Below are 288,358 nucleotides of genomic sequence, written 5' to 3'. Positions count from 1 at the left end.
TTTCCTCTTTTGGAAGCTGTGTGGTTTTGATCTGATTTCAGTTCTGGAGGGCCTTGTGCTTGATGATAGGTGCCTGGCACTTGCTGAGGAAGATGACTGGGTCCAGCTGCAAGGGAGAGACATGCCTCTCCACTTTCCAAAGGTGCTTAGGTAAGTGTCTAACCACTCTGCAGCAAGGAACTCTGCTTAAGCGTAGGGGAGGACACAATCAAAGAGAAAATTTTCAGATCAGACTGGGAGGTGTGCAGTGATTTCAGAGTACTCACAAAATTAAATAGAAGTTGAGAAGTCTTTTTTCTTTGTCATCAGCTTGGTCATAGTCACCTACCTTGTCTTCAGAAACCAGTCCAGCCCTCTGCAGTGCAGTTTCAAAGCATCCCTTTGCTTTGAAGTCAAACCCTGAGGGGAAGGGGGGTAAAAAAACCTGCAGACAGAGGAGGTCATCTCTCTCCTTCTTTAGTAGCTCAGCAGTAAGGGAACTTGCCTAGATAAGGATTGTGGTTATTATCTCAGTCAGTCTTCAGGGATTTTAAATTTTCACCTTCTAGGCAACTGTTCTTATCACTGGGAAAAACCTTACCTGCAGAATTTGCCAAAACCCTCTAGCAGATTGTTTCACTTTTATGATACCATAAATGCACATTAAAGAGAGAAACCGTGTGACATAAATTTCACATTTGCTACAGCAGTAAATAAAACCTCTCTTTTTTCTTTCCCCCCACCCCCCCACAGATGACACCTCTCCACAAGGCAATAGCCTTGTTCATGCTTCTTTATCTCATTAAATATCAAACTACTCTATTAAAGTGAATCAGTTTTTATGGACAGGATAGAAAAATTCCCCCTTTGGTGTACAAAGCTGTGGTTCAGCTTTCTGGTGATGCTGTTTCCTATCCTCTGAAGCAGGCAAATATCAAAATCACATATTCTCATTATTAATCACTGGGAGGAAATGCCACAATCACCTCCTCTTGCAGCTGCAGCCTGATTCTGTCTCCCAGTATGCATCCAAATCCTTACAAGAGAAACGGATGTCATAGGTACATTTCTCCAGCATCTGGTAGGCTCAAAAATCTTCCTCTTTATGGGGCTGACTCTGGTAAGGTACCATATCTTATCATGCAGCTTCCACTAGATTAAAAGGCTGATGAAAGCAGCATTGTAGTGCTTAGCAAGTTGCAGCATAATTCCCCTCGAAGACATAAGTTCTGTCAGGATCCCTTCTCCATGTCAGTCTTACCAATGAAATCTGCAATCTGTCCTAAAAACACCCCAGGTTTTACCAGACCTAATCAGTTGTCTGTTTCTGATGTCTAATGCACCTGGTTCATTCCCTTTTCCCTTATCAGGATGCTGCTCTGAATGCTTTTAAGTCCATAAATTTCTTGGAGATACAGATGATTGCATAAAACCATCTGAACTTGCCAGGTGGTATAATATACATTAATCAGCTATAGAGAGAAGTTTCTTTATGATCATTTCCACTTATCAGCAAACTTTAGATTTGTCATATTTTATCAACTAAAATTTCTGTAATTTTCTTCCTTAATCCTAATGTTTAGTCTGAAAGGTATTCAGGCATATTCACAAAAACATCATGAAAGACCAGGATTAAAACTGCCTGTGAAATTGAAATTCATCTCCTTATGACTTTGTTGAGTCTGTAAGATAAAATTTACACTATTTTTGTTCACCTACATCTTATTTGCTATCTACTATGTACAGCACTCCTTGAACAGGCATGCAATGGTTAATTCATTAATGCTTTGCTTTCAGGTCACAGAGCACTTCAAACTAAAGAAAAGTGGACTTCTGAGCTGAGTTTGAGTAGCTGGGAGATAGAAGAGATGGAGACAGCAGCAGCTTTCCTAGAGGGCAGTGTCAATAAAAAGCAGAAAGCAAGCAGAGCAGGATATTGTATCCCAATAAACATGCCCACAAAGAAAGATGAGGTAAGTTCCCACTTCAGCCTCCCTCTTACCTTCTTCTGCTTCAACCACTGCTTTGACCAGCAGAAGTCAAGAGCATGGGCGCTACTGGTAGACAAATCTGCTGGGAATGATGCAAATCCGAAACAGGATATTCAATACGGAAATCATGGAGCTACAAAGCTGTTTGTACACAGGAGTGCTGCTACCACTCAGGCAAAAAGGTAGAAGCTATTGGTTAGGTACATCTCTTGACTGCTGGTCTTGATTAGATACCTGGGGGGAGAGGGGGGAGGAAACAGCAAACTTTTTTGCTAAACTGAGGACTATCTGAGCTCTCCTTATACAAGTGTTTATGAACAGTTTGTTACCTAGCTATATCCCAGCTATCCACAATACCTTACCTAATGCAAGGCAGTCATTTCTTATTACAGTCTGTAGGAAAATATCCCCCAGTCTTCCTACATTTCTCTGAAAGAGCAAAATCTCAGAAGCAAGAAGGCAAGATGCCACCTTCTCAGTTCCCAGTACAGTTTGATCTAGGATTGCACACAACCAGCTTCTGCCTGTTTTGTTGCTGTCAGTCCTCTGGGACACATGCGCCAAAAACAGACACGCAAACCTGCAGAAAAAGTTGTGTGTGCCAGGATAGTATGGCTAGGAGCATGTAAGCTGATATTCCTTGGTGGCCAGCTTCACAAGGCTTCAATTACTGCTGATGATCTGTGTGCTCCATTTGCTCCAGCAGGGATCTGCTTACAAATTAATGGCGTTCAGGTTGCCATGGGAGGCAACCTAGAGTAAGGATATGGTACACTGAGTACCCAGACCCCAATTTCCTCTCTACAAGATCATTCTTGAAGGTACATGCTATCCCTTATAACTCCGTTAGAAACATCCCTGTTTTGTTCACCTGAACGTGTGCTTTCTCCCAGAAAGGAATATGGAAGAATTATTCCTTTGAGAACTGTTTCCGTTTGAAGAAATCTACAATTTCTGGTAATCTGACCTGTATAACAGGCCAGAAAAGTGAGAAATGCAAACTTAAGATGACTTTGGCCTTCAGAACCCATTGGCTTCCGAGGCAACATACTACTGAGAATAAGATTTCTGCTTTGGGTGTTGTGTGTACCTATTCCCTTGTGCGTGTGATGGGTTTATTGTATCATTTGACAGCCTTGAGGAAGACTGAACTCCTTTCATCTAATTTCAGATCTAACTGAAACACCATCAGTCCAGAGCCACAGTGAGAACTGGAATGTTTCTGAACTCCTTTCCTGCTGAGAGCAGCAAAGGCTTAATGAAGGTCTTTGCAAATTCTAAAAGGCAAGACAGTCTGCTTGAAAAGCATAGTTTGCTTGAGATACTGGTTTTGTTTTGAGTTTGTTGTTTTTGGGGTTTTCTTTTTGCTGCAGCAGACTAGAAAGAGACAAACTTTTCCAGAAGGGAAGTTTTGTCAACATAAACAATATCTTTTATTAAACCAAATGCTACAGCTGGAAGAAAAACTAAGCACATTTCAGGAGTGCAAAGAACTGAAGAAAGTTTATGTACCTTAAAGCTTGCCATCTGCTATAATACAAGGTATTTCATCTCCCTATAATCCTTCTTTTTTTTATAACCTTGGAGCATCATAAATATGCAGAAATTTATATTTATTTGATATGAAAAATCTCTGTCTAATGGAATAGTCGGTAGGCCTCTGGAAAATAACCTGATTTGATTTATAGAGAAAAAGTTAATGCTCTTTTTTTTTTTTTTACAGAACTAACTTGGGCTCAGGTTCTAGCTATTTGCTTGGCTGGTTGATATTTTGCAGTGGAGTGCTTGCTTTTTCTATGTTATGAGAGTCAAATCTACTCAAGGTTTGCGTGATCTCCCACTAAAAGCTTTGCCACAAAAGTTGCTTTCTCACAAACAGCTGATTTTATGAAATCAACATTTTTCTGACCAAAAGGAATCTCTCAAAAAAAAATTTCATCCAGTTCTTTGTCTGTCTGTGTAGGCAGACAAAAAATAATTAATAATATAAAAAATAACAGAAAGCTGGAGAAAAAATAATGCTAGAAACAAAACATTATGATGTACATAATAGTTTGTGTCAGCCTGGACTTGGGAGTGGGAAGACAGATTTAATAAAAAGCAGAAAAACGGTTCTCAATAGTGAGTAGGCAATTTCCAGAATGAAAGGCTCTTGAAAATAGCTGTTAAGGGTTGACCCTAGCTGGACACCATGTGCCCACCAACATCACTCTATCTCTGCTCAGCTCAACAGGGAAAAAAATATAACAAAATTCTCATGGAATGAGATAAGGGCAGGGAGAGGTCACTCACCAATTACCGTCATAGGCAAAATGGACTCGATTTTGACTCAATTTGTCGCCAATAATATCAGAGTAAGGTAATGAGGAATAAGAACTAAATCTTAAAAACATCTTTATTAAAAACTCCCTCCTTCCAGCAGCTCAGGAGCATGGGGAGTGGGGGCTGTGTTCAGTTCATCACACATTGTCTCCGCTGCTCCTCCTTCCTCAGGAGGAGGATTCCTCCCACTCTTCCCCTGCTCCAGCCTCGGCTCCCTCCCACAGGAGACAGTCCTCCACCAACGGCTCCAGCGTGAGTCCCATGAGCTTCCTATGGAGTCACAGCCTCCTTTAAGTTTCCACTTGCTCCAGCATGGGATCCTCCAGGAGCTGCAGGTGGATCTCTGCTCCACCCTGCACCTCCCTAGGCTGCAGGGGCACAGCTGCCTCACCATGGGCTGCACCAGGGGCTGCAGGGGAATCTTTGCCCAGGTGCCTGGAGCACCTCCTGCCCCTCCTTCTGCACTGACCTTGGGGTCTGTTCTTGTCACATATTCTTGCTTCTCTCCCTTGCTGCTGTTGCCCAGAAGTTTGTCCCCCTTCTTACATCTTTTATTCCAGAGGTGATTCCACCATTGCTGCTGGCCAGTGGTGGGTCAGTCCTGGATCTGGCTGGCATCAGACATGAGGGAAGCTTCCAGCAGCTCCTCACAGAAGACACTACTACAGTCGCACACTACCAAAATCCAATACACTACCTGGTTCGAGTTAAAAAGGGGGAAAGGAGGATTTAAATCAAATTGTGACAATAGAAGCTCTCTCATAAAGGATATAATTGCATGAGACTGTTGTAAGGTGATCAGAAGTGTAAGAGAGTATTGGTGTTATTTTTAAAATAGACAAAAAAACACCAAACAGGAAAAGTGGGGTTTAGCCCTTCAGCAGGCAACATAATGAGACTCCAAATTAACTCTAAGAATTTCCTTTTCCCTGTGTCTCTGAAGTACAATTACACTTTCTTTTCAAGAATCAAGAATATAAAAACTGCACTGTCATACATTGCTTAGATACCTGTGAGGACTCCTTCCATCTGTTGCCAAGTTTTCCCTGATGAGTCGCCTTCATAAATCAGCCTCATTTTTCATTTAACTTTTCACCTGTCTGATTGTGACAATAAGCTGCATCTCATTTTATAGCTGCTGCCAGGTGCCACAAAGGTAGAACTGTACCTCTGACTGGGTGGGTATTAGTTTAGGGGTCAGTTGATGTGACTAAGCCTTCAAGTCCAGGCAGTTTATTTCAAAAATCCTGTCATTAAAATGAGAATAAGGAATGAAAAAATAAACATGAGTCAACCAGTGTAGAAATGCTGAAGAGTAAATTATTTCTTTTCAGACCGCAAAATTTTAAATAACAATCTATATAAAACAGACCTCCGTCTCCAAATAACATTTTAGCAATGATATTTCAGAAGGAATGCAGAAGGGCATGTGTAAACCTGATCTGCTAGTATCAAACCAGAGCACAGCAGCTGCCTTTTTCAGCACTCCAGGAAAATACCACCCATGCCAATAACATTAAAAAGAGCAGTTGGTCATAACGTGGTCAAGCTTTCTATACCTTCTGTTGGCAGCAGGGATGAATTCTTTCTCCCATCCTATTCTCTTCCCCATCCCAATCAGGCCATAAAGCAATTCCAGATTTACCACCAGCTTCTAGACGAAGCAATGCACTTTATTGACTGGCACCACCAACACAGTGCAGCAGACAAGCACCAAAACCACAGCTGGAAAAGACATCTCAGTGCCAGAGCCATACACTGTCCACCAGGTCCAAGGATGACTGCATGAACTGCTCAGCTTTCACACAGATCTGCAGAACTGAGCATTCACTCAGTGGTTAAAACTCAGACAGAAATCTAAGATACTTGCTGCCTCCACTGCTGAAGCAAGAGGTACTGCTAGCAAATTCAAACTAATCAACTCAGAAATCTAATTAAAAATACTATAAACTGGTCTCACGGACTGTCAAGAAGACTCATGCTCCCAGTAACCACTCAGTTCAGCTGCCCCAGCACCGCTGTGGTTTCCCGGGAGCAAATCAATAGTGGGGAGTTTGGAATGTCAGCAGGAGCTCTCTGGAATACTGCATGTTTTGATATGTCCATGCAGTGCACAGAGCCACTTCCCATCTGAGGTCAGGCTGATTCCTTGACACATTTCACAAGAAACCCTCTAATTTCTGAAATTATTTTGATCTGGTTTTTTTCAAGTCGGACATCTGTACTTTGGGTATTGATTGGAAAACATTTCAGGAGATTTTTGAGTGAGCATATATTTCACCCCCCGCTCCCTTTTATTGCTGCCTGAAGTGTAAATGGGATGAAACCCCAGCCTGTCATATAGAGCTCTCTGAGGAACAAGACATCCCAGCTTATCTCTGCTCTCGACTCCTTATCATCTGGCACCCCACAGGCTGGAAGCCTTTTCTGTTATTCCAGTCTATTGTAGAGGATGCATCTTCTTCTTATTTTGACATTTTATCTGCATTAGCCCCCAGCAAGCTAAAAGTGGCAAGTTCTTTCTGAGTATAAAAACATGGTATATGCATATGCTTATTTTAACACATAATTTTCTTTAAATATTGTTATTTTATTTTTTGATATTTTCCTAATTTATTTTATTTTAATTTCATAGGATTCATCCTATCTAATATTACCTGAAACAATTCTATAAATTTTCTTTATAGGTAAGGGAGGGAGATGACAAGTTTTTCCATCCAAGCACAGATTCCTGTTCAGCTCTCGCTTATCCTCCATGGATTACAGGGACAGCTGAGACAGTCAGCTCAGTCTATATGCCTGAATCTCAGACTGCTAATGTGAAGTGCATCTCACTTTCTTCCTGGTAAAACTAATCTCAAAAACTGAAAAATCAACGCTTACTAAGTTTTTGGGTGTTTTTTTTTTAAACTAAATTGTACCTCCACTGGGCTTTTTTATTTTCTTTAGTGCAAGTCTAGGGATGCATATAGATAAGGATTCAATTTGGATGAGCTTTGCTTAAGCAGGAGCTTAGGTACTATTCCAACAGAGCCACAAGTACTTGCATAGCTGCAATAGGGTGAATATTGTCTCTTTAGCTAGTGCTGATGGAGATCAAGAACACCACTGTCTGACTGTTTTTAAAAACAGGCTGCAACCAAAAAAGTAAAGCAGAATAGGTTTACTCATTGTTCCTGTTAACAACACCTAATTGTAACCATCTTCAAAGTAATCATCAAGGTTGAAACAGCAGTTATGTTCCTTCTACACTTAACAGAGAGATACAGGTATCTCCATGGGACATTTTTCCAGCACTAGTCTTAGGAAGAGATGAAATGGCCCTCAAACACATTTGCTTTTCTCACTTAGCTGTAGAAGGAGGCACAACAGCTTCTTCAGAGAAACCATCAAATTTTTAAGTAGATAAAGTTAGATAAGACAAATTTTATTTTATTTTATTTAATTAGTAGGCATAGTCCATCAGTTATACTTTCATGACAAAAGTATTTACTTAATTCCCTTAGTGCAGCATCTCAGTAATTGGAATACACTTAACCATTTAGGACAGACATCAGAGCAGCAACAAAATGAGAGCTCAGACATCAAACGTGACTGAATGGATTCAGTGTCAATAAAACTCAGAAAATACCTCTGTACAGCAACCAGTCTGAGACAGTGACACAGTCCTAGGGTGTCTAGCAATGTCTCCCCCATGTTTCAGCAAGTAAAATTGGGATATTTTCATATCAATGTATTCTACCTAGAAGTGCGAGCACATAAAAGAGATGGTTGGAGCACGTTGCTCAAGGATAACTTATCTAACACAGAAGTATTGCTGTGTGGAATACTGCACAAAAATACCTGAGAAGTTGCTGCAGTTTCAAAAGACTGGAGAGAAACCTGCTCTTTTTGGGGAAACTGCGACATCTGCTGGTTCTTAATGACAAAGCCAAAAATGCTCCATAGTTACCAGTTTCGGGAGAGGCACATTGTGTGAGGGTACAAATGTGACTTTGGAGAGCCAAATGGTGGTGACAGCATTGCAATGCATCAAGACAGGAAATGAGTTTTTGGAAACCCAGTGAAGTCATCAAGGGTTAAAAAAAATTTGAAGATCAGTTTCACAAAAAGGCTTCACAAAACATCACAGACCTGGAGTCTGACAGAATTACACTCAAGATGTTGGAAGTAAATATTCAGAAAGAAAGTTTAAGTTCAATTTTCTGTGTTTCCTGTTGCTCCCTCAGAATTTCACACACAAATATAATTTAACACTGCATTCAAAACATAAACTCTTCAGTTCTGCACTGAGAAGCACAAACCTTGCAGGGAGAAGCAACAGAAACCAGCCAGCTGCTAGCAATTTTTGCTAGTAGACATTTACTAATTAGGAAAACAATATCACAATGCACTAGGAGTGCTGGCCCATTCTCAGGTGCCTGTTTTTAAATAAATGCTAAAACCAGAAAAATCATGAATGCAATCTTTAAAGATATGTTACTTTTCACAAGCGAGGGTGTATGAGTTTGACATGCTCTCAATTGCTCTGCAGAGCTCTATTCATGGCTAAACGCTTCCACATCTCCCAGCAACTGCTGCTTTATTTCAAACGTGTGTGAAGCGCTCTATGCATAAACTGTGTGCACAATCATATTCATGCACCACTTTTGAACATTTACAATGAAAGACAACTCATAAAGACAGGAGGAAGTTGTATTTTTAAGTATGGAAATGAACACTGAAAATAAAATTTTTCCCTTGCCATCGAAGGCCAAAAGTTTAGACCCATTCTTCTTAGCTTAGAAATAAACTGAAATAATGTTCAGTGCTTTTATGACTTCCAGATTGCTTTATTATTGAAGTATAATATATCAGGCCAAAAGGAATCAGATACAGCCATGGTTACAGGAAAACAGATTATTTTCTCATCCATTCAGGGTATAGTGAACAAAAAAGTACGTTTGTCACTGTCAGCAATATGGCTAAAGGTCCTTAAAGAACAGAGGGCTTTGCTGCAAAATCTGCTACTGTTTAACAGACCTCAGCAGCACTGATTTCTAAACCAGGAAATTAACAGAAGGCTGCAAAGAATTAAATGTCTCCAACTGTATCTTTCAAGCATTCCAATAAATTCATCAGCATATTCTTGACACAGACCAGATAAAATATAAAGTTGACAGTCACAGAGTGCCATCACCTGAGACACCAAAACAGGTTTGTTTCTGCATTTTTGTCATCAGCTTGTTTTAAAAAATCCCAACAACAGGAGGAGAAAATAAGGAAGACTAGAGAAAAAAACTTTTGAAAATGTCAGTAGCCAGAATTATGCCCAGATGTTCAATAGGAAACCAGTCACTGGAAACCTGGAGTTGGCATCATTGTATTTTGATGCACAGCAGAAAGAACACTTCCAAGGCAGAGCTGGCAAAGGACCAGCACCTGCTACCTGCTAATTAACACTTTAAACACAGCGTTGCAGATGGCTGAAACAGAACAGTGCAAACCTCGAGCCTCCTGGCACGCCAAACCTTGCTCCCCTGGGAGGGATCTTGCTCCCTCCCTCCCTGCTGCAGAAACCATTCCAGAACCGCCTGCAGCCTTCTGCATTTGTCTGCTTCTTCATTGCCTTGACAGCCAGTATTATAGTTATTTAGATGTTGTGTAACTGTATTACTTAATGTTTGCACAGTGCTTTGAATATGTGAATTGCTATCCAGCTATTCAGTGTTATTATTTCCATTAGGATGAACCATAAAAGCATATTGAAAAAGACGGTGCTTAAGCTGAATAACCTCCTTTAAAGAGGAACAGCAAATCCATCAGGTCTTGTCAAGATGTTCCATTACCCATACACTGCAGAAGGCAATACACACACATACACACACATGTACATGCACACTATTTTATTTCAAAGATCATTATACCAGTTTAACTAGTCCTTGGGTTTATTACCATCAAAGAGAAAATATAAAATATTAATATAATAATGATTTGGTTAAGTTAAAATTTAATAGCATGTCTTAATGACAATATAATGAAAACTAACCTTGGAAATCAAAGTTAATGACATTCTTTGATGTTGCTCTAACTGTCTCAACTTTGTATCTCCTACAGGTCAGACTAGTTTTATCAATTCAGAGAAATTAAGCAGAAAATTTGTACATTGTACAAATGTAATTATACTACTGACAGTTTAAGGACATAAACTGTAATGCGTGTACTGGAACCAAAGTAAAATGACTTTTCCAATTCCAGGATGACTATTAAGAAGAGTCATGCCTCTCAGTTTAAAACTAAGCATATGATGAATTGTATCAATATGACTATAATAGTATAGACTGATAATTTATGTTAGCTTAACTTTCTATATCAAGAATCCTGTGGGTTTGAAAAGCTGCTGAAAAAAAAACAACAAAAAAACACCCAACACGAAAACCAATCAGTTTTCCAGCCGTAGAGGCATAGATAATTCAATCCTCCTGGAGATTTTATCTCAGAGAGAAAGACTAGCTAGTCTAAAGTTTCCTAACTTAAAAGTAATCAGGATGGAATTAATTGAAAAGACACTCCAAAGAAGAGTGGTAATAGTTGTGGTGGATACAGAAGTATCTATGTTTGCACAGAGGATTTTTTTTATAATGCATGGGGAAAAAGAACAAACCTACTTTTTAGAAGCCAGTTCATTTCTTCCAGCTATAGCTTTTCATCTAACAAGTTATCCCTCTCTTTACAATACATGCTCCATTTAAAAAGATTGATAGATTAATATTACTGAAGTGATAGCTTCAAAGAACATGTCACATCTCATGACAAGGTATGTTTTCTTCAAAGATGAAATCAAATTAAACATTTACTTTTTAACACACAATCTAAGGGTCTCAGTCCACATTTGTTTGTTCAGAGGAAGTCTGGAAGTACCCAAAGCGTGAGCATGCTAATGAATTGCCAGGCAAGCTGGAGGTTGTGAAAAAAAGTTGGGTTTCATTAGTATTTGGACTATAGGCTTAGAAAATTAATCAGTGTTTGAGAAAAAGGATTAATCTGAGACTTGTGCAGATGTCTCCATCCTTCTGAAGCAGTCGCTAGAGTCTCTGTTACAGCTGATGAAGGAAAATGGGCACTTTTAGAGATCATTTATCCTAATGTAGATTGCAAAATGGAACAGACAGACTTCCATATTGGGAGACTGGAATGAATAGTAAAATTGTGAGACTAATAGATTCCACATTGGCTCCAGTACTGTAATCAGTAATTAATTGTCATAATTGTGTGTCTAGAAGAGAAAACAAAATGTCTTGAACATTTTTGTGTTGTCTCCCTCCCACCGCCTCAGTTAATAGAAAGAACAGCCTTAGAAGAAGAAAGGCAGAGATCTTAAATCCCTACATGAGGCTGCCTTGATGGTTGAAGATGTGTTCAGGAAATACAAGCTGCAGTTTAACATCTCATCCCTATTCTTTCCCAGCTGTCCTCACTTAGCTATTTGGCACTTCCCTAGGCCAAGAACCTTTGGGAAACAGCCAGAAGAACAGAATGGCTTCTCCTCTTTCTTAATTTTGGAAGAAAATAGGGAAAAAACATGCCTAAAGGTCAAAACAAAAAAAGTTTAAAAAAACCCCAAACCCAAACAAATAAAAAAGAGCTCTGTAATGAGCAGAATCTTCAGATTTGCTCCTGCAGCTCACCTCTGAAGCTTCCCTTCATCAGACCAGTGAGATGGTTGGTACATAAACACTATTGCTCCCTCTGTCCTAGGATCATTTCAGCCTCCATTTGGACCCTCTCCCCAGATTTCATTTCTCTCTGTTAGAGATGTTCGTTTATCACATCCAGAATCAAACACAGAGTGAATCAAGCCTGTGTCACTATGAGACTGTTTCCAGCTATCATTTTCACTCAGCTTGTTCCCTCTGCTTCCTGGACCTCACCATGTGTTTCTTCCCTAATCACTCTGTTGGCTTTGGGCATGGACTGGCTCTCACAAGCGATGTCCATATTTCTAAACAAATGAGTAGAATGGGGAAAACTCAAACTCTGGACCTGTAAACATCTACATCACTTATTACTTATTCCTGATTCTTATCCTCCTTTCAGAAGCAGTGTAGATGTCAGCACAGGGACCACGAAATCCTTACTATGATAGTACAGATTTCTTCATAAACTCTGTCTGAACAAATACGCAATGATGTTTCTCCGTGCAGGGAGCTCTGAAGAGCTCATCCTTCCTTGCAGAGCCTTACACTTTCACTTCTAAATGAAACCCCTGGCAGCCTTACACATCTGCCTGAAGATCTCTGCACAACGCAGAGTACAGTGGGGTTTCCCCATGGCTGAAGGTCACATCTCAATCAGTTAAGGAAGAGCCTGCATGTTCTTCCAGATGCTTTTCATGCACAATTTCAAATGGGCTGAGGTAACCTCTGTCTTTTCCTTAGACTAAATACTCTGAAACAGCAATAAGGTGTTGAAATTCAAGTCATATCTTCCATCAAAGAGGTGACTTCACTGTGCTCAGAAACACTGTCTGGGGACAGCCAAAAAGGAGAAATATTTCACTGATCTTCTGGCACCTTTAGGAAGACTAATGGATCCATCATGGGAAGGTCAGAAAAGGCAGCACCACATCACTTCCAAGTCACTGCCACAAGAACACAGGAATTACTTTAATCTTGAAACTTCTCCTTCAGATTTTCAATTTAGCAAGCAGCTGCCTTTGGCAGGAACCCTGCAAGAGAGGCTTGGGCTGAAATAATTTAACTATATGGAAGGATGGAGCAAAGCAAGTGGAGGGAGAGATGGAGGGAGAAGCTGTAGTACGTATAAAGTCACAGACTTTATTTCCTCCCCCCCTGTGATGGGAGGAAGTTAGAAGGCACATACTTATTGCAGAGAGACTTCCTCTGAGAACAGATAATCAGAGAAAGCTGTCATTTATCAAGTCACTCTGGCTGTCACTGCTGCTATTAGCTCTGACTCAGTTCCAGCATTTCTGCATTAAATGGTATTAACACCAGCCTTGTGGAAATTATTATTTCTTTGTTATATCAAAAAGTTATCAAATACGTATTATTCCTTTTATCTAAATAGTTTCTGCTATGTGATTTAGAAGCAAGCAGGAAATAAATGAAGCAGGAGAAAGACAGTTCTGAGAGCACAGAACTGAAAATGCAAATGTTTATTGTAGAGGGATGCTTAGGCAGAGTGGGCAGGTATGAAGAAAAGGTGTCGTTTATGAAAGAGCACTGGTGGTCAGGCTGAAGATGCCCTTTGCAGAGGGGTTGGACTAGATGACCTTTAAAGGTCCCTTCCATCCCAAGCCATGCAAGTATTCTGTTATCAGTTGGGTGGTTCTGAGGCAATTCTGAGGTGGCACATTCTGCAAAGCCCATTTTACTTTTAAGGCAAAATGAAGGAATGGTGTCCAATCACCCTTTTCTACAAGATGTCACTAAGGAGAGTTGTGCATGTGCTTTCAGATTGGAGAAATGTTCTCAACAGCAACATCCAACATTTTGGGGCTCAGTAAAGTGAAATACATTTTGCACTAGGTAACAAACAGTAGGACTGGAATAAATATACCCATTTCTTCTCAGCATGCCTGTGTGCATAAGATAGATTCTGCCTAGATTCCTAATCTGCAATGTATATTAAAACTGTTTACATGTCATCAGTAACTAATATAAATTTTAAGTCAATGATTGGCACAGAGAGCTTTAAAATCTTAACTCATAAGACAGGCTATCTCAGTAATTAGCCTACAAATTTTGTAGTGAAGAATCAGCCAGATATTCTTCCACATACTGATAAGTTTAAAGTCCAAAGAACACGGTGAAGGATATTGGGGCTTTCTAGCATGACAGAGTCAAAGTTCAGCTTGCTGAATGACAGCTCTGCAAGCTGTTTTTTACACTAGCTCTGCAGGTGAAAGTACTGGACAAGGTCACCTGGAAGATATGCATGAGTCAATCTCCTACCTGTGTATACTGCCGCTCAAAATGTCTCACTGGGGTTACTGTTCTTCACTTATTTCCTGTTCTTATTTCCCCAGCCTAGTACCTCTACTTCAACCCTGTCTATCAGCTACAAGAACCAGAGATTTTCAAATTGCAAAGTACATCAGAAAGCTGAAATTGTGCAGTATGTCTAGGACTTCTGCCAGTGGAAAAGAAATCAGATTGTGTTTGAATAGCTGCTGGAGGAGAAATACAGTCCTTTATCACATAGAAATGCACTAAGCTCTCTCCTGGCAGCCCACTGGTTTACATTCTGTGTAGCATCATTAGTCTTGTCTTCTGGAAATACTGAGAAAGCAACAAGAGTGAATTCCACAGTATCCAAAGGAATTTTACAGACAAACAATTGACCTGTTATTAGTGAGGATGGCATGGAGCTTCACATCCCACCAGATGTGGTTGTCAGTAGATCTGAGCAAGAGGGCAGCTGCAGTCTTTTTCTTTGGACCTGGCACACCACGTCCTCTCTGGGAGCCCTGAGCACTCCTTTGCCCCTGAAATAAATCATTTCACTTCTGTCAGATAGTTACGATGAGAAAATCATTAGGAATATTGTGGGTGTTTCACCACATATTTGGTTTTTGTGGGATGCTTCCAGATAGAGGGAAAAACATAGCTTAACATAGAATTGGCAAAGAAAGGTTATATAACCTTCCCACGTATATAGCAGTTCATTTTATCTATTTTCAGGCTTAAGAGAAATACTTTTGTTCCTTATCATTCATGTCTCTGTATAAATTTGTCAGTGGCTCACTCAAAGGCAGCATTATCTCAAGAAATATTTTGCAAATGTTACATCCCTGAATAAATAAGTACCTGACAGCCCCCCACCCTTAGAGAGGTCACTTGCTGTGTAGACGCAGAGACAGCTTCCAATGCAATCAGTTGTCTAAGGACTTTTCCAGAAATAAGTCTCACAGAGCCCTGACAATGCCTGGTGCTGTACAGCTGAAGCTTAAGATGTGGTCTCTGTCTAAAAACATTAAGGAACTTTGAGATGAAATTTGTGTTCAGCACTTAATGCTTCATAGTTCCAGACAATCTCAGTCTCTATGGTACATTTTCATATTTCATTCTGAATGTATTTAATTTATTTTATGGCTGCTGCTTGGTATATGTGAGTATGCACATATATATGCATATATATATATATATATATGAGTATGTATATAGTGTGTGTGTTGATACTAACTACTTACTTGCTGAGAATCCTTCCTGAGCATGTTATGATTTTAGCAAAGACTGTGAAAGAGAGACAAAAAGATGGAGTCACAAAATCTCAGGTCAAAGAATTTGCTTTTGTAGAATAAAAGGACAGGGAGTAGATTATCATGAAGCCTGGAAACAGAATTAAAAATAAAATAGAACAAAAAGGATGGAAAATTAGATTTTTGGGCTAAATATGTGGTCTCCTTTTCTTTAAAGGCTATCAGAGAAGTTCACAAGATGGATGGTATATACTTCAGACTTTCTACAATCTCTCCAAAACATACCTCTATCCCAAAGTGTACCTGTTCTCTCTCTACTATCCTAATATGAAACAAAACTGATTCTGACTGCATGAGTAGAAAATTACTGTAGTGAAAATCTCCAATGACAGTAAAATAGAAACCTTTAAGTGCCTCAACATAGTGAACTCAACACTTTCATTTTCTCACAGATTTGAATTGGTCTCTTTGCTATTATTTGTGTTAAAAGAGATTCATGGTCATTTTTCAAGGCAAAAAATGGGTCCATGAGCACTGTTAGTCCATAACCCCAACACGGAAACATTGAAAGAGATTTCTGAAACAGCCAAGTGCCTGCTCAAGGAACTAGCAGAATTAAGACCATAATCCAGGCTGCAGATGATTTTCAATTCTGATAAAGGTGTAATTTCCATGTTCCTTTCTCCTCTGGTGATCTTAGAATATTTTTAAGGGGGGAGTGCCATCCCCCTCTCCACCTTTTATACATCTGGCTATGGTTTAGGGCAGTTTTGCAGAAAGCCAGTCTGCCTGTTTCTATATTTCCATGTCCTTTCCCGATAATTTAAGGGAGGGGAACAACACTTTCTGTATCTTACCCTGGTCCACATCTCCAGTTACAACCCAAGTATCCAGAAAGAGAAAACTGTTGGTATAGTTAAACTGCATACAGCAGTAGAGCGGAACTAGCTCCACTAGAAAGATATTCCAGTGAAATTGTTTACTCCCAAATTACTCCTTTGCCCAGAACTGATTTACATAAAATTGGAAAATAACCTGGGGAGAGACTTCATAAACATTATGGTTAAAAAGCTTTATCTTCACTGATGGTGAATTCAAAACTTTAAGAAATATTTGGCTTATACATTTGATAAGAGCTTTAATGCAAGGACCTTTCACATAATGTATTTGAATAACAAAGAGAGAAATGAGACATTTAGAGGTCAAACAATAATACACATTTTTCACTGTACTTACTGTATTTTTAATATTTTCTGTCATTGATTGTAAAACTCACATTTATAGGGCTGTTTCGACAGTTGAACTTTACTCAATGACTTTGTCAACTTCATTTTCTTTCAGCATTATTCAAATATTCTCAATTAATTTTAGAGTAATGAGAATTTTGGAAAGAAAGATTGTAGTGAATATTTGATGAAGTAATGGTATGTCAACAGTCTAAGCATGGCTTGATTATGGAAATGAAATTTGGGTAGGGAATTAAACTATTAAAGCAGAAAATATCTAATTAAATGGAAACCATGCATTAAACTTCACTTATTCTCTACACAAGAATTCTTTTTCAAGTTCTATTTAAGTAGTATTATACAGCAACATATAATTAAAAATCTAATACAACCTTCAAATCATAAAAGGCATCCCACTTTTAACAGGAAACAGTGGCCCACTTTTAACAGGAAAAAACAGCTTATGTGAGTGATTTCCATTTACTGAAACAATATTTTCACTATCAAAATGTATTTGGTGTTTTACGTTCAGTGTACAGAACATGGAGCTGATTTCAAGGACAAAGTAAAAACAATAAGAAAATGCATTCACAAGTGTATGAAGTATTTACACATCTTCTAGATAGTAGAGGAAATGCTCTCAGCTCCTGAATGTTTCATAAACACTAGCATGCATATTCATAGTTCATAAAGTTTATACCCAAAAGCTCATCATCTGCTTATTTACTGGATGTCACTCTCACAGTTAACACATTTCAATAATTCAGTCCCAAATCAGAAACAATTGCACATGATTTGCATTTACAAAAGATCATGAATAGAAGAAAATCAGTCTGCAGATAGCACAGGGACTGATGGCAATGCTTGCCAGCCCCTACTGCCAGTGACAGGGATGACAGATTGGGTCACCTTATTTTCCAGCAGAAAATCATAGAATCACAGAATTGTAGGATCATACAATCCTAGAATGGTTTGGGTTGGAAGGGATCTTAAAAATCATCCATTCCAGCACCCCTGCCACAGACAGGGATACCTTTCTCCAGACCAGGTTGTTTGTAGCCCCATCCAGCCTGGCCTTGAACACTCCCAGGGATGGAGCATCCTAAACTTCTCTGGGCAACCTGTACCAATGCCTCACCACCCTCTGATGGATTCCTCCTGATAGGCATTGCACCCTCCTATATCTAGGCTCCTTTATCCTGATGCCAAACTTTGTCCTCAAATGAGACAAACAATTCAAATGTAGTATCAGCAGTCCTGGAGTCACTGTAATGTCTCAGAGCCCAAATCACAGTGTAGGATGGTGGTGTGGCTGATTAAACAAAGAACAGAGACAGGTTTCCTGTCTCATCCTCATAACTGTGTGATCACTGAAAGAAAAACACAACAATAGTTTATTTGGTTAAGAATAACTTTCCCAAGGAGAAAGAATCTTTGTTCACATTTGATAAGTGAGTTCAGGTGTAAAAAGATACCTGAAAAAAAAAATTATTTATTTCTTCATTTTTAGGTGAAGAAATGTGATTTTTTTTCATTTCAAAAACCTTTTTGAAAATTCTACTTTTGTTACTATGGGTAATTTTATTCTCAAGTTGAAAATTTGACTGCTTGAATATCAAAGTGAAAAATCTGTTAGAATTACATATTTATAGTCTACTTACAATCTGCCCACCACGCAAGTCTAACAATTAACTAAAGATGGGAGACAATAGGAAGTCAGAAATTGCAGCTTCCTAGCAGTTTAAATTCTGCCAAGCTATTTCCAAGCATGCACACAAATGATTGAGAAGATCTTAAGAGTGAGACCTCTGACCAAGTCATGAAGATGTCCTTCCCAAACCTGACATGCCTGAGGGAGAGCTCAGATGAATTTGCTTGAAAATTTAATGCTTTCTGCAAAAAGCTCTTATATTTTTAAGTTTCATCAATTCCTCACTGGTTGTTTGGTAATTTCATGCATCATCCTAAATAGCCTGACAATACTATATTCCTATAAAAACTACCTGGAAGTCATCCCACAGTACACACAGAAACAAAAACTGATAGCAAATTCTTCTCAGAACACCTGTAAAGTCAGGAACATGAATAACTAAACATCAGAATAGAACAAATACTTTTTAAATTGTCCTAGCTGGCTGGCATAAATACCCATGTCACCCCAAACCAATTTTTCCAGTGGAGTTTGCATTTCCAGATCAGCACTAAAGTGCTGAGTACAACTAACATATTTGGGGCATCAGGGAATTTAAAGACTGAGAAAAGCTGTTGAGGAGAGAAAATAATGGTGGTTAATACCAAATGAGATCAAAAGAAACCCATCAGTATGAAATGGGCTGTGTAGAATATCTCTCAGTATAGCAATTGCATTAATGAGCAAGCAGTTTCATGAAGCCAAGTTGTTACAGACATTGGACTGTGACACTAATTACACCCTATGAAATATAAACAACTCATAAACGTAGAAAAGCTGCCCTAGATCCTGCAGTTAGCTAATATGTAGATGTAGATTCTCCAGGAAGATAATGGTGTGAATTTCCTTTCTCCCCAGGTTCTGACACAGGAGAGTTAACATGCATGGATCAAAAAGAAAAAGGGGCAGCGAAGTAACATCATGATGGATTGAAGTACAATTGCTAATGTGAGTAAGAGTTCTTCAGCTCCGGAGCAGAAAGCCAGGTTAACCATGCATGACTCGGGACATCTTATGATGGTAAAAGCACCTGAAGACAGGAGATTCAAACCTAGGATTCAGCTAGATACAGGCAGGAACTGCAATTCACTCTCTGCGAGCTATAAGAGATTTTCTGACTCTAAAACCTCGGTACATGGCCCAGTCTACATCTGTAAAACAAACCAAATGTATCCAAAACTTCTTCTGTGAGTGTAAGACACTTCCAGCAGCACATGGCTGGAAGCTGTTACAGCTGCACGGCCCCAGCATAGCCAGACTCAGAGCTCTTCTGAGAGCACTGAGGAAAGATTGTTATTCCCTTAGACTCTTCTTTAGTGACTCTTCTAAGTCCCAATAGACCTTTGGTCTTGCCCATTAGAGACTTTCAAATGTCTTCTGAGACATATAGGATAGGACATGGGGGAATGGTTTTAAACCAAAAGAGGGTTGATTAAGATTAGACATGAGGAAGAGGTCTTTTATAATGAGGCTGGCACAGAGTGCCCAGTGAATGCTGGATATGCCATCCCTGAAAATATTCAAGGTCAAGCTGGACTGGGTTTTGAGTAACCTGTTCTAGTTGAAGATGTCTCTGCTCATGGCAGGGGAGTTGATCTACACGGCCTTTAAAGGTCCCTTCCAACCCAAACTGTTTTATGATTCTATGGTTCTACAATGCTGCAGATCTGTTTACAGCTGTTTGAGATCAACAAGTACATAAACATACCACCAGCAGAGCTACAGGATATTCATGACAAGAAGACAGAAGAGAACAGGCAAAAAGAAACAAGGATCTCTCTAGAGTTAGAGAATCTTAGGCTCATTCTCACCTAAGGCCACAATTTTCTCCTTTTCTTATCATTATACTAGTTTTGCTGGTTATTTTTGTGGAGTCAATTTCTTCCTTGCCCGTTCAAATAATTGGCATTGTATAAGTAGACTCCATCTCCATTCCCTCCTCCTTTTTGGAAAGGAACACGTCATCTGCTTTCTCTTTGCATTGCAACAAAAATGATGTAGGAAAATGCAAAGGAAAAAGAAGAATCTTCCCTGGATGGATATCCAGGTTGCATCCTTAATATGACATATTAGCCATCATGCATGTAATTGATAGTTCTAAAAGCTATCCCTACTTTTCACTATTGCCTTGCTGTTGCCAAGAAGTCTTTTTGTAAATACTTGCTTTTGGTAAAATATAATGACAAAACACTTTGCAGATTTCCATGACTGCTGCAGTGTTTAATTTATTTTGATTCAGTCTGTGTTTACATCTGCTTTCAGTCTTTGTGTCCCCTCCTTTGAGAATCCACCTAGCCTATGCTGATTTCCAAAAAATTGATTGGGAATTTCATATTACAGACTTCTTCTAAAAAAAAAAAAAAAAAAAAGCGTTTAATTTTTTCATTCTTCCCCCTGAAAGGTTTGTGAAGTACAGGGTATAAATGTAGCAGATGTGAATAAGAAACAGAGCTCTCAAGCCATCTATGATACACAGTTATTTCACTGGGATAAGAGCCTTTCCTTTCATTGCCTCATCATAGTTTGCTCCAGCTCTTGGCTAGTATTTCCAGCAAAACCCATAGACCCATATGAACCATTGAAACAAAGACACACGTTTTTGACCTCCATTCAGCAAAACATAGCATTCCTTTAATGCTAACAAAATTTAAACATGAATTAATTCCTTTGAACAACTTTCTCAAAGGTATCTTCCCACTTCATAATAGCTTCCCTTGTATATTTGACATTTGACATCCTTTTGGCTGTAGATCTAATTCCAAGTACATGGCTAAATCAATGGGTGTGTCTTTTTAATCATCCTTAGTTATGAATCAGCTGAAAATATTCATACAATGTGTGAACACAAAACTTACACCTGCAAAAATGCATGTTTATTGCAGATTTCCTCATGAACTGTCAAGTGTGTAAATACAAATCCATGCCAGCAGATGTTGCCCCTGACAGCCATGCAATTTGAAAGCTGCTTGAGATTTCCTGGAAGCCTTTTCTTCAGGGGAAAAATAAAAAGTAGAAGCAAAGAGAAGTCTGTTGTCTTCCTCTTCTGTCTTTTTTCACAGGCAGTGAAACTTGACTATTCCTGCACTGAAGCATAGTAACAAGGAGGCTTCTCCCATCTGGCCTTAGCTGATTCAAACATATCTTTCACTCTTCTGGCTTTTCACTCCAGTTCATGATAAGAGGAGAAGTTGTGCATGTTACTAGCTTTCCACTCTGATTTTCGTGTGAATTATGACAATGCATGAGGATCTGTCTAGGCTTTATATTTGGTTGGAAAAGTCCATTATCCCTTTAGGAGAACCAGCCTTTGCCCTTTCTATGCATTTTTACAATGACTTTTGGGGACATATAATTCAGAGGGAGTCAATCCACTGATTTTTACAAAAATTAACATGTATTCCAAAATTTTCACTGCTTTAAATAAAAGTTGATTTGAAAAGCAAAATATGTATAATTGCAGTGATTTCCGGTTTTTCTCCTTACTGCTTCTGGGTTTCTTCATTTACTGCCATGTCTCCTCCATTTCCTATGTCCCTCTTTTTAAATATGAAGTTAAATAGTTTCCAGATGCAATTTTACTGCTCCTCTACCCATATAATGAAAACTCAAAGACACTGTAGAATCCCTGTTGAGGCACCACTGTCAATAAGTTTGGCAAATAACTGCCATAAAGCTTTTTTATTGCTCTGCTGATTTAAAAAGTAAGTCGTCGAGAACTGAATGACATGCAATAATGGTTTAATAGTAACAGATTCACTTTGGGGGTGTCATGAGCTGTCTTGGGAACTTTTGTTTAAAATATGCATGGAAACACAGAGGATACAGTTTGGCAAGTGAAACCTTTCATAGGCTATAAAGTGCAACTTGTCTGTGGCTCAATCCAGTTACATTTTTGTGCTAAACAAGTCTGCTGAGAAGAATCACACCATGTTTATTCCTAAAGCAAAATAGTTATACAACTTTACTTCGATTTTCTTTAGCCTTTCAATAAGGCCAGTTTGCACCTTTTTGTTTTATAATAACAAGCAAAAACAAAAACCAAAAACCTTGCGGACTTTTCATTTTATATTGAAGTAAATTTGATGCTTCTGTCAGAGATTATTTACACCTAGAACTCAGAGTAAAATGACAGACTCTAGAAGGCTAAATGAAGGAGTTTGTCTTTCTAATCCTAAATTTTAAATGTAGGAAAAGTTTAGGATTCAAAGTAACCTATGGGAATTTGTCTAACAAATAGTTAGTCTCCCTCATAGTTTTTTTTTTTCCATGAGGACTTTAGTTCCTCCTTTCAATAAAATAGAAAAGAATTTGGGGTTTTTGGTCCCAACACACTGTATTTTTACTGGATAGTAAATATTCTTGAAGCTTACCTTGGACCAGGAAATATTTTTGGAAACTGAGTGTGGATCATAATACCAAAATGGATGGAAAATATTAATATCTGTATGCAAAATTTTTCATGTAAGCCCCGTATTTCTGAATGTATTCTTAGAATGATAACAAATACACCTAATCAGTGTAAATGAGGTCAGAATTCAGGTCAGCGAGTAAACCAGCTCCCTTCAAAACAGGGCAAGATCCCAGGATTTACATAAATGGAGATTATATTGGGCAAGTAATTTTCAAAACAGGGGAGAGTAAGAATGACCAAAACATGAGAGTTTAATAACAAAACAAACAAAAAAAGTAACGTTAGTAGAAATCAGTAAATTGGTAAAAAAACATTTAGTAACAACTTCAGCCCTCCTAAAATCCCCATCTGTGTGCACAAGGAAGGGCAGAGGAAGCCAGTTACCTGCCCACAGCTCCTCCTCAGGAAGGTTGCTCTCTAGACCTGCACTCCAGACCTCTTGCCTTGCAGTTTCACCCCAACCAGGATGTGGCAGTCCCTGGGCCTCCAGCTTCACTCATACAAGAGCATATAACCTGAAAATCCAGATTTCTTCCTTTCCCTTCTCTTGGCTCTTCAATTTACTTTCTTCCACACTCAGTCCAGCCTCAGGTCACTGCGGATTTTGAGCTATTCCTTATTCTCCAGATGAACACCAGCTCTTGCTGTATGACACCAGCTAGATTCTCCCTTGAACAAGACCATGTTACAGCATCCACTCATTTTGTGGTGCAAGTTCAATCAGCACTGGCTTGACCCAAGATGAAACTTGTAGCAAAAACTTATAGCTACTGTCAGAGGAGAAGCATTTCTGTTACGGCAATGATGCTTTTGCTACTTGTTTTCAGAAAGAATAAAAAAACTGTTCTGTTCACTCTGAAGCCTTTCCCTTCCCTTTTGCTATTACACTCAAGGTTTTTTAAAGAAAGGGCTCCTTTTCATGGGAAACACATTCCAGCCTCCCCAAACACTCCTGATTTTCTCATTTGCAGTCATTTGAATGAAATTAGCCACTGGTACAGGAATCTTCCAACATCTGGCATTTAAGGAAAATAGCATAGCAGGAGACAGAAAACACTTTTTAAAATCTTTTTTAGAGTAGAACACTCTGGTCTTTGAAAGAAGTGCTTACAATGTTGAAGATCATATGAGGTCTCAGCTTCCAGTACAAGTCTATATCTTTTTCTTTGGGATTATAGAGACCTGTCTAAAAAAATCTAAATGTTGCCATGGATACCGTCTACATTCTTTTACTCAGTGGGAAAAGTATTCAACAAAAATTTCTGCTCCAAACATATTCTTTATTCTATTTCAACCCATTGAGGCTGTAAAATGGAATTGGTACATCTGCTTGAGATGGCCATGAGGAGTTGCAGTAGCAGGATGCAATCTGCTTAGGCCATCTCTCATACTGAGATGTGGAGATACATGCATTTTATGACATCATTTTACATGTAGATGTCTATATGAATGAGTCACTAACAAATTATGTAATTAGAGAAGCAGCATTACAAAACACTCATGTGGTTTGTAATAAATTACAAAATTCATATGGAGGGTCATACCGGGTAGAGATTTCCTAATTAGACCATTAAACATGTTTCTCCTGATAGTCCCAAGACAGACCACGGTAGAACATACGTGAATTTGTCAGAGAAGAACACACACACCTTCTCATTTCCCATCCATCAAAGCCCATGAAATTAGAAGTAACATAGTGCAATAGATAAAGGAGTTGTTAATAGTCCAAAAGGGAGAAACTCACATTGCTGAGTGGACAGTTTGGCATATGTATTCTTTTCCATAGCTAATTCCTGGGAGCCTGTGAAAAAAGCTATTGACTAGATAAAGTATGAATAATTGCATTATGTCACAAATTTATGCCTAGCATCTGGCGATGATTCCATCTCCAAAGCAAGAAACTCAGATATGACAACAATGAACCTGATTCTCATCTTCATTAAATTGGAGTTTCATTGCTGTAATTTCAGTCTATTTTTTCTCCTAATATTCAGTCATTCTAATATCAGCTGATTCAGGATGTGAATAGCTAATTAGATTTGCATGATTTCATACATCCCATAGAAGAAGCTGAAAATTGCCTGAATTCTTCTGAAAAAAAAAAAAAAGTAATGCTGAAAGAGTCAAGATGTACTTCTCTGTAAATAAAACTGGTTTTCATATTCTAATCAAGTGGAATAGACAGTTTTGTGTCTCCTGAGTAACTTCATGGTTTAGGTTACTGACTGGTTTCATTAAAGGTCAGGAGACAGCTTTCTTTTAGTGGCTCTGAAATATTAGAGAAGTTAATTTGTGAATCAGATAGTCTTTGGTGTGATAGCCTTCATCAACAGACGTGTAGCAGCTAGAAGTGTTATCTTCTACACTACTTGTCCAGCTATCCCATTACCCAATTGTATAAAATCTCTTGGCTGCCTTGCTGATCAGGGCCTACTAAAATACTGAGTAATAGTAATTTGAATCAGAATTAAGCATTCAGAGTGACAAAGCAAAGTTTGACCTCAAGGCATATTGTAAGTGTTAAATATCACTGCCATTTTGGACAAACAGATGCTTTAATCTACTAACACAAGATATGTCAGTGAACAGGTCAGGTCATACACAGAGCAAGCTTCATTCTATTTCAGTCTCCCTTTCTGAACAGTTTCATGAGTACTTGTGTCCTTTTCCAGCGTATTCACCTCAAAGCTTGTAGTCAAAGCAAGCACAGAGCTCCCAGAAATTTACACTAATTTGCCTTGAAGGGAAAATATTTATTTGAAAACAAAGACTTTTTGGAAACATATTTCGTAGAACCATAGGTCCATTAAGTTTGGGAAAGACCTCCAAGACCATAGAGTCCAACTTCTGTTTTCCGAAAACACTGTCTTTCCTTGAGACGGGATAAGGATAAGTCATTTGTTCTCCTGGCCACAGACCTTAGGATATGTATCCTTGCTAATTTTGTAGACATAAGACCTTCTGCAATCATATTAGCATCATATTTTTAGCTGCTTTGTTCTCACACAGACAAGAATCTAATTTTAAGAACAGGTGTTCCAGTTTATGCGATGATACTTCAATATTATTTTGGATTATAGCAAGTAAATCACAATCCTAGTCCTTCCAGTGGCCACAGTTGTACTACCACTGTCAGCAACAAAAGTCAGCTGAGATCCAAAGTGAATGGCAGAGCCATTGTCCACCTGGCCATCACTTCCAGCAAGAGAGATTTTCATACTCATGCCTAATTAGTTTCCTGTAGACAGTTAAACACTAAGTAGATAAACAAAATGGAAAAGTCCCCAGTTCCATTTACTGGTGCAGTTTGAAGGTGAATAGATTGCATTTAAACTGGTGTAAGATCCATCCAGGGCCCATTTTGTCTGTATTGAATCCCAGGGCCCACAAAATTGTCTTCCTTTCAGATCATACATCAAGGTATTTCTCATTACATTGTGCAGTCTCCCTCAGTCTATGTCCTACTTACCCTCACATCTGTCTTTCAGCTGGCAATTTCAGAATCACAGCAAGTCCATTAGTAAAAGAGGTTCCTTCTTGACACATTCAGGTACTTTCCAGCTTGCTGTTGTTTCCATTTTGTGCACTGAAACAATGCCAGCTAGACTCGTGCAATAAAAATACCAGCACTGAAATGAGGGGGCTTTATCAGCTGGAGAAAGTAGTAATCAGGACTTCAGTTAGGGTTTGTAGAACCTTATGGAAGGACTGAATGGGTCTTTTACTCTGATGTTAGAGGGATCCTTTGTAATACACCCAGACCTGATTTTTTTGTTGCCTCTATTTTGCTTTGTAAGACAGGGAGAGTCCACTAAACAGACCTGTACTGTTCTGTATTTATGTTGACATAAACAATATCAGCTTCCTTTTATGCAGATTGCCCATGATTTTGTTGACAATAAAAACCTTTGACTACCATTAGAAATCTGGTCTGCACATTATATTTGCATTCTGCTGTTGTAGGATGGATGCTCTCAGCTCTTTCCACAGGTACATCAGGTCTCGGTACTCACCAGCAATTTGGTCTTTTATTCACACCACTGACAGGATCAGTCAAAACTGCAGATTCTTCCCTCTCACAGATTACTGGGAAAGCTGGTTTCTTCCGAAGACAGCGAAGACAAAACAAGAAAACACATGCAACAAAAAAATCCCTCACAACACCACAAACAAATAAAAATATGCCTTTAATGCCTTTCTTTTTTTCAGAGAAATGCAAGCATCTGCAATCCAGTTAAAAGTTAAGTAAACCACTTCAGTCACAGCCTGGTATCAGCCCTACCTCTCTTTTGGGTGGCTTCATTCAAAGAGTAATTCTCCTCATTTGTGCCTCTTCTAGAACCTGGTAAGTCTGCTCCTTTACCTGGACTGTTCCCCCTCCACAAGCCTAGCACCTTCTACACCACACAGCTCCTTTTCTTGACATGCAGTGACAAGGGACATACTGTGACAATGTTCCTCAGACATCCTGCTGCCCAGGACCATAGGCTGAGCTGTGGCTGACTCTGTCTCAGCCTTCCCATATCTGATTTACAGTGCATCCCCTAGGTCTGTAACCCGACAGCCATATATATTTCGGGTTCTAATCACATATCTCTTTCCCTCAGCCATCTGCTTCCCCACATTTCCCCTACCACCAATTGTGCCTGAATTGAAACTACACGTAGCTGTAATGCTAGTGTCACTTCAGACTAACCTCAGTCCATTCCCCAGAAATCTTGCTTGTTCATTCCCTGTCAAGGTTCACATTACAGAAAAATGGTGGGCCTGAATTAGACGGAAGGTTCATCTCTCTGACACTGCGACAGGTATGTAGCCTTCAACAATCTCTCAGATTTTTTGAGACACACTGGGATGGTATTCAGGTTCCTAAATATAAGTGCCTGCTGCTATTTCAGATCCCTGTGTATATCTTGCTTGGCAACCAGCTGTTTCTCCAGGAGGTCACAGGTCTTCCACAGATCCTGTGGCATACCTGCCAACTCCAGGCAGATGTGTCATGTATTCTAAGATATCTCTTTCTGGCAACAAATCCCAGAAATAATGTCTTTATGTTCAATATTCTTTGATAAATTTCTGGTCTATGTAATTGCCTACTCTTTCTAATTACACAGTTTTGGCTCTAAGAAAATCTTATAACGGGGAGGTTCACAAGTTTTAGGAGAAACTGCATGCTTTCATTGCTTCTGAACGTGCTATTTGCAGTTAACCTGCAGCTGAAGCAGAGGCTGCTTGCAGCCATAGGATAGATGCACACAGGTATAGTTAGTAGTTGCTTGCTTGCCTTAAACCCATGCCTAAACACAAAAATACCATCATCATCATCATCATCATCAAAGCATATTGTCACATAGCAGTGTATTATAAGGTAAGTTAAGCTTTAAATAATAGCCATAACTGCAAAACACAAATGGTGACTTGAGATATGTCTTCAACAATGGGATGCACAAAAAAACATGTGCAAGTACTAAAATCTGTGAGAGTAGAGCTAAGGATGTACAGCAGGCAGGAAGGGTATCTGATAGAACTAGAATTCCTGTACAATAAGCAAAACCACTACAAGACCTGATCCCAAAACCAAAACATCAAGAAGAGAGGATCACCCTTTTTGTTTTGGTCATGGGACAGAATAACAAAAAACTTCAAGGATGAATGAGAAAAAATAGGGAACACAGCCCATTTTAGTTCTGGCTTCCCACATCAGAGAGCTTTGAGGATTGGGCAGCTCAGCCTCAGAGGCTGAGGACTATCAGACACCACAGCAATCAATCCTAACTGAAACATCTGTTCCACATGTATTCTCACAGCTAGCTCAGAATTGGTTCATAAAAGACAATTTTGTTCTAGATGTGCTGATAATGAAATTCTTTTCAATGTCATTCATGATTATACAGATCTCCATTAATTCCCACTCTTATCTATGTGCTTAAAGAGCCCTTGCCTATTTATTTGTTCAAAATATGGAAGACAATTTTTAACTTTAAACATCTGTAACCTTTTTCTAAACATTTTTCAGTTCTGCTACAGCCCTTCAAGATGGAGGAATTGCTAAAATTTCGACTCACCACAGCCCGAGTGGAGACATAACAACATGCATAGCTATCCATTCTGTTCTTTCCTTACTAAGTCCTAACTAACATTCACACGCCATTTTGGCTTCTGATGGTATTTCTTGTGGGTATGGCAGAACAGGCATTCCTGTCTGGCATCATGAAGTGTTAGTTAATTGCTGCCATTTCACAGGGTTTGTATATCACATTGCATGGACTTCTCCAATTTACAGATGAAGTTAAGATCATATTTATCTAGTGTAGGATTAACACTTTCAGTTGCAAGTAACTTAAAACAGGAATTTTGCCTAACTGAATCACTAGCTCAGTTATTCTCCCTTAACTTGACTATATCAGTGGGAGAAATATCCAGAGATATCCAGAAAGGAGCATAACTTTTTCAGAGTGTTTATATAATACTATAGAGAAAAAGGGGCTTGTGGTTTTTTAATATGATTCTGGCTGTACATTGGGATACAAACTGTACCATATCCCCTTACAATGAAAAAGTAATTCATGTAAGTGAGAGCGAGAGGTGTATTTATGTTCCTTTTCACCGCTGGTTTTAATACTCAGTTCCTTTTGGGGTTTGCTTGGTTTCTTTGAGCCTTAATCCTCCACAGACTTCCCAGGACTCAGCACTCTGTTATTGCTTATTCTGTTCTTGCCACTGCTCTGCTGGCTGTAGGAGTTCAATACTGTTATGTTCCAAATTATTGTTCATTATGGAAAATGTGTGAAGAGGGGAAAAAAAAAAAAGAAGGAGAACTGATTGCAACAGAGTTTATAGAATATTGTATGCACAACCCATTAATTCCATGACTGTTCAAGAGATTATAGTGTATTCTTGCCCTTGATAGCCACCATGATATCAAGTTACTCTGGGTTTCCTTCTGCTCCTGTGTCTTTGCAATATTACAGATTGATTTAGAGTTCCAACTATCTAGAATTAGGATTTTTTTCTACCTTTATGCTTCTGCAGAACTAAGAAATATTGGTACCTTGTGCTTAAGTTCATTTTAGATATTTTGAAGGTTTATTTAGCAACAGTAATAAGAAGGTATATATAGATATGTCATGATTGTAATCAAACATTAGGAATACTCATGAATGTAGAGATTTTATGGATTAACTGACATAAATATAAAAATAAATAATGAGAGGAGACTGTGGAAATTGAGTTTAAACCGCCTGTTGCTCCTAGAGCACAAATTGCTGCTATTAAAGATGAATAAAAAAAGAAGATATCTATCTCTAATGAAAAAATTCATCAGTTACTCAGGATCTTATTGTCACAATTTAAGTCTCAATTCCGTGAGACACTTAAGGAAGGTTTAGATAAAATATCACACAGAATGTTCCCTTAAATTTTAATATTTCTATAATATTTGTTTTGCTTCTCCTTACCAGAGATGAAAATCAGTTTATCTGCAATATTTGAATGGAGTAGTCTGTCACCTTGCTCCCTGAGCCAGCCACTGACATTCTCATTTTCATTTTCCCACAGCTAACAATAATTTACCACATTTGTCACCCTTATTGATTTTACTAGCCATGGATCCAATATTTCCACTTTGATATAAGCAGTATTCCTCCAGATCCCCCAAGTAATGGCTGATAAACAGAGTCCTACATAACTTCAGGCATAAACTGGTTTTTCTTCTATAAATAGTCATATATAGATATATATATATATATATATATATGTCCCCTTATTTTATTGGAAATAGGCATTTTTCTCCTATGTACCTACTTCAGTACCAATCAGTCTCCTAGCTACAACAAACCAATTCCCTTTGTCTTCTAGCATTTGTTCTTAGGGGCACAGAGCAGCTCTGTGCTACTGAGAGTACACGGATGTTTTGGCAGCGTGCGTATTTACCTCCATTCAGCACAGTCAGTGTAGCCCAGCAGGGTGTCCTGTGCCTTCAGCAGCCCTGAGCACACAGCAAGAACTTCAGCCGTTGTCTCAGAGTTTGATTATTTTCTTGACCTTTTTTGGTGCCTGGAAGAAAGCTCTTTGATTTGGGAGATGAGGGGGAATGCATGGAGTGCTGCCAAGAGATGGGCCATGAGCCAGCTTTTACTCTGCCAGAATGGGGAAGCCCTGGTGCAAGTTGCCTAGAGAGATTGTGGAGTCTCCATCCTTGGAGGTACTCAGAACCTGTCAAGACACAGCTCTGTATGACCCTACTTTGAGCAGAGGGTTTGGACTAGACAGTCTGAAGAAGTTCTGCGTCAAGTATTGTGTAATTCTACTAAATATCCTACAAGAGCCATCCCCAAAAGAGCTACTGCACCATGAAGTACACTCTGGAGCAGGGGCTTATATTCCTATCCTTACTCCCAGAAAGGCAAAACATCTGATGGAGCTCAATGGAAGAAGAACCACAAAACTACACCAGGTGCTGTTGAAGACTGATCACTGTTGTAACTCAGACTACAGTAATTTTCTGCAGAATAGTGAGATTTTTCAAACAATTCAGGATCTGACTCTGATTGAAAGCAGCAGGAAGAAAGTTCTTTCCTCTTTGGTAATCAATTCTCACTATATAATAGAGTGAGTGGAAACATTTCAGATCAGGTTGCAAACACCTAATAGGTCTTAGTCTCACCTCTGTGAGACTTTATCCTGTGTCTTTACACCTATGCAACACTTCTCAGACAGAAGGAGCTCTGAACAATGTGGTCTTTGCTGGATGACAGAAGAACAGTGGATTTTTCTGCTCTGAAGTGCTGTGGTCCCGTTCTGCAGCCCCATACAATATTCATCTCATGTCTGAACAGCACCTCACCCAATCCAAAATGATGTCAGCTAAAAAAACATGATTTTTGAACAATCAGCATCTAGCCAAGGTCTGTTCACAACCTCTTCTCCTCTCCAAACTGGACTTTTTCACATTAACACAGAAGCAGGACACTTGGAACTATCTACCAGCAACAACTGCTGTTACCCTAGAGATGCTGTATTATGATAGCAACATAAATGTGTCACAACACTAATGAGACCCCCGCCCTTCAGTCATATCTTTATAGACAGGTCTATGTTCACATGCAATCCCAAAGATGTTCTGGTGATAAAATCATGCCATTGGGTTTCTTACTGAAACGAGAGCTCACGTATGCAGCAGCCACTGACACGGTTTCCATAGCTTTGGCTTTGTCTCGGCACTCTGTCTATATACAAGAAAGTCATTTCAGTAATGTCAATGAAATGCCTTCACAGCTCAGAAAGCTGGGAGGATTTGGAGAACCCTGAGCTCTCTCTTACTTCTGCTTCTGTGGTTGGTTGGTGCAGGTAAAGTGAGAGGGACTCCTTCATCATGCCTCTCATGAGTAAGCAATTTCCCCTTTATGCTACCAGGAACTGAGGTACCGAGCGAAGGAAACTTGTCTCTCTCTTTTACGGATGAACAACACACACACATCCTGTGTTTGAGTATTTTCAAGCTCTTTGTAAAAATAAGTGATAAAACAAAACAGCTTGCTTGCTTTCCTTAAGATTAGACACAGGCACAGCCAGAATTTCACAAAAAATTATTCTTACCATCAATTTTTAACTGAGATTAATTGACCTTTCAGTACTGTGAACTAATAAGGCTTTCAAGGAATGGTACAGTATTAATTAAAAAAGGGGAGCTCTCAATGGTTGCTAAGAAACAAGTATATATTTGTAATCACTTTTTTACCCTTGGCAGCGATGCCTTGTCATAGACTCAAGAATGTTTCTCTTGGAACAAATCCCTGTCGTTTTCAATTAGCAGGCTAAGAATTTAAAATCTAGTTGCTGATTAGTGTAATGAGACAGGAGAAAGTATGTCTGCTGAAATAAAGATAGAGAATCACAAGTAGTATCTATATTAAAGGCCTAAATATGGCATGCAGGTCTGGACATGCTGAATTAGCGGGTCCACAGCATGGTTTTCATCTAGGTCAACTAACAATCTCTCAGGGAGAAGTCAGGCATGGTTATGAGGATACCATTACCAGGCAGCTCTTCCAGCATGCAAGTTAGATGCAGCCATCCTCCCCTAGGACATCCAAGACACAGCTTTGCCATGCTGGTTGGCTTCGAGGCTAGCAATGGTCCCCAGCCTGTTTATCTACAGCTATAGGACAGCCATAGAAACCTGAAAAAATCAAAGAATAGATAACAATTAAAAACCAAAAAGACTGTTGAAAGAAGGGACACTTTAACACCTTGTAATTTTCCCTCAAAAAACACTCTTAATATTTCTTAAATGACATCTCAGATGTGATTAGCTTTGTGATGCGTAATTGCATTCCTTTATTTTAAGCATTCCCTTGTCTGTTGCAATACGTGCCTTGGAAAACAACCCACTAAAATCCTGCACAGCATTCTGTTTATGTGAATTGTTGCCTTTACTGCCATGTGGCCACTTCCCATGGGTGAAGTTAGGAATGTGCTGAAACATTTACAGAACTTAATGGACTACATAGGAAGATGGGGAAATCAACTGCATCCAGAGCACTTCCAAAACATGAAGAATAATAAAACCAAAAACCCTATTTTTTTTTTTTTCCGCTGGAAAGGCTTGCTAGTAACAACAGAGCAAGATTTTTAAAAAAACCCTGACATTCACAGTAACATTCCTTTTAAAACAGCGTCTGCATGTAAAGAATGACCTTCAGCTTTTACAAAAGATATTTTTACAGGGCCCGGCACAGATTGGTTTTTGGTACAAAGACAAAAATCCAAAGTTTGAAACTAAACTGAAAATAAGCAAGTTATAAATCACAGAGGAACATGGTGAGAGAAAAGTACCCGGATCATTTAGGAAGCTGGTCTTCAAGAATCACAGAGCTTGAGAACAACCTAAAGACAGTAATTCAGGACCTCACTCTGGTTAGCTTAGCAATAAAAATACTAGAGAGATTACTTCCTTAATCAGAGGCTGGGAAAGTTTGTATTTTTAAATTACTGGAATTTCTAAAGGTGATTGGAAAAGTTTTGTTATTGTCTACTGATTGCATTTGGGTTTGCTGTATTTACATAATGGATTTATTCTTGTCTCAATGCACAGCTTATTTCCAGGAATGGAAGAGAGGTGTTGCCTTCCTCTGAGACAACAGAAGAAGGAGCATAATTAGTTATGCTGAGATGGATCACAGCTAGGAACAAGGGATTGTGTCGCAGCAGAAAGCCTTGTCCCAAGGTTAAACACTCTATCAGATCTATGGATTGAATTTTTACTTGAGTAAGTCTAGCAGGTTGTTTTTCTAGGATTTCTTCTAAAGCACAGGATCTAGCTCATCTTGAAGGTTCTATTTATTTGTTTTGCATAAATGCCATTGAGGGAGGATCACTGATCTTGGTTTTTCTTGCTGCCTTCCTCTTTGATTTACAGTAAGCAGGATACTTTATGCGCTATGTGAGATCTCCATCTATGATACAGTTCCCAAAGATCATGGAGATCTGAATTTGCTAATCCAGGAATAATTTCCCATCCCATACTTTCTTTTTCTTGAGTATGTGGGAATAAGACATTGACTCTTCAATATAACAGAAAAATTCTGCTTCAGAGGGTAAAATGGAAAGTAAACTATTTCAGATTAGAATTAAGATAAATTTTTCTTAATGTAAGAACACTTAACCTATTGGAACAGCTTTCCCTGGACTGTTGTAGATACCATTTTATAGTCATCTTTTTGCATATAATCTTTTGAAACTTCAAAAGAAGAGAACTTAGGGTGGCTGTCCTGTCTGTGCATGACAAGCCAAACTGACAACAGCCACCTATTCTGCCCTTATAGTATCTCGCATTTTTACCTTGTGAAATCACAGGTGTAACAAACCCCTCCCAGCCCTAGGGGAAGGTGTAAAATACACACTCTTTTTTGCATTCTCTCACCTCTTCCAATATCTTCTTATAAAACCAGGCAATGTGAAGGCATAAATAAACTATAGTTTTTCTGGGTTAGTCAGACACTCAAGTCAGGCACGTGGTTTGCAGAACAGCATCTTCCAGCAGCAGCAGTCACTTCCCAGCTTCACTACAACCCCAATGTCTTATACCTGGTACTTCTGCACAAAAGTCTAGCTATTTTTTTATGTTATCCTCTGAAATTTGTCTTCTTTGAAGATAAATATTAGCAATTATTTATGTAACAAAATTTCTGAAAACTTATTGTTTTGTGGTCAAAGATTGGCCAAGACAAATATTAAACACCATCTATTATTATCTCAGAGTATGACTTCTCTTTCATCATTAGGAACTTGGAAGCTGGTCTGCACTATTTAATTAGACCTCCTCTATTATCCTACCACCATACAGACATGGTATTAATCTGAGCAGTGGCAACGACTATTATCTACTACCTCAACTGATTAATCTTTGCTTATGTAAGAGAAGCTTAAAGGAAACATATTGCTAATTTTGGAGAAAAACTGACTAGTTACATTTTTGTCCTTTTAAAGGGAAGCTTCTATTAAACACGGTCATTCCTCAACTATCTCATTATTTCACACTCCTTGTGAGGAACATCTTGACCAGTTAAGGAAAATGTGAGCCAATTAAAGTAAGTATGTTTACTGATGGGATACCTAACTCACCTGTGTAATTAAGACCAGATGTTTATTTTTCAGCTTCTAATGTAACCCAGAAAAGCATCCTTGAAGCTTTCTGCTACCAGGAATGAGCAGACTGCAACTTTGTCCTTTATGTAAGTTTTCATTTTCCATTTAAGCTCTGAACTTTCTCCAAGCATTTCTTCTGGCTCCTTCCCATTCCTATCTCAGTGAAAATCCTTGAAAAATAATCTTTAACTACTGGGATACTGGACACTCTTTTTTTAAACTAAGTTCTCTTACCTAGGTGCCATTTCTCCTCACTGCTCTCCTTGGCCACCTTCTTGAGTCACGGGGCAACTGACATTCAAGGATGCAGAGTGGTCAGGGATATACAGGGAGTACAGTGTCTCAGACCCAGCAAATCACTCCTAAGCATGCACATCAAAGGGAGACTAGAGAGGAGCAGTGAAAAGCCAGCACCAAGGTTATACTCGAGTTCAAGGGAATAGTGATAATTGTTAGTCTCTCAACACCCAAAGCAGAAGCTAATCAAATGCAACCTTGGTCTGGACAGTGTGACATGTCCCATTCACAGTCTGTGGGATGCTGGTGGCACACTGGAGCAGACACTACACCTGCTCCTGTGTGTCCAGAGGAGGAATTGTGAGTCTATCCTTTGTCCCTGTTGTGAGTACGTGCTTGTCCAGGATGTGAGTACACCCTTTTTCCCACTGCTGAGTGTTCATGAGTCTCACAACCTCATGCAGGAAAGCAAATAGAGTGTGGGCAACTCTTTCTTGCTGCAGCTGCACTCCAGAACAGTTGTCTGGCACCTGGAGCTGACAAAGAGATGGTCATCTTTTTTTTGTTTGTTTTGCCAAGGAAGACCTAACAGCCGAGTCAGACCCTGACTCCTACACATGGACAGCCAGGTGGGTCTGTGTTGTTCAAAGGAACTTTCTGGTCCTAATCACAGGGACCATAACCTTCTCTTAGAAAGTCCCTGGATGCATGCAAGACACCCACAATTATGCACATGAGGTTCTATCTCCAGGATGCCCCTATTCTTGTGACAATGAACAGCTATTGACAAGAAAAGCCTGTAGTGAGAGGTTTGCCATACATGCCGTGACAGCCATGTCACAGCTATACCACTGCTTTATGGGAGCAGCCATCATCATACTGTAGATATACAAGGCCAAGGTATTGTTAGGTCACTGTCTTCATGACACCACAAGTAAGGTAGTCCATGAAACTCTGTCTTGGCTTTCCTACCCTCTATTCCTGAGGGTCTATTCAAAAGCAGTTCTTGAAATACTTGGCTTTTGCCAGAATCAAAGGACAGCCTTTCCCAAAGACATAGTGTATGGCTTTTATATGAATCTCAGGTCACCACAAAAAAGGTTACAGCAAATCATGCTCTGATTTTGGTGTTCAACCTACTAAATATCACAGATGTCATACTAAAAATTTAGAAACCCTGCTATATTAATATTGCAGTTATCTTAAAGCAGAACCATACTGAAAGTAATACTGAAATGCAGAGAAATTTTTTAAAAGCATCTTACTTTGTACTGCATTTATTACACCCTTTTCAGTTTTGTGGAACTTACAGTCAATACTAATGCAGAGTTTTGTCTTTTTTCTAAAGCTCTGTCATGGTTTAGGAATAGCACTCCCCAGTTCAGTGCCCCCACCAAAACTCTCACCAACCACATGTCACTTGCTCACTCCCTCCTCCTTCCCTTCCCCTTCCCACTCCATGGATGGGGTTGAGATTTGGAGTCATAACAGTGAAAATTACTGGCTGAGATAAGAACAATTTGCTGGAAACAGCAGTGAGATATGAAAAGGGAGAGTAACAGCAGCAATACTAATAACAAAAGGTATAAGACAAAGAAACAATTTACATGGAAATAAAACAATGTCCTTTCACCTCCCAGCCTCCCATGATTTCTCCAGAGAAGACCGCCTTACAACCCTGGCAAGTGATGAAATGGTTTCGATTAACAGCAGGGTCTGGCCATGCCCCCTTCCCAATTACTGTAAAAAACTAACCCTGTCCTGGGCAAAACTAGGACGCGCTCACTAAATATGCTGACAAAATTGTTATTAACCAGCACAACAGGAGAAAAAACAGGTACAACAAGGTATACTTTAAAAAATGGCTGTCATCCTCTCTCCTCTAACCAATCTTTCCCATTCCCTTACCAAATTCAGCAGGAAATTCAGCAGAGAGGGTGAAGTAGATATGGATAGGCAGGTATTAAGATCTGTGTAAACCATCTACAAAACTGCTGTAAAATACTGTGACTACAGCTATTATTTTGTTGTTTTAGCAGTAACTGAGTGGGAAAGTCATTTGCTAGCAATCAACGAACATAACTGCAAGAACAATCAATCACTGTCCCAGAATCCATTATTTAGGAGGGGAAAGGTTTACTAGAAAAATCCTGTAAGTGGTTTGGAAGCTAAACTGAGAAAAGAAGTTGTTGCCAAGGGCCTTCTTTTTAATGCATATGTATGATCCAGTTAGGAAGCCCGTGGCCCAGCATCAGCTTATACCAGCTGAGATTAGAAATGCATAGGCTGAAAAACTGACAAAAACCCTCTCCCTGCCACAGGGACAATGGTCCATCACAGGCATTTAACCTAACAACCTATAACTTCCCTATAAAATATGGATTTCCCTTGGAGTTATTCATCAAGTTTCTAACATTTTTACATTACCTCACATATAAATCTGCATTCCTGTCAAAGTGAAGTGTACTTCAAAGGCCAGAATTAGATTTCTTGTTACTGAAACACAAACCTTACTATCCAGGTAAGTTTCTTATTCTCACAGGGCAGCATTTTTATCACAAAAAAACCCACAATGAATGTGCAAAATCTACAAAAAAAAAAAGTAGATGCGAAATAAGGACCCACAAGTGATGGGATATTCCATAATGCCATACTTAGAAGTCAAGTATTGAACTCAGAAGTCAGGTGTCCGGTTAGCATTAGAGGTTGTACAACTGAGTCGGACACCCTGAACACTGTGCATTGGAAGGAAAGGTCTGATATCGCACCCACCTGCATTGGGATGCCCTCACACCTGAGAGAAAACATCAGAGAAACACAAACCCATTGTATAGACATACATCTTCAAAACTGGGCCTAGGCACCTCTGCAATATAGCAATTTAGTGCCTCAAATTATGTTTACCTCCTTATCAGTACATTAGTGGTACAATACTTTGCCAGGAAGAGAGAGCTTAAAGAAGGCTTCAGAGTACCAAATTGCTCCACTAAAATATTCCACTGTCTTCAGCAGAGAAGGGCAGCAGAGTGGAGACTCTTGTAAGTAGTGGGCACAACACAGCTTTGCAAATGTTCAGTGAAATATTAAAATGGCTTTCCTGGATCGTCTCTCCCTGTTCTTTCATATCACAGGCAGCCACAATGTATAATCTTTCACATATAGTCATAGGACTTGCATGAATTAAACACAATCTGTCCTTAACAGAGTATCTTATTCTCTTTACCACAAGAAAGTTGTAAAACCTTAAACTTTGTACTATCTAAACCAAAAACCAAATTCATGGAAAATTAGGTTATACTCGTTTGTTCTTGTGCCAAGATTGGCCTTTAACTGAAACATCTAAACTCACTAGGAGATGCTTTTACTCCTGCAGTACTTGTTAAGAGAATATATCTTCTCTTAATCCCGGCTGTGCTCTAGTGATTAAGTCAAAATCTGTTGTGTGAGGAGACATGAATGTCTCCTTCCTTTCTGTGGAACTTATAGTTACTCTCTTTGTAAGACTTTCAGCTTTAAAGCTCTTTTTTCTTGATGGTAATTCTTTTAACTGTATCCCTCATGCAAGCTGCTCAGGACCTTACACATTTTCTACTTAAAGTCCCTCTGCTCACATGCCCCAGACTCACATTTGCCTTTTTCACAGTTTATTTCTATTGATGCCATAGTCATTCTGTTACAAGGAAATTTTTTTTTTTTTCCACTATTTCTTTCAGCTGATAAGTTCCCATTTTTGGTTCGTAATTGTTTTGTTACCTCAGCCCAGGTGTCCTATTCTAACCCTGCTCACCATACACTTCTCTGTGTGTGACAGTCTGGATTCCGTGTACTTCCAACAGCTCCATGACAGATTAGCTACTGAATTCTAGCAAGATTTGAGGCATTACATTTCCACTGACTTCATGCTCCAGCTGTACCTGTGTAGAAGGGTACAAAATCATGATATATTTAATGATGTCATGCTTACAGTAAGTGTTAAGCTTTTATTTCCCTTTGATTTCTGCAGTTCCTTTAGGAATTTTCTAATTTTATGATATTTCAATTTCTGTCTCTTTGCCTAACTGTGGGATAATTGAGCCTACTCCAGCCATTCACAGTTGTGGGGCAAACTGGAGTCACTCATAGAACAGTTATGCAGAGGGGAAAAATCACACAAAAAAAAATAGAGAATAAATGAAAACATCAGTAACACCTTGATAAGTGGCGCATCATGACATGGAAAATGGAACAATATTAATGATATATTTTCTTAATTTCTTGTTGCACATGCCAGTCTGGCTCAAGAATTTAAAACAAGGCCTATTACCACTTGAGCTGAATGTAAAGAAAAATGGCTTAGCATTCAAAGGTTCTTTGTAATTTAGGACTACGGGCAAAGGGCCTTGATACACATAGAAAAACTCTTATACTCCAAAACATGTTGGTTGTATCCATGCTGCTTTCTGGAGGACAGTCATAGGCCCAGATTGTCCCTTAATTTCTCATGGTTTCGAACCATGCCAATAACTGTGCTAGTGACTAAACCAGTGCCTGCCAGTCTTTTGTCTGCATTTTTTGCTGACACTGTTACGATCTGGTTTAGGCCCAGGAAAGCAAAGCAAGCTAAGTCTCTGTGTGTAAACCGGAAAGAACTTAGAAGGTTCAAAATATTCCCAGAAACAAGATTAAAACCAAACAAGGTTAGATGTATTTTATTTAATAGTAAAAGAGGCAAAGAGAAGGAAAGAGAAAAGAAAGAAAGAAATGGAAAAAAGAAGTGTGCGTGGGGGATGGGGGAACAGGGAGAAGTGACAGGGGTTAGGTGGAAGCATATCACTCATCCGAGGGCCACACGCCGCCACACGCCAAAGAGTACAGAATTCCTTGTATTAATATACGCTTTGGGCCAGGTGGGAACGCCCACGTGTCTCTCTTGCAGGGGCCAGCTTGACACTGGCCCTTGCAACACTGAGGGTCTGCTGCACCATCTCTGGTGCAGGGTCTGGGGACCCCTTTGAGGGGGACCCCTGTGATGGGCCATGTCACCCCCTTCTGCTGTGGATGAGCTTCCCCCTGCCCCACTGAGGACCCCTCAGCTGGGCTCCTCTGCACAGTGGAGGATGGGCAGTCACTGCACCAGAGGCTTTTCCAAGATACCCAGAGCCTCTCCTCCCTCCACCCTTTGGTGCAAGGGTCTGTGTGAGCCTGGCAACTGATAGCCCTGGGGCTGTGGTCTCTCCACCTTGGAGGTGTTAAGCCTGTGCTCAGTAAATGTCCCCAGCCCTGAGTTGTTACTTTATCTTCATCAGCGAGCAGTGTAAGGCCTCAGTCAGGGCCCCATTCAGGCTGCAGTAGTCTTCTTTGCAGCTTTTGTAATACAGTTTTAAAAGTCCTTCAAGAAAATGTTTAAGTCATAGACTATAATATTTCAGTCTCTGACAGACACAGACTAAGGAATCCATTCTGTTCCTGGCTCTGCTTCATATTCCCGCAAATTCGGGGTAAATTGCTCCAGAGCTGACTCCGCTCCATTAAAATCCCTTTGATTTTAGTGAGGATGAGCTCTGCACATCTCAGTTCTCTAGCTGTAAAACGGCAACTGTTGGGAGGAATGGATCAGAAGTGGAAGACTGGCAAGGAGGACTGTAAATTACTTGAGTGACCTTGCAGCTGGGAGTAACTCTTGATAAGTCTGTGTGAACAGCAGGCCAGACACGGACTGGCTTTAATGGTGCCTGTGTCTCCGCTTGTGTACTCCTGTCCATGTGTTGCTTTGGGGGTCAGCTGCTTAGCAAGGTAACAGAAATAAATTCACTCCATGTTCTACACACAAGGTTGTGGTTGTCCCAGCTGTCTGCCTGTGTCAACTCATACAGTAACCACTATTCTAGTGTTTGAGATGAAAAAAGATAATAGAAAACCTTTAAAACATAAGATGTCCCTTTTTCTACGGGATGGTTAGGGAAGGTGAATTTCTTTCTTCTGCACTTCACATTCTGTTTCTAAACAAGTCTTGAACACTTCAGAGTTAAAGATTCTCTTCTGGTACACCTATGAGCATAAGAATAACTTAGGTATAAACCAGTGAGTAAATCTGTATCACATTTGTTTATTTTTGCTTTTTGTCCTTCTTCGTTCCATTCCTATTTATGAAGATCTTATTTTTCACCTGAGACTCAAAAAAGCCATTTCCACTATAAAATCCAGATAGGAGGTGACATTCATCCTTGTGTTAGCTCTAGTTTTCATTTGCAGGTGCTGACCATCTGTCCAAACTGGCTGGAGTTAGAATATAGAATGAAAACTTGCAAATTAAAGTCATTGCAATGTCAAAATGTAATCAAATTTTGAGGAGTCAGGAATATTGTAAAGCACTAACAATTTTTTTAGAGATATTTTACTCAGCAGTCTAGTCTTTTACAAAGCAGTGTGGTGCCTGAATGCACATATCTCTGATATTTACTCCCTCCCCCAATTGATTTGCACATTTGGCAATCAATAATACGTGTCAGATGAAACTTTGAGTAATTGAGGCTTTTTCTCATAGCAAGCAATTCCAGAATGCCAAAAGGTTTTATATTAAAAAAAAAAAGTAACAAAACTGAGAAAATTTGTTTTTCAAAATTAAAGAAAAAAAAAAGAAAAGAAAATTGCAGTATCTGAGGAAAAGTAAAACTTCATATACCACTTTTTCCCCACTGTCTGTACCCTCACAGATGGGTGGCCTTCTCCTACACTTGGTTGCAGCCAGTTAAGTGCATCTGGCAGCAAACTCCAGTCAGTCCCCATTGGTACTAAAAAACTCTCTGTGATCACATCTGTATCCTTGTTGCTTACTCTCCATTTTTGGCTGGGCTCTGATTGGGTCTACATCAGCTCCACCCTGTTGTCCTCTTCCCCACTCGTCATTTCACATCCTCTGAAACCTGTTCAACCTCAGCAGCTGCCTCAGGCATGACACAATCACCCCTCCAGAAGTCTCCTCTTGGCCCAGACACCTAAAGGAAGATGTATATTTTTGGGAGGAAAGAAGCAAGATCAATCTGCAATGGACATGTAACTATGTTTTACCTTTCCTGAACAGTGAGCAGTTGTGCCTGTGCTGTTTTACCCCCACTGGTGCTACAAATAAATATCACAGAATGTCACGGAATACTCTGGGCTGGAAGGGACCCACAACGATCTTCAAGTCAAACTCTTAAGTGAATGGCCCATATGGGGATTGAACCCACAACCTTGGTGATCTTAGCACCAAGCACTAACCAACTGAGCTAAAAATTTCCTCTTTCCAACCCAGAAATTGGCTGATAGGATGGTTTGTGCTGGGATTTCTGCAGAGAACATGTTTCCCAAAGTCCAAAACATTTCTTTGGTGTGCTGAAATTCTGAGATCCTCATCTGCCTAATTCCCTAAGAAAAGAAGGGGACCTCTTCAGACCTGATGCATCCTCAAAGCTGCCCTTTGATACTACCCTAGCCCTTGCCAAAGGTTTCTTTCCAGCCTGCCTCCAAGATGCCCACAAAGCTATCTGCTGTGGTGACAGGCAGCCCCAGGACCCCACTAAACATCAGAAATTCCTCTAGAGCAAAATTTGCAGAAGGAACATGACTTAGACACACAAATTGCCTGTTGGAGGATATTTTCTATCTCCATTGACTATGTGAGGAGCCTGGGGAGATCAGCCTTCTGACTCAAATACTGCATTTAGATGCTTGAAGTTCAGTAATGTAATTCACAGGATTGCTAAGCATATATAACTTTCTAGGTTTGCAACAGATAAGAGATGTAACTACATTTTGATGCCTGTGATAAAATCCTGGAGGTAGAGGGAGGCCCTAATCAGTCATCAAGTAGTTCCATCACCAAAACTGGATTTTCATTTAATTGGCAAATTTTGTTACATTTTCCCATACAAGCCCTTCTACTGATAAAGGAACTAGAGGAGACAGTGGTTTTGTGTCTGCTACAGACCAGCAGGACAATTTCTGGAGCTGTGTACAGAACCACAACAAATTATTTGCATATGTCTGTACAAGAAGCCAGATTGTCCCAAGGACCTTGGGGAAAGCCTTTACAGAGACAGAAGGGACAGACAACTACCAAATGTTCCCAATCCAGTGCTTGATTAGTGCAGTCATACAGCACTGAACACAGAGCTGAGCATTAAAATCTCCTCGGGAAAAGAAGGAAATTTAGTCCTCCTATACCCAAATGAAAGTTCTCACCTATCAGTCAGATCAAACACCCTTCTTCTCAGCTCTGGAAAGGCTCCAGCTGCCTGTGAAAACCTGCTGCTACTTTGCTTTATCAAGTTGCTGCCCAGTGCAGCAGTGCCCAAAGCGCTGTGTGTCCCGCATGGGTGGCACTCTGGAGCAAAGGAGCCAGTTCAGCTCTTAAAACTAATTCCCACTTGACAGGAGTGGAAGGTAGAAAGAAAAGGCTCTGACAGCTCCCAGCCAAGTACAAAACAAAAAAGAATTTCCCTGCATACTCAGATCTTCATAGGTTAGCTAATAAAGACTGTGAGCACTATGTTGTCAGCAAAAGGGATGATTTTCAGCTACCCGAAGCAGAAAAAGTACATGTGTTTCTGCTCAGCCACAGAAGTCTTTAACACGATGATGGCTTGTTTTCGCCTTCTTTTTTTTCACACCTCAATGCTATAATTCCACAAGGACCTTATGACAATCGAGGTGTGTTTTGCAGTGACTAGAGTCGTTGCATAATTGTGAACAAAATGACACATATTTCCTTTATCTCATTATCTTAATCTGAGTAGACCAAGTGAGTCACAGAGACAAGAATACGTGCTAACATCCGAGAAAAAAAAGATAATTTTAGGTATGATAAAAAAGAAAAGGATGACTCTGAGTGCATCCACATATACAACACGGAGCTTTATATCCTCCTGTGCCCCAGATACAGGTACAGACCCAAAATACCACAAGTTCCCCAACAACAGACCAGGCTAAAGAACCTGCCACCCTCTGTCCCAGGCATGCAGCCCCACAAAAAAAATATAAAGACATCAGGGAAGCCTAGCATACATGCTGGCTCTCAGTGAAATAAACAACTGGCAGGAGGGAGCAAGCAGCAAACTCACTGAATACTTCATTACCCATTTCAATTCTTTTGTTCCCTAAGGGAGTTAGTAGAGCAAACCACTCTTACACTCTCCAATCTCAAACTTAAAACCGCTCTGAGACAGGAAAGGCAATTTGCAGGGAGATCATGGTAACTGACTCACATCTCCAAGTGACTTTATGCACTTGGCCAGCGTATTTCTGGTGAAGGCAGGAACCCTGTGTGGATTTATATGGCACAAGGATCTGCCTTCATTAGCATCATGTCTCCAAGGGTGGTATCAGTCACCAAGAACCACACACTTGAAATGGCCCCATTAGACAGTTGAAGCCAAATAAATAGTGCTAAACAGAAAGAAAAAAGGGCCAGCTTCTTCTCCTTGCATAAGTGAAGGAGTGAAGGGGAACTTCCCTAAGAACTGTATCTCAACCCCAAGCAAAGGGCTTTGGTTCCCTTCAGTCTATCCTCTGTGCCAGTCCACGGCTTCTCTTGTTCTGGAAAGCTGCTCTAAGCATTTTGGCACCTCAACTAACAGGCACAACCTGCCAGCAGAATAAGTCTGATGCTCTGCTACTACATTCAGTGAAGTTACTCAAGACAAAAATAATCCCTTCTCCAGTCATCAGCCACCCAGGGGATTGGAATGTGCAGAGTCTGGTCCTGTCCCTCCCCTTCTCATCCCTGAGGGAACCACTGAAGATATTAAAACCACAGCTGTATCCTATCCCAGAAGAAAACAAATGCTCACCACTCTTCTCCAACCAGTCCTTCTTCATCCTGGGGATATTCAGTGGGCAGGAGATGGTATTCATGATTCTCTACAAAAAATAAACAGGAATCCCCAGATGCACCAGGTTCCAACAGTGTGTCTGCTCCTACAAGAGTGAATCCAATGCTCAAAAGGCTGTGCCAGAAGTAGGGATGCTGGCTGGGTAGGAATGGGCCTCATGGGCAGAAGGCAAGCAGGGAAAAAAGACATATGGGAGTGGACTCATGGGTTTCTCTCATGAAGATCTTGTGAGAAAAGGAAAAATGAAATATTGATAAGGGAGAGAAACAAATTAAACTAACAGAAAGTAATGTGGTAAATGTGAGAAAGATGCTGTACAAACATCCAGGCTGTGGGTGGGGTGTCAAGAGTCCAGAGAAAAATACACAAGAGGTTCAGTGGGAGGGTGAGGACTCAGTCTCAGAGAGCATCTGCAAGGCAAGCTTAGCAGCTGGGAAAGACCATCAGGACTGAGAGAGAAACAGCAATGCTATGTCTCTCCTGAACATGAAGTAAGGGGGGAAAGGACCCAAACTACAATGTTATGAAGATCAAAATGAAGATATGTGGACAGACTGTACAGCAGAGAAGTAAATATCTCTGATACACCAAATGTTTGAGGACAGCATTACTCCATTCAGAACAGAGCTCTATTCCCTGACTTAGGGTTTCATCAAGATAAGCCCTCTGATGAGGTATAGACGTTCTTCTTTCCTGGTATTCTTGCCAACTATTTTGTGTTACTTTAAGTAAGAAGGGAATGTAACCATTGAAATTTTATGAACTCTCCAAGGGATGCCCTTGCCAGAACAGAATTTACTGCAAGCATCCTTAGCTTCCACAAGACAGAAACACTTATTAGATCAGTATGGATGAGAGAATTTTCAAATCTAACACCACGGTATAAAAATTTTGTCCATAAAAAGGCAAATTGAGTTTTTGCTCTGGAGAGAAACATTCATAAATCAATCAGTGGATGGTATAATGCAGAATGTAATGTGAAGCAAGAGGCTCAAGAAAAAAGAGAAATTAAGATAACAATTTCAGAAAACTGAAATATAAATAGTAATATGGATTATCAAGGTTAAAATCCAATAACCCATTTAGCATAAAAAGTGGGGATGTGTGGGGAGGGGGAATTTTTAAGACTCAAAGAGGCCACTGGTTTTCAGGAGAAGCTACAGCTTTTTTGAATACCCAGTAGTAACCACGTGGGAGAACAGAAAGTTCAGCTTCACTCCTGGAAACCTGCTTGTTTGATGTTAATATGAAGTATAAAGAAATGTCATAGAGGCTGGTTTTCTGCAAAATTCTATTATTCCTTATAATTTAAAAACAAGCTAAATGGTCTTTAAGATGTTTGTTTAGGGTTGACATTTAAAAGTAGGATTTATTATTTATATGGTTCTTCAGACAGCTTGTCCTTTAGCTGTACTTGAGGGATATGGCTTCAAAACATAAGTCATGGTTAAATAAGATTGCTGTGGAAAAGAAAGAGATAAGACAGCAGATAATTCAGGAGTGTCTCTTCAAGAGCAATTCTTGGTCATGGTATGAGCTTGAAAACAATGTGACTTTAAAACATTAACAAGCAGGAGCTCCATGCCTTTTGGTACTAACCATCTTTTACGTCTATACTACTGCCTTTAACTGGCATTGAGGATATTTATCAATTTTCAAGATAAGTCCTGTAAATTACTAGCCACTTGTAGTGTCACATGAAAACATCAAGCCATAATTTAATACATACTGTGAGGCAGGAAAATCCTGTGAATTTCTTTCAAGGTGGATTTCAACTTTCTATTCCTTTTGTAAAAAAAATACCATGTTTCCTCAGAAAAACAAGAATAATGGGTTTTTCCCAGTTTGCTTTTAGATGGCAAAGCTGCTGGATTCAATTTCCAGTCAGTCTTTCCTAAGACTTTACACTGAAGGCAGGGTTATATGGAAATCAGTGGTAATGCAGTTTGAACAAGGACTAGAGGAGTAAGCTGTACATTGTGTTAATTTAAGGGATTCTTCTTCCAAGGAGACAAATTAATAGACTCCATGAACATCAGTGTTAGTTTTTCAAACCATTCTTAAAATTAGTTAATTGGTTCAGGCCAATTAAACAATGTGCATAGCTAGCATATGTGATTGTAAGCAATATTGTATCCACCCTGCCAGATCATGGGACCATAAAGGAAAGAAGTTGGAAATTTAGGTCACTTAGGTCTTAAAAAGAAAAATCTCCCTATCTCCTCATAGTACAAGTTATTACTCTGGCTAATTAGCCACCCAGTTTTTCCCAGTCTATTGAAATGCTATTGCTTCAAACCACGTTTTCTGTTCTTGAGGACAACCCATTGCTGATAGAGGTAGATCTATGAGGTATCATTGCTTGAACACAGGAAGGAAAGGCTTTTCAGAAATGAGACAAGAGCACATATTCATGAATATGATGAAGACCAGGACAAGTGGCATCACATATTCCTTTTACACACAGGCTACACATTTGTTCCACAGATTCCTCACATCCCATAATTAAGTCCTTTTAAAGGCTGTTGATGTGATTTGCATTAGGACAAGGCTCACATACGGTCATTTACTGCATTTCACTTCTGGATCATTAATAACAAAGTGTGATATCTCTGCTGCTTGGAATTGAGCACAGCATAAGAGAAAAAAATGAATAATTCCACAACATTTGTCTTTTGGTAACTTGTTCACAAAGTATTAATCTTCATTTGGAGCAGTGGGATCAATGTTCAAAGAATAATGTCCTGTAAGAATGAATTCATTCCAAGACTTCATAATCTGCTCTAGTATATTCCCAAAAGAGCAAAACCTTCTGAAACAGATTATTCTGCCTGTTTTTTCCAAAGATTTAGAACAAATTCTTTACAAGCACCAAATCATTCTGCACTGTCATACCACTCTTTTTCTACAAGGTGTTTGTGGCTGGTTTAATTCCACCATGAAGGTCACACATTGCTTTATTCTGAGAACCACGGGGATCACTTCAAATGATGGAATAAAAGAACATACATTCATAATGAATGCTGTTACAAGGATATAATTTTGATAAGCTTCAGACAGATTCCACTCTCCGAAGGCATGGCTGAGTGCCCTGCTCTCTTGAAAACATAAATAAGGGGTCTGGTTTTCAGGCATCAGTGGTCATGTACATTTTTATGAATGATCTTTGCAAATTTGGTGAGAGCTTTTTGTGTTGCAATTCAGCAGTGCCACTGTCAGGCCCCAGGAAACTGAGGTCTGCACAGGGACCAGGGCCTCACTCCAGCCCTTAGGCCAGGCAGGAGAGCTGAGTGAGCTGTGCCATGTGAGCTGTGTGCTTTCTGCTGCTCTACATGGTATTTCACATGTCTCACCCTTGTAGCCATCTTCTATCCACATGGCCATGGCTGCTCAGTCTGAATACTGATGCTGGGGTCCTGAGTCCTCGTTTCAGAGTGACCGGCCAATATCCGAGGTTTGCACTTTAAGACAGAACACCTGGCTTTTGTCTGGACCCACTGTTCTCTCCCGCTTTCCATGGTGTTCTGACTGCCAAGATTTTGGTCACTCAACTTTCCCACAAGCCACCAATTTAAAAACGGCATTAATTTTTCTGACTTCAAGCCCTGGCTTGTATTTCTTACAATACCTGACTGCCATCCTCATCCTGGAGGCCAGCCTGGCACTAGTCACTGTGTGGGATTTCCCCTGTCTCTGGTGTGTTCCTAGTGGCTGCAGCTACAGAACGTCCTACATTGCCCTGACTGTTAAGGATTTTGTTTACTTAAACCATGAAAAGGTACAGTGCCAGCAAATTTTCAGGTGTTTAAATATTAAGAACAAGAACCCAGGCATGAGTATTCTGACAGCTTTTCTGACTAATGATAACATTATTCTTTTGCTCAGTGATTCTGCTCTTTCTACCACTAGTATTTTCCCTTTTTATTGACTTTAAAGAACATTGAGTCTGAGAAACAGCAGATGCCAATGCTCCCTGAGTGCTCCGTAGTATGACCCTGTGGGCCAACATTATCAACCCTTTAACCAACCCATGAAAGCGGCACTACCCTCAGTCCTCCTCCTTTTCATGACTCACTAATAGGCAAGTCTTCCTTTCAGACTTGTCTTTCACTAGCACTTTATTTAAAGTGGTTTTTTATTTTCAGCATGTCTAGAAGCAAAAAAGTCTTTCCTGAGTCAGTGGTGTCTGCAAAGTAGATGTGTGTAACTGAGATTGTCATATACACCTGCTCTGTATTCTGATAAACAGGTTCTTCCAAACTTGGATATCTACCTAAGGATTAAAACCCTGGAACTTAAACTGTACTCATGTCGACTCTATAGCACCTAACACTAAGAGAGATGAAGATTGCCTGAAGCCTGTCCGAAAACATTAACAAAGTAATGGAAGATTCCTCACAAGCAGTAAACCTCACTTTTGAAAATGCATAAACTCACCTTCACCAACATAACAGTTGTGAGTCACTGGTCTCTGTCTAAAGACCTTCATGCTCCTTGTTGCCAGAAGCATCTGGGGATGTTAATATGGTTCACATAGATTATGCATTCAACTAATGTCAATATATGTTATGGCTAATTGAGACCACAGGGGCAAGGGATTTTCCTATAAATCCGGTGGCAAAAGTGCAGAGGGCAGCATCAGGACATGGTGTGAACTGACTCTTCTGTTAGCCTCTGCAGACAGGCTTATGGAACAAGCATTTCTTGTCCAAGATGGAAAGAGCAGCTACTGCCAGCTGTGGTTGGTTGTTTTAGAGACCTCTCTGACACCTAAAGATTTGCCAACAGAGCAGAAGACTTGCCTTCTGTGAGCAACTCTTCCAGGACCGTGGGGAATCTGCCTCCTTCTTGTGCTAGTGAGTGAATCCACTTCTTTCAGAACATATTCACAAGGTGATCAAAGATGCTGGAAAAACTAGGAACAATAGAAAACAACACAATGTAAAACACCTCTGAGGTATGGGGTTTGCCATCCTAATATCTGTGAAAACTGTTATCGGTGCAGAATGAGTGTAAAAGACAACAGATGTAAGTTTTGAACAAAGTATGAGCGCGTATCCATTAGAAAGGGGGAACAGAGATGAGATGGGGGAAATATATCTTTCACAAAGTCTGTTTACATGCTTAAATCTCCTGTTGAAAGCCACTCCAAAGTCTCCTACACCACTCACTTCCTCTGGACTGAAGAGAATATGCATTCACTACAGATGTCCTACTTCATCATTTAAAATTATTTCTTATCTTTAACTTTAGAAGGTTGATTCTATTAATCAGAACAAAGGAGAGTGTGACAGCTAGAAGGGAAACTAGTGGAAAGATGGGAATATTTATTGCAGCCTTTTGGGGCTCAAGGTATCCAAGTCTTATTCAATATTTTGACACATTGAACACTAAGCAATTTTTTTATCATCACCACTCAGCTCTGATACATAAATACAGGCGTCTATCAATTATACTGGCAGATAATGTATATGGAGGTGCCTACTTAGCTTCCACTTATGAGAAAATGCATTATAGTCATCAGGGCTGCCCCAAGGGCATGAATTACTTGTCCTTGTGAAGACATGCTTGTCCCCCCAGTTAAAATCCTGAGCAGAAAGCACCCACCTTTCTCATGAGGCAGCTACTTCTGACAGGCATCAAAAAGTACCTTTCCTTAGCCTCAGGGTATAGGAGACAGAACAAGTCAAGAATTAAAACACTGTAATGCGAGTGGATTTTCACTGCTTATGAAGATATTTCCTGCATAGTAAATACAGATGTTACTTGATATGCAGCAGTCAGAGTGAGGATTGTCTCTTAAGATGGAATATTAAAATGGCAGCACAGTAGAAAACACCCTCCTTTCCAAGCCAAGGGGCCCAGTACATCAGGAGCAAACAGGGACATACTGGACTGACAACCTGATGCATAGCTATAAAATAATGCCTTGGAACTGGGTGGGGCAGGGATCCAGTAGGCTTCCCTAAGATGTACTGGGAGACCAAAACCCACTTCATGGGTATGAACTTGACTTTGTTCACTTTTTTTCTGACTAACTGCTACCTACAGCTTTTTCAAACTGAGAAATCTGACCCCGAGTAAGACTCATCTCATGGCCTGAAATTGAAGTCTCTGACAGATTATTGCTACCATAGTTAAGAAGTTAGACTAGTCTAAGAAGCTGACCCACAGCAGCTCGATGATTCCTGGTCCTGGCTATTACCATGTACTCTGCTCTGCACAAAACTGGACTGCAGGGAGCTACCTGGTATTTTCCCATGTAAGGCACTGATATGGAAGGTGAGACATAGTAACCACTTATCTAAGGGGGATTTTAACCTATTTCCAAGCCTGAAGAGCAGCAAATCAGATCCCTCGGTGGTTAAAATCAGAGTGTGTTGACTGGCTTCACTCGAGCTTGGCCAGGCCCTGGTTGTACCGCTTTCTTTCTATGAAGACTCTTCTAAGACTTCCTAGAGGCAATTTAGGCCTTAAGTAGACAATGATTTAATTTTGGAAAAACCCTTCGAAGACCCACTTCCCCCCCAGAAGGAAAACAGCAGTGAAAAGAAGCTCACCCATGCCTGTTCTAGTGGTTAATATGGTCTTATTATTAATTTTTAATTCAATTTCTCATGAATAAAAATTGAAATTCAGATCATGGACCTCAGAGTAACATATTCTGCTGGTCTGGTAGCCATCTCTTACCAATTTTTCTTCCCCAAGCAACTACTTTCCAGAGTATTGCATTCACAATTTGTTCATATTCTGTGCTTAAAGCGATTTGCAAAGGGATGAGATATGAAATATGTAAGGACAAGATCTTTTTTTCAAGTGTTCACAAATGAATTTTGAGAGTGAATTCTTTCTGCTAGAGTCTACAATAGTCTGGGTGTCTGGGGGAGACAGAGGAGTAGAAACTCCTGCAATTAAAGGAGGCTTTGATTCACAACCCTGGAAGAGACTAGGTCTGGTTTAATTGACAGAGATTTATAGATTTTAAGCAAAAGGATTACAAGCCTGTGTTCCTATAGTTATAAGTAAAATTGTACACTGGGTGTTCTGGTGGAGGGTTTTAAAATATAATAGTGTGATTTTATATAGTTTAAGTTAAGAGTGTAGATGGTATAAGAGAGACATCTGTGTGTACGTGACATGAGAAGTTATTGGTCAGGACACAGCTGCATTGCAGTGAGAAGTGCCACAGGTGATAGGTCATAAAGTCAAAACAAAGTGTCCTTTAAAGTGTCTATTGGATTAGAAAGTTATAAATTACGATGTAACCCTAAATCTTGTGATTAGTTGCCATTATTCAGAGATATTGTAAAATCTCACGCCTCGACTGATGCGTTTGTTGTTTTAAACAATAAATCCATGTAATCACGTAGTCCCATCCCTGAAAGTTATTTCTTCCAACAAGCGAACACGTGGGAAATTCAACAGGTGTCAAATTACAAAAAAAGCTATCAACAGGTGAGTTCAGTTGATCTATTCTGCTGCATATACTAAGTTTATTTTTTATGGCAAATAGAACTTTTGAATTGGTGCTACAAGTTGGAATAGACTTTTCAAAGTCAAATACGACCTGGCTTTACAGTCTTAGTATCAGAAGAGATGATAAGCAGCAACGATATTAATAATAAATATTCTAAAAATTGAGATTCAGAACCTGAGTGCAGAAAGAAATACAGCTTGCCTCAATACACATATCTGTAGAAATCTAATCAAGACTGATCTTATATGCAGAGCCTGAGTGTCTCAGGTGGACTGAAGGCAGGAAAATGGCAACAAGCTGTCACTTCTTGTAATCCTGGGAAAGGATAAGAGAATGAATGATTAAATTCCCCTTGCTCAACAAGGAACCAAAGAAAATGTCAAAATAGCAATGCAGAAGACCTCTTTAAAAAGAAAACAAACTCTGTCCCTGAAGTCACCACTGTTTTGTGTACAACATGAAATATTTAGATGCCAAAGAATTGAAAACTGAATTCTGATGGAGTTCATAGTTGACTCACTTGCCCTAAGAAATTCATCCTCATATTTTCCACAAGTACTTGCCTACAACCAGGATGATGCTTGCTGTAGACATCATCTCTTTATATCCATCATTTATTTATACAGCCATGAAATAGGAGCCATGTCTGTACCTCCCTGACTCTGTATCACAGGATATAGAACACCATGAGAATCCCTACATGGGACTTTTGGAAGTTCACTGAAGTTTTAAGGAGAGAGAAATAAAGAGAGAGAGATGATCTTTTTACACTACTAAAGATTCCCAGAAATTAGAGTTTTACTCTAAACTCTTCTGATTATACTTCCCCCATTCGATCAATGTCAGATAATAATTGACTATAACAGTAGATTGTGTGACCCATAGTGATTTAATGACTTTTCTTCAGATTTTGCCTTCTCCAGAACTGATCATTGCTCTGTTTTGCTAAGAATTCAGTTTGGCACCCAATCAGTCACTCATATTTCCTTGATTCAGGCAGACTGGCCACAGGCAAAGCAGCAGAACTCTGTCCAACAGCTAGTGAGGCACCCAGCCAAACTTACCATCTCCCTTTTCTTTCTGCATACTTCATGTTCTAATACATCATGTTATACATGTCACAAACAATTTCTGTATGGATGGGTGGATGCACATGTGTGCATATACACACACTTTTCCCCACCTCTCCCTTTTCATCCTGTACAACAATTGCCATGCAGACCAGGGACCTGACAAGTACATTCTTGCTGTTGGGGACTAATTAGTGTATTTGTCATTACGACCAAGTCCAGCTCGATTTGGAGAAATTAGAGGTTTCTGTCAACTGCTACTGGCCTCTCAATATTCCAGAAGTATTTACCAGTACCCACCTCAACACAGATTTACAACAGCTGACAGCTTCTTTCACTAGCTGTCACTCACACATTTGCTGAATCTGCCCCAGGCCTGCCTCATTACCTGTATTTTCAAAGACCGTCTCGTACAAAACGCAAGCAAATCCATCTCACTCTGCAGAAGGCATCATCTTTCAGCAGCCATTTGTTATATACGCAGGCAAATGCCCTTCCACAATCTCCCACATCACCTTTCACTGAGAGAAGCTTCTCATAGCCCCTCAAACCTGCTCAGGCTGGATTCCTCCAAAATCTGCTGTGCTTAGACATTCTGGGACTCTGTTGTGTGAGTGACATGTGCCATCATCTCACTGCTGCCTTGCTCTCCTCCCATCTTTCTTCCTCTAGGCTTATACCGAGCTTTCTGTAGTGGCTACAGTACCAGCTGGAGTCTCACACTTGAAAATGCAAGAAGGGGCACTCTCAAGGTCTATTTGGGATTTTCCTTCCATTGAGTTTGACATCTTTGACCAATAATAATAAAAATCTCCAAGTGGATTCTAAGTAAAGAAATGATACACACCAACAACAATTTTGTTAAAACATGTGGAAATTTGCCAGACTCAGGAAGATCTGCAGCGCTTGGCAGCAGACTGAAATATATAACTACAACCAGGGAAATATTGTGAGTTTACTATCCTCAAAAAGTTTACTGTCCTGGAAAATTGTTATTGTGCAAAACACATGCCAAGTTAATATTGTAATGGATTTTATGGCTTGGAACAGCAGTTAGCTAGTGCTTGTAGCCAGAGGGCTACATCCTCAGATGGCGTAAAATAAGTGAATGTGGAGGAAATCACAGATTTATCAGGAACAGACTTTTAAATGTGGTACAGCTGGCCTGAGAATAAACCTGTGGTTGCAAACCTTCTCTTACAAAAGTTGATTCAGTGATTTTCTGTGATTGTGAACATAAGAAATGTATAACATCTAATAAATCTAGAGGAAGAGAGGTGTGTAAAATCTTGAAGACAGATGTATTAAATCTAATAGAGCAGTCTAAGATTTTTTCTAGTAATAGAAGACAATTATTCCTTGCTTTTGCACATGGAACTATTGTGCCTGTGGTTATGATCACCTGAACCCACTCAAAAAAACCTTTGTTGCTCCTACCTGCTTCTTGCAGAGGTGTTGGAGGAGGTAAGAACACAGCTGGAATGGAGAGAGAAGGGCAGGCACCAAGCTGTTTCAGAATGCCTTCACCTCGTCTTGCTCAGGATCTTTTCTTTGCATTTCTGTAGTCTGTCTTCCCCTTGCAGGTCTGTTACCTTTCAGTAAAGCTGCTACAGTGTTTTAATCTGTTCTCCTGCTGTTGTTTTCATGCTGTTATTCTCATGGTGTTGCACCTGCAAACCCTGACATTATTCTTATCTCTGATTTCTCATGGGAAGAAACTGTCATCACAGTAAGAATGACTCTTGCTTCCCCTTGCTCTTCCCCACTCTTTCTTTTATAGCTCCAAGTTTACATTAAATGAAAAGCATAAATGAGTCAATAACATAGTGGATAAGAGAGACTTGAATCTCCAGTTAGACTTATGATACATACCTAAGCTCACTGTGAAACATTTGGGCTCATTCAGAGCAAACAATGTTTTAAGCAGGCATATACAGAAGGGAGTTTGAACACATCACAATGAAAGGCATATGGACTCTGGGGAAAAACATGGTAGAAAATTAGTATCATCATTAGCACCACCCAGAGAGGATCACCAGAAGATGCCTTCATTGGAGACTCTGTTGCACCTCTTCTTGGCCATCCATGGGTGAAAGTTTTGCTTGCCCTGTTCTCTTTCTTCCTCTCCTTTGTATTTTTCCCAACAGTAATTTTAGAGCGGGTGTGTGCCATCAGCTACAGATTCCATGAACAAAACTTTAAACATTTAAGTCTGTCTCAGCATCCTTTGTGTGACAACAACATCATATGACCAACCTTACCTCTTGCCTAAGGCTGAAAAATCTTCCTTTTGTGCCGAGCTGGACACTGACTTAGCATGTAACTTTTTGCAAGTTATTCCAGCCTAGGTGCAGACTCCCACTGCAGTGATGTGGTTGTAGCAACTAAGCCAGGATTTCTATCCCATCTCATCAATGGAGAAGATCACAGTGCATCCCAGCCATGGCTTGTGTGGACTTCAGTCTCCCTCTAAAAACATCTCTATCTTGGTTTGTATGAACTCTCCTCTGGATTCTTCTACAGCTTTATTTAACACAGAGGCAATCTGAAAATTGCTTTCTGAGTTAAAGCTTAAAGTAGCTGTGTGTAGGAATCTGTGCTTTATTTGCCCCATACCTCAGTTCCTCAGCTGTAAAGAACGCTGTGGTGTGGACTCCATATCCCACAACGCCAAAGCTTTTTCAGAGGCTTACATGAAATTATGGTACAAATTGCATCAATGTATTCAGTAATGGCACATCTGGACACTACAGCTATATCTATATTTGTAAGTTAAACAGTTACAAGGAAGGCTCAGCAGTGGAAATTATTTGTCTGCACTGTAAATTTGCAATATTAAATTATTCCATTACAGTTTGGACCACATCAAATGGCTTTGGCCCTCTCCAAAATACTATCTGGAAGAGCTAGACTGCTAGAATGTGCCAAGGACAGTAACAGCAGGCAGTTCGTATGCAACGTCTATTTCGGAGGGTCATAGAGTTTAATAACACATTTTGGGACAGTTCTGTAACAGCAGGTCCCACTGCTACTGGGTGAAAACAACCCTGGGGAACTAAATGACAGTATGTAGTCCAATTAATCGTGCTTATACAACACATTCAATCCCCAAAGATTCCATTCCACATTCTGAAGGGTAAAACCACTTTCAGAAAGATCATTAATGCATAAAAGAATCTACCCAGCATTATTAGTTTGAAATGTCAAATCTTTCCTGCTTACAGAGAGGTTTCAGAATCAATATTTAGTTTCTTTAGCAGATATGGTTTAAGCTCTCATTATTGTTAACCACCTGCAGCCCTTGCACCCCAGACTTTGAAAGAGATCAAAACTTCTGAAAAAGAGGACACTTTAGTCAGCTCCTCAATAACGGAAATGAAACAGAGGAGACCAATTCCCTTCAATTTTCTAAGCATGGTAATGAAGGAAACTCTTCTTCTAAGCAATGATGTCACTTGAAGGTAAATCTAACCACTGTGCTTTCAGAATTCATGCTCACCCACTAAGGTTCCTTGGCTTTTTTGCATGGAAATACAAAAATGAAACATTGCATTCTCATTATTGAAGGAACAATGAAGTCATGAAATGAAGCAAATTTTTTTTATAATAAATTCTTCCTGCTGGCTTTGGAATAATCCAAAATAGCTAGAAGTGATATGTTTGTATGACTTGTCAATACCACGCAAGGCTGATTAAATGAGTTCATCAAATAGAAAGATAGATTCATAAAATGGTTTAGGTTGGAAAAGGCCTCTAAGATCATTGAGTCCAACCATTAATCCAGCACTGTAAAGTCCACCACTAAACCGTGTCTATAAGCACCTACCTGCACATCCTTGAAACACCTGCAGGGATGATAACTCCACCACTTCCCTAGGACAGCCTATTCCAGTGCTTGACAGCCCTGCAGGAATGAAATTTTTCTGAATGTCCAATTTAAACCTCTTCTGGCACAACTTGAGACCATTTCCTCTTATTTTTTATTACTTGGGATAAGAGACCTCCTCCCATCTTGATACCTCTTCTTTTCAGGTGGTTGTAGAGAGTGAGAGCAAATCATCACAGACCGAAGAGAAATTTTCCTCAATAAGCTTGAAAACTTCAAAATGAACATGAATGCAAAGAAATTAAAGGAATAAAACAGAAATTTTAGCCTTCAGAGGAACCAGGTCTTTCATGACACCAGAAAACGTTCACACAACAAACACTGAATGGAAAATCAGTGCAGGAAAGGTTCAAAGACTGTTCAGCAATGTGCATTCTGGGGCAGTTGAAAATATCCAAAAACACAAGTAACCATGTGGATGAACTATATGCTATGGACTTGCACTTGAATTGAGTTTCCTATTTTTTCTATATTTATTTGCTCCAATTCTGCATAGCATCATTACCACCTCCCTTTTCCTCTCCAACAACAATGAGCTTTAGGTGTGTTTAGAATAATGAAGAATATGCATGTCATATTCAGATTTCAACTCTGTAGCTAAGCCCCAGAATACATGTGGTCTGTGAAAGGACCAACAAAGAAAATACACAAATATATACATTTATAATATAAACAACACCATTTTTCTACTGTCTCTGCTTTAATGTCCTCCAAGAGATTATTGTATCCCTATTCACACAGAGTAGTGTGAATTGTAGTCCTATTCACACACTTTGTTTCTCTTCAAACAGCCTCACTGATTTTAAGGTGCTATGAGGGAGAGTCAAACTTTATTCAACATATGTAGGAGACCCTTGTGGGCACAGTGGAAGAACAGGGTGTTCACAAGACATGTGAAGGAGGAAGGTATTTAATGCAAAACATTTGGTCAGTTCTCATCTGAAACATGAAGAGCATTTTAATAAATGTTTAGCAATAGACTTTGTCCTTCTCTTGTATCTATTAAAACGAGAACCCAGGCTCAACAAATATATTCCAGGGAATATTAGAAGATAAAAAACACTGGTTTTTTAGGGCATTTGGGGGGGGGGAAGTTCTGTTGGGGTCCTTTGTAGGGGTTTTTCAAATTTAATCTCAGTAAGGCTTTTTAACAGCATATATAAAATTATTCTTAATGTTTAGTTTTTGTGGACTAAAGATTTAATTCTGTGCAAGTTTCTATTGCCATTAAAACATCTCAGGATTAGATACATTTTTAACTACATTTCTTGCCTTCCCACTTTAGAACAAAATTTGATACTAAACTGAATTTTATCTGTGATAATATTAGAATCATAACTTCCTATCAGGGACATTAAACAGTAGTAGATTTTTAAGTGAGCCATATTTTGTTAGTTAATGTCCAACCTAAATCCTAATGACATTCTAAAATTTATATTAATTCTGTTTTATATTGGGCATGCTTGGTTTATGGGCTTGGTCTTCCTGCTTGTACAGCAACCTGCAAGACTGACTCAACTTAGCTAAATGTTATTATACTGTGTTATAAAGCCCTGTGTGAATCCTTGCCTTTTTAAAACATCTTGCAATGACAATTGGCTTTCTTTTTTGTTCACTGATACATCAGAGTTTTGAAGCTCCACAGTGGCACATTAACCATTGGGTTTTCTTCCATGTTACTTCACAGAGTTGAGCATTATCAGAGAAGGATTGAGGGTAAAGAATTGAATACACTGTAATGACGCACTGACAGGAAAAGTGATCTCTATCACTACAGGGTCTTTTTCCCTCTTTTTAATTTGATGAAACATGCACTGCTGTCAATTCTGCAGCCTTTCTGTGAGCAGGACTCTCCAGATCAACAGATGTGGATATTGAATGATTACAAGATTATACCACCCAAATGAAAAATTCTTTGGTCCCTAAAGTTTTTATTCTAGAGTGGAAAAACTGTTCTTTCTCTGCAGCAAACAGCCATTCACCAGGCTCAGTTTCCCTTTAATTATACATTTCTACAGTTTTCCAGGATCTTGGAGCTTTTTTTTTGTTTTCTCTTTTAGAAGATCCTTACTTTTACTCCCAGCGTTCACAACTTGATAATATTCATCTAAGCTAGAACAAAAGTTTACAAAGCATCTGTTTAAAACATGGCTGGGAAGGGCACATCACTGAACTTCATGGGAGCGACAGGAGCTAGTCACTTCACTCTTTGTAACAATAGTCCCACCATCTGCTTTGTGTCCTGAACTTGCACTCTGAGGTCAGCTTGTAGAGGTCCTGAGTCTTAGTTCAAGTCATCTGTACTTACTCCCATAAAGACGTAAAAATCCTGCAGAAAGGAAAGCCCTAAGAATTCAAATATATTATTTTACCAAAAGCATGTCCATTAGATGGTCCAGCCCCAGAGACAATTTCAACTAAAGAGAAGTTTCTTGTAGTAGAGCTGGATAAGGTACGTGCCATTATTTTTCAGGCTATAAAATTTCATTCTAAAGACTTCAGTTATACTGAAAAGGCACAGAATTTATTACCTTCTCTAATACAAAACCAGAATTTACTGAAATTAAGAAGTCAAGATATTTTTGTGTTCAGCCCAGTTTTCATGTTCTAGATTGTCACTTCCCCAGCCCTGAAATAGCCTTAAAGAGATATAGAGACAAAGAGGAACCAGAGGCAGTTTCTCCATACTAACCTTCCAAAAGACTGAACTGGTAGAGATGGGAAAAGTTTGAAGAGAAAGGGAATGACTCCTGCTGTTTCAGGACTAGTTGAGCAAACAGGGACTCTTGGCTACTACAGCTGGCTATGAGGAGCGATTACTGAGCCAGGTGATTATTTCTAGGGAAGAGCACTGGCTTCATTCAGTCACCCTCTGAAACAGCTAACATCTGGCAGACACTTGCATTCTAACAGCAGGGAGACTTCCCTCCCTCCTTTCATTGCTCTGCACAGAAAAGTCAGTCAGGGTTGGCTGAAGTATGCTCTGGAGAATGTCTCCACCCCTGGGGTTCACTGCTGAATGCAGAAGGATGAGTTGAAGGAATTCACAAGGTTGGCTCATTTTTTGTGGGAGGGAAAGTGTCACCACCACCCCTGGGTTTGGGAAGTAACCAGGACTTCTGGAGTGGTGATGATAGTTTCTCTCTGTTCTATGGGGTGCAAGGAAGATGGTTTCCAGCACTTCTTTGTCACGAGCATCCTACCTCAGAGAGAAAACAATCTGGTAGGAATCTTCTTATTTCCCTTCCGTGTCAATGTTTAAATGAAAGGTCAAGGAGCGCTACTTAAAAAACAAACCATGCTTACCATGTATTCTTATTGTGCCAGGAAAGGACACACAGTCTGTCTTTAAGGTGGTCTGATTTATTCGGTCCCCAAACCTCTGTTTACATAAGGAGTCGATGTTGTTCAGTGGAGGCTGCAGTCCTGTTGACATTTACTGGTTCCACTGTGGTCTCAGTATATCTCAAGATTTCAGATAATAGCTTCAATCTCACTAGTAAGTAGTGCTCATGTGAAGCCAAGCAACACCTCATTAATATTTATGTTGACAGATAGATTCACTCCATAAAGCTTTTTTTTTTCTGATAAAATCTATTATACCCACTTAAGAATAGTGTACAGCCTCACAAGAATTTTTTCCAGGTATGAGGCAGATATTTGATTATACAGGGAAAGACCACACCAGTTGCAAAACACTGATGCTATTCCCAGGCACTGGGAATACTGTCCTTTGCATCACAGGGTTATGCTCCAGTACCCACCCATAAGCAGATGCTGAAACACTCTTTATTTTCATTACTTCAAATACACCTCACTTAGCGGATAAGTCAGACCTCAATGAAAAGAGATAAAATGTCAACAGGCAGTTTTGGCAAACATTAAGAACACCCAGGAGGAACAAAATTTGTTGTTGGGGCTTTAATAAGACCCCACAAAACTGCAACAGCCTGAACTAAACCTTCTTCCTGTATTTCATTTTATTCTCTTCAGCTATCAAACACAGATCCTTCCATAATTATTGTCCAAGCAAGCCTCCTGTAAATCCTGCTGTATTAAGCTTACCTGGTTGTATCTGCTCTTGGAATGAATACCTTGTATTTAACAAAAAAGTTGCTCATGTTTGGCTAAATCAGGCTTCCTGGGAGGACAGTGAAAGATATATCAAATGATGGTTAATCTGCCATCACTGAAAGACTGATATTTTGTTTTGTCACTTGAATTATCTTGCTTCCACTTCTGATCCTTATATTCTTCTTTTCCTCCTGAAGGGCTCTTACAGTGCCTGTTGTCTCCTTCCCATGGAGGCACTTGCCCTTCAGCCTTTCTTTTCAAACAGATTGAACTGGGAAATCCACTCACCCTGGAGTATTTTCCTCATCTTTCATGTAATTCCACAGATTCACAAGCTAGCTGAGGTGGGAAGGCATCTCTCAAGACCATCTGCTCAAAACAGGGTCACCCAAAGAAGGCTGCTCAGGACTGTGTCTAAATAGATTTGGAATAAATATCAAATAATAACATAAATAAATAATTATTCAAGTTGCATGGATCTATGTCCAGTATTCCAGTCAGAGGGGTGCAATGGTAAAATAGAGTTGGTTGAAAGGGATTTGCAGTGATCTGCTCTATTTCCCCACATTCAATGCAAATGCAGCACCAAGTGGGATCATATTGCTCAAGTCAGGTTTTGAAAATTTCTGAGAATGTCCCCATAAGTTCACTGGAGTGCTGTTGCAAAGTTTCAGCACCCTTGTGGTGAAGACTTTATTTCTTGTGTCCAGGTATAATTTACCTGGCCTCATGTCTTCCTGGTATTTGCTGTCTGGGCACTGCTGCATTCCAATACTCCATCACCTCTGGAACTTTTTAAGCCCACTATAGTCATATGCATTCTTGCTTTTTAAAGAAAATACAAATATTTTAAAAGTAGTTTGATTTATGTGTTCATCCAAGCTAGATATAATCACCTAGGAGACAAATAAATAGAGTTTCCACACTTGAATGCTATAAAAACCACAGAACTCACACCAAAGTGTTAGCCAAGAGCTTCATAAATACCAGTAAAATGTGACTTTTTAAAAATTGTGTTCTAATCAGCTTTTAACCAAGATTCACTCTTTCCAGCACAACAGGCAGGCCATGTGGAATAAAACTTCAGATCAACAATTCATCTTGATACAGAACTAGAATTCTGGAGGAATAGTCTAAGAACAACTAGAATATAGAATTTGAGATCAAAAGTGATTAAAAGCTTCAGTTTCACCCTACTTTGCTATTCTTGACTCCAGTATGGGTTTTGGTCCTTGCAGTAAGAGCCTGTCCTGACAGGGTTGTTACCTACAGCCACAGAGCGGTGTTGAAGAACCTGTATGTCCATGCTACATCTTTTCATCTTTTAGCTCCTCCCCTCCACCTGAACATCTCTGCTCAGGTCCCATCCATCTCCTCAGGTAACGTTCAGTGGCTACAGTGCCACAGAATGTCCTTCAAAAAAGCAATTCAGATGCAGCAGCTGAGCCAGCACACACCCAGAGGCAGGGAGCTGACAAGAGCTCAAAATTTTCAGGTGCAGAAAGCCGTGAGGCAGAAGAAGCTTCAAGGGTGTACAAGACATCCATAAGATTTATATGCATATCTTCATATAATCTGTTACATTTAAGGTCCCTATAATATATTTGGGAAGGATACTTACAAAAGTATTTTCCCTACCGTCATCATTTAGGGAGCAAAGTATTAGACATTTTTCTACCGCTTACAAATCGCTGTGCATGGGGAATTTCAGTATCTGACATCTGTTAGGAGCATGTAACATACATTGAGTAAGGAACATGATCCCTGGATAGCTCATTTACTTAATTAGTAGAGGCAAAGACTTTATTCATTTCCTCCTGCTACAGGACTGAGATGGCAACCTCACTACTCAGCTACCCAAACAAAGCTTTTAACCCTTAGCCCCGAGGCCAGCACAGAGGCATTGAATTTTCTGTTTAGCTGGCTCCGTAATAGTTCAGCCTCGCTGTGGAGTGTACTTCCCTGTGTTGTGCCAGGTTATCCCTGTGTTGTGCCGGGCTATCTCTGAGCACCGTGCTTATGCTCAGAGAACAACCTCATTAATAATGTCATATTATTCAGAAGTCTCCCTTGTGCATCATGTCATTCGCAGTGTGTTTTGGCAACTGAAAAATAGCCTGTCTAAAGATGCATTCATTCTTGAAATGGAGAAGAATGTATAATTCTACCACACCTCATTCCAGACATGCAGAAGTAACCACTGAAGCTTGATTATTTAAACAGAAAAGTAAGGAATCAAAGAAACATAGAACCGTAGAATGGTTGGCTTGGAAGAGATCTTAAAAATCCTCTTGTTCCAATCCCCTGCCATGGGCAGGGACACCTTCCACTAGAACAGGTTGCTCAAAGCCCCATCCAGCCTGACCTTGAACACTCCCAGTGATGGGGCATCCACAGCTTCTCTGTGCAACCTGTGCCAGTGCCTCACCATGTTCACAGTAAATAATTTCTTCCTAATATCCAACCTAAACCTACTCTCTTTCAGTTTATATGTGTGGGTATATGCATATATATATACACACTATATGTATATAGTCCTGCTTTGGAAGCAATCCCATTCATCTGAATTGCTGCACTTACCCATTAGCCACTCCAGCCCACAGCTGAGCAATATGCCCTGGAAAAGCAATTATTCTGTCCCTACAGGTTGTGTGCACCCCTTTTAAAAGGAATAGATTTTAAAATTAGGGCAAAATGTTCCCCAGAACTGACTTGGATCCAGGAACACAATTATATGCATATTCAACTTTAAAATTGCACACTGTAGTACAGCTACTTATTAACTGTACCTCTGCAGAGCTACCAGCAAGCCACCAATGTATTTCTCTCTGGGTAATTTAGCTATGTAAGGCACATCCTTACTCTATTAAACAAATCAAGAAAGTATATTGAGAAAGCTTGTATGGATAAACAGATGCCAGAACCTGAACTGCAGCAACTTTACTGTGGAACAACTTGGAGGCGATCTCTGTTAGGCAGTCACTTATATCTCCCGAGCATGTTGGAAATATAAATCAAAATGAACTAATTATTTCAGGGAAGTTAAGTAACTCCATTTCTCAGCAGTAAGCCACGGGGCCACACTAATTCATTTTCTTGCAGACATATGTACACGCTATTAAACTGCAAATCTTTGAGGGTTAGAAGAATATAAAACTATCTCCACGAAATAAAAACAATAAAATATATGTTGAAAAAGAAAACTCCAAGGTATGCTGTCAGTAATAGATAATAAATAAAACACTATTTGGGAATTAACATGAATTATTGTTGTTATTATTATTAATAATAATAACAATAATTTTAAAACTCAAAAAACACCACTATAAATAAAATAAAGGCAAAATTTTGACCAAGGAAATAATCACCAGGTAAGAAGGAAATGATTGTGTTTCTGTAGAAATTATTGCTGTAGATGGAAAAGCTTCATATTACTGAAGACCTGGCTTTAGAAAAAAAAAGTGTTTTCTGGCTTTTCTCATTCCAAGACTGACACTCCTGTGGCAAATGCTCTGATGAGATTTCCTGCAGAGGTGGGTAGAGAGGGAGTAAGGTAAACAATCAAAGGATGAAGTGTTGTCCCACAGCACACAGCTAGACATTGCAAACTAAGGAAATCTGACAAGCATTTGATCATATAAATTATATCCCAGAGATCTGCAGGAAGCCACAAGGGACAACAGAAAGCCTTAGGAGGAGTCTTTTTTACATAATGTTTTGCATGGAGGAGGAGAAATTAAGTAATGGAGCCAAGCATAATTTAGATTTGGTAAAATTCTAGCAGAAGGTTGAAAAAGCAGCTACACATGGAGAGGGAGGAACAAGTGCCATGGTGAGGAGGTTATCTCAAGCTTACTTGTGCTTCTTAGGCCTTAAGCTGAGTGAGGCATTCATGCCTTGAGTTTCTTGAGCAACAATGGCCTGAAGTAGAGACTGCGTAGTTATAAATAAAAATCTGCAATTACCCAAATGGCTGTCCCTGCTGAAGTTGTGCATTTCAGTTCTCTGGTCAGCAACACACAGATGGGCGCTAAGCAGGCAGGGACACAGAAGCAATACATCCGTAATGATGACAATGACATCAAACTTCAGATGCTGCTCTGCCTAGAAAGTTCATAATTAGAACAAGGTTGGCAGGACATCCTGATGCAGACCACCATGGCGTGGTGGACTAGGCTGGAGGAAGAGACAAGAGACAGACTCCCCTCTTTTGGCAAGCCCATGCATCATGTCAAGATATGAGATATCAGCCTGGAGAAGAGAAGGCTCCAGGAAGACCTTCTAGCAGCCTTCTAGAACCTAAAAAGGTCTACAAGTAAGTTGGAGATGCACTTTTTGCAAAGGCATGGAGTGATAGGACCAGGGACAACAGTTTCACACAGAAAGAGGGTAGTTTTAGATTAGATATTAGGAATAAATCCTTAAATGCGAAGATGCTAAGGCACTGGAACAGGTTGCCTAGACTTCCATCCCTGGAAGTGGTCAAGGACAGTCTGGATGGGGCATGGAGCAGCTTAGTCTAGTGGGAAGTGTCCCTGCCCATGGCGGGGGGTAGTTTGGAGCTAGGTGGTCTTTGAGGTCCCTTCCAAAACAACCCATACTATGATTTTGGATTCAAAGGCACATGGGGTAAAGAACAGGGTTTTGACAGAAGAAAAGGACAGTTTTTGGCAAGCTGGAAAAGAGAACAGAATTAAGAACTTCCTTAAGGACACCATCAGGGTCTGCAATGACGTTGAGCGGCAGCCAAGCACTGCTTGAGATGAGACATAGATGCCTGGGGAATAATGCACTGCTGATAGCACCAATATTCCTAGAGTCCAATACAGGAACTGTCTTTTGTGATTTACATGGGAAAAGCATGCTCAATATTTGGCATAAATTGAGCCCTCAAGGAATTATTGCTCTGGTCTCCGCATGTCCTCTGGCTGCCCCCAGCATGACGCACAGCAAATCTGACAGAACAACAGAGACAAATGTTGATGACTTTGAGGATAAATACTCTATGCCACATGTGGACACTGCATGACTTCCCAAACAATGCAAGCCAGCCCAGACCCAGCTAATTTAAGAATTTATTCATCATTCATTCCTCTGTCTGAAATAATTTGGTGAGCTAAAAAAGGACATCATTTTTAAACACAGCAATTACATTTGTTTGAGAGAGGTTTTTTTACCTTTCCGTTTCTTCCTTATTTTTAGCTAAATATGCATCTAGTTTTATCTGAGCAATGTCCAAATCTCTTCTAATGAAACTTGCTTAGTGCAGGTCACAAGCCAGGTTTCAGCACTGTCTGTAATCAGAATTCAAGCTGACTAAATGCATGCTGAAGGGCAGCCAGCATAGAAATGGTCTTAATATTTTCATTTTAAATGGAATTAAGAGTGCATAGACCTTACTTTATCAGAACAGCTACTGTTTTCTCCTGAGAAAACCTATATATATTATTTTTGTAAGGTTAAACATCTTTTTTGCTCAGCTCTAGGAAGGTAAGTGAAAACAGTCAGACTGAAACAAAAGAAAACATCTACAGGATCTTGGAGAACTCTGGTGTTTATGCCTCTGGGCTCCCATCTTCTAACACATACATGTGCCTTGTCAATCACAGTGGCTTGCATGCAAAATTTTACAGGGTAAGGCCAGTTTTGCACAAGAACATTTTAGGCTTAAATACCTAACATTTTCACAGTGGGCACAACAAGCAATAAGCACTCCTAAATGATTTGCTTAACTGACACTCTGCCTGCTGCTCTGAAAATCCAGCTGGTTTATTCTAATTGTCCTCAGAATACTGAAAAGCACTCAGCAGCCATCCATCCTGCTCAGGCCAGCAGCAGTGAAATCCCATCTCCCTTCAAATACAATTTTTCATCTTGTTTACAAAGTCTTCCAAGTTCCCAAAGAATTAAGGTCTTACTCAGCTTTGCCCTGATTGCAAACAGATAGGGAAGAACACGGGCAGCAAGGAGTCCATATAAGTTTGCATCAAAAGTTTTTGTGTGGGCACAGAATATCAAGAGGTTCCTTCACTCATCCATCCAATCACTTGAGTCTGCAAGATGCACTCTGTCCATGCTGCAAGGGCAGAGGAGAATTTTTAGCAGTGACCATCTCTACTGATGCTTCCACTTGAGTGACACTGGGATAAACTTCTTTGGTGAGTGAATTCAACAAACCTAAGTAACTAGCAGGGGTGCTCAGAAGATTTTCTACTTTGGAAGATATATTTCATGCACGCATGCACACATATATATATATTATATATATATATATATATATACACACATATAGGTATATGTGTGTATATAGTATGTGTGTGTGTGTGTACATACATATATTTACATATATAAATCAGAATGCCATTTGGATTTCGAATTTTTGAGGAAAAATTGTCAAGCAACCATCAACTGCCTAGAGCCACAGAACAGTGAGTTACAGTAATAATAGATTGTTCTCCACTGTGTTAAAACTCCTCTTAAACTGTATCTTACCAGACACCATGGTAGATCATTAGGGGACTTTTTATCTGTGAAATCTCCCTTCACACACAGCAGCCTGACAGAAACAGAATAATAATTTTGTGGGTTCTTCCAACTCCTTCTGTCATTTTAGACTGTATTTATCAAAAAGGAACAGTGTTTCTGCCAAAGGTAATATTAACACAAGTTAACATGAATTCCTGCAATTAAATCTCCCTGAGAAACACTGCAAAGAAACATCCTTCTTCAGTGTTTTTAATCCAAAACACAGACATCTGAAAGCAAATCTGACTGCAAAGAAAGGTGACAAACCACTTGGTTTCCGTTCTCTGAAGAGGGAAAACAGCATTAAGTAATTATGAAGTTGGGCCAGCCAAAGAGAATGGAAAAGGAAAGAAAACTTAAATACTTACTCAGTGATGATACACTGAGGGGAGGGAGGGTTTTGTATCTGGTGAAGGCAAGGGCAGGTTGCTCGTGGATCTGCAGGTGAGGCTAAGGTTCACCAACAAACAGCCAACCTACACCAGCTTCCCAGAGCACATATTTTTTATTTGGGGAGAAGGCAATTGACATCCCATCTCCCAGTCAATAAGGTTGTTTTTACTTGTATTAAAATCAAATTATAAAATAAAGCCCCAGCCAAAACCACAAAACTCTCCTGGTTTTGTGTTACAACTGGATGAAAACTCCACTCAGCTTTACATGGTTTCCACACAAAAATATAAATTATACACAGGTTTGGCAATAGGAAGAACATATTCCCCATTCAGGGTTAAAAATGAATGAAAGCTGCATATTTATGGACTTCTTCATAAAGCTTTCCCACAGCTGTATCTGTTTTATAAATAGAACCAGTCAAATTACTTGTACAGTAATATCCATTACAAGAACAGTTCTTCTGTATTTTTCCACCAATTCATCCTATTTTTTTTCATAAAAATTGACTCTTTGTTTGGAAGGTTTTTGTCAATATCTTGTTTGAGCACTCATACAGTAAAATCCTGGACTCTTTTGAAATTGCCAACGTGATTATTCATTATTTTTTGCATGTCAGTAGCTACAAAATCATGAAGTATTGTCTCCACTCTGTGAGTGGCAATGGAAGCACCAGAAGCTAAAGAACACTAGGCTATGGACACTTTTCTAGGGTGACTTTCTGCATGAATTATTCACGCAAAAATCCATAAAACTTTCAGGACTTTTAGATCTTTTAAATGATACAAAGCAGTTTTTCCAGTCGTCACAAATACAAATAATGTTTTTAAACCAATCTTGGCATCATTATTTGGAACATACTAAGCTATTCTTTCTACTATCAAATTAATCCTAAACACAATTGTGGTTATTCCCTAAGCCTTAAAAATCATTGCACTGTATCCTCTGACAGTTACAGTATTATAAAAGTTCTTTTAAAGTTTTTTATAATACTCCTTCAAACTGTAATTGTAAATAGACAGAATGAAGGAACAGGGGGATAGGGCTTTTTAGCCAAAAATAGCAGGAATAGGGGAATAGTAAGAGATTCAGCAAGCTGACCTAGAAACCAAGCAGCTACACTGCTCTCAAGTTGAATAATGTAACCACCTGCTACACAGAGCTGAGGTTTGAGGTGAGGACCTCAGCACTGCATTAGCCTTGAGCTCACCCATTTCTCTCTCTAAGTGACAAGAAAGGTGGAGAGAACAGCTCCTACTCACAGGGGATCAGCCAAAAGGCCACATGGATGCCTCCAGATCTCACAATGACTGCTAGAGCAAGGATCTTCCTGCTCGGTTCAGATGAGATACCAGACCTTGAGATCCCTTGATTGCAGGCCATCAGAGAAATGTATCAGTGTCAAGGAGAGAAACCAGCATTTACTGAGAATATGTAGAGACCTAAGTGAGAGAGCACCTTCTTAGAGCTGGCATAACCCAGCCCCAGGGCCAGTATTTTTCTTTCTTTGCAAGAAAGAGGTGTAAGTTAGTCTCCAGGTATAAAGGCCAAAGGAGTTGCCCAAATGAAGCAACAGAGGAAGGACATTCCAAGCGATCCCAAAATGCCTCACTCACTCACAAACAATGAGACAGGGAAGGGATTAAACCTTGGAAAACCAGAACAAAACAAAAAAACCCCAACCAAACAAAAAAAGGCAGATTAAATAGGTCCTTTCTGTTTGCTGTAATAACAAAGCTTGCTGAGCCATGATTTGATTTGCTCTCCATATAGCCACAGCAATTTAACAGCCCAGGTTGTCACACTGCAAGTTCAACAGATGCAGAGTATTGGAGTGTTCATAGGCCGCTTTGCACAAAGCTGATTAAATGCTCAAGAAATTAATAATGACTGAGAGAACTACCATAATCTCCAGGATTAGCAGCAGCTGTGGAAATGACATTTCTGTAACATGCTCCCCATAAAACTATTTGATGGAAAAGTCGAAATATTCCCATATAAATTTTTTCCCAAAAAATATTCTCCAAGGTCTAAGCTCCTACACAGGAGTTGAATAACCTTAGAGGTCAGCACAACAGGTCTGTGAAGCCAACAAAGAGAGGAATTTTTATCCTGTCTCTGGGTAACATTCTATCCATAGTGTTGTCTGTGAGAGAAAAACTCCCCCAGAGAGAGTTCCCTGCTCAGGAACACCAAGGAGAGGTGGCTGCTGGCAGGAGCAGCTCCTACCAGTAAAGCATTGTGAGTGCCTCCATGGTGAGATAAGGATCACCAAGCCAGCAGAGCAGCAATGGCCATAAATGAGGTGAGAACCAAGTAAGAGAAAAGGGCTTGGTGAGAGACCACCAGCTCAAGCCAGAGGTGGGTGAAAAAGGACACCCACCAGTGGGTAGGACTCACACATGTTGTGGAGTGCACACAGAGGGCACAGCAGAGCAGTTGTTCATAATGGGCTATGACTAATTATTTTCATTCACCAGCACATTTGGAACCATATTTCTCAAACAGTAACTTCGTGAATGGTAACGAGACCCCAGGGTATTTACCACACCACTTATCTGTTATTAGAGCACACTACTAATGTGTCTGTGGGAAGCTGAATATTAGCTGAGGGGCTGGAATCAAAGGGCATTCAAATGCCAAGGAAAATTAATTATATAAAAGCACAAAACAGTGATGAATCAATCAAGCACCAGCGCACTAACAGAGACAAGATAGGCAGGTCAGCCACAGCAGGCATCCACCCTTCAGAAAATGTCTGGATCTAAGGATCAGAATTAAACTCCTGCTCCCTAGGGTCCTCTCTGTCTGAGTCCTCTCTCTCACATGATGCAATGGCATGCTGTGCTGCCATGGTTTAAGAGATTACAGTCCCAGCATGTCCCTGGCCACTTGCCCCCACCTTCCCCCCCTACTACATTTGATGCCAGTTGCTATCCTTCCATTACCCTTAGCAAAAACCATACTCGTATCCAAGGTTACCTAAGACTTTTTAGTGCATTTTGCTTGTTCATTTCTTTCAAGAGGACATTTTGACAGCCTGAAGCTTGGAAAAACTGCATCAGCAGAACTTAGGAGGAGGTGAGGAGGACAGGTCATCAGGATGGTGGGCTAAGCACTTTTACACCAGCTGAGCCACGGCCAGATCAACCTGATGGATTGCACATGAAAACAGGAAAGCTCTCCTCACAGCATTGGCCAAGGGAAGTGACACATGAATCTTTTTTTCAGGATTTAGGCCAAATTCTGCCCAACCAGGGACTCAGATCGTTTCACCGTTACTGCACCAGACATCCCAGAATGTCAACACTCCTCTTCTTCCATTCCTCCCAACTAAAGGAAGGCATGGAATTTGGCGGGCCTTGAGTGGACTTACAAGCAGTGAGATATCTTGCACTGAAATCCAGGTGAAGAGGCAATCTCAAGCTGTGGTATACACAGGTTGTACTTGTGACATGGAGACTGTGCAGTACAGAAGGGGATCTCCTCTACAGCCACAAATGTCCTTCACTGATCAAAATCACCCAAAGAAGATCCCAGCTGGGAAGCACCCTGCCAAAGTCAGGACAGTGTGACAGGGCTGCCAAAGCTGCTACACAAGGCATGGTAACCCTTGAGCTACAGCTGCAAGCTTTGAGACACTCTCTTGTATTCCACTCCAGCACATGAAAAATAAAGCCATAAGCAGAACTAGCTATGAGCAGAGGGCATACAACATCAGAAATGATTGTTTGGGATCTGCCATGCTGATCCTGGGAGATAGGAAACTGTGTCTGTGCCAGCCTCCCAGGAGGACTAATATCACCCAAAATCAGGACAAGTGTGCTGGCAGAACCCAGGCAGAACATGAACCTGCTGCAATGCACCACATGGTCAGGACTGCTGCAGGGAGCTCCGCACCATACACACATTTCTGTGGGCACTTGCATATCATACAACCCACAGAGGGTCCTGAGAAGGCTCTATTTTGCATGGTAAAAGTGTCAAACACGTTTTCACAGCATGTTAAAGAGGACTTGATATTTGATTTGAAGAATGGTACCTTCAGTGACTAAAATATTACTACGCTTTATCCCATCACACTCAGAAAAATGCTGGCTCTACTGATAATTGATGATTTGGTCCAAAACCCAAAATGTCAAAATGAAAATATCCCCCAGATCACCAGCAACTTTGGTTTTATCTGATGAACTAGAATGTGCTGCAGAAAAGATCAGTGATGTGCTTATGGATTTGCAGTGCTCCATGATATCCAATAGAGCTGGCTAGATAAAACACTTGTGCCTTGCCATGGGCAGCTCCCATTCTCATCTTGTATTATCACCTCTGAAACTCACACATTCCTGTTTCCTTAACTGATATTCACAGAAAAACAGAGTTCAGTGCTGTGCATATGAAGGAAAGCTGCAAAAGCATTTGCAGTCAACCAGCTGTTTTCAGCACAAATCCAAACCACAGCCTAATACCAGGCACTATGAAGAAAATTAACTGTATCCAAGCCAAAACCAATACAAGCCTAGGTAAGATTTACAGCATTTTTACAGCAATCTCATCAGAAAGTTGCTTGTTATTTATTCATTTCTTGCATGTTAAATCCAGGAGGAAACATGACACTGAGAGGTCTGGGACCATGAGGGCTACTCAACAGGCCAAGGTTCCCTCTTTAGAAATTGTGTGAAAAATTCCGTCATCAATCCTGAAAACAAGGCTGATAAATTTTTCTTCTATGTGCCAAAGGAAATTAATTTGAAATGAACAGTTTAAAAATGTTGTAGAGCACTCTCACTTTCCTTGCCAGAGTTTCCACCCCTTGCATCAGTTACAACTTCAGTATTTGACTCAGTTCAGGAGGTAAAATATTTCCTGGAGGGCAGAGATAGAATAAATGACCAGTGGTAGGAAAAAGGGGGGAAAAGGTTGGGAGATCTGCAGGTTTGTGCAAGGGCTCTGTTCCTCAAGTAGCAACTGTGGTTTGGGAGGTTTTTGCCCTGCAACTTTCCTTCTCTGCTCTTCAGTCATACCAAGGGCCAGAGAGCTGTTTCTGTGCTGTTGCAGCAACGTGACAATTGCAAGAGAAAAAGCAACCTCTTAAAACATTACTGACAAACAATTTCAGCTATTAGTATTAGTTGTGAAAATTTAAAAAAAAAAAAACAGGCACTAAGCTGGTTACCATGTACCAGCTTTATCTCAAAGTAAACTGAGGAAAAGGAAAATATATCCATGAACATTCATGAATTATTATTTTGCTTGATGAGCAGGCAATACATAGGTGTCGGCTCAAAACAGCCCTAGGAGATTCTGTATCCTTTTCTAAGAAAGGAATCACTTATTGCAGTTAAAGACAAGAGTTTAAGACCCTCAAAAAAAATTTTTAAAAATGCCACAGGCAGAAAGGAATCCAAACTTGCCATATAAATTATTTACTGTAAATTTTTGTCTCAACTCTGCAACTCAGATTAGAACTCAACCCAGCAGTCACCTTCCATATGTCTGAAATCACGTGATGCTTGCTCTTGTCAGTGCAATGCAATAATCACTGACTTGCAGGTTGACCAAATAATTTCCACAGTTGCTGAGAACAGATGTTGAACCTTTCCCTCTAGCTACGAAAGATAGAAATAATTGGTTTTTGTGCTAATATACTTCTACTGCCCCATGATTTCAACATTCTCTCATATCCCTACTGTCTCCTATGAAATAGGAACAATAATCCATTAACACAGCAAAACAGGATGTATTGGCCAAAAATGCATTAGAAGAGGACAGGCAAACACAGGAAACTTTTCCTTGGCCAGTTCAATTGCTAATATCTGTTAATCCTTGCAGCATTCAATTTTCCTCCAGAGAGCGTAAGACTGAATTAAGCTTTTAAAGTAAAACAATAAAAAATAATTAGACTGTTTTACAGGGTTCAACTTAACTACATTTTTTTTTCTATATTTTGGTTTCTTTATTTTCATCTTGTGAAAAACATACTGTAAATCACCACTTATCACAGCCACTTTTCTAAAGCCATTGAATTGCTTTAAAGAGTTTGCTTTGTTTAAAGCTGAACTAAAATAAACAATCTCACAAAATGGTGAGTTACAACACTGATACAGATAGCCATTTATTTAATTTTTTTTTATTAATCTTGGAATATGTATTTGAAAGATAACAAAATTGACCATGAGGAAAATAACCCTTATTTTAAAAGAAATAACTTCTACCAGTTCTATTCCCTAAAAGTTTCTAGAAGATCACTTTTGCTTTTGCATTGCCCATGCAAACCTCCTCCCATATGAGCAGGACCATCAAGATGGCTTGGTCGCCTCTGTAGGTCCCTCAGGGTTAGCTGGGATGGTTTTCTCCCAATACATTGCAAATTTCTGGCTGCAATCCACATGCTTGTTTGTTTGGGTTGCCTGGATCTACAGTGGGATGAGTCCCAGGAAGCCTGCTGCTGTAAGTGTGTAAAGACAAATAAATTCCCCATGTTTAGCAGCAGTACCACTAACATGGCATGGCAGATCAGTTATCAGCCACCCTGCCGCGTTAGCCACAAAACCTTAAAATACTTCTTGTGTGAAATCAGCCCAGTATAAGAAGTTTCAGTCCAAGTATGAGAAGGGTATTAAATGCCTAAAGCCATTTTTTGACTCTTACACACTCCAGCATTACCAAGTATTTATATGCCAGCCTATAGCTATAAACACAGCTCTGACCATAACCAAAATGAGATTTTCCCCAAAATGAGACTGCATACATCTGCCACTTGCTTCCCAAGTTTGGAGGCAGTCCTGCAGGACACAGATCACTCTGTCCTGTCAAAAATCTTTACAGACTCTTATGAAATTGGAGGCTTGAGCTACAAGCTCAACCCTAAGTGAGGCCAGCAGAGAAGGTGCTCTTCACAAAATCACAGAATATTTGAGATAGGAAGGGATGTCTTGGAGATTGTTTAGTTCAAGCCCCTGCTCAAAGCAGGGTCATCAAGAGCAGGTTGCTAGGGACCAATTACAGCTGGATTTTTAGTATCTTCATGGACTTCATGCTGGTGCTCACAACACTTTTACCCCCACAATTCAGTCAGTTTTCAGTCCACCTCCCTATTTATCTGCCCTGTACTTCATCAGTTTCCCTATGAGGATGCCACAGAACAGAGTGTCAAAAGCCATATGGTCCCTCCTCATCCACCGAGCTCATCATTTCTTTCTAAAAGGCTCTTGGTTTGGTCTGGCAAATCTCCCTTTCTTTAACCTATGCTGACTACTCCCAATCACCTTCTTGAACTTAATGTGTTTGGAAATGGTTTTCAGGAGTATTGCCTTCTCAAGGTGAGGCTGAGGCACCTCTAGTTCTCAAATCCAACTTCTTGCTCATCTGAAGTGAAACTGGGTGAAAGAAATACAAAAACTTAACCGAGAGAACATGACTAGCCAAGGGATCCATCCTGTTTTCCTCATCACCGAGGTTTGCTGCTGACTTTTCTCATTGCTGTAAAAATAAGAGCTGTCCCAGATAAGCAAGGTAAAGTCTATTCCTGCAGGTTTTCTTTTTCCCTGCACTGGACACAGCTGGACACAGCTGTGCACTGATGTCTGCTTAGGACACCTACAATTCATTTGTCTGCTGATTGTTCCTCCAGGAGACACCAAGGTACTTTAAGTTTCCAATGAAGATCAGGACCTGTGAATGTGAGACTTATTCCAGCTGTCTGAGGAAGGTCTCAACTAGTTTTACCTGATTAGGTGGTCTGTAGCAGAAATCTGCAACAACAACAACACCTTCTAATCCTGACCCATAAGCTCTCAGTTTATGGCTTATCACTCATGTCAAGGCAGAGCTCGACGTGCTCCCAGTGCTGTCTCTCATACAGGGCAGTTCCCTCTCCTTACCTCCTTCCTATGGAGCTTGTAGCCAACCTTCAGAGCACTCCAGTCATGTGAAATATCTCACCAAGATGCTAAAGAGGTTGTAGCCCTGCTACTGCACAGAGACCTCGAATTCTTTCTGCTTGCTGTGCTGCACTGTTGGAGTGCTGGCACTTCGGAGAGGTGTCCAGTCATAATGATTTCCCAGAAAAGACATAACTTTCCTAATTTCTGACCAGGTTGTTGAAGGCTCCAGTGTATTGACTCCAGTCAGTTTTGCATGGGTTCATCAGAGCCCATTTCCCCTGTAGCAGTCGACCTGATAAATTTCCCCAAGACCTGAATCTGCCCAGAAGGGCTGAGCAATGAGGAGGATTTTTTTTTCCTGCCCCGTACCCTTTATTAAGCACTAGTCCAAGTTCAGAACAGATGTGAAATTTTGCCACTTCCAAGAAAAAGTTTCCCCTGATGCCTTTAAACCCTTGCATCTTTCTGCACACTCCAGTTTTGCCAAGGTGGACATGATCCTACTGAGTGATTTCACACTTCAGACACCCCAAAATCTCCCACCATTTACAAACCAGGTTCATTGTGACATGTGTGACCTACCAACATCCTCTTGTTTGGTATTACCAGTATTTCAATCCCATTTACAAAAGTGGGATGATCATGCAGTCCTGTTATGATCCTTCAGAGGCATAACCTACCTCACAAGTGTTCATAAAAACAAGGAGGTCAAATTTATTTCAGAAGAGGAATGCTGGACGGAGATCCACAGAAACTCACTGGCCACCTTGGGACAGAACCAGTCATACTGTAAGCTGCTCACAAAAGATAAGTAGCCATGAGGCTCGAATCCATTCTTATTTATTATCTAGAAGATGCTGTTGTTCAGGAATAAATACTATATGTAAATAAAAGACAGATTGCGAGCTGTAGATTTTCAGTAGCAGATAAAACCATAAAACGCAGCTTATCACTGGACTACTCCATGCATTCCAGAAATGCTAAATCTCAGACTACAATGACCAGAGAACAAAAATTAGTGAACAAATCCCACATATTTCAATGAAATTTTCATACCTTACAGCTCCTCTGAAACAGAAAAACTGCAAGACTTTATATGTATTTATACAATGCCACCTAGTGTCGTATTCATCAACATTTTTTAGTCCAGAGACCACCCAGTATATTTTAAAAATTAAATTAAAAACATTTGCTGGCACATTTTCACCAAAATGTTTTTCAAATACTGAAAACCAGCAGTAAGATTACATGGTCAGAGTTTATTCTTTATCTCCATTTTTCCCGTGTTGTTTTTTACAGTGCATGCAAGAATGTGACTTAATTCTTACTGTTCCTAATTTGCAGCTATTTTATAAGCACTGAGGTCACACACCACCAAAAAAAAAAAAAAAAAAAAAAAGAAAAAGAAAATTTGTATAACTTTCCTGTATCTAGAACAGCTTTGCAGTCACTGGAGAAAACCAGGCACTTTGAGGGACTATGGTATCTTGCCCTAAAACCAATACATGAGATAGGGCAGATGAATTACAGTCCCAAAGTCCTTCTGTCTCTGCTGACTGTCTCCACTATCCAGCAGTAGAGAAGCAGGCAGTGTCTACCTCCCACCAGTAAGGTAAGTAAAACTTCTGGAGAAGGGGAAGAGTGGAAGCCAGTGAATTTGGCATCAGGGTGAAGGCTTCTGCCTCACCTAAGGGCTTACAGCTGCAAAATGGATTCACCATCAGCGAAGATGAAGGGGAACCAGATGTAACTACAAGTAAAAGGCCTGGTCCACTCAGCCTTAAATCCTGCAAGACTATCAGAAAGAAACAGCCTGCGGTGGGGGGGACAGAGGCACCCATCTGCCAACCCGATCAAACATTTCTAGATCCTTGCTGCTTGCCATGGGCCAGGATCCAGGTGTTGTGGAGGGACTGCCAGAGCTCATCTGGTCCTCTGACCACTATCTCCTGCTGTTATTCCATGCAGGCACAAACAATACCACCAGGAGAAACCTGGACAATATCAAAAGTGACTGCAGAGCTCTGTGGGCAGTAGGCAAGGGCATGGGGACCCATGTGGTGCTGTCCTCTAATCTCTAATGTCTTTCCTATATTGTGGTCCCCAAAACTGCACACAATGTTCCAGGTGAGACAGTCCCCTCCCTTGCCCAGCTGGCGATGCTGTGCCTGATGCCCCCAGGACATGGGTGGCCCTTCTGGCTGCCAGAGCACTGCTGACTCATGTTCAATTTGCCATTGACCAGGACCCTTTCTTTGGCACTGCTTTCCAACTTCTCATTCCCCAGTCTGTACACATAACCTGGGTTGCCCCATCTCAAGTGCAGAAGGAAGGGACCACAAAGTTAGCAAAATGAGGCTTAAGGGGGATCTCCAGCATGTGAGCAAGGAAGGGCCTGGAAGACACCATTATGGAGAAATCCTCCAAACCATCTCCAGAAACTCAGGGTTCTGAGGAACCTCCATGAAGTGCCTGTACAGTCATGCTTTAGTATGGGGCACACACAGAAACACACGAGGTACTGCCTGAACATCAGGAGACACTTTGTTCATGTGAGGGAGCACTGGCACAGGTTGCCCAGAGTGGTAGTGGTCTCCATCCTCCAAGATAGTCAAAAGCCATCTAGACAGGGACCTGGACAACTGGCTCAAGGTAGCCCTGTGTGAGCAGCAAGGCTGGATAAGATGACCTCCAGGGGTTCCTTCCAATCCCAACCATTCTGTGATTCTGTAAAGAGAGCAAGAGTGCCTTGATCAGACTTCCACGCTGCACACCTCCAAGGTTCTGTATAGTAAAGAAGAATGTTGGCCAAAAAAACCTTATATGTTGAAAGAGGGGATAAAAGATCTTGCTGCCCACCAGCTCACTGTTTAGGCCTATGTACTCAATATCTCAGAACAGACTTGGAAGGAAAGGATAATTAAAGTCAAGAGGTAAAACTGTGTCTTATCTAAGGTGTATTATAAGGGACATAGCATTCAGGGAACTGGACTTCTCTCAGGAGATAATGCACTTCTTACATAAGTATAATGCAGAGCAAATACTCTGTCTCCTTTTAAAAAAATATTGGATGTAGTGCTTTATGGCCTAGAACAGGGTCTCCTGAACGAGGAGTCACCAGGCTAACAATAGGTTGTTAGTGCTGTTTCTCAATATTCAGTTTGGGCACCAAGCCTATTGAATGCTTTTATTTCACTGTTGCCCTGTATCCCATTAAATTCAGGATTGTCATTGCTATAAAAGACTACAGGCTTCATTCTTTCTCTGCGAGGCCTCAGGACTTGCCAGGCTTTGTTCAAACGTGTCTTGGCTTGCCTAAAGTTTTGCTTTATCTTGCTCAGCTCTAAGAGTAGTTTTTAGAGACTATGGTCATTATTGCCTCATTTGTTTTCTTTGTTATAATAATGTGGTAAAACTGTATTTTTTTATATAGACAATACTTATTCTACACTTAAATGAAATATTTATGATCCCGGGATAATGATACATTGTATGGGGAAAGCAAGGCTGATATGATAGCAGAGGCCTTGGGGATGGGGACAGGGGATGCAGTGCAAGCAGGCAGGGGGTGATAGAGAAGAGACATTCATTAGCACTGGAGACCCCCAAGGCTATAAACAACCCACCAAATCGGCTGTTAAAGAAGTGCACACCTGTAGCTGAGCAAAACAGCTTTAAGGGCAACAAGAAGACCAAAGAAGTTGTCTTTGCACTGGAGACGCATTGATAGCTGGAATTCTCACCAGCTGTCCTGGGCATTGATCTAATAAAGCTGTTAAGCCTATGCTTAACTTGAAAGAGCACTAATGGAACTCAAAGCTTGAAGCAAACAGGATTTAAGCTGAAGTTAAAGTAGCTGTCTGGACTGAATGGGTTGTTTATATAAAAGTATTACAGCTCTGTAAAGCTGAACAAAGTTTTCCAGTTTCCTCATGATGAAGTAATATTACAAATACAAGAAGAATTACATTCTCAAAATGTATGTATATTTGTGAGCACAGACTTAAAAATACTTTCTTATATATTCAGAGAATGATCTGTCTTCAATGTTACACTCTTTCCTATATACCTACTCAAAATTTTATGGTCTTAATCTAAATGTTTATGATTTAAAAATCACATGCTTAAAACATTAGTGACAAGGGCAAGCTAGTATCTTAGAGAAACTTGATCTCAAACCAGATTTTTTTCTTTTTCCTGAGGATTTATTGATTTCTATAGTTGGCGGTTTCTTCTTTGAAAAATGGGCTGTCCTCTCCCCCACCCTTATCAGTACAGCTGTGTAACTTCACTAATCTGAACCATGGTCTTGCAGCAGGCACTGCCCCACTTAAATGCTGCTAAAGTCAGTATTTATGGGTGTGAATTGCATAGAAATTAGGTGAGAATCTGACTGGTTTCAGTAGCTCTGATCTACTGAAAACTAGAGGGAAATCAGGCTGCAGTTTTCTAAGCCTTCATGTAAAGATAACCAGCATCAAGTTGTCTCCTGTGCTCAGACACAGAGTGTTCACCTCAAAAATTCCCGATTTTTACCTGCTGAGAGTTGGGTCCAGAGACACTAATGTCCTATGACAACAAAAGGGGCCACAGATCCATCTGGCTGATTCATTGCTAATTGTCTTAACTGTAAATTCATAGAATCATACAATAGTTTGGATCAGAAGGGACCTTTTAAAGGTCATCTAGTCCAGTTCTCCCTGCTGTGAGCAGGGACATCTTCAAAAGGAACAGGTTGCTCAAAACTCCATCCAACCTGACCTTGAACACTTGCAGGGATGGGGTGTCCACAACTTCCCTGGTCAACATGTTCCAGTGTTTCACCACCGTCATTGTAAAAAGAAATTAGTTCTTATAAGTAATCTAAATCAGCACGCCTTCAGTTTCAAGCCATTACTCCTTGTCCTGCTAAAAAGTTACTCCCCATCTTTCTTGTAGGTTCCCTTCAAGTACTGAGGGTCCACAAATTCAGCTGTTATAGGATTGGAATGGTGGTGGGTGGGGAGGGAATGGGGCAGGAGGGCATCCTTTGGGGCTTTTTCCCATGTCCGTGTTAATGACGCACTACTAACCTTTGAGCTCTTTCTGGTAATTGTCTACCAATAGAAGAAATCTTGGTCTTCTGCCATTCTGGATGATGTAATTTCAATGCACCCATCACCAGTGGGCTGTCAATGATCAAAAAACTCTTCTCTCACAGGCCAGGGATGAACTCTGTATAGCAGACCAAGCAAGAAAAGTGGATCAATTCTGTCTAGGCCATATCAAAAACATGTCAATCCTTATTAACTGTGTTTGTCTTCGACTACACTATGACTTGCACCACCATCCTTCTCCCAATCCCAAAAATATCTACTTCAACTTGCACAAAGTAAAGGAAACTAAAGCATGGAAAAGCCTAACCGGAAACAGAGCAGAACATTTATTCCCACTGGCAAAATCTCATGGTCATCCAATGACCGGATCTGGGCAGGGAGCGGGACCTGACAGCAGAACCTTCTTCTGTAGTACAACTGCAGATTGAAACATCATCTTTATTCAAAACCAGCTCTCATTGTCTGATCCAAAACCCACATGTTTACAGTTAAAATGAAGCGTCCTTTTTTTCATTCGAAACAGTCCCAGACAGGATGTGATGGACATTGAGTGAAAGAGGAAACAACAGAAAGACATTGAACAGCTTTGCCCAATGTCATAGAATAGACTGAAAGCAGAAATGGAAATAAAACACTGTGTACGAGTCCAAATAAAGAAAGAAATGGGAGTTTTGAATCACTAAATCAAGGAAGATCGAGAAACAAGACTGCTGAGGAGGGAAGGTTTCCAGAAATAGCATGCTGCATGCAACAATTATTCCCTAATGCTGCCTTCCAGACATATGTCCAAAATCCCCTCAAAATCCCCATCTCCCCTGAGACAAAGGCTGTGCCTTCATGACTAACCGTGGCTTAAGACCTCAACACGCCTTGCAGAACTCAGAGATAGGCCTGGCTGGGGGGAAAACCCACCTGACTGCTCACCAAGCCAAAAGAGGAGAAACGGGCCCATATGTTGCTAACTTGAATGAATTTCACTGCTGTCTGTTTAGGATACTCCAGGATACTCTGGAGAGTTGATCTGGCGACCATGTTCACTTCAGTAAGCAGAGGAGGAGCTACGCCTGCTCCTTGTGGCTCCTCTTCCAGCAGCTGCATTTCCGTAACTTCCAAGAGCCCCAGCAGCCTGCTCAAAGACACTCATGGCCACCTCGACCCTGGGGGAGTCCAGTGCCTCCCAGCACCAACCAGCAACACAGGGCAGGCTGGATTTTAAGACAGCATGCACTGTGAGTGCTTCAAATCTACTGTGGCAGGCCTGCATCACTAGCTTGCCACATCTCCATGGGCACTACACTGTGGGCAACCAGTCACCATCATGTGGGCTTCCAGAGCAGGGGGATTCGACGTGGAATGTGGTGGGTTGACCCTGGTTCCCACCACAGCTGCTCTATCCTCCCTCCCCTCCTCAGCTGGGCACTGGAGAACTGTCAACTTAGCTCACTTCTCTTTCATGATGTGAAGATGCTTGGTGTTGCTACTTGCCCAGGTACCTGTAATAAATACCTCATTTAACCTGATTTTTTTAAAAAAAGTAATTACCCAAAAAGTTTTCCATTTCCAAACTTTGCAACCTCTGGGACAAAAAAAGAAAAAAGGTGCAAAATTACGGCTTTTTAAAAAAGTTTTCAGCAGAAATAATGAAAAAAGAGCTGGAGCCCTTCCAAAAAAGAAGATGAGACAAGGAACTGTCACGAAGCCTCATGCAGTTTCCCATGGTCCTATGACTCACAGGACTGCTGTCCCCATGATCTGGGGGATGTTCTTCTCAACTGTCATCCGTGATCCTCTCACCTGCTACAGTGCAAGAACATTTATTCCATAAACATTCACAGAGAGAAATGTGTCAAACACCTCAAAACAAAACCAATGCATCAAACAGCAACACCCACGCAGGAAAACACAGCTGTGTCAGTCCTGCAAGTGGAAGGTGTTCTGCTTTCTGACAGGGCACAGCACTTCTCAGGTGCTGCAGGGTATAACTTGGGTTTCTCCTGGTTCAACGGCATCCTAAGGAGGAGAGCAAGGATGCCTGGAACAGGCTAAAATAGACAAGTCAGCTCAGCTGCTCTTCCAGCCCACATGCTCCCAGGCTGGGCTGCTGTAACCTGGCACTCAGGGTCTTCTCAGAATAGATGCTACTGACAACAGCAGGCACAGAGTATCCCAGCTCACTATTGGTTCCCATGGGAACCAGGAAATAATATCTTTCCAATTCTTTCCAGGACATATTGACTTTTTATTCAGTGATTTTAAAAAAAAGTAGCTCTGCAGGCTTTGGTTTGTCACAGTTAGAGCTGCTGAACATTTGTCCACATTGATTGGCACCTAAATAAATACAATTTACTTCTGTTTCTCCCCTCTCTGTCAGCAGCAGGCTTGCTCACTTCTGGACCATCTGGTCCTGCTCTTCAAACACAGAGAGCAAAGAAGAGCTCTATTTCTCTTTCATTTCTGCCAGTTATGTCTAATTCTTTCTTCTTTTCCTTCCTGTAGGAAGACATGTCTACCTCCTCTTTGCCACAGATGGTTGGTGCATATGTAAGAGATAACACAGGCCCAGCATGAAGTCATCTCTGGTGCCAAAAGGGCTCAGGCCCCAGCTAAGAATCAATATCTTAGTCTGGAAAGCAAATGTGCTGAGAGATAAACAAGAAATAAATACTCTTGACCAAAAGACGTGGTTCTTATGTCTACAAAAACCCACACTGTTATCATGGAGACAGAAGCCTTCCACACACATGCCCTGAAGGTGTGTGAGGAACGAGACAACTCTTAGAAAAATTAAAATAATTTATTAAAACAGAAAAATTGAAAAATTATAAAAATCAGGAAAATATCAGAATTTGGGATCCTAGTGGCTCAAAAGGTATTTCCGGGAACGCAGGGATTAGAGATCTTTGGGCTTAGACAGCACTGGACCTCTGGTGGAAAACTTGCAGTGCTGGGCTGACTTTTAGCTAACCCAAAAGTCAGAGAAAAATTATTGAAGGCTCCTAAATAGGAGTAAGGCTTAAGTGCCCAGCACCGGCGCCCACTACAGCTAAATCTGCAGTGGTCTGCCCCTGCTCTGAGGCTGACTCACTATTTTATAGTACCCTTGCTCCACCCCAGTCCGCCCATGGACCGCCCATGGCACACCCCTTTGGTCCTAAGTGATTGGTGCTTCCCTTTTGACAGATTATCTCTGTCTACCAATAGCTCGTCGTTGTCGGGGGGTAGTAGCAGCTGGAGTAAGAGTGGTAACATGTCCTTTATTAAGATTCAGGTTGCCACGGAGCTTACCTACAGACCAACGGCTAAAGGTCTAAAACTGGCTGTTGGCTGTTAGAAACGGGTTTGGAGCTGGTTCTGAGCAAAGTAGAAACCCTTAAAATAAATATTAAAATACATCCAACACATCTTAAAACATTTGCAAAAGTATACAGAGAACATGAGAAAAACAACTTTTTTTAAAGTTGGAAAGGGAATTTTAACTGGGACACTTTTAACTAGGGGATTTTAACTGGAACTGGTGCAGATAAACTGCTTTGAACAAGTGAAAACACTAATAGCAGAACTTGATATTTGTACCTGGACTGATGGGTGAACATTAACACTCAATTAAAGTTGTGTAACCCAAAATTAATTAATCAAAACACTTAACATGCAAAGACCAAGCTAATTAGGGAGTTCATGTATGACAAGGTGCATGAGACTTCTTCCCAGAGTCTAGATGCAAATTCCATGGTTACTTTCCTGGGGACTGAGGGAAATTATTTTGATGTGTGCTCCATCAGGAATTGGACGGTAAGAAACACTGGATCCTAAGTTATATTATTTCTTCACTAGCTGTAAAATTGATAGTACCTTTAACCCCACGTGTAATACTAGTTGTCTCTTTTTATTTTATTCCTGTGTAGTAATAGTCTGTTTTAAGTCTTATGTCTGTTAGTTTTGTGTCTATTAAATAAATAGTTCATTCTATAATAGACCGAATCAGCCATTATTAAAGAACTTGCGAATGAGAGTGGGTCTTGGGGTGCTGGCCACCTCAGTAAAGCTACTGCCTGCTGCCAGAGGCCTGGGCAAAAGGCAGAGACTTATCTAAACCCTCATCATCCATTCATAACACTTCCTCCTTTACTACGGTCAGATGAACACGATCCAGGTGTACCCAGGTGGCCAAGAAGGCCAGTGGCACCTGGCCTGTAACAGCAATAGTGTGGCCAGCAGGACCAGGGCAGTGACTGTCCCTCTGTATTCAGCAGTGGTGAGGCCACACCTCCAATCCTGTGTTCAGTTTTGGGCCCCTCACTAACAGAAGGACATTGAGGGGCTGGAGCGTGTCCAGAGAAGGGCAATGGAGCTGGGGAAGGGGCTGGAGCATAAAACTGAAGAGGAGTGGCTGAGGGAGCTGGGGGTGTTTAGCCTGGAGAAAAGGAGGCTCAGGGGGGACCTTCTCACTCTCTACAACTGCCTGAAAGGAGTCTGTAGCCAGGTGGGGGTTGGTTTCTTCTCCCAAGTGACAAATGATAGGACAAGAAGAAAAGGCCTCAAGCTGTATAAGGGAAGGTTTAGGCTGGATATTAAGAAAAATATGTCGCCTGAAATTGTGGTCATACATTGTAACAAGCTGACCAGAAAAGTGGTGAAGTTACCATCCGTGGAAATGTTCAAAATCATGAGGATGTGGCACTTGTGGATGTGGTTTAGTGGTGTACGTGGTGGTGCTGGATTGATGGTTGGATTTGATGATCTTAGAAGTCTTTTTGAATCTAAACAATTCAATGTTTCAATGAGATCATAAAGAATCTTATAGGCATTTCCAGCTGTGCATAATGGTTCAGGGTATTTCATTGGCTGGTTCTTGACTTGAGATCTTCTTGGGGAGCCTGTTTTCAAGCTGGGAGGAAACAGCACTGGTTTCTCCATTAGTTTTATAAAAGGTCACCCTTGGGTTTGCAGAAAATGGTAAAGGAAACCTTCCAGAGGGTTAGGGTGGGATGTCTTATATCTTGCTTGTTGACTTTTTTCTTAATGTAAGTTCAGCTCTATGAATACCTTTTGCTCATCAGCTGCCTAATTTTGAAGGAGGCTAAGGCAGCACAAATTGTAAAAGACTCTTTTCATTGACTTCTCCCACCTCAGCTCCAGGTATGTTCTTGAACGGTGCAGACAGTTCTTCAGGATGGGTGTAACTACTGATGCTCCTGGAAAAAGTTGCAAAAGATTCTCTGCCCTCTGGATCATTATCACAGCTGTGTCTCCGTTAGGGTCTATGCACTGCTCAGCAAGCCAGGGCACTTTGGGCCAGCTGCATCCCTGGAGCGATGGACCAGACCCCAGATGTGTCCTGCAGAGGACCCAGTTTATTCAGAATGCAGGAGAGGCAGCTCTGGGAAGCTCAGGCTCAGCATGTGGGCCTGAGCCCATGGTTACACCCTTTGTGGAACAGTCCCCATGTCAGGGCTTGAGTTTGCCTTAGCACTCTGTTATGATGAAGCAAGGAAAGATCACCTTTTACCAAAACCTCACAAATGAAGTGTGGCATAGCAGATCCAGACCTCAGAAATATTTCTTGGGTACTTTTCTTCCCATATGAGCTCCAGCTCAGGGGTCCATCCCTCAAAAGCAAGAGACAACTCCTCTCCCTCCTCTGAAGATGACACTATACCTTTGGATCAGTGCATCCTTGCCATGGGCAACCCAGGGCTTATCGACTCCGGTGGTGGTGGCTCACTTCCATCTGGGGGCTCAGGGAGACAAAACATGGCACTCACTGCACCGAAAAATCAAAGATCAAATCCACCAGCACCTGTAGAGGGATTCCCTGTGGAACAGGGGCATATGATACCCCAGGAAAGTCTGGCCAACCCAGGGCTGCTGAGGAAGAACACCTGAATTGGCCCCTGGCTGCAGGCAGGCCTGGAAGACACCTGGCAGCAGGCAGCCTTGAAAATCCTTGGCAAAGTTATACACTGGTCGGCTCCCCCGCTGCTTAGAGGCTGTCTTGTGGGAATAGGGCGTGAATCTTTGCAAAGTAGATATAAGTTAGTGAAAGTAAACAATAAAGGGAGCACGATGCTCAAATCGTATCGGTGTTCATGTCGTGACTCTGGCTGGCTCCCCTGCACTCGGGACCCCCCCCTGCAAAAAGCACCCACTTGCACCCCAGTATCTTCTGGTGGGAAACCATCTGGTGAGAGCCTCTGCTCTGCCCCCAAAAGCACTCACTTGACAAACTGCATGCAGGCAAGTCACCTGAAAATGAGCACAGGCATCAAATTAGATCTCTGCTTTTTGGTGTGTTATCAACAGCTGCAAATTGTGAGGGGTTTTATGGCCATCACAGAGAGAGAATGAAGATTTCCAAAGTGACTTGTGGGCTGCAGGCGCAGCTCACGCACATGATGGAATCCAGCTCCTTCTGGAGTGAAGTCTTTTGCAGCTGCATCAGGCTAAGCTGGATCCAGAGCAAAACCTCCTTCAGACTTCTTTGCTCATCTAGAGACAACCCAAAAATCAGAAGGTAAAATTTTGGCCCCAGGGAATTCAAATACTTCAATAGGAAAGGACTTCATGCAAAAAAAAACTGTCTGCAGAGAAAGGACAAGGAACTGTGTATTGATGGAAAAAATTAGTTTGACCACAATATATTTGTCAGATATAATTTAGCTCAATAGTTTTATTTTCTACGGTTCATTTGTAATAAAAGTACCATCGTCAGAAAAGACTGGCATCAACCCTCAGCAATGGAGATTTTATAAAGCATTTATAGGAGAGCAATAGATACACACTTTGTCTCTCTTAAAATGTTTTCTTTGTATTCTCCTTTGGTTAAAAAAGGAAATCAAATGTCCCTTCTCACTGCAGCATCAAATTAAACCACATGAAACAAAACTAAGCAAAGTCCCACACCTTTTTTACCCTGTACTGTGTTCATCTGCGCATGTGTGTGTTCCTGGGGGTGTATTTTTATATCTGCCTAAGTCATCTCATGGCATCAGGGCAATTAGGGATGTGAGGGATTCCTGGGTGCCGAGTTTTGGAAACATGTTTATTGATAGGGAGGTATTTCTCGCTTTGGCATCTGAGCACAGAGAGAACTCCTTGTCTTCCATGGCAGAAGCCCAAGCAGGAATCAGGGCTGGATCTGAGTGTACATGACAGTCACGTAGGCAACGGCTGTGTGGCTGGAGAGTACAAGCAACTGTGTCTGTAATAAGAAACGGTACTTTCTTCAGTTCTTTAAAACCTCTAAAAGGAGATGACAGCAGAGGACAAACCCCACAGCACATTGCAGGCTTGTTGCAGGTTTGATGGGTGACTCTCCTCTCCTCCCAAAGGCTCTGGATGAGACACAAGTGATTCCTCTAAAAGGGGCAATTTCTCAGACACATGAATGGCAGGAGAGTAGGAAGAGAGGCCCCATGATCTGCTCAAAAGGTGCCATATTCATGTGCTGATGTCCCCATCTCTCCTAGAGGAGCAGAGCTGCTTGGTTCCACACTCACTGCCTACCCTTTAAAACTGATCCACTTTTTTATGCACCATGTTATTGGAAAGACTAAAATTAACCCTGAGGAGCAGCATTTCATCTGCTTCATGTGCCTCTGCACAAGGAGGAACTTCAGCCAGTTCAAGAGATATTAGAAATGGCAAATGCCTACAGCAACATGCAGCTGGACTCTCCTCTCCTCTCCTCTCCCCTCCCCTCCCCTCCCCTCCCCTCCCCTCCCCCCTCCCCTCCCCTCCCCTCCCCTCCCCCTCCCCTCCCCTCTCCTCTCCTCTCCTCTCCTCTCCTCTCCTCTCCTCTCCTCTCCTCTCCTCTCCTCTCCTCTCCTCTCCTCTCCTCTCCTCTCCTCTCCTCTCCTCTCCTCTCCTCTCCCTCTCTCCTCTCCTCTCCTCTCCTCTCCTCTCCTCTCCTCTCCTCTCCTCTCCTCTCCTCTCCTCTCCTCTCCTCTCCCCTCCCCTCCTCTCCTCTCCTCTCCTCTCCCCTCCTCTCCTCTCCCCTCCCCTCCCTCCCCTTCCCCTCCCCTCCCCTCCCCCCTCCCCTCCCCTCCCCTCCCCTCCCCTCCCGTTTTACTGCCTCATGGCTTTGTTGGCACAACATGTGCTGTCTTCCCTGTGGAGTTTGACACAGATCCACATAGCTTTTCAGAAATTTCATATATGTCATGAGGGGCTGCTTTCCCTCACATGGTAGTTACTTGTTTTCCTCCTTCATTTCTTGACTTCAAAGGCAAAAGAAGGTATTTTGTTTAAAGAAGCAGTAAAAGGATGTTGATGAAAGCAGAGTGCGTCCTCTCAGCAAGGTTTTTCCCCTGGAACATGAAAATGCTCCTTCTGTGTTGCAGGATGCACCTGTACCCTCAGTATCACCTCTAGGAAGGTCTTCTCTGGCCAAGGAGGGAGGACAGAGATGCCCCTGCTGCCCCCAGGCACGCAGCACAGCAGCCCGGGGCTGGGCCTGCCTGCCTGGGACTCGCTGGCTGCTCTGCCCCGAAGCCTGGCTGCAGCGGGACCACAGACAGCGCGGGCCTGTTGGCAAAACACACGTCAGTCTGTGCACTTCCTGGTGAATTGACAGTGATTTCCAGGGAATGGACTAAGGGGGGAGCGAGAGGAAACAGGCACATCCATCTCTGGTTTCCCCTCCTGCTTTGTCCGTGCAGTAAATTATGGAGGTTAAAGCTATAGAATGCGTCACCCAGTCTGACCCCGGCCCTTGGCAAAGCAGCACCGCTCCCTCCCACAATGATTGCCCACAGGAGAAATGTGTTTATGTGCATTACTGGTTCAGGCAATTAACTTGCAGCCACGATAATGAATCTGAGACCTCTTTGCCTGATTTCTCCCTCACTGCCAGGCGCTCGGCTGTCTGGGCAGAGTCCCTGGTAAGTAATTTCCCTGCATATCTCCTCAGGCCAATAGGAAACTCCATGAGTCACTTTCCTCCCATTTAACAGCAGTAAGCGACAACTGGGAATCAGAAACTTCCTGTGAAAACAAAGGCACAAAGCCTTGCCTGGAGAATTCTAAATCACAACGAAATCTTTGCCAATCCTCCTGCTAAGGTTGCCATGCCTCTCTGCTCTGTGCAGCAGCAGCCCCTGGAGCAGCAGCAGGCAGTGCTGGAGCTTTGGGAAGCTCGGCCCCTCCCCATAGAATGATGTAATGATTAAGGTTGGAAAAGACCACCAGGATCATCGAGTCCAACAGTAAACCCAGCACTGCCAGGTCCCCCAATAAACCATGTCCCTAAGCAACACACCAACAGCTTTTTGAACGCTTCCAGGGACAGCGATTCATTCCACCACTTTCTTGGGCAGTCTGTTCCAATGCTTGACCACCCTTTCTGTGAAGAAATTTTTGCAAATATCCAATCTAAACCTCCCCTGGTGCCACTTGAGGCTATTTCTTCTTGTTCTATAGCTTGTTACCTGTGAGAAGAGACTGACCCCTGCCAGGCTACAGCCTTCTTTCAGGCAGCTGTAGAAAGTGAAAAGTTTTCCCCGAGCCTTCTTTTCTCCAGGATAAAAACTCCCAGCTCCCTCAGCCGCTTCTCACGACACTTGTTCTCCAGGCCCTTCCCCAGCTCCGTTGCCCATCTCTGGACACGCTCCAGCCCCTCAATGTCCTTCTGTTAGTGAGGGGCCCAAAACTGAACACAGGATTCGAGGTGTAGTCTCACCTACAGGGGGACAGTCACTGCCCTGGTTCTGCTGGCCACACTATTGCTGATACAGGCCAGGTGCCACTGGCCTTCTTGGCCACCTGGGCACAGGCTGGATCATGTTCAGCTGCTGTTGTCCAGCACCCCCAGGTCTTTTTCTGGTGGGTGCCTTTCCAGCCGTGCATCAATGCTGCATCCATACCTCTGAACTGAAGGGCGCCAGGAGACACTGCTGGGAAAGAAAAGGTGGGCTCTCAGGGCTAATTTGTTTGTGAGCTTCTTGACATTTGTTGGCCAGGACCAACCAGTACACAGCCAGCAGGTCCTGGGGCATGTCCAGGAGTTTACATGGGCCAGACCTCATTCCCTCTGGCCAGTTGTTGCCCCAGAGGACTGGCGTCAGCAAAGGGACCCTTGCATTCCTATTGACATGTGGGAGGCAGAAGGCTTGCCAGCATTATCACAGCTGAGGAAATCCATGCAGGAGAAGTGGCAGCACAGAAGGTCCTCAGAAGTTTTCACATCTGAAAGGAGTACACTACTGTCAAGTTAAACTGAAGCTGGGGTGGATTTTCAGAATCATGATTTGAGGCTGAACCTCAAAAAATGGAGAACAATACTCCTAAATCACTTAGGAATCTAGTCTGTGCTCTCACCTACTGCAGGAGGGAGCAGGCAGGAGGAGAGGGAGATCTTGCTTATACAGCATAAAGTGCTTTAATTGTCAAGTCTTGGGCAACATTGCCCAACACAGCAAGGAAAAGGTCACTCTTTCCTTATCAAACAGAAAACTCTTTAGAATGAAGAGCTCAAAGATTTTTTCCAAGGATCTGAGCTAATGTCTGAAAACATGGCCTCAGCTCCCCCAGGTTCCCAGGAAAATCATTTTGCATTTCTACATACACTGTTTTGTTTGGACTCACTCTCATCTCTGTGAGAATATTCTCCTCCCACTCCAACTTATTAAAGCAAAATAATTTAAAACTAACTCATGGAATCAAAAATTAATCCCATGCTGAGTGGTATTATGATTGCTGGAGCAAGCAGTAATTCCTGCCCAGCATCCTTGTCTGTGTACAGATCAAAGCCAGCATTACAGCCAAAAATCCTCAGCTGAGAAGGGCAGCTCCACTACCGCTGTTCCCAGCTGAGCAAAAAGGCTGAGCTCGTCCTGTTGGATCATCTTTGGATTTTTCATGCCTCGGAGCTGGGATGCAGATGATCTTCAACAGCTGTAGGTTACGGTGGGGTTGAATGAGGACCGTGAGGCTGAAGGGGGACAGACAGGTGAGCAGAAACTCCAGCTGAGGGGAGCAAGACTTCAGCATTCGGCTTCCCGCAGGAGCACTGTGAAGACTGTTTTCCAGGCTCCCTCTCTTTCCCAGAGACACATGAAGCCTGAGGTCATGCTCACGAACAGCTGACCAGCAGAGACTGCATGGAGCTGAGTTCCCAGGCAGGCCAGCATGTGAAGGGCACTGTCAAAGGGGAGGTTTTCCATCAGAGCAGCTTTGTTCTGTGTGTTGCACATCGCTGGGAGCCGCTGGGCACAGCTCTGACGGCACCGGCTGTGCCCAGCGGCTCAGTCCCCTTTGCTGGGACTGGTCTAATCTGCCCAGTCCCTGGCTGACTCCAGTAGTGCCTTGAGAAACAGGCTCCAAGCCATTGGAGGAAGCCTGCAGTGGTGAGTGGCCTTGGGTTTAACAATCCCGAGTTTGTTCTTTTGGCCACTGGTTTCCTGCCCGGGTTCCAGCAGGCTGTGCTTGGGTAGATGAAACTGGTCCATACAGAAAAATCCATACGAAAGGTGATGTCTTTTGATCCTTGTAAGCCTGCAAGCATGAAGTAAAGCTATCAGGCCACATACCAGCTTTTTTGCTTCCTGACATCCCCTGCATGAGCAACACTGCTTTGCTTTTGGGACCCACAGCAGTCTGTGCGTCACTGACAGTTGTGGGACAGAGCATCCGACTGAACAGGACACCTGTTGATTTCCAGGATACCTCCTGGCTGTCACTGTGACCTTGCAGAGGATTAAACTGTACTGTTATAGAAACCAGTTGGATTTCTTCATCACCCCTGGTACATGAGCTGGGAAATCAAGGCCATGTGCCTTCAAAGATGACTTTTGTCCAAGTGACTGTTCCTCCTTGCACACTACCCACAGCTCCTCTAGGTGAACATTATGCACTGATGATAGTGTCTCAAGCCCACATAGCAGTGATGGCAATGGGGTAAGAATTGCACCACATGAGCCAATGTCTTTTTTAAGCCTTTGGATGTAGTTAGAGCTGACATTTTGGTCACTTTTTCAACGCCTGTAAATAATCACAGGAAAGGAGTTTCCCAGTTGAGTTACATGTCATGGTGAGGGGGAAAGTTTCTTTTATTTTTCATTTGTTTTACAGCCAATAGACAAAGAGCAAACCAACATTTCTGGGTTCTTTAGAACTAGGGTTTTTATGTTTGTGTTAGTGCAGTGCAATCAGCAGCACTTCAAGGTGGGACTCTCACACCAGATCTGTTCATCCCAGTTTTTTCTTGAAAGTTTTTACTGCATGTAATGGGAAAGCAGGTTTTCACTCTAAAATACTAGGAAAACACAGTAAAAAAGCCTTGCCTTTGTCCTGACCCCGTGTGATTAGGTCTTCTGTAAACTTCAAGCAGTCCTGGGAGCTATCGCATCAACTCCTGCTCCAAATAGTCATGGCAGCATTTTTTATGTCTCTGTTGTGGCAGCTGAGGGGAAAAAACATCAATTGGATTCCACCAGCACAAGAAGATTAGTCATTCGCCTGGATTTCCAACCATACTCTTCCACCCTGGGTAAAATCTTGGCATTAAGGTTTAAAACTTCTGACTGTTCTCCATTTTAATTAGCAAGTGAAAATCTCCCTGGCCTGTGCCAGGAGGAAAAAAAAGTCCTTGAGATCAAAGTGGGCTCTAATTCCCATTTCTGCTTGCCACATTCAAAGTAGCATGTTGGTAAAGCAAGCGTCCTGTTTGATGGAGATGGAAGGACATAGTCCACCAGCTGCAAATGGTGAGTGCTGTGTCCTGAGTGAAGTGATCCCATTTCAGTGTGGCTAAAGGCAAGGGAGAGCACTGGGTGGTTTTGCCAGTATATCCACAATGGCAGTTTTAGGCTTCTTATGGGGGAAACATTAGTCTTAAATCTTACTGTTAATATATCTACAGGATAAATAAACATCCAGGATCTGCTACTAAATAATAAGAAAATCCATGAAACTGTGTAGCTCAAGGAAAAATGTCAAAGTTTTCTGTTGCATTCCCAAAGGTGTGAGAGAAAATGTATTGGTTTTGTCAAAGGAGGCATCCTGTGAGACACCCTCCTCCAGCAAACTGACAGAGAAACTAATCTGGAAATGGAAACCTCCAGACCAATATTTAGCTACAAAGCTACAGCCACCAATGTGACTTTGCTGACCCCAACTGCATTTTGCTACATCCTCCTAGTCCTGTGCTTTTGCACCACAGCAAGGACTCACAACCCTGATGTAGAACCACTTAAGTTGATTGATAAAGACATCTAAAACCATCGAGTCCAGCCATACAGAGCCTGGGCCCTGCCTCCCCCCCATGTTAAATGTAGTTGTGGGAAAAAAAATCTTAAAAAAAGTGAAAGATCAGTATAATCACCACTGATTTTCTTGCTACCTTTTTGTGCCTTGTCAGTGCACACACACCCAAAGACCACTTGTCCAGAAATAGTTTCCTCTGACAAACTTGGAAATTGAAGCTGGTCACAAGCTGCTCTAAATTGGAGCATAAGTCTGGGCTCAGATCACAGCAGACTCTTCTACCTGGAATCTCACCAGGTAGCTGGAAAAAAACCTTTCCCATGTCTTCAAACATAGGCAAAAGCACAGTGGCCTGGGAAAAAGGAAGGGAAACTCGCAAAGGGGAATGACTCAAAACCAGGTTGAGCAGAGGTGAGGGAGGGATGAAGAACTAGGCCATAGGCCATGCTTGTTTCTGGGAGCCACGGATGAGGCAGCAGCCTCCTGAGATGCCTGCAGGGAGCCAAACACGATTGCCCTGAGCAGACTCCCTAAGGATACCCAAACTTCTACTGCAGAACTGTGACATTTCAGGTTGACCCACCACTTCCCACCAACTCCTGAGCAAGCCTAACCCTGTATTCCTCTTTGCAAACTAAACTTCTGCAAGAAGTTTGGAGTCCTCAAAGAGACACTTATCCTATGATCAGAAACATGGGCAGGCAGAAAGCACTGGCCTTTCAGTCACGTACAGCCCAGCTGCCTGGCCACGTGGCAGGCAGAGCTCAGGGTGTGCAGCTCTTCCCTGCCAGCAGATCCAGAGCTGTGCTTTGCTCTGTTTGAAAAAGGAACAGTAACATCAACTCACGTTCCCCAATTACCCACGGAAGCACAGAGCTGAAGGCTGCCAGCTGAACTGCTCCGGTGTCACCTCTTCACTGACATTGCACTAAGACTTCATTTTGCAATAAATTTAAATGCTCGGTCACATTCCCAGCATTCCTTCACCACCAAGAATCACTTCCAGGGCTAATGCCTGCAAACTGAAAGAGGATCCACTTGGATTAGATATAAGAAAGAAGCTTTTTATAAGGAGGGTGGTGAGGCGCTGGCACAGGTTGCCCAGAGAAGCTGTGGATGCCCCATCCCTGGAAGTGTTCAATGCCAGGCTGGATGGGGCTCTGAGCAAGCTCTGGTCTAGTGGAAGGTGTCCCTGCCCATGGCAGGGAGGTTTGGAACTAGATGGCCTTTAAAAGGTCCCCATGATCCTATGACTCCATTTCATTTACAACTCCAGAGAGCTTATTAACAACATGGCCAAAAAAGTCACTTTTTCAAGCAGCAACTGTTTATTATTGGGAAGAACATTAGGACTTTATTTTCTTTTTCTCTTACATATATTCAATTTGAATAAAAATAATTTAAAAATGTTTAACTTCTCTTTATATTACATGAAAATACCTTGAAACAAGAACTGTGAATTTTGGAAGCAAGAAACATAGACAAAACTGTTGGTTAGCTGCTGAGATGTAGTTCTTGGGGTTTTTTCCCCAAAAAACCCCTCAAATAGAGAAACAATCACAATTGTCATTCCAGTGGAGAAACTTATTCCATCTATAAAATATCTTTACGTTTGAGAATGATATATAGTTACAGTAGAAAGTATTCATAATATAGCGTGTGAGTTCTAATATACCACCTAAAATATATAACTTCTCAGAGTTTATAAGGTCAAATATTTTAGACCATATTCCAGTGGAAAAACACTACAAATCTCTTACAATCCTTTTAAAGTTCCTGTTGAATTAACTTTTATTTCCTTTTGAGGAATTTTAATATAATTCCAAGCAACAAAATATTGCATACAAACTAGCTTGCAGAACTTTATTCACACTAAATTGGACAACCAATGTTTAAAAGGATGAAGCACCTTTAGTAACAGTGACAAAACATCACTGTTAGTGTAGCTGATGAGGAAGCAGACTTTGAGCACAGATTGGTAAAATTTTCATGAGAATAAATCTAATAAAAATTCCTGTATATTCAGCATTAAGAAATTCAACTAACTGGAATTAAAATATGCTTATGGCCGGGGTAGGATTACAGTGTTACAAGACAAAGAGTCTACTAATTAGTCCAATTCATATTATCTGATAAAGACTCCTAATAAAACACTGATTTCTTCTTTTTTTATTTTTAAAATACATGCAACTTACTGAAATTTCCCTGGCTTATCTCATCTCTTTTCAGTTTTTTCTGCTGAATGTGAATATAGTTTATCTTTTCATTAACTTCTAGGGTAATGAACACTATTCAGGATCACCTGAATGGGTTATAATTTAAAAAAGCCCTAAAAAGCAAAGAAAAAAAAAAAGCAATTAGCATGTCAAAGTCCCACTTTAGAACACAAATCTGCAGAAATACGTACAGTAAAAATGAGATGGACTTTGTGTAGGTAGTTATTTGCATTGAGTACCATATCAAATTTAATGTAACTGTGCCAGTCGTGGGACTGATGGCCCGATGGAAAACCACTCTTCACCAATTACAAGGAGAAAAGACTATTAATATGATTGTCAAAACTCTTCTCTTGTAACAGCTTAACCTCAGGGGTCAGCTCTCCTCCAAAGAAATGCTTGAAACGCTGGCTGGTGCTGCAGCCTGACAAACAACCCGATGCCATCTAAGGCGACAATGTCAAACCTTTTCAAAAATAAACATTTTGCTTCAGTATATTTTAGTTGGGGAGGGGGGTGGTGGGTGTCTGTTTTGCTTTGTTTTGTTTTGTTCTTGGCTTTTTTATTTTTGTAACTGTCTGCTGTTTCCAGCACCATCTCAGAGGCTGGAACGTTTCATTCCTTCCTCTGTGTCCTTTTCCCCTTGGCAGATGCTGCCCACCACACCCGCCGCTCCTTGGCGCACAGCAGCCACTGGTACCGCCTTCTTGTTTTCCTTGTCTGTTATCTGTGTCATCAGTGGAATTTACAGCTCTGGAATGTGATTTCTGAATCAGTATGCATTTTCTTTTCCTAAAGAATGCCTTATTTTGCAACCACAGCAGTATAAAAATACCCTAATTTTAACTAATGAGGAGGTGGTGGCTCTTTTGAGGCAAATCAGTGACACAATTTAGAAAAACAGGGAGGCATTTTCACCAGACTGGAATATTCTTAAGATCAGGTAAAATTTTGGACCTAAACTGTGTCAATTGTCTTCCTTTCTAAATTAAGAATTACTTTTAGTTTTACCAAGAAATATTTTACTGGTATGAACTATGGAATTTTTGAAATTATGAAGCATATTTATGTTTTACTTCTCTTCTCTAAATACATTACTCATTTGTTTAATTCATTCAGGATTCTACCATACTGTCAACCAACTATAGTAATCCAGAAATGTTTTCTGCTTATGGAAGGGGCTTAATCACTAAGCCACACCTCTCTGCAAAGCTTCAGTATTTCTGATTGGTAAAAAGCATTTCTCATTGAAGTAATACTGAAGTGGAGCCCTAGCCCTCCTCCATATATACGACTGTCAAGTTAATTAACTTTTCAGGACAAAATGCTGATCACATTCAATGACGACCCACACTGTCGTGCTCAAGACAGCTCCAGAGGTAGCTCTGGTGGCACAACTGTGTATCTTGGGTCAAGCTTAGGTGTAAAATCCTTGAAGTTCTTAGATGCTTCAGTACCAAACACATCTAAAACTTTCCTGTTCATGAGAGCAAACCTGAAAAAGAAAAGACAACAAAGCATGAATGCATGACACATTTACTTACAAAAAATAAAATTATTTCATGTCATGAAAGATTATCAAAATCTCTGAAGTACAGGCTTCAACCTGCACTGTTCAGAGTTTGAAAGTTTTTCACCTCAGGCAATAAAGATTTTTAAAAAAATGCATTTGAAAAACGTGGCTAATAGTGTTTGTGTAAGTATACTTCATATAATGCAACTTATGAAAAAGGGGAAGAGTCCCCTTCTACTTTTAATTCCACAAAAAAAAGGTCAAACCAAAATATACTACTGTGCTCTCTCATTCCAGCAGAGCAAACTGTGGCCCTGCCTGTCCAAGCCTGGATGTCAATTTTATGGGTGTTACACCCTATTTCCATTTTGTTGTTCCTCACAATTATAGACTGAAAAGTGTACGAAATGTCAAAAGAAATTGCCTTTATGGACAGAGTGACAAAATTACTATTACAGAGATTTGCTTCAGATAAAATAAATGAGCAGAACAGAGTTTCTCTTCCTCCCTCTCTTTCAACTAAGGCAAGTTTAGGATTAGGACAAAATGAAAAAATGCAGCCCAAATTGGACATCTGCGCTGACATCATCCCCTGTATCATGTTTGTATGGCCTCAGAGGTTGCCTGAGCACTGCCTCCAGGCATCCCAAGGAAAGCTTCCTGCTATATTGTGCAATGTATTCAATCACCTCATGTGTGTACTGTGCCATGGGGAGTGTACATTCAACATGCTCCTGGGACTGGCCTCTGGTTTCACTTCTATTTTTACAGCCCGGAGAGCTCGTTGTTGCTACAGACATTACCTTTTATAATCCTGTTCATAAACTGATCTGCATCAAGATTTGGATGCCTTGTTCCTGCCACACACTGCACCAATGCAACAGTCTACACTTCACTAACCTGTATTTTTATAAGTCAGTTACAGCAAAATCTATTTTTAAAAAAAAGTTTTTTAGATTCCTGCAGCAAACAGAAGAAACATCCAGTAAGATATTACAGTGTATATTTATGATTATAATCAGTGAAAATTTTTCAGTAGCTTTCCATGAAAAAAAAATCCTTTCCCAACTGAAAGTTATAAAAAAGTACTGAAACTTTCAAGTATTCTTAAAAGATATTCTGACATTTCTATTAATGCTTTTAAATCCACAGTAATACCTGTTGTCAATCACTGTACATACTAAGTGATTCCTTCAACATGTATAGTTGTTTACTGGATTCTTCACGTTCCAATGGAATCTGAAAGCATCCCACCCTCCAAGTGAACTAAATAGGCTTCAAGTAAAACACTCATCTGCTAAATAGTCTTCACTAGAGTTAAGTCTGCTCCTGTCATTACACTAAACCCAGCAATGTCACTTCAGCAGCAAAGAACTTCAAGAGTACTGCAAACCGTTTGAAAAGCAGAGTAAATCCACAGGAAATTAGCCCTCATGTACTTCTAGGGCTCTGCTGTTGACAGTGAATGACACAGAAAGCTGAGTGTGATCAATGACAGTTTTAGACAAGCCATAACACACCCCTGAGTACATACCTGCCCTTTGTTAGTCGCAAAAGAAATTTCCAGTATGAAGGTCTCAGGTTCTGAACTTCCATGACAGCCTGCAAGGAGAGGATTCTGTCAGAGCCAGCTGACACTGTCAGGCAAAAGCTTCATCTGCTACATTAGGTTGCCAAAATTAGCAAAAGGATTGTTATGGAACTCATTTTTCCCGCTGTCTGCTGAATTCAGGGCTCTGTATGACCACCGCCAGCACAGACTGATATTCCCAGAATACAATCTTTTTACCAGTGGTGACAATTAACTTACATCTCATTGCAGTGAAAGCAACAACAATCGTTACTCCTGTATACATGACTTTGGACTGGTGGATGCCAAATTTACCTGCTACTTTATCCCCTACCCACTCTGCATTTTGTGACCCACCATTTCTTGTAGTCATATTTATAGTTCATGTTACATTATCTTAAATAATGTCATATAGCCAAAATCCATGTCTTCTCTCTATTTCATTACTTTTCTGGGTCACTAAGAAATATAGTGAATAACAAACACCTCAGCATAGATCCTTTTACTAATTTCTCCTTCCTTCTTCCTGCTAAACATAGCAATTTATTTCTAGCCTTAGATTCGTTTTCCAATTAGTTATTAAGTAACGAAAAAACCAATTCCTTCTTTTTTCATATGAACTTTATGTCTGTTAGTCTCACACGATTGCTCCTGACAGCAGTATTTTGGAGACCTTCAGGCACATCCCAAGCACTAAAATATCAATTCACTTTGATACTAGACTTAGAGATATTCCCAAGAACATGGGAACAATGAGGAGGAGAAGTGTCTCTTAACTGTCCTGTTAAGCACTAGACAGCAGAAGATTGCTTTAGGGTCATTTTATATACTCTTTATTGGGGAGCACAAAAAATATATATAGTTATGGAGGTCCAGAGAACATGCAGCTCATGCAGAGATGTTTCAGCAGAAGGTCTAGAAATGGTGAGATGTAGTAGAATAGTAGAGCTATTTGGGTAGCACTGAAAAGCTGCTTTTCTAGCTGATGCAGATGATAAAAGGACTGAGGGTAAAGGCATGTAGCTGACTTGAGAAGTGCAAAGGATGGTAACTACAGCTTGTTTCAAATGTAACACTTCAGGGTTTTTACTACTTTTTTGCAGATTTTTTCAACTAGGCAACATTAATTCAAGTCAGCTGACAGTGAAAACTTTCAGTTGATTTAAAAAACCATAAAATATTGTATCATATTGTTTGCTTCCTTGAGAAACTGTCCTTTCACATGCTTACAGAAGTTCATACACTAATGTTCATCTTCTGGGTCAGTGCATTTTAAGATCCTTTCCAAAGAATTCCATGTTTGGTATATTCAGCTACAAGCACAGGAGAAAATGAGTCCTAGAAATGACCTTCCCACAGTGACACTCAAAACCAGGATGCAGGAGCCCCAGGATGCAGGAGCCCCAGGAGGCAGGAGCAAGATGCTGTGAATCATTACATCTCACCATCTTTTCTATACAACTGTCTCCTGTGCTCCTCATTTCATTCAACATTTGATTTAAAGAACTTCATGTTCTGCTAGAGAACATACTTACTGCTTGAAAGCATATCGATGTAGAAATGGCATAGATGATGCTGTCTGCATGAGGAAAATAGGGAACCTTCCCTGCTTCAATGCCTTTGAAGTATACAGTCTATAAAAATAAACAAAAAAAGCTGAATTCAACAAAATCAAAGTACCTTTTTACTTTTTGTTTTACCTTTTCAAAAAAGCATGTCGACATGATATATTTTTAATACACCCACAAATTGGTTAAGATAGATTATAGAGGTTGTCCTAGATCAATCTAATAAGAGGCTGTTAATGCACAGAACAGGACTAGCAACAGCTTGGGTGTTACAGATCCTACAGATAAAAAAGGGAAAGTTTGCTTTGTTAAATTCTTCATTTTAAAAAAGCAAAAGAACAGTAACTATTCCAACAAAGTGAATATTCACTCTTCTTAAACAGCTTGAAATCACATACTTTACTTTCTGAGAAAACATGTACAGTTTATTTTCCTGAGCACAGCCTGACCTTGCAAAGCAGCACACGCCTCTTTGGTCAGTTACCCTTGGCTTGCGCAAGATGATAAAAGTAGTAAAAAAAAAAAAAAGAAGAAAGAAAGAAAGAACACACAGCACTTTTCTTATTTCACTGTAGCCTTGATGTCTCAAAGTCCAGAGAAAACCATCAGCAATACAAGATAATATTGGTTTTTTACAACTGGTGCTTTAAAAGTCAATATGGGTAACACAGATTTGCCTTTATATGACCAATATGTGAACTGCCTTCAGAGCTTGGTCAAGAGTAGGAACAGAGAGTATCTTCTCTTTTTATGTTTAATCTTACACATAACAAAAAAAAGTTCCTTCTTTTTATGCTCTTTAAAATGAATTCTGCTCTGGTAATGGAGATGGATAAATATTGCTAGAGACCAAGCCTCTCAAGGTCTGCAGGAGAAATATGTGATTTGGGGATGATGCACAGTGAGAGAACATTATCAACTCATTCCAGTGGTGGTGTTGGGGAATTAACCAAGACTAAGTCTCAATTTTATGGAAAAATTACAGTAAGAAATCAAATGCTGGTTAGAAAGTATAATCAACATACCCAAACTCTGTAACTATTTTTTTTTTCTAGGCTCCTAATTTTAACAAGTTCAGAGAAATAATTCAAGCCTGAAGAATAGCAATTAGAACAAAGTTCATTCCAAAGCTGGGAATTCAATAACAACTTCAGCTATAGACTAAAACCTAAGCTATTTTGAGTTATCTTAGACTGTTGAATGCCAAAATTAGGGAACAAAGGCAGGAAGTTAAGCTGTAGCTTTTGGCAATAAATCTGCAATTAAGGACTAAGTCTGATTTATGTTTCTGGCAGAACAGACGTTCTTGGAACTTTCAGATTTAAAAAATCTGCAAAAACTACAAAGCAAAGGGTTGTCAGGAGATTAAAAAAATTCATGGAGAATATACATGAAGACCAGTGGATAAGGGACATTTAAAATGAGTCAAAAAATAGAAAGTAAGAAAGATATGAGACCACATGGCAGCACTACCTCTTGGCACACATATACTGAAACACCATCACAACACAACTTTGTATTTTACTGCAATTGCCTGACAAAGCCTCTGAAGTTCATTCTTCTGCCTTGAAAAAATATATGAAATGAAGATCTCTGTTAGTAGGTTAATAACTTACCTCTACTAACTTGGACACCAGATACATAGAAATAGTTGTACTTTTGTAAAACATCATAGAAATTCCTGCTAGACACCCTGAAACAATTAGAAAAGAAAAGCATTGTTAAGGTTGTGATTTGCATTGTTAAGGTCACTGCTGTGGTGTGTCAGCCCAACAAACACTGCACAGGACTATTTATTTCTGTTGTTAGTTCAGTGATGCTCTTTTGCTGCCCATCCAAGTATGGTTTATATCACTAAAGAGAGAATGTTTTAAAATGCTGAAACAAATCTGTACTTCAGTGCTCAGGAGCACAGTATCAAATTTCTGTTCTTTGTGGGATGAGAGACCTCTGCAGCTCCAACATGTGACAGATACACATGAGGGAAGGGCCTCACCACCACAAGAATTTCATGGCAAAAGGGTCTTTCTTTGGACCCACTGGAGCACAATGTGTATTCTGTCACATATGGAAGAGTCAGTATTTTCATCTCACATCTCTACAGCTGCAAATTAAAGGACAAGTTTATATTTGTGCACACAGTAATATACTGTCCTTGGAGATGACCATAAACTCCACATTTGACTGAATTTGCCTTACAATTTTAATTGCAACTCTTTCTTTGACACTACTTGAAACATCAATTTAACACAACCTTTATACACACAGTCCTATTTTCATCACAGAAGCCTGAAAAGGGAATGGGAGGACAGACAAGAGGAATACTTACAGAGTCCCAACACAGGCAACACAAACTTTTCATGGACTCACCAGCTACAAGTGCATGAAGTTCATCATCTAGGTTTCGGACCCAGCGCAGAAAGCAACTTGTACCCTGTGCAGGAGAACAGAATGCTGGCTTAGCCCTACTTATTTCTGGTAACACACAGACTGGAGGTATTCCTTATAAACTGGTAATATAGTGCACAGTAGGAATTAAGAGTGTAGTGTGATAATACCCATAATCACAGAATCATAACATGGTTTGGGCTGGAAGGGACCTTAAAGATCATTTCATTCCATCTCCCCTGCCATGGGCAAGGGACACCTTCCACTAGACCAGGTTGCTCAGAACCCCATCCAGCCTGGCCTTGAGCACTTCCAGGGATAACACATTCTTCTACTTGGTAAGGTTGTTACAATAAAGGCAATTTAATTGATATGTGAGGAGGCAAATTTCCCATTATAAGACTCTGTAAAGGGAGAGGTAAAATCACATTGTAATTTCTTAAGAGCTGTAGAAACTTTCATTACTGGGACATGTTATGTCTGATTAGGCAATCTTTACCACATCAAGAGACAGTAAATTACATCAACAAACCACAAGAAATCAACAAAACTAAAGAACGACCTTTTTAAAACACTGGTAATACTGAAGTCCAGAGAGTTGGACACAGTACTCGAAACATTTCAGTGTTTTAATTTACAATTCACTGCTGCCATTTCTTTCAAAATTAGAGAGCAGATTAATCTAATTTGAATTCCAATCTAATACCAAAGCTAATCTTGAATTAATGTCATCCTCATTTGCTGTACCTGTCTAGACTCTTTCCCATGATAAAGGTTTTTTTCAACTACATACCAAACCTCCTGAGATTTTTTCATGAATCCAATAAATTCTGGAACTAGGAAAATACATTCATCTAAAAACACAGAACTGTATTTTGGATCCAAAATGCAACAAGCATTTCATTTTTTTTTGCCATGGCCCAATTTTTTTAAGTGATTAGAATCTTTGTTGCCCTACATGCCTATTTAAACTGGAAGAAAAATATAATGCAACCCAAATTTGTGTAAGTTATGAAATGCAAACAATAACATATAGTAGAATCATAGAATTAGAGGATCATTTAGCCTGGAAAGGACATTTAAGATTATCAAGTCCAACTGTTAATCTGTCCACCAAGTCCACCACTAACCCACATCCCCAAGTGCCTCATCCACACACCTTTTGAACACTTCCAGAGATGGCAATGCCACCACTTCCCTGGACATCCTGTACAGCGCTTGACAAGCCTTTCAGTCAAGGAAGATTTCCTACTATCCAATGTAAACCTCCCCTGGACAACTTGAGGCCATTTCCTCTTGTGCTGTCCCTTGTTACTCAGGAGAAGAGACCAACCCCCACCTGGCTGCACCCTCCTTTCAGGCAGTTGTAGAGAGTGAGAAGGTCCCCCCTGAGCCTCCTTTTCTTCAGGATAAACACCCCCAGCTCCCTCAGCCACTCCTCTTCAGATTTGTGCTCCAGTCCCTTCCCCAGCTCCGTTGCCCTTCTCTGGACACGCTCCAGCCCCTCAATGTCTTTCTTGCAGTGAGGGGCCCAAAACTGAACACAAAACTGAACACAGGATTGGAGGTGTGGCCTCACCACTGCTGAGTGCATACTTAAAAAATAGTAAATAAAGGTCAGAATATGTCACCCTCATAAAATGAGTATCTACTGGACTAAATTGCACCTCTCAACTGGAGCTTTTAAACTCATCAAAATCTTTTTAGCTTTTGCAGTTTAAATACTTTTCTTCTCTAAAGGCTCTTTTCTTACAGTTTGAGCAAAAATATTTTCAAGCAAACTCTGAACACCACATTTGCGCTTTGCTATCAAAAATTTTAGACTTTGTAGCCTTACAAATTGTTGTCTCTCAATTTAATTACTAATCAAGTGAAATTCTGTTTGTTTACATGGATGACTTCCTTCTTTTATTTTCCAGTAAATAATATTTACCTTCAATAATACAGCATGATCTTGAATTTGCAGAGCAAGTAAAGTGGCAGCTGAAAAATGCCATGTGATTAAGAATACAAAAGTGCAAAAGACACTTCAACACTGCACAGTGCAATGTATTCTGCACTGGGGCGTGTGCTTTGCCACAGTCTCTTTTGGCATAAATAAACATAATTTGATTAATTCCAACAACGCTGTATGAATGTGTATCAGTTCACAATCTGCCATCTTATAACGGGGTAGATAGACTTCCAAGCAGACAGTGCAGTGTCTCCTCAGCTACACACTGTATGTTCTGCAGTCTCCTGCTATTTAGTGTCAAGTAAGAATTCCAGATATGTGAGCCAACAAGATCTGCCCATGGCTTCTCTCCGGCAACACAGATGCTACTGCAGTCACTACTTGTGCCTGCATTAAAATGCTTTTGTGTACCAGCAAAACCCTTTGAAATCTGAATTCATTTTCTCTGAAGTACTCTCTATCTCCTGATCTTGAAACCAAGCTGGTTTATTTGGAAATTATAGAAAAAACACATAGAATGGAAGAATAACTTTCTGTTTTCAATTTGATTACTGCAATAGTATAAAATTTGTCAGTGACATGCTGCAGCAAACAGTATCGGTACTATTAAGCAGCTTGACTTTTCAGCTCTTTGTGATATTCTGAAAAGTGAAATAAAAACCACAGCATTTGTCATTTCTGTATGCTATAAACTTACTTTGTATATACTGACAAAAGATCCCAGAAAAGCTCCAAGCTGGAAATTTTCCTTGTTGTAGAAAAGGGAAAATAGCCGTGATGGTTGTGTAAGCAGATGCCGGAAGGTGGAAGGAATCCGAAGGCAACACTGGATCAGGTAACCGATGCTAAACATTCTAATGAAGCCCTAGAAAAAAGAAAGAGAGATTTTGTGGTAAGAAACCACAAATTCTGAAAAAGAAAAAGCAAAAGCTTCTACAGAAGGACTTAATTTTGACATTGAATAGTTTAAAACCCACTCTGCAGGTAATATGTAAAATGCATAAATGTATCCCCACCTTCAAACTCAAGACTTTTCTTTTTCCCAGTTACCCTATAAAATAGCAAAAGCAGTAAAACCACAGACAATTAAGTCTTCTTTAATTTCTATGAATTTCTGAAAGGTCTCAAGAGAGAGCCTTCTCTTCTACTCCAAAATTCTGTCCTTTCAAATAATCCTGAGGACTTCATTTCCAGGTTACTGACCAGCTTTTAACCACAAAGGGGTTTATAGAGGAAAGCACTGCAGTGGAAAAAAAAGAGCACTTCTACGCTCAAATGCCTGCAGAAAACAGTAAGGAGGAATAAGTCCACCAAAAATAAATTTCAGAAAGTGTGAGAATTAGAAGTTAACCCTGGTGGCTTGGCACATCTCATGGACTTTGCCGCAGCCAAACATGAGGTTGTGGGATGCCTGCAGCAAGGGGAAGGGCAAAACTGGAAGGAAGTTCATGTGCAGAGCTAATGAGAAAAGATAAAATGGGTTACAAAGAATTTACTTACTATTCCACCTTGGATACAGACCTGGGGTTTTTTTAACATGACACAAAACCACACTGACTTGTTTTTCCAAATTATTCTCCCCAGTTTCTTCTAACTTCCTCCAATGTTTCCTATCATTATTCTTACCCTCAGGCTGAACTTTTCTAATAATTCTGAATAAATTTTACCCAGTTTTTGCTTGGAACATGCTTTATGTGAAAACTATCTCTGCACTCACCTGCAATTCAGCCAAGCACCTTATTCAGTTACAGTGACAGGGACACAATTCCAGTGACAAGGATATCTGGCAGAGGGTTTGACTGAGCAACCTTTCAGACTCAGAACTCAAACCATTTTTGCCTCCTCAAGAACTTCATAATGCATCATAAAGCTTGTAAAATTTTATTGTGGTTAAACATCCAGTAATAAACTCTTCCAGAATTCTGAAGCAATTATTCTTCCTGCTACTCAAGAAGTGGTTTATGAGAATCAAGTGAAAGAAAATAAGTCATCCAATGATCCAACAGCATCTCTTTGAATGAAAAATTTCCGTTCCTTCATGCCATCATAGAAAATAAAATAAAAGTCCTAAACCCAGCAGTTATGAACAAAGCCCAAAACAAGAAACAACAGAACAGTGTGTTTGACATTTTTATCCAGGAAAGGGGACTTCAGTGGGGTGAGGAAACATCTAAATTACAACTGGAAACACTCAAACACATCCCTGATTTTATTCCTATTAGTAGCCAAATTAGAAGTGCTGAACCAAAGGACTGAGGTTTAGTGCTGATGTGCATGAAATACCTAGTATTGCACAAAATCTCTCTATTTAGCTCATTACTTCAACCAGGTGAAATCATATCACACCTACAGGCGTTTTTTCACAGTCACAGGAAGTATTATATCTTACAATCAATGTACAGTATTGTAACTTTCATCTTACATAAAAAGACCTCCAATGGATATGGATACACAGTACGCAGCAGAGCATATGCAGGACACTGTAATAAACATAAGTGAGCAAAGAAAACTCTGCTAAGAGCCATTTTTCCACAGAGATTTTGAGTTGGAGCTCAGATCAGCCAGAAGTAGTAGCACAGTGTAATGATGTATCTCCAGAATTTGCTGAATAAACCTTTTTTCCTGCTTTTGAGAAACAAATTTCTTAATAACACATTCAAGATATTTGCTGTAACTCAAATTCAGAAAAGCACATGTGCACATAGACAGTTCAGAAACATACCAAAAACTCAGCCAACCTGTTGCAATGTATTAGGAATTAGTTAGGATAGTTAAAATCAATTAATTAAGGTATTTAGTATTTATTCTGGGTATAGTAGCCCATGTTCCTTCAAGAGACAGAACGTTGAGACTACAATCATAAGAAAATACTCTCAGAAAGTTGTGGATACCTCAATCCTGGAAGTGCTCAAGGTCAGGCTGGATGGGGCTCTGAGCAACCTGATTTGTGCAAGGTGTCCCTGCCCACAGCAGGGGGTTGGAACAAGATGGTCTTTAAGGTCCCTTCCAACCCAAACCATTCTATGATTCTATGACCTTCTTCGAGGTCACTCTAGTCACCAGTAAATCTGGAGGGTTACCCGGTCCTGTCTGCAGCACCAGCAGAAAAAACCAGACAACTGGACTGCTACTGTTGGCTAATGGCTCCTCACTGTAAACAGGAGGAATCCAAGAGAGGAAAAATACTGTTCCACTGCTTCTGCCACAGCTCTTTTCAGAGATTTACAAGCATAAAGCATTTCAAGTATTTAAAGTCTGAAGGGAAGTCAATGAACTCAGATGGTATGACACTACTGAATGTTACGTAAAAGCCATGATGATGTCAATGAGCTAATGTGCATTTAAATGTGAAGCAGGAGAAAAAGAGCATGCAAGGACAGTTAAAGCACAGATGTATTAATGAGAAGACCAGTTGTTCAAGGGTAAGGGAAAAAAACACTGAATGGAAATTTTGGCAATGAGAAGCTCATCACATCATTATCAGATTTGAAAGCTCCGTTATGGATAAGGAATTGTAAAAACACGCTCAAATCATATCAGCTGACAGCTGTTACTGATCAACTCCAGGAACAGTCACAGAGAGAACTGAACTTCAAGAATTTTGGATCTTTAAAAATCAAAATACATAAAAATAAAAATTTTTCCTCATGTTTTAACTTTAAAAAAAGGTCACAGAAAAGACAGGAAAGTAAAAGATCTGACTGCCACTTCAGCAATATCTCCCTCATTAGATTATTGCAGTCAAGAGTAATTTATACCAAAATACTACAGAGGATGGGTCCAAGAATGAAATATATTTCAAATGCACAATTGTCTTCCCCAAAGAGAGAATAGCCTTAAATTTTTTTTTTTTTTAATTTGTTTTTGTCAGGTCAAGACTTTATTCAGCTCTATTATCAGCCAGGCTTTTTCTTCCCTCATTCCATTTAAGGATATCTATAGCACAAACAAAATGATGCTGAATAAACAAGTGAAGAGGATGAGTACTCATGAATATCCACCTTCCCCCCCAACCTCAGGTTCTTCTAATAATTCACACCTCCCCCATCACCTAAGAAAGGACAGAGAGAGAGAGTAGTGTGGGTCTAGGTTACTGTAATTTGCAAAACCCAAACCCTGCAATCAGATTTGGGTCTCTCGACTACAGTAATTGAACAAGACTAACTCCTATTTCTTCATCACACTTCTGTTTTAAAATCTCTTTCAAGCTTATTACATCCCATTATGGTCAGATCATCTACCTCTACCTACAAAGTCTCACACACACAATCATTCTTCCAGCTTTTATGGGTTTTCCATGGAGAAGTAGAATTCCATGATGAGTACTCTTAACAGAAATCCCTACTCGTTTGGCCTAACTGTGCTTGTAAAATAATATGGTGTTATGACAGTACTTATACATTTGAATGCTGAGCATGCAGCACAGGATACATAAGGATTTTGTGTGATATTAATAAAAAGCTCTGAAAGCAAGTCTGGACTAACTGTAGTTAAGAGCTAATTATAAAAATTGTAAAATATGCCTAAGTGATGACAGACAGCACTTCTACTATGTAAAAGTGCAGCAGACCAAAGTTATAGTGAAGTACCCATGAAAAAAACAGATGCACACCAGGAGATGCTGCCATCAGCAGAGATCTGGATGTGTAACATATCAAATCTGCATAAAATCACTTCAGCCTAACTTTAATATTTGTTCTGAATATAATATTCACTGCAATCTTGAACATTGATTCTGAAGGCCAGAGACTTGATATCTATGGGGAAAACACAGAGTACTCTGCAGACAAAGGCATGGGAATGTTTGCTCCTCAGAGGATGCTGACCTGACCAAACATAAGCCCACGCAGGAGATGGGAGACAAAGCAAGCCAGGAGCCACTGAACAGCAAACACACTTGGCAAGACACTGAAGCAGCACAGAGCAAATGGAAAGTCTGTGCTGCCACAGATGTTTTGCCTTGAAGAAAAGAGCACATGAATGAAACATAAAGTGGACAGTGGTGACAGGTTGTAAAAGTGTAATTTTAATCTGGGTCTATACATCTATGTACATGTCATACCTACAACATAGGTGACATATAAAAAGTGAAAAAACTATCTTGAGCTATTCATCAATGTTCTACTGAGTATTCTCATTGCAATAAGCAGAACACTTAAGCACCATCGGCAATTCTATCAACTCTAGCACAATTTATACCTATGTTACACCACGGTATGCTGCTAATATACTGCAGGGCAAAAAACGTGTTAACACAAAAAAAATGATGTTGTTAGTAAACGTGCATAAATAAATGTTGTGCTAGATCTCTTCTCATGCCAAAGTTAAGTGTGGCTTTTCTGAGATAATATTAACCATATATACAATTTTAATTCTAAAAAGTTATTTTTGAAAGTAATATACATTAAAAGCATCTGAAGATACTCAAATCCATTTCTGCTGTTCCATATATAAAACCAGGTCAACTACTAAGGGATCGAGATCTTCTGGAGTCTTACCAATTCCCAAAACAGGCATAGCAGGTGGTACCACCTGTGCCAACCCAATGCCAGCCAACACAAATTTCTGCACAGTACTTCTCTGAAAAAAAATGTGCTGATCACATTAATAATGGAGGATGAATTATACCACCGGAGATAAACAGCTCTTCCTGGGCGTAGCAACTGTGACCAATCTCTCATTACCCCGAGCCCTTAAAATAAATGACTGGAGGAGTGCACCCAGTGCCCAGCAGCGACGTTCCAGAGCCGCGCAGCTGCACGGGAACCACGGCCGCCTGCCACAGCAGCACATTCCAGGTGCTTTATTTAGGGGGAGTCACAAGTGGTCTCAGCCATGAAGTGCATCACATAGTTAAACAAGCTCCTTGCTTGCTAGTCCATTTTTTCCCACACATTTTATGTTACTCATTCACTACAGCTAATCTGAAAGACCAGAGAACTTTAACCCCACCACCGCCCCATCCTAAATTGAGAAAATCTGTTTTCTGGCTTGTCACATTTTCAATAGAAGAGGAATGAGTAACAGGCTCATTTCTCACTTCCTAAGCATATGCTTTTCCTGACTACAGAATTTTACCCCCTCTTTGCCAGAGTTTGTCAATCGAACTTTTTCTGCACTTACTTTAATACAGTATGAGATGCAATTATCTCCATAGTGTTTACAGCATCTATGCCTTGGGCCGTGTTTGCACCTGCAAAAAGCATAATGAAACACATATTAACTCGTAGCTGTTTTCAGCGTCAGCGACAGCAGACTTCATAAATTTTTCTTGCCTAAAAATACATAAAGTGCTATTTGCCCAGCACTCATTCTCCCCATTACCCACTGAAGGGCACTGTGAACTTTTATGATGCCATAAAAGGACAATAAAAACTAACAATACTTTAGTTGTACACCAAGAAAAAAGTGTCTGCACACTTATTTGGGTCTAACCTCTTGCCATGCTACACATAAAATGCTAAATTAAAGAACAAATTTTCTGCTGTGGTCAACGAGGAGGAGTGATGTGACCTTCCCTGGTTTGTCTCTGCTCCATAGTTCTGGAAGGATATTTGAGCAAGCATCTGTTAACTGTGTCCTTTCATCTTTCACACCACTGTAAGGGTCACGGAAGGGCAATGCAGATCATACAAATGCACAGAAACACCCTGTGACACTTCTCTCAATTACAAGCCTCTCTCACTTTTGGGCTATTTCTTCTGCAGTGTAGATTTTTATGTAGCTCTTCCTTTGGACTGAGAATTTGACCTTGAGCATTTAAAAGAGACTGGCTTGGGATGGTGGGATGTGTGGGTTGTACAGTTTCGAGCCCTGCATTATGTAGAATTAAAATAAGTAATGTCATACCGGGCCCGAACATTATATTTTGCTATATCCAAGTATTTAAGCTTTAAATTACACAATTTATATACTATGTCAAATACCTTGGAAGTTTTGAATCGTGTACTCTAAAGTCTAATGGCCATAAATCATCTGTGAGGTCAGTTTATGTAGCAAAAATTGTAATGAGAATGTGCTCAGGTTACAGGCATTTAGACTCAATTATATTGAAAAGAACCATATGGAAGAGAAACGAGTGAGAGCATAAAAACTCCATATTGAAAGTTTTCAGAATGTCTGAGTTGGAAGTTTCAAAACCTTAAAGGAAAAATGTTCTTCTCCATCTTCAATCCTTGCATTTAACCAACAACAGAAGAGCTATGAACTATCTCTAGCAAACTGAATAACAGGTATTTAAGACAAAACAGGCATAAGCAATTCAGCTAAAAGAATTTGATTATGGCTGGAGCTGTCTTATCCTTGTAGGTCTTTTGCTGTCTAATAGAGTCATGACTGAAAAACCACTGACAACTTCCCTCACATTTTTCAACTAAAACCCACAGCAAATCACAGAAAGTCACCATGTGATGGCGATCACTTCATGTTTGTTCATCATCGGAGCAAGTAAAATAAGCCACTACTTTGAGAATACAATGTACTTGGAAGACTCTCTCCTGCCTGTCAGCAGGTAGAGATTTGGTCATAAAACTGCTCTTGAAGAGGTCAGTGGAAGTCAAGATTCAGTCATGTGAACCTACCCCTAATCCATTTTTTACTCTATCATCCCTGTAAATGAATGACTCCTTGTGGTATCCAACATGCCTGAAGCAGACGAATCAGTCATAGCAGAAGTAAATCATCATCTGACCATATCAGACTGAAAAGATCACTGCTCTCACTTCTTTAAGTTCATACTAAAAGGCAAAGAATTGGATCCTGTAGACAGGGGGGCACCTACCTTGCCTAACTTCAGATGTCTAGACCTGACCTTGTGCAAGACAGTTTTAGACTCACTCTGCTTTGCAATTTCCTATCTCCCGACAGTGGAGGCAGCCCATGTGCCATCAATCCTATTTTTAGGTAGTTCTTCTTTATGCAATACAGAGATGTTGGTCCCCCAAAAGTCTATGTTACGGTCACTTATGGTGACAGAAGTAAGGTCTGCTGCTGTGCAATTTTTCTTCTTAACATTACCACTAGTTCCAGCAGAACTATGCTATGAACTGGTTCTGCTGAAAACTGCATAAAAGGTAACCACCATCCTGCACTCACCATGGACTGAATTTACTCTCCCTTGTTAGACAACTGCATGTTGCAAGTCATACCTATGACATACAGGTCTTAAGTTTTGCTTTCACTAGAGTTCATAATTTGCCACTATTAACTACCTAGTAAAAATGAAATAGAAAACCACTGAAATGCAAGGCAGAAGTATTATAAAACATTGTCAAATACAACATAACAGACATTAAAGTGCTCTATGCAACAATGATTCATTTTGTGTTGGTTTTGGTTTGGGTTTTTTTTACTCACACTTTGTCCATGAGCTTTTTTGTTAGCGCCAGTATGTTCATTGGCTGTGATACTTTTTCACTATGCTTGATTTTTCTATCTGTTTTTGAAAATGCTGCTTCAGGTGAAAAAGAATGGGTGGGAATTTCTTCTTTCCCTACAATGAACCTGAAAGAAAAAAGCAAAACAGAACAAACCAATTACATAAATAAACAAATACATGAAGCCCTGTATAAGCCTCTAAGTCTTAGACCAGTTTAATTTTTACAGACTCCCAGGTCTGTAAAAACCCATCTTATACAGCTACCAAACCTCGTACTTCTTCAGAGAGGATCACTCCACTGACATATATTTAAAGATATATTTCAGCTAGAGGATACAATTGATGCCAGGAATTTTTTAAAACTAAAAAGAAAAACATTAATAGGGAAGTCCATCTCTCAGACAAGGGAAGAACACTAAATAAGAATACAAAAAGGCACTTGAAATATCTCAATTATCTCCAGCAAAATGGGGTCACGTAAAGGTTGATAATTACTACAATATTTTTATAAAATATCTATTTTGCAGAATCTCCAAAATGTTTCTGCTCCCACTGAAAGCAACAGCTTTGTTTTGCTTGGCCTCATCTTCAGCCTTCTTTCTTCACCAAGTTGATATTGTCAATATATTGGCTCATCTTAGGTGTAGAATTACTGTGTATCAAGGGCAAGGGAGGACACAATGGCAAGATGTTCCCTAACACTATGCACTATAATCCAAGTTACACTGTACCATGGCAGTCTTGCTGTGGGTAATGAAGGTATAAAAACTTTGTCACTCTGTAATGTAGCAAATAACCTCCAGATAAACACACAGCAGCCATTTGCTTCCAGGAAAACATGGGTTATCATGAATCCCAGTTTTAGAAACTTATTTTTTTCAAGTTTTAGAAGGACAGGAGATTAGCACTCCTTCAAAAACATGCAATCATATGTCTGAGTTTTCTTGAACAACAGTCCCAAATACAAAGGGATTTCTCTCTTTCTAGCATACAAGAGGAAACTGCCTCAAGTTGCACCAGAGGAGGTTTAGATTGGATATTAGAAAGATTGCTTCACTGAAATGATTGTCAGGCATTGGAACAGGCTGCCCAGGAAGTGGTGGAGTCACCGTTCCTGAAGGTATTGAAAAGACATGTAGATGTGGCATGTGGGGACATGGTTTAGTGGTGGACCTGGTAGTGTTGGGTTAAAGGTTGGACTGGATGACATTAGAAGTCTTTTCCAACCCAAATGATTCTATGATTATGCCTTCTTCAAAATATGTTGTATACCTGAAAGTTGGAAAAATTTTAGAGCAGCATGATATTTCTTAGGAATACTCTTCTTACAATGCAGCTGCCCCTGTGCATGATTCCTCAAAATCTTGTCTTACATAGTCACAGAAACTTTACTTACTTTAGTGCAGAGTATGTAAACCCTTTCAAGCCATCTTTGCACCTGAAAGATAAAACCAACAGATTTCTCTATAATGGCTGTTTGCAATATAAAGTTTTACAGATTAAATATCACATAGAAGGGCTGCAGAGGAACACCAGCTTTTCATTTACAAAAACCAGCACATTTGTAGCAACTCTGTGGCTATCCTTGATTCCCAGTTGTCACCACAGCCTTGGGACATCTCTGAAACAAAGGATACAGTATCAAATGCCAGTGCTTCTCTTTTTTATCCAAACCAACAGGGGATAAACTTTTAAAGGATGGTGACAGAACCACTAGGGTGACAATGCAAGATGACAAAGAACTGTTGCTTTATGGAAAAGTAGTCATGATGAGTTTAACAAAACTGAAGTTTTGCTGCAAGGAGAGAAAGGAGGGTTGGATCTCAATGAAACACCCATTCTCTTGTGAAAAGCTGCAGGGAATAGATTTTCTGACTTTGAGATAAATTGTTGTACTTTGCAAAGCGCTGATCTCTGCAGCTCCTTACTTTAAGGTGACTTAATCTGTAAGTCTCAGTTTTTCAATTATACAGTGGTTGCTCTGATTCTGAGCTTGATTTTATATATATATATCTGTTCTTACCAACTATAGGGTTCCTTGTGTGACGAATGACGACAACAAGGAGCCCATATTTGGCTATGAAAGATTTAGGTTATTGACTTTTTTTCTGTCCAGGATACAATGAGAAGAGCTGAAGCTTGCAGCTGTTACTGATTCCTCCTGAAAAGCCATTTTGGTAGCATAGGAGAGAGAAGGTACTTGTGTTTTTTCCCCTTTTCTTTTTATAGAATTGCATGGGGAATACATGATGATAAAAATGCATTCCTGACACAATACACAAAGCACAAACTAGTAAATTATCAACACTGCTATTTCAAGAGGACACCTACTCTAAGGGGAGACAGGCCAACAGTCACAAAAGCTTTGCAAACACAAGCAGATGAAGAAAACCCTTTGCCTTCCACCTGCAGAGACCATGTTGTCCCTGGAAGTGCTGTGCCCACACCCTCCTAGAGCAGGTGACACCACCTCTCAGAAGGCTCCATGAGTGGTCAACATGTACTACCAATGGCTGGATATACACAAACAGCAGGAAAAACTTAACAAGATCAAAGATGTTCACAAATGAAGGGGAGTGCCTGCTGCAGAGGTGGTAAGACATCACAGCACTAAACACTCCTGGGAAACTCTTCCCAAGGGTATGACCTTCAACATGTATGGTTCCAAGGACTTGGTTTTGTCAACATGTGCACAATAAGTATCAGGCACAGTTGCACACAGCATCAAAAAATTCATGGCAAAGACTTTGTCTTTTAAAATTACAGCAGTTAAAATATTGGTCACATATTTTGATCTCTAGGGGTTCAAGGTAAATACATACAAATAAAATTGCTCACTGTATCTTTAATTAACACAGAACTTTGAAACCAAAGATATGTAGTAATTGTATTTTTTATGATTCTTTACCCATACACACAGTTCAAAAGCTGAAGCACTATCACAGCACTCTTACAGAAAGATGGACTCAAAAATGGGTTGAAAATTAAATGATGGACTGAAGCAACTGAAACCAGTTTAGCCCAGAGATCACAGTGAATCACTGGCAGAAGTACAGAGTCCAAATGCACAGGTTTAACATATACCCTACTCCATCCACAGAAGCACAGTCCAGTTTCATAAGTCTGATTTTAAACCTGCAGCGGACTGTAGGTTAAATGCCCTTTGAGTGAAGGGAGTCCAACACATTATGCCTGCATGCTGCCAGCTCAAGAATAGGGCTTTAGTTTCTACTTTTCCAGTAAATTAAAACCATACACAAACCCCAATCTAAACACGCATGTGTTTGTGGAATAATATTGGAACAGAAAAGTAATCACAGTATGACCATAATTATGTTTTTTCCTTAATCATTCCAGTGCAACTGCACTTCCAGTTGCAAGTGTTCAATGATTCCTTTACTGCACCACCAGATGTCCCTGCCCAGCTGTGCTCAAAGCACCCTGATGGATGCTATCCTACAATTCATTTCCTTTGAATTGACCTCAAAGAAAATTTCTTCACTAATATTGGAAATCAGAAGACATCTGAATCACCAAAAGAGAAACTAGCACTCCAACCCCCTACTTTTTTCTCCAAGAAACAAAAAATATTTCTAATGCCTATTCTAATTACACAATAAAAGTCAATTCTATGCAGAAACTATTTCGTGTATTGGATCTTTATTAGCTATGCTTACTTTTCTTATTTTTTTAGTTGTTCTGTGTATTTATAGAGCTACAGCCATGAATCTCCCTGAAAAATTAATCAAAGTTAAATATGTAGTTCAATAAGGAAGTGATGCTAAAGACACAATTAGAATTTTTTCCCCCTTAACTTCCTATTTAATTTTAAAAAAGTTAAAGGTGCAATTAAGCTCTTCGATAGAATTTAATTAGTGTTGCTTGCTGTCTAAACTGTCTTCTGTAAAGTCATTCTGCATAACTAATGGGTGTGTGGAAATACTGCTTATTATGCTGTTCTATAAACAGGAGTCCTAGAGAAACAATATTTGCAGTCAAGAGTAATTTGTACTGTAACTCCCCTTCTCTGGCATGGCCATTTTGTTCTGATGAATGAAGCAGCAACCAACAAGAAAACTGGAATTCTAATTTTTTGCTTTACATCATTAATCATGAATTCACTATATTAAAGGTTTCAGAATGCCAGTCTAGAGATTGAAATGACCTTTTTTATTCACTCACTAGGTACACAACACTGGCAGCAACCAAAAAAACCTATGCACTGATGTGAAACACACTTCTTTTTGGGGGCAGGGGGTGTGTGTGACAACCCCCTTACAGAGAGACATCACAAATTCAGTGACTGGCCTCAGCAGTGACTGCTGAGGTACAACACTGGCTGCACATGGCACGTTTCATGAACACCTGGCTGCTAATAACTGAACTAAGAGTAATGATTTGCTTCATACAGCCACTAATTGGTAATAATAATGCCACCACTAATTGGTTATAATAACTTTTACTCAATGCTTCATTGCTCAAGGGGTGAAAAAGCCTGCACTCTGCTGCTGACCCCCATGAGCCACTCAAGCTTCAAATGAGCCTAGTACAATGCATTACATGTGCCCAGCACTGCAGACACTGCTGGGATGGGAAAAACCTTAAACAGTGAATTGTAAGGGGTTTTTTTAGGGTACTATTCAACTTGCCAAGCCTGGGATAACAGAGTTGTATGGCATCAGAAGAACTCAGCGTAGCTCACCTACCTTTCTGCAAGGGCACGTAGCGATAGGACAAGGGGGAAAGGATTCACACTGAGAGGACAGGTTTAGATTAGGTATTAGGAAGAAATTCTTCACAGTGAGGGTGATGAGGCACACGTTGCCCAGAGCAGCTGTGGATGCCCCACCCCTGGCAGTGTTCAAGGCCAGGTTGGACTGGTCTTTGAACAACCTCATCTAGTGGAAGGTGTCCTGGCCTATGACGATCGTTAAGGTTCTTTCCAAACCAAACCATTCTACTACTCTGTGTTTCCCACCACCCTGAAAGTCCCAGGGACCAAATCCCATGCTGCAGGAGATCAACACTGGTTTTTGCCCACCAAGCAGTAATTTAAATGGTGCATAATTTGGTTACATTTTCCCATCAGAGGGGATTGTCCCTGGTACAAAGCCAAGAGCACCAGTGACTTTGCCAGCTGTCCCTGCTGGCAGAATGTACCTGACTACACAGCAGAAATGCTCTACTCTGTTCCAGCTTTTGTTTGGCCAGAGCCCTGGTTGGAGCCGAAGGAGCAGAAGAATCAAGGAGCCAAAGCAATAAATTTGGGTTCTCAAAATTCCCCTGCTGGGACTATTCTGGCACATGAGCAAATAGGGTCGATTTTAATCATGCGTATTTATAAGATAAATTTAACTTACGGCCACACACATTTATTTTTTCATAAAGAAAACAGCAAAAGTGGAATAGAGCCAAGGCTTGATACAAGCTATACTTCCAACAAGACACGAACTAACTGTAATTATGTTTGTATATGTAAAGAGGTGCTGTACACGAGTTTACTGTACTCTCCCTCCATCCTGCAAGAAGAATTTCCCACACTGAACTTTAAGGCTGGATGCCAGCAATTATGATTTGGGTTTTTTTATTAGTATGTCTTGTCATAGCTCTTCTCAAGATTTTCTGTGACCAATTGACATACACTGCACCAGAAACCTTCTGAGGGAACATCACTTTTCGCCCACGGAACTGGTAAGCAGAAAGCAGCTCACAGTAGTAACAACAAGCCACACTTAACAACATCCCCACAGTGCTTATGTTATCCTTCAGGCTAAGAGCAAATTAGAAACTCCTATAAGCAGAGCTCTCATTATGGCCATGTGGGAAGGAAGCACTTCAAGCACAGGACATGTGTTAGCATATTACTGCAACACCTCTGCCCGTGAAGACTGGTTGGGGGTCCAGGTTTCCAGTGTCTTCTTTATGGAAGAGGGAGAATCATAGTGATGAAATGTGACTGTCTGGACATGCCAGCCATAGCCCTTGCTATTAAATCCCTTGCTTTTAGGAATTAAAGGCTATCTACAGTATTTTGTGACCTATGCTGATCTCTAGAGGATAATCCATTTTCTGTTTTAAGTTGCTTAGAGAGGTTACTATACCTCCCTCCTGTTTTTCAGTTGGATTCCATGATCTTAAATGATTCATTTCTCATCCTCTCCCCAGTGTTAAAAGTCAACTACAACAGGTGCCATTTTTCTGAGGTATCTTCTATATCCATTTCTCTTCTTTCTTTTCCATCTTTTATCCTTTCTTCCTACAAGTTGAGCTTCTCTTTCATATTTCCCCCCAACTGTCCTTTAAATGTTATTCTCAAAAGCTCATTTATTTTTCTTAAAAAATAATTCATCAATACTTCTTCATGGACTGACACCATGCTAATCAAGTGGGTTGTGGCTACAAGACTGAAAGCGCAGAGCAAGCACCACTGAAAAACAGGATTATAAATAAATTCAAGACTCAGACACACATGCTTAATCATCCTGAATCACAGAAATGAAAGAATTAGTTCAAGTTCAGTTCTAAGCAGTTTTGAGACTAATTTGTTTATGTGATGACTGCAACATAAAATCACATTTTGGAAATACTAGTTTCCCAAAAGGCTCTGAGATCCAAGAACAATTCCAAACCAGTCAGACTTCCCTCAGTGACGCAACTATGTAGAAAAATATTACTTTAAAATGAAGTATTTTATATCTCTGGATATAAAATAAGAGCTAATATAGTCCAATCCGGTATGACGAAGAAAACCAAAACCAAAGGTTGTTCAGAAATGTCTATCACTAGTATTTTGCCCAGTGGAGGAACACACATTTACACTTTTAAGTAGAAAATCTTATTTCTAAGCATTATGATTGGACACACTACAAAATCTATTTTGACTTGTCCTTATTTAGTTGTGGTGAACTTTCCAGCTGTCTGAAGACTATCTAGATCCTTCTCAGCAACCAAAGAACAACTTGATTTTTGCGCTAATCTCAATGTCTAAATGCGTCAAGGTGTCAGTGGTTTATGATGAGGATGCGGGAAGACATTTTTGTCCTAATTAAAATAAATCTGTGGGAAACTGAATCCTAAAAATCTCTGTAGATATGGTTATACAAGAGTATTCTGACTTCAGGAATTATTTATATTTCTCACATTATATTAAAAAAGAAAGACTACCTTGCTTATATATTTTCTCATCAGAAATAAAGTGCACCAAATCTAAGATTGCAGCACCCTACTTGGGAAACAGAGAGGTATTTAGATGCAATTCTTTCAGATAAAAAACACTCCTTGCAGCTGAGTAGCACATAAGCACAAAGGAGCTTCCTTTCTAGATCTATGTGAGGCACAGGAGATCAAATCACAGTAAGCTTCCATCATAGATGGTGGTGTGGTTTAACCTGGCAGTCAGCTACACACCACACAGCTGCTTGCTCAACCCCCATGCTTCTCTCTTCCTCTACTCTCACAGGACTGGGATGGAAAAACTGATGGAAAGCCTTTTCTTCCCCTCCTCCCTCCCAGGGTCAGGAAGGAGGCCCCAGCACACTGGACCACATAACCCCAGGAGAACCAACTCCAGCTACAGGCAGAGAACATCACCACTGCACCAACAGCTGCCTCCTCCGAGACTCAGTAGCATCATGAGGCACAACTTGCACAGAGGCAATCCAGAGGCAAATTTATGGGAAAGAAACTACCCATACCCAGATTCTCTCTCCCCTGAATTTCCCCATTTCTGGATTAAACATATATTTTCTTTTTATCTTTACACACAGGTCTTACCTATTCAAGCCAGAACTATGAAAAAATTATAAGGTGCAATTATAAGCAAAATTAAAATAAATTATTAAAATTTAATTAAAATAATTATAAGCAAAATTTTATAAGCAAAATCTAATCTTGTACCCCATGGACAACATGCAGCTTTTGGAAAACATGTCAGAAGTCACATTAAAAAAAATTGAAATCAGAAGAGCTGTAGTTAATGAAAATTATACTTCAAACTTTTAAATGTGCAAATGTAGCCAGGATCAAAATTCAGTCAAAAGTCTCATAACTTGTGTTTCCAAATCAGATAGTTAACTTTTGCATGTTTAAATAAAACATTAAAGAATGTATCCATGGCATTTCTGTTAGTTGTGCCTGAAGTACAAAATGATCTTTTGAAAAGGCCATGGTTTTGCAACCATTAGACGCAGTGAATATAAAACCATATTTTATAAAACAGTAAATGAACAAGGAAAGAATAAGTAGGGACAACATTCAATGAGAATGGTGAGATTAGCACCATGGAGGACGTACATTTTTTTTTTCTTGACCTAAGTTGAATGCATCACTTTCAGTACTTGGAAAGAAAAGGTGCATGGAAATGACAAACCATGTAGTCAACAGTGAACTATGGTCCCACAAGCTCGCATGTAAATCCAGAGAATTACATTTTGGAAGAAAAATTCTGTAATTCTGTGAAGAATGTGATACTGCAATTGAAAAGAAAGCTGCTTTTATTGTAGCTAAATTACAATACTGGATTCAGGGCTGTAAACCAAAGCTGCTATCAATCAACACTTCACATCTGACTGTTAATCAAGTTTCCTGTTTTATTGTCAAATTGAAATCAGATTTCTAGTGATGTTAATTATCCTACTACTTAAAATGCTCTCATTTCTTCAGAGATTAGCACTTTCTGAAATGTGCAAGTAACTGCAATTCCAGTAAGTGGAATTTGTCTTAAAAGGTCTTAAAAACAACCCAAAAAATTTTGTTATTTTAGCTGGATGCAGACATTCCATATCTCTGTGTACCAAAAATGCTGTGCTGTGGGCTCAGGAGCAGCAACTGAATCATTCAGGTGGCCATGTTCCCATCTCAAGATCCTTCATGAAAGCCCCTGCCTCACACAGCTAATAGAAGAAGCCAACACAGAACCATAGAACAGTATGGGGGGAAGGGACCTTTAAAGAGCCTCTAGTCCAACGCCCCCGCCAGGGGCAGGGACACCCTCAACTGGATCAGGTTGCTCAGAACTGCATCCAGCCTGGCTTTGAATGTTTTCAGGGATGGGATATCTACCACCTGTCTGGGCAACTTCTGCCAGTTCACCACCCTTATAATAAAAAGATTATCTTTTATATCCAGTCTAAATCTACCCTTTTAGCTTAAAACCATTAACCCTTGTCCTGTCACTACAGATTCTATTAAAAAGTCTGTTGCCACCCTTCTTATAAATCCCCTTTAGGTACTAGAAGGTGCTCTAGGGTCTCCCAGGAGCCCTCTCTTCTCCAGGCTGAGCAACCCCAATTCAGGAAAGGTGATCCAGCCCTCTGATCATCTTCGTGGCCTCCTCTGAACCTGCTCCAACAGGTCCATGTCTTTCCTGTGCTGAGGACTTCAGAGCTGAATACAGTTCTCCAAGCAATTAAAAAAGCTGACTAAACAATGAAGTTAAGGATTTAACTACTTAGTTCAATTGATTTGTTCAATTTTGCGAAGTGATGTAATTTTTCCACTATCCAATTTTGACCTTTTCCTTACAAGTGTTTTATCAAAAAATAGTAACCTTCTGTTACAGCAAAACCCAAACACTCTTTCCAAATCAGGCACAGAACAAAAATAGGAAATGTAAAAAAACCCCTGGAGACATGAAGATGGAAACTCAAATTGTCTCTAGAGGCATGAGGACACAGAGAAATGTACCTCAACACGTGTACAAACCCACGTCCACCTCTGGAACCAGGGCTGCACTGATGCTGGCTCATTGTTGTTAGAACAATGAGTCAGTCACTAAAGGGACATGCTGTTATGAGATTAAAAAACAAATAATCTCAAACCGACAACGGGTTTTGCTCATTATCAAATAATGGAGGCACCTGCAGTGATTCTATCTTAGAAGGGGACCTGTGCTAAATTTATCTACTGCCAAATTTTCCTCTGGCTTTTTCTACCAGCTCTCTGCAATTGAAAAAAAAGAAAAAAAGAGAAAAGAAAAAGTAAGAGGTTAAATTTGTTGGAACTGTTTTCTGTAAACATACTTAATGCTATTTGCAGATAATTAAAAATTTTAGTGAGCTAAACCTCTCCCATTGAATGATTAATTCAAGCATTCAAGAGAAATGGATACAACATTTGATTTTCCTAAATGATCCTGTAATTGGATTTGAGGGAAAGGTTTGGCTGTTTGCTTTGTTTCAATTTGGGGAAAATGTGATTAAAAGGAGAAAATCCATTTATATTTTTATACTTATTAACCCTATCGCTGACATTTAATAAAATATATTATCCAAATAAATTTATAATGAAATGAAAAGCTATAAAAATATTCTAAAGAAATTAGCAATCATTCTGAATGTGCCACGCCATTGCTGAGCTAGGATAGAGAGTGAAGATCAGTGAGTTATTTTTAATACATTGACTTGAATTGAGATCTTCACTCTATTACTCAGAAATATTCTTAATTCCGTATAATGCAGAATGTTGCCAAAATCATCGAGACTGTTACAAGTATTTAGCCATAAGCATTAGGACAACATCAGCTGGTTGTTACACACAAACTAAATGACCATTTCAAAGTTTGTTGAAATTCAACTTCTGTTTCCTTGTGATGATAACTGCCCCATACAGATTTACCTAGAGTTTACACCCACATCTCCAGCTTGAATGCTGTGGTATTTGCTTCTGATGTTTGTAAGTACCATAAGAAGTCTTGTAAAGACATTAAAATGTAAAATCTGTGCTGGAAGAACCACAGAGTGAATACAACGTTTGTGCACAGCCTCAAGAAAACACTATTTTGAAAACCAAATTTCAGTGCAACCACAGAAATTCACTCCTGAGTAACTCCCTTGCTGGCTTATACTTTAGAAACAGACCACATTTTACTCTAACATAACAGTTTTATTTTAAATTACTACAGTGCTGATCAGTTAGGTCATATTTTTAGTGCTGCACATCCAGGTGCAATATTTGGAATAGAAAGTTGCATCACCAAAAAAACCCCAAACAAACCAAAAAGACCAACTTGAGAGACTGGCCATGAGACCTAGAGTGACCTGACACACAGCCCACGCCTACAGGTCACAGTCAGAGGGAGGATGTGTCACTTCTGTGATGGACAATTCTTGTCCTTTCTTCTTCTAATAATCACATAAACGTGGCTTCTAAACATCTGTACTGCTTCCAATCTTGATTTTTTGAAAAAACAATTTTTAAGAAAACATGAACTCCATACCAAGAAAGTATATACCCATCCTGATAAAACACATTTCCTCAGAAATATGAAGAAAAATAAAATTTATTATACAGAATACTTTCTGCAGTTAACTAATTTAAGCAAGAGCACAGTATTTTTGAAAATAATCTTCCAAAAATTATTGCTGGGAAGTTAAATGCTGTTGGTATCCTTTAAGAGATCAATAAAACCACCCACAATTATTTCACTTTGTAAATATACCACAGCTGCTTTTGTCAACTACAAAATATGTACCATAATCTGAATTTTCCCAGCATTCCTAGAGAAGGCCAGGCACAGACTGATTGTGATCCACCAAAGTGACCTCTTAAGTGGCTTAAAAAGTTGCCAATATTCAAACTAGCCAGTTGATAGGTTCTGTCAGGTCATAGAGGAAACTGTAAGCACCTCTTTGCAAGAGAATCACTTCTGTAGCGATGGAGCCTTCTTTACTAAAAAACCAAACTATGCTAAACCATGACAGAAAGCTACATAACTTTGGGATGTTTAGTTATTTTTAGAAAAGACAGTGCTAAACACCAACTACGGTACTGTCTGGGAAAGGAGGAATTAGACAAAACTGCAATTCAGCTGGCTTCCTAAGGAGGAAGGTCATACGTAAACAGACACTGTAAGCACCTGGAAGACAACCACAAGGACATGACTAACAATGAACACACACTTATCAAAAAAAAATCCTTGTAACACTGGGTCTCATTTAATGACTAGGAATGCAAAGCAATGTGTGTCATATGCTATTGACTTAATTCAGGCTTCAGACCTAGAGCATGTGATATTTCCTTTTAAAAACAACCACAGAAACATCATCTAATGGAAGATATCTAGAATGAATACAAAGCTGGTTAGACAAGAGTAGTGAGAGAGCAGTTGTCAACGGCTTCCTGAAAAACTCGAAGGACATACTAAGTGGTACTCCACAAGGACCAGTCCAGGATGTCTGCTACTCAGTAATTTCAGTAGTGAGAGTGGTGACAGAGAAAAAAGTACATGCCTATTACATCTGCAGATAATACTGAGCAGAAAAAGGCTACGAGGGCTATTAAGACAGGCTGAGAGAGTTGGGGTTGTTCAGCCTGGAGAAGACTTTGGGGAAACCTTATATCACCTTCTAATACCTAAAGAGATTACAAGAGAGCCAGAGTGGGACTTTTTAGACAGACATTTAGGCTAGGACAAGAAGTAGTGAATTTAAACTGAGAGTAGGTTTAGATTAAATATTGGGAAAAAATTTTTTACTGTGAGTGTGGTGAGACACTGTTACAGGTTGCCCAGAGAAGCTGTGGAAGTGTTCAAGGCCAGGTTGGATGGGGCTTTGAGCAACCTGGTCTAGTGGAAGGCAGGAACTAGATGATCTTTAAGGCTCTTTCCAACCCAAACCCATTCGCAATTCTATGATTTTATGAAGTGGAAGAGATTGGCTCAGAAAAAAACAGGATGCTATTCATCAACTGCATGTGCATTATATGTATGCAGAAACAATCAACTACACAAATACAGGGTAAGAACTGTGAGGCATCAAAAAGCAAAATCTGATCTGGGATGCAAAAGAAAGGAAGGCTACAACCTGCAAAACACTGAATTGTCTTGCTCTATGATATTTATAAAGCTTTACCAGCTGAAATAAATTGTCTTGTGCATCACAAAGGGGAACAGGGTAAAGGGAGATGGGAGTGGGCAGAGAATATAGCAGATAGAAGTATGTGATGAAGTCTTTGTCATGAAAGTTTGCTACAAAATAAAGCAAATAATCTGTTTTCCTCATGTTTGTGGATGGGAGAAGAAGGAATAGACCAAAATTGTATCAAGGTTTATTCAATCAGACTCTGTAAAAATCTTATCTGAAAATATGGCTAAGAATAGATTGCTTAAGGATGTCATGGACTCTCCATTACAGAAGACTTAAAAAAAATTGAAAAGTCAGATATTTTAACATGAATGGGAAGCATATAAGAATCTCTCATGACTTCAAGTACTTTTATTTTACATTAAAAGTCTAAAAAATAGACCCAACACTTCACTTAAATGTCCTCACATACCCAAAAATTAAACCAACTGCATAACCTTATTAAGGGGGGAAGGGAAAGTGGAGATTCTCCAGAGCTGTTCTGAAGGTTTCTTTCCCTTGATAACAAAGTATCACTGCAGTAAATGAGGAACCAGAAGGGATCAGGCCGCAGTCAGCCCTTGGTTCCTTTAGCTGAAAAAACCCTCAAAAAATAGTAAACAAGAGCAAGAAAATAAGTTTTTAACTTTGAATTCACCTGTTTCTTATTAGAATTTTCATTAACTGTTCATTAATGTTCAAGTCACAAATGCAACCATTTGTCCTCCTAGAATAAAATTGATCTTGCCCTCATTTTACACTCAGCCAGCAAGCTCAATGCACTTTGTTGTTGCTGAAAATATTAAGTCATATAAAAATGGTGTGGCAAACAAACCTTCATGTGGCTGCAATCCCAGCAGGTCTGGGAACGGAAGGCATTACAGTGTGTTTGTTATCCAAAAGTAAAGGTCAGTTCTGGAGCTTAACTTCATGATGAAAAAGTAAAGGTGTTATCCAGTGCTTCTCAGTTATCCACCAGAAAAGAGGCACAGCCAGGTAAATAAATCTGTGTGGACACAATCCACAACTGGAGAAGGGACATGACTGGCTTGGCTGTGGAACACAACTGTGACACAGCTGCAGGAGGGCCAGAAAGCACATCTGCCACTACTTCTGTGTTTGATACGAATGTGCAGCCAACAGGAATTAACTGTTCTACTGGTCTGTGCCGGCGCTTTTTTCAAAGTCAACATTCTGTAAGAAACAGTGTCAATTGTGACTGGTAGACCAAGGACTCTATGAAGCTGTGGGCGGTACATGTACCCATCCAGTTAAGCTGGCCATCCTTTCTCTCCTTTTCCTGTGAGTTTTCTTGTACAGAGTGCTTCAAGAGAGATCTTATGTCTCTGTCTTGCTTCTGAGATGTGCTCCCTTTATAGGACTTTAGTAAGAATAAACAAACAGGAATTGCCGGTGACACGTCCCTTTAATTCCAACAGAAGCACCAAACTAAATATGGCAAAGAAAGAGTTTAATATGCAAAGGAAATTTTTGGCCCACTTGACCTGCTAATACTACACATTTTAACAGGAAAGGAAGAAATCAGCAGACAAAAGATTTACGCCATGAACTATTCCTTCAACTCTGACAGCTTTCCAATGAAAAAGTTTAGAGTAATAGCCAGGATACTTGGACTGTTTTCTTCACGGGATTACATTCCTCCATCTATCTCTTCCCAAGCCAGAACGTGTCTTTTTTCTAACTGCACCTGATGCTGACTCATGGACTGCTCTGGATGCTGCAAAGCCATGAAAGCAGATTAGAGAAGGCTGCTTAATTTTTAATTTGCAGTCATTAGATGGAGAGGAATACAAGTTCTAGTGGCATGTTCTTGGCGGTTTTTTACTGCTTTAATATATTCATCAACGTTATGTGAACAGTGTTCCTAACTTCATATGGCAGATGGTAATTCTTGGACCTGTATCATTTTAATTGTTTATTATAAAGTTATAAAATCTAGCCAGCTGTGAGAAAGATTATTACAGTTTCAGAATTTTACTTGTAATCCAGCAAGAAACTACAGCAAAAGTTTTACTTTAGTGTGGCAACCACAGGACAACAAAATTACATTGAAGTCAAGTAAGTTATTAACAAGTATGTAAACCAGGCAGAAGGTAGCAGCTGCATGGTCTTTCATTCTACTCATTACTTGCTAAAGTTTAATTAAATTCATTATTTTCCACTGGCTACTAGAATACAACATTGTTTAAAAAACAGTAGTATTTTACATGCTTCACCCAAAATACACTGACAGTTGAAGGTAAAAAGTATAAGTACTAGTAAAAGTGAAAGAAACTGAAGGTTTATGAAATTAGGCAGTTGCATGAATGTGCAGATTCATGGTAAATTTTACTATATGCACAGAAGACAAGTTTTTAAATAACTGAAAATAAACCACTCTTCAACAGGATTTAGGAAACTCCCAGCACTTGTGAAAAGAAACAATTAGAACTGTATTCAACCAAGAGCTGACATTTAAAAAAAAAGTGAAGAAGCCATGTTTTGAATTGATGTGTTTCAGTCTACGATGCAGAGAATAAGGAAAGGATTCATGGCAAGGATTAGGATGCTACAAATCATATGGAACATATGAATAGGAGTCTGTTTCTATGTATCAATAGGGGTTTAATTTCTGAATGAGAAGCTTAAGCAAGGGCACATACTTTTGTAAAATATCCCACGGGTTTCCTCGAGTACACAGATGTAGTGACATCCTCACTTCTAACTTTATTCAATAGGTTCTTATAAATCCATGATTAACATTTCATTTAGTGCTTAAAAAAGTAACATATTGGAAATTTTTTTTTTAGAAAGATAATAAAAATAGAAATAAAGCTCATGATAGAAAATTAAATTCTCTCATCCTAAGAAGAAATATTTATTAAAAAGAACTTCTTGTAACTTCTTAAAGTTTGCTGCTCTGGCTGCTATCTGAAACCATGATTTCCCAGGGAAGAAAAACCCCAAACCAAACCAGCTGGAACACATCCTAGAGATACAAAATAAATCACTTGCAAGTGAATTCCACACTCAAAAGCCCTAATCAGTACTCCATACAAACAACAAAACAAACAAAGCCCAGAAGGAGCATTAACATCCCTGGTAACTGGTGTCTACTAATTGCAGAGCATCAGGACAACTTCAGTGGAAAAGCAGAGCCTGAATAGGATTGTCTGATAAATCTACTACCCTCAAACACTCCACATAGTATTCTTGACCCTGTAGGTCGCAACCTTTTGCTCCCAAGTCACTCATGCCAAGGGGAATAAAGAGGTTTATCCCATTCTGTTAAATCCTTGTAATTATTTGTTACAGTTTTAAGTCATCCAGCATTATGTCCATAGCAATTTGGTGAATCACACACGCTCTTTTCAAATGAAAATTCAATAGACAAAATGGATGCAGTTTAAAAACTTATCAAGTTTTGGGCTACCTTAAAAGTTTAATTATTTTATATTTAGCTTGTAAGAATTCTATGTAGTGAACAATTTGTAGTAGACGAATCAGATGTAATAGCCTTCAAATATGTCTAAACCAAACCAACGTGAATTAATTTACAAGACAAGGACGTTAGAAGTTTATCTAAAGTTTAAATTCAAAAAGATGGGAAAAAACACATACTGACCTCAGTTGGGTCAGAAAAACAGGGTACCATCAGAGAGCAGCATAGTCATAAGTAAGTCTTCAGACAGTTTTCATTCTCAAATTTCACATCGCTAACACTTTGCTGTCAAATATAATATTTCTTTTATGGTGTAATTTGGCTGGAGTCTGCCAAGTGCAGTGTATAAAAATGATTACTTCACCTTATGAATCACTTTTCATCAACATACTTTTAAATACAGCTGTGAAACTTTTGTTCTAGAGAAAAACAACAATTTTACATTGTTGATTTATCTATGATGGAGCAAAGGGTGGAGTCTGGGGATTTAGGATGTTTTGGTGTTTTTTATATTCACTTATTTGTTCTGTATTTTAAGTGTAACTATTTCTTTCATAAATACATTTCAAAATACATAAAAATATGTGCACTGTTAGCTTGTAAAACAACATTATATGGCATTCAGTGATGAATGTGTTTCATAATGTGCTTTCAAAAAATTGACCTGTGGAATGCAGCCAAGTGAGTTTTGGGGGTCACACTGCAGTCTGGAATATCAGTTTGGACTTCATTTGGAAGAACATTTTAGCCATATTGCTAATCCTACTAGTAATGGTAAGGTCTAAATGCCTAGAGCCATGTCCTCTTTAAGGGTCACATCTTGCAGAACAGGCAGATGTATCTAAAACTGGCACTTTGAAAGGACAAAGTAACCAATGCCTGTCATACTCATGTCAAATCCCAGTAAGAGCACTTCAGTAATTCTTTTCTCATTTTTAGATTCATGATGTATCCCTATGGGCCAGAAGAAAATGTGCAAGAAAATTTAGTATATAAGGAGCAAAGGAAAGTTGATTACAAGCAATCTGCACCAGGAATACCATAAATGCTTTCAGTGGTGTTTCAGGAAAAGTTCCTGTGGAAGTTTTTTTGGTGTTTGTTTATAATACTGACAGAATTACCCATATGTAAGGGATCTTCTCTGGAAGGTTATCCTCCAAAATGTTGTGCATTCCTATTATCAGGGCAAATACTCCAGAATTAAGACATCTTGACAGAGGCGAACCACACGGATGCCCAGATGACTAATGAACACTGTAGCTACGACCTTGGCAAAGCAGCACATGCCGTGAAGCTTCAGAATATTTATGTGGTCAGGTCACAGAGGCTCCACAGAGCCCTTGGTTACATACATGTCAGCTCTCTCTTGATAAAATGATACAGCTTGATCTAGACCAGACCTTCTTATGCCTTGCACATGGGTAACGGGGGCTGTGGAACACCTCTCCTCACACAGAAGGCTCGTGAAGATGCAAGAGGCTCTGTAGAGGTGGTGTCAAATAAAAAGACAGAGTAATGCTGCACCTCTTCATTAAACCTACTGGTTTGCCAGGAGAGGTTTTCACAGAAGAGCAGTGTGCATACACATCTGCTGGTGTTTTGTATACTGAAGTTGGAGAGAGAGACAATGCAGGAAAGAAAGACACCTTTTATCTTTTCAGATTTATCTTGCCCTCCTGGAGGACTCAGACTCTCTTATCAGACTCTTACCCAGTTTGGTTTTTTTGAGGTTTGTACACATTTTTTTCCCTGTTGTTCCACCAATACAGAATTTGCATGGTTACAAACAGTAACTTAACTTTAAAAAGTATACTGAAATTGTGTCCCAAATTAATTGAAACTAAGAATTAACAATCATGCAATTAAAGAACAGCTTCTATCAGAAGCTTATCTAGTTCATACTCCTCTATTACAGGCAGGGACACCTTCCACTAAACAAGGGTGCTCAAAGCCCCATTCAACCTGGCCTTCAACACTTCCAGGGACGAGGCATCCATAGCATCTCTGGGAAACCTGTGCCACTGCCTCACCACTCTCATAAGAAATAATTTCGTTCCAATATCTAACTAAATCCATTCTCTTTCAGTGTAAAGCCATTCCTCCTTGTTCTATCATTACATGTCCTTGTAAAAAGTCCCTGGCAGGTGCTATAAGGTCTCCCTGGAGCCCTCTCTTCTCCAGGCTGAACAACCCCAGCTCTCTCAGCCTGTCTTCACAGGAGAGGTGCTCCAGCTCTCTGATCATCTTCATGACTCTTCTCTGGATTCACTCCAACAGGTCCACATCTTGCCTGTGCTGGGACCCCAGAGCTGGATGCAGCACTGCAGGTGGGGTCTGACCAGAGCAGAGCAGAGGGGCAGAATCCCCTCCCTGGCCCTGCTGCCCACACTGCTTTGGATGCAGCCCAGGACACAGTTGGCTTTCTGGGCTCTGAGTGCACATTGCCAGGACATGTTGAGCTTCTTGTCAAACAATATTAATCAACTTTTTGTACTGATACATCAAAGTCATGTCTTACACAACTCAGATTTTCAGTATCTGCACACAGTGAGCATTTTAATTGCTACTTTACCTAACTTGCCAGCACATCAAACCAGATCTTGTTGAACTTCTCTCCCTTCCAGTTTCTTTTTCCAGTAATGAAGTTTTTCTTTTTTATTACTAATAGTTAAAAAAACCAAAATCTGTACTGAGAAGGGTGCACACAAACAGTAATCCTTTCAGAGACATGAAAAATACCAAGATTTTTAAATGCCCTTTATTATTGACTCTACAGGGCTTTTTTTTTATCATCCCCATTCAACTTCAACAGGAGAGTGGCATAGTTGTTTAAAACCAGTTAGGTTAAATAAATTTTGTTTTTTTCATGAACAGTTAAACCAACAATTTCTTCCAGGAGCAAAAGAATCCACAGAGCCTGATTTCCAGCGTAATGTGCACAGCAAGCATACTCCATGAGTGCAACACCCTCACGCGCTTCTCTGAGGTCTACAAAGAACTGGGCTCATCCAGGAGCCTGGGATCACCAGCACAGCTGTCTTGTCTGCACAGCTGCTTATTGTTTTGAAAAAAGCAGAATTTTCTCCATCTCTAGGGCCTTTATGCTTTTACAAATATGACTAAAACTGGCTCTAGGGTTCAAAGCCTCCTTAGGAAAGAGACCAGCAGAAACACAAGGGAGTGCTGTGGCAAACATCCTTCCTGCTTTAAAAACCAGGCGAACCACGGTCAGGTTTTCACTTGACTAATACACAGTTTTACAGTTATCTCCCCTGACAGAAATTATGTCTGTTAAAAGGCTAACCTGAAAAAGCTACACTTAAGAAAAAGAAACTTTGCCTGAGTCTTATCTTTTTCACATCTTGTCATCTGTTTTTGTGGGAAGTTTCTATTAACATATGTTCACAATATGAATTTCAAAAGTCCCATATTAAATTCAATCCATTATATTTTGAAATGGAGATTCTCATAAATCATTTTTTACCCTTTTTTCCCCTCAGACTGCCTCATTCTGCGAGCATAAAGCAGCTCAAATTTAAATCCACAATGAGTTTGAAAATCACACCATTTTTTGCTTAAAAACCTCATTAAACCAGCAGTTTTAAAACTTACATAAGCCATTTTTCTAAACAGATATACCACAGCTACAGTGTCTCCTCTTTTGCAAAACTTTCAAGGAAATACCACAAAATTATATGAAGCCACAAGAAACTACCAGTTTATTTGCCACAGATTTTCTTAATCAATGCTTTAATGAATTGTAATTATTTGAGCTGTAAGTGCTTTACGAAAAAAACCCCCACACTCCGTAATACATTTATACAAAAATCTAACTGTGGATGTTTATATAAGCTAAATATAATGTACATTATAAATTACTCTTCAGAACCCAGTGTTAGTTAAAAAACTGAAATATCGCACCAGCTTGCACATCAATGTCTATAAGCAAAAATTCATATATGCATATCAAAAGAATTATTCACTTTACTGGCAAAAACTGACTTATTTCTCCAAGATGGGTCTCAATAAAATTTCAGAAAATATGACAGGATGGAAAATTTGCTGTTGGATGCTGGTTCTTTGGTATCATTTGGATAAAGGATTTTTCTCAAGGTTAGCTGAGAAAGAGCTTGTCAGTGACTGCAGCCATCACAACATAAAAGCAAACATTATGAAGACCATAATTCATTTGTGGATAAGAGCAGAATGAAACAGTAAAGCATTACAATTTGGGACATTCACATTTTTCTCATCCTTAAATGAGGTTCCCAATATCAGAGAAACCTACTTTTTTTCCCTGTTGATATTTTTTAAAATGGAGCTTTATAAACTGGAGAACATCTGGTGGGCCACCCTACCATTCAACATGGCATGCCAGAAAGCTGTGGAATTTCACTGAATTCTGTCAAATTTCTTCCTATATATAATACACACACACACACTTTTTTGTCTTGTCCTCTAGTAGAGGTACCTGTCCTCAGGGATTCAATTTGTTAGATGCTGTGCCCATACTGTGGCAACACAGAGACACGGCTGGAAGGAGACTCTACTACAGGATCATGCCCATTACCAAGAGTAAGCAAACCTAATTCTCAACAAGGAGCACTGCACTTCTGACAAGCAAATCTTATTCCTTATTCCAGAAACTCATCAGACTTATTCGCTGTGAAGCCTTTCACAAAGGAAGTATGAAAAGAAGGAGAAATTAAAAGGTGGATTTTCCTTTCCTAAGTGCTCCACTGGCCTCGGGCAGGCAGCTCAATGGTCAGCTGAATCTACTTAGATTTAAGAGACATAAAACATCGCTTCTGATCTGGGTGGTCTGTGTAATGTCCAAGAATATATGAATTGGCTCACCTTCAAAATAATATTTTGCTGCTTTCTTTTCCTCAAACAATAAATTATATCCACTTCTTCAATAAAGTCATGGGGTAGTGTCTGACAATACTGTTCCTCCATGTCTACTGCTGGGTGTGTATCACTGACATCCACCTTGTCTCTTCAATTTAAAATAGCAGGATCACTTCAATAAAACTTTTATTACAACTGGATGAGCAGATAAAAAGTCAGAAGGCGCTGGTTTTATACAGTTTCCTAAACAGATCAAAAGCTTTTTTTCATCATGCCCTAAGAAAACAAAAAAAAAAGCAGTTCTCCCTCTGCAAAATTAGCTATGTGCAAAGTGCAGCCAGAACTCTGCTGAAGCCAGGAAAAATCTGACAAGGAAGAAAAGAGCCGTAAAACTGAATCATGCCATAAATTGCTGAAAAAAATCAATGTATGATGCTACTACCTTCTGTAAGACATTTTCTGTCATAAAATCATATTTTCCGTAATATGAACATCTGTATAGTGCTTCAATCACCTTCACAGCACCTCAGGCTTATTTAACACTACATGAGTTCCTAAGTGTAATCCAAAATTAACATTCCATCCAACCCAATCTTGTAAAGTCATACCACACCTCTGATTATGTGTCTTATAAATACATTGGTTTGAATTTTTATTTTGTATTTCATAGTTCCCAATTATAACTGATTTTTACAGAGGAAACATTTGTGAAGTCCTAGTAAGCATTAGGAGAATACTTTATCTTTCTGTATTACTGGTATTTCAACAGTAAATCTGCTAAATACAGTATTTAATTTTCTGAGACCAAAACCCACATTATCTCACCTTTAACTATGTGGTAATTATCCATATTAAACTCTTAAAACCCCATGCCACCTGACAAACACCAAACATCATACTTAAAGGAACACTGTCATAGACATATAGTTTAAAAAAATAATAATTGGAAGAATGGGGAGAGAATTAACCTAAAACCTGGTATTTTCTACAAGCATGTCAACAACACATATTACTTGTGCTGCATCTTTCCACCAGCATTCACTAACAGGTTATTTCACCCTATGCTTTTCAAGCAGGTTTGAAACCCAAACAACTTCAGTTTAGATGAACCAGAGCAGCGCCTGCTCTGAGATCCCTAACACCACACATCCAGCAATAGTACTGCTGGACATTCACCAAACATGCCATTGCCAGACACCACAGGAGGACATGTGCTGTTGCAACGGGCTCCAGTTGAGACTAACAGAGGACTCTGTGGATGCCGTGACCTCCACTCAGATCACCGACAACAGTCACTTCTTCAATACTGAGCAATTTCCCACCCCTGAAAGGGATAGGGTAGCCCTGCAGGAAGGCTTCTACATGTTTCCTCTGTATTTCCTCAACCTACAACAATCAGGCTTTAAGTAAGTCAATCACGTTTTCCCCTAATTGCTTCCAAGAAGGAAAGGGAAATTCCTTCTCTTCCATTCCCCAAAGAAGGATTCAGAACCCTCACACTTCAGACTACTCAGCAACCTGCTATGTCACATCGGAATAGATGCTACATCAAACTGAAGATCCTTTGTGTATCTCTTTGTAAGCTTTGAGAGCTTTGTAAGCTCTCTTTGTAAGCTCTCTTTGTAACCCAACCATTAGCAGACTGGTTTACACGTGCCTCATATGAAGACTGTTCCTGTTTCTTGTGGCTACAGCAAATCTGTGGGGGTTGGTTTGCACCTTCACAAGACACACTTCACCCTGTAAGTGCCACACTCTGCCATTCAAAAGTAACCACTTGAGCATCTTCCTCTGAGGAACAGGGCAAATGCTTGTTTATCAGCAGAACTGAAACACATAATGACCTTAACAAAACAGTAATTTGATGCATGTTGTCCCCCTGCCCCCAACATTTTTCCATCTTACAAGACTTTGTGCAGAGAGGAGAATGAGGAGCTATGTCCTTGGTTCCTGGGGAAGGCAGGCAGGTCAGTACAGAAGGCCTGTGGCACAGAGCTGGCTCTGCCGGGCACCCCCACCACACAGTCCCACCTTGCACGTAGAGAGCAAGAGCTCTTCCGGGAGGCCACTGCTCCATGATGGATTTTTCTGCAAGTACCTTCTAGCACTGAGACTTTAACTCAATGAAGGAACACCACCTCCTGTGGGGCAGGAAGATGGAGGTGAGGGAAGATCAGTCACCCATGATTTGCACTCTGCTGCCAGGTCTCCAGCTGGGTTAAGCATTGCGTGACAGACCTGAAATCCTGATCAAGTCCTTGATTTATGTTTTGGCATGCTTCACCAGTGCTTCTCAGCAGGACTAGATGAATCATTGATCTGTTCCAGAACAATTATTTCTATGTATGTTAATAACTTGGAAGAATCTGTGTAAAATTTTTTAGAAAATACAGATTTTTTAGAAAAAATACAGTCATCTCTTAGATCTTAATTTAGGTTTGAATTCAAATATTTTGTGGGATAAATAGTTCATAAATTAACTCTATTAGACAATGTTAATCTTATAAAATCCTTGACCACAGAAAAGCTTGATTTAATTACTGAATAAAATAAATGTAGAAAGAGAGACAGCTAATCCTTGAGCATTATTCCTGAATTCTGTCTGAAAGAAGCTTGTGCAGGTCATACACAGACAGAAAGTCATACACAAATGAAAGTAACTACAACTGCCAGTGTTCAGAGAGCCCAAATAACTCTCTACCATTGCACAGCCAGGAGCCCACTGACATCACTTTTTAAAACAAATGCAAAGAAAAAAAATTATAACAATCTAAAGAAATTTCCTGTTATTCTGCACAAGAGAAAACCCCCATTCTGTGTCCTTCACATATGGTGGAAACCATCAGCATTTTCCAGGCTCAGGACTCAGGGCATATTTCTTGAATGAGCATTACAGACAGATTTCCAAAGCTGTAACTTGTGAGGCTTTGGAGCACCAGGAGCTCCAGGCTCCTTGGGGGGTCCCTGACCTCCTCTGCACAGGTGGGTGCCACAAGGCCGAGGACTAGAGCAGCTCTGCTTCCCACCTGCCACCTCACTGGCTCTGAAAAGACTGAGTCTGCAGCCCTACCTTCCCTTTGGTTTTCCTCAAATTAAACTCAATTTGATCCTTACAGCTCCTTTTCATGTCTAATGCACCACCTTGAGCAACTCTGGCAATTAGTATAAAGGAGAGACAATTATCTGGTCACAGAAATACCACACACAATGCAAACAATTCTTTCCTCTGTATATCCAAGAATGCCTGAGGTTTTATAGGGTGTTACTTAGGAAATATTCATTACAAAATTATGCAAAGAAAACAATATTTTGTTTTACTGAGTCTTGCTCAAGCTGGGGGGCACCAATGTATTCACCATCAACTACCAACTTAATTGATAGTGAAAACTAAGCAATTTCTTCCTGTTTGTTAGATGTCCACATCAGAAACCATCTGAGATTATATTAGACTAAAAATCCAATTCCCAAGTGTTACTTTTAATACGTTAGGCAAAATAATTCAGGCAATATTCCACTCAAATAATTATTTAATCAGTGAATCTGAAAAAGTGCTTATCTATTATTCTAACAACAGCAAAGAATATTTTAATTAAAAAGAAAATTAAAATAATTATTTCTCTTCCCACGTCTTTTTTTTTTTAGTTGCTAGCATACTCAATATCAAAAGTAAAAAGTTCTTAAAAATCAGGAAATGTCATTGTGGAACTACAGCATCTGGTGTTTAAAAAAAAAAGGAATTTACTATTAATTCTTAAAAAGCCCTAAATGAACTTTAAGTGGCAATGCCTTCTGAAGCACAAATGCAATGGCACTTCAGACACAGTTTATTAAACTTTCTTTTTCTTTTATCTATCTTTATCTTTTAAGCTGCAATTCCCACACAGCATGAAATAAAACACATGAAAATTTCTACTTAGAAAGGACATTTGAGTGCACATTTTAAAATAACAGAACTTGACAAGAGGAGTACTTCTCCTCTTAGGTAAAGAGGAGATTTCTGGAAAACCTTTGTCAACATAAAAATGCAGATGAGGTTATCTACCTTCTACCTACTGAGATATCTGAAACAGGGTATCTGCACCAAATTAGATCTGACATAAGATGAAAAGAGCAAAGCACAGGAGAAGGGATGCTAAGCAGAACAGGGAAGGTGTTGGGTTCTTGAGATGAATGTCCAGTATGCCAGGTAATCTTTTCCAGCTAAGTGAAAAAAAAAGAGAAAAAAAAGGCTATTACTGAGCAGATGGCTACTGAAAGAGAAATCCTCCAAAAGCTCACTCTATGTGTTGGCAGAGTAAGAGCTATGTCCAAATACCACACTGAGGTTTATCGGCAGTCTAGTGGCACACAGTATGACAAAGAGCACTTATGGAAGTGAAAAATTATCCTACCTTGCACACACTTAAAGACTTCAGACCTGAATTGATTTTATCCCTCCACTATCAGACAGCTTCTGAAATGCTGAAGAAGGGTGTGTGTGGGTTTTTCCTTCATTCCCTGCTTTTGAAAATAAAATAAAATGGCAGAAAAATCACAAGCCTAGCAGACTGTCTCACTGGGGGAAAGGAAACATCCAGGACTGACCTAATGGGCATAGGTTAGGATATCCTGGACAGAATTGAGGGTTAAACATTTCCAGTTTCCTAAGAAGAAAAGCCCCTCTAAACAGATTACTTCTTTATGTGTAACGGATAGAAAGAACAGAGAAGAATAGACTGGAAAAAACAAGACCTCAAACTTAAGTATTTGCAAATCTCATCTTGGTGCTCTGACAATCTAAAGCACCAGATCTTCCCAAATATGAAATCTTCAGTTATTTCACGTAATAGAAAGCTTCTGAATATAGATATACATACACAAAATATAGTACGTATATGCTGAAGTAGTACTTTACAAGGAGGAATAAAGAGCTACCAATCAGAGGGCAAATAACAGAAATGCACATTTTAAATTTAATTAAGGGGAAGGCAGTCAACCAAACAGTTCCTAGATCCTAAAACATACCATCATAGTTTTGGTTGTTTTCCAAAGTCTTGTATACGTTATATTAAATTAATATAGTAGTATAAATTAAAGCTTTAAAATGCATTTGTAGATCTAATGCCAGATGACTTCTTTAAAATCAGAATTGAAACGAACTGAAAGTGCAGGCATTTTCACCTATAAGTACATTATTTAATGACACTTTAACAATATTCAAAAGAAAGTTGACTTTATATTCATTTTTTCCTTCCTGAGAAATGCTGCATTTTTCTTTAATGCCTCTCATTGAAACCTAGATAACTGCTTGTCAACGGATACATGTGAGTGCAAATGTGCATATCAGTCACAGTGTTATCTATAATTCTGAGTACCAGGTGGCATGTTCAATATACTTCTATTAATTGCTGCTATGCAATTTGATTGCAAGGGCACTTTAAAGAGGGATTTGTATGGAATTATCACACATAAAATTAGTCTTTTGTATTTTAAAATTAATAGTAGCTGTCTGGGAATCAAATGTGACTGAAATAAGGATGTGCTGAGAGGCTGAGAGAGCAACAAAGAACCCCCAGACTGCTTTGGTAAATTACAAGAATAACTCCTGGGTAAGTCACTCTATACTTCCCAAAGACAACTGACAGCAGATTAACAGTGAACCTACTGTAAATGATCACATCTTCAGCTTATCAAACATGTAATGCAAGCAAATGTTTCTTATACTCCCAGAGACAAAAGCATGGACATTGGTTAAGAAACCCAAAGCTTTTATTCCTGCACTTTCCCTTTACATTCGTCACTTATTCAAACATACTCAAGCACTTTATAACACACGATAAACAATTTTGATAGTGGTCTAGAGCAGCCAGTGGTTTTACATTTTATGATTTACATTGTATGTAAATCATACAATGTACATCAATATGATTTACATTGTATTCCCAACATGACTCTTTAGACTAGAATTGCTTGGGTGGGTTGTGCTGATGTAACTCAAACTGACACTGCCCTGCCACCTACTCACAACACACTCAGTACAGTGAAAACTTCACACTCTTATCAGAAGCCACAAATAAAGCTCCAAACCTCTTAAATGATTTGAAAGCTTGGCTTTCAGCATAAGGCTTACCCTCTGTTTGTCCCTGTGAGAAGAGGTGCATCAGCAAGAAATTATCAGCAACCTGTCAGTCTTTGTTACAGAGTGACAACAGAGGATAGGTTACATTCCAATTTCATTAAGTCAGCTTTGGAAGGCAACAAATCTTGAAAACCTAATAGTGCTACCTTTTAGCTGGGCCTACCATTTAACTTTTCAGAAGGACAAGGACAAATCAAATCACTTTCTTATTTTATCAACTGATCTTTACAAAATTAGAACAATGAACTCAAAACAGAATTCCAGAAGGAAGTTTTTCCATTTATTTACACATTCTGGTTTCAAGCATTTTATGACTTTAGTTTTTCCTCAAGTGCTATAGGCAGTTATCTCTTTAGTTAATTCTTCATGAACCAACAGAAAGAGAAAAGATACTCCAACCAGGAAATGAATAACTGGAAAAACCTTAAGCTCCTTGGTATTTCCATCATACAGCTGATGAGATTTCAAGAGTGGCAAGATTTCAAACAGCCTTCTACAGCAGCTGCTAAATAAAGGTCTTAGCTACAATCATGTATCTTTTCTTTCTTTCTTCAGGAGACCTTGCACTCCTGGAAGAAATGCACACAAGCATGTACTAGAGACCCAGCCTATGACAGCTACCATGCACGTTTACATTGCATTAAGTCACAAAGGTGTTCCAGCTGCTCCTCAACACATCATCTTCCTCTTTACAGCTGATCTCTGTTGCTTCGGTGACACATTTATTTTGCCAGCAGTCCTTCCTCAGAAATTCTACCACTAAATACCATCTACTGCTCTTTGGCACCTAGGTGACACATACAAAGCATAGCATTTCCAATAGATTCTCTTTTAGGAGATTCACATCTTATGAAGGAATAGTTCCTGCAAGGAACAGGAATTATTATTTTTTTTAAATCCAATATAAATACCAAAAATTTCCATGTTAGCTCGAGAGCAGCCATTTAGCCTCCATATATGAATGCCTGCCCACTCGAGTTCTACTGCACTTAGAATCAACATGCACTCTCAGAGACAGAATCATAATCACACTTGAACTTAGACCACAAGTTATACAGAATAATCACATAAAATTACAGAAGAAATTTCAAATAGTCGCTTCTCCATCAAAAACAAGGACTGCAGCTCTATCCTTCATGTCAACCCTGGTCAAACCATCCCTCACTATCTGGTGAGTATTAATACTAGAAAGTTTCTCAAATGTAATTATTTCTAACCACAATATTTCTAACCCTGCAATTTTAGACTATTATTTCTTTTATTTTTTACCCAAGAGAGAGTTCATTATTCTTATCCTCGTTACAGAAGTACTGCACACGAGAGACTATTATCAGCTTGTATTATCTACTTTTTGTAGAGTAAACAAAACATTTCATAAACAAAAAAGTAATTTCAAGTTCCTCAAACAATATGGTCTATAAGTGATCACTCCCATTCTGCTCTGGGCTCTGCACAATGTGTCCATGTATAAATTTTGTTACTGCAGCTGGCATTATTGACACTAAGGAGAGATCAGTGGTAACTTCACATGCTTTGTACACTGTAGTCTTATTTATATCATCACAGAATCTGAGAATGATTTGGGCTGGAAGGGACTTTCAAAGATCATCTAGTTCCAACCTCGCTGCCATGGGAAGGGACGTCTTCAATTAGACCAGGTTGCTCAAAGTCCCATCCAGCCTGGCCTTGGAACACTTCCAGGGATGGAAGTGCACTCAGTCTCACTGTCTGTGTCATTGATGAAGATAGTGAGGAGTACTAACAGAGCCATGTGGGACACCACTCATCACCAGCTTCCACCTGGACACAGAGTCATTGACCGCAACTCTCTGGCTGTGTCCATCCAGCCATCAGCCATGTACACCCAATTACAATTGCTGTTTTCTGCAACCCAGTACTTTGACTCGTGTTCAGGTTGCCATCTAAGTCCTACACACTGCTATGAATAATTGTGAGCCACAAAGAAGTTCCAAATTCCCCATCTGTACAGTTCTTTCTTCTGAAGTGCAGAACCATCCATCAATTTGCATTGTATATTTTGGGAGTATTTTCCAACTTACCAAATTGTTCTGAATGATGCATTTATTAAATCTATGGATAAAGCCAGACATCTTGAAAGACAGGCTTGGTGTTGCTGTTCAACAACTTCAATAATGACCAGGATGATTACTTAGAATTTGATATTAAATCTGTGGATGGAACCAATTATCCCTGGATGATACTTCCACTCCAATGGCAAACTCAGTACTCGAGTTTTTCATCCTTAAGTAGGAGGGTTTTTTCTACAGGCCTTTCCTATGAGAATGTCACATGAGAGCCTTGTCTAAAGATTTACTGAAGATATATGATATCCTCTATTAATTCTGAATCAACGAAGCCTCTAATCTTCACAGAGGGAAGCCAGATTGACTGGACACAATTAATTCTTCACCAATAACTGTGCACACTATTACTCACCTCCTTGTTTCTTCTAAGTGTCTTCAAAGAGTGTATTTGAGGAATCGTGCCAGAATTTTTGACATTTGCATGATGCTGGGCTAAACACTACTATAATGTCTCACCAAAAAAAATTAAATTTCATTCAAATTTATAGAGAAAAAAACCTCAGGCACATCAGAAAATTACTATTTAAAACACCTAAGGTATTCTACCTACTTTAAAAAACATAGACTTAAATCTAAAAGGCACTAATCTTCCTCTTTTGAGCAAATACTCAATATGACTGTAATAATTCAAAAATTTTTCAGGTTTTTCCTCGCTTTCTGTTTACTTATAACAATTATCTTATTCACACCAGAAGTAAAATCCAAGTTTTTTTACAAATCAAATAAAATTAACCATAGCTTAATCATCTCATCATCTACCTGATGATAAGAACCATGGTTTGATATTATAGTGAGTAAGAGTAGAGTCAGATTCCAAGTTAGAGTTTGTTATTATATTAATCAGATCTGGTTAGTTCATGGTAAGGTTTATTCAGGCAAAAAATGTAATACTAGAAACCTTTCCTCAGTATGGTTTCTAGTCAATATATCAAACATACGAAAGAGAATAAAGAATGTCTCATTCTTCAGAATACTTGAAATGGCCCATAAAGTCTCAGTTTCACAGAAGGGTTTTTTTGCAGCAGTTTCTTTCTCTGTGAAATTGAGACTTTACGAACTGAAGCATGTCTGTGAAAATCATCTATGACATAATTTATTCTCTTCCAACCAAATAAGCAGATGGTAGAATGAAGAACTATGTAAATCAATGTTTATAAAGTAGCAGACATTTCACAGGCTTCAAATTATGTCCAGGGTACACTGATAGATGCCATTATCCATTACTGTGCTTTCCTTGACATTTTATCTAAGGGCCAAAAGCCAAAAGAAAGACCACAAGCATCTAACCACAAAGTAGCTCTTATTTTCCTATTCTAGTCAGCAATTAGCTCACAGGAACAGAATTTCAAGTATTTCCAATGCCTGTAGTTAAAAATATGCCTTTTTCTAAAATGAAATACAAATGTCATATGGTAAAAGTCATATTTGGGACAGCAGTCTTTGGACTACAAATATATATTCAATGTGCACAGTAGTTACATGTAAAATATTTGATCATGTGCAACCCTTACATAAACAGAAAGACTATTTATTTTAAAAATACATACCAAAACATGTAGATTCTAATGTAATGTAATTGCCTTCTGCTTTTCATGAAACGGAGATTTTCTGCCCTGTCTGCTATCAAATCAGAAACATGTGATGAGTGCAAGTTACCAGTTCAGGATTTGTATTTCATGACCATGCTGGTGTCTGCAACTGCTCAGTTTCGCCACAAAGGACTGCAGCAATCAAACAGACGCAGGTAACGTTCAAGTGACAAGCAGGGATTTCTGAACTCCAAATCCATCTTCTAAGAATTACAGTTCATTTCTTGGTGTGACTGTCCTTTCATTGGTGAATTTTGAAAATACATGGATGGTTCTTAACTTTTTCCTGACTGCTTCTCAAAGGCATCTCTTCTTTCCTTTTTTAATGTCAGGAGAATGTTTTTCTTTTCTAATTTAAACAAGCAACTACACAGACCCTCAGCTCAGCAAAACTAGGTAACTATTTCTAAGAGAGCAGCAGCAGCAAAACAGAAGGAAAAACTGACATGCAACAGATGGCCAAAAGAAACTAAGCCAAGGAGCTGGGACAGCAAAGAAAACAAGAGAAATAAAGAGTACAGAATGTGTTGATGATAACTTCCTTCTGCAAGCGACAGAGGAGTCAACGAGGACAGGAGCTATGCTGCACTCTTCTCACCAAGACCGGGCTGGTGGGGAATGTGAAGCTCAAGGGCAGCCTGGGCTGCTGTGACCATGAAGTAGTGGGGTTCAAGATCCTCACAGCAGCAAGGAGGACACACGGCAAGGTTAATACTCTTCAGGAGAGCAGATGTTGGCCTCTTCAGGGATCTGTTTGGTATAGTACCATGGGATAAAGCCCTGGAGACAAAAAGGGCTCATGAAATCTGGCTGATACTCAAGGATCACATCCTTCAAGTTCAGGAGTGATGCATCCCAAAGAGGAAGTTCAGCAAAAATGCCTGGAGGTCTGCATGGATGGGCAAACTCAAACGAAAAAAGAGAAGCCTAGGTAGGATGGCAAGCAAGGAAGGTAGCCTGGAAGAAATACAGAGGGATTGCCTGAGCAGTCAGGGATGAGGTTAGGAAAGCTAAAACCCTTAGAAAGTTAGATCTAGCCAGGGACACCAGGGGCAACAAGAAAACCTTCTGTAGCTACACTGGTGATAAAAAGAAAACAAGGAAAAACGTGGGCCCAGTCTAGAAGGAAATAAGAGACATGGTTACCTGGGATATGGAAAAAGCTGAGGTACTCAATGACCTTTTTGCCTTAGTCTTCGTCATCAAGTGATCCAGCAACACTGTCTGAGTTGCACAAGGCAAAGTCAGGGACTGGGAGATGGAAGAGCCATCTGGTATAGAAAAAGATCAAGTTCCAGACCATCTCCAGAACATGAAGGTGCACAAATGCATAGAAACTGAGGAGATGCATCCACAGATCCTGAGGGAACTGGCAGATGAATCCTATCTGAGAAGTTGTGGCAGGTCAGTGAAGCTCTCAATGAATGGAAAAAGGGAAACAAAATTCCCACTTTTAAAAAAGAAGAAAAGGAAGACCCAGGGAACACAGGCCAGCCAGTCTTGCCTCTGTGCCTGGCAAGATCATAGAGCAGATCCTCCAGGAAACTGTGCTAAGGTACATGGAAAACAAAGAGGTGACAGCCAACACGGCTTCACTAATGGCAAATTGTACCTGACAATTCTGGTGGCCTTTTACAGTGGTGGTAGATAAAGAAAGAGTGAATTATGTCACCTGCCTGGACTTGTGCAAAGTACTCAACACTGTCCTGCATAACCTCCTTGTCTCTTGCCTATTTCTATGATTCCATATTGGCTGTTTATATACTACTTCCTACCTAATTCTCTGGCAGCATTTCTGTACCATGCCCCATTTTTCAAAGTTAAATTATGCCCTGTAACAGGAATGCAGGACAGATAGCCTTGTGATTTAAGAACTGGACTGGAACTCTATGGCTCAATGGCACACAAATTTTGTCTCTGACCTTTGGCAGGGTACTTAATCCTTCTCCCTTAGTACACTGTATGTAAACTGTAAAGTGCCTCAAATGTATGTGAAAGGGTAAGTCAATTAGCTGCCAAATCTTTACTACACAGTACACTATACTATAGTATACTATAAGTAAGAAAAATCTTACAGAAAAATAATTTTAAATAAGGAAGAAAAAAACCTAGCTGCTTGTAGTGTTGGCAATAAACACAGACAAAATACATATAACAGTTCTGAAATCCTGCAAAAATACAAGCCAATCCCTACATCCTGTGAATGGATCTTTTTAGCAGTGGTATTAAAGCTACCAGAAATCTTGTCTGCACTATACTTCCACTCACAGAGCTTGGTGCTTTAACGCCAGGATCAAAGACAGAAATCGAATCTGTGAACCTCAATTGCTTTTTCATCATCTGACTTGTAATATCAGCCTTGTTCTGGCCAGTGCCTGGGAGCTACAGGGGTGATGTGAAGCATCCCCACAGAAGGCATTCCAGGGCAGCTGGGACGGCGAGGTCCCCAGCAGCCACAAGCAGTTTATTCTCAAAGCCTGAGAATCAGAAGCTACTTCCTTTCTTTTATTTTGCGTTTAAGGATGACAGGAAGATGATAAACAGCCAAAGCCCAGACACATCAATATGCTAGCAGTTCAAAAGCCCTTTGTGACTGACTGACAAAAACCTAAAGAAGGGGAGGAGACCCTCTTTTTCTTCCATTGGGGATGGCTCTGGACAGAGACGCCTGAAATTTTAGCCCTCAAAAGCTTCTCCTGTTACCACGAGATCACCTTGCAGGTAAACACTTTCCTGGTTCATTGAGTCAGTGTTACATATCTGAAAAAGAATCTCCACTGAAAAGTGATAATGGTGGAAAAATACTCCCTATTGTACAGCAGTAATTCTTGTACCGCTTGTCTGCAGGCAACGCATTTCCTCTCTTGAGGAGGCTGTGCAACTGGATCCAGCTACACGTAAAGCAATCTGTTAAAATGAGGACAAGATTTACTGTTGGAAAGAAAAAGTTTAAATACATTCCAGGACCCTATGGTACCATATGGCTAAAAGTGACCAAACATGGTAAATTAAATTTAATCTCTTCACATTACATTCAAAAGTTTGCATTTTCTATACAAGAGTAAACTTACTGATATAGCAAATGCAATGAAGGACTGGTAACAACTGGTGTTACATTTTAAGTCCTAAAGAAACACGTTTCTGTAGGCTATTTAGTTACACTTTTAATAGTGTATGCACAGTACTAAAATCCCTATTTCAGTTATTTCCTAGCATGCAAACTGGCATATGTACCTTGCAATGTGGCAATGGAAACCATGATACTTTTATCAAATTTTATTCCTTTCTTCCCCTATAGCTGTAAAATCATTGGTACTACTTAATCCGCAGGAAGCAATTAAGCAGGACATCTGAACTTAGTGTAAAAGGGGTTTTGTTTCTTTTTAAAAGCAGTGAAGCCCAACAAAAGAGAAGTCACATGCTTTAAAGATGTTGTAAAGCATCTTCCTGACTTTTGACATGTGTATTACCATTAAACAGATGTACCAGCATATCTCAGTATCAAAAACTACAACCACAAATAAAGATAGGAAAGACAGGAACTAAACAGAACATAATTTTCCCCCCTTGCTGGCAGCTGAAAAAGCCTACTCTGCAACCTTTTTGCAGACTGCAGGAATCAGGAGCAGCATGATTTAACATAGGGAAAATGAAAACTAACCCAAGTTCAGCCCACACATTTAATACTTCCAATGTGGACTTGACCTTATCACAGCTCATGCCTTCAAGAAGAGAGCTAGTCTGAAGACAATGGCATTATATGACAATAAAATACCCATCTACTCATTTCAATACACTATGAGCTTTTCAACTTGAAAGACAAAGTGAAAAATAGTATGTACTGGGGCTGGCAAGCTTCCTGTAACAAGAAAGGCGGTTCAAGGGATTGGAGGCAGTATCTGTCTTTTTTTAAAATGCCAAAAGGACAAAGACCACCTTCATTCTGGGCTATCATTTGATTCAGGTAACATTTAGGTACTGCTCAGGCATATAAAACAGAGTTGTAGACAGCATGCTGCAAAAGCATGTAATGTTTCCCTGTCAGATCAAGAGGCAGAAACAAAAAAAGGAAAAAAATGACCTGATGACTTGCATATTAGTTACTTTGATGATCCACTATGCTTCTAAGTGAGTACTTTATCTGAAGAGCTTTGGTAAACCCAAAGACAAAAAGCTGCACTATAGCCCTAATAATGCAACCACCCATGTTCCCCCACTCCTTTAATTACAGCTGATTCATGGCTGGTTAAAACCCTGTCCTGCTTGGCCTCTTACCCCTTCACTGAGGATACCGTCCCACCTCTCCTCCTTCCGTTTCTCTTTTCTTCTCTGGTCAAGCAGTGCATCAGATAAGGGGAAGGGGAAGCAGCCAGTTTTGGAACTCAGTGTAACCCATCAGTCAACGTCAAGAGGATCCAAAGAAAAAAATATTTTGAAAGGCATTCAAGAGGAGCATTTGCTTTCCCACCACACACAGCCCCATACAGAGCCTCCTCCCAGTCCCTTCCCTCTCCTTGGCTCCCACCACCACTCCTCACAATCGATCCCAACTCTGGGAAAGCAATGCTAATCATCTGTCTCTGCTGATAGTGACACTGCCACTGTGACTATCTCACCTTTCCTACACTCTCACCTGCTGCTCAGGAGTCTGCGGAGCTGCCGGCTCGGACGGGGGGAGGCAGAGATGACACCTGCACGACTCAGCACCAGGTAACAGTTGCTTTGATCTTACTACCAGAAGGAGTGTTTAAAATACTGTAAATTTATTTATGCTTATCCCTTTGAACACCTAAATCTTGCAGTACAGGCTCTCAGATTTGGTTTAGTTTCCTATGGTGTATATGGACTCTGCACCTCTTCTGGGGGTACGCATGGATGTGGTGACACTGCTTGGCTTGGCGTGACAGCCATACCACAGCTGACCATAAAGTAACGAGTGCAAGGATTAAAGGCTGATGTGGTGTGTATCTCCTTGGGAGAAACTGTAAATGCAACAGGTGTCACGCGACCAACGATCATCATTAAAATGTCAGAAGTTTTCTCTCAGAGTATTTTCAGGAAATTAGTCCAATAACTCCTGGTATCTCAAGACTAAGACTGCTCTAGTAACATTTCAATATCACAAACACATATATTCAGAAGGCAAACACGAATATTAAATGCTACATTTTAATCACCAAACTTAATATTTTGTTAACACATTCTTTCTCAAGAAAAGGTACTAGAAAAAAACTTCATAAAATTAACATTACATGACAAATCTCTAATTTAAAGCAATATTTTAAATACTGTTACCAAATTGGCATGTACTTTCTGAAAGACAGAAATAAATATTGGCAAATTTAAACCTTTCCAGTTCCAAAGATGCATCTCCAGGACACAAAAAAAGTATAAATACTTTAACTTTTCCCCTTGAGAAGGATCTAAAGAGATCACAGTTTACTGCAGTTTTGAACTTTATATTACTGTAAAAATTACAATAATTTTATTTAGAACTCAGAAGGAGATTTTCAAATGTTTCACATATTTTTTCCAAGCAGGAGAGCAGTTTGTTCTATGATGTCTTTTTACTGTCATTTCCATCCAAAAACTTTGGCAATAACCCATTAAAAAATCAATACTTAAATACTTTAGTATAAATGTCTCTTTAGGTTTTTTGTTCTTATTAGCAGAACACAAGGTAATTTTTTTTTCATATTAAAGCCAAAAATGGGTCCAAGAAATAGAAAGATAATATGGGCCATGTATGCAGAATAGGTTAGAAAAAAAATTAAAACCATAGTATCTCAGCATTTCATTAATTTTAAACACTTACCATCCCTCAGAATAATTTTAATACGGTCTCTAGGTAACTTTAGAGAAAAATGTTAGCTTAGATGTATTCCACCTAGAACTATGCAAGTTAAGTTTGGTGCACAATCCCCTGTATCATCAGTTAGAGAGAGGAAGCTCTGCAACAGAAGTTAAACCTACACAAGATGGGAACTGCCCTCTTGATGTGCCCATTTTTCCCTCCTATTTCCTAACTTAAATATGTCAAATAGGTGCCTAAAGATGAAGATTAGTCTTGGAAACAGGCCCTAGAGATATGTTAAAGATCTAATTGTTGTAAGGTTAATGCTAGTTTAGGGATCAAAATTGATTTCTTCTCATTTTATGGATACTACTGTTGTCCTCTTCCTCCAGTACTACCCAAATGAATAGGTGAGAAATAATCATTTGCAGTTGTAAATATAAGAACACAGAAATAGCAAAAGTGGGATTTGCTCATGGATATTGTATAGCAGCCACTCCAAACAATGAAGGTGCAAGAGTGTCAGGAGAGGCTCACAAACCAGCGAAAGATGCTTCTCTTAATCCTGCTGGACACTACAATTTTCCACCCTAAATATACATTTTCTTTGTAAAATCTCTAGGTCCAGATATTCTTCTTACCTGTATGAAAATCTAAAAATCTCGAATTCTTGCACTAATAAAAATATGCTGAAGATACATCTTTAACATTTCTGAACTACAGATGTGTGTCCAGCATTAGCTTGAGGGGATCAGTCTCCCTCTCCTGTGAATGGAGCAGAAAGCTCGGACCAGAGCTCCGCAAAACTCAGCAATCCACAAAACTTCCCTTCAAACCAAACCCAAAAGTACTATATGGCATAGCAAGTTTAAAGAGACAAAAGAACTAAAATGCAGTGAGTCTCCTAAAAGACTACGAGAGAACAAAAAAGATGTTTCATGAAAAGAAAAAAAGTAAAAATCCTTTTTCACTTTTTATTCTATTGGTACATAAACAGAACATGAATTATCTCACCTTTTACCCACATTTATATTTGAACCCAGTCTGTGCAAGTCCAGCAGCAGGTCTCTGCCAGAAGTGCCTGAGTTAACCCAGAAGGTTATCTTCTCATCCCCAACCCTCTCCTGCAATCCGTGTTCTACTTTTGCTCACACTAAATAAAGCAAACTGATATTTATAGCATTTCTTAGGAGGCTGAATGTTTTCATCTACTCACCAGGTCATCCAAAATACCTCAGAAATCAAGTTTCATGACAGTTACCAAAACAATGCTTTGAGTCACTAACTTTGAGATGTTTATAGAAGGACAGTAAAAATCATACATAAACATGGAAAAAAATCCTCATCTGTTTTTTTTCTTCTGATTTATTACCTAATAATTCAACAGCAGAGGACTTTTAATGCAGTCCTGTAATTCTACAGCAATTGGAAAAGGCTCCAAAATAAACTTTATAAGAAAGGGGAAGATTACTTGATATTAAATCCATATAATAGCAACTCCGACTGTTAAGCTTGCTGATTCTACTGCAGAAGGAAAGTAGAATTATAAAGCAAAAATATCTTTCAAGCAGTTTAGGTGATGAAACAAGAGACTAACAAGGCACTGGTACCACACATTTTTAAAAGAAAATAAAGGCACTTTGAAATATCGTGTCAAAAATACTGAATAAATTACAGGATATGTGTTTCACAGAGAAAGAAGAGCAAATAGCTGTAATTTGGGAGGCTAGAATTTCCTCAATGAGATAGCATAAAGGGCCCTGTGAACAAAAGGACCTTTCTCAAAGGTTTTCAGTGACTTACACAAGTTTCAGTACTCTGCTTTAGTAGCAGTATATGACACTGCATCTGCATTTCTTAGATGTTCTTTTCATTAACCATTTTTAATCAGCACATAATATATAAATGCCATTAAAAGATCAAGAGCTTTCTGCTGTGAGCTATGCAAATCCTGAGTTATGCAAAACATGATGTCCTGCATTGTGAAATCACAGCAGTAACTTCAGATTGTCTGAAATTACTGTTTTAGAAAATAACACTTTAGCATTTACCTCTAGAGAAGGCAGCCTTCATCCTCAACTTACGACCAATCAATCATCAGAAACATCCAGCTTCCCTTAATAGATGGTTTCAGCTCACAGGTGGAGCTTTGCTTTCTAAGGTTCAGAGCATTTTAAGGTTCAGATGAATTAACATGTGCATATTATAAGCTGGTAGTATATGGTCTAAGGATTAACTGCTATAGCAACCAGTAGTGTAGTCTGCCAACACATCATTGGATTTTCTAAGTTTATATGGATAGGATTTACATGTAGGTGTTCATTTATTGTACGGAAATTGCAGGTTTTGTATTATGTGGATTTCTTCAAGCACGAAAATGCACAGCCATTGCACCAGTCTTCCAAAAAAAAATCCCATGTGTAATATTCAAAATGAAACTGCTACTAAAACAACAGTTTCACCATGTTTTACAAATATTTATTTTACACACTGTAGGATCCCTCCTGCTTCTCCATTTCATTCTATCCCATTACTCTAGAAGAGTATTCTGGACAGTACCAAGAATTATTCAAACTGAAATAAGATGGCATGAAACCATGGTATAATCAAAACCTTTCTGCCCACAACCTTAATTATTTGCAAACTTCAATTTAAAAAAAAAATTAGAAGCATTAAAGAAAAGCGTACTTTTATTACAAGACACTTTAAGAATGGTCTCTGGGGACTGATCAAGTGACCTCTCTGCTGTCTCTTCTCCCTGAAGGGAACTGGAGTTGGCCAGACTCTGTGCATATCCAGAGGTATTTTTACCCAGACACCTCAATACTTGGCTTCTTTAGGAAAGTAGCACACTGTGAAGAAGTCCTACTCACAACACATCAGCTGACACAATGACGTCAGATCACACCACAAACTACTGGGGTTTTTGAGTAAGCGGTGAATACTCAGAGCCAGTGGAGTTCAATATCACCTAAAAATTAATTCTTTCAGATAATATCCTACAGATACAAGAACATTCCTCTCCCCAGACACACTTCTGCATCTAAGATTCTTAGGCAAAAATGGGTGGAAGGGGAACAATCCTGTTTCAACTGTGGTTGCCTATATGTGTGAATTAAATATACATATGTCAGATTTCACCATACTGTGTATACTACAGCTATCCACAAATGAATAATGCATCTTAATTTCATCACTTCCAGTGGAGTGGAGCAGAAGCATTTTGAGAAAAAACAGAGGTCCAAGATAGGAGAAAAGTACCACAAGATGAGGATGGAAGAGAAGAAACAAAAAAATACTGCACTAAAATATGCTTCCTCTGTCTGTAAATATAACTCTGTTGCTTGTAAACCTATCATCTGCATTTCAGCTGCTTTTTTCCTAGTATATTCTTCTATTTTTTGTCCTGTCTCCTGACATGACCTTTTTTCTTTCTTCTTCAGTCACTCTCTCCTTCCTTCTTCCTACTGTCTTCCTTTCTGTATTTTTCTTCAGAATTTACCTTTCACTCTGACTCTCCTCCCACTTTATCTATTCCAGAGTAATTATTCCTGTTTTTTCCTTCTACCATTTCATTTCTGTAACCTCACTCCTTAACACCTGAGGTTTAGCACCTTTTTTTTCTTGTCCTGTAGCAGAGGCAATAGCATTTGTACAGTCCAACAGAATTTGGGGGAAACTCTAGTGATAAATATCAGGGCTGCTCAGTGAAGTTTTCAACTAGTATGAAACCTGCCTCATCATTACAGGATGATTACAGAATTTTTACAATTATTACATTGTTACAGAATTGGTTAGAAAATAATATAAGATGGACATTATAATGAGATTCTGAGGAAAATCATGATACTAGAAAAGGAAATACTCAAATAAATCAAGAAGAACAATACATATACTTCCATAGACCAAGATTCATACATCTGTTACATCAGTATTTCCTGTAAGAGTAGGATGGGTAGGAAGACACCCACCCCAAGGAAGAGGTAAAATCATGTTGCATTTATGTCCCATATTGGTTTTTTTCCTCTTTTAATGGGTAACTATCAACCAGAGCACTGGCCTTCCAGAAGCAACACTAAGCAAACTCAACTTTACAGGCTGCTATTAACACAGCAACCTAGAAGATACCCTGGAAGCTGCGTGATGTATAGAACATGTCTCAATTCTTCCATGAAGAAAACAGTTTTGAACCTTCCAACACAAACAACTTTTTATCTCCTAGATTCAGCAAAGATCACCTTAAGCCATGTTGGTATGCAGTTACTTAAGAATGACCATGAAAGTCCATGTGAATGCTGTGGAGCATCTCTGCTTTCTTTCCACGCTGTCCCAATCAGAACCACTGGCTCAGTGCCAATGCAGCTGCCACGCATCATGGTATAAGCTGCGCAAGGAAAATTATTCAGCTCAAAACTACCCAGAGCAGAAATAGTAGCCAAATTTAGTTGAATCTGGAGCTGTTAGGAATGCAGTGCCAACCAGGGCTACCTATTGGTAACAGTAATCATTTTTAAGATCAGAGAACCTGATAACCCCAGATAAGGCAGTTTATATGAACTCAGATAATTACTACTTTGCTTTTATTCCTTGCAACATTTGACTCCCAAGCATCACTCAGACTTTCATAGTGTAGAGGTAGACTTATATTAAGTCTCTTTTCAGAAATGTTTTAAGCTTCAAATTACACCATATAGATACTAGAATTTTATCTTCAATAATGAAAGAGATGATATATGATATTGGCGACTGCTACTGCTCTCAGTACCTTGGCTGACATTTTAGTTGGCTGGAGAGGATAAAACAGCCACTCCGGAAACTGATTAAAAACAATGCAAAAGAGAATCTTCTGGTTTTCAGGTAAGAGTAAACAGTGTTTTATAGTCACTGGGAATATATTCTACAAGCCAAACAGATCTGACTTTGAATAAGGTGTTAATTCCAAAAGTATGAATGTGATTTTGTCAGTTTGATCCACTTATGATTAAGAAAAAAGCTGAAGTGATTTTGAGCCATTAAATAGGAAATGTAATTTAATGACTCTCCCAATTATTTTCTGCTTTAAATGGCAACAGAGACAGGAAGACTGCCTTCCCTGGGACTCCACACAGGATTTTTCCGAGGGCTGTCCAAAATCTTACTGAAGGGGATCAATGGTTAATTCCCATATGGGTTCAGACAGCGACCAACTCACAGTCACAGCCAGTCCAGAAAAATGGACAACTCTGAGGCCTTATTAAGTGACCTCTCTGCTGTCTTTTCTCCCTGAGCAGTTGACTAGACTGTGCATACCCAGAGGTATTTTCACCCAGATCCCTCTAAACCTGGTTTCTTCAGAAAAGTAGCACACTGGGAAGAAGTCCTACTCACAATATTGATTACACCAAGAAAGGAAAAAAAACCCACCTCAGAAACCAGTCTGTGCTAATTATTTTTGACAAATTTACCTTGTCTTAGCACATTCATTGGTGTTTACAAGTAGATGTTTTTCCCCAAGAATTAAACTAAACCTGATCATCTATTTTAATTCCTCTGTTAAAATACAAAGACAAAAGGAATTAGATGTTGTTGATGATTGCTCAACAGGATATTCCATCAGCCTTGGCATGGAGTCACTATTTTAGAAGAGAAAGTGGTTTGGAGCCCATTCAACTGCCAGTGTTTCTGTGTCAGGTCAGGGAAAAATACACCAAATTCGTCTGGGCTCTGTGTCAGTTCTCACCTCTAAAGAGGCTACAGGAAAGCTGGAGAGGGACTTTTTACAAGTGCATGTAGTGACAGGACGAGGTATTGGCCTCAAACTGAAAGAGGGTTGGCTTCAATTTGATATTAAGAAGAAATTCTTTACTGTGGCATACCCTGTGGTGGTGAGTCACTGGAACGGTTTCCCTGACAAGCCCCGTCTCTGGAAGTGTTCAAGGCCAGGTTGGACGGGCCTTTGAGCACTGGTCCAGTGGAAGATGTCCCTGCTCATGGCAGGGGGGTTAGAACTAGATGACCTTGAAGCTCCCTTTCAGACGAAACTATTTGAGGATTCTGTGATTTTTGCAGATCTCTCTGCAGACCTGTGATTGCAGGTTCTCTCTAAAACTAGAGAGAAAATTTTGGTTCACTACCAAAGACATAAATAGGAGACAACTAGCTTCCTCCAAGATCATACAATATTTATAGTATTGACCAGAATTTTAGTGCTCTGAGCTCATTCGATCAGCATTCATGCAGGCAGGTGTTTAACCTGAACCTTACAAGACAAATTCTCTGAGGCTGTTATGGTTTCACTCTGGGACGTAGAAGAAAATAAAGCAAGAAGACTGCCAATGCAAGGTTCTTAATGGGTTATAAATGAAAGGAGGAACATTTCTTCGAATCCCCTAAATTAACAGCCCTCTTCTATCCACAGACTGTTCTTGGCCAATATCCGTAAGTAATGGAATTATGAAAAACAAGCTGCAGCTTCCAGAGTTTTGCAATTACCAGGGGATCATACTTGAAGAACCATAGATGGCTGCATGCCGCAGAAAATTCTAAGTCAAAGGTTTGTAGTCAAAGGTTACTTTAAAAAGCTACTTTCCAACTTCAGATATAATGAAGAAAATTTGAGAGGTCTGGTATTTAAAGGGAAACAAGATAAATGACATACATATATATTGCAAACTAAGAAAGAAACAAGTCATTAAAATGAGTGTCTCATCCATCTCCCACTACTGTGAGTTTTAAAACAGGAATACAATTCAAAGCTTGTGAAAACATGTGAAACAAGTTTACTCGAAAATTGAAAGAAGGTAGTTACACCTGCATGCATTTTTTTAATAATATCAAATACTTGATATTATTAAAAAATAAATAATATCAAATATTTGATATTATTTAAGACCACAAAATTTGATTTTCCTGTTCTCTATTTTTACCAGAAGAGAAAATGTGATCTTCCTGCCATGAGCTCTTGAAAAGAGCCATGAAAGGCAGATTTCAGTTGTTTTTACACTGTTAGATCTCCAGGGTCATACTTAGGAGATAAAACTCCTTAAGTAATCAGTACATTCTCCAGAAGACTTGGCATTTCCCTTTTTAGCCCAATTATGTTCACAGAAGTGGGTGATGCCACAGAAGCACTCCACTCAACTCCGCTTGAGTGAAGAATATACAATATACACATGAATACCAAAAAACAGTAAACTCTAAGAAACACTGTTCTAAACAATTTTTACCACATAAATAAATATACCAGTGACATACCTGAAGAAGAACATGAACAGAGCAGCTGTGATGCAGAACAAAAGGACCTACAAGAAGGAGAAAGAGTGTTATTACATAACACACTACTACTGCATGGTCTGGATCATGAAGATTTTATAACTTTTGCTATAAAACTACACTTTATTTATGTGCTTGAGGGCCCAGAATGAAAGCTTGTCTGAGTCCACCCAAAAGGATTGCCTAGTTTCTAGTGGACTTTGAGCGATTCCTGTAGAAGCTAAAAAATTGAAATACACGCCAAGGTAGTGGGACAACAGACACAGCAAATGGCACCACTTAAAAGCGTCTGTAATAAAAGACCAAGTAATAAATTAAGTATAAAACAACAGAATTTCAACAATAAAATATTAGAACTGAAAATTAAACATCATATTTTAGCAGTCTTTGCTTTAGTGATTTATTCAAATATCATATTGTTTCAGTTTAAAGGGCATGGTGTTTAAAATGTCTGCATAATCAGCTCCTTCTGCTGAACTGCTTTCCAGCCAGTTTGAGAGCAGTTAATTCTATTCCAAATCAAGAGTATCCTTTACAGTAGGTTACCTTAGTGCTAAACTCACATGGAACAATCCTATCTCGCTCTATATTATCAATGTCATCATACAAGAGTCAATGAGCAAACTCAGCAGCTCTCCCGCACTGAGAGGGGAATGTCCTTCCTTCTGCCATCTTCTCTGCTGGGGCTTAGAGCTGTTACCTCCTCCTTACCACCCGCAGAGGAACTCAGAGAAACCTGCCTTAATCCACTCCATTTTTGTTAGGTACAGCTCACAAGTGAGAAAATATTGTTTTGCTCTAGATATACTGGCCCATATTCATACCATCATTTAGGAGGCAAAATCCTTACAGAAATATTGCAAGTCTTTCAGAAAGTATTTGCACCTATTTTCAAGGGTTGAAGAAGTTTTGATCATGAGACCATACAGACATCTCACGTGAGAAGAAATGAAAGAGGTGGCAGAGGTGCAAATTAGGTTATAAACCTGTAGAACAGGAGGCTGCTGTGTGTTAAAACAGATCAGAAAGAGTGACAAAAATTTGCACAGGAAATCTTTACAATGACTTTCAGAACAAAAAAAACCCTTACAAATGAAACCATTTCCCTTTTATAAATCCTCTGGCAGGTGACTTAAAACTAGGTGACACAAGACACTGTAACAACTGCTTTGTAAACTACCCATTTTTTCCTTTTCCTTCATCAGAACTATCATATTTTATTTATCTGCATCAAAAATATGAACATCTGAAATCATTTTATATGAAATCATTAGGGCAAAGGTGTATTTAATGAGGGTAATGGTATATTTCATTTCAAACCAGCAGCAAAAGCAGACTTGTTTTTAAACACAAATTCTACTTAAAAAAATCTGCCCGAATCCTCTAAAGTTCAAAATGTATTTAATCAATCAAACAACAACCATCAATTCTCTTGAGGTTTTTTCTGGAGACACAGGGAGAAGGCTTAACAGCCTGAGCAACAATGTTGGGAAGTAAGTGAGAAATGGCAAAGAACCAGTTTTCTGGAGGATGGGGGGGGGAGGGGGGGGGGCAGGGGACAACAAAACAAAACAAAATTTGAAAAAATATGTATGCCTTTGCATACTAAAAACACTCAGTTCACTAAATAGTATTTTTCTTGCCCTTTTTTCTTTTATTCTTTTTTTACCTTTTTTTTTCCCCAGTAAGTTTGATAATAATCTAACAAGTATTTATATACATCATTAAGATGCCCTCAGAGCTTTCTTCTCCAGGTTAAAGCATCCCAGCTTTCTCAGCTTGGGAAAGCCAGCACTGAACACACCACTATGGATGTGTCTCAGCAGCACTGAGTAGAAGGGAAAGATCACCTTGTTCAGCCTGCTGGCAGTGGTCTCCTGTGCTGGAAGGGCCCTTTGCTGGCTCATGATTAGCTTGGTGTCCACCAGGACCCCCAATTCTTTTTTGCAAAGCTGCTTTCCAATGCCCTCAGCCTACACTGGTGACAGCAGTTGACCCAGTAACAGCAGCAGCAGCAGCAGCTCACAAATGACTTGCCCTCACAGCCAGATAAAAATCTTGGCCCAAAGAAAGGGAAAATAACAATGTTAAAACTATCAAAACTACTTGAGTCTTGTGTATTCAGGCTTTTCCCGCACATTACCCAATCCTGAGGTTATGTGCATTTTCTTTAAGTATTTCCATTATAGTCAGATTTCCTGGGGTACAAAAGGTCTCTGATTGGAGGCTGCTGGTTCTTCCATACGTCCAGAATAAAGAGGAGGACTGAAGCCTGTGATAAAGTAACATAGACCTTGTAATTAAAAGGAAAAGCACTGGAAGTACACATAATATATTTAATGAAGACCGAAGGAGGTAAGTGGGCAGATCCGTGATATTAGCTGGTAGAAGCACCCAGAGTGTTGGAGCTACACTTCCAACACTGCATAGTGCTACTAGCAGCTCACAGAAGACCTAAGGCAGCTTCAACCACTGGCACATGACACTTGACTTCCAATATATTCATAAAGCCTGAAAACCATTACCTTCCTGATCAACCACTTTGCAATGAATGCGAGAGGTACAGCTACACTTGATAAAAACAAAGCAACTATTCCTAGATCCTGAAGGCTGCATGCTACAGAAAACTGAACTGCCAGCTAAAGTCTGTCTGAGGGAAGGTTTAGTGGTAAAAACCATGGAAAATTAAAAACCCAGTTTAAATAAGCCCCTTCAGTAATTAGTACTTCAGCCAATTTCTTCCAAAGTTACAAGCTATATAAGTGGGATATATATATATAACTAGGAGCTTTGTACAGCTGGTTAAAAATCTTTACTCTTAAAATATATGATGCAGAAAACCCCAACTATTTTGCATATTTTTTTATTCCTTAAAATAAGACTTTCATCCACAGAAGAGATTACTGCTGTCTCTGCTGCTAGAGGTTATAAGCCCCCTCTCACCTTTACATTCACACACAGTTGAATAGCAGCATGGTAGTTGCATTACCTTTTATTATATCAGCTATTATTACCAGGGATCATGTTAGATACTCCATGGGACTTTTGACTACACAGTCCATTTTTCTAATTTACCCCTACTTCAGACATGAAGAATGATTTGTTGTACCCAAAAGCCACTCTGGTTTTTCCATACATATTAATTGGTCTAATTAAAAAAAAAAAAGATCATCACTAACAGTAACTCCCCAAAGCTACACTTGCTTGTGGTTCCTAAATTTTATTTCAAGATGTGTTATTGGTCTTATTAAAATGCTTTCTATGGTTCTTATCACTAAGATTATCTCTTAAGCAAACTCCCTTCTAACAAACCCAAAACAAAACAAATTAAAATAATGGAACTAGTCATGCAGATTAATGTAATGCTCTTGTACTCCATGGCACAGGAAATACATATGTATGGAATATCTCTTTTCCACCTGCACAGTATGTAACATCCTAATCAATGAACTGTCTTTATGAAATATATTTGTTAATCTTTTCCAATAACAAAATAGCTAGTTTAAAAAGCATGCAATTTTCTGTCATTTTCTAGTCGTTAAAAGGGATGGAAATCACAGCCTTTCTGAGTAATTAGATAAAGATACCAGAAGTCATATAAAAGACAACAAAGACACCAAAAGCTGTATAAAGAGAACTTACATGAAAGCAGGAGCCACATCACTTTACATTCAGCCTCTTAAAATCTGATCTGATGACCACTCTTACTAATATAAATAGTTATTTTTCACCATTATTTAATGCCGCAGGCAAGAAATTACCACAGTAAACAATTACCTGATGGAATTAGTCACCATTAGCTGAGACAGCAGTTCTCACGTGACAGCTACATCATCACCTACATGGGACTAAAAGGGAGAACTTCAGCCCAAAACCCAGGAGGTGCCAAGAGCATCAGCTATACCTCTGAGACTGCTGCCATGAATGGCACTTACACAGTGCAAAGGAAGGCTGATACAGCCGCTTAACACTAGATGACATCAGCCATGGGTTTGGCAAGGGGTTTTCTTTTCCTGAGCACTGAACTAGTTCTCCTGCTCTCCAAACCACTTATCTATTTACTGTCCTAAGTAAGTAATAATCACTTGCATCCCTCATCACTCTTCCACCACTTCTTAGACTGATGTTCTTTTTGGGCAAGTACAGTAGATTCTCCAGAGCACAACTCTACTCCCACCAGTTAGTGAGCTAAAAAACCCCAGGAGAGGCAGATACAAAAAGCAACTCAATGCCCATGTTACATTATTGCTATAAAACTAAAGTTGTTGCCAGTATGTTAATGCCTGAGGCTTATTCAAGAGAAGACAGGAAGGTAGCTGGAGTACCAGCCTGCAGGAGTTAAAAACTATTCCTTAATTTGGTAGAAAAAAATTGCAAATGACAGCTAGAACCTGAAGTCTTGTCAAACTCAGACTAGTAAAACGGCAACTTTTTCTCTGCTTACCAAGATTAATTAATGCAATGTGATTAGACTGGTTTGTGTACACTTGATGCAGTGTGGTGAGATTCACCAGCCAGTATTGATCAGTATCCAACTAAATGATTTTATGGTGTCTTGTCACATCAGCATTCATAACAATAGGATTACTGACGCAAGTCTTTAAAACAAATGCATTACAAATAATAAAATATGCATATGTACACTTCAGCAAAAGCTTCTGAATTTGTTACTTTTATTTAAATTTCACTATTGAATAAATGTCAAATAAAACTTATACTTCAGGTCTGTCAAAAGACTTACTAAAGGTGTAGTGAAAATACAGTGAAGACTGAAGGGAAAACATACTCCCAAATCCTGCAGCAGCTCCAGCCCTACTGCAACCATCCAGCTTTTTGTGTCTCTGGGTCCCATGCTCCTTTCTCCAAGGCCAGTGCTGTCCCACAGATGGCACCTTAGAGCACCAAGCAGTGCTTTAGACAAGGCTAGGGTGTTTTCAACCATCTCTACATTTAACCACAAGCTCCTTGTTTTTCAATCCCCCAGGGAGAGAGAAGGAGCCAAGGGGGCATGCAAAGCACTCTGAGTTTCCTCAAGCACGTACAGATCTGGAATAGCCAAGACTCTGAGTCCAAGATCCAACAGCTGTAACCGAACATGTGCAACCATCATCAAACATTACTGTCTGTACCTGCTGGGTTGGCACTGTCTGGTTCCTGTGAAGTCATATAATATCTCTTCTCTTTTACACACTAATCAAAAATTGTGATTTACTTATTTTTTAATTTCCATTTAAATATCTTTATAACATCCCTTATTTTTCTATTAGGAACACTCCTCAATTCCTAAGTATTGCTGCAAGCAGCAAAAATGAGCTATTCCAATTCTCAGCATTGCCACTGCTTATTAAAGAAGTCACACAGTTCCTGTACAGAAATGTCATTAATGAAGTTTTTAAAATAAAGATATTTTACACTGAAAATGGGTTATTAGGTTTTGTATGAAAGCATAAGGAGTTAAGAGAAAATGGTGGTTGTCCTTCACCAAGCTCGAACTTCCAATAATCCCAAAAGACATGCCAATGGAAATCCTGAAATGGAGCCACATCTCTCTGGTCATTTCAAGGGATGCAATGTTTTATCTTCTTTCTATAGTCAAGCCTGTCAAATCAAAACCTTTATAACACCTTCGCTCCTTCTCTAATTGAAATGCAGCATATCTGGGGAGAACTTCATGAGCTATCAAAAGCAATGGCAAAAACTCTTGTCATACCTGTGGTCATCCACATGATTATTTTTCTAGTTGAAATTAAGTAACTTTTGAAGCAACTTTTGAAGCAACATTGCTGCTGCTGTAAAATTTATAGGCTTTACGAAAATGCAGAAAACAATCTGTCAGATACTTTTTGGGCACAGGGCCAGTTCAGCTACACCTACAACACTCAGCTGTTAGAGGCTCCTGATTTTTTTCTGCCAGCAAGTCTGAAGCAATCTCTGGGCTGATAAGATCAAAAGAAACACTAGTATGTGTTATTAAACAAGAGATTATATAGGTTCTTGTTAAAGCACTCTTGTTGGATCATGATTAGAAGGTTACAATTGGCAATGCAGACAGTAACTGAGCCAAGACTGGGAGCACCTGCCAGTCCCAGAAGAACAGCAAATAAAAAAAAATTAAACCCTCAACTTTCTAGTTCACAAATTCCGTGTAGATATATATACACACACACGTTCCTATAACTAAGCATTTCAGAATTCTTCGTTTGTTTCCTCAACACTTGTCAAGTTTCTTCCCCCAATTTTCATATTCTATTAGCCACAGCAAACAGAGCTACAACATACAGTGACAGAGCCACAGAATATCCATTCTGGAAGCTTCCAAGGAGAGCCCACTGCTTTCAAGCATGCACAAGGCTTGAGAGACTGAAGCACAAAAAGCAGTTGCCAAATGAAACTGCAGTTTCATCACCAACACAAGCAAAAGTTTTGTATTATACCACTGGAGTGTACTGAGTTCAATTTAAAAATCTACACTTCAAATACATATTTTAAAATCTAAGATTGGGTCACTACGATCTTCCTACAACCTGACACGTTCCTCGTGATGGCTACACATCTTGCTGTGCAGGTTTGCCCATTGCTGGGCCATGCACACAGCTCAAGTTGAAACTGCACAAAGCTCTTTCAGGCAACATCAGCCTATGCAGTCATCACTCCTCCTCCAGCAACTTTTTTTTGCTGATTATTCCATGTGTCTTCTGCTGGCACAGAGATGCACAGAAAAACAAGTCATAGACGTGACCCACCAGAAAGCAACTATTTTCTGTTCTCAAGGACTAATAGGGGCAGGGTCAGACAGCTTAAGCCACACCCAGATCAAATCATAGCCTGATACTAACAACACAGTCAATTCAGCCAGCATGATTTGAACTTTACTTCATTATAATTTTGACAAATAAATGTGAATTAGTTGTGAAGTGTTCAAATTATATTGGAAAGGCAGAATTAGTGATATACTTGAAATACCACACCGCAAATGAAAACTAACTAACATCTCTAAGTATTAAATCCGTATGTAAGCTGAAATTTAAATCTGGTTACTTATCCTACAAGAGCTTTACAAATGTAGTAAATACTAAAAACCCAATAAATTTTCTTAGTAGTCTGTACAGATGTCTTGTATTAGGCTTCTGAACATAACTGCTTAGCTCACGTTACAAATATCATCCAAGATTTCATCTCCACCATGAGAATTTCTGCTTATATGTCTCTTCTTCTTCCAGAGCTCACAATCACTGAAGAATTAGAAGGTTTAACATTACCTTAGTATCCAAAAAGGAACTGCAAGTTATTTGTCTTTAAAAGCTTACAGGTGTTGAAATAATTTTGTTGCTGTGAAGTACATGTATTAAAATATTGTAAGCACAGCACTTTGCAAGGCAGCATCATGAAAGCCACTGCATCCAGTAATGATTCATACTGGTGAAATTTCTGAAAAGTAGCAGAATGTGATGAATTTCAGATAAGCATTAACAGCTAGTAAAGGGACAGGGTTAAAGAGGTAGAAATAAATTATCTATTTTGATAATTGGGACATAAAAAGCAGGGTTTCCCCACTATTGCAACCATTTAACTATTATGTTAAGTGGTGTATTTGATAATTGAAGTCAGTTAGATCGACAAATTTTAAAATTACTAAAAATTTTGGCATGCTCAGATTTATTGTAATTTGGCTACAACAGTCATCTTTTGTGCTCAAGAGCTTCCCGCCCCGCATGCCCATGCCCACAGCTGCCCCCTCTGTTCTGCTGGTTGAGATGGTGGGCAGGGCAAAGAAGAGGCTGAGGAAACCAATGGAGCCAGGAGAAATGCACATTAAGGAATGTGCTCAGGAACTGTGCATTTCTTTTCTTAAAAATGCTGTACAACCAACAGACACCTAAAACAAATGCTATTTCTGTATATACATATACAGCAGCATTTTGGTGTTTACTAAGTGAGGAAAAATATTTTAAAATTATGATCATTATTTATGTTTGTGCATAAATCCTGGCACCTTGTATATGATGTCATTTAACATGAGTATTCCTGTATCTCTCCACAATTTTGTCAGAGTTTTCATTAACATTGTGAACTACACGTATTGCTTTGCAAGTAGGAGTCCCCCTGAGAACACGAGGAGGGGGAACAGCTAAACTGATAAGCTAAAATGCCTCTCACATTTCCGCAGACAGGAGCCTCCACATTGTACAGCTGACACTGGCTGTCAGCATAAGACACAGTCAGCTCCTCAGGGGAACAGGGCTCTCAGTAAGTAGTACTTATGTGAGCATGTTGGAAAGAGAATCAGAACTGACTGGAGGGGGCGAAAGCACAGAGTGTGTCACCTGTTGAACGGAGGAGCTCATGCTGCGATGGAATTAGTTTCCAGTGAATTTTCCTGAGAAAGTACAGATACTCTTGTGGCACGTTAAAGGAAGGACTTGAGTTCTTGCCACAGATGTCTACTCCATCCCAGTGCTGGAGGTTCCTTCTCACCCTGCATCCCCATCACTGCAGTAAGCCAGGGAAGGGGCTCAGGCTGCTGGTGACAGCTCTGCTTCAGAGAGCAACTAGTTTTGCTTTGAAGAGCCCCTCTGGTGGTCCTTTTAACCACCTCCTACATGGAGACTGAGTGGAAAGAAGAGATGCTAAGCAGAAGCTATGAGAAGCACTATTATAAACCATTCTAGCTCGATTCACAGGGCCTTCCCTATCTCTTTATTAAGCTATAATATTCTTAGACCTAAGAAACAGAAGCTCAAAATTGATACAGAAATCAGTGGGAAAATAATGGTGTTTTACTGAAGTACTTAATTTTAAAAGATTACACAGCAAAGGCCCACACATCAGCAAACATCCACTCTTCCTCCATTACAGAACTCCATTACACCTTGATTAGGATAAACGGTATAGATTATATTATACTCCTCTTTCTCCCAGCAGTTGTAATTTTGTCTTGTTTGTTTTACTATCAATCACTTAAATGTTAGAAGATCTGTCACTCACTTCCACACACAACACCTACAGGTTCAGGAAAAAGTCTTGGCACTAGCAGAGAATGCTACTAATAAGGCAGATTAATTTTTATTCTTTCTGCTATTGTTACTCCCATCACAACAGAGAAAAAAATACGATCAAAACAACATAAGCGAAGTGCAACAAGGTTAATAAAAGATTATGCCCTTTGGTCATTGTTAAATATTCTCTCAGATATTTAGAAGTAGGTATGAATGTTTATTCATGCCTAGAGGCATTACTTTTTTGCTGATCCCAAAACAGAACACAACATTTGAAAACTAAAAACATCAAAATTTCCTTTATATTACATCCCTGCCATATTCTGCTCTGCACCCCCACCTCTCTCACCCTTTGCTGTTCTCTGGGAAGGTAGGATGGCTGTCTGCACACAGCTTCACCGGCTGGGAGCAGGGGAAGAAGGGCTGCCACAAAGGCTGTCCCAGACCTTCAAATTACATTTTGCATGGCATCCATCATGGTGGACAAAATTCCCAATGGCAAACTGCATCCACACAGTGGTATCAGACCAGTAGGAAAAGGTGGAGAGGAGAGAAAAGGGAAGGGACAGATAATGTGTACCTGGTTTACCAAATCTCCTGAGTCTGCTCCTGGAGAACTTCAGAAGTACTGTGGCACTTGGTAATACTGTGATTTTTATTTTTTATAACTTTTGAAAAATATAAATGAGGACACATTCAAACAGTATCACAACTGTACACAAAACACCTCAAAGAAAGAGGTCACCTGGATAAAGAGAGTTAAAAAACTCTTGAAAAGGACATAATTAACTAAGAGCTGGTTATCAAGACCTAAACCAATTCATCTGCAAATATTATTTTCATTTTCAATCATTACTACAAAAATTAATGAGAATCTGATTCCAGAAAATAGCTGTGCTATCCACTGAAGTAACTGCAGAAAGCACCCATGTCCAAGACTATGGTGGAGTACCCTGAGAATTACCAGGAACCTGAGAAAGTCACAATAGGGAGATAAGCTGCATTTGTAACTGGTCACCCAGTTCATCAGACAGCTGAATTTAATAAGATCTTGACATTACTGCAGTATCTCCACACTCAGTTGTTTCAAATTTCTGGACACATTTCAGGAAGCTACTCAAAAATTTCAAGTTCTTCACTATTTTACGCAAATAATGAAAAATACTACATTATAGGGAACGCACCTTATCTCATGTCAACTAAGGAGCTATGGATTTACCTTAAGCTCTCCTTCATCTGGACTCTCTCTACTCAGTAAGGAGAGACTCAGCAAGCACCCCTGAGTGATAAAGTAACAAGTTCAAATGAGAAACCTTCCAGCATCTAAACCTGAGAAGTCTGATCTTTCTTGCAACACTTTCTCTCACTCCTATCTTTTCCAGTCTACACCACAGAGCCATCAAGCACAGTATCACTGCTTTTTTCACATACAAAATGCATTAACTAATGGCTAAATATAGTGTTAAAGAGACCATAACACAAATAAGATGTTTAAACAAAATTTTGAACTGCTGCTAATTGTGGATTTTTTTACCTGTTTCACACTTGATTTTGCTGCAGAAACACAGCTAAGATTGAGTAAAAGTACCAGGTCTACACAGAGCACACAGTACAACATGGCGTGAGTTCAACTCTTTTCTAGTATGCATGTTCCAAATTTCAATGCAGCCCAAAATAATTATGCCATGAGAAAAACCTACATCTGAAAAATGTCTTACTCCACTAATAACTTAAAAAAAAATTTTAAACGAATTTTTGTTTACAGAAAGATTAACTAAGTTATTTAAATTATTTTTAAAAATGTAAAGGCTTATCATACATATGATTTTTACCTACAGGAGAAAAAGGATTATTTAAACACTTTTGCTAATGAAACATCTGCATTTAATACAGTTGATTACGCCTCTAAAAGTATACATCGATTATATTCTTTCCTGTAAAATTACTCCTATACATTTGAATCTTCAAAACCATCATATTTTCAAAGTGGTATGAGATTCCCCCCACACCCCCAAATACTGCATTCAAATAATTCTCAGCACCAAATTAGTCCAAAATGTCACCAGAGTCTACCTCACCTTGGCTTGCCTGGGGAGCCACAACACAAGTACATTTAGAAGACTTGTCTGGTTTGGTTTACAGGAAAGGATGAACAACAAGTGCAAAGATTTCTTGTGATAAGTGAAAACATGAAGGAAAGCACATCATGAGGTCACTCAGTTCACTGAACTGTGTAAAATGACTCAACATGAACATCTTCAAATACAACAGCAAAGAGCTTGACTGATTTCTTGCTGCTCTCCAGAACACACCTGCTGCCCTTTTGAACTGTCTCATTAAGTATCGCTCTGAAGCACACGGACCAGCTTTAGCCAGTGAAGATTACAGGGCTCCACACAACGCTCTGTCAGGAAATAATTTAATTCTCTGTCTTCTGCACCTGTAAGTGCACCACAAATGGTGCAGAAGACCAGATGATTTGATTAAGATCCTGCTGTTAAAGGCTTTTTGATTATAGGACAGGCATTCTGAAAGCAGTACAGCAAAAGGTGAAATGCGTCCATAGGTGATCATGAAATATTTGCTCCATTAAACTGACTGAAGAAACTCTGGACTTCCCAAGCCAAGGTGTGAGCAGATGCACTGCCAGCTAATGAAATAAAATGGCATTCAAAATGGGATTGTACAAAAAAAATTACTATCTAAACTTTGAAGACAGTGGATGATTATAAAGTAAATCAAACAACCCAAACCTCCTTGGGTTCAGGGATGCCCAATTGAAAACACCTTTTCATCTCTCAGCTACTCCCAGACAAGTGCTGTAAAAACGGGACTAGGAACAAATTGTGGGGCCAGTTCCCTACTGCACCAAAACATGCTATCTTACTTGTATTCAACAGCATAAATGAGCTATGAGAACATCTAAATGCAATGCAACACCAGAATAATCTCTTTCGAACCACAATTTTATCATTTTATCACTGAAAATAAGAGCTAAACAAAGTGTCACAACTACAATTACCACAAGGGGTTAACAAATTCAAACCCAGAAAAATGTAAACTCAAGGTAAAATTTCTTTCCTGCAAATTGCAGCAATGGAATTGAAATTAAACTGCATTTAGTTTAAATCCTATTATCACTGGAAACTCTTTTTTAAAAGCCAGCAGTTTTGGCATAATTATGTTTCTGGCCTGCTTCCTCAACGGTCTCAGAAGATTTTCCTGTGAAACAGCTTAAGTGCACATCCTACTCTGTAAAATGACAGAGTGCATAATATCAGGGTATCCATCACATATAGATGTAATTTTTTTTCCCAATAGAGCATGTAAGAACAAATCAATCAAACAAAAGATTTTAGCATATCTAGCGAAAGTATCCCGAAACAAAGGCCTCTTTCTGCTAACTTAGTAACAAAGACAACTGAAGTAAAAGAAAACATATAAGGTTATCTCATCAAATTTCATTATTCCATATTTAAGGGAATGCTTCCACAAATGCTCCTGAAATCTCTGAGTGAACTGTTATATCACAATTTCCTGGGATTTCAGGTATTTTAGTAATTTCTCTGAATCCAAGGCAGAAACAAAAGGATTTCATCTTTGTTTCTTTAATAGCAGCCACAACAGCCCAGCAGTACCCAGCACCACAATCCCCAGCATTCATCTTTGCATGGCCAAAGGGATCTCTGGGGGAGGCCAAGAGGTCCTTCTATTCCACCAGCCAATAACAGCTGTTCAGAGTATAAGCAGAAGCCTATAATCTTACAATTTAAAATAGGCTTATTAAAAAGCTGAAAAAAAGAGCGAGTTTTGTTGTTGCTGTTGATATTGCCTGCCTTGCTACCTTCTAGCACTGTTACTAGTAATACTGAATTACTTTTTAGCATCAGCTGGTAGAGAGAGAAACTCTTTTGAGCTTTCAAATCACTCAGATGTATACATCACTTCCTAGTTTGCAAAAGGTATTTTAGCCTAGAGCCATCTCTTCTTTTTGGAACCCGTAAGAAAATATTTTTTGTTCCCTCCATGTGGTCCCCCTGTCACTAGGGACTAAAATTATTCCTTAGCTGGACCAGTTTCCTTTCATGCTACCCAAGTTCAGGTGGTAGTTAAATAGAAACAGCTTTGTCAACACAACACCACTAAAAGTAAAGAAATAAAATACATACAAAACATGAAAAAAGAGAAACTCAGAGAGAGAAGATCCCCAAACATGCTCAACTTCAAGGATTTTTTTAAAAAGCAAAAAAAAAAAAAAACCAGGGTTGGGAACAGGAAGATATTTAGGGATTCAAATCTGAACCTAAAGATAACCAAATTCGGTGCAGCATCTTTGCAGGCTACTCACAAATCACCAGCCTCTAAATTAAATACAGGAAAACACAATGTAACCCCCCCATATTTGTCATTATTTGCACTATCGTCACTATCTGCAAGGTATGGTTGACCTCGCATGAACCTTAATGTTCATGGACTGCAGGGAATCATTACAGAAGTGAAAACCAGGGAGACAAAAGCAGAGCGGAGTCAAGCAGGCAGCACATGCCCCAGAACAGCCAAAATTCAGACAAACAGATCAGGTTACAAGTACTCAAGCAAGTAAACACCAGTGTAAAATAGGAACCAATAGTTTCAGCTATCAAATTACACAAAAAAAAACCCTTGTAGAAATGCAATACCAATATAGACAAAATGTTAATCTGGACAATATTTAATAGATTAATACATAAGAGATTACTCACGTTATAGATATTTGGTTGAAAGTTTGGAAATAAATACAATAGTTCTGGTAAACAAAAATGAACTATTGTGCTCACATTAGTATTTTTAAATAAACATCTTACAAATAATAATTTAAGATACTTTATTCATGCAATCAAAATTATGCTATCACATAATAACAGTGGGTATTAATGTTTTTGACACTTTAGATTACCTCCTTGGTATCAATTTCAGTCCCCATTGACACCAAAAGAAATATTGAAAAAAACCCCTCAACATATTTAAAACAGAAGCCGGTAAGACCTGGGTATATTCTCTTTGTTGAAATGATACTGTCCATAGATACATAAAAGGATTCACACAGAGAAGAGGCACAAAGTAAAGTAAAAGCACCAGCCTTTCCAGGTTTGAAACTTTCTGGAGGGAGGATTAAAAAACAACTTCCTTCCCAGCAGGATTGGACTCTTCTCCCACAGAACAAGCAATAGAACAAGAGGAAACAGCCTTAAGCTGTAGCCAAGGGAGGTTTGTTTTAGATATTAGGAAAATATTCTTCACCTAAAGGGTTGCTAAGCATTGGAAGAGGCTGCCCAGAGAAGTGGTGGAGTCATCATCCCTGGAAGGACTTAAAAGATGAGTGGAAGTGGCAGTTGGGGAGATAGTTTAGTGGTGGACCTGCCAGTGCTGAGTTAGAGTCAATCTTAGAGGTCTTTTCCAACTTTAATCATTCTGTGATTCTTCTCCACTTCTTTGATGGCTGCATCCAATTTCTGCAGTGACCAGGGCCTGAATAACATCTAGTGTTCACCATTACAAAGATATTTGAGATGTCAGCTAAGGGGAGTATAACATGCTATTATTTCAGTTCATGAGTTTGCATCTTTGAGGTATTTTCTCCTGTCATACTTGATGTGCACCCATATGCTCTATCATGTTTCTGGCTTTTTTTCTGAACATCAGAACACCACTTCTTTGAGCAAAGTGCTATTTTCAGACCAAACACTGTAATTTTCCATTTCAACTGTAGTAATGACAAAGCTTTCAAGTGGGAGACTGTTTCACAGAGTCTGGAGCAGCAGGTGAATTCTGAACACGCCCAGGGCTGTCCTCTTGCACAGCATACTGCGTTTGCTGCACTCACTGATGCCATTTTGGTCTTGTGTAATTCAGTTGCCTCTGTTACAAGGACAACAGAGCTTGGACAGAAGTCTGCTCATCGTGACGCCAGTTCATGAAGACTCAGTAAAATACATGAACTATTCTGATTCACAGAGAAATTCTGTTCTCCCATTATGTAAGTTTTCTTCCTCTACCTACTCATGCAGGAGTAGGTTTGTTGGGTTTTTTTAGCTAGGAATATCCCCTCCTCACTTTTCTGTTCCCTACCTCCTTACCACTTGCCATAAATCAAATGCTGTTGCAGAATTATGCTATTCAGCCCCTGGAAAAAGTGAAATTGATAATCTGCATCTTTGCACGTTCCTTGAGAAATAAGCAAGCAGAGCAGTACACAACCAGAAGTTATTTATCAGATGAGATGAATCACTCAGTAGTGGGATAATAACAGCATAGCTCTTCTATAAAACACTGAAGGAGGCAACAGCAAAAGGTTGACAGGCAGGCAGAAAAGGAGTTCAATTTTTGTGGAAATTATAAAAGACGATCATTTTGGTAAGCGGTTTGGTCTTTGTATAAATCGGCTACTCCCTTGCTCACGAGTGACATGAAAGATGTGTTCCCTGAAGCAAAGGGGGAAAAGGAAATAACAATGAAAACATTGATGGAGACAATATGGAAAAGTTCAGCATGCTGAGTTATTTTAAGTTTAGAAAAAACGCCAGGAATCCAGGAAAAAAAAATATTACAGGAGGGAGGCAATTTTACTTTAATCTTTTTAAATGTGTTGGAAAGAAAGTTATAATCTAAATTTATAAGGAAATATTGCAGCCAGTAAAACTGATTTAAACCCTCCAAATTGCAGACAGGATGATGACTGAGGAATTTTAAAAATATCCACAAGAATCAAAGGAAATGTCTTATTGGCTTATCTACAATTAAGTAAAACACAGGTTACCAGTGAAAGAATAATTCACTACTATGTCTCACCAAAAAAATGAAACTAAATAGAAAGAACAGTTTTACCACTGTCCCATCATCAATGGAACTGGTCAATTTTGAGCTAGTCATCAGTCTATTCACTGATACTTAGGAATAATTAAACCTGTCAGGACAAGGAAAAGGAATAAATTAGTACACCATTAAGAGTCCTTTTCAACCCTAATTACTAGCTGCCTTTCTGAAAAAAAAAAATAAATCCAACAACAAAAAACGTATTAGGGGTTTTCGGTTGCTGCTTTTGTGTTCAAGAGCTTTACTTTAAACCGCAAAAACAAGAAACTAAACTGAGCCTTGTACAGGGTCCTTAGCTTGGTACCCCTGTACAAATATCCCAACATCAAAGCAATTCTCCGATTGCTTCCAGAACTTCTGGCAGTGCTTCATACTATTCCTAGAACACCTCCTTCACTACTGGGGCAATGAAATGCTTCTTCAAATGCTGACCAATACTGTACTTATTACCAAGGGAGAAGCACACATAAAAATATTGTCTGGGGGGAAAATCACAGACCCTTATTACCACTTGGCTTCTTAAAACAAAAAATCAAACTCATGACACATACATATCACATTAAAACTGAATGAGGGCTAAATACTAGCAGATTTAATGTAAGAAGCCTTTATGAATCTGACCTGAGGTCCCTATGCTTTTGAGCAGAAACAAATCCAAGACAGAAAATTAAACGACAGAAAAATTAAACAATTGAAAAATAAAAAAGAAATACTTAAGAATTAAATTCTGTTATCTTCTGGTTTCTCTTGAAAATGTGTCTTCTATTGGAAAGCTTTGATATAAAAATTAGGAGCTTTCTCAGGTCTTACCTATAATAAGTACTGAATCTCTAGCAAAGAGCTTTTGCTTCCAATTAAAAACCAAATGTTCACACCTGAAAGGTTTTGATTAATAATCAGACAGCCTTATACAACTGGATAAACATTCCTGCATACTCTGGAAGGGTATAATTTTGCTAAATCTACAGACACTAAAGAAAAAATTGTTAAATTAAAAAAAAAACTTTTAAAGTATTTTCTCTCCCCCAAATATAGCACTGTTTTTATCTGCTTGTTAGGTTACCTGAGCAGAAACTACTTTAGAATCATGTAACACATGACAGATCAGGCCTTATCTTCAAAGGTGGTAGTGGGAAAACCCAAAGGAATTTCAAACTCCTGAGATACCAACAAAGAATTTAATTATTAAGTGATTTACTACAGTATTTTGATACTATAATCTGCCTACAATACAGAAATGGGTCAAAGAAAAATTGAAGCAACCCTGGTTCATTACTATATCTTCAAATGCTTAATGTGTATATTTTCAAATGTTTAATATAATGCCAGATAAGAATATCAGGCACAGAAACACAATTCTTTCTCTTTTTTAGAGATCTTTCATAAAATTTCGTAAGATATCCTGAGTGAATTAACAGAGCTAAATCTGAACTCCCATCTTTACTGCGAAAATGACTGAATGAAGTATTCCGGCAATAAAAGCAGCTTTGTCTAAGTTTAGCTCTCCCAAAATCCCTACTTAGGGAACCTTTCACATTCAGTGCTGTGGGACTGAAGACATCTTAATAGCAGGCAGCACGAAATCATGTTGTAACTCACAGACAACCTTTCCCACAGTCTTCTGATCAGATGGTGAGACCAGTCCAAAGAGTCCCCCTTCAACAGGCTGACCCAGTTCTCGCAGTACCACTCCAGCAAAGCTTGTACTCTCTAACCACATTTCTCTGCCATAGCTCTCACTTTGGGGATGAAGCTGTAGAAGCAGAAATCTTGTGGGCTCCTTCTACTTATTATAAGAAAAGACTTTGTCTTGACAGCACCTTAAAAAAAACAACTGTTGAATACTGGAGAAAACAAAAATGAGGAAGGGTGAAGATGCCAGGAGATAACTTTCAAATGCACAAACTGTTCTCTCTGTTTCAGACGTAAGTACAGCATTTGAAATGCTAAACAGGTGTCACTTTTCACTCCAGAATTAGTAGTGTAACTTCAAATTGTATTTTTTTTTTTGCGTAAAAACGCCTTGAGATAAGGGACCAAGGGAGGAACCTTTTCTTAGCCAGCTATTTGTGACCATGTCCATTGCTGAGCAGCACTTTAATAGCTTTAAAATCATGTACTGATATTTTAATATACGCCAAAATATTTATTAGTCAATAGAATTAAGTATCTTTATTTCTGTCTTTTGTATACAAAGTTCCCCTACCTAGAACAGTATTTCCCATATTATTGACACATTAAAATAATCAAAATATTTTGTGCCTCTTGATGCCAAATGCCGTTTGTAGAAACTACATACACTGGAACTGCAATAATTTATATTGGGAGAAGGAAAAATGCTCATTTAAGCCAGTTTCACAAGTACAGTTCACTGCTGGAAAATGCTTTGGAAAATAAGACATCTCACACAGAGATTATTTCTTGATACCCACCGCCTCTACCAGACCACACTGGTCACCAGCTGCTACTTTTAAATGGCTCTGTTATTCAAGACTAAACAAGAGAATGAACTTTAAGATCTTTGGTGGCTACCAAGAGCATAGAAAGAGATATCAGTCAATCTTTCCTTTCAACATCATCACTACCACTCAAATGTCCAGTGAAGGCACTTTCTTTAAGTCTGATAAACAGCTCCAGGGTCAGATCTCATTACATAAAAGTTCTGAGTTTCAGCAACTTAAAAGAGCTTTTTTTAAAAAAAAAAAAAACAACTCACATTTCATTAAACATATGTGCACATTTCCAAATGTCAGGAATTCCAAGCACTTTCCTTATGACTGGAAAATTGTACCCACTCATGGTCTCTTCACACAGTCATTTCAAAGTGAAACTGAGTTCAAGGGCATGCAGATGACACAGGGAAATTTATTTGTCTACATTTTTGTCCTGAATTTACACGAAGTCCAATGAGCTGTAATGAATGCCACAGAAAGGAGTACATTGTGTACAAAATAATCTTACTGAAAATAAATATTTCCACATCTGCTTCTGTTCAGTTCCATCCTGCACAGAATGCAAAATGACACAGCTCAGAGCGAATTCAGACAAGTAAATTATAAATGAATGTTGAACTCTTACAGACAAGTTAACAGAGATTTAAAATCCAACATGCAAGGGAGTCAAAGCACCTGCCAGAAAGGAGCTTTGTAAAGAACACAGTGCATCTCTCCCTTTGTTATAAACACTTCAGCAATGAACAAAAGGAGGCAGCAAGGCTGTTACTGTTAATGCAATAAAACATTTTCTTCTAATTAGGAGTGAAGCTTAGCTTCCAAACTTTAGTGAAATTCAAGAGATAAGCAAAGAGTATGATATATCCCAACAATATCATTAGTCCTAAACTTTTAGCATGAAGTTTCCAGGGCAACCTGAGCATCACCTTGTATCACTGAATAGTTGCAAATACCAGAGGTTTCCAAGCCACTGGGACCCAGCTCCACCAGAACCTAAAATGCAGGAGATCACATGGGTTACTAAGACCATGTTACACTGCAGGTAACCCCATTAATTAGTTTATTATAGGAAATAAGTATATCTATTGCATGACCTATTGCAAAATAAGCAGTGGCATTTTGCCCATATAATGAAGAGAGCAAAAGCTTACTTTTCACATGTACTTGGAGGACTCCGAGTCAATCATTTACCTACCCCAAGCCTCTCAAGGAGATGTTAATACTAAACTTTTTCCCAGCCTTTTCCCAAGCTTATTCAGATAGTCAGCTGTTCAAGGCAGGCATCATCCCTTACTAAGTTCATGTAGCTCCTGATACACATTGCTGGTGCAACTGCAATTCAGGTCTCTGGCTGGTCCTTCATTACTTTGTCACATGATGGATTTTGTGAAAGCCCTCGTGCGCCTCCTTTGTGAAAGGAGGGAAACTGACATTGCATAGTGAAGATGGGGAGCACCATCATTATCACCTCCGAAAATGTCAGGCTAAGCAGTTCAAATTTTGAAAAGTATATGGGATATATATAATACAATATAGTAAATAGAAGCCGGGGCTGGTAACTATTCCAGGGATTCTAAATGTAAGGCTAAAACAGTGTTTATTCCAATGAGTCTTTCAATGCTCTGACCTAAAAAAAAAAAATTTAAAAAGAAATAAAAAAAAAAACCCCTTGAAGTACATGCTTAAATTATTATTTCCCATCTAGCAAAGAGCTTAAGTCACTTGTTTGGTTAAATACTGTTAAAAACAAGGGGACCTATACACTCTCTTAAATTCACTCCCCACCGAGTAAAGCACTAGAGCATGTGCTAAACATGCCTTTGGGAATTAGTGTCTCTTTATGCACACCCTCACAAATACTTAGGCACATTTTTAGTTTTGTCACCATGAATATTTCCATTGATAAACATGTCCACAGCTGTTAACAGGAAAAAGACCTGAAGCATACTAAGGAGGAAATTTATCAAACAAATTACAACCACAATATTGCTTCTTTTTGTAAATTACAATCCCAGAGGTAAATGAGAAATTTCTCTATATGAAAAGATAAGAGTAAGGGGGTCAAAACTGTTAAGGGGAAAAATATACTACAGAAGTAAAGCAAGTTATTGCCACAGCTAACAGAAAAGTAAACTTTCTTTGCTCCGCTTCCACATCTTTTCCATACTCAGAGTTCTTTAATAGGGCATGTAGATCCAAAACAGCACAGTATTTGCATTTTTAATCCCATATAATTAATGAGCACTTTTCCCTCTTACTTCAGTCGGAATCCCCATATAGGAAAATATAAGCCAATTGATGCCATATGTCTCTCTGAATTGTTATTCCAGATGTATTCCTTGTATTCCTTGGAGTCACAGAATTGAAGCTCTGTTTCCTTGAAAAATAACACATTCCTAAAAACTCAAATGAAGCAATTTTGAGTATAAAGTAGTTTATTAATAAGATTCCTTTTTTTGATAATGTTCATTTCCTTCAGCGTTTTTTCCTGTAACCTAAGTACAAAATAAAGGAATAATTTACCTATAACATACTAAATTGTCAAGAAGCACAAATGCACTTAGCTTTAGCTTTTAGCTTGAGATTTCTCTGGCCAGAATGGCTACCTAGCACTTAGACGGGCATTTGAGAACTAATTTTTAAGTTTTCATTTCCTTTAGCACAGAAAAACTTCACCCATAGTCTGAAGCAGTGGGATTTGATCAGAATTCTTGCTTTTAAAACACTGCAATGTTTCATTATCTTTTTCTTTGGCCTTGTAACAAAGAAAGAAATAAAAATGCACCATTTTGTGGGAATATTTGCTTAACTGAAGGTTAACTGTGCTTTAAGTACTGCAAACAGAAAATCAGAAGTGGGGAAGGGAGTTGCAGCAATAGCTTTCCCACACTGCTCTGCCAACAACCTCAACTTTGTTGGGCCATTTTCTCTAAGGGCTAGAAGTAATTAAGTTTCATTGCTAAATCAGTCTTGAGGCTGTCTTGAGCAGAAAAATCACTTATGCTTAATTGCATGTGGTGATGTGGTGAGCAGTCCATTAGGCAGACTGCAGATACCAGTTTACTTTTTGCAGCTCTGCAGGATACTTATAAATGAAAGGTCATTATTTTATCCAGGCAGTCACTTGTATAATACATATTTCCTACAGAAAACAGTGCCACTTCAAAAAAGGCTCATATTTGAGTTTTTGTTACATAGTTCTACTAAATATTATTTTGAGGGTTGTTGGGTTTAAAAACTTGAGTTTCTGAAATTCAGAAACAATAAAACTGAATATTTATTCTACCATAATAAACGTATTTAATAATTACATTATAATTTTATCGATTGTAGTACATTTTAAAAAACAATATATTTAAAAAAAAACTGAACTGCCCAGCATTTTTAATATAAGAAGACGCATCTGTAACATAAATATGTATAGCTACACACACATGAACACATGCACATGGCCAGAGGAATGTTCTCCATGACCAAGAAACTCTACAGACTGTTTGCTAATCAGAACCACATATTTTTCACCTGATTCCACCAACAAAGAATTAGTTTCCATTAAATTGTAACCAACAGGAGCACATTGGTTTCATGGTTCAGAGTGGGAGAATTGTTCCAGCAGTTCATGCACCCTATCATTCCTGCTGCTGGCAGACCAGATCTTCACTTATCGCCATCACCTTGCACTGAGATATCAGTCAAGAAAGACAGTATAATCCTTCCTAAGTGATTAAATATTGTAAAAATATTACAGCAAATTATCACAATGAACCCATGCAGACTGCTACTACAGAACTTTAGCAACATTTATTTTCATTAACATCCACTATTCCTGATTCTTGAGTACCCAGAATGCTCAATCCTGAGCAGTGAGTAACAGCACTTGATCTTGCTCGTAACGACAACTTGCTTTAACATTTGTAAAGGTACCTAAATATCTGAGGCTAGACTGTTCTCCTAAACATGCTGTTATTTAGGTATAGGGTTGGCTTCTCAGGGCAAATGCATAGAAGTTCTTTAAAAGAAGGAAGAACATCAAAGATTTTTAAGTTTGAAATTATTTCAGATCACTGGAGTGTAGTACCAGTCTTACAGTGTCCAAAAAAGCTAGCTGTGCTCACCCAATAAGAATCACTACCTGTCACGTGATAGAAATGTTCTAGAGTCTCTTCCCCCAGCACCAAATAATGTCACACCAGAAATACTTCACCCTGTGTTTGGTATCAGTTCCCAATCCAAGTAGTCAACCTCCCTATCAAGAGTATTTTCCCATACCTTCACGTTTTTGGAAAGAATAATAAAACCCTTAGCCTTTATAACCTGGAACTGCTTACCTTAGATACTGCCATTTGTTTTTTCTACAGAATTAGAGAAATTCATGTAAATTTTAACTTTTATATAATATTAATCAAGTATACACCCAATAAAGGATTATTCTAGCTTTATACCTACTGAAAAATGTTTGAAAATTTAGGTCTTTAAATACAAAGAGTAGCACACAGAATCACAACATGATTGTTGAAGTTGGATGGAATGGAAAAAGCTTTCTCACTGACTGTAGGCACATTCACCCTTTTTTCAGAAACCCAAAAAAAATCATTTCAAACTGCATTTTGACTTATGCAATCTCTTAACATACAGGACAATTAAAAGTTACCAAAGACCACTACTATTTCTTCTTTGTGTTCAACAATACTTTACTAAGTCAAACACATGGACAAGAAGCATAAAATAACTTGAATTGAATGAGAACACTGTTTTCCAAAAGGAATATTACATTTAATTAGCTGAAAATCACTGAATGTAACATTTACACTGACATTAAGACACCCCTTCTTCAAAGTGACTGTTCAGCCTGGAGAAGAAAAGGTTGCATGGGGACCACACAGCAACCATCCAGCATCTGAAGGGGGCCTACAGGGAAGCCAAGAGGGATTTCTTCATCAGGCACTGTAGTGACAGGACAAGAGACAATGGCTTCAAACTGAGAGTACATTTGGATTAGTTTTTAGAAAGAAATTCTTTACTGTGAGGGTGGTGAGGCACTGGCACAGGTTGCCCAGAGAAGCTGTGGACACCCAATCCCAGGAAGTGCTCAAGGTCAGGGTGGATGGGGCTCTGAGCAACCTGGTCTAGTGGAAGGTGTCCCTGCCCATGATGAGGGGGAGATGGAACTAGATGTTCCTTAAGGTCCCTTCCAACCCAAATCATTCCATGATTCCGTGACTGTACATAAAGCAGTGATTTAGTTGACACGCACATATTTACACTGCGAAGCGTTGGCGAAGATCGTGTGCGTTCATACACTGGCAAGGCTATTCTTCCAATAATTTGAATCAAACAACTTGCACGGAAACTGAAGATCAGTTGAGTGTATGCTTTAGTACCACTCAGCATTCTTAAATGCCTAGAGGAATGTGAACCAATTCTTAGCTTTATCAGGTTAAGTATCTTCTTACAGTTGCCTATTTCTTTAACTCCATGAAAGAATAAACATACATCATTATCAACACCACCAAAGTGAGAAAGAAGCATTATTACAGCATGAAGCTCCAGTAGCACCTACTCTGCCTTTCCTCACGTACACGAGTAAAAATCCCCCTGCACATGATCTTTACTCTAGCAGAAATGGAGTTGCAGGGGGCAATTTTGCAGGCAGGTTTTAAGGATAAAAGCAAATGACAACTTCATTCCAAGGCCACAACATAGAAGACCAAGATCTAGATTGAGAGATAAATATATTTCCTTACATTTAGCTTTGTTGCCATAATTTTTTATTGATACCTTTACCACACACTCACTGCTTTACTGATGGAAAAGAGTAAGAAATCTGAAATATATAGGCAAAGTATTAAGGAAAAAAAAAGAGAAGTCTTTCAAATAGGTAATTCCCTCCTTACTTTACTCCTTGCCAATACTTTCTTGGTAAAACACACCTGGCAAATACCCCTGAGCATAATTTAATTTACTTTTTAGCCTTGTGTTTCACTTCATAAAGGGAAGTTACGACTATTCTAAGATAAATACATACCATGAGCTTGCACTAAAGAAAATTACAGTAACAATAATGGTTAGCATGGTATGTCAAATGCCTGAAGTACTAAATCCCATTGTTCCACTCCATGAAAAATAGACAGACTACATTTTCCATGCGCTTAAAAGAAAAATACAAAGCGTGAGTCACCTAGATATTATTTCACTTCTGTTTTGAAATTTAAGTTCTCCAAGTTTCCAAACTTGCGTGTTACCTTTCTTCAGTGGTACCTCTCCATATGCTGAAATATGCAGCCACTATCCTACTTTCAGATCCTTCTACCTTAAATTTACACCAGACAATGTGATTCCTACAGTGCATTAATTTTTCACATTCCCTAAAAAATTAATTCCATCACAACACTTTAAAATTATTTAGAGCGGATCAATACTTTATCAAGGCTTGAGACGATTTTTAGTAAGGAACAGACTATCCTCAGGCAAATGGCATATTAAAAGAGCAGAAAAGTTCTTTATATTCAGCTATGCTTTTGAGACAAATTTTCTTTCCTCTTCATGATTAAAAATTAATTAAAAATCTATAGACCACTTAAAATGGTAACTCAGGGCAACCAAGACAAATAACACCTTCACACAACTGAATACATGGCAAAAACAGCACTGGAACACTGCACACTGGAACACCTCAAAGGCAATCTGGTGGTTTCCCTCCCCAGGGTTCAATGGCTTTCTCAATCTTTCTCTCTCTCTCTCTCCAATCAAGCTTTAGTTTTCACTACATTTAATCAGAAGAATTACTTACTTTTGACTTACTTCCAGATAACATAGATAAGGTATGCCAGTCTTTGGCAATTAAGTTACCTTTGAACTGTTACCCATTGTGACCTGCCAAAAGGATTTTCCAGATCCCAGTACTATTTTAAAATACTTCTGACACATTTGTCCCAAACCAAAACCTTAAGCCAGAGGACTACAAAACAGTTCTACTCTTGTGGATATGCTTTATCCATTTGTCCCTGCTTTATAAGAAGTTATAAAAGACAGATTCCATACTACTTCCAAAACAGATTTCACTAATGAGAAAGCAATAACTATGTATGCCAATAATTTGAGTTGTTAATTGATGGTTCAGAACACTGTTATAGGATACCTTTTTATTTTTAATTTTTTTAAAACACCTTTTTTTTTCTTTTTGAGTAAGCTAAAAATTAAAGTACAGATTATTTTCTTATGACAGAGAGAAGGGACCTCCCTTTAGATGAACAGGTACTCAGACCTGCCTGCAAGCAACTCCTTTCTTTTAGTTTTGCGCATATTTTTCAAATATAAGTGGGTAATTATAAGAGAAATTAATACTGAAACCTACTGGCATTTTGGATCTTACACGACATTCAGAAATACGATTTGGTTAAATTAAATTTACACTGGTTTGCAACACATTCAATTTTAAAAATACACTTGTTTTCCATGTGCCAGCAACCCTTAACCAGGACAGGAAAAACCCAGAGGATAAGATCCAAGAGACTGAAAATCCTACTTGAAGGCAGAAACAGCCCATGGAAGCTGTGACACGGCCACAAAAAAATTTAAGTTTCCTTGTACCAAGTCTGGGTTGCTAGGAATCATATCCCTGCAGTGAGAACAAATATGGCTCACTCTGCCCAACAGTGCTGCCTTTTAAACATGCCCTTGGCTAAAGACAGACACTTAAGAAATCAAGCACCTTCAGGACTTTGGTGTAACTACAGAGTCTCTACTGCTGCAAGATTTACGAAAGTCTGAGAAAACATCTTTCCTCACACATTAACAGGACAGTACCAAAGTATTCAAGAAAAAAGCATGGAAACCAGAGGTGCTGGGGGAGCCTGTGACAGCAGAACTTTTGAATCCTGGATAATAAAGACATCTTTGTGATTGGAAGGCACAAGGGTGAGGGGATCAGATGTCCACTGTCCAACTGCAATTCAGTTTCTAATGTGCCTGTAAGTGATTATTCCTGGTATGCCCCTGAGCTGAAACCACAGGAAACTGTGCACCCAAAGGAATTTTATTTAAATGAAAATCAATCTCAAACTATTCTTGGTACTTCTTCAGAACCTGCAACATGATCATTTATGAAGTATTCCTGGGTTTCATGTATTACAAATGAAACTGGCCAAAAGCACAAGCAAAAATATCATTGTGACAAAGCCCAAAATTTAGGAATCAAATGCAGAATCCCTTTATATGGAAAAGAGATTATCATTTAATGAATACTTAGTTCCATGTCATCTCCACATTACACAACTAAATATGATGACAGGTGTCATAATATCTCTTTTGAATCACTCCATTGGCAAGTAAAATTAAAAAGTTCTTCCTCATACAAAAAGTCATCAGAGTTACTGTTAATAATACAAAAGATTCATGTCTATATGACTTAAATTCCACAGGTGAGTTTACAAGACTCTACACTACACTCTACTATGGCATAGTGGACCGGGAAGAAAGAGGGCAAGGAAAACCTGAGCTGGCAGTAATATCACTTCAACCTTTCCAAGGTTCTTTTAGTACGTCTGTGGAAGGAAAAGCAGTGCTGCACCATGAAGGAGCATTTCATATTGCTGTTCCCACTGTTACGTATTCACTTGTAAAAATATTAAAGAAACCCCATTTTAAAGATACTTACTAATCCCGTTGTTCTACGTTTAGTTAAACGTGGTATCGCAAATACATCACCGGTATTAACTACGAACACAAATCCACAGAAATTACTTTTTACAGATATCTGGGCTAAATTCATAAAACTTCGTGCTCCACATTACTTAATTTACAGAAAACACACAGAATGGTGAAATCTGTTAAAAACGGCTTTAAACCAAAACAAAGACTTGTCTTCTTCCAACAAAGTGCACTTTCAAGCATGGGTATTTACTGCCATAGCAATGCATACGGTTACATGTATTACACTGCAAGGCCATAAGCCATTTTAGGCTAGAAAAATTTACATTTTTCTATATATTTATACTTCAAGACTGGTTGCCAATGATACTTTCATAGCTACAAATGCTCCAGCCTCATTATTTATGAGAGCACTGGTTTGATAACTGGTTTGATAAATTCTCTCTGTGTATAGCCACCAAACTTAATCTTAGCTTGTACCCAAATGTATTCCATGTTGCCACCGTGCACCCAGCAACTCCTCACAGCCCACTGCTGCCAACCCTTGCTTCTCCTTACGGCTCTTCCTTGGCGTTCAGCACACAGCAGTAGAGGCTCCAGGGAATGCAAAACTGGAAAGCACAGTCAGCTCTGAAGCAGAAGCCTCCTTGTATTCCTCTTCTCACTCATTTCAGCAGGCATGCTGTTGCTGCTCCTGTTTCCTCAACCCCATCACTGCTGCCACATCAGCCAGCACCCACAGAGCCAGCAGGCTTGTCTGGAAGAGACTGGACACTGTGAGGAACAGATGGCAGCAGATCTGAGCCTCCTGCATGAAGACTAGAAGCAGAAGAAACAGCTGGAGATGCTCTCTAGGTGGTGTCAGGTCCAGGCTCCCCAAATGCACAGCTCTCAGCTGCGCCAATCACCTGCACTCAGCTTTATGTCATTAATGAAATGCATCCTAAGATTTCCTTTCAGAAGCACAGCCATGGGATTTGGTGTGATCACACGTGCTCCACAATTTTTGGATCATTTGGGAATCGGCTAGAAGTGCTAACAGAAATGAATGTTAGGCTCTGCCTCATGCTCCACCCCCACAACAACATAACTGACAGAAATAACTAATTAACATGAACAACTAATTAACATGAACAACAACATACTGACTCCTGATAATAAATTATGCTTCTGGGTTTGATTCTTTCCCATGGATGCTGCTACACTTAAACCCAACCAGGAGCAAGAGAACCACTGCAAAGATTCTTCAGGAACCTCTATGACTAATATTCCACAGTTAAGAAATTTTTGGCACTATGCACCCAATTTTGATAACTGGTTTTGGCAGCACAATTATCTAAACTCTCAACAGCAATTTTATAAACCACATTCGAAAGTAGAAAGACCAAACCTGTACAACCTCATTTTTCAATTTCTTCAAGGATAATAAATGAAAACCATAAAAATTATATATGCATAAAGGCCTGATAAGGCCAAATGAATGAGGAAATGTAGAAAGGAGAAATAAAAGGGACTGCCAGTGGACATTCGCTATAATAACTTATAAATCCACCTGGTGATGACAACTGGATCATAATGGACAACTTTTCATGTATCCTGTTTTGCCTGTAGAAGAAACGTTTCCACATTAATCTGTTCAGTGGTACAGACAGAATACTGTTTGGTTTTTTTAATTAATTTTAAAAAAAACAGGTATGACTTTTGCCTTCTAATAGTGGACAGGTTTACCCTCTCTCAAATTTTAAATGGTGTTACATTTTAAGCTCTGATGTGAAAGTTGAACAGCACTTTTGCACATTTGGACTGCTGCCTCCATATTTTGAAATTTCCATTTAAAAAGTTTCTCTGTTTTCATTTTCACTGCCAAATTCACACTTCTCAAACAGAATACAGTCAACTTTAGTTCATATTCAACTTTTTTTCTGGCTCCCTTTCTAATTTCGCACTGTGCAAACATCCAGCAATTTCTTGGAAAAGCAAAAAAAAAAACTTAGTATGACTCTAGATAATTATATGTTTCTTCTGGAAAAATTAGTTTCATCTGAATAATGCAATTTCTCATTTTCAGACTAAGTAAATTATATTTACACAGTGGAATTTAATGAAAAGATCTCCCTTGAGCAAAAACATTTTTCTACCTCATCGGTGAGCTGAACTGGCTCAACATAAGATGTATCAGATTCAGAAATTACTAATATCATTCACAATTACGTCTGTAGTTGTCCCAGTATTTTGCATTGCAAACAGTACAATTAGTTACTCTTTAAAAAAAAAAACCCTATAATTTGATTTTTCCATAATTAACACCATTCACTGGGTAACTACACAAACTTTTTGGGCAACCTGGTCATTAAAACATAGAAAATTAAGTACCCTTCACTGAAAAAAAAAACCTAACCAGGGAATTTGGAAGGGATGCATATATTCAGTAATTAACACTTCTGGAAATGGCATTATGCTCTTCTTTAGAAAGCAGCAGTACACAAAATACATAGAGGATCCATATATTCAGAAAAGCCAAAATTACGAACAATGACAGGACATGAAATCTCAGGTACATCTTTAGACACTCATGCAGAGATACATTACTTTGTCACAAAAGAGAAATTAAGGCAATCTCATCAGCATAGGGAACATTTTACAGCACAGCTGGGATTCCAGGGTCAGTGTAGGCCAAGATTCCAGATAAAATGCTAAGAATTTTTCACAAGCTTATTAGGAATTTGATCAAAATCATATTACCACAAAAAAACACTGAGATTTCTAACACTGAAAAACCCTACACACTGTAGCATCCAGCTGTGGCAATGCCCAGATCATTCCTCACTTCCAGTGTCATGACTGACTGTAGTATTTTATTTTCTAAATGAAATTTAATCTAAGTATAAATTGCACCAACCCATATTGGAACTATCATCGACGTTCAAAACAATTTTTACCTCATATAAAACCATACAAAGAAGGAAAACAATGTTCACCACAAACAGAAGCATGTATGGGTAAGGTAATATTCAAATACATTTATCCTCTTTGGAATAATTAATGTACTAATACTTCGTATATTATATTTCTCGAAAGGAACAAAGGACGAAGTAACCTCTCCACTGCCACCCAGTAACAAATATTGACCTCATGTGAATTTCTCTATATTTGACATCTTTAATAGAGAAAACTCAGTGAAAAACTGGATCCCAGCTTTTGGCAAAGCAGATGAAAGGCCATTCTCTTGAGTCACTTCTATCATATGGCTAAGTTATGATTGAAGCAAAGAGAAAAATAGAGCGTTCTTTGAAAAATATTTCATTTCTGACTGGGCAAGATTTAAATTCCCATTCCCCTTAAAAAAAAATACTGAAATGTAGGTATGCAAGTTATATATAGTCCAGCTCTCTTCACTTACCTGAAGACAGTACATCTTCCAGGAATTTATAAAGCACTATAATAATAAAGCATTATATCACACATAAATAAGGAACAAAAAAATACGGATATATTCAGCCTTACTTCTCCATGTCTTAAAGGTGTGATAGCTCCTCTTGCTACCGCCATTCGGAACAATGTTTCTGTGGCCTGCACCAACAAATACACAGACAAATTCATATTAAAAAACAGACAACACAGCTCATGATGATATGTCTCAAGTTTTATAGCATGTTTTATATTTTCTGCTACCTTTTAGCACCTATTTTACAGTTGAATTGCTCCAGTAACTCCTTTAGAACAATGTGCACAGCTTAGGCAAGTGTTTATTGCAAGGTGAGACATGTATTGAGGATTTTGGTCTCAGCATAAGTAACCACCTAAGCAGTACGTGATCCCTCAGGCAACACCACAGCTGTTCCAGAAGACTCTCTGAGCAGGTCAGAGATGCTCAGCCCCAGATAATTGTCCTCCAGACGTTGTCAGGTAAAAGTGCAGTACTGTGGAAAAAATAGCTATATGGTATTTCACGACTCATGAAACTTATTTTTAAAACTGCTCTTTAATAATATACACTTAAATTGACAAATGAGTATGAAAAAATAGTATGATGCAGCACTTTTCCTAAAAGCACCTGAGCCCCTCTTAACTCTGTAATGGTGGGATTACAGAACAGAACACAACACTGTCATGTGCAAATGGCAGGGAACACAACTTTGGGGAAATTTTTAATCTTTAATTAGTTGAATACCTTTCTGTGTTAGTTGGCCCATCCTTTCTTTAATCCAGTGGGGCAATTGGCACATACTTCTGATACAGAGATAGGTTACTGGCTTAATACAGACTGTAATAGGTTCTGCACCACCTATCTTTCTACAAACTGGTTGGAAAAAGGCATGAAAAAAATTCACAAGTTTCATAAATTCACAGATTGGCACATCAGTGTACACATGAACAGATTTGCTTTGAAAACTTGTTTCCATAGCAAACAGTGAAGCTGGTTTCAATTTCAACTGTAAAAAACCATGTTTTTAATATCTGGTTCTAATTAAAAAAATACCCTGACATTTAAGGATCTATGTTAAGGAGTAGTTAGAAGGCTGCTTGGAAAACAAAACCAACAAAACAACCACATTTAGAAAGCTTATAAATAAAAGCAGTTTGCAGTAGCTGATCATCTTTCTAAACAGTGATTTTTAAAAAAAAGCATCTCAGTGCTTGCATGCCTGCATGAGTTGCTGCATTCCCACTACCACTACCTTAAGACAGCTGTATCTCAACAAATGTGATATCAAAGACATCTCTTGAGATTAACTCCTCAGTCTTCCTAGACACAGATTAAGTGGGGTTTACTCTTTTCTAAATTATTTTCTGCAGAAAATAACTTAATAAAAGATCTTTTAATTACCTTATGTTCTCCCCACACACCTGTAAATGAATGTGTGAACTCCAGAACAAGAGGCTGCAAAATCTATTACTTCATTTACACCCGCAAAGATGCAGGGCAGTGCTCCACTGTGATCCTACTTCTCAAACCTTTCTTCTCTGAGAGATGAAGTGAAGCTCACACAACCTTTTGTATTTCACAAAATTGGCTTCTTTCACCAACATTTTTAGGGACGTTTCAACCAAATTGAGCATTCTGTCAATACAGTTAAGCTGCTTTTGTTTCTTTTGAAAACCACTGGTGTGTGTGACTTTCTTTTCACATCTACTACTAGAAGATCTCTCCTTAGTACACTTGTACTCACCTCGTTAATGCCAGATGTCAAAACCATTCAGAAACAAGGAAAAATCACAGCAATAGCAAATGCAACACCACAGATGTCCTCCCTTCACTAAGGGTGGGCCACCCTTCACTAAGAAGATCAGCACTACAATCACAGCTTCCCACAGAAACTGCATGGTGGGGATGAGGCCACCTATGGCCATTGACTGACAATGACAAGGCTGGAGAGAACTATTGGGGGTTTTGGCATGCAAAATCCAAGAGGAGGCTTACAGAAGTTCATCTTTCCAAACAGTAATCAGCCCAATCTTACTGCTGGTGTAAGCTTTAAGGTGAAGGAAGTGGACACGGCAGTAAATATTTCAGGTCTGCATCCTTTTGACAAAGCAAACTAGGTGTGAACATGTGGAGATTTGAGTGAGGCAATGTCTTACAAGGAAGAAGAGTACAATGTAACCATTCAGAGTTTTGTAATACCTTCACAGGGCTACAACATCACAGAGACTAATGATAAAAGTAAGCAGCTAGCAAAATTTTGCCAGTCATGAAACCTAAATTTATCTGCAACACTTCTTTTTTTTCCAAAGCTTTCATACTGTCTTCAATTTCTATCTTTTTCCCTTCTGCCCTGCAAATGCAGAAACAAACAGAATTGTACTGGAGCATGTCCAAGGAAGGGCAGCAGCCCTGGGAAAGGGTCTGGAGCACAAGTCTCATGAGGAGAAGCTGAAAGAGCTGGGGGTGATTAGCCTGGGGAAAAGAAGGCTCAGAGGAGCCCTTATCACTCTCTGCAACTGCCTGAAACGAGGTTGTAACCAGGTGGGGGTGAGTCTCTTCTCCCAGGTAACAAGTGATAGGACAAGAAGAAATGGCTTCAAATTGCACTGGGGGAGGGGCTTAGATTGGATATTACGAAAAATTTCTTCCTGGAAAGGGTTGTAAAGCAGTTGAACACAGGCTGCCCTAGGAAGTGTTTCAGTCACCATCCCTGCAGGTATTTAAAAGATGTGCTGATGTGGCACTGAGGGACATGGTTTAGTGGGGGACTTGGCAGTGCTGGGTTAATGGATGGACTCTATGACCTTAAAGGCCTTTACCAACCTAAACAATTCTATGATTCTGTCTGGTCCTGCTCAGGTTCCTTGGACTAGCTTTGTCTAGGCCCATTTTCAGCACTTCTAAGACTGGAGGTCCCACAATCTCTCTGATCAACCTGTTTCAGTATCTCACAACAATATTTTAAGTGATAAGTCCACAAAAAAAATGCAATTTACAGATGACCCCTAAATTTCTTCTGCTTCCCAAAGAAACACAGCCCAGTTCCTCAAATTCTCTCTAAGTGGTGGAAACGCTTTGTGCCAGCCAAGTGGAAGGCCATCCTGCAGGCATTTGAGCTGTACACGTTGGATATGGAAGAATAAGCCTAGGGGTGGGAAAAGTCAAAATATACATGTACTGCATGTTTTTTAAATGTTAGAGACAAACTCCATCATACTTAATTCTCCATAAAGAATAGAGGAAAAAAAAGCTGCATGAAGAATCCCACAACAGCAAGGTAAAAATAACAATATTCTCGCACACCTCATATACTTTCTGAAATTCTATATATGATAATATCTTTCTGAGAGCAAAAGGATCCCTACAGGATATCAAATCTACTTTGACTAAAAATCCAGTTTATTGAACACATCTTGCCTGGCATGTTCTTGGTATGTAATTTCAAATCTCCCAAAGTAACCAGTATAATAATAGTCAATATTCAGGCTGCCAAATATCTGCATACAACTTGCTTCAATACTAAGTTTAAATCCTTCGAACTCAAATGTCTTTAATAATTTTAAATAATGTGTTAAAAGTTATTAAGTATATTGAAATGGCAGGTTTATTTCATTGTATTAAATCTGCTAAAAATATGCAGAGTACTGCTCTGTTGCAAATCAAACAAGGCATAACTGTCCATTTAAGAAATAATTATACTATTCTCAAAGAAACTGCTAACTAGGAATCTAACTAATTTTTAACTGTTTTTTCACTAAATATTACAGTATAATCAGATTTTTTAGAAAGCTATAAAAACTTGAGATTTATTTGCATTCAATTCACTGAGAATAAGCCATCTACTCAGCGACGGGAGTCAGAGGTTTGTAAGAAAGCAAACTATCAACACATGGTTTTAGTGATCTCAGTGTGAAACAAATGTGTTGCCAAGATGATTGTTACTGAATCCTAAACTTGTTGGTCATTATAAAGGATGTGTAGTGTGCTACATTATATGTGAGGTGAAACGGCAGCCTAACGTACCCTACCACTCTGTAACACCATGCAAGCTCTAATGTCATCTCCAGACAAAGATGACCAACTGTTCCCACTCCAACAAAGCAGTTGCTTCTGATCAAATTCTTTGCAAGTGGGTTTAAAAAAAAAAAAAAGAGAAACCACTTGTATGAACCAGAACTAAAGTGGAAGATAATTGTGTATTATTGATAGAAGTGGTAGGAAAAACAGAAACACTGCTTAAGATTCCAGATGTTTTGGATTTTCTAGGTATTCACAAAAATAAAATGGTCTCACATAGTACTTCATCAGAATAGTTACTGTTTTACCAAAGCTAAAACTGCAAATGCAAGCAGTGAAGAGATTGATCACGCAAGTTAATGAATTAAGAAATGTATACTTTTTAATCACCCGACAATTTTTGGCATCTATTTCTAAATGCGCATTAAAAAACCCAAAACAAAACCCCAACTGAATTAAAATTAAAATGGTGCAATTTGTTCATAAGAATAAAAAAGGATGGAATACCACAAAAGACATTTTTTCACTCCTATTAGGTTTTCTGATCTTGGATACAATAGCTAGCTGACAGCTCTTGCCTGTTAAATTTGTGCTTCTTCATGAAAAGCAAATTACATGAAAAAAGAGTTTTGACAGTCTATCCAGAATCATTAATAACAATCTTTCAACTTGATTATATATGAACTATTGTTACAGCCCCTAGTAGCTAACCATCACACAACTTTTGAAAACAAGAATGATTGCTATGAAAAAAAAGATCTGGTAAGATTTAGAAGCAACAATGAATAGGAAAACACAGAAGTTTCTGAATTTTTTTCCCTGAATTCTGTCCACAAAAAGTCAAGTTTAAAGCAACTGTCGGCATCTAAACCTTACTCCAGATAACAGATTTAACTGAGGAGCTTAATTACTGTTACAACTTTTGATGAAATTACCACAATACCAATATAGAATGTGTTGCTATTCTATATACTTTATAGATTTTAAATATTTTTAAATATGTTAAAATACAATACTGAAGCTGAACTGAAGCTTTTAAAAAGACAGATATGTAAATTCCTAGTCTCTGAAAAACCACAGAAAATTCAATTAATTCCATCGTACAGATGTGAATTCCATGTACCTCCATCTTTTACTTTGTTGAATGACTCTGAATGTCTCTGCTTTCATTACTGAACTATTGGAACCTTATTTGTACAATGAGTAGATCAGCCTACATTTGACTCCTGCGAGACACAAGCTCTTTCCAGCCACCAATTAACAGATCAAATAATTTCTTGCCTTTACCTTCAATAAAAGCAACTTAACTGTGAACTCTCTGAAGACTAAACAAATTAAATCCCATGATAAAGCATATTTTACAGAGTTCATGAAAGCCTTGTATCCATTTTCCAAAACATCTCTAATTTTTTCCCAAATTCAGCTTTCAGAATACATTGCACCACACATGCACCTTTGCATTCCATAATTACTTTATTTCCCTCTCCTCTGGTTACTTACTCAACCTTTGTGCAAACAAAGCACACACCTGGCCATGTATCTTATAAGGAAAAGTACTATATGGAAACATTCTTCTTTCTTAAATAATAAATGTGTGTTGATTCCCTAACCAGAGGTTTGGAGATGTGCAAAACTCATCACTAATATAGCAAAAATAAACCAGTATTAAAACTAACAAGACTAATAGCATAGTAACTTTTTTTGAGTTGTCTTTCTCATTTCGGAGAGCATTTGCAGATTTGTCATGTAAACATAGGTTCAAATTTACACACAGTTCAGTGTAACTTCAATTCCATTTACAAATTCCATTTGCTCATTGACCTAAATGTGCACTTTCAGGGTTAATAAACTACCTTATGAACTAATTTACCTCTACCCTCGACCTAACTAAACTATCCTGATCTTCCTCCACGCTGCAGTGCTGCTCAGAAACCTCAGCCTCTCCTTGAAAGAGCTTTATAATTTAAAGTTGCAGAACACATGCTTAACAAATGAACCAAGCAAGGAAATAATCACACAATATGTGCTGCTAGGAGGATGAAATAAAAGCATTTGTCTATATTTATCTTAATCTGAACCCAGTAGTCTGCAGTTGTGGTATTTGTAACATTTGCCAAGATCATGATAACTGCTTTTCTTCCTGACTTCTCCTCTACCTGCTTTTCTCCCTTTCCTTCCTCCCAGCCCCCTCCCAAAAAATGCTTGGTATTTACATTGGGATTCCTGGTCCCAGCCTGTAACCGACTTTCACCTTTTTCTAGCTTTCTCTTCACAAAGGATTGAAGGGCTCAACCCTGCAATTAACTAAGTATCAGGAAGCCAGAAAAAAAAAAATAAATCCAGCAGTATAATGGTCATGAACTGAATTACCCACAAATCAGGCCAGCAGCCAGCATGGGAAACTGGAGAAATAGGTCATTTAATCTCCTCTGCCTTGACAGAAATGCCAGAGAAAGGAGGTCCAAGAAAGCCTGCCCCACCATCATCATGGAGCAGAGGTTTCTGCATCTGAGAAATGATCCGCTGAAGCCAACTAAAACCTTCCTTCTTTCCAATCACACAGCAGAAGGACAGCAAACAGCTGCAAGCCAGCCTGCAGAAAGCACATGACAACTGTCAAACCTGGTTTTGATTAGTAATGCTGCCAGATAGCAGAAAAGATAATGGCTGAAAGACCAGTCTGGCCAGACCAGGAATATACAAGCACATTTGTTTGTATAGTCAGTGCCCCCCCCCCCAGGATTTAGGGGCAGCAAAATCTTCATTTTCAGCTCCAAAATGCTGAGAAGGAGCACTCATCATGTTCCATCTCTATCCCATTCGAAACTGATTCATGGAGAACTTTGCTGCTGCCTGGCCAAAGGCTGCTGGAGAAACAACATACAGCAGGTCTGACAGGGCTTGATGTAGTCACCAAATTTTCAGAATAAAAGGGCAACGCTGCCCTGAGTTCAGAGCTGTAATGAACTCCAACACTATATAGAATCATTGAATGGTTTGGTTTGGACAGGACCTCTAAAGACCATCTAGTCCAGCTCCCCTGCCATGGGCAGGAACACCTTCCACTGGACCAGATTCCTCAAAGTCCCATCCAACCTGGCCTTAAAGACTTCCATGAGATGGAGCAGCCACATCATCTCAGGACAAACTGTTCCAGTGCCTCACCATCCTCACAGCAAAGAATTTCTTTCTTGCATCTAATCTAAACCTGCCCTCTTTCAGTTTAAAACCACTGACCCTAGTCCTGTCACCACAGATTCTGGTAAAATGTTTGTCCCCATCTTTGTCTTAAGTCTTACTGGAAGGATGCAGTGAGGTCTCCCTGGAGTCTTCTCCAGGCTGAACAACCACAACTCTCCCAGTCTGTCTTCATAAGAGAGGTGCTCCAGCCCTCCCATCATTGTGGACATGCTCCAACAGGTCTATTTCCTTTTTATGCTGGGGACTCCACAGCTGGACACAGCACTCCAGGAAGGCTCTCACAGGAGCAGAGCAGAGGGGCAGAATCCCCTCCCGCACCCTGCTGGCCACGCTGCTTTGGATGCAGCCCAGGATGAGGCTGGCTTTCTGGGCTGTAAGCCCACATTCCCAGGTCATGTTGAGCATCTCATCCACCACAAGCCCCAAGGTCTTCTCTCCAGGGCTGCTCTCAATCCATTCTCTGCTCAGTCTGTATTTGTGCTTGGGACTGCCCCAACCCACAGGCAGGACAATGCACTTGGCCTCGTTGATCATCCTACACTTATTACTACACCTTTGCCTGCTCACCCATGATTTTGTAGCACCTCACCCTCTTCATCTTAAGAGCACTGGTGAAGGAAAGTCAACAGACGAGAAGACAGGGTGTGTGACATGGCAACAAGGATGTTCCTGTAGAATTCATTCCCAAACTATTATAAACAAGTGAAGCCAAACTCTTCTGCCACACAAGTTAAAGAAGACTGAGGCGAGCTTTCATGGTCCACCTGCAGTTCCTCAGTGAGTTATTGGGACAACAGAGAGCAAAATCGAAAGATCCTTGGATCCCTATTCTCCATTCTAATCCCTGTAAAACGGCAGAGATTTAAACACCAGCAAGCTATTCCAGCAGCCTCGGATCTTGTAACAGACATTCACTATAACCAGTAAATTAATGAGAGCTGCATATTTAGACAGCTTTATTTCATATTATCTAAGCACATGTTCTGGAATTCCAGACTAATTTAAACAGTCATTTACAATTCTTTTATCTGCCTTCATTGACCAGAATTTCTTGTTAGCATGAACTCTGAGCGGGTTCAATTCAGTACTTCAGTACATTCCCTACAAGTTTTACAAGATTTACATTTAATGTGTTTCACAACCAAGGCTCTTTTTCTTTAGGGGATTACCTCACCTTTTACATTTCCCACTGGTAGCAATTTTAAGTAGTAGCTCTCTGTATTTGTAAATGGAACAAAAATTTGTCTCAATTGGTTTGTTTCCATGTATTGTAATTTACCCACAGTGTTACGAGCTAAACTAATACAAATTAAATCCAAAAAACATTTTCAAACTAGTGATTTATCATGACCACGGTGTAAACAGTACTATAGATTACACTGACTTTGAATGAGACACTCAACTTACCTCCCAAGCTTATTGTTTAAATGCATATATGTCACACAATCTTTCAGAACTAATTAGAAACAGAATACACAAGTTAACTCTAATTCATTTTTGGGGCAGCTTATAAAAATGCCTCCCTACTCTGCCTGGAAAAGTTTTACTGATGCTAGACAACAGCTAAATTGCTTTTGAGGAAGAATACATTCTGGTAATGACCTAACAAAAAATTGTGATTTTTTTATCACACACTCTTATCTTTAACTGTAAAAACAGTTAACTAAATCAGATGTTGATTGTGATTAAAACCAGTTAATATAAAATAATCAGCAAGAAAACTCAGAAAGCCATATACTATATAGGGAATGGTAATTAACTACAAATGTAATGTAGGACTCAGAATCATTTTTTAATCAACTTTCTTTTTCTTTTAAGGAGAACTAAAAATTTCATCACTTAGAACAATATTTTGAGAACTGGCAGAAGCACTGGTTGAATGCCTCCTGTTCTCAAGAAAACTGTTCTTATTCTGGCCCTGAGCAACTAATAGAAACCCTCACTCACAGGCTGCACAATACTCAGAGTTTGCAAGTGAAGCCATTTCAGACAAACTGAACGAGCAAGAATTCTTCTTCCCAAGCACTTTTTCCTCAAAATTGACACAACAGTCCCTCCAGCATCTAAGAATCGCCCTTCTCTGCCAAGCAGTACAAGGCCCACAGCAAAGCATGCATGCATGCCGTTTTCTCTTTTTAAGAAAAGCAGGAAGCTTTTATCACAAGACCAATCTCAGGAGGAAGCCACACTTCTCCTTCACATACACTATCAGAAGGGCCATGTCTCAACACTAAGGCTGTTGACAGAGGCCATGCTGCAGTTGTACTCCACAAGCCCTGCTTTTAAATAAATCAAGGTTTGAAGTAACACCCACCCACAATCATTAAAGCCTTGTGCACATGTACAACAGCGAAAAGTAGTAAAATCTGTCAAATCTGCTTGAACAAAAGGTATGAGAACTCAACACACCTAATTTTGTAGCTTAGGAATTCTAAATTTACAGATCTGCAGTATTTACCCATGTACCGCATAAGTCTAAAACACTTCACTTCTGCTTCTCTGTCATGCCAGATGGATACTCCTCCTTCTTGCTCTTGAATGTTTTCCACTAAGTGAAGGTAGCTGGCCTGACCCTGAAATGGATGAATTACTACATCCAGCCCAGTTGCAGGACCAGAGGACAAACAACAAATGTCAAAGCAGAAGAAAGCACCTCTAGCAAGCTGAACTAGTAAAATGCTCTTAAAAAACAAGGCATGAGTCAGACTCGGACTCAAGCCACCTGAAATGAAGTTGGCTAAAACCTTCATGTCCTGAAACACATTAGATACAGAGAGGCTTTCAGTCAGAATTGCTTGATGACATTGCAGTCACCAAAATTACTGCAGTGAATTGACTTCAATACTATGCAATATTCTTGCCTGGTGTACAATGATTTGGTAATTGCTGCCAACTAACTTTGTCATCCTAACAATTATTGGGCATGGTTCTGTATAGGGAAAAAAGTGTAGCCTACTCTAATTCAAGAAATATGGGACTTGATTTCTACTTTCATGTATGGGTTGTCTCAGGGGATATAAGACTTTCATCAAAATTCAGATGGTTGCTCGACAGTAGTAAAAGGAGGAAATGAAGCTACATGGCAATCAATGCCGGGTCTGTAAAACCCCTCTCCTTCTTTCTCTAAAACTTGGGAGGCAAATCACAAGGAAACACAATGAGATTATTAGTAAAACGAGTGGAGTGCACACAGGAGGGCCAGATTCTAGCTTTTGTTTTTCTTATCTGACATCAGGCAAGACAACTGAAACACAGAGGATTCTTCTGTAACTAGGTAGTGTGGTCTTCTTTCCCAAGGGTGGGAGACCCTCAATCAAGAGATCCTAAAAATCCACTCCTGATGGTACTACCATGGCAATTCCTCATCCAAAAGAGGAAAAATACTTTTCACTTACCTCCCAAAAGTCATAAAGAATATTGACTTAGTTATTTCCATACATTGCCTTGAGAACATACAGAACAATTACAATTCCAATGTGGTAAAGAAATGTAACCCAAGAAATTTGGAAGCAGTCAAGGACAAATGCCTCAGCTTTCTAACACTGAATCAAACAAGTTATTGAATACTTTTTGAACACCATCCAAATAAATAATTCTATTATTCTACTTCCCATGCAAAAAATGGTTACCATATTTGCCACTTAGAGTTAACTCATGAGAATAAAAAAAAAAAGAGACTGTGAAGTATTTAGAGACTGCAGCTGAGGAGCATCTGAGAAAAGCCAATGGAGGAACTGATAACCTGTATTTTACAGAAGTTTTAAACACACCAATAGTTACAGTTATGAAACTGAGCAGCTGCTAATCTGCAAGACATCTATAATCTTTTATTGGCAATGAGCAATGTTCCCAAGGAAAAGACAGTGATCGCACAGTTAAAGGCCACTGATTCAGATCACACAGGAGCCACTACCAGTACATCTACTGATAGATTTACCAAATTCAGAAACTGCAGCATGGCCCTAAGCTGCTCCAAGTGATGTAGAGCTGTATCACAACAATGGAAAGGTAATGAGGAGATGGCTTAAATTTCAATTCAAATATAGCTCAAAGTCTTGCTTGCTTCCCACCTCAGGGATAGACAAACAGAATCCCTTCACCAGACCAGTTTATTCACTCTACATTTACCTATTCTCTTTATTTAAAAAAGATAATGAACTTAAAAAAACTATAGAGAGTTTAAAATTTACAGCAAACACTTTAACCAAGTACAAAATAACAAGAGAGAGGATCTTTTACCGGGAACAAAACGTACAGTTACTCCTGGCAAGGTTTAATGGTACTAAATACGTGTAGTGGGTCTGTTCTATAAACTGCACTGGATTGCATGGATAGGCATGTTCATTTAACCACCCTGTACATTAGCACAGCCAAATAACAGCTCATGCTTCTTGAGGGAAAAGTACATAAATTACAACAAGTACACAATTACAGAACAAGGAATTGTCTAAGGAATGTAGCAATGCTGAAAACAATTTAGAAACCACAGCAGATAATCAACTGACCTTAAAACACACTGTGCTCCCCATCAAATGAGCAAATTAATCCCAATAAGTGTAAAAACCTCTAACAAAAACATAAATCAGACACTTTCAGTTGGGCTAACTCTTCAGAAAGCTTTCAAAACATGGCTGAAAAAAGGATGCCTCCGTTTTGCAAACATTTAACAGTAGCTAGCAACATGATAGGTTAAACTACCATATATCAGGTCAGGTCTTCACTACAAGTTCTTCCCTCTCATCTATCAGATGTTTAAAGTCTCACCTCTTCACTGACAGAATGTACAGAAAAAAACCCCTGGTGTTAAAATGGATGGGCTTCATTGGTATTTAAATGACCTGCATAATCAAAACATCAGAAGAAGTGTCAGCATGAACTGTCAACACTAAGATGCTCCTCCAAGACAGCTCTGTTCCAGGCTTTATGTTTACACAAGCATCTATACAGGATCACTTTCTGGTAGCAGCCAACTCCTTCACTCAGCAGAAAGACAGAAGGATGAATTACCATTTTACAAAAGCCTATGAATAAAACAGCTTCAACTAAAGCAGTGAGGTGTGGATTTGTTGTGTCAAATACAGGTCTTACGGAAGTCGGTAGCCAACACTCATCTTTGTTAGGTCTGGATTTAAATGCGCAGTAGGTGTTCAAAAATAAGATACCAGCCAGAAGCATCCAAAAAAGGCTAATGGGAAAGGTTTGTCATCAAGCTGAAAGAGGGCTATCATCAAACTAGCTACTAATGGCTAAAATCATAATGGCTAGTACAGGCTGCAAGTAAATCCTATTCCAAAAATTGATCCATAGCCTTCATAACTAATAAAGGCTCTCTATGGTAGCAGTCAGAATAATTTAAAATAAAACATAAAATGTCACCTCTTTTTTCAGGAGGGAAGTGTGTGTATGTTTGTAGAAAGGGCTGAAGACTCTTTCTCAATCCTTTCCTATGCACCAAGGTCTCATTTCCAGAATATACTACAGATGGGAGGCAGAGCAACGCACGGTCATAAACAGCCAGACCCCATTACAGGTTCCAAAAGGCAAGTGCCACAGAAACATGGAGAAGTGACTCAGGATTAGGCTTCAGAAATTGCTGGAGTCTCTGTGGCTGGCACCCACAGAGCCAGAAACGCAGAATGAATGGATCCCTCAGTGGTTTATAGTAATTAGGCACATTTCTGAAACTGGTGCTGCGATTGCTTCATCCGCACTAATTGAGCACAATGCAAAGCAGTGCTCTGAAATGCCAAATGGCACATTTAACAACCTTATAAAGGAGCCAGGAATACAGATTCCTTCTTTTTTTTCTTAATAAATAAAAAAAAAAGCACTGGCCTAACTTGTCACTGCACAATACAGAGAGCTGGAAAGTGTCCAAAATTGCTCCGTAAGTGTTGTTTTATTAGCCTGAGACTGTTAATAAATATATTGTAAACGAACTCATACTTGCTTGGGTGAATATAAAGAAAGAATTGTATCACTATTCTTACAATGTTTGCAATTTACTCTAGTTCTTCACTTTTTTTATCCTAGTTACACTGTTTCTATACTAGTTTACCGTAGCAACTGACATTTATTTGGGCCATAAATTACCCTAATGCAGTGTAGTGCTCCTTCATAAATTTTACTAACACAGCACTTACAGAACATAGACTTGTATTAATTAAACCCATGCCTACACAAATCTAACATTTCCTTTTAACGTTTTTACTTACTGCTAATTCTGGAAAACATACAGAAGGACAAAGGCTTTCTCTTCTCTTTCACCAGGTGTGGTTTTTAAGTTTAAATATACATATAAATGTGGGGGTTTGAATATGTATCTTATTACCAGTGTGTCACAGCTGATAACTCACAATCTCTAAGAGGAAAAATACTGTCTTCCAAGAACTTGGCATACCGAGCTACAAATTGGATCCTTTCATTAAGAGAAACTTAATTAACTCTTAGCAATTTCCACTTTTGACTTTGCCACTGCAAGACTTTCATTACTTGTCAGAAACAGCTTTAGGCATTTCTAACCCTAGATGTTAAAAACCTTTCAAGATTAAAACTTGAGACCTGTAATGGAAGTTTAAGAAATCTGAAAAAAGGCTTGTTCCTATAGGAACAAAAAAAGGTTTGAGGTACATATTGATAAGATAGGTAGAGTAAATACTAAGGTAAGTTTGGTTTAGTAATGTTTTTCATGCCCAAGTTTAATTTTAAAATGGAAAAAACAAAGGTAGTGTTATACAATACCAGCATATGAATATTCAACAAATATACTGAATAAACACAGCAATAGCAGTAGAGCCCACTACAGTACAGGAAGACACATATGACATATATATGACAATTGTGTAATACGCACTTAGATGCTACTTAGCCACACTGTGTCCTGTTTGCAAATATATGAAAAAGTGCTGTATTTTGTACAGAAAATACATCATACCAAATCATAAGCAGAACAACATGAGGTGCTGCACACCCTGCCCTGGGCTCCTGCCTCCCTCAGGCAAAGCCCCTGGGCTCCCGACACACATAACTTGAGGTGAGCAGCAAAGCCATCCCATCACTGACCCATACCCAAGACCTCACAGAATGTCTACAACCACAAAGCACTCAGACAGACTGCCCTGTGTAAGGCAGCATCTGCTGTACTGGACGTAGAGCATGAAACCCCAGGTTTTGTGTTTTAGCCTGGTCACTCATCAACGAGAGCAGGGGCAGGTCTGTGTGCCCCCAGCTGCACACACACACCAATCCCACACCAGACAGCAGGAAGCATTGCTCCCAGGCACACATAAACTCTACACAGGCATTTAATCCAACATGACATATTTGTGAACAATTTAAGTTAACACAGCAGCACTTACGCCACAGTAAAACCTTAGAGATACGATAAATAATTTACAAGAGCAGTGCAGTCACCACCAGTTTGTTTTCTCAGTGGTCTTTATTAAACCAAATCACTGGGATTAAAGCTACTACAACAAAAACTGGAGACAGACATGAGTGGGTTGACAACTTTTCTGTTTGTTTAAGCCGCCTTACTGAGAAGACTCGAGTTAAATATTACCAGAAATAAATTTGTCACAATACAATTTTAATTCTCAAATATCTGGAACCAATTAGCTTTGGGAAAGTTTCAAAAGGGCCACCCGGTAATAAACACAAAATCATTTGTGTCTGCTGTCTTGTTTGTGATAATTTTTTTTATTGCTACCTCAGTTTCAAATGTCAGAGTAATGAGTTCCACATTCCGATAAAAATGTGAATTGGATCCATATGGAAAAGATGCTCAAGCCCATCAAATCAAAAGAACTCCTTTATTTCTAAGTTCTTATACAAAGAAGTTTATAATGCCTAACGTTTTCACCATTCTCAATTAAAATCAGGAAACTTCTAATACTATTACCAAAGAATCAGATATGTCACAGAAAGATGTATCTATTACTTAAGGGAACCGTTAACATAATGTATTTTATTTAAGTCTCTCGCTAAAATTAGCATTTAACCTTTTGAAAGATGTAGCAGCCCTAATTGCCAAATGATTCCATTTCACGTTAACATTATTTAGAAAATGCATATTATTATGATTAAAAAATGTTCCATACTTTCAGACATTTACATCAAAAATAAATATGCATATACAGCATATTTATCTTCCCACTGAAAAGTAACCTGAGGAAATTGCCAAGATTCAAAAGCACCATAAAAGAAGCTATCTCCTCCTTTCTTCAGTCACAAAGTCAACATCCTTTCCATCCTTCCAGCCTGAAAAAAGAAATACCCCTCCAGAAGGTTTGTTTCTCACTAGATAATGGAGAATAAACAGAGTTACAGGCAGAACTCACAATTGTATATACAGCTCTCTAAAACCATCCAGTATTTCTCTATATTTCTTCTTGAAAAATATCACCCCTGCCTATATTTTCTATGACAAATAAGGAGTCCAAGTGCTTTTAAACTAGTGAGGTGGGAAGGGGAAGAGATCTGCTTTATTTGACAAGGTAAAACAAAACTATGGAATCAACGTTATAGAAGTCTTATTAATCACACTGCTAAAAACTCCCCGATGTCCATCCACTGGAACAGAGACTCCCACATTTGTCAGGGACACAAGCTCAGCCGAAGAGAGTACTTTCCCCATTCGTATACACTAACAGAGGATTTGGTAAGATAAGCTACATCCCCCCAAGCATGCACCATCTCTGTGTAACTGGGTGCTAGCAACAGACACACACAGTTTGTCCAGGGATTCCACCACATACGCTCCAAAGTACCAAAAGCCATGTGGCTTCCCCGCATTTTCTTTAGTGCCTGTTTTGCCTGGGTTTTTTTATTTAAGGTAAGAAGAATTAAGAATTAAGCATAGAAAGAAAATCCTGCTTATGTATGCTCAATTAATTATTCCATGGATAGCTAGGATAATGAAAAATAAATATGCAGGTAAGAGCCTACACACCATGAGGCAGGGGGAAGGGGAGAGATGTGCTTCAGCAAGCTCTGCAACGGACTCCTGGAGGTCCAGCAGGTCACCCAGCTAACAGTGGTAATCGCTCCTCAGCTTACACAGATGGCAAAATGCCTTCCTGCTGTTGGAGCTGAACTGGAAAGAGGAGCAAGACTTGCCTCTCCAGATGTAGATATATAAAGTCTTTGAATTCCCACTCCACAGGCCGAAGGAGAAATACCTGCATTAGATCCCAGAGCACAGAAGGGGCCATACCAGAAGAGGTCCACAACGCAGCCACCTCAATTCCTGGTTTTGAAAAACCACCAGCAACAAGTGCCTGAAAAATACTTTTCTCTGCTATACACTGAAGCAAATTCCAGGGCACAGCTGCAAGAACAACATATAGGATCTCCACATTTGATTGCCTTCATGTATTATTTTTCCCACAATTTCTCTTGCAGCCCACGAGAAAGCTTTTGGCATCCTAATTGTCCGGTGTAGCTTTGCATGTGTGTGCCTCAGTTTATTTTGAACTGCTAACAATTTTCTTTGGCATCCCTTCATTCCTGCATTACAAGTAAATAATTCATCACAAATCCTGCTCTTCATACAAACACAATTTTACATTACTTGTCTCCTACTTATTCTCCCCCAGGCCAGGTTTACCGAATTTAGCTCCTCCACTTACACATGTTCTTCAACACCTTTGCATCTTTATTTTTCCACGAGGTACTTTCCCTATTTCTATTACACTTTAAAGAGGACCAGAACTGCAGACAGCAGTAAACCTGTCAGCGCACTCATGATTTACATAGTGGCATGATAATGATTTTTCAGTTTTATCCTCTACTCCTTTCCCAATCACCCTTAATATTAAATTGAAGGGTAGGGGAAAGGGGGGTGTTTAATAGCTACAAAATGTGGAACTGACATTTTCCTCATATTTTCAACTTCTTAAGTGAAAAATCATATTCCAACACTGTATATATAAAAGAGGAGTTTTCTCCCCACATGCATTGCATTACTGCCACTTCATCAATGGAACAGTGTCATGAGGCTTCTGCAAACTTTAGAACCAGCTCTCATTTTTACAATCTTAGACAAACTATAAATAGCAAAAACTTGTCTTCCCAGTTTCCTCTTTCCCAGAAGGTTTATGACAATGACAATAGGTGCTCTTCCCCATAGTTTAGCCATATCTGCATGAACCTCACTTTTACAGTGCCAATCTAAAATTCTGTGGCTGAATTTGAAGAACAGAAAATGGAGCTAGTGACCACGGATGCATAAAAATGATTAATATGAAGAAATTAAAGAAATACAAGATTCTGTGCTTCTAAGTTCATCATAAAGATATATACAATTTCTCAGTTTTCTACCTGCAGGACAGGAATATTTTATCAGTTTTTTAATCAAGCAATCTTGGTATTCTCTTTGTGAATTATTGCCCTTTTTCTGACCAATCTATTTTTCCAGTTTTCTTCTGATGACACATCTTACGAGTCTTTAAACTTTCCAGATTGCTTTATAAAAGGAAAATCTATCCATATTAAAAATTCCTAAATGCTGGGGTTTTTTAAATAAAAGCCCCAAGTTTTTAAGATAAGCACACAAAGTACAATATGCTTTACCCTTTTCCTTTTTTCTCATCTTCGGTTTTCTTCCTTAGCCATTACATAATACGTTGGAAAATTCACAGGCTTCTGTTTCTGCTTGTTTACGCTTTTCTGTCACCTACGCCACTGCTGACCAATCCAGCAACAAAGGTCAACTACCAGCTTTGCTCAGTGACAACTGGTACAAAAGAGCAGCTCACCTTCTCTCATTGTAGCCTCACCACCTCCAGCAGTGTCCAGAATCTCAGAATATATTTACAGCAGTCTGCATCTTGTTGGAAGTTGCAGATGGTTGTAAACAACTAAGCTGCTATTTAAGACTTGAATGTTGATCTCAAGGATCATCATTCATGATTATCTAAACATTCATAAATCTAATTTCAATAACCAGGCTAAAAATGCCTCATGAGAAAATAAAATGGCACAGAAGCTGTCAGAGTTAATGTGTTTTAGTGAGATGAACTTCTTCTCATTGTTTTATTAATCTAATACATATTGGGTGATTATTTAAAAATATTCCAGGAGCTTCCTCAAAATTCAGTATTAACACTGTTACCAAACCTGCCAAGTATTTTTTCTCCAAATCACCTGTTCAAGTGACCTGTAAGCTCCTGGTTAACCCATAAAAGTTTAATGGGTTTTATAGGTAATGCAAATATACTCTGCAAACTTGCTTTCATTAACAAAAAAAGACCTCTAATCAGGGAGACTTCCTATTTATCTTATTTGAGCAACAGGTAAGTACCATTGAGGTAACAGGTTAATTAATTCTCTGCATTTGAAATTACAAGTCCAAATTTAAAGCAATGTTTTGAACACTGCTACAAGATAAATACTATGCAACTGAGTACGTAACAACAATGACCATAGACCAGTGGAGAATTACTACATTTGCAAATTTTTGCAAATACTTCAATACAGTGCACTGAAGTCAGTGCAGAAGATTTGGCAGGTTGAAAAAAGTGAAAAGAACCACATCTGTACTACAGCTAAAAAAAGATACATGGTCTTATGACTTAATTTACATATGCCCATAGTGTGAGACCCACATGTACAATGAGCTCAGTTGGTCAGAACATGGTGCTAATAACATCAAGGCTGTGAGCTGAATCCCTGTATGGACAATTCACTGAAGGGCTGGACTCTATGATCCTTGTGGGTCCCCTCCAACTCGAAGCATTCTGTGAATCTGTGAATCTGTTGATGATTTTGCACATAAGATAACCCACAAACTGAAAAAATATGTTAAAAATACAAACATTACCATAACTAGGAAACAAACCAGTTTTGTTTCCTAGAATATTGCAAAACGCCAACTTGCTCATTTTCTTCATTTTAGTGCCTAATAGTTTGTTTGATCTTACATAATCAGTAAGTCCCAAGTAATCAATCATCTACTTTTGCTGAAGGTCACGATGCTTACCAACAGACTGTTATGCTGGCCCTTCCTCTTAACCCAGTGGTAAAATTCCTGTAGCTGGAGTTTTCTAATACTGCTCCACACACCACCTTTGTATTTTCAATTCCCTGCACAGGTTTAAGGTTTTCCATACCCCTGACCTGTGTCTGAGGCTTCCTTCCAACCCCCTCTAACATGAGTGAATACTGTTTAACACAACTCAATCTGACTTTGCTTTGAGCTACTGCTCAAGCTACAGACTGCAGTAACTCCATTCAGTAAAGTTCCAAATATAATCCTTCTGGCTTGGCACACATTCTTTGAGTCTCTACATGCAGAATACATAGGCTACATTACACATAAGCTGGAATTCTGAGAGAAAAATTACCTATTTGTGCCCATTAGTGCCCTTTCTTAGCAAATCAGTAAGAAGCCTTATTCTAAAGTTTGTCAAAACAGAAACATCTTCAACTTCTGGTTCATCCAGATTCATAAATGCCATACAAGCAGGCAGTCAGGCAATCCAGTAGAAAACCTATAGAGATTTGCTCTTGGGAAGAGGGGGGAGGTGTCCAAGAGCTTCATTGTTTATGACCATGGCGAAGTTCTCCAACAAGGTTATTTACATCAGTGAATTCTCATTACATCTTGCTTTGCCTAAGGCCACTGACTTAGTGTGATTTGCAAGCATTAGCAAACAATGCCCATATTCAAGTTCAGTGTATCCATTTTGACACAAAATGGTTGATATTGTGCACAGGGTCCTGGCTCAGGACTCAAGGGGCCAGTTTGCACAGCTTAACATGCTCAGGAACCTGGTTCAGCTTCCAGCAGTCTTAATTAGGCCCGGAATAAGTAAGAGACATGGTGAATATCGGGGTTTAAATGTAAAGCGAAAGGGTTATTCAAGAAGTCATTTCTTGCACAGCAGATAATTGCAGTGCGTTAGAAGAACTGTTGTCACCAAAAACAACTTTATATTTTTTATCTGGGATAATGACCATAATTTGTAAAGCTCCTGCTAATTAATAAAAACAGAAAGAGAAAAATAGAAACAAAGACAGCACATGCATGGATGTACGTGTGTGTGTGTGTCAGGAAGCAGGGAAGGTTTTTGTACTTCTTTGACAAAAACATTCCTATACAAGCATCTAAAGAATTTTAAGTTTTCAAATATTCAAAACAAATACAATTGTTTATATTTATAAGCAGCTAGTGGGGCAGGAGCTTACACATACAAAAAGTGTGTATTTCCAATCCAACAGTCATACAATCCACTCTTTGAAAATTTTTGTAATGTGACTGATATTTAAAGACCTTTTTTTCAACATACTGATCTGCAAAACACATCAAATTATGTAAGTTAAATGTTCCAAATAGAATTTTGTCTCAGAAATTGTACCAGCAAATTTGAGTAAGAGTGAAGCCAACAGTTACTTTATCCAAGGTTACTGACACGAATGATTTTATATAAACAAAACCACAACTTTTCGAGATTAAGAAATTTGCAACTGAAAAATAGTATAATCACTAACACTTTAAAATATCCAAAGGTGACAATTTATTAAGTTTGATTTTGGAGGAATGTTAAGCAAATTCAGGACACTTTAAATTAAGTTATTGACTTTCTATGAATTTTAAATCTAATACATCTTAATGAAACCAATACCTGTAATTTTTTTAACCCAAACTATGGTAGGTACACAAAATTCAGAAACGTGAAACACTGGCATATATGCCAGTTTATTGAATGTTCTGTCAATATAAACCAGGTATTAAATAGAGAAACTTATGCTCTTAAACAGATGGCATTCAGCCCCTCTTTCTGATTCCCACTTCAGATCATTCTTCTCCCTAGAAATACTGAACAGGGCATTTCCATTTCCAGACTTATTTCAGTTGAGTCTGCAAAAATCTCCTGCAGTCTTCAAGATCTGAGGAGAGCAGCAGCTATTGAGGCACCCCACTGCAGCTGAGCTGACAGGGAAAGGTTACTGAACCAGAAGGAAACTCCTTAAAGAATCACACTATTCACATTACAAAAACATTAATATATTAGTTCATATGGAAGTGACCACATGAGATCAATCTCAAACGATGCAGTTCCTCGGAAATAGCCCTATTCAGCAGAATGCTGTAGTAAGATACGGTAAGTGATGCACTACTGAAATTTCCATAGTCACTAATTGTCTGATTTACTGATCCATTGTGTGGAAAGGGTAGAAAAGAGAGAGAAGCAGATGCAGAAAGTGTTCTACTGTCACACTCATCGCTGGATTTTCCTTTAAAAATGCTATGAAAGTCACTTTGTCTTCCAAAGACAGAACCAGTCTTAAAGACAGGACACTAGCTGGCAAGTTTCGCACCTGAACAGGACTCAAACCAAGACAAAAATTTGCCTTATGAAAACCAGTCAGATGTAGATAAAATAAATCTTATTCTTTCTTTAACTTTCCTCACATTTAAAAAATGTAGATTGATACTTTAGAATTACTTCCTTCTGCTTTACCAAGAAATTCTACATTTTCTTTACCAATGTTTCCTTGTTAGAGCTCAGCTTCGAGGATGGATTTTTTCTATTTTCCGACACCAATATGGTTTTCAAGCTGACCTGTCTTCCATCCAGACTGACATTTACAAGCTGTGCTAGAAGTTGTCCTCCTCCACTTTTCTAACCTTATTAGAGGCATAAGGAGCATATCACAGAGACAAGATTTCAAATGAACCACCTCCCCCTGAATGCCAAACCAGTGACTGTTTAAACAACCAAAAAACTTAGTCTCAGCATTGTTTAAAAATCTACATATCCTGTAAGAGCATCATTTAAAGAACTTTAGCAGCCACGTGTTAACATTTGCCATACACCAGCACATCTATTATATCTGACTATAAACATAACCAAAAACATTTACTCTTTCACAAAAAGACTTTTAAAACCATTTTATACATAGCATGAGAAACACTTTTTAACAGAAAATACTTCAACATGCAGAAGTTAAAACAAGAATGTTATTTCAGATTGTATGTGCAAAGGTGCAGTTTTTGTTTTGCATCACAGAAACAGTGAAAACGGAGAAGCTAACTGCAATATTTTTGAAAACAACTCGTTTTTGTACAAAAAAATGCTTTTTGTAATTTTTAGTCCAAACTGGTTTTGCTCCAAAACTTTCTGTGGAACTCTGTTTAAGGAATTCAAATGCACAACTGACTTGTATTTTGACAGCTCAGAGTTTCAAAAGGAGCAGAATAATTTCTGGGCTGAAATTGCTGCTCTGTTTAATTATCATTATCCTATAAATGACGTCAGGAACAGTATCAGACTGGAACTGGCACTAATATACTACAGGTGGATAAAGGCAATTAAAACATGAAGGATTTAATTTCAACTGAAACATATGGAGCACAGAAAATAATAATTAAAAGTAATATATAGTTAATCAGAAAGAATGTCTGCTCGTTCCACTGGCCAGTTCTATGGCAAGATTAATGCTGTGTTTAAAAAAAAAACAAATCACAAACCAGCAGAATAAAGTTAAACTTTGCACACTATTGTTTTCGTAGAAACATCTTCATTCTGCATATTTTGAACACAGAAACGAAGATTCCTTCTCCTACAAAATGAAATCTGTACTCCAGGACTAGTTTACGTAATACTTAAACCATATGAGAAGCCATCTAGAAGCAGTCTGTGAACAACTCTCATCAACACAATAACTGAACAATTTTAAATAGGACTGCCGAAACCTCAAAAAATAAAGATTCCACAATTCTATACATTACAATTTTTGTTACAAGGCAGTAGAGAGACAGAGTGGATGTTTACAGATTTAGCCAATGCACTCAGTTAGCAGCTCTGCTGATCCACCAACCTCTGTACCTTTGACTACACACAAACACCTTTACCTCATTTCCTTTGTGTTCCAACAAGAGGAAGCTGCATAAAGTTTAGTGTGTTCTTGGTACCTGACACTAGGTCATTACAACTGTTCCCCAAAACAGGTCCCCATTAGGAGCTTGCAAAGAACCCAGTCCAAGAACTTTTCCTTTCTTTTTCATGCCTCAGCTCACCATTTGACAAAGTACAGACATTAATAACCCTCTGCCTCAAACACACTCTTGCCATGCCCCGCTCCAATGGACTCTGATTTTCAAGGTTTAGCAGAGGACTCCAGGTTTGAGGCAGGGCAGGAGTGACAAGCCTGCAGCAGCATTTCACCTGCTTCACCAAACACTCAGAGCATTCCCTCCTGCAGCAGCACCTGGATCCTGCACATAGCTCTGAAGCAGATGGACATGTAAATGGGAAATACTGCTGGAAATGGAAAAAATCCCTCCCTTCCAAAGAAGTTTCCTTATCTACACCTTACCACATACAGAATGAGAAAACATTAGTTTTGCATAAGGTCCCAACTTTTTTAGTCCTCAGATTGCATCTTCCCCCCACTTCTCCCAGAGCAGGGCCACTTCCCCTTCTTCCCAAACCTGACAAACTTAGAAGCATGAGAGGGCAGCAGAACTGCCAGGTAACAGCGACTGAAGCTGGAAAAAGGAGGATAATGCCTGTGCTTCTCAAAGGCCTGAGGAGGAAAATAGGACTGCCTAACAATGTGAAGATCTGACAGAAGGGAAGAAGACTGCTAAAATTGTCATGAAATAGAAAAAACAGGAGATTCTTGCTCTCACACACTTTTACCAGAAGACCTCTGAAAATCCTGTCCTCCCACCAGGAAAATCCTCAACCATCTTGAAACACTACTTGGATTTGCCCTGCTGGCAAGTCTTGAATTCCCTCTTGACCCATCTTTCTCATCTATCAAATCGTTGCCCACAGCAATTCTCATAATCAGAAATGCTACTAGAGATGGGTGTCTGGAGCTCTTCAGAATCTGAAGCTAAGCATTACTTTCATCTCTACTACTGACTAGCAAGGAGTTAACTGTAAAAGTCAACTACTTAGTGTATTTCTTACAGGAAAATCTGCATAAGCTATCAGCTGTGGCTGAGAGATAGACCTCAAAACTGATTTGTAATATTGACACTTTTGCTAATTATAGAAACTCAAATGGATAGCTATTCATTATAAAACATCATGTTAAAGGAGAATAATGATAAGTATTATATTGCGTTCCGAACGAGACACACAGGGAAGTTCAAAATGCAAAGCAGCTTTGCACAGAAAGCAAGAGACAAAGTATTAAATGTTTTCTCTAACTCTTGCCAATAGTCCTGCTCTGAAGTGATGGCTGAGGTTTCCTGAGGCTAAGATGTCAAAGCCAATTAGCCATGTCAATCCACAAGAATACCAGCTGCCAGGATCTAACTTTATTACAGTATTACTTAAAAGTGAAGACATCAGCAATGTTTAAGTTCACATGACTCCTAATTTTAAAACATGCCTTCTTTAGATTTAGGGTGGGGGCAGTGACAATGACCTTAAATTTCAACCTATTAAAATCCTCACAGAGTGCCATGATTGCCCATAATTTAATTATGTAAAGCATTCTGTTAATCATATTAGACTACATTATGCTCTATTCAAAAGAAAGTAAGACTTCAGCTTATTTCCCTCCTCATATGAATTCTATGTAATGTTTATATTTAAAAGTAGCAATTTATTTCAATAGTGCCTGTTTAAGTTGCCAGACTGCCTATCCCACAGAACATGATATGTGTAAAGTATATAGCTTACCCATTTATGGCATCTAATTCTGAATTCCAAAATGAAATTTTTGGAAAGTTTCTTGAGTATTTGTCAACTAGAATAAAGCATGTCCAAGTCTTTGATTATTTGAAAACATCTGCATTTCATTTCTAAGCAAGGAGTTTGGAAATGTTGATCTTACAATACACTTCCTTGCACAGTCACCACAATAAACTCAATCGTTTCATGAAAGGGTAGAATTTTTCTTCTGTTTAGGTGCCTATGAAACAAATCTGAACATTACTGTCAAGCAATAAAAAGCACCCATTTCTTTTGAATAGTGTCCATATTCCTCCAAACTACTCAGAAAACTGTACTTCAAGTAGTCTATATTAACTTTATTGACATCTTAATTGAAAGCTTGGCTTTTTGCTACTACTACATTTACACTGCCTTTACCACCCTAGTATACAACTGGCAGTTCTTGAACTCTTCTGTACCTCAAGGATGCTGAGAGAATGAGACAAAAGCAGACATATAACAAGGTTAAAGAACAGTTACAAGTTTTCTGAGAAGAGAAATCAAGATTTCTTCTTCTAGATTCTTATTCAAAACTGGACTTCGTTAGTTTTAATTATTCCTTGCCTGGAGTTTTTGTTTCTGCAGACACATGCCTATATACACCTAGATATACAGCAAATAAAAACCATTAGTAAGAGCTTAAAATTAATAAAAACTAGTTCTCAGCTCTCAGTTTAACCCGTCAAAGGAAAAAGAGATCAGAATGAGTGACCAGCATATTCTAGTTATGCAGATCTTTGACTCCATAAATCCTCTTTTATTATGATTTATTTCCTTCTTTTGAGATATTTCTGAAAGATAAGTTCAAAATGTAAGTGCCATCAAGTGTCCAAGAATGCTACATTTTATTGCCATTTACAGAGCATTAAGGATTGCCTACTGAAAGGACATGAAAAAAACAAACACCATTTCTCACTCCAGCGCACTGTCTTCAAGTGTAAACTAACGTGATTAGCTTTTTTCTTTGAGATTTGCCCTTTAAAATCTAAAGGATAAAAATCCATTGATCTCAGTTCTTGTTCCTGAGTTTCACAAGCCAGATTACTGTCACTGTCACCAAGTGCATCTGTGATGCCTGACCATCCACGCTGCGACACCAGCCATATCCCAAGTGTCACTTTGAGAACAAGGGGCCGACTCTGCCTGGCTTTAAACCATGAGGCAGCGCAAAGGTGAAGGCCACATTTAAAGAACAAACATTGCATGAGCTCCATCTGAGTATGCCTTCCATGAAATGGGAAAGATGTAAGCTCTTTGCTTTCTACCTTATTTTACCACTAAGATCCAGGCAGTAATGAAGCAGAAGCTACAGAAGATTCTCTCCTCCTAAACCCAGATGACAAAATAGGAGAAAAAAACCATCCCACAACAGGAGGCAGGACTTACCAAGGAATATCACATGACCTGATAGAAGAAGAAGCAAACAAAATCTTGACAAAATCCAATGCTACAATGTAGGCGAAAACAGTTGCAAAAATGCCACTATTAGAAGCAGGGATTCAGGACTCTCCATTGAGCTTCAAACTTGAAATGTGTTACATTAGAACTGTAGCTCCAGGGAAAACACTACTGAGTTGATTTCAATGTCTAAATTGATACCAGACAAGACTTGTTTCTTGTTGGCACTATAATTAAAGGCTTAACTTGTGACAGAATTACAAAAATTATCAACTACAGCAAATGGCAAGACATCACCTGAGAGAGTTTGTCCATGCAAAAGCAGAAATTCTGCTGTAAGTGAGTACTTCCGACTTCTTTCCAGCCAGGACTAAATTCTGTCTTTTTTGCTCTTCCCTCACCCAGGCAGCAATGACTGGGTGCTGGATGCTTCCCTGGGGAAATCAGGACATGCTTCAGAACATCATCCCAAAATGGGGCTTTGCCCTCCACAAGGCAGGAGCACTTTACAATCCTAAGCTTCAGTTCAATGCAGCTTCCAAGAAGGAAAATCCTTCTCTCTGAGTTTTCAAATGGCATTTTCACAGAATTACAGATGTTTCGGCTGCGAAAGGCCCTTAAGATCATCAACTAACCCAGCACTGCCAAGTCCACCACTAAAGCATGTCCCTAAGTGCCACATCCACACACCTTTTAAATTCCTCCAGGGCTGGTGACTCCACCACGTTCCTGGGCAGCCTGTTCCTGGGCTTGCCAACCCTTTCTGTAAAGAAATTTTTCTTAGTATCCAATCTAAAATAAGTATCAAGGTACTTCTGCTGTTCCAACAGTAACTTAAAAAACCAAGAAAATAAAACCACTTACTATTCTAACAAAAACAGTAGCCTGGTACTTACAGCTTTTTGGCTTGAGAGAAGGAACTAAGCAACAGTTTTACCTTAACTAGCACACTGTCAACTTAAAAGGTGACAAAACACAAGGAATGAAAGGAGAATCTGAACACCCTTAGTCAATAAATACGTATTTCCTGCCAGCTGCTGCTGTAATCAAAGCCACGGTCACCCCAGAAGTGGGGTACAAGCAAGAGTGACAAAGCAATCCTGGAAAACAAGTGTTTCAAGCATTTACTTGACGCATTTTCAGTGATGAAGATTACCTCTGAAATGTTAGAAAAATAAAAAAAAATCCAATTATTCCTAATTTCACTAATATGCTAAAAGAATAGCTCAACTCTTACATCCTGGCAGTCCTTATATAATATTAGTACTCGGGATTACATGAAAGCACACAACAAAATTTTAATTATCTAAAAAGACAAGGAAGGAGTGGTCAAATTCATTTTACTACAACTGAAAGGTTCAAAGTGTGAATTTGCTAAATGTAAATTCACCTGTCCTTCGTCAGTTTGGATTGCCTCCATCTTTTGACTAAGATGAAACTGTTCCCAACGGAGAAGAAAAGGTGGCAGCTGGTCCAGTTTATGAAATGTCAGTTGAGTAAGTTCAAACAGAAAACACTTTTTTGTGCTATGATGAATAAACTATGCAGCCAAATATAATGCTTTGCTGAAACAAATGAGATGTGTTAAATACCTATTACTTCACAGAATTACAAACGAAGACACGACAATGACTTCTTTTTCACTTTAAAGGATATTTTTGAATTGGTACACAATGTTTTATAAAATGTAACAGCACTGGGTGAAAAGTTCTCAGAGTTGCAAGTTATGTTAATGACAAATGACTGCACGTTACTCTAAAAACCCCACAAAGCAAAAACACCCTTCAACCTACATTATTCATAGTATCCTCCCTCATTTAATTGCAACTGGCACAAGGTATTTCTTGAGACATCTGTAACAACTCAGATACATCAGCAATTTTGTACAGAAAGCATTTGATAAGCTGGTGAGAAAAATCACTTAGGAATGCTCAGCGTCAGAGCATTTCTTGCATGCAAGTACCTTCCTTTACAATATTACCAGTTTGCCTTCAGCAAAAAGTTAAAACTACACGATCAGCAAAAGCGCAGATCAAAAGTGCCTTTCTGTTGTTGTTTCTTCTCTTGCCACAGCAAGTCTCACTCCTCTTTCTTTCATCCATCCACCTATCACCCTCACAAAGCATGAAACAATAACAAATTTAGTGTATATGGAAAGTGATATTGGAGGGGTCTTGGCATCAAATATTTGTTCTATACTGTGCCATATCTCTGCCAAGCTTGGTATCTACTTTGCTCTCTGTGTGTGCCAGATATCTGAAATGAGGCTAATAGCTTCGAGTTTTTTTAAATATTGCAGAGCATGAAGACTCTGTGATATTTTGAATCACTATGACTTCCACCCTGTAAAAAAAAAATCATACAAATATCTGGAGTTAAAGTTGACTGAAGAGCACTGGATACTCATTTCTCCATTAGATCCTGAGGGATTTCTTTTTGAGTCCGTGTTTCAGCATTTTTGCATGGTCCTAGACCAAATATTTCAAGCTTTAGGAGTGCAACTTACATGCAACCTTCATACTTGACTAGTAGGAATAAACAACAATACAGCCAAAATAAACCCAGATTTAGCTGGTTTATGCAACTGAAAAACAATTCAACTATGAAACCACTTGGACTACTTTAAAACAGCCAAAAACTGTGCTCAGCTGTGTTACTTTATCACATAGAGAAGCAGAGCACCACTCACTGGAATGCCACTGATCAACTTGTTCAGCATTTGTTTAAATAGTATCTCTTTCTCTGCATATGAGGATCTGTCTGCAGTATTTCACAAACAGCAGATGCACCGATGACCCAACATCAGCACAGGAATAAATAAGATCCAGAATCCTCAGATTTCTGTGTAAACTTTGTCCAGATGCACTTGCTGAAAGTTTCTCCAACTTCCATTTCCAGGACACCAATAATATCATCTCTCTGTTTCTCTTTCTGGGCTCTTCCTAGAATTTTCTTAAAACTAATTAATCACTAAATTAATCCAATCCTTTCATGGCAAACCCATAATTTTCTTTATCACCTGCTCTCTGCTTTAACTAGAATAAACTATACATTTTCTCATCTTTTTTCCACTTGTTTTACCTCTAACACTCCCACACACCAATTCCTGTTATGTCAATCCAGCTCCATGTCCCTTACCACAATAAATTTTCGATTTTTACCTATAGGTTATGCTTCTCTACTTCCTTTTCTTTCTATCTTCCAAATTTATAACTTTCCACTCAGTAATGCTTTCTCTATGGCTGGGACATACCCCTACACTTCTTCCTCCCATCACTCTCAAGAAACAGCCCTTTTGCATCCAGCTGCTTCACCTTATGCTTAAACTTTATATCATTTAATCCGTGACCTTCAAGAGCCTCTTATTAATACTAACATTTCCAATTTTGTAAGCAGCCCACCATACATGAGAAGTCCTAGAACAGAACAAATAAAGACTTTGATGTAGTGATGCACAGTTTGAATTACAAACATAGCATATAGCTCAGCACATGCTAGGATAACACTGCCTCCCGTCTGGTGTAGCATTTCAGTGACAACACAGAAATTTTTCTAAAGTTTTGTTTCTCAAAAAAGCTTTCAAACCAGTCCTGGTTCAGATTAGTCTCTTCCTATCTCGCATACTGAAGGCAGCCTTTGTTTGTTTTGTTTTCAACACTAGAAAAACCAAATCCTAATCCCAAAACACAGTTTCTTCAATGTAAAAGAAACAACTCAACTGTTGAGCTGTTCTCAACAAAGTATGCCTTAACTGTTTGGAAACATAAGAGCTATAGGTCGTCTTCACGGACAGTCATTAATATCATCTACTGTTCCAGATAAAAATAACTGGAAGATTACATTTCACTTTCCACCTTTTGCTGGAATCTTGGGGTTCCTTTTGATCTCAAATTACCCATGAAGGATCATCTTGTATGTTCACTACCAATGCCTCTCTTATGATCCTAGAAATTTCATTACTTTAACACATGCAATCCAAAATAGAACTTGAAAGCTCCATGGTTCTGTGTGGTCCACAGCACTGATTACCACTACTCTCTTCTGGGCTATTACAGAAACTTTAGGTCTCAAAAACACACATTCAACAATGTTAGGACTTAGGCATACTAATTTACTTCTAAAAACTTCAAAAGACTTCCAGGGAGAAGCTCAGAAGTTGATTTTAGATTCTGCACGTTAAAATTAAAGCTACATATGTTTCAGTCTGTATGCTTATTTCTACATTCTTATATAGCTTCAATTTAGCAGCAAGCTAGTCTGAAAAAACATTTTTATTTTATTTTTCCATAGAGCATATATAGCCTAAACATCTTCTAAATATCTTCTTTTTAATCTGTCATGTTATCATGTAAGTAGCAAGGAAATACAGCTAGGGAGTTCAGGTTCACATAAATCTATAACCACTGGCTTATTTAAAATTAACCAGGACACTTATTCACATGTTTCCGTTCACAAGTTTCTAGTAGCTTCAGACTAAAAAAACAATAAAAATGTCACCTTTAGAACAAGAGTCCTTAGACCCCACTGCCTTTCACGTTCTACTGCATTTCACTCACTGAAATGAGAAACAGCAGCCATGCATAAAGATTTAACAAATCTTTCCCCTTTCCACTGAGCAAATTCATCTCCGACGGCAAATTGTCACATACTGCCAACAGGACAGTAGGAATAAAATTTTCTGATTTAAAAGCCCTAATCTGGCTATAAAAATTCACTGCAGCAACAGTCATGACAATCACTTATAATAACCAACAGTAATTACAGTTACCTCCTGCCTACCTGGGCAAAGGCACACATGAAGAATCCCACAAAAAGCCTTAATTTTTATTGCTCAGGCTGCAAAGCACAGTGTAGCAAAATGTGGAACAAAACAAAAGAATACATTTAGTTCCATTAACATCTTAACAGGTCCTGACACGAGTTTTACAGAATGCAAGAAATGCAGGCTAATTTCACAATCTATCTGCCATCACCAACGATTAAAATGTGCCAGCTTTCAAAATGGGGCATGCTGCAATCTAAGGCTGACAGAAATAAATGTTTTAAAGGCTTAGTAAATTTGTAAGTGAATCTTATCAAAGCATATAAAGTTCTAAGACAAAGATAAGCAACACAAATAGGGAAACATTTACTGTGATTACAGGGCTTGCTAACAAGGTATGTATGACATGATCACAGGCAGTTTACAGAGCAAACCCTGGCAGCCCTGGCTTCACCAAAGATTTGCGACTAGTAAGCCATTATGCTGAAGAGAATATGGACGATGAATGGCATCCATAAAATGTACCTGCATGGCTTGGCTTTTCCCTTACAACTCCATCCAACAGCAGGTGAACTGTGCGGCATTTCGGTCTTAGAGCCATGAACACAGTGATTGCTTTCTCAGATTCGGGATCCTCGGAGGTGCTGCTTTTTAAGCACACCTATTGCCCCCTTCTCTTGGAAAGTCCATTCCAAAGGAGTGATGGTATGTCCAACTAAATATCACTGTCCTCATAACCTCTATTTCTTGAATGAGAAGTTTCTACACAGTTGCCCTTCTGAATTCAAGGAAAACTTCCAAGGTTAAGATTTCCTTGCAGGAATCAAGCCTTGTTCCCATGCACTACTGGGAGTCTGAACATCTAAATAATTAAATTTCAAAAGGAGAATTTGTCATCTTTTCAAATTAGATTAAAAAACTTCATAAAGAAAAGGAATCCTAAAGGACAGAGTATGAGCCGTACAAGTCAAGAAGCTATAAAAGTTAAAATGGTAGGTACTTTGACAATAATAAAGTGAAAGGCAAAAATTACTTTATTCTCTTCTGAAGTCTGTAAGTTCCCCTCATGGGTCTGTCTGTAAAGATAGAGTCTACGAATACAGAACAAGCAAAGAAACAATTTCTGCCTAAAAGAAATTGTTAAGCACCAGAATTTGAGAGAGAACTATGTAACAGGGTTGGTAAATGCATAAAGGGACTTTCCAGGATATTTACCTGCTAACACATGTCATGATATCACCTCCTTCCAAAAGTTCTGCCCCCACAAAATACTCAGAATTACAAGTCATCAACAGTGACTTTACAAGGATGGAAGAGAACATATCAATTTTATCACCCTAATCTGTGCTATGATACATTGTCTCACCCTTTTAGTCATTAATCTTACCATCACCATCAGAGTTCGACTCATACATGACTCTACTGAGGCCCCAATAAACTCTCTCAGTAGTCTGAACACAATTCTTAAGTTGTCTTCTTTTTTGTAGTTTCTGTGAGTATTTATGCAACTCAAACTGTACAAAAACTTTACATAATTCCTTTGGCAAAATAAAATCTTTCCTAAAAGAGTATGACCAAGTTAACAGAAGCGTTTTATATTTGGAAGGAAGTTAATGCACAAAGCATCATTTAGACAAATGTTATTTATTTGAAGGAGAATATGAGAAATATGAGACAAAATTTAAATTGATACAACCATGTGGTAAAAATGTTTACATTCACAACAGCTGATACAAGTTTGAGAAACTATTAATTACAAAATTGAAGTATATGGTGTTGGATTTCTCATTGCAAAATAATGATCATTTAAGTACCAGTGCCATTCTATAATGGAGGAGAAATACAAAATTACCATCTTCTTGGGGCTATGACACATGAAATTTTGAGCATAGTACAATGAACCACATTTCAGCTTCTGCTTTACAGCTCCTTCAGAAAGGCCTCTGATCACAATTTTTTCTTATGATAGTTTTAGTTACCTAATCATGCATAATTCTTAAAGAAAAATCCTGCTATGATTAAAAAAAGACAATGAATCTCAGCACCCATCAACTTTAAACAAGACATTTCAAATGGACCCTACATGTTTTTATTCTTGAAATAAAGGACTACTTACTTGATTGGCCATGTAGATTGTGAGAAGACCTCTCCTATAAACAGAAAAGATAAAACCAGTGAATGAATCAAATATTTTTTTCAGACTGAAGAAAAACAATCATTAAGAATATTTTATTAAAGAAGAGATGGAGGGTGAATCATTACCACCTTACAGAAAAATAAGTACAAACCCAAAAATAGCATCTTGATAGCACAGTATCCAAAGCAGTGAGGAATTACAGGAACCAAGTTATACATAGTAACTGGCTACTCCACATGAGTCCTGAAGCTGTCACAAGGGGCAAGGCACCTTGAATTACACACAGCACTTACCACAAAATAAGCTTACACATGAGCCACTAACAGAAGCATGCACACAATGACCTAAGCCTAAGTGAAACTGTAAATTTACAGCAAAATGCTTGTGTGCTAACTTCTGTTTTGTGATCAGCGCTATGTAAGTCGAGGCACCTTAGCCCTTCTGCCTACAGTATCAGGAAAAGTTTTCTACTGAGACTGATGATGCACTAATCTTGGCTCAAGCCAGTTGAAAGTCACAGTGCCAACAGTGCCCTGGAACAGTGGCCACTGTCTTCTCTTCTAACCTTTATCTACTTTTTTTCCACTTCTATTTTTTGATCTCAGCCCGTAACTCACACCGCTCTTCAGGAAAAGTATAATCTTGAGCTCATGCTCTCACGTTTTTGTTTGTCCTACTGCAGCACAAGACCAAAACTCAACTCAACTACGCAGATGTGAGCTGCTCCAGCAACTGACTGCACTTTAGGGTCCAGATGAAATAAAAATTATTTTCTGTACATCAGTCACAAGCCACCATCGCCCATAAGAAAGTGGAAGACACTACCACTGCAGGTTTGCTTTTCCCTCAATTATTCCTCCTCTTCTGCAAAGATTTTGTTAGAGTCTGTGGCCAAATATTGGAACAATCAGTTTCAGTATTTCTTACTGGACTGGTGTTCTTAATTTCTTAAGTTTACCTACCATCAGCCTTGTAGTATTTGGGATTTTTCCTATTGTACCCACTGGTCTTACATACAAAACCTGATCATTTTTGTGAAGGCACCACATGTTCAACCATTAAAGTTTCTCAACGGGGATGTGAGTTTATAACCTGAATCCATTTTTGTATTCACATCATTTAGGATTTTTATTATACAGCTATTACAGAAGGTAATATATAACAGAAGGTCTAACCCAGGCTTGTATGTTCCATTTTGTCATGACATTTTAAGTTTCCAAGCATTCATAGAATGTTAAGAGAGCCGTGTGTTAACAGAACATATCTTCCCATCAGTTCAGTTGAAGAGGCAAATAAAACAAAAGCACAGACAACAGGAAATAAAGAAATCCCTATCACACAGCTCCCAAGCTTGATTCACCCAAAAAGTTTATTCAGTATTTTCTAACTCCCATGTTTACATGTCCATAACATTGTCAAGTTACACATCCGGATGAAGATTTTTCACAGCAGCCATCTAAGCTACAGGGACACATTCCACTTAGAAGTTTTACTGCTTCCACATCAGAACCGAATTTGTGGAAAGCAATAACACAGCATCCTGACTTCCATAAGTTGCTCTCTACTCACAAAGAAGATTCAAATTTGGCTTAAGTTCAAAACTTTAATTAGTTTTGAACTACTTTGTTCAAAATCAGTTTGTTTCGTGGTTGGTGTTTTTTTAAAAAAGCAGAATTACAAATCTACTCTCTGTATACCCTCTCTACCCATTACCACCCTGTGCCAGATACTAGAAACAAGACTCTAGCATGGAAATCTAAGGAAAAAAAAAAAGCCTGAATCTAAAGATTTGGCAAGGATGAGGCACACAAGAAACAACAAGACAAAAGACAGGGAATAGGGTCCGTGAGTATTTAAGCAAAATAGCCCCTACAACTTGCAATAAAGCATCAAAATATTCTATGACATATCTGAACAGAAAGGGGTAAAAATTCACCTGATGCAATAGATAAATTCAACTCTCCGGCTGGTCTGCAAACATTCACCTGGTCCTTCAGCTGGCTAGTTCAAGTGATAAAACAATACTGGTGACCCAACCCTCCTAAATAGCAAACTGCCAGCTGATATAGTTCTGTGTACTGTAAATCTTATTTTAATTTGTTCTCAAGAAAAAATACTGGATATTTCTCATTTCTTAGATTATTTTTTTACCCCTGTAATAGCATTAAAAATTTATGATAAACATCCAAATAGCTTTTTGGAAACACAGACATAAACGTACCCATGAGGGCTAACCTGGTAACTCAATCCACTTTGAGTATTCTGGAAAATGTCAGAACACCAATAACATCCTGGAGTAACACACCTGTGAGAAGCCTCAACCAGCAACTGAGTGACAGACACAGCTTTCAGAGTATACACTGTGTATTCATAATTATAGTACATACAGTGTGTACAAAGCAGGATGATCGTTGTATGTGCTCGTAATTTATTTAGTGGATTCTCCCCTGCAGTCTGTCATGCAGGCAGGGTTCTTTAGCCTCCTCCTCAAATTTGTTAGTGTTTTAAAACACTAACAAACTAAGAACTAAATGAGTTTTAGTTTCTGTTGTAATCTCTTTGGGGATAAAATGCAACTCACCAACCACAAAGACAAAGAAAGGAAAAGGGACTAGAGAAGAGGAAGGAAATCAGAAGCTGCAGTGCAGCTGCAGCAAGACCAGTGTGAGAAGTAGGTGGTTGGGACGAGGCAGAATGTGCAGACAAAAAATTTGTGCGAGGAAGTAACTTCCAGAACTGAAAATGCAGCAAGTTGTTAGATGACGTCATCTCCAATTGCCTGCAACAAGCCCGTCTGTGAGGCCCTGGCAAACTCCAAGCAGAAAGAGTTTTCTTACTCCAAATTAATTCTGTGACTGTTTTTAAAATAAATAGCCCCATGTTTCCAGGGAAAAGGGAAAAAAAAGGGGGGGAGGGGGAAGGGGCATTCTTCCTGGCCCTGTGCAAATGTGATCCAACAAGCCTAACCCAAACCTGAACTCTGCTGTGAAAAAGCAGTTGGAAGTCCAGAAAATCTTGCACTATTTTTTAGCAATGACAGCTGACAGAAAACAGGACAGAAAGATGGAGGTAGGCCAAGTAAAAGGGTCACTGGTACAAACCAAGGACTGTATTAAAACTGCAGCTGGTAAATAAGAGGAGAACATAATTGGGAAATGGTATTAGGAGAGCAGGAAATGATTAAACAATAAAAATAATTAGTCAGCCATGTCTAACTACATGCTTTGGGGAGGTTTAAAGAGACTAATAAACAGCTTACATTTCACTCCTAAAGTGCATGAACCACTGCTGAATGCTAGTCTTGGCAACACCAACATCAACAGGTGGCTACAGCAGTGACGGTCTGGCAAGGTCACTGCGGGAAAGCCCAAGCACACACACACAAATCCTTACTGCCTGCTCCTCCTCCATGGTTTCTGTCTTAGGCCATTTTCTCCAAAGCCTTCTTTCATAAATATCTTCATTGTGGCTTCTCACTGCCTCCCAGTCACCCCTTCAATTGACAGTATTGCCCATACCCAGCTCCATTTCTAATGACATCTGTGATCTTTAACTCAGGAAGGAAAAACACATGAGCTAGGGGTAACCCTAAATTCATGAGCAGCAGACCAAGGTCCACCCTACCAGTTGCTTGTGTTAAATTAAAGAGCCAAAAAAAAACTTGGCTGAAAAAGTCTTAACAAGACAGGTCTCCTTCACCTGATAAAGGAGGCTTGCATGAAAGTAATCATGTTTTAATTGCCCTTTAATTCAAGTCTCAATGAGAAGTAGTATTTAGTATACTTTTCACCTTGTTTCTCCTTCTTCTTCCTAATTCACACTTTTAAATGAACTTTCTGACAAGCTTGTTAGAGAAGTGAGTAGGCAAAGTCCCAGAGTTTAGTTATCCAGCACAGGTCACATTTATCTACAGTTGAATAATCCCAATCTTGCAGATTCCATGTTTAATGTTTAAATTACAACAGACCATAGTCTTCTAGAAGATAATTCTCTTGTTCATTTATACTTTCCTCAAAGAAAAGTTTAACTCAGTAAAATTTGCTTTTTGGACAACTTGGTAACATTCAGACCAAATTATAACAGCAATAGCTCTTAAACTATGGCCTATAAACCTCAACAGAGAACCACATATCTTTGTTATTGCACTGCCCAGAGGAAAGAGTCGAAAATAACTGCTAAAAACCCCAGAAAGCTACAGGATAAAAATAACAAGGAAACCTAGCAGTGTACTGAGCTGTATTACCAGAAGTTTAGGTAGGAGGTCAAGAGAAATGATTAATCCCATTTACTTGGCACTCACAACACCACAGAGCCCCGTGCCCAGTTCTGGTCCCCAATATAGGCAGGCATTGACCAGCTGGCACAGAGGACCAGCAGCACGGCTGGGCAGACTTTGACCTGACCCAAGGAAACAGCATTTTCTCCAGCAGACAGGAGAACAATGGAACAGGGACTCAAGAGGGGCCACTGAACCTCTGTCCTCAGAGGTTTGCAAGGCTGACCACACAAATCCCCAGGCAAGCTGGATTGAATTCAGTGCCAGCCCTGCTCCAAGCAGGAAGCTGCATTAGCTGAATTCCCAAGACTTACCTGAACAATTCTATTATTCTACAGAAAAAAAGGTGGAAAGCAACTTCAAGATATCATAAATAATTTTTTTTCACAGATTATAAAATCAGAAGAGATTACAGTGATAAACAATCTGTCTCCCTAACAAATACAAAACATGAACTCTCCTTTAATGAATTAGCCATTTACTTAAAGAGATCAAATTTGTCCTTTAAGTATTTCCAATCACCACAATCACTGATATGTTATTTAAGGTTACTTATCTGTGCAATTTGCACCCTAAGACAAGATATAGTCTGGTCTCTGAAAACAGTTACATCTTTACCTCCCCTTTAACACTACCCCCCTCCAACCAAGTCACCTCCATACCATTTCTTGAACAAGAACTGAACTCCTTCAGTTTTTCCACTATGTTCCCTAAGTTTTTAATCATACTTATAGCTCTTTACTGAAACTGTCCCAGTTTTTCATCTTCAGGACTTCAAATGAAAATATAGGAAATACAAAACAGATTAAAGTTCTCATATCCTTTGTTTAACTAAAAGTATTTTAAAGTCAAAGGTATCACTAAGTGGGGCTCTCAGACTTTGAATTCATTTGCCTGTGAGCAAGGTATTCATATCTTCTTGTAAGTGCTATAAACTCTGGAAAACTTATTTGATTGAGGCCAAAGTGCAATTTCCCTTACACGTGAGTAAAAAATCTTGTTTGTGCCAATAGGAGCAGCAACTGTCCAAATCTGCATGCCAACATATTGTTTGTGGAACAGTTTGCTGAAGAATGTTTCTTTGCTTGGCTTGATGTGCTAAAAAATTCAAAAAATAACTCTACTTTCACAAGCAGCATAAGCTTTTGCTTCATATAATAGTAAATCATACAAAATACCAATCTTTAAATACAACCAAGATTGTTTTTTCCTACAAAACTCATTGCCAGCTCTCTCTCATTTATGGTTTTCCTTCAATGTATTTATGGTTTCCCTTAAATACAGAGTTGTTGCTAAGCTAAAAAAAATAAAAAACAAAACAGCACCATCAGCACACAAAAAAAACTCCCAACCAACCTTGCCTGAAGGCAGGATGAATACTTAGAACGTACTTATGCTCACAGAAATTTTACCATAAATTAATTATTGCAACCACAGCAGCCCTCAAAGAAAATTTCCAGCAGAAAGCAACACCTCTTTCTCTAAACAGCCACAGAAGAGAGGTAGGACCTGCCATTTTTAAGTTGTATCCTTCTCAATAGTCATTCCTTCTTCTGAATATTTATTTCTTTCATACATTTGACCTTGCCCTGCCCATCTTTTGTGTCTAATAGCAGCCCTCCAGTCCCTAGAATTCCCTCATCAAAACCTTTTTTTGGTGATACGAAGTTTAAAGAATTGTTTTCTCTATTGCCTCGTTTCAGTTAAACCACAAACCTTTCTGAGCAGACATCCTGAAATCTAAACGTTCTCTGCAATTAATTAAACTTATTCGAACTACTATAATTGCTCTTTTTTTACCAGTATTGCATTTTTTATGATCACTTTGTCTTGCTCAAAACTAAAGGGGAAATAAGTTAACAAGCCAGAAATAACAGGAAATAACTACAGCAAGATGAATGCCACCGTGTACAGAATTAACATAAATGGACTGAACAGGCACCTCCTCCAGTGAGAACAGCCCTAGGTGTGAGCTGTGAGAGGGAGCCCCTAAATTCACACCCCAGGGCGAAGGACACACCAGGGCAGGTACACCCAGGCCCCATTCCCTGTGACAGCTCCTGGAACCCAGCAGTCAGCAGCATAGGGCGATAGGAGCCCAAAGATGGGTACAGCAGCATGTTAAAAATCTTTATGCATGCAATTAAGAGAACAGGTTCTCTGATTAAGCATCTAATTGATGGGTTATGTTTCTCCACATATGCAATAAATTTAAACAGCTGGAGGGGAAAACAACCACAAAAGAAAAATATCTAACTCACTGCTAAGACAAGAGCAGTTTTAGCTTTGCTATAAAGCTTTCTAACTTCATCACCAGTCCAAAACTTCAGATTCCTGCTATTTGCTTTTCCAAAAACTCTTAGTGTGGTCAAACCAACAAGACTTGACCCAAGAACAAACAAGTACTAGAAACTCACCTTTCCTTGTGACCTGTACAACAAAATCTGAACTACACATGACTTTTATAACCTTTTTTTTTCATAGATTCATTATATTAGTTTCCTACAAAATCAAGTTTGAATTTTATATGAATGCCACTGTTCATTGAATCTGCTGCATATTCTGACACTATCACTGTATTTTAACTGATATTCTTTTTTTTGATTCTTTACAAGTCTAAGGAATCACAAATAAAACTACTTTTATAGGAATCACTGGATTCAAAGGCAAATAGGGAGTGGAACGTTAAAAAAGGTAAAGAGCACAAAACTTATCCTGTAATGACTTGTTACAGCAAAACAGTGATTTTTACTAATAAATATGTTCATATATATGTATATATCATATATACACATGTATATAATAATTATATATATATTTATTTTAGTAAATAGAAAACTTTCGGAACATTTGTCCTTTTTAAATTTAAAAGAAAAAGAAAGATTCAAGAAGAGTTAATTCTGGCTTTAATTTCTGAACATGAACTAAGAAGCTAACATAATAGTTTGTAATGGCTCCCCAGACAGGATTCATAGTCTGCAAAAACAGGAAGAATTCCTCCTGTCAGCTCCAACCCCTCCCCACCACTGTAAAACACACCACTTTATAACCTGCAGAATTAAATCAAACACACAAATCACAGGTTTCCTCTGAAATGAAAGAGGTTAAAATGAAGAGGTAAGAGGTAGGGTTTTTTCTGCTTTACAGCAGCTTGACACCACAAGCAAACCAAGTATAGATGTGGAGTTGTGATTGCATCCCTGTAAAAACACAAGCACTACAGATTATGTTTAGGGTATCGTTAATCTCTCACACCCACCAATTTCCTACTGACGGCTGGAGGTCAGAGCAAAGTCCTGGTGCAAAAGTTCACTTAAAATCAGCAGGAACAGACAAGCTTTCAAAATAATGCAGAAAATTATGAAAACAGACCTAAGCAGTAAGTTTTCCAAAAAAGAACATGGTAACTTTTTAGCTTAGTAAAGACCAATACCAAGTCTTTAGCACAAAAATAATGTTCAGAACTTCATATCAAAAATATACAGTTTAAGGACTCATGACCCACTGCCTCTTTAAACGAATTTCCTATTTCAATATTTTGGGTTGTTTAAAGTCGGAAATGGACACTTTGCAGGCTGGAGAAACTGAAATTGCTCAAAACTGCAAATCAGTAATTCTTGCTTGGAGCACGTTACATGTTAAGAAAAATGGTTTTATGCAAATATTCAGAATTTGTTGTTCTTAAAAGGAAATAAAATAAACTCAACATGTTCTGTGATTTGAACACACGCCAAAGAAAGGGTATGAGAAAACTGGAAAGGGAGAGAAGCCAAAAATAAAATATATCTACAGTAATATTTTCCAGTTAAATTAGTACCAATAATTCTTACAGAGTTTTCAGCTAGTGCAACGCAAGATAACATCTATAGTTCAATTTTTTTAAACTCCTTTATAGTCTATTTTATACCGATTTTCTTTCACCATTCCCTCCCTCTTCCTTCTCTCCCAGTTTCTCTATGGCATCTACAGAGCAAAAACAAATGCTGACCTACAGAGGGGAAAAAACCTCTTAATTAAAGTGTGATTTAACCTCACAAGATTCCGTGAAGAGATAAAAAGATTCCAAAAAGCTTATTAGTATTATAGAATGACTGACTGGGAGATAGCAGAAGAAAAACAAATTAATCAAACCTCAGGAAAAGAAATGAAGGATTTCCAGGGATTTTTTAAATTATTCACATTCTTGGTAAAGAAGGTCTATCTAGTGTTAAGTAAGGCCTCAAAAAACAACTTCTTTGGGCTGTTGATAGTAACACAGAACTGTTTTTAATCAGCTCAGTCAATCACAAAGAAAACACTCAGTTCTTTCTGGGCATGGGCTGCTTGGCCACTCTGTCTGGAAAGGCAGGAGCACAGGGCACAAAAGCAAATACTTTTGAGCAAGCATACTGTTTTGGAGACTCCCAGCAGCAGCAGGTCATTGTTTCAATGTATTCTGTTGGCAATCACTACCACTCCAAAGCAAAATAGGACACTATGGACAAAACTGTTAATAAAAACTAGGAAGAGCAGAACAGGGCATGGAAAAAATTCAGAGCTGAAAATATGTCCAGTATTCACGGGCCTTGGACATATACTCAGTGTATTTTAAGAGTGAGAAGGCAGGAAGGAGAGAAAATTTGTCATATAAGGTTACTCCTTCAGCTGACAGCTTGGGGCTGTCCCAATCCCCATGGAAATTTATCCAGTATTTGACCTGTTCTCCTCAACCTCTACCCTCTAGGCTTCTCAAATTAAGAGCACTTCAACCACACCCTACCTCCACATCCCAAACCCATCTTACAGCAGCTCAGCAAGAAGCAGTTCCAGAGGCTTCCCAAGAAGCCCCTTGGAACAGCTGGCCTTCCCTCTCCAACTCATATTCTGCGCCCAGTTTGAGAAAGCCCATTCCACAACACAAGTTTTTTGATAAGCCACTCAAATCATCAGTTACTTCATCTATTTCAAAAGACTTCAGCAGCCGGATACTTTTTTTCTAGTCTGTCACACTAATAGCTATTGTAGCGTTTGCATGTTTAGAACTAATTTTCTCTTTAGACTCATAATGTTTTAATGTTACATTTGGGATTGAATTACAGTTTACAAAGCACCTGAAGCAATATGTAAAAAAAAGAAGAGCTCATTTGACAAATCAATCCAACTCAAACAGGGAACTACTGCAGCTTTTCACATGGTGTGACTAACTTCTAAATACCCTTGTATTCAGCAACAGCAGACTAGCACTTCCAAGGGAAGTAGTGTGTGGAGTTAGACTTGTCAACATACAGCGACATTTGCTTTTTTACCTCCCCTTTAGACCCTCTAATGACAGTCTATTAAGTCATATTAAAAACAGACTTTAAATCCAGTTAGGAACTATTCATTTAATCACTCAGAAGACAGATTAATGCTATTTAGAGTGTGCCTGCATCTATAATGGGGGTCCCACAAGGGGTCCCAAGGAACAGCAGTGACAGAAATCAATGTGAACCTTCTCTAGAAAGGGAGACAAACCATACTAAAAGTTTGACTGAATGTCATTTCAATACATCCCCATTGACTAAGAAGCCAGTTTCTGGCAGGACATCAGTACTGGATGATGAACTGTGCCAGATACTACAGACAGATGTTAATGAGATATTTCACCTACCAAAGACAGAAATAAGCTATTGCCAAGTCCAGTTTGAACCTATTATTTTCTGGCATTAAGCTCAAACATTCAAACTGCCAATGGTTGATATTAGAACACTTTTGCTAGTTCCTCAGTCCGTTGATCATGAGGAATGAGTAACAGACACTGAAGAGCTTAAAAGGAAAAACACATCACTGAAGCAGCAAGATGGAGCCCATACAAATTCCTTCACATAGACCAAATTATGCTGTACTACCAGGCAGCCCATACTGTTTCAGTCTTTCACCAAAGCTGGAGCAGTCTGGATTGTGATGACAAGTACTGGCCCAAATTCATGAGACCTGTTTCTTGCCTTAAAGCTATGGACACTGTTTCTGCTTCTTAGACAGACTGTCTTTAGGACAAGGTTTTAACAGCATACAGTTACTTTATCAAAAAAGATTCAATCTTAAGTGTAGGCCATCAGATTACAAGAAACACTGTGACACACAGTGTTTTATTTCCTTACCAGAGGAAATAAAAACATGCCATTTTCTGTCCCAGGACGTGGAGGGGAGAGGGCAGGAAGGGGAAGTAAGATGTATGACCTAAGTATACTGCTGTAATCTTTGCCACAGAAAAACTGTGCGTGATTAAATATAGCAAATCATTACCATTCTAAGTCTCTACCTTCACACTTTTCCTGCTGCAGGAGCTAGCAACGACCTTAGTTCCTTGGGAACAATGAGGCTCCAGGAAAGAGCCACTTCATTTACAGAGGGCTTCTAAGTGCGGCTCACATGGAAACAAATACTTCAACTGCTCTCATCTGTAGTGTCTAAAAACAATATCCTCCAAGCAGACCTGAGGAACACAGCACTGAAAAGTTCCCTCCAAGACTTCCAGCCATTGCACCAGAGGCATGCTAGGCATGGATGTTATCTTGCCAGATAAATGTCAGCACTCAAGCCAGCTCATCTAAGCAGCATCTGAAGTTTATTCTATACTAGCAGAGTATTTATTATTCCCCCTCTGGGAGCTGCATGTTACACACACGCATTCAGACACAGAAGATGTATTAAGTGTTTGCTTAAGCCAAGGAAGTCCAAATGACTGTGTCCTGGATGCTAGTGCTGAGCAGACAGGACAGAGTAATTAATCCAGCGTTTGTGCCACTTGAATCCAAGTCAGACTTGCAGAATAGTCCAGTGGTCAGCAGCAGTCTGAATTTTAACATTTTATCTGTCAGCATTTCAACAGGACTGTAAGTTTTACAAGGGATTTTAGTGGGTTTTTTATGCTTAATGATGAAAAACAGAATACAAAATTATACTACTATGCAGATGACTAAATCATTTTTACTTGTTTTCAGCCTACAAAGTGAACGTTTCAGAAACAGATTTGCCAAAAGTGGTCCTTGAAATAATTTTTAAAAATTAAACTTTAACTATAATCAAGTCTCAATTATTCATGGAGCCATGCAGGAAGAGAGGAAGGTATCTGCACAGTCACCTGGGATCTATCAGAGCTTGCTGCTTGACCTTAGCACTGCCCTTTGCTCACCCAGGCTGGCTCCACGTGCACTGATAGAGTAAGGCCAGAGTTTAATGGGTGCTGCCCGAGATGCCTTTACATTCATGAAGCAGCCACATGGCTGGTGCTGTGCCTAAGCTGGTAAATCCCTCTGAAACTCAGAAATCTGGAGACCACTGAGCAATTGCAACCAAATAGTTCTGCAAGATCCATCTCAGCCCTGACCCTAACAACACAGAGAGAAAATAAACCAAGTCTCTATAGACTCAACCAGATGCTGCAACTCATTCTGCAGCATCTCCAGAATCACAGGCATATATTTCACACAGGATCTCCCAATATTCTTATTTTGTCTGCCTGTGTTATCCCAGAAAAGGGACTGTCAACTATAAAGCTGTAGCTCCTCTCCTGCTCTTCATCTTGTGCAAGACTTCAATTGCCACACGAGAAAGCTTAACCAAATTTTTCCAGCACTCAAATGCTGCAGCCTGAATCTTCAACTTGGTTGCTGAATACTTATGCAGACACAGTAGAGTTTTTCAGAATCCTGATTAGTTTATAACCTGGACTGACTGACTACAGATGTGTGTAACTGTAGTCACTGATTCCCCATAAACCTTCTTACTCTGTACACAAGTACAAAATTGTCCTTGCCAAACTTTTGCCATCTCTAGCGGATGAAATCTAGTTTAAGACAGTTTTCTAGACTGTAACTCAGACACAGAATGGTGAATCACACAACTGATTGGAAAGAAATGACTGGTATGAAATAGAAACACACATTTCAGACAGTTAGGAAAGCCCAAGTGTTGACTGTAACCACTTCCTTTATCCAGAAGTATAAGGATTATACCTGCATCTTATGTGCATACACAGAATTACAAGGAGTAAAGGGCAGGAATGAAGGACAGACTTACTAGAGGAGTAATTAAGAACACCATATGAGAGAAGATCTTTCTCCCATAATAAACCAAGTGCCAGTCACACAGCATCTTTCTATAACCCACAGAGGACATCCTTCTCCGTCACACAGGACAGCTTCACAATATGGCTATGATTTGAATGACAGTCTTCCCTTCATCTACTACATGGATGACCTGGTCACAGAAGGACATCAAATAAGTTAAACAGGACTTTCTCTTTGTGAACCCATGTTAACTGTGCCTGGTGATCATGTTGTTTCTTTAAACGCCTTTCAATATTACCCAAAGTAATCTTTAGAATGTTTCCAGGAACTGAGGTTAGACCAACAGGTCTGCAGCAACACACAACAGCTCCTTCAGAACTCCGGTGTGAATCCCACCAGGCCCCATGAACATCCAGCTGATACAGCTGGTTCCTTACAATTTCAGTGTCTGCAAATGGATTGTACTGACCATGTGGTCCTCCAAATCAAAGAATTGAGCAGTCCAAGGCCTATCAGTGCTATTAAAGATGGAAGCAAAAACAGCCTCTGCTCTTTCTACATCTGTATTAGTCAGGTGACCACCTTCAACAAGTATCAATGTGTTTTCTTTAGACTTCCCCTTGCTATTAATCTACTTTAAAAAGCCCTCCCCTGTTGTCAGATACAGCACTGACCAGTTTCAACTCTAATTGAGTTTTTGGCCATTCAAATCTTCTGCATATGCAAACCACAGCTCTGCACTCTTCCTGTGATGCCTGACCTCACTTCCAGAGATCACACAGTTTCTTTTTCCTCTTGAGCTCCACAAGGAGTTTGCTGTTCAGCCAAACTGGTCTTCTGGCCTACTTGCTTGACTTAGAACACACTGGAATGACCTGCTCTTGTGCTTAGAAAAGACAGTTCTTAAAAACTGACTTTATTAATATTGAATTAACTGAACAGTTTAAAAAAACTCCAGAAACTGTTTCTAGGATTAACACATGATGCAATACTAGCAAGACAAACAGAAAACTCTCTGAATATATCAACAAAGTTATGACTGCCAGGGATATATCTTAGAGAGAGCATCAATCCTTCTAGCATAAAATACCAGCTTATCGCAGTTTTTTCCATGAAAAATACTCCCAAGAGCTGCCTATCCTGAGCTACCTGTCATTCACAATGTTGCCACCATCACAGCATCTTCTAGATTGACTTCTGCACTCCCAACCTTGAATGATCAGTTTTCCCTTCTGATAACTGCTAAAGCAATCTGTTTTTGTGGAAGGTGTCCCTGCCCATGGCAGGGGTGTTGGAACTAGATGAGCTTTTAGGTCCCTTCCAACCCAAAACATTTTATGAGATGGTTCTGTAACTACAGCACAGTAGCAGCCCTCAAAGCATGCAGCAAAACATGTTCAAGTGTTTATGCACTGTTACTATAAAAACGTAAATCCTCAAACACTGGCTCTCACCAAGGCAGTTGCTGAAGTACAATGGAATTTAACATATTTTGATTTAGAAACAAAAAGCTTTCCCAGTAACTTCTACAGCCTGGCTCTGTATTTCACAGCAATAATCAGTCTAGAGGAGTACAATTCCAAAATAATTTGTTCCCCAGCTAGCTCTCCGTACCAGATTACACCACAAAATACTCATGTCAGTGATCCAAATTTGAGAGTTTTTTCACTACAATGCAAAGAATACGCAAAAAATCATCCCACAGTATAGCTTGCTTTCTCAATTTCTTAACTGTAGCAAGTACGACTAAAGCTTGCAAAAACACTTGCTGTGTTAAAAGAGTTTGTTCACTTGTTTTGATTACTCACCCCACCATACTGGCAATTTATCTGTTTCCCTAAAATATAATGTCAAACTGAATAACCATAAGACATTTTTGAGAAAGGAAATTGTCACCTCGAGTCTAAATATACCACACTACTATAAAGAAATATATACCAACAAATTTGTATTTGAATGAACAAACTTACAAAATTGATGCATTTCTTTACAGTGTATACTTTTTACCACTATTGTGCTGCCATATTCCTCCTTTATAACGTGTTTAGACTAATGGTATTTATGGCAAGCAAATAATCCTAACAGCCCTGAATGTTTAATCAGAACAAACATACAGTCTAAAAATTCCACATTGTTTTTACACAAATGTTTCTGTCACTTTTCCAAGCAATGCATAGTAATACTTTTGTTTCCAAGAACATAAAATATATGTGCATATATATTTATGTCCTCTGTAACATCCACTGTTGCACTGTTTCACTTTTTAAATGCATGTGCTTTAAATATTTTTCTAAGAGTCCAGTACATTGAATATTTTTTATGAAAAACACCCAAAGTTTTCAACTAGAAACATATTACAAATAGTTGCCCAGAGCAAGATTTTACAACCAAATTATAAAAGCCCTAAATCTCAAGTTTTATAATACCATCAGTGACAGAATCATAACTGTAGTGACGAGACAGGCGCCGCTATAATGTTAACAGCCAGTATGTAAACATTAATGCAGCCTAAGGGGCAGCCCCAAAAGTGTCCCTTCACAGCTGACACAGAAATTTTAGGTGGCTGTAGTTAAAACTTCTCTGGCTTAATTAGCTACAAAAGGCAGGGGTAAAAAAAAAAAAAAAACAGCCAGGCAGCAAGACAATTAATTTCATTAAAACTGGAATTGTGACCCCTCTTAAAGCTTTATAGTTCTTGAAATTCATTAATACATGGTTTCTTGAGCAAGAGTCCAATAAAATTAAGTTTGCCATTCAGCTACTAGCAAAACACAACTTAAGTGGTTTTGAAACACCAGCACAGTTACAAAACACTTGAGAGAAAACAATTTTTTCCTAGAAAGTAATCACAGAGGTCTTAAATACAGGCTCTCCACCAAGCTATGAGACTTCTTTGTCTTAGAAGTCAGGAAGGTACAGCTGATCTAATCACATTTCCAGTAACAGGCTGGCTTCAGCCAAGTCTCAGATCACATTTCAACAGCTTGATTCACAATAATTGTAACAAGTATATTCAGTTACTTCCTTGTTTCTAACAGTCTCAGTACTTCTAGAACAAGGCAGCGCCATGTCTTTCAGCCCAAGCTGCGTATCTCCTCCTTACTATACGTTCAATTCTTGGTGATAACATTTAACAGATGTTGAAAGAAACGACAGGAGACTGTAACTTGGAATTACAAACACAAGCCAAAAGACATAAGCAAAATATTCTTTTTTCAAAATTATAAATAAAATTGCTTCTTATCACCAGTTGGAAGCAACACCTGTAGGAGCCAACAAGGATTGTATGGTTAAACAACTCCATACAAAGGTTAATAAAAAGAATGCAATGGTTTCCTAAGGAAGTTCAATGAAATTAATGGAACTGAGTCATCTCTCTATTTTTGAGGAGACATTAGCACAGCTTTTAATGTCTAGCACTACAAAACTGAATTCAGTGACAAAACAATTGCACATTTTCCTTTAATAGAAGATGTAAAACAGGTGAAACTGCAAAGAACTTCATATTCTTTTAAGTATAATCGTGCAAGGGTACCTACTAGAAGCTTGCTTACTTATTGTCATATAGCCATAGCTATTATGACAATATATACATACAGTATGACTAAAATGTTGGCAATTAAAACAAATTAGAGCCAGTAAAGATGCTTCTTCCTAATTCTAAGAGGCAATCCACAAAGCTTGAGAGCACCAGAAAAAGGGAAAAATTCTGAGTTCCTCCCACTGGAGTAAGGAACAAAAGGCATAGAATACATGTTTGCAATCAGAACATTTATGGATACATATACAAAAAAGTTAAGAAGTGTTTTTATTCCTTGGCCCTTTCCACAAATCCTGATTAACTAGTTTTCATAGACAGGACAACCATATTTTATAGTCACCAAATAGAACACACATGGATATATTAATGTGCCATTAATATCTTTATAGACCTGTAAGAGCATAATATAGTGCAGATCATTTCATGAGTCTGTTTGAAGTTTCTATGCAATGTCATCTCCCCTCCTCATTGCCAGTGCTGTGCAAATCTGTAATTATATATTACACAGAAAGAAACTACAATCAAACTAATTCTGTAACACATTAGAAAACATGTTCCTCCTCAGGATTATAATGCACCTAGCCAAGCTATCCATCTCTTTTTCCCATTCTTCCATAAGAACTACACAGTACAAAGCTGGCACACGTGAACAGCAACACTTGGAAGAAAATCTGATTTATAAGCCTGCTGTTCCCAAGTTCAGGACTGACAGGGATGCTGTGCAAGCAAATGCCAGTGAGGTACTTAAAATAGGGTATCCACTTGGGAAGAGATTAAGTGATTAAGTTCAATGTTGCTGCCAGCTGCTAGTAGCAATTTGAAGGGCTAAAGATATGTTTATGAACTCAAATCAGGACTTTTTCCCACCTCACTGATTTTTCACTACAATTTGTTCTAAGCTGCTCAGCAGATAACTGAAAATGCCCCTGTGTCTCCATGTGAAACGTCAGTTTCCTAAGGGACTATGAATCTATTAAAATTTGATTTTGCCTGTAACAGAAACTAACAGGCAAACAGATGTGAAATCAGAAAGTCGTATTTCACTGTCAGTAGCAGCATTTTGCACATTATACATAGTTGCCATCTGAGAACATACCACACAACTTTGTATTTAAAAAAAACCCTTAACCTTCAAATACCTTCTGACATCCTTTAACAATTTTTTTCATTAAGAACAATGACCCCCCATTTCCATACACATTGTACTCCAATACCAACACTTCCTTCTTTCCTTTAACTGATCCAACATAATGTGAACTTTTAGGCAAAATATCTTAGGTCACACATCAGGTATTCTGACAGAAAGGGGAATAACCCTCCAGGAAATAAGTATTCCAGCATTATTCACTGCATACATGCTGCACCAATCTACTTTTGTCATGTCCACATACCTCTATTTCAAGTTCCATTTCTTTCAAATTTCAGATGCTAAACAGAATCCTGTTAACATGTCAGAGCTTTCACACATTGCCACTAAGAAGTCTAGAAAAACCCATTTAATATAAAATTTGTTTGCCTACTCTTTTTGTTACTCTTAACAAGTGTAGCTTTGCAACTTTCTCATAGTTGTTTTGCTGTTATAAAAAAAACATTGTAAGGCTTTGGACTCATAAACACTTTCAACTCTCCACTCACAAATACTCTGAAAGCTACAAGAAGTTCACAGATTGACAACCAGCCTGACTTCTTCCTCTTTAATGTTATCTAGAAATATTGGGAGTCTGGCACGGAAAAGCCTCACATTGTAACAAGTCTGTAGGAAAAGTTAAGCTGGTGTTATCACTGATCAAAGGGAGAAAATGCATTTGCTCTCACCCCAAAATGAAACTCTGATGCCAACAGCAGTGCTGGTGCCTAAGTAACTAGACAAAGTTCTACTAAAATGTATCCAACTTCTTATAAAGTAATTACAGTAAGATGAAAATCAGTCAGCTGGAGACGACATTAAAAAGATAATTAACTTATTTGGTAACTTGATTACAATTATTTTCTATAGTTACATTAAAGAAAGTGATTTAGAAGTGCTCCCACATTTCCAGAAGCTCTTACACATCCTAGATCTTCAAAAATGCATTCTTTTAAAAGGACAGAACTTTGACATACATAAAACTTGGCATGGGATTTGCTTACTCCACAGCTGAAGTTCAGGAATGGGACCTGACAGTGAGTCAACAACATAACAATATATATTTGCCATTACTTTTAAATGATGGCTTAAGGAAGTTTCAGATATTCACAGTAATCAAAAGTGCATTCACACCACCTCTAATACCTCCTTCATCATCTTTTTAAAAAGAGTAACCCCTTACCTTACCCTTCTGTCACTTTCTCTTCTTTAAATTAAACCTACTAACTAGATGACTAAAGCATCTCACTCCATAGTAAATTAAGGAAGTATTATAACTGCCACTGTTTATACAAGATACCAATGTAAGTTGAATTTCAAACAATAAAACCTTACGAGCCAGGATTTCACCTGCCATCTTCCTGTGGCCACATTACAAATGGCAGCCTTGGGCTATCCCTGGATTACTCAGAGATTTCTTTCCCTCGCTTCATGCTTTCATAATGAACTTACAGCTGAACTTCAGCACCTCTCCTTAAGTGAAAGGCTTTGCCTTCTGTACCATTATATTTCATCCAATTTGAATTATTTCAGCTCATCCACAGTTTTCTCCACAACATCCTATGACTCTTCTATCTTAACTAATGTCATGTTGTTAACTCAAGTCATCAGCACTCTCCCTCTCTGTGACTAATTGCAAACATTGCTCAAATAATATTTTAAAAAGCAAACAAGAATAAAACCATAGTTTCATTAGGAAGCCCTAAGCAACCCAGCTTTATCAGGCAATCCTGAGCAAACCAACTGTCCATTAAACAAGACAAACCACAAACATGAAACTCAATGTTTGTAAAGTGTTTTTTCACTGTAGCTTTCTAGATTTAAACTCAAGGTTGCAAAAGACACTATTTCAAATGAACTATTATTTCTTGCACTCTGAAATAAAACCACTGAATTGTCAAATGTCAATCATCAAATGACCAAAACAAGAAACATTACTATATTAAGCTGAAAATCCATAAACACAAACCCTACCTGCTTTTCCTTTCAATGAGAATAGCCATGTAAGAAGCAGGTAAAGCTGCACCAAAGCCAGGGGACCAGAAGTAGAATTTTCCAAGTATCTTCCTGAAAAAGTAATTTGTACACGTATTACATGCAAACAGAACATTAATGAACCACACCATATTTTATCTGTTTTATAAAATTACAAATGATTTATTAATTTTGCCTTCTCACATTAATCTGTACTAATAAACAGTAATCATTATATTTTTACAGTTGGATAATTCTCAAGAAGAGCTCCCAAAGTGCTTCACAAACATTAAACACCTGAAACACTTCAATAATGTATTCATTTCATTTAAATGGCTACTTTTCTTCCAGGAAAGCAGAGTTTTCAAGATATACTTTTGAAAAGATGCTGATACTAATTACAGAAAAATCTTCTAAAAGATCTTATAGCCACTCATCTCTTTGCTACTTGTCCAAATACATCTTCAGGAAGATCTGCCTTGTGGAATGCAATCAGGTAAGACAGAAATCAAATCAAATCATTATAATATATGCCACGCTCCAGACAACCCACTGATGCTAAAAACAGGAAAATACACATTTACAGTAAGCCAAGGAATCAGTCTGTACATTACAAGTGGAAGCAACAGTGAATTCCCAGTCCTATTAAGCCGGGAAAGCTCTCATTTTTTGCAGCTAGATCTGGATTTCTTTTAGAGTCCACACAATTTCAACTATCAAAATTCTTTCAACAAAAAGAGTTGAAGAAAAAGAGTTACACAACTGACAATATCTAAGAAAATCTTTCTATAAATTGGTCACTATTAAAGGAAGAAAATCAAACTGCATGTCAGACACAGTGTCACCCACCATGTTTGGTCTGCTCAGGAGACCTGCACCTTCAAACTTACACAGGCTGATCACAAAGTCAAACAAGAGTCAGAGAGTCGTGACATTTGGTAGCATGATAATAAACATACTTCAATTATACCAATGCTGCTCAGCTGACAAGCACTATCGGTGGGAAAACAAAACGTTACAATGGAGTCTATCCTTCTAAAAACACAGCAAACAAAATAAACAAACAAAATGGCAAACACATACAGGGTAGAAGAGGACATTTTCTTAGATAAAATTTCATGCTGACAACACAGAAGAGAGAACAAAGATAATTAATCAACACCATCTGATTAGCTCACTTTCATTCTTGCCGTCAAAGGCATAAGCAGCCTCATTTCATACTCCTGCAAAAATAACATTACCAGCGAGCAATGCCAGCTTATGTTCGTAAGTGAAAAGAGAGCCAGTGTATCAGCAGCAAGTGATGTAATGGCAATTACACACACTGCTCATTCCCACGGCTGCAAAAGGATAATTTCTCAGGATGACAATGCCAAATGCTGCAGGAGCTAAAGTTCATTATTACGACTCTCTCGGAAAGTAATTACTGTATGAAGTTTCAGAGAAGTCATTTTAAGCATCTTAATAAGTATGAACACATCTTACCAGACACACCTGTTAAGTAACAGAAAAAATGCCTTTTCTGTGGGAAAGAAACAGTAATTTGTTCTTTTGGCATGGTTCAGAATCCTTTTACAAATGCTTGCATGTTTGGTTTGACAAGATTTCAGAAACAACAGTAACACATTTTACATAATAAAGTCTAGTGGAAATAAAAATGTACAGTCACTAACTGAAACATTTAAACTTCTCCTAAAGTAAATGAAAATTAGATTTTGTTATTATTTGCATGGTTATTTTCACATGTTCTGTGGATAGAAATTGGAATAAGAACTAGGAGTTCTTTCAGGTCATGCATCTAATTCCTCAATGTACAAGCTGTACATGGATAAACTTAATTACTCTAGTTGCTAGACTAAGAGAACCATGTCTTTGTGAGGTTTTACAAGTAATTAAACCATAAACCTAAAAATCACACCTTTCATTAACAGATGCAATGCGTGTCAACACAGGAACCCAGCACTTCCATCTGAAGCCCAGACAGATGAAGTCTTTTGGATGTCACCAGCAGAAGAGATTACAACCCCCAGCTGGACTGTCACACATCCGTGACAGAGATCATCACCCTCACTGCTCTGCCAACAGAGCAGCTTGTACACAGACCCTAATTCACCACACCAAAAAAATAGGAGCTAAAAAAAAGTCAGTCAAGTTATCTTGGCAATCCTTCTAAAACAAGAAGATCTATCCACTGCCTAAGTCATTGCTGACACCGGATTTAGGTAGTTTTTAAATTTTACCCACCTGTGAAATGATGAAAGTTTTAAACAATGCCTGAAATTATTTTAATTCCACATTCTTGCCTAAAGTTTTACATCCTTGAGAATATCTGCATCAGTTTCAAATTTGGTAGCTTTTCCTAGCTGAAAGGAAGAAACTACCATACATGAGTTAATATGTCCAGCTATAAACCCTTCAATCCATTGCTTAGGTCTAAAACTCCAAGAGGGTAAGAGCAATCAACTGCATGGGGCTTGCAGGGCAATTCTGCTTCTGAGTTACTGCTGCTGCTATAATATACCTTTCAATCAAAAACAGATACAAAAACTGCAGCATATATCCTACTGCACAAGTCTCTCATCCAATCTCTCATCACTATCTAGAACCAGACAGAGAGCATCTAGGTCTTCACAGTCTCGGACAATCTCTTTCCATGGCTGCAAATCAAGTCCAGAAATACCCGGGCCAGTTATGCAGAAACAGAGATACTGGTACTTCCTTGATGGTTCAAAATGTACAACACCAAATCACATTCTGGTGGGGATAATCACATACCATTACTCTCGGGCTACTGAAGGAAGTACACTGTATCACACAGCAATAAATTCAAATAATACAACTTCAATCAAAACATTAAAAAAAAAAAAAACTATTAAAAAAAGACACGAATTGGTCAAAAATAAAGAAATTAAGTCTCACATTTGCATCCTCCATCAACCACCCAAGAGCAGGTGAGAGAAACAAGCTTGTCTCAAGCTGCAAGACAAGTATATTAAATGTAAGATATTAAGTACATTTCAACTGAATGACTTTTCAACACTATGATCTTAAGAGAAACGCTTAAAAAGGCATACAGTACTCATGTAAAGGTGTCATGTATTCATTCAGCTTCCCGGTGTGTTCTCATTTTTTCTCCAAACAACACTCATTCGGGTCCTCGACCATATTCAAGTGCTGAAGTGACTTGTTCAAATAACCTACCCATGATGATCTTCAAACACCTTCCTGATTAATCACAGCTGGTTTAAAGCCCATCCCTCAGTAAGGACAGAGCTGCTTTCTTTCCTTCCCAATGCATTACTCTGCACTTTTTTCTATCAAATTTCCCAAGTGATTTTAATCAACAGATCTTTCTGAAATGGATGGGAGTCAGTTTTAGATTTCTGGACCCTAAATAATCTTATACAATCTCTCATACTAGTCTTGAGCTCCTTTTCCAGATTCCTTAGGTATATCCAAAACAAAGGACATAGCAGGAACTTCAGTGGTCATCTCTTTCTACTATGAAAACAAATTATTTATGCCTTGTTTTGTTTCATATATATTAACTGCTTACTAATCATTTACTAATTCCTGGAATACAGAGGACCTTTCTTCTTGAAGAATCCTGGCAGGCACTCTAGTCAAAGGCACTTGGGAATTCATGTAAAAGCACCAAGTGCATCATCACCAGGTATGTACTCATTCTTCAAAGTATACATTTCTTCTCTGATAATCATGTTATCCATTGTTTTCTGAAACGTCATTTAATAGCTCTTATATATCCTAGTCACTTAACTGCTAAGGCTCTGAATTTCATTTTGTACAGAACAGCTGCAAAATTCTCATTATAATTGGACATTCATGTACTTCAACAGGCACCATTCCCATGGCTGCCTTAAAAGCTTGTTCTGCCTCTGTTAGTGATTTCAGTTCACCAGTTTCAATCAGCACTCTAGCCAACAACTTTTAAGTTGCAAGTCCTGCAACTGCAGGTGGTGGGCAGTGTGCAGAGACTCTGCCAGCAAGGATTCTGCTGCAGCTGTTTATTCCTCATGGGCATCTCTTTGTAAGAGAAGAAGCATGTACACCTCCCAAGATGCTGGCTGGTAACTGTGCAGCACGGCTTAAGCACCTACATGTATGCCTTGTCACGTTTAATCATTGGAATCATCCTCTGCATGGTTCTCACCTAGGTAAACCCAAACAATGCTTCAAGGAGACTCGGAGGGCACCTGGACTAGGCAGCATTTCCATTACCCAGTCTGCATCTGGCCATGCTGTTCCAGAGATCAGAACAGCTTTAGACAGCTATGCTCCACGTAGGTGAAAGTGATGCCATACCAACTGGCTTCAGAGCAAGACACTCATCCCTTACCTGCTTCAGTAACTAGTACAGGCACAGATCTGCTAGATGGCTAATATCCTCTGTAACGGGAACTGCTGAAAACCATAAAACTTAAAACCATACCAGCTTAATTTAGAGAATAACATTTAACTACAGCACCGGGGTAAAGAACTGCAGATTTACAGGCAAATACATGGCAGAATAAGGAAGGGCATCTATAGTTCAGAGGAATAAAGAAATCGATATTAATACAACCTAGATTGCTAGAAAACATCATATTCTTTAGAGCTCATTACTTATAGATTCACTTTGAACTTTGAAAGTTATTTACTTGAAAAGCATTCCATGGCTCCTCAGCCAGTTCCTCTTCTTTTCTGCCTTCTCCTTCAGCTTTGAAGGAAAGTTTAGAGGCTTCTAAATAGATTTAGAAGTAGGGCATAATGGGTTTATCTTTTAGAGGGGCTGTCGAGTGTGCTGTCAGTTAACTTTCAAACACTCATAGCTACTGTAGGCTTTACTTGTCTATGTGTAACATCTCTTAGAATAAATGCATAATCATATTAATAAACAGCAACTTTTAATTTTTAACTATCCTGATAGTTACTGGAAATATATGCTGGAAACAGAATACAGAAGTGCCCTTTATGCTCATTTTTCAGAGGAAGTCTGTATTTTACAGAATCCCAGAAGCTGTGCTGGGATTTCCTTCATTTATGACCATAAAGAAAGTACAAACTTGGATGGCTGGATAAAGTTCAGGATAATTAAAAGTTATCACAGCCTCTGCATCAGGAAAATAGAAACCAATATCAAATTACATCAATTATTTCTAGGAAGGAAAGAGTAGGCCTTTTTAATTCCCCCCTAGAATCTATTTGAATTTCCTGCAACAACGTATTTTGAATCAGTAAAACAGAGAAAAAGAAGCAAAGTTGATACCTTGACTTGTTTACTCATTTAAAAGATTACAAAAATGAGAATAAAATAACTTTAAAAAGCAAAGTTTCATATTCAAATGGTAAGATCAGAAATCAAGATGATTGCTGTAGCTTTTCTTACTCCAAAACATTACAAACAAGCCTATTACAAAAAGAAACAAATGATTATACAAATTGAAAAGCTGCACAAAAAGTAGCTTTACTATGTTTCATTTTTAGGATAGTATACCAACCTTAGAATGCAAAAGCAAGCAATATACAACGTCCCATTTGCTGTCAGAAAGGAAGTTGACTGCAAGACCTCAGGTAGCAGTTTGTACAAATAATAGTCAAGTTTTCGTTTCCTGAGAATAGCTGCAATCTGAGGGAGAAGGGAAGAAAAAGAATGGGGGACAAACTTTAATTCAGTTAGGCACTTTTTTGCACATCGTAAAGAATAATAAAAAGAAAAATGGAAAATGAGACATGCCCATTTAAGTAGTAAAACAAAGCATCTTAAACTTTATGATCAATACCACAAAGGTTTCCTTTGAACTTGTTCCAGCCGTTACAATATTTATACCAGGAAATACATCAAGCAATCTGAAATGGGAAGAAGAAGAGGAATTTTATTACCTGGTTACCTTTGGCCATAATTGTCAGAAACATCATCTGCCAGATATCAAAACTTTTAAGATGCAATATATCTACCGAGTTTTGTCTTCAAGACAGTTGGACAATCACATAATGATGTTCAGAATATCACTGAAGTAATCCAAATAAAGGCCTTACACAGTGTCTGTGAAGTGGTGATGTATTTTTAAAAGTTTTCTACTACAGTTAAATTACTGCAAGTCCTCAAAAAATGTTCACCATCTCCTGGAAGAACAACACATTCCTGATGTATTTTATAGAATTGGTATATTATCTAAACAACTGTCTATGGCAGAAAAGAGTCTCAATCTACAAAATAAACATTCTTTTTGGTCAATTTAATGTACGTCCCATGTATTACAAAGAATAGCTTATTTAATGACTCAAACACAAAAGGTCCCCAAACTTTTTTTTGTCTACAGAAATTCTGCAATTAGCTAATGGGAAGATGTAGAAAACAAGGCCTGTCTCAGACGTACCCAGGGCTAAGACAAGAGGCAACAGACAAGCTCAAGTATAAGAAACTCTGCTTAGACCTAACAAAGAAAAATTTTCATTTGAGGGTGGCTGAATATTGGAGCAGGTTGCCCAATGTGATTGTGGACTCTCCATCACTGGAGACCCTTGAAACTTAACAAGAAAATTCCTTGAGCAATCTCAGGGCCTCCCAATCCCTTCAGCCTTTGTACTCCTACAACTCCATGAAACTCTATTTTGAGTGCACCATGAGACAGATTCTATTATTTTTTCATTCTAATAGCATTATTATCTTTATCTGCACTGATCCCCCAGGAGCCTCAAAACTGGCAGGAGTTTTTGGTCAATGCTTAGAGAAGTTCCAAACAGACTGAGCTTCATATTGCTGGTGCTGATAAGAAGAAAGAAAGGCATCCTGTCAAATCCATAGTGCCAACACCTCTCAAAGTCTTGGTTGTGAGAGGGAGCTATTCTGCTGAAACTGAATAGCAAGTAGATGTTTTAGAATCAGAGATGGGATGAGGATTCTGCTAAAACTAACCACGGGAAAGTTCTGCCAAAATCTTGTTTCCAAAATGAAGCTTGAGTTAAGGATTAAGAAGAAATCCATGTATGAATCGACCTCTGATAACAGATGTACACATTACTTAATCAAATGTCAAGACTGCTTTAAGCATAATGGATTAGGCAATAATGCAATCCAGATAATCTTTCTGTTGAGGGAAAGTCTTAATGTAGTCTAAATGCTGGATAACTAGTTGCTACCCACTCAGCTATTTCTAGCATATTGTAGGAAGGACATGAACACTGGAACAAAATAACAATTTTTTTGTTTTAAGAACACAGCCCTTGTACCTAAGTGTGAAGCCTTGCTCCATCAGACCAAAGTGCCAGAAGTGCAACACGCAAAGACTGGTATCTTACAAATTAATGTCAAATCAAAGTAAAAAATTTATTTCTGTAATGTCTCCAGCAAGTTTTATATTAATGTAAATTTCTGCTTTCTCTTCTCTGTACTATCCTACTCCCAAGTGAAAAACAGAAAAGAACCAGAAACAGTAACACACAATTCCACAGAAAATTGCTCACCCAAATTGAAAGAGATGTATGACAGCAATAGAGCTTCATGAACACCAGTCAAAAAAAAAAAAGCTTATAAAAGCTGATAATTTTCTTACTTCTTTATAGACATCTATGAAGCTAAATGTTGTGTAGAGCTAAAAGCAGGCAAGAGCAGACTATAGAGTTCCTCTCCTCTACCACCAGTGGTGTGATTACATGGAAAAACTACCAGATATTTCTGGATACCCTTCTGCTGTCCCTCTCAGTTCCATACATTTCAGAAAAGTATTATGAAAGTGCAGAGAGATTATGAAATCTGATGTCAGAATGCAGGAGTTCTTCGCCGCCACTGGGATATACTTCACTCAAATCAGCTGGGAAGACTTTATGATGAAAACCAAATTCTTATAATAAATGCACTGCTCAAGGCTTAGCAGTGGATGTCAGTAGCAGAAAGAATGGAAAGAGGAATCAGGACTCCCAGCAGGTACTTCCTTGGCAAAATAATAATCTCCATGAAGATCCTAACAGATGAATTGAAAAAAAAAGCCTGGTCAGTATTAATAAAGAAACAGACAGAAAAAAATATTTTCTAGCATTAACTATAGAATTCACACAACTGCATTTTGACTCCTTAACATAAAAAATGTAATTATAAAAAAATCAGTCCACCAGTTTCAGGATACCTCAGTTTGTGGGATATCATTACTCAAGTCCTTTTTCTTTTTTTAACTTAGTCTTTATATACAAATGTTAAGCCCCACTGAACTGAAAAAAAATCAGAATTTATTTATTCTGTCCTAACCATGGAAAGAATATATGTAATTCCAACACCATCCCTAAACAACAGCTACATAGTGTACTGCAAGATTTGAGCTAGGCTATTGGTGTTCCAGGGGAAAAGGAACACGAGACTCAAACCCAAGCTTTGCCATGATTTGAGGAACCAGCCAGGCCTGATTATTTTCATGATGTGTCATGTAACACCTACAAGTATTCATCACCCGACCACAATAACCTCAGATTCACCTCCAGTATCCTCAATCCTCACCTATATCCCTGAACTACGGATTCCACAAGAGGCACTGCACCCAAAGGATGGGTTCACTTAATGAATGTACTAATTGGCTGACCAATGTAGAGTCTGACAGGTTAGGCAGCAGGCTAAAAAAAACCACAGGCTTTCTGCCAACTCTGTTGTCATGTGTAGAACATTTCTGTCTCTCCCTCCTCCATCCTCCCTCCTTAACCTTAAGTTTGTACAAAGTGTATGACTTTAAGGACTACTCCTCCATCAAAATTTAGTGGAATTAGACAACACATACAACACTGACTGATGGAAAATGGAAACAAGCACTACCATCTCTCATTCCTTCAAGACATCCAGCTGAAATCAACCACATCATAACAAACTTTTATTTCAAAAAAGAGGAAAAAAAAGAGAAAATAAGAAAAATTTTAAAAAAACCTTATAGAAATATGCAGACACTTAGCCAAATCTTTAGGAAAGCAGAGTTCAATAGCATTTATAACCACAACTATCAGACAGGTTCAGGCACTTTAAAATGCAAATTTAGAGATGACCAATAAAACTGTGCACATGGTTTATATAATCCATATGCTGCAAGTCATTAAAAACCCAAGGAAAATTTTATAAATTAAGTCACATGAATCTAAAAGCAAAGCAATCCCCAGTATTTAAAATCGTTAAGAAAATACCTCAGATTACTCAAATGGCAGGCAGAGCTACAAAGAGATGTCAGATTTCTTTCACAATTATATTCAATTATTATTTATGTTCTTTTATAATCATTTGCAAATTTTTACAAATTATACAAGAACATTATTCCTTTGTTTCATAAAAATTATTTTTAACTGCTTTGGAGTAACTGAATCTCAAAATGCCCTCAGGTAACACTTGGGTTTTGAAAGACACTTGTTCAAATAAGCAATTTCTTTCTCATGCGTCCTCTGAAACACTCAGATTTGTTTTTCCTCAATTAGCTCATCCCTTCCTGATTTCACTGATTACAAAACCTGGCTTCCAGATTGTTTAATTTCATAACTCCATTGAGGAAGAGTGTACACCTCCTGCTCTCTCAGTTGCCCTGTCTCGTGTGAGATGTTCTATGAGGATCACCATCAGTGGGCTGGCTTGTTTTGATTTGGATTTTTCCAAATTTTCCGTATCACCCAACCAACTAAAAGAAGAAAGAAACAGCACTCACATACTCTTTGAATGACATTTAAATTACCTTCAAGCCTGGAATCACTCTCATTCCATGACAACTTATCTTTACTATTTGTTTTCCTTCTACTGAAATGAGTAGGAGACTGTATTTCATTCCCCTTAAAATGTCTAACTCAGCATAATTTTCAAGGATTGCCCTCCTACCCTGAAATTCTTGCACTCTACTCTAAAGCTGTAACAAGTTAAGAGAACAGGTTGATTCCTTGATAAACAGTCCCTTTAATGATTTTTGCTAGTTCCCAGGATTCGTAGTGTCTTTACCAAGATCTTTGCTCAGTCAGTCAAGGCCGAGGCTTTCCCTGATTTCCAACATTACCGTGATGCAGGCTCCTAGTTACCCCTTGCATCTTTGAGTATAAATTCTTTGGTTCACCTAAATTCATTATATGACTCTTTTTAAATTCTCAGCATCTCAGCAAAAGACGATTTTTGTTTATTTTCAATTTATGAAAGAACTTTATAGCATGGCCCAAAAGCCACCTGAACAGAGCGAAATGATCACAGCGTGGAATGAAGAAGTCACAGGTTCTTACTTTAGCAACATTTAGGCTAATTTTAGTAATATTTAAGCCAGCCTCCATAAGAATCTAAAGACAAGAAGACAGTGACCTTCGTGTCATTCATAACACAGCAGAGAGATACAGGACACTGCACAGTACTAAGATGAACAGATATCCAAAAGAAGGCAATCACACACCACCATCACAGTAATTCTAGGTACTGGATCTGACAGAGGAGAGATTACTGACAGCCTAACCCAGAGACCCAAGTTGGCATACAGAAGCATATTCCAGAGTAACATCCTCCCTAGTCTCCCCACCCTACTTCCAAACACACAATGGTTTACAGCACAAACAAGGAAAAAAATCACACTTTAATATACCCAGCAACTCCAGAGTATTTTAGAATACAATCTGGCCAGTACAGCCTTCTTGCACACCTCAGAGAGATGATACATGACGACTCTATCTATGTTGGCGGGTAAGAGAGGATCCACTTCAGTGCCTTTTAGCTGGCTTCCCAGCTTTGCTCAGGACCAGTTCAAACAGCTTTCCCAAGGGAAGCTGTATGTGAAGCGAGCCTGAAGCAGCAGCAGCACAGCCAGTGTGCACCATCTATCCCTGGGAACAACCTCTGGCCCAATCCTACAGCAATGTGCATACAGTCAGGAAAGTAATGCGAGACTCACACTTCACCTTGATCTTTTGGCTGGTGATTCTGTCTTACCTGTAACAGTTTTCAAAATAATTCATTAGCACAATGAGAGTTGTTCTTGCTGTTGTTACCTCCAGCGTCTTGGGGTGTCAAACAATGATTTACCTGTGAAGTGACCTGCCAGCTGCCACTGCAGCTCCCTGGCCCATGCTGTACTCATACCAATGTCCTCCCACTGATATTGCACAGGAAGAAAAAAACAGCTTATATTTTTACAATAGCTGATAGCATTTGTGTCTCTGAGAGTATGATATACAATGCTGTCCTATTCCTAGAGAGGTTACAGAATAAATAATGCAGATTAAGATACAGAATACAGATACTGATGGGTCAAACAGGGCTCAGAAAGACAACAGCACTGGAATCCAAAGTAGAAAAAAAACCCCTTCTGACACAGAGAGAGAAGAAGCAATTGGCATCTAAGAACCGGAAGGTTATTCTAGGCACAGGAAGAAGCAGATATGGCACAAGTATGAAGAAATATTAGAAGTGAAACAAAAATGAGAATCAAAAGTAAGGAAATGAGCATGAAAAGAGTATGAGAAGAAATTAAGAAAGAAAAATAATCAATAAAATACAGCAGGTGCTGAGGATCATTAAAATCTGTACTGGAGCAGCAGACTCTGGTTACATCTGTTCTAAAGAGATGATTGAACCATCCCTCAGTTCAGAGGACACTTGAAACAGACCCGCTGGCACTCACACTGCTTTAGGCCTGCTGCTCCTCTCCTCTCTGCCAGCAGATCTTTGTGGGAGAGGTGTCTGGAGTCAGAGCCAGGAGTAAGCCAAGAGTCAGCCCAGGCCAGTGCTCAAGCTGTGTTCTGGCTGTGCCCTTTAGCAGCAGGAAGGAAGGGCAGCAGATACAGAGTAGGAAGGAGCTGGTGCTGGGGAGAAAGGACAGAAGATGTAGGTGGGGAGAGGAAGACCTGTCTTTGAAAGGAAAAGGGGCAGGACAGAAGTTAGGTTGGAAAGTGAGGGAGGGAACCTGTCTTAAATTAGGTGAAGAGAGTAGATGATCAGACTAAGAGAACACAAAGGTAAATGGCATGAATGACTCTTGCCATCCCACTGGCAAAAGGTTAGAAGAATGAGCTCTAGATCTGTTACTACAATGTAGCAAACAAACAATTTTTACCTTATTTAAATTAGGTGAAAATGTTATCTGATCAGATTATCTCTGGTACACTATAAAGACTTCACAAAAATGACTAAGCACATTTATCTACTGCAAAATGTTGCAAAATCAGCAAACAAATGTCTAAAACTTACAAATCCCCAGGAAATAGAGGCCTTTGCTCTAATGCATGTGATAAATAGCACTTTTCCCATGTGAAATCAACAGAATCTTGGGAAATGGAAGCTGAGACAACTCAAAGCCAGTATTCCAGCCTTTTTATTCCCAGCTTCATGCAATTTCCCTGTTGAATCATTCTCTTCTCCTCACCTCTGTGAATTTCTAGAAGTCTGACTTCTTCAGCTTTGAAAATACAAGATGACACCGTCACATTTTGTTTAGCTTTGACTAGTGTAAAAACAAAGTATACATGGAATAAAATACAGCAAATTATGAGGAAGGACTTTTCATTGAAGTTTTAAGATATCAAGGCAGATGGTTTTCAAAAAGTACAATTACAATGTTTATGGAAGATTGTTTAGAGTTTCTTCTGCAGGTAGAGATGCTAAGTCACTTTTTTTTTTTTAAGTGGGTCTCATAAGATTTGCTCACCAGGACACTTGGTTTGTGAAAACACAAGCAGCCTTACTTAAAAACAGGCATTCCTATCAGCCACTTCATATGGGGAGGAACAATTCAATTTAGATGTGAAATCTATTTTCACTAAAGCAATCCATTTGTACTGAAGCAAAAATAACGACGGTGCAAGTATGGCGTCTCAAGGCTATATTTTTTCCAACTAAAAAAAATACTCCAGCACAATTACTAAAAAGAGAAGGGGAAAAAACAAACAACAACTAAACAAAGAGCACGGCATTACTTAAAAGCAAAGACTCTATACAGCTATGTAATGACAGCCAATATTTCACTTACTAACACCACTTAATTTAGCTCCATCAGTCTCCCACTGACACAAGAGAAACAAAGCATTTAAAAGATGTGGGGTGAAGCTGTTATAGAGTTTGGACTCTGGATTGTAACTGTCCCTAAACATGTTCTCTCAGAGAACAACCTCTGGCAATTTATTCTCAACTATTCATTCTCATTCATTTCTTCACAAGCTTTTGTGAAAGGAAACTCTTTCATCTCCTTTCCTTAGTTATTAGCTTGTGGCAACAGGAGGTTCAATCAGAAGCCATTTTACAGGCTTGACATAGAAAAATGAAGTGCATTTTTTGTTGCTGAGCCCTACAAAGGACAGGGCCTATGTACTACCAGAAACATTCTGAACATACACTGACATAAATATAAAGGCAAAATAACTTAAGTTCATCCCCTTATGTGAACCTCAGAATACAGAAAAGGTCTGAACATCTGTGCTGTCCAACTGCTGTATTTAATTTACAAATAAAAGGTTTTCAAGCACAGCCATAAGTCTAGCAAAGAATTAATTTTGTGATGACTCTCTTAATTCAGGACTGTTCTTTCCCTGCCAAGCTGCTTAATGTGCAAACCTTCTGCTTCCTCCTCTGCAGTCCACACTCCACCCTTTTCCTCCTTACCTTACACTGGCTCTGGTGCTCATCAAATCCTGCTTAATAATTCAATTCATTACTGTAGCTGAAAATTACCCCAGCTAAAAGCAGGGTAAGTAACCTCTTCCAGGTTAGCTCATGGAGAGATGAAGTCCAGAATCACACAAAGAAAAGTACAGTTATGTGTCTGGGAGCAGAGACTGGCAAGTGCTTCCTCTGTCTTTAGACAGCAGCAAGATTTTAGAGCAGCTAAGCTTTAGATTACTCTGGCAAGTCAAGTTAAATACTATCAACAAAAACCTAAGAGAAACTAAACTAAACTGCCAAGAAGACAGTGTAAAAACTGAGGCAGAGGTTTTACAATGCAGCAAGACATTGGTTGAGAAGGTTCCCACCCCACTTCGGGTTTATGACAAGATGTAACTGTTTATGTGGTCACAATGCAAAACAGACCAGAAAAACATTTTGGATTTTTAGGTTTGCTTTTCTTTTCAAAGAAATAAAAAGTGGGAGCTTTCCCCCTAACCCGTGACTGCACAACTGAGTGAACCGTAACAGAGCTATGAGCAGGAAATCTCTTGACTGGGTTTGGCTGTTGGGGAATTTTGATTTAATTACAGAACTGTTTAAGCTGCTTTATCTTTAGCCAGACCTGACAGATCACCACTACACCTCTCATGGCTCACTTCAGGCCCATGCTCTGCTGTACAAGTATTAATGCTCCCACAGAGCAAACTAGATCAGAAAACAGATTCAAAGAAAATAGTACTGGGTAAAGGAAGAGGAGAAAAGAGAATGTTCTTCTCTGTATTAGTTTCATGACACAGCTTACTGTAAGCTCCCACCAACAGCTGCCACTCCTGTCTGTGGCAGTTCAGAGTGAAAATGTTCATTGTCAGACATGACAACTCCTTAGGTTCACACTGCTACCAGTTACTATTTTATCATATAAAAGGATGTCACAATTTTCACTCAATAAACCCTTCAGTGGAAGCTTAACTGAATTATGTCAGTCCCACTCCTTCCTTCTCTTTATTACATAGCTCAATAATTTTGTTGCACCACCACTGGTGCAGACTCAATGATTTGTGTTCCTTTCTGTCAAGTTAGCTTGGGGGCAGCTCGGTGGCCAGCTCACTCCTCAATCCCCCAAGTACCACTACAGGAGAAGCACAGAGGTGGGGACAGAGGGAAGATCTCACCTGCAGCGATTCCAGCTTAGATCGGCTTTCAGGATATGTTTACAGAGATGATGCAAACAGATCCCAGCTCTCCTATCTACACCCTAATTTGCTGGAAATGCGCCAGCTGCTACTGAGGTGATATAACCAAGTCTGACTGCACACTCACACTAAGACACCTCACCTGTAGGATACTCTCTGAATACTCAGACTCCTTTAGCCTTAATGCATTTTTTTAGTCTTGCTTCATTATGCAATGGCATCTCCTTGATCTTAAAGCACTGATTACCAAGGTGTCACCAACAGCAAGACACACATGCACTACACTTGCTGCTGCAAAGACACAATGCTAGCCTCCCAGGCAAACACTGGGGCTTTTTATTCAGGCATCATAGGTACTGGAAGATGACAAAAGTACGATGTTCAGGTTGTGCCCATGCCCTCCTACCCACCAGCACCAATCCTCTCACAGTGTGTTATGCCTCCAGATTCCACCACCCCCTATGCCCTTCCTCTGCCCTACTCGTGCCAGATGATACAACATATTCTCCCTGTCATGCCTTTCGCCCCTCAAACACCAGGTTCTCCCCACCAGACAACCCTCCAGCCCTCAAACCAAAAGGCCCCACCATCATCCCTCTCCTCCCCAGCACCAGACTCCACCCCAAAACATACTATTTGCTATTCTTCCCCTTCACTCCAGGATCAGGCTGTCCCTTGACTTGTCTCCTGCCCCTTGCCTCCGACCATAACCCTCTCCCCCCACCCCAGACCAGCCTCCCTTCCTTAATATGCCTTACGTCCTTCCCCACCACCCCAGGCCAGACTCCCGTTGCCATGGCACCGCTTGTGCCCTCCCCAAACACCCGCTATAGTCTTCCCCCTTGCCTCAGGCCAGGCTCCCACCATGTCCTTTATAGGCCCCCTTCCACCCCAGGCCAGGTTCCCCCCCGGCGCCCTGGTATCCACCCGGCGCCAGGCTCCCCCCGCCTCTGATACCCCACTGTCCTTGTTCTCTCAGGCCAGGCCCCCCCTTAGGCCGGGCTGACGCACATACGCACACACACCCACCAGGTAGAGGGTGCCGTAGATGCGGAGGGACTCTGCCAGGGCGCTCTGGGTGACGTGCAGCACAGCCGAGGAGCACTGCGGGTGCCAGGTGTGCCCGATCTCGTAGCAGCTGTGGGGGATGGACTTGCTCAGTGCCGCCATCTTTGCAGCGCGCGCGCGGAGGGGAGGGGGGGCGCGGGGCGCGCGCGGCCGCCGCGTCACCGCCGCTGCCGGGGGAAGAGGTCGCGCGGGGTGCAGCGCGCGCCGGGGTTACTCGCGGGCACAGCCGCTCTTCCCACGCCCCCCGCCCCGCGCGCGCGCCGCTCGCGTGAGGCCCGCAGCCAATCCGCGGCCGCCGGGGAGCGGCCGGGGCCGGGGGTGGCGCGAGCAGCCGGGCGGGGGGGCCGGGCGGCGCATGGTGGGGGGGGAGCGCGCGGCGGCGCTGAGGGCGTGTGTCCCCCCGTCTGTGTGTGTGTCCCCGTCTGTGTGTGTGTCCCCCCGTCTGTGTGTGTGTCCCCGTCTGTGTGTGTGTCCCCCCGTCTGTGTGTGTGTCCCCGTCTGTGTGTGTGTGTGTGTGTGTGTGTCCCCCCGTCTGTGTGTGTGTCCCCGTCTGTGTGTGTGTGTGTGTGTGTGTGTGTGTGTGTGTGTGTGTGTGTCCCCCCGTCTGTGTGTCCCCGTGTGTGTGTGTGTCCCCCCGTCTGTGTGTGTGTCCCCCCGTCTGTGTGTGTGTCCCCGTCTGTGTGTGTGTGTGTGTGTGTGTGTCTGTGTGTGTGTGTGTCCCCCCGTCTGTGTGTCCCCCCGTCTGTGTGTCCCCCCGTCTGTGTGTGTGTCCCCCCGTCTGTGTGTGTGTCCCCCCGTCTGTGTGTGTGTGTGTGTGTGTGTGTGTGTGTGTGTGTGTGTCCCCGTCTGTGTGTCCCCGTGTGTGTGTGTCCCCCCGTCTGTGTGTGTGTGTGTCCCCCCGTCTGTGTGTGTCCCCGTCTGTGTGTGTGTGTGTGTGTGTCCCCGTCTGTGTGTGTGTGTCCCCGTCTGTGTGTGTGTGTCCCCCCGTCTGTGTGTGTGTCCCCGTGTGTGTGTGTGTGTGTGTGTGTCCCCGTGTGTGTGCACGCCCCGTGTCCTTGGGTGTCCCGTATGCGCATCCCGTGTCCTTTGCGTGTCCCACGTGTGTCCCCCGTGTGTGCTTTGTGTGTCCCGTGTGTGTCCCGTGTCCTGTCACACACCCGTCGCGGCACGGGGATTTATGTGCCTGTACAAAGCTATGTGTCTACTTCGTGAGGTCAAAGTCGCAGCCGTACGGATTTTGGGATGTCTGCCCTGAGAGCCGCCCGCACGAGTCGGCTGATTCTCATCGTGGTGCTGAGAGGTTTCAGTGCAGGGCAAGGAGCCCGCACTGAGCTCAGAATTAAAGGTCATCTTGCAGTTTTCTCGCAGCCTGTGACGGCAGCGACATGTCCTTCAGCTCACTCCACTCATGCACTCCTGTTCCTTCTGTTTCTCATGTCATCCCGCCTCTCCTGAGCCCCTGGATAATGTCAAACACTGTTTCCTGTCTTAGCTGGTATGGCCTCCTCACACACTTAAGGTCTGACTCCTGTGGTTATAGTGTTTGCAGGCTGACGCTGGAGAGTTTTGTAAACTTGCTGGGAAGTAGATTGGCATCTGCATGGCTCCACGTGCAGAACTGTGTATTAAGTGCAAAGTCTTCCTAAAAAGAAACTCTTTAATTATTAACACAGTGATACCAGAAAAGTGAAAAAAATGCACACATGCACACACACACAATGTCCCGCGTGTCCCCTGTGTCCCGTCACCCCTGCAGGGGATGAATGTAGGGAGAAGCTGCCAGCAAGTCCCTCCGTGACAGGGGGCCAGCAGCAGCCCCCAGTGCCACAGCAGAGGGTGGGATGGCCAGCCGGGGAGATGATTAATTAAGGCTGAAAGGGACCGCTGGAGGTCATCTCATCCAAGCTCCCCTCTTAAGCAGGTTCCCCTAAAGCACGTCACTCAGGATTGTGTCCAGGCAGCTTTTGGATATCTCCAGTGAGGGAGGCTCCACAACCTCTCTGGGCAGCCTTCTACAGTGCTCGGTTACCTACATAGTAAGGAAGTTCTTCCTCGTGTTCAGGTGGAACTTCCTGTGCATTGATTTCTGCCTGTTGCTTCTTGTCCTCTTGCTTGGCACCACCAAGAAGAGCCTGGCTCCATCCTCTTGGCACACCCCCTTCAGATAGTTACAGATAATGACAAGGTCCCCCTCTCAGTTGTCTCCAGGCTAAACAGCCGCAGGTCCCTCAGCCTTTCCTCATATGAAAGTTGCTTCAGTCCCCTAATCACCTTTGGACACAATGGAGTTTTTATAAAACCGTGAAGGCAATGACTGATGACACAGTTACAGCTCAGTTGCAAAACTGGCATCTGGATCCAGCTTGAAATTTTGCTAATTTAGGGACCAAAGGGGCTGTGTGTATCAAGACCCGAGGATTTTACTTGGGTCTTTGTTAAATAACAGTTCAGAAACACTCTGTCCTGATGAAGCAAGTACACTCTGTATCTCCTTTGCTGTGGTCAAGAAGAGATTGTTTCAAGACCTAGGTGAGACATACATCCTATAGGATGTCTATAGGAAGATCAGCAAACTAACCTGCAGTCCAATGCAGACTTAGAACAGAAGCAGCAAGAAAATTCCGTCCTCTTACAGCCTGGCTCCAAATAATCCTGTTGTAGTGTTCGCCTCACTGATCAGACTTGAGACCAGCCTGTACCACTTCCAAAAAGATAAAACAAATTTGTCACTGATTTTGCAAACTCCTTTACTGTTCTTCCAAAGGAGCTTGCTGTGGGTGCAAGATCATACTTGCATTTCTATTTTAGCAGCCCACAGATGGGTAGGTTGGATGGTTCACAGAACTTGGGGCTGCTGAGAGACTTTTGCAGACTCCCAACAAATCTGCAGTAGGAGATCTTTGGCCTAAATAATTCAATTATGCTATTTCAGTCAAGCGTATCTGACCAACCAACCCTCTTTAGGTAGAACTCTGTCTATGACAGCTTGTATTTAAAATGTAGAAGGCCCTAGAGATAACTTTAAATTCAGGTTCAGTGCTGGGGTACAGCTCCCCCACAGCTGTGGCTGTGTGGCTGCCTCAGGGAGTGAATATTGCTGTGTGCTGGCCCTTGCAGGGAAGCAGCCTTGGCAGTATAACCTGCTGCAGTGTTGTCTGGACTTTGGCTTGGACCTAGTGCCTTGCTTGCTGTTTTTGTATTACTCTGTAAAAAACTGCTTGTGGGCAGAAAAGGCAATTATTTCCTAAGTTACGGATTCTGGCTCTCTTTGCTTGCATGTTTTGGCCTTGATACTACTCTGGGCTTAGGGCTTGGTTGCTGCCTTGTATTCGTAGGCAGAGAGCTATGGCACATACAATAATAATAATTGCTCAAGCTAATGATTTCACATTTGACACACGTTTTTGCAGACAGTCCTGATTTTGGAACCACTTGCCCTGCTCAAGTTAAGGAAAAGTGGTAGAGAAGGATCCAACAAGATACTTTGTTCCTTTGTGCAGCACCCCTGATCAGCTGAAAAGTTGCCTGCTCAGAACTGAAAGCTTTTGCATGTCTCCTGTTGAGTCAGCTGAGGAAGACTCTGATGATGCACTGATAAAGAAAGCAGCACAGCCCTGACCTTGCTCCAGGCCCTTTTCCATGGGGTTGCAAAACTCTGAGAAGAAGCCCTGGGGGAGAAGCCACATGGGAATACCGCTGATGGTCCAACTGGCATTGGATGCTACACCAGGCTACTCTGACCTGGGAAATCTACCCTTGATTGGAATAGGGACAAAAAGTGTCAGAAAAGGATGGAATCTCATGAATTAAAATAAAACACTAAAGACGTTTACTTTTGCCCCATAAGCGCCCAGGCTTTTCAGGAATGCTTCTTGTTGCATGAACAAGGCTCTATACTGGGAATAGCAGGGTGTGTCTGTAATGTTACTTAAACAAACACTAGTGGTGAATCCTGTGGCATAAAGCCAAGTGATGTGGCACACGCTGTTCAGAGCTTGCCTTGTAAATTCCAGGTGCCTTGGAGAAAGCTACCCAGAGTAGTCCCAAAACCAAAGCCAGGGAGAGAGCTAATTGCTAAGCAACATGAATGGTGGGTGAGTTGAGAGCTCAGCTTAGTCCCTGGTCTTTTTTGATGTAACAGAGTGAAATATACCAATGTGTCTGCATAAAAATGTAGGCTGACAAAAATATGAGCCTCATTATACTAGCAATGATGCCCTGGGCTCCACGCCTTGTGTCACAGAACAGAGCGATGTGGCAGCATCTCACTGCATTGAGACTCTGTTCCAGCTGCTCACGGATCCATTTGCAGCTGGGTTAACAAAATGCAGCTTCCAGCACAAGACTCTGGCCAGACTCACTCTTTAACAAGGTACCTTAAGTGATGGACATCACTGCGATCCTTTAGTTTACCCATGCAGATGATAACTGATTATATTATGGAGTCAGATGGCTTGGGTAGCAGTTGCTGAATGAAGAAAAGTAGTCCCTGCCTTTCCAGGTTGTAGTGCATCTCACAGTTTGGAACATTCTCTGCTGCTATCTTCAGCATCTGCCAAGTCTGCTACCTACAAATAAATTACGTATCTCATCCCATGAGGGTACCTGGAGATGTGAAGCTTTTTCTCTTGCCTTCACACTGAGCAGTTATCAGTGTTAGGAAGTGGCCTAACCGGGAATCCAAGGCAGAGCATTTAACTAATTAGAAAAAAACCAGGCAGAAAAAAATAAACTGAGGAAAAACCAGGGGACTTGACATTTCAGGAGGCTTTGCCTTCCAAATACATTGGGATCTGGGAAATCTTGTCTCTAAATATTTTTAAATATCAGAACAATCTGGAAACATTTTAGCTTGGAAGAAATGTTATGCTTTGCCCTCTCCATTCCCTCATGTTGCTTTCCAACTTGTGATTTGGGGTTTTTTTTGCTATTTGTTTTCTCCCTTGGGACAAGGGATCCAACTTTTCCCTGCTACTCATGCCGTTCTCAGTGCCTGCACTTCAGTTCTGCAAGTAACGTCTCTTTCTGATAAGAGCTGCTCTTTCCACCAGTAGGGTTTTTTTGCACTCACTTAATTTCCTGCTTTTCCCATTCTTCTACTCTCATTGTTATTATCCCTCTGTTTGTTCTCCAGCCATCTGTGCAATTGTCTCATCATAAAGTTTATGAAATCCAGACCAAAAAATATTCTGCTGCTAAAAAAGCTAGGAATTAAATCAATTCTTCTCTTCAGGTCAGTGGTGACAATGTGTACATGCAGATATCTACTTCCTCCAGTGAACTGCATAGGAACTCCAGTCTCCATTTCTTCTCAAAATCCAGGACAAATGGTAGGTACAGTATATAATTAGTTTCTTTAGAAATAAACCACAATCTTGTAACATACATCACTAATACATGAAATGGCTGTATTGAATGGGAGTGAATGGCCATTAATTGAGAGTATTTACTTTCTTCCAAGAAAAGAAGGGCCCTTTAAGAACTACATTTCACCCTTGTGCCTGAAACTACTTACGCTTTTAACCCAACCCATTTTGCATTATTTGAAGAGAAATTCTCTTCTGGCTTGCAACCATGAATGCTACTTGTTCATTTCTTAGCAGGGGATAAGCTCAATACCCTTATGTTTGCGGATATTTCAAGGTAAAGGAATTATCTGGAAGTTTTCCCATTTTCCAGATGTAGTAATGTCCAAACTAAATATGGGATGGACTGTGGGATAATACCCTGTGAACACTTTAATACACACAGTAATATCCTCATGTTTATAGAAATATGGATTTTTTTCCAGACAGAAATGTTGCAGTCTTTCTTACAGAGGTACCAAGGATTATATTAAGAAAACAAAATCATAACATTCACCACACTGACTGTGTGGGCCAAACCAAGAGATGACATACTGAGCCATATTCATGCTACTGGCATCAGTTGAATTGTACTTCAACTGTATTTAGCCTATGGTGTTGCTGTTCCTGGAGACAGTGATTTCTTCTTTCTAAATCAGGTGACAGAATTGGTCATTAAAGGCTAAATTAAGCCACTGCTTTCACTACAGAAGGAATGAGAGGCAGTGTATGTGGACACACCATCCCAAGAGCAGCCCAAAACAGCAGCTGTGACCCTGCTGCTTCTTCTCTGCTCTCCTGCTTTCCAGGAAAGTGTTTTCTGTAGTTCTGGAAGGAATGCAAAAATCAGTCTTGCATCATCTGGGTACCTTGGCTTGAAACCCCTTTGCCCGGTTCCCTACCTTTGTTCGACTGAAACCACTACAACACACCTTTACACCACCCAAAGAGAGCAAAATCTTTTCTGGTGCTATCAAAAGGTATGGCTGCCCATGCTCTACAGTCACAGTGCTGTGTCTGGAGTTCATGTCCTTCCTCTGCCATCCTCTTGTCTTGATGGTTATCAAATTGAGCAGTCAGGAAAGACCTGTCCCACATAGCTCCGACGTCCTTCATTTCTGCCTACCAGGTGGGGGCAGCAGCCTTCAAACATGCAGGTGGTAATCACCCTTCCAAGACCATGGGTGGGAAGGATGGGAGCAGCTGGGATTCCACGCTGCTGCACGCAGGAAGCTCAGAGGCAGCATCAGACGGGTCTCCACTCCTAAAGAGGTCCAAGAAGTCAAGTAGAGCTCTGCACCTCTATTGTGTATGACACCTGATAGCTAAATTGCTATCTGGAACTTTTTTGGGGCCTTTTGTATGATACCTGAGAACAATATGCTATAGAGAGGTCTGGCCCTAAGTAGGATAGATACCATCCAGTCACTGTCATTTGCCCATAGGAGCAGCAGTGAGTGGTGGGCTGTTCTTCAGCAGCGTCAATGCCAAGGATCTCTCAGTAAGTAGGAGAGAAAAAGGAGACAGGAATGAATGATGACATCCTCAAGTAAAAACTTTTGTTTGCCACTCCCAACTTTTTTGAGGTCATTATTGAGACATTATTTATTCTTCAAACACAAGCATTTTTCAGTCATGATCTTAAGAAAATACTCAGAAGGTGCCATTTTTTTTTCTGTTTTGGAGTTTCTAGTGTGCTTAAAGGTTCTGTAATAAAACTGTCCATCCATCACGTTGGGGTGCTGAGGCCACAGACAGAAATGTAATTATTCTAAAGCAATTTAGCACCCAACAGCTCCTTTGAAAATTAATGATAGTTTTGAGGAACTCAGCGCTTTTGAAAAGGCTTTCAATTTAATCCTGATTTTCTTTTTTTCCAGAAGAATAATGAACAATAAATTTCAGCTATGTAGTTTTCAAATGTTCATGTTGAAATAGCCTCATCACTCGTGCTGCCAGCACTTGGATGTCACAGCAGTAGACTTCAACAGCCTAAGTAGCAGTTGCTGAACTACTTCATTTTTCAGGTTTGTATTTTCAAACAGGCAGTGTTTGTGGGTTGTCCTGGGTTAATAAACTACACTGTCCTTCAGCAGGACTGTGGCTGTCCAAAGCTGGGATCAAGGTGAATGGCTCAGAGGAGGCTCTTTGAGGCAGGCTGCTCCCTTTGCCTTTATTTTCCCACTTTGCTGCCAATTGTCTTGAAAGTGCTTTTAATTACAAATTAAAGAAACAACACACCCATGATTACTATTAGCTTTTGAAATACTGTGTTTAGGTGGGAAGATGCAGCTTTAGACATCCACATTTGGACCTCCTGTCCAAAATCGAGGCAGTGTAAAAAACAGTTGTGAATTTGCTGGAACTGCAACATCAGGCTCTGCTGTTGGTTCATCTCTGCTGGACCAAGCTTTGTGAATGTATATGAACAAGAATCAAGGAAACAAGTTGAAGCAAACAAGTTAAAACACTCAAAAGAACCATTTTTAAACACAGAAGCATTCAGAGAACAAAACCTTCTTTTCAGCACCTCTGGCTCATTCCTAGAAGCCATTTCTAACATTTCTGATAAATAAGTTGAGAAAGTCACTAAAGCCTAGCAACATCACAGTGTCCCTAGGAAAAAGAGAAGCACCAAAGAGCCTTGAGAAAACTCTGAATAATGCAGAAAGCAAGAATAAATGTTTATATATGTGGTATTGTTAAAACTCTCAAGCAGCATAAACACAATAAACAATAGCAAAGAATAGGATATTTCTGTTTGTTTCCCCACACTTGAGATGACCTAACCTACCTTAAGCATGGTTCTACTTTGGGACGTGTGAGTTATTTGATCAACTCAAACTTGTGAAAATAAACACTATTATTCTACTGTTTACATTCTTTTGTTCTCTGTAAATAGACTGAGGACTAGCAAAGTAAATTATAATAAAATACAAATCAAAATAAAAACTGCTGATAAAGCAGAAACAACACAAGTGGAAAAAAATGTAATAAACACAGAAATAATGAAGTTAAATACTCATCACTGAGCACAGCTCTGTGTGCTCCAGATGACTTTGTCACTGTTTTATGGTTGTGTTCTGATCTCATTTACAGACACCTCCTGCAGAGACTTCCCTCATGCTAAGACATCCCTGGCATGACCAAGAGAAAAACTTAACATCTTGGGGTCAGTATTTTCAGAGAACCCTGTGGAGTTAGGTCTTCAGATTTCATTGGATTTCAGTGCAGGTTGAACACCTAAATTTGTGTCTCTGAAAAAAATCCCCTTGTAAAGTAATAGCCCACTTCTTTGTCCCTACCCTGTATTGTCTTCCAGACACTATTTTCCAGTGTTTTTTCTAGTTGTAAGTAAATGCTGTGGGACTATATTAGTATCTGAGGATCCAGCTAGAAGAGATGAACTTGATTATAAAGTCTTTATTAAGAATAGGTTTGCTCTCTGGGCCCTAGGCCCAAAACTTCATCCATGCCTCTGTGTGGCAGTGACATCTTGAAGGCGTGTCTTTCAGATCAGTTAATGTCCAGATTTGTGCACATCATGTGTTAAGAATTACTACTGTTTGTAACATCAATGATAGGGCTTTCACCACTCCCTGGGAGAAGTCATTTTGCAGCCTGATATATGTCACTGTTGGAAGGTTTCTCTTGATATTTTTATAATGGTTTTTTAGCACTGGAAGACTGAAGATAGAAAGCAAAAAGCTCACTGTGTTGGCTAGAGCTCAGTATGCATGTGCCTATGCCTGTGCATAGAGATGAGGTAACTGGTCAGATATGGTATCATTTTACATTCCCCTCCCACACCAGAAAAGCACCTTCCTTCTTTATCCTATTTATAGAAAATAAAAGAATTTCCTTGGTTCTTTTTTTGGACAAGAAATGTATGTTAATGTTTTACACAGATCTCTTCAGTCAGAAGCCCAGGAGGGAATCAATACAGCCCTGGCTGGGAGAGCATGCTGCCTCTAAAAACAAGGCAGTAAGGATAGTTAATGACCTGATGTCCACAGATGTCCAAATTCTGTCTCAATGCCAAAAAAAAGGATTAACCCAAATGATATAGTTCAAGTAAGTTCCCTCATAGCAGAACTTAAGCAAACTTCACAGGGGAAATCATAATGTATGCAAGAAATTATACCTTCTCCTGGCACTCCCACACCCACTGAACTGCATCCATCTCTGCTTAGGGAGAAAGACGTAAAAATAGCACAGAAAAGCATACTTTCAGAGGATAAAGTGAAATTTTAAGTTAACTAAATAGCTCAGGTTGAAAGAGTATGCAGCTTTTACCAATGTATGAAGGAGTTATAACTACTGGTGGTCCAAAAAAAGAGATACACAAGTTTACACACTTACCTGAAGTTCATTGTCTCAAAACAAATGTCGCTTAACATCCAGCAACTCAATTTGGTTTAGCCAAAGAAAGTAAATCCATCTCTCACCAATACAGCTTTCCAGAAGGATTTTTGAAATCCTCTTTTCCCTTGTGTCTACTTAACAAATGATCTCTGGAAATGCTGGCTATTTACTTACAGAAATCATATTCTTGGGACCCAGTTTATCCTTTCATAATTCAAAGGCTGGAGGGGCATGGTATTACGTTTTATGTGCGAGTCTTACAATAAAGATGTTAAAATGATCCTCTAGTCAGGCTGAAGAATATTTATCCTATAGTCATGCACTGTTGCCCAAGGGTTTTTGTATAAATTCTTCCTTTATCCGCACTCTCCTATTTAACTTGAGCCTCTGTTAGTTCCTCTTACCTTTACCCAACTGCCTGAAGCAGCTAAGGAATGAGATACACATCCTGAGCTCCTTTGATAGTCAAGGCAGAGGGAAGCATCTCCAGTGCAGCCACCTTAGATCTGAACTGGACTCAATTACCTTCTCTATCTGCCTTGCCCACACGGTATTCAATGGAGGCTAACCCAGCACCCGCAAAGGCTATCAAAAAACTACATCCCTGCATCAGATGCATAGGAAGGAGAGGCAGGCTTTGGGGCAGCACAGAGAGGGTCACTGGCTTTTGCAGTGGTTGCCTTCCACTGCAGTCATCTTGGCATGGTGGCAAAGAGAGCCTTTGAGAGCCTTTCCTGCAGGATTACAACATGGAGGGGTCACTCTACCTCAGCCTCAGGAACCAACTGCACTGGAAGGGCAGATACGGTGGCTTTTGTCTAAATTTGGAGCCCAATTCTTCACTGCTTTTCCCCATATGATGAGAGCAAAGGGGGTTGTTTTTGTGTTTATCTTCTTTCCAATTAATTTCTTCATATATTTGAAGTAATTTTATATCATAAACTGAATAATAACCTCGCCTCTCAATATAGCACCATGCCCAGTTGTAGCCTGAAATTTTCATATTTGGGAAATAATCTGCTCCAGTTTTACATGGGGAATATTTAGGTTGGATGGCAGCTTTCTTACATTTTTTCAATGCACTTTTTTAGGAGTTTTCTTTTTATATTTTTCATAATTCCCCAAGGATGTGTGTATAGTGTCAACAGTACTGAATGACATGATCTTTTACTGTAAGGAACTGAAATATCATGGTAATCTAGTTTTCATGGTAATTTGGCCCATGGAAGTCTCTCCCAGGGATAAAAATGCCTGAGAAAAATGGAATTCACATAAACTCTCATTCTTTTCTATGTTCATGTATGAGTCTATGGGGAAATAGATGAATTGTCAGCCTCCAAATATAAATTACACTGCCCAAGAATGAAAGATCAGTACATGCTCAAATTCCAGATCCAGTAATAATAAAAATAAAATTCGGCGTTAGTTCCATTGATAACAAAACCTCAGTACAGTGCAAAAATACCACCGTGATCAGCACAATATACAAGAAGAAGGGTGCGGTTCCCTCACAGCTGAAGCCAAACTAAGCTGATCTGTTTCCTTTCATGGTCACACCACCCCTCCTTGTCATCACAGCACTATTTATTTTATTCTGTTAGTTTTCTAACAATTAGTACCTGGGCCTACCCTGCCCTGCCAGGGAGTCAGAGGAAGAGCACATATGTACAAAGTGTAAGGTGGGTTGCACTCCACATAATCACCTGTATGCGTGCAAGGAACATAAGGCAAATGTAGAACGGCAGCAAAGCCTTCTGCACAAGACAGAATGGCATTATTTATGCACCAACTAATTCGAAAGTCCTTTGGTTTGTGTAACAGTAATCTATATGATTGATTTGCCATCTTGGATAGAAATTAGGAAACCTGTTTGCCAAAGACTTGCCAAACCAGTCCTTCTCAATGTCTGGTATGACATTTATGTGTTTGTCTTCCTGTGAACGTAGGACTAGTTTAAGTGTATAGGAATAGGTAAAGAAAAAGAAAAGCTATGAATATCATATGGTTAATGGAAGAGCAGCTCTGTCTGTGTGAGAAAGGGGAATAAACTATTCTGGAAGAGAAAGTAGAATAAAGCAGATATCTTTTGCAATTATATCCATGCTGGGTGTATAAATATATTAGCAAAAACTCATCTCCTTAAATAAAATAATTATACAGCTCTCAAACTGAATGCATACTGAAATCATTTAAAGAGAAAACAACCATAAATAAATAATTTTTTTTTTTAAGTCAGAAAAAAATAAAAGAATCACAGTGGAGACAAGAATTTGGAAATAATTAGCACTCAGTAACTGTGTTTTAAATGGCCCACAAAGTGAAGAATAGTGCCACTGTAAACTGGGCAGTCCAGCTAGAACTGGAAGACTCAAGTATTGCTGCTTATTTAAAGTTCTCTGTGATTCTATAAGGACCTGGAGGCAGTGGTGTGTATAACTTAAAGCTGCATTACTAGTGCATGACGCGGCTCCCGAGAGCAATGTCCCGTATCCGCACCGGGACAGGTTTCACTCCTGTGTCCAGTTCCCCCTTTGTGTATTCACAGGCACCACAAAAGCAACGTGAATGCAGCAAACTTCACCTCTTGGCAGATGTCGAGTTTCTTTCCCAGGAGAATGACCCTGTCGCCTGCCTAACACAATACAAAGAAGGGTTTTTTCCAGCCGTGCCCTGCAAGTCAATACTCGCTGTTATGTAACTAAACACAGCATATCAGCTCACATAGCCTTTTTAATGGGGAAAAACAGTACTTTTTAAGATTTGTGGCCAGATTCATCACACGCCTGACAGCTCTGTGCTGCTCCAATGACACAGAACAGCTTTCAGCCTGCAATAACTGATTGATTAAACCAGCTCGTCATGGTATCACTGGAGCAGTGCAAACCAGCTGAAGCATAACAGTAAACCTACCTCCTCAGCTTTGATTTTGAGGGATTTATATCTCAGCCTGATATAATTTCCAAAGATAAAACATTTAATGGATTAATTAATTAATATGCATGCTTAAAAGCTTGATATTTACTTATTTGGTAATAAGTTAATTAACTTAAATGTTTGAAATCTTAGTGCTTATTTACTGGGTAATACATTTGAGGAGAAAGCACTGTAGGATGATTTTTAAAAAATCTGTCCCCCTGTGTCCATAAGCATGTTTGTGTGATGTTGGTGACAACTGGACGTGAGGACGAGGACTGAGTGCAACCGGGGTGAGTTAGGAGCAGTAAGGTATGTCAGCGTCTCACATAAGGCAGAAAGAGTCCCTCTTAAATCAAGTCCACTGAAATTTGCTTCACAGAACGTGCAAAACGACACCAAAAGCCAAGTGCAATGTTGCTTATGGACAGCAAACACACAGGAAATAACCTCTGATGCTGCCATAGAATTAAAGCAAAACAGGATGCAGAAAGGTTTAGTGGGAAAGATGACTCTGCAAAAAGGAAACTAAGCCTTATTTATAAAGCAAGACTCATGACCTTTCAGGGAGAGAGAGCCCAGCCTGTCATTTTCTACTGTGGCTAAATCACGCCTCATGAGCAATCAGTCTATTATTTCCAAAATTTTCAGGCTAATTTGCTATTGCGAAATGAAACTTCTTCAAACGAGACAAAAGGTGCATTCCTCCTTCACGATTGCACTCTGCACATGCCAAATCTGAAGTTACAAACCCAAGCTGTTTTGGACTTATCTGAGCATTAAAAAAAAAAGGCGGGGGGAGGGGGGGGGGCTCAGAACAATCTTCGGAGAAGAAAACTGTTCATCAGTTTCCAAAAAACACCAATCACTTGGGCTAAGGTCAGTTTGGGAAATTTCAAGCCAAAATGTGAGGTTCTGAGCATTATAGAAGTAATGGTGAGCAGCAGTTTAAGCTGAAAGTCATTCTGAGAGACAAAAACATTAATTCCAAAGTTCATGTTGAGTTTTGCCTCCACCATGGCTCTGATTTTCAAAAGTCTACTGATTGTCCCAAAGGGAAGAGATGTTCTTGAAACCAGTTATGCTGTATCTCTGCAGCAGAGCTTTCCTGAGAGGTCTGTCAAAATTAGGCAAGGGAAGAGGGCAGGGTGTTTTGGACAGGATTTGTATTTTAGGACAACATTCTATAAATGTAGATACACTAGGGAAAAGTCATTGTACAAATGTTTTTGTCTCACTAGATCCTGAGAGTGACTTTGCCTCACAGCTTCTTGCCTGTTCTGCTAGGCTGGTTGGAGAGGTATATCAATCCGAATTATATGAGGAAAGAGGCTTTTGGAAAACTGATTAAAAGTTTTTTAAAAATTGAAGTTATTCTTTAAGTTAGAAAGAGAAGTACCTGTGTGAAAAAAAAATATTGACACATAGATGAAGTGACCTAAGTGGCCTTTATATGGACACCATTCATCTTATGAAATTTATGGACAGCTTTGCTCCCTGTTTCCCATGGAACACTGTGTGTGATACCTCTGTGCCACCTGGATTTCTAACCCCACCCATCACCTGAAAAATACTCTTGTATTATTGAATGGTTTTGATGCTATCTAAATGCAAAGGATTTATGCATATTAAGTAGAACTGAAACTTCCTGTTTACAATGCTATAAAAGCAAATTCTGAGGTCTCTCTGCAAACCAAATATTGACTTTTAAGGGTCATGGAGCAACTATTGACCCAAACTGGCATGCAAGGAATTACACATCTGAATCTAGATATGGGATCTGTGTCACAGCTTAGCTGCACTGAAGCACCATCGAGAAATTACAGTCATAACTGCATGAAAACAGAGATTCACAGCCTGTCAGGAGACTTGTGCTCTAGACTCACTACTGATATTGTCTGGGTCTCCCTTTGCACAGAGAGCTGGCTCACATGGAGTCACAAAAGGTAGAAACCTAAAGAGAGTATCCTGAGAGTTTCAGGAGCCAAATCCCATTGGGTCAGTCCCAGAAGGATTCTGCAGTGTGCTATGGCAGGTAAATTTTCATATAATATATGCTTTATTTTAAAGTCTGGGACGAGTCCTGTCCCACTGAGATCAGTGTTGATTGATTCAACTTCATGGAATACGAGTGCCACAATGTGCACTACCTTGGGCACTGGTGTTATCTGTATTATATCTGCTCTCTACGATTACCTGAAGCCAAGTTGGGGGCAGTCTCTTCTCCCAGTGAACAATAGAACAAGAGGAAATGGCCTCAAGTTGCACCAGGAGAAGTTTAGATTATATATCAGGAAAAATTGCTTTACTGAAGAGGTGATTATGTGCTGGAACAGGCTACTCAAGGAAGTGATGGAATCACCATTCCTGGAAGTGTTCAAAAAACATGTAAATGTGGCACTTAGAGACATGGTTTAGTGGTGGATTTGGCAGTGCTGGATTAGTGCTTGCAGTGGATGATCTTCTCCAACTTTAATGTTTCTATGATTCTATGAATACTTCATATGTAAAACCCCTGATATTTGTGTGTGTAAATATATTTGCATATCTGTATCTACACATGTGCATAAACACATATGCAGCTCATTGCACTGGGTTTGTTTCTGACATTGCGTAAAGCCACGTTCACTGGAAGTGTCATGACGATACCACTTCTTTTCTGACTGTTACTGGACAATTGAAATGATGATGATAATGGATAACTACAGCAGGATAAATGCATACTGGGGAATATATGTATTTCCTGCTTTAAAAGGGTCAGCCTCACGAAGGACAGAACTAAGGGAGAAAACTTACGTTAAGCTTGTGAATAGTAATTAGGAAACCATTTAAAATATATTGCTGGATGCTTGCAAAGACATCACTGAATAAAGAAGGTGATTGATTTAGGTCTTGATTTTGAGATAGAAGGTCCTGATTAAAAAATTCAACTGGAAATTCAGATGGAAAAAAAATTAAAATTCTTTAATAAAATTTAAAAATTATGAAGTTAATTAAGTTTAATAAAAGCATAAATGTCAAAGAGTAGGAAGGAGACATTGATTTGAATTAATATAAATCCAAAACGAATTACAAGAATGTAATAAAATATACAAAACAAAAAAAATTAATGGACAGATGGTCAAAGACAATATTGTTTTATGTAAATTGAGTCTAAAAGAAAATCATTAATGGTACAAGTCTGTTACTTGATGGAAGCTGTGGAATTGTCAGTAAACGAAACAGGTAACAGTGAGGTTCAACAGTCATTTTTGTTGTATATTGAAAAATACATATGAGATGAGTTGCATAATATAGATAACTAATAGTAATTAAGTCATTCTTAAAATTTCAGTGTCCCAAAACTGCTCTAGAATGTATACATTTTAAAACCCCTATCTGTTTAGATTTTTTGTATCCAATATCTTTAAAAGAACTTTCTGGCAGGCAATATCAATATTTTCTGTCATCAATTCCCAGGAGACTGGCTGGGAGGCAGAAGCTGTTCTCACCCAGTACTAGACACCTCTTTGAGAGTTTTCATCTCTGGGCTGGTCATCCTACATTCCTTTTACAGTCAGCTGAGAGATAGAGGCATTTCTAGAATGAAATTCATCTGACCAAAAGCTGACATCTATCTTTGGTTAAAATAATGACGTCCTAATGTGGTATCCACAGGATTTTTAGAAAACCAACAGGATGCCCAAGCTTTCTCAGATCTGCCTGCAAGATATCAGTCCTGGCTCTCCTTGCGATGCAGTGGGAGAGATCATGTCCTTGGAAATCTAAGCAAGGTCTTCTTGTAGGACTGAGATTTTGACACAAGTATCACTCCAATGAGAAAGCTGAGCCATGTTCTACCACTGCAGTTCAGGCAAATGTTGATGCATTGAAAATGTTCATAGAAGAGTTATGAACCTTCTTAGATACCCTGCAAGGTAATGGAACAAATAATGGTAAGCATTACTTATTTTTGTAGTGTAAAAGTATGCCCATGGCTTTAATAAATATGCAAAAAAAAGGCATACAAACTTATGCAATACTAAAAACAAGATAATAATAAGTAGGATTTTGTATTAACATCCTTCCTATTATGTAAGTTGCCTTCTGCAAGTATCTGTCTATCCTGGCTTTAGCTGACTCGAAAGGGACCAAGAGGGCTTAGACTGCTAATTCAGACACATCTATTTACACTGTAAAGGATGGTTTGGGCTGAAAGTGGTATTTAAACAGCAGGGTAAAATCTTACTCCTTTAAAATAAAAAATATGAATAAAGAATTGGGAAAGGCACCTTACAATAAGAAACTCAGGAAGTTCAATCTATTTTACTTACTAAAAAAAGCCAAAAGGTAACTTAATCACAGACTGACATTACCTACAGGGATAATCCCAATAATGACTTCTCAACCTGTCCAGCAAAGACAGAACAAAAGTCAGCGGCTGGAAGCTGAAGATAACTCAGACTAAAAACTAAATGTAATTATTGGTGGCGACAATAAATAATAATTATAAGGGTGGCTGCTGATCCTTTAACTAAAGAACCCTCAAAATCAAATTTATTAAAAAAAATGCTGCAAATCAGGCAATCAATAATCGAGGAAGGAATATAACTTTTGCTGTGCCAGATTCAGGCCAGTGTCTCACACTGCCCAGTAATTTAAGAATCTATAAATCCACTATCCAGGAGGTTTCCTATTTTGATCTATTTAAAGAAAATGTTATCTACATGCTTATCATGGTGACATTGAATCACTGTTAATATATGCGTAAGGTTCAAAGCAGGTTAATTGCCATTTTTTCCAACTCCAACCTCTCATATGATTTGCCACAGCCTCTCACAGCACTCTTGTTTTGAAAACTAATTCCCATTATCTAAAAGACTTTCCAAAGCAAACACAACAATGTAGCACTTTCTAATATTTATTTTGTATTCTCAAAGAAGAGGCAATACTGGTACGAGGGTTTTTTTGGAGGGGGAGAGTTCTTCTACAAAGGTATTTGTGTCCACTACAGTTTTACTTACCCCAAGGACCAGGTCCATGGGTTGAGGGCTTTGCTTTGTAACTTCTGAATATGCAGTAGGTGGTTTATTTCATGGGAATTAGGTAAAGGCCTTGTTCTGGTAGCAGCAAACTCCGCTTCGGTGCCTAACTGCAGCAGGAGACAGCAGATGAAAAGGGGTTTCATATACTAAGACAAAGATGTGTAGTTTTTAAGGTCATTATGATTCTCCCTCTAGCCTTCTTTCCTACATAATTTGGAAAAAAAAGAAACTCCAACCAAAACCTTCTCCCATGGAAGCCTGCCTCCTATTTTGAGGTGTTTGACTGCATGGGGAGCACGCCTCACCCATTCCCTGTGCTTGTGTCCTGTCAATGGTAAACTCGGCGGTGCTGGCAACATGTGCAGCACACCATGTGCGTTCACAGCATTATCACCCACCCAGATTAGCAGCTGAGCACTGCTGGATGCAGACAGCAATGCCTGCAGGTAAATATGGGCCTTGCAAGATATGGTTGAGTTGCTGACTCCATTGCAGGCTCCTTGCCTGACCTTGGGACTGGAGCACTGTCTGCCCCTGTGTTTAAAAAGTTAAGATAGTATTACTCGTCTGCCTCACAAGGATTTTGTGAGGTTAGAGACACTGTTTATTCAAGCTAGACATAAGTGTTACAGCAATGAGAGCTATGTAAATACCTACGCTCAGGAAACCTCAATTAAAGCATGACCCATCTTGCTAGAGGAAAGCACACTTAATGCCCATCAGTCCCTGCAATGTCCCGGGACAGCTCACACACAGTTTCCCCTCTCAGAGGTGAAGAAACCCCACTGGTGATGGAGCCTCAGAGGGAAAACCTGCAGTGAGAGAGCACAGAGCACTTCATAGCGTGGGTCTTGCTGTGATTTACAGTGTCGTGCTTGGTAAGGAGCAATAGCTGAGGGGTGGCTGATCCCATTAGTCCCAGTCTTGGCTGACCAATTGAGCTGGGGAATGATGGGGAGCAGTGAAGGCCCTGAGGTGTGTTCAGAGGCATAGCTGCCTGTGACAGACACCCTCGGGAGCACACGCACATGCTACATGCTGTATGCACACAGAAGGAGGTTGCTTAACCAGGGTTTTACAAATATTTTCAATGAGCTTTACAAACAATTCATTAATAGATGACATGTTTTTGCTAAAGGCACAACCAGCTCAACCAGATTTTATTACAGGTGTAAATAATATCAAGAGAATTTAAGTGTGAGCCTCATTTCTCTGCTCTTAATCCCTCCTCCTGCTGACATGTTAAAGGTCTGCTTAATCATCCAGCATTTTCCTCCCAAATTCACAAATGCTTCATCCACACTTACTTTTTTACAGGGATTTAGACGAATGCCAGGAGGTATCTAGCAGTGCCCTGCAGGTTTCATGGCCCCAATGAAAAAACAAACAACGCTACAGCCCAGATGTGACCCAGCAGTAGTGCAGTTTAACCCATTGAGAAGACAAAGCGGTAGCTTAGAAAACCACCCCGGACATTTTTAATCCGACTGTGGAAGAGCTGAGCACTTTTGGGCTGGAGAAAGGCCAGAAGTGGGGGGAGGATTGGGGCACGATGAGCCCAAACACGTCTGCTGAGCCCAAACACATCTGCAGGGGGCTCAGCCTACCCTGTCCCTGTGGAGCCGAGCTTGGGGAGCCCCTGGGACCAACACCCCTGGTGGGAACGCTGAGGATAGTGACGATGTCTCCCAGGGGCGCTGGCCACACGGGACAGAAGGGGGGACCTGTTGTAGGGAGAGCAGACACGGACAGGAGTCCCCGGCGTTTCTAAGGGAGGAAGGGTGGGGGGGCAGCTAGTGGGTCACCAAGGAGAAGGGGCCCCTGCGAGGAGGGGTGGAATGCAGCCGCTGGAAGTGCGCTCCTCGGGGTTGAGGGTGAGGGTCGGGGCTCCCCAGGGGCGGAGGGGAACTGCTCGGTGCCAGGCTAAGGTAGCACCCCGTGCCGTGCCGTGCCGTGCCGTGCCGTGCCGTGCCGTGCCGTGCCCTCCCTGCGCGGAGGCGCGCGGGGCGCTGCGCGGGGCGGGCTCCCGCGGCGGGGGCGGTGGCGCCGGGAGGCCGGGCCGGGCGGCGCGTCCCTCCCCTGGGCCGTTTCTCGGCGAGGCTGTTTAATAGCGGAGCCGCCCCCGGCCCGCCCCGTTGGAGCCGGCCCGTGCGGCACGGCGCGGCCGGGGCCGGGGCCGCTGCGGGCCATGGCGGGGGGCGGCGGGGGGCGGCCGGCCGCGCCCGGCTGCTGGCCGTGCTGCTGGCGGGGCTGCTCGGCGGGGCGCGGGGCTTCGGCGACGAGGAGGAGCGGCGCTGCGACGCCATCCGCATCGCCATGTGCCAGAACCTGGGCTACAATGTCACCAAGATGCCCAACCTGGTGGGGCACGAGCTGCAGGCGGACGCGGAGCTGCAGCTCACCACCTTCACCCCCCTCATCCAGTACGGATGCTCCAGCCAGCTCCAGGTGCGTCGGGGCTGCGGGGGGACCTGGGTGCGTGGACGAGGTGGGGACGACACACAACGGGGCCGTGCGATCCCCGGGCCGGCTGCTGTCCCCCAGCACCCCCATCCTCATCCCCATCCTCTCGACTCAGTACTAAACTAACCCGAAAGTCCCGCCGCCTCGCAGTGTCGCTCCTGGCTGGCTGGGGAGAGAGCGCGGCTGACGTTGGGCGGAGGTTCTGGGAGCCGGCGGTGTCCCGGCGGTGTCCGGCGGTGTCCCGGCGGTGTCCCCGGCTGCCCGCGGCGAGGAGCATCCGCCGCAGCGCGGTGCTCCCCGCCCGCCCGCTCGCGGACGTTGCGGCGACTCCCGGAGCTTTCCGTCCCGGCCGCTGCCCTCCGTCCCAGCCGTGTCCCAGGTGCCGCGCCCGATTCCATGCGGAACGAGCGGAGCTGGCCGCGGGGAGCTGGGGTAGGTCGGGACCCCGCCGGGAGCTTCACCGCGAAAGTTTCTTTCCCAGGCGAATGGCCGGATCCCTGTCCTCCCCACGGGCATGGATTTCCTCAAACAAAACCCAGCTTGTTTCTCGGGGCAGAGTTCCCGAGTCAGCACGCAATTCCTCTCACAGCGTCGCGTCGCCGAATTACGATTATTCAAAAGACGAGAAAACTACAATATTTTATTACTGTTGTAAATGCATACGTGACCTTATCATAAGAGAAATACGTTTTTCTAGGAGGATCGTGAACCAAAGTATTTCAGTAAATGCTTTTTTTTATTTCCTATTTGTTTCTTAGCTGGAACATCCAGGCAAGGCTCAGAACAGATATATGTATTTGTTTAAACCACTTTAGTTTGGTTTTCTGCTTTCTTAAATTGTACCCTTGAGGTTTAAATCTGGCTAAATCCCACTTGCTTCATTGGAACTGATGGGCTAAATTTACATGGAGCTAATCTAGGGAGTAAAATGTTCAGGCTTTGGCTTCGGACCACATTTGAACTGAAAGAAGACAATGTTGTTATTTTTTTTCTCTTTTGTTTTTATTGTTCTTGGTTTATTTGTTTTTCGCTGCTTCCTGGTTTTTTTTAAGGCAAAGGACCAAATATTACTGCTAAAACGGCAAAAAAAGAAAACTTGTTCTATTTCAACCTGTTTCATTTTCCCCTGACGCACTTGTGATTTCTGTTTCTCTCTTCCAGTTCTTCCTGTGTTCGGTTTATGTCCCAATGTGCACAGAGAAGATTAACATCCCCATAGGTCCCTGTGGAGGCATGTGCCTCTCTGTCAAAAGAAGATGTGAACCTGTTTTAAAAGAATTTGGGTTCGCCTGGCCAGACAGCCTAAACTGCAGCAAATTCCCACCCCAGAATGATCACAACCACATGTGCATGGAGGGCCCAGGAGACGAAGAGGTTCCCCTTCACAGCAAGACCTCCTTGCAGCCTGGAGAAGAGTGCCACGGCATGGGATCTAACTCTGATCAGTACATTTGGGTGAAGAGAAGCTTGAGCTGTGTCCTGAAGTGTGGCTACGATGCTGGTCTGTACAGCAGGTCAGCTAAGGAATTCACAGATATCTGGATGGCCATATGGGCCAGTCTTTGCTTCATCTCGACTGCCTTCACGGTCCTGACCTTCCTGATTGATTCATCCAGATTTTCCTACCCAGAGCGTCCAATCATATTTTTGAGCATGTGCTACAATATTTATAGCATTGCTTATATTGTGAGGCTAACTGTGGGCCGGGAAAGGATATCCTGTGATTTTGAAGAGGCAGCAGAACCTGTTCTTATCCAAGAAGGTCTTAAGAACACAGGATGTGCGATAATTTTCTTGCTGATGTACTTTTTCGGGATGGCTAGCTCCATCTGGTGGGTTATTCTGACACTGACGTGGTTTCTGGCTGCGGGACTCAAGTGGGGCCATGAAGCTATCGAAATGCACAGCTCCTATTTCCACATCGCAGCCTGGGCCATCCCGGCCGTGAAGACCATTGTCATTTTGATCATGAGACTTGTAGATGCAGATGAGCTCACCGGCCTCTGCTATGTTGGGAACCAGAACCTGGATGCGCTGACGGGCTTTGTTGTGGCTCCGCTTTTTACCTACCTGGTCATTGGGACTTTATTCATTGCAGCAGGACTCGTGGCCTTATTTAAAATCAGGTCTAATCTCCAGAAAGATGGAACTAAAACTGACAAACTGGAAAGACTGATGGTCAAAATCGGGGTCTTTTCAGTGCTGTACACTGTCCCAGCAACATGTGTCATTGCCTGTTATTTCTACGAAATCTCCAACTGGGCCATTTTCCGCTACTCGGCAGATGATTCGAACATGGCAGTGGAGATGCTCAAAATTTTCATGTCCCTTCTGGTGGGTATTACATCAGGTATGTGGATCTGGTCAGCCAAAACTCTGCACACGTGGCAAAAGTGCTCCAACAGGCTGGTGAACTCAGGAAAAGTTAAACGGGAGAAGAGAGGAGATGGTTGGGTGAAACCCAGCAAAGGGAACGAGACTGTGGTATGAGAAAAGGACAACATCCCGGTGGTCTGACTGCTCTCCTTTGTAGGACTGGTCATGTGAAGGCATTGCTGTGTATATGTTGGGAGTAGAGTGGGGAGGTGGTTACATAACCTGTCTCTGGGGATGGGGGAAAAAAAAGAAGCCTTAAAGAATAAACAACAAAAAGAACATGCTGCAGATACAATAGCCATAAACCATGCTGCCCAAAATAGGAGAGCCCAGGGAGGCTTTAAAAGCTGTGAAATACCCAAACATGTTATCTTCCTTTTTTTTTTAATTTTTTTTTTAAGCAGGATGCATTTACTGAAACCTTGAAATCTTTAGAAACTGAGGTGCTGTAGCCCATAGCTGTGAGATGATGTTTTCCATTCATCATCTTATAGCTGATGGAGGAAAGGCAATCTGGGGCCAAATTCTGGGCTTAATTAGGGTCCAGTTACCAAGTTACAAGAAGATGGAGCACCCAGGACCTCACTTAGGTGTCTTCTTTCTGAGTTCAGCATTGAGAAGGAAGGGCTTGATAAAGGTTCCGTCTTTATGCCCTGGGGAATTCTGGTGTTCCAATACACTGTACAATTCAGTCAGGGATCACATCCTGAAACAAATAGCAAATGGACTTCACAGGTCTTACCCATGATGAGTAGTATTTGGTGAGGTATTAATGAGGATGACTTTTAAGTCATCTAATGGCCTATTAATAATTTTGACTCATTCTTTTTACCATTTGTAACCTGATCTGAGTGCAGAGTTGATTCTGCCTTGTGGGAATTTGAACCTCCTTGTGTTTCTTCCCACCTGAATTATTCTGTGGTTCTATCAATATTTGTAAATTTCAAAAACTTCACTCAAGGCTATCCTCAAAAGCAGAGGAATCAGCTCAAAGTGGGAAACTGTGTATGGTCTTCTGAATCTATTATCATTATCCATCTGCTTCCATTCCTGCCCCTTCAGGTGCTCCTGCTATTTCTAGCAGACCACTTTATTCTGCTGCATTTATAAGCTTTAAAAAATGTCTTAACAATATAGTGTTCCTTCCTTCAGAAAAGAGAAAAATTAGTTGAAGGTACCTTCAAACAATGCTGTATTTCTCCAAGCAAACTTACTTGTCTCTCTCTGGAGACTCATTGTATGAAGCAATTAAGTCTTAATGTATTTCATTCAGTGTGATGGTATCTTCTCTATAGACGCCAGTCTGGGGAGAAGCAAAATGTTAAGTTTCTTGGCAACCTCGTGTTCACAGAGATCAGTTGTGTAATTATGTGTGTCAGTTGCAATTAAAAGAAGATTCTCAGCCCATGACATTGCAGTACAGCTGACTGCCTCAGAACGATGCTTCAATTGCTCACTGACAGCTACGGAGACTTTTTTAAATGTGTATTTACACACAGAATGTGAGCTGGCATTCAGTCCTCAGGAGCAACAAAGACCTTTCCAGTTTTTGTAAAGGGATCCAAGAGATCCAACTTCTTGGTGAATAATGCTGTTTCAAAGCAACAGTTGCTTTTTCCTATCCTTTTATTTGAGGAGGCATCGGCTTGTGCTCATGGGGAACTGAACATAGTGTCAGGGACTTGTTTGGCTAGTAAGAAAGGTGATGCAAATACAAATAGCCCAGAAGCACTTAAGAGAACACTGTTCTGATGCTCTATCCCTTTGAAAGACCTTTGGTTTTATCTGTGTGCCCCAAGCTTTTGCATCCTTTGTTTGTGTGGAACCTGATCAGCTGCAGAGCATCCCCCCGGTGCCCCAACTCCCATGATCTTCCAGGGCAGCTGAAAACAGATGCTGGTTTATTAAAGTACTTGCTTTTCACACAGGTGCCCATGTGCTTCCCAAACCACAGTTCACTCCAGCTCTGGAAGTGAGCACTAATCCGTCCCAGAAGCATGTATTGTCTCAATGTGAGTGTCGAAACATGTGCTAAAGAACTTTTTTTTCATTTTAAAAACAAAAAAACAGACCCCAAACAAACCCTAGTGGCAGTCTTTGCGGTTGGGCTCCCTCTCCAGCAGAACAAGTGACAACTTGACACATTCTGCTCAAGACACACAAGCACTGTCTTGGCCAACACCACATTCCAGCTGGGCCTTTTCACCCTCTCCATAAAGTCTCTTGCTGTTAGTGTTGTGTTTGGATCTGGTTATTCCTTTGTGAACAAGGAGTTTTGCAAGTGTGAGATCTTCAGATGGCTGAGCTTCTCCATCATGCAGTCTTTCTGCTGCTGCAGTGAGGAATGTAAAGTCAGCAGCTGTATGTTGGCTTTCAAGGAGCAAGGGTGCAGTATGACCCTTTTCTTGTAACCGAGTATTTGGCTGTGCCAAGGCGTCATGTTCACTCAAGGTGTCCTTCACTCTGAAACACTTTGGATGCTCTCCTTGCCAATAAGACCCATGTTTGAGCAGACTGATTCAATAAATGCCACTTTTAACCTTGTTATGTACACAGAAGTGAATGTTAAATAGTGCTGTTATCAAATCCCTGCATCTCTGCCTGTGACCCTGTGAACTGTTGACAGAGGGATGCCCCTGGTGATGTGAGACACAGTGAGCTGGATGAGGATGGCACTGTGTAGCCCTAGGAGGGACGTGGAGGGGATATTCCATTAAAGCATGTGAGGGATTCAAATGCTGTGGGAAAGAGGTAGGCTAAGGGGAGACACCAGCTGTTGTTCCTGAAGAAACATCTTTCCCCAGCAGCTGGGGGAACACTGTACTGACCCAAAGTGAAATTAGTTGTTGCATCAATTAAACCATTCCATCAATGTATTCACCCACATGTGTTTACCTGACTGCATTTTGGGGCTGTATGGGTGGGAAGTCACAGCAGACAGCCTGAAAACTGGCTCTTGCAAAGAGCAGGTATCAGCAACCCTTATGTTCTCCCATTTCAACATTGTTATGAGCTTAAAGCCAAAACTGCTGTGACTAATCCTGTCTCGGAAGTGCAGTTGCTGTGGTTATACAACCAGAAACTTTGCAGGCGTTCCCTTCGGTTGCGCAGTCCCTGCTCCCATCTCCCCCCTCAGCCTGTGCTCTTGGCACTGCAGGTTGCAGAAGCATCTGCCTGAGAGGTACAAGCTTAGCTCTTACATGAAACAGACAAGTTAGCTCCTTTTCCTGAATTTTAAGGAAATAGACACTGATTGTTTTGGGGTGTACAGAAAGTGTATCTACTTCAATGTATGTACTGTAAATTGCTAATTTATCACTGTAAAAAAACCAAAACAACTTTGCTATTTAATTTTTATATCAAAATAAAACTTTAACCTCTGTGGATAACTAAAGAATTCCTGGCAGCCTTCACGTTTTTGGCGAGTTTGTTTCTTAAATAGGCTTCAGCATTGTTGGAAGTGCTTTTTTTCCCCTGAAGGAAGGACTGAAACGTTAGTGCTGTGGTGAAAGGATGCTTTGAATGGGTTAATCCAGCATGGTTTGGAGCTTATAACTGAGAACAAGACATCCTTGGGCAACAGTGAAAGTATGTTCATGTTTCTGCACATGGGGTGGACAGAAACCCTTTCAAAGACAGCACACAGGTCCTGGGTGCTGGCTGGGGATGCAGCTGGAGCTTTGGTGTTGTGGGAGCATGTCTTCAAATCCCAACGGGAAGGCAATATGGAAACACAGCCCGCTGCTGCTCTAACCCTGCTGTGATGTGGCTCCTGAGAAGAGCAGCACCTCCTATAAGACTCTTTTTATTTCAGGTGTTATGGAATATGTACATCCAAAGCATGAGCGTTCAGATCCGGAGTGTATGGTGGAGGAGGGCAGCGTCACCACCAGCCTGTTCAGTGTATGGGAACTATTAGTGGCTTTTGGAGGCGAAAATCCTAATCTTAGTAACCTGCTTGAAATTAGTTCATTCCTATGGGTGATTTCAGTCATTTCAACCCTTCAGAAGAGAGATTCAACTGAATGTCTACATTTTCTAGCAATGGTTTTCTAAGAACTTAAGCTTATTAATGCTCTACTTTTCATTCCTGTTTGTCATTTCTATTCACAGTTGGGATGTATGGGGACAGCAAGGAGGTGCTTTTTGTGTGCATCCCTCACCAATTTCTCTTGACACTGATAGAACAGTATGCAATATTAATCATCTAAGCCCATTTAATTGTCTCCATCATGAAACATTCTCTGTGTGGGATTACTTAATTAGCAGAATGTTATTCTAATAAGAACCTAAATCAGACTAGAGTGGATAATAGTGAGGGTGTGCTATAAAGAAGAGTAACAACTATCACCTGTGTATCTAGCTAATCAAGTTTTGAAGAGCAGCATCTAAAACTGGTAATTATGAGTGATTTGCTCATGCCTTTGGCAGCTCCTCATTGTAATCTTCTCAGGCTGGTAATTAATGAGATCTCTCAAACTTATCCTAATGACTCTTTAATAAAGCTACAGTTAACTGTAACAAACATAAAAGAGCTGGGAGAGGCAGCAGGATTTCCCTCTTGTTCATACCACCCGAAAACCTCAGCTGTGGCATTCAAGACGGTGTTGGCTGCTCCAGGCCTTTCTTAGGGATGCTCACCTTCACACACATCCCTCACATCAGGTGTCTCAGGGCATCACCTATGAAGTGAGAATGGATTGCTGGAGTGGCTCTGAATGGTGAGCAAGCTCCCCAAGCCATGGGGATGACAAAACTCAGGTTTGCCTGTTGAGGGAAGTATGTATCTGTACACAATGCTCACAAAAAAATTAGCCTTTATGAGGAATTTTTGTGATTGTTTTGATATTTAGGCTTGGGGTTTTTTACTTGGTTGGTTTTGTCTTGTTTTTTTTTAAAGCTATCTTTAAAGAAAGCAAATGTTAGGGAGTTTGTAGAGAAGGAGGCCAGAGTTTTGCTGTCAGCAATCAGGAGCAGCCTAAGCTCCAGTAACATAAAAATATGGTCCCTGGCTTCAGTGGTGGTTTCCTCACCCACTCATTCCCATAATGGTGCCACATTTCAGCTCCTCCTTCACTTTGCCAGTACAACTACTTGTGGTATGGTGCAGGCATCACCCTGTGGAGCTGTTTCCCAAGCCCTCTTGCACCATCATCCCCATCAGGCCAGAGCTGTGTCTACCTGCAAGGTTGGAGGAATGGGTGAGAGTGAAGTGACAACTGCCTGACTGCTTCCAGCTTCCCCAGTCTCAACTACAACAGCAAAGCCTGCAGTAGGGCTGTTGGTAACTCCCTAGTCCTTTATCTGGGATGACTGAGTCCAGATGTGAACTGCTCACCTGCGGGTGAATGCCCCATTACACAGCCCCACAGCAGCTGTGGTGCTGATGCTCCATAGTGCCCTTTTCAGCATGCTTGGACTAATTGGCTCATAATACAGGCCAGGAGTTTTCAGCCTCTCTCTGAAGCTAGGATGGCTTGACCAGTCTGCCAGATACTGATGTGGCTTGTGTACAGAGCAAAGCATGTCTGTGTGCTTGCACAGCCAACACTGGCTGCAACAGAAATGAGGCAGAGCATGGTCCCGGCTGCACCAGGGTCATGCCATCCTGCTGCACCTCTCCAAGAGGAATGGGTGAGAGGATGGGTGCGGGTCAGGCAGCTCTCAGCTGATGCTGAGCTGGTGCAATAGATCCCATATCACTAACTATTTCCTGCAGCTGGGAAATGATTTCTGACCAGAGGTCCTGCACATCCTGGCAGACTCCAGCTGTTGTAACAGCTTTGTGTTGTTAGCAACCAGATGTTTTGTTTTATGCTCTGGGAGCAGCCTACCAAACAGTCACCACGGGGCTGGAAGAGCACAAAGCTGGCGTAGACGGGAGCAGCAGCAAATGAAGACTCACACACTAAGGTATCACTGAGAAACCGTTGTTGTCTTTTCCTAGTTTTTTGGGGGAGCAGGGATCTCCTGTGTGCCAGATGTTAGGTACAACACCAGAGTAAACAGGTTAAATGCCAAAGACAAATAATATTGCACCAGAAAGTTTACTGTAATTTGTAACTTTGATTTTGTTATTGTGTTTTCTTCCAGAAGGGAAAGTGCTTGTTAATTAGATCCACTTGGAGGGCTCAGAAAAGCAATACTTTACTTAAATATTGTCCATTCTTAAATCAATAGCTTAAAACCTTAAAAATAACCAAAACAAAACCCCCAAACAATTACCCAAACAATTGACAATGGCTTGTCAATACACTGGCAATATAAATATCTTCATCTTACATTTCCATCAGTGTTTAGCTAGTTTCCTGTCTGGTTCTTTCATTTCCTGAGCTTACTCTGAGGAAGGGAAAAACATCCGTCCTGCAAAATAGATGCAAATCATTCAGCAGACTGCTTCTGCTTCTACAATATTAAGTTTTAAAACATTACTATGCAGAGAAACAACCTGACGATAAATGTTTTAATGGATGAAGTGTTTTCTTCCAAAGCAGCTCAGAGGCACTCTCGCTCAAGTACTTGGTAAGGGATGATAAGTGGAGTGCCATGGAAAAGCAGATACTTGGTTTTTCAAGGATTTTTCTTGCATTCGAAGGTCTTCTGTCTTGCAGCAAGGAATGGCTGACACCTAGTGGCAGCTGCACCCTGGCCCCAGCTGCTCGAAGCCGCTCCCAGCCCTGCCCTCCACTCGTGTCTAAAAGCAGGGCGGGTACCTCAGCTACTGATGGTGAAGGCTTTGTCCAGCAGCACATTCTACCAATTCTGGGCTATACATTATGGTTTGTACCAAGTGCAGCAGCTAAGAAAATCACAAGCTCACCCATAATAAAGTTTAATAAACTGAAAGATGTTAGGTTAGATATTAGGAAGAAATTCTTTATTGTTGTGCGTGGTGAGGCACTGGCACAGGTTGCCCAGAGAAGTTGTGGATGCCTCACCCCTGGAAGTGCTCAAGGCCAGGGTGGAGGGGGCTCTGAGCAACCTGGTATAGTGGAAGGTGTCCCTGCCCATGGCAGGGGGAGTAGAACTAGATGGTCTTTAAGGTCCCTTCCAACCCAAACCATTCAATGATTCTATGATTTTATTAATCTCTCCTTGTTCAGCCCTGGGCTCAAGGCTGGCATGGTTACAGGAGGGTTGATAGCAGTGCTCATGGAGAAAAAAAACAGACCTGGTAAAGTAGCATGGCTAAAGGACCAGTGGGACATCTGTCCCCTCCTGCGGTGAGGAAAGCTGCTCTTGGCAGAAGCCAGCAGCACATATAGTCCAAAAAGTTTATTTGAAAGACTTAACACAATCTCTTCCTTGGCCTCACACTAGTAATGTTTATAAGAAAAAGACCTGGGGAACCACAGCAGAAAAGAAAGCCTCCAGCCTGGGCTGACAGCCTTTCTTCTTTCTGCTGCCATTTGGCAGTGTGGGAAGGGCTGTCAGCCTCAGGAGGAAAGCATAAAGCATTTACAGAGTCATGAGCAAGAGATCCACAATACAACTGTACATCTTGAAAGGAGGGGTGCAGGGGAGGCCTGGAGATGGGGAAGAGGCTTTTCAGAGCAGGAGGGAATATATATATATACATTTCTAAATATATAAATATATATATATAACACTGAAAAAATCAGCTGAAGAGGTCCCAGCCTATGAAAGTTATGACAAAAAATACCACTCACAAAACAATCATGTTGCTACAGCTGTGGCCTGAGCAGAGCCAAAAGAAATGAGGAGCCATCCATACCTCCCCAGAGAATGCTTTTATAACCAAAGCAGGGAAAGGGCAGATCTTATTCTGAGACACCAGTAATTCACCCTGTCAGCGTCAGCCAAGCCGGCCCTCAGTTTGTCATGGGGTGAGCTGGGTGTCACTTTTTCGACCTCTCAAGGTCCCTCTCTCTAGAGAGCAGAGTCTGCTTCTGCCAGAGCCCTGCCACCTTCGGGATGCACCAGGACACTGCACAGGGCCTCATTCCTTCTTCTCCCTCTTTTTGGAATATCAGGTGCTTTTCCTTATTTTGGCTGTGAAAAGTCAAGTCTGAGAGACAGCCGGCAGCCCAGTCCTCCTCTTTTGGGTGGCCTTTCCAGTAGCTGCTCTCTGCAGCCCCATTACTCCCTCCTGCAGCCTGGGCTCCCATCAGGAGTTTGCAGTCCCTTTCCAAATCTGCTACTGAGCTGCTGTCTCGTGTCCCGGAGGGATTGACTCAGCCATGGCGGACTAAAAGAGAGAGTAGGATTCAGCAGCTGCCATGGCTATTGGGACATGAGTGATAAGATGAGGAAATGGCCTTAAATTGCACCAGTGGAAGTTTAGATTGGATACTAGGAAAAATTTCTTCATTTCCAAGCCCTGGAAGACGCTTCCCAGGAAGAAGCTTCTCTACAACTTCCCAGTGGAGTCACCAATCCCTGGAGGTGTTTAAATGATGTGAAGAAGAATCTAACTAACCTCCAGGGGACAGAAGAAAGACTAAGAAGTCTGAGAATCTGTTGGTCCAAAGAGGCACACAGAGCATAAGAATCTCCAGTGAATAGATTGACAGCAAAAAAGAAACATGGCACTTTGCATCCCGTTCCCTATTGTACCTGTTGGCTCACCATCTCATACTTAAGGAAGGAATTAGGGTGCTTCACAAGAGGAGGTGAGGAATTGACCATATTTTAAAAAGTACTGCAAAGTGCTTTCTCCTTCTAGCTTCTCTAGTTCCTCTACGAATCTGCACACAAATTTGACTAAGAGAGTTTTTTAACTGAAGCAGACATGCACAGAGAAAGCCCATAGAA

At 39.8% G+C, this 288,358-nt stretch overlaps 2 protein-coding genes and 1 long non-coding RNA gene across 4 annotated transcripts; 2 read left to right on the top strand and 1 right to left on the bottom strand.

Moving 5' to 3' along the window:
* Positions 1 to 96,467: 96,467 nt before the first annotated feature.
* TMEM135 (transmembrane protein 135) lies at positions 96,468 to 257,256 on the bottom strand. 2 transcript variants are annotated; one of them, XM_039562906.1, is made up of 15 exons: positions 257,059 to 257,256; positions 246,753 to 246,880; positions 241,255 to 241,347; positions 222,287 to 222,320; positions 189,192 to 189,257; positions 158,720 to 158,766; positions 116,145 to 116,186; positions 114,727 to 114,873; positions 112,495 to 112,564; positions 107,069 to 107,236; positions 104,400 to 104,463; positions 103,646 to 103,722; positions 101,997 to 102,095; positions 100,426 to 100,493; positions 96,468 to 98,873 (listed from the first exon to the last, which is right to left on the bottom strand). In XM_039562906.1, exons 1-15 carry the CDS (start codon positions 257,197 to 257,199, stop codon positions 98,741 to 98,743), a joined length of 1,377 nt encoding a protein of 458 aa, XP_039418840.1. In that variant the 5' UTR covers positions 257,200 to 257,256; the 3' UTR covers positions 96,468 to 98,740. The 2 variants fall into 2 exon arrangements, with proteins under 2 accessions (XP_039418840.1, XP_039418846.1); XM_039562912.1 differs by lacking the exon at positions 189,192 to 189,257.
* Positions 257,257 to 262,158: 4,902 nt separating this feature from the next.
* On the top strand, positions 262,159 to 269,861 carry LOC104690318. The gene is made up of 3 exons (XR_751962.4): positions 262,159 to 262,427; positions 264,323 to 264,469; positions 265,542 to 269,861. It is a non-coding gene; the product is annotated as an uncharacterized LOC104690318 (long non-coding RNA).
* A 7,089-nt stretch (positions 269,862 to 276,950) lies between these two features.
* On the top strand, positions 276,951 to 283,663 carry FZD4 (frizzled class receptor 4). Its single transcript, XM_039562887.1, has 2 exons — positions 276,951 to 277,192; positions 278,369 to 283,663. Exons 1-2 carry the CDS (start codon positions 277,061 to 277,063, stop codon positions 279,695 to 279,697), a joined length of 1,461 nt encoding a protein of 486 aa, XP_039418821.1. The 5' UTR covers positions 276,951 to 277,060; the 3' UTR covers positions 279,698 to 283,663.
* Positions 283,664 to 288,358: the final 4,695 nt, after the last annotated feature.

The sequence above is a fragment of the Corvus cornix genome, chromosome 1, assembly GCF_000738735.6.
Source record: "Corvus cornix cornix isolate S_Up_H32 chromosome 1, ASM73873v5, whole genome shotgun sequence".
Classification (NCBI taxonomy): domain Eukaryota; kingdom Metazoa; phylum Chordata; class Aves; order Passeriformes; family Corvidae; genus Corvus; species Corvus cornix.
Note: the sequence above shows the minus strand (reverse complement) of the source record. Positions and strands in the feature narration are given on the sequence as shown.

Coding starts and splice junctions, on each gene's coding strand:
- TMEM135 (XM_039562906.1), bottom strand. CDS start 257,199: ATGGCGGCACTGAGCAAGTCCATCCCCCACAGCTGCTACGAGATCGGG. Junction 158,767..189,191: donor CACCTTTAAGACATGGAGAA/GTAAGGCTGAAT, acceptor TCCTTCTTGTAG/GTCCTTTTGTTCTGCATCAC. Junction 116,187..158,719: donor CTGTTCATGTTCTTCTTCAG/GTATGTCACTGG, acceptor TTTATCTTTCAG/GTGCAAAGATGGCTTGAAAG.
- FZD4 (XM_039562887.1), top strand. CDS start 277,061: ATGTGCCAGAACCTGGGCTACAATGTCACCAAGATGCCCAACCTGGTG. Junction 277,193..278,368: donor GATGCTCCAGCCAGCTCCAG/GTGCGTCGGGGC, acceptor TCTCTCTTCCAG/TTCTTCCTGTGTTCGGTTTA.